The 243,823-nt window shown below is 40.1% G+C and overlaps 6 protein-coding genes across 10 annotated transcripts in view; 4 read left to right on the top strand and 2 right to left on the bottom strand.

Annotated features, from left to right (window-relative positions):
* tmem47 (transmembrane protein 47) overlaps positions 1 to 18,380 on the top strand; it is a 21,135-nt gene extending 2,755 nt beyond the window's left edge. The window contains exons 2-3 of the mRNA XM_036579591.1: positions 13,706 to 13,846; positions 16,398 to 18,380. Coding sequence (XP_036435484.1) covers positions 13,706 to 13,846; positions 16,398 to 16,576 — 320 coding nt within the window. The 3' untranslated portion in view covers positions 16,577 to 18,380. The remainder of the gene's footprint in view (positions 1 to 13,705; positions 13,847 to 16,397) is intronic.
* An 8,924-nt stretch (positions 18,381 to 27,304) lies between these two features.
* Positions 27,305 to 45,327, bottom strand: tab3 (TGF-beta activated kinase 1 (MAP3K7) binding protein 3). Of its 4 annotated transcripts, none has more exons than XM_036579587.1 (7): positions 45,143 to 45,327; positions 42,036 to 42,200; positions 40,431 to 41,601; positions 35,426 to 35,586; positions 33,551 to 33,644; positions 30,957 to 31,040; positions 27,305 to 28,265 (listed from the first exon to the last, which is right to left on the bottom strand). In XM_036579587.1, exons 2-7 carry the CDS (start codon positions 42,135 to 42,137, stop codon positions 28,117 to 28,119), a joined length of 1,761 nt encoding a protein of 586 aa, XP_036435480.1. In that variant the 5' UTR covers positions 42,138 to 42,200; positions 45,143 to 45,327; the 3' UTR covers positions 27,305 to 28,116. The 4 variants fall into 4 exon arrangements, with proteins under 4 accessions (XP_036435480.1, XP_036435482.1, XP_036435483.1 ...); XM_036579589.1 differs by having other exon boundaries at positions 45,173 to 45,327; XM_036579590.1 differs by lacking the exon at positions 45,143 to 45,327 and adding an exon at positions 42,498 to 45,122.
* A 17,394-nt stretch (positions 45,328 to 62,721) lies between these two features.
* On the top strand, positions 62,722 to 89,402 carry nexn (nexilin (F actin binding protein)). 2 transcript variants are annotated; one of them, XM_036579585.1, is made up of 15 exons: positions 62,722 to 62,944; positions 66,773 to 67,134; positions 68,459 to 68,650; positions 70,503 to 70,584; positions 70,726 to 70,874; positions 74,663 to 74,866; positions 75,147 to 75,320; positions 75,436 to 75,624; positions 77,318 to 77,512; positions 79,096 to 79,143; positions 81,561 to 81,758; positions 84,654 to 84,875; positions 85,009 to 85,197; positions 85,396 to 85,759; positions 89,272 to 89,402. In XM_036579585.1, the coding sequence occupies exons 2-15, from the start codon at positions 66,829 to 66,831 to the stop codon at positions 89,283 to 89,285; spliced, it is 2,526 nt and encodes an 841-aa protein (XP_036435478.1). In that variant the 5' UTR covers positions 62,722 to 62,944; positions 66,773 to 66,828; the 3' UTR covers positions 89,286 to 89,402. The 2 variants fall into 2 exon arrangements, with proteins under 2 accessions (XP_036435478.1, XP_036435479.1); XM_036579586.1 differs by lacking the exon at positions 79,096 to 79,143 and having other exon boundaries at positions 62,724 to 62,944.
* A 3,170-nt stretch (positions 89,403 to 92,572) lies between these two features.
* Positions 92,573 to 126,242, top strand: mindy4 (MINDY lysine 48 deubiquitinase 4). Its single transcript, XM_036579582.1, is given in 19 exon segments — positions 92,573 to 92,897; positions 99,104 to 99,223; positions 99,311 to 99,516; positions 103,268 to 103,526; positions 104,572 to 104,807; positions 105,805 to 105,863; positions 106,141 to 106,250; positions 107,360 to 107,383; positions 107,385 to 107,475; positions 111,386 to 111,476; positions 111,730 to 111,831; positions 111,917 to 111,980; positions 115,717 to 115,782; positions 115,992 to 116,059; positions 116,158 to 116,221; positions 120,852 to 121,013; positions 121,094 to 121,274; positions 123,235 to 123,319; positions 125,927 to 126,242. Coding segments are annotated over 19 exon segments (2,097 nt in total). The 5' UTR covers positions 92,573 to 92,837; the 3' UTR covers positions 125,976 to 126,242.
* Positions 126,243 to 141,595: 15,353 nt separating this feature from the next.
* alkal1 (ALK and LTK ligand 1) lies at positions 141,596 to 198,839 on the bottom strand. Its single transcript, XM_036579584.1, has 6 exons — positions 198,424 to 198,839; positions 194,765 to 195,040; positions 168,794 to 168,847; positions 165,407 to 165,487; positions 152,959 to 153,032; positions 141,596 to 141,849 (listed from the first exon to the last, which is right to left on the bottom strand). Exons 2-5 carry the CDS (start codon positions 195,024 to 195,026, stop codon positions 152,968 to 152,970), a joined length of 462 nt encoding a protein of 153 aa, XP_036435477.1. The 5' UTR covers positions 195,027 to 195,040; positions 198,424 to 198,839; the 3' UTR covers positions 141,596 to 141,849; positions 152,959 to 152,967.
* A 13,516-nt stretch (positions 198,840 to 212,355) lies between these two features.
* Positions 212,356 to 232,601, top strand: zgc:153738 (uncharacterized protein LOC558115 homolog). The gene is made up of 19 exons (XM_036579581.1): positions 212,356 to 212,599; positions 214,391 to 214,718; positions 214,944 to 215,063; positions 215,148 to 215,339; positions 216,268 to 216,339; positions 216,999 to 217,204; positions 218,175 to 218,259; positions 218,687 to 218,797; positions 220,584 to 220,659; positions 220,911 to 221,017; positions 224,034 to 224,120; positions 224,243 to 224,304; positions 224,411 to 224,493; positions 225,486 to 225,593; positions 225,816 to 226,015; positions 227,619 to 227,705; positions 228,585 to 228,762; positions 230,583 to 230,821; positions 232,367 to 232,601. The coding sequence occupies exons 1-19, from the start codon at positions 212,589 to 212,591 to the stop codon at positions 232,481 to 232,483; spliced, it is 2,469 nt and encodes an 822-aa protein (XP_036435474.1). The 5' UTR covers positions 212,356 to 212,588; the 3' UTR covers positions 232,484 to 232,601.
* Positions 232,602 to 243,823: the final 11,222 nt, after the last annotated feature.

Here is a 243,823-nt window from a genome sequence, read left to right as displayed (position 1 = left end):
ACAACAGTGTCCTAGTTGAATGCATATGAAAAATATTTTTTGTTTATATTAACCAGTCAATTTCCATTCTATTTGAGTGTGATAGACTACTTTTAGATGCTCATTTGAAAAGAAATGCTTAGCAAAAAAAATCTAATTTACATCATTTTTGACTTACACAAGAGGCACTCGATCAGCCAAGACATGTTTCGTGTCCAAATATTTTTTCTTTAGTTCTTTAGCGCTGGAGCTACATGTATCTAACAAACACTTGAAGTCAATAGTCACCCAAATCTTTATGCTCCAACTGCTTCTGGCTCTTTATCAAGGTTGTACAGACTTGTTGATGTGGTTTGGGAGACTTATTGTGAGCTATAAAAGTGAACAAAACTTCACCGTGTAGCTGAATGTGGCACAGTACTTGTTATCTAGAACACAGCGAAGTTTTGTTTGTGTTTATTCTCACAGTTAGTCATACTGTGTCCTAAACCACACTGACAAGCCTGTGCCTCCTTAATAAAGAGCTGTGTGTAATGTGAGCAGGTTGAGCGATGATTTGAGGATGTATTTGCAAAAAAGATTTGGGTGACTATTGCCTTCTAGCGTTTGTTAGCAATGTTAGCTCCATCGCTAAACTAAAGAAGCAAAATCCAGACACCAAACATGTTTTGTATGAATTTAAAAATGGGTACGTTGCTTTTAGTGAAGTGCTTCGAATCATTTTTAAGCAGTTTCTAAAGAAACAACATCGGCTCAGTATCAGTATCAACCGATATACTTTTGGTATCGGAATCGGAAAAGGATTGACAGTTTGCCATCTCTGTATGTAATATGAATAAGTAAATTAATAAAGTATTAATGTTTTCAGTGCAGAAACGTCTGGGCTATGTTCCTCATGTGGGTCCAAAGTGCGTTCTGGCATTTTTTTGCTTTTGCAATCGTGGCCTGCATGGCCAAGAATGACCACTAGAAGTATGTGTTGAGGGGTCAGATCTGTTGAGGCAACTTTCACGGCTCTGCTTTCTGTCCTAAAAAGAGACAGACTCCATATAAAGTCATGAAGAACCAGCCCACATACCAGAGACTCTTTCTAAGCGCAGCGCAGGCCATTTCCTCCGCAGGGCCTTATTGATTCGGACCATCTCCGCAATCCGTCACTCCAGTTATTCCGTGTTTTTTTCCCGTCTGTGTCATGCACTGTGCATTAAACAAATCTCATTAGCTTTGCCATTACCGGCCGGCTCCATAGCTGCCCATAGAGCACAATGCTATCGACTCACTGACTGGTGCTTGTTTTCAGTAGATGTTCTAGTTAGATATGTGTTTACGTTGAGGATTTGGAGCTTTAAACCAGGCATGAATATGCCAGCGCACACTCTGCTGTCTAAGGAGAACCAGAAAGTGGAATGTGGTCAGAAAGTGTCAGAGCGTCTTTGTGCTGACGCTACACTCAGCTAGAGAGACAGAATGTGAAGAGTATGTGTGAGTCTCACTGCGCTGGCTTTTTTTGCATAAAGATGTGGAGGAATGTGGAGATGAAGTGCAACATACTGTCACAGCTCACATAAAGAAATTCAGAATTTCAGAATAATTAAATAGCTGAGATGTAAACAGAGTCATTCAGAGTGGTTTGGTGTGAAATGGTTCAGATGTCTTTCCAGTGGTGGTGATAGGAACCAGGGGTCGCCATGACTACAACACAAATATAGACATTTTATTTACTATCCAGAACCACCAATGAACCTACACGAGTCTTCTGAGCTTATATGGAGAGTTGATGATGGAAAATAGTGGAAAATCTGAAAAAAATAGGTTTTCTTTGGGGACTATTTTGCCTCACAACGCCCTGCATGTATCCCTCCACCATTAAATATTTACGGATCACTCTGTTGAGTTGGTTCAAAGTCAGAGTTGAAAACACATTTCAGTCTTTTACCTGATGTGGACTAAAGTAGACTGAAATCCTTTTTCTTTGAGTGACCCTAAACCTTAATTATGTTTATTTTAATAAAACAAATGATTGAACATTCAATGTTGTCACTACCAAATCAATCATAACACTACCAAACTTTACCAAGTGTTTCATTAGTGACTGTTTCAGTAGTGGCAATCTTAGCTCATTTTGCTGGCTGGTACATGACCAGCAAACACAGCTTTGAACAGCTGTTCACACAGAAAATCACCATATTTTTCATTAGAACACTAAAAAATACATAATTGCAGAAAATATGTGACAATCCTTAATGTTTCACACTGATTTTCAGACTTTTGGACACATTTATTTCAAAACAATGGGATCTAACTGCTCACCATGTGGCCATGAGGGACAGGGATGCAGCCTCACTTCATGCTCTAAAATGCAGAGGTGTGGCTAAAATAAGGCTCCGCCCACAGACTCAAATTCTGTGTTTGGTAGTGACATGAAAACATGGGACGGCATTTTTCGAATATTTTTTTTTCCAATTAAAAATTAAACTTGTGATAAATCTAAAATTTTCAACTTCAAATCAAAAAGAGAAAAACATTTAAGTTTTATTTTCACAAGTTGAAATTTAGAGGTTAGAGTTTGGGACAGACACCTCCCAAAAGAAATTACCTTAAAAATGATTAATTTATATATATTTAGCTCAATTAATGCCCTGAATTTAAATAGATCATAACATAATCCTTGTAAATATCTAAGATCTGATTTTTTTTTACTGTGGGCCCACAACTAAAAAAACCTTCTTAAAACTATTGTAAAACAATGTCACAGGCATTAGCAGCATGTTTATAACCATTATAACTTTCTGTGAGGGAGCTTTTAGAGGTGGACGTCTGGTTCCTATCACCACCACTGTGGACAATTCTGACTCGGTAAGTTTCTCTAGAGCTGAGCGTTTCACACCAAACCACTCTGAATGACTCTGTTTACATTTTATGCAGAAATTTTGAAAAATGGCTGGAATTCCCCTTCAATTGCCTTTACTAAACAACCTCATTTGTAACTGAGGTCCCTCCTTTCTGTAACACTTTATGGCACTTTTTTATTTTTTCATCGCTCAATTGGCTCATTTTGAGAGAAAACAGGGCCAGAGGGCGTCTAAATGAGCGAGAAATAGATTTTGGTAATTAATGTTTTGATTTTTATCTCCTATCTTCACTCCCATCTGTGATCCTACGGGGCATTTCGGATAAAACTCTGCTCTGCTCTGCTTGAGATCCGTCTCAAGGTTCTTCGAAGACGGCAAACTTTCGGACGGGGAAAGTCACCCTGACGGGGCGGGCTTTTTCACAAGCCCTGGGGTCAGAGGTCAGAAGTTGTGCCTCTGTCTTACTGTGGAGTCAGTGAGAGCCGGAGGGAGTCGACCACTGCTTTGTTTTCGTTCAGCTTCCTGTGGTGGCGGAGCCATCCGTGACTCTAACTCCTAAACCTTATTTGGTAATGAAGGTTTGTTTATGTTCTGAATGCTGGCCTGCAGGAAGAAACGGCAGCGATGGAGCGGCTCCTGAGCGCTTTATGAACATCGCGCTTTCACATGATTCACTGCTGCTTCACAGCCGAGGAAATGATGTGTTTTTCAGACTGATGTGTTTTTTAGAGTGATGTAAACATCGACCTTCACACCAATCGCACAGTTATAAAATACACGCAAAAGGAAAAGCAGCAAGAGCTTTAGGGCTTTTAGTAAGCGCTCATTTACTGCATACACCCTTAAAAAAGATGGTTCTTCAAGGGTTCTTCAGTAAAGGGAATGCTCTATTAAGAGCCATGAGTTCTATTTGCATGCTTGAATAGTCCTTTGCATGGTGAAAGCGTTCTTCAGACTGATGGAGAATGTGTTGTGTAGGGTTCTATATAGCACCAAAAAGGGTTCTTCTGTTGTTACATGCTTGATGACATCATAACAATAACAGAACCCTTTTTGGTGCTGTATAGAACCATATATACAACACATTCTCTTCTGCAGTCAGAAGAACCATTTCACCATGCAAATATAACTCATGGTTTTTTTATACATTATATATATATATTTATACACACACACCGATCAGGCATAACGTTATGACCACCTCCTTGTTTCTACGCTCATTGTCCATTTTATCAGCTCCACTTACTATATTGATGGACCCTCACAGAGCAGGTACTATTTGGGTGGTGGGTCACTCTCAGCACTGCAGTAACACTGACGTGGTGGTGGTGTGTTAGTGTGTGTTGTGCTGGTACGAGTGGATCGGACACAGCAGTGCTGCTGGAGTTTTTAAACACTGTGTCCACTCACTGTCCACTCTATTAGACACTCCCACCTTGTCAGTTCACCTTGTAGATGTAAAGTCAGAGCTGATAGCTCATCTGCTGCTGCACAGTTTGTGTTGGTCATCCTCTAGTCCTTCATCAGTGGTCACAGGACGCTGCCCACAGGACGCTGTTGGCTGGATATGTTTGGTTGGTGGACTATTCTCAGTCCAGCAGTGACACTGAGGTGTTTAAAAACTCCAGCAGCACTGCTGTGTCTGATCCACTCAGACCAGCACAACATCGAGTTAAAAAAACTATGAGAACCACTGTATTATCTTGGTTTAATGTCGTTTTGTTGTATTTTGGTCCTTTTCCTCATAACAAGCATAAAAAATCGCAAATAGTATGCTAATGTCTTGGTAGCTACCTAGCTAACATTACTGTTCCACCTTAAATGGTCCAGCAGTTCTGACGCCTGAGGCAACAAATGTAACCATTTAAGGTGGAACGGGAAAATTTGAAGCTGGAGAATATCTGACTTCAGCTTCATATCACTGAAGAATTGGGGGTGGGTGATAATAAATAATTGTCCCCTCTTTGAAGGCGTATGATTCCCTAAATGTAACTAAAGCCCAGCAGTGAGGAGCTGAACTTTACCCTCCTCTGCTGTCACTGCAGACTGGCAGGGTCACCTACAGAGCAGCGCTAGTAGCTGTTAATGAAGTAGCTTTTTTTATTTGAGGGTCCCATTTCAGAGGGAAGATTTCAACCACTACCCTGTAACTCAGTTCCAAGGGGTTAGGGTGACACTCAAAAACAAGGGGTAGGGGTAAAAATAAGAAATGGGACTGGGCCGATGTGTTTTATGGCAACTCTCCCCCAAAACAAACAAAGTATTCCTGCAAAATGAAGCGTTTTAGCCCAAAACAATAAAAAAAGCAACCTGTGTGATCCTGATGGGACTGATACAACGACCGCATTCATCGTTCAGATTGTAAACGCATTGAGAAGGTACATTTTAATCAAATAACTTTTAAAGCTGAGTCATCTTGACAGCCCTAATAGACTCCTATGAGCTTCCCTGCCAACTAAACCACATACAGTAATTCCAGAAATGTCTCTGAGGCAGGGAGGAATGTTGGAACCTTAAACCATAAAAGCTTTATTTCTCTGGGTCAACAGACCAGCCACAGGTTCCAAAAATGTTTTGACTCCCTAAAATCTGTGTGTCGGCTCAGTTACGTCTTACTTATCCACTGATATCCCCCACCAGTCGTTCTAATAATGTCTTAATCCCTGAACTCCTGTACTCCCAACTCAAATATTCCACTACTCCTAAATCAAAGGCACACATAAAACTGTTCATTGCATTTTTGTCCACACACGCCAGAAAGGCCGAAACCTCAAACATCTGTAACCGTAAACCCCCGTCAGCAGTCTTTTCCCCTCGTTTCCTCTTGTGCACGTCCTTTTTTTAACATGACACCATTGCAGAGGGATAATTGATGCCCACAAAAGCTAATTTCATGCAAATTAGCCCTGGGGAGCCTCTGTAATATGCAGTTGGGCTCAAAAGCACAGACATAATTCCATAATTTGCTGTTGTTGGCCACTCTGCTATTAGCGCAAGCCATTTGTCATTACACGGTCAATGAGGTGTTTTTTCCAGAGAAGACCTTTGAACACAGAACTGTTTTCGCATGCATGGGGTTAATTACGTAAAGTTATTCTGATTGGCATGTCAGCGTGATTTCAGCTCCGTCTGATACATTAGGTTGTTTATCTGCCCGGTTGTAGGCCTGGTACAGCGCAGGAGGATTTGGTAGGATTTTATTTAAAGGGCCTGTATCTAATATTTTTTGTTTTGTGTTTTATTTTTACCCCCAAAGCCCACTTGTAATTTGTTTTAACATTAAAATGGTCATAATTCATTTTACAAGACCATTTTTGTTTGTTAGAAATAAACAGGCTGTTTTTGTAACTGTTCCTTTAAGACTGATATATATGTAAATGAGCTCTGTTCTGATTGGATACCATATATTTTGCTTAATTCAAAAAGCAGTCCAGGCTGAAACACTCCTTATAACTTCACTGTGAATGGGCGGGGCTAAACTGCTGTAAGCTGAATAAGTGGCTATATGAAAATGTGTTGGTTTTTGTGACATCACAAAAACAGCACATTCAAAACGGGCTTTTTGCTGCTTAGTTTCCACATATCTCAACTTTAACAGTGTTTCTAGTTTCCACACTTCATCAAAGTGTATTTAAAAAGTAAGGACAGCTCTGTTTTCCATGATATGGGCCCTTTAAATCAAGGAAAACCACATTTCCTCAGTATGTAGTGCGTAAACATTGTGAAAGTTTCAAAATTTACCTGGTCCCTACATGCGAAAACAGCCTATTTTGAATTTACTCTTTTTGTGATGTCACAAAAACCAACACATTTACACATTTCTGCCTGTTTAGCCTACAGCAGCTTAGCCCCGCTCACACTGAAGTTATAAGGAGTGTTTCAGGCCGGGCTGCTTTTTGAATGAAATACAATACAGGACAACCAGTCAGAACAGAGCTCATTTGCATATGTCAGTCTTTAAGGCCTGGGGTAAAGATTGGGGTTGTGTAAAAATGAATTATGGCTGTTTTTGAAATATAAAACCACATAAACATCATAACTGGACCTCAAACACAAGAAAAGCGCAGGGTATTGGCCCTTTAAAGCAGATGCTTTACTAGTTCTGCTCTTTGCACAGACACAGTGTGAGCTGTAATTGCAGCTGTTTACTCATCGTTTACTCATCGTATCGACGTTATCAGCTCAAATTGAAACGAGGACAGTTGGGTTTCAATCCTGGATGTTGACACAGTGTAGAATCTGGAGCTTTGCTGTCACTGAGAGGCATTTGGTAATATTTCTCTTTATCTTGACACATTCCAGACTCTATTAGCTATTTGGACCTAATTTGACCCGTGACTTAGAGTTTAGACTGACGGACTCTGATTCTGCTCAGCAGAGCTTTGTTTTTGTTTCTTTTTTACTTATTGACGTCCCCACCGTTGCTCTCGTCCTATTGAGATTCCTCAGCAGTAATCCGCCGAGATTGCTGCCGTTTTGTCAGGTACGGGGCATGGCATCTCCATTTCTCGTTCGCTGACATCCCCCTCTCCTCTCTCTCTCTCCTCCTTTCACCCCCCTGCTCGCTTCTTGTCAGCGCTCCATGGAGGATTCGGTGCTATTTCGAGGCCCTACTCCAGTTGAGTGTCTTTTAGAGTGCTTCTGAATGAAAGGCAGAGATGGGGAGAGCGAGGGAAAAGGGAGGGGTAGGAGAGAGAGGGGAGAGAACGAGATAAAGAGAGAGAGAGCGAGAGCGAGGGGAGAGAGAGAGAGAAAGAGGAAGAAAGAGGGGAGAATAGTAGAGAGAGTGAGGAGGGGAGAAAGAGACGTAGAAAGAGAGTGAGGGGGAGATAGAAAGAGAGAGAGGGGAAAGAACAAGGGGGGATGAGAAAGGGGGAAGAGAACAAGAGATAGAGAGAGTGATAGGAGAGAGGGAGTGGAGGGTGAGAGAGTGGGAGAGGGGAGAGAGACAGAGAAAGAGAGGAGGGAGAGGGAGAGTAAGAAGAGAGGGAAGAAAAAGAAATGGAGATAGAAAGAGAGAGAGGAGAGAAGGAAGAAAAGAGGTAGATAGTGAGAGAAGAGACTGAGAAGGAGGGAGGAGAGAGTAGAAAAAGAGAGAAGACAAAGGAAAGAGAGAGAGAGAGGGCGGTGGAGGGTGGGTAGAGAGAGAGGGAGTGAAGAAAAAGAGGAAGATAGAAAGTAGAGAGAAAGAAGGAAGAATGAGGTGGGAAAAAGATGGATATATAGAGAGAGAATGAAGAGAGAATAGAAAGAGAAGGGAGAGAGAGAAACAGAGGAGAGAGAAAGGGAGAAAGGAGGGAGCAAGGGGAGATGAAAGAAAGAGGAGAGAGGGGGATGAGAGGAGAGAAACAGAGAGAGGGGGGATGAGGGGTATCCATTATGTGACGCCCCATTTAGCCCACCAGAGTCACTGATAAGCCCTCCGCAGCGCACGGAGCTTCACTCTCTCACAATGGCGTGCACCACTGTAGTGACTCTCACTCTATTGTGCGTGTAAAAGTCTATGCAGTCTACTTCTTTAACCCTGACACTTGATCTTTTTTCTTCTCTTTTTCTTTCTTTCATTTCTCTTTTAACACCCACATTCTTTCCCAGCCCGCCGGTTCCCCCGAGACGCACAAATAAACTCTTTCCTTCCTTCTAGCCTGATTGCCTATATTTCAGCGTACAGCCTGCTGTCTGCTGTGAGGCTGCCTCAGGCATCGGTGTGAGCAGCTGGTCCGGGTGGGTAATATTTAGGTGTGCTACAGTCCCATAGACCACATAGAACTGTGCCATCTGTAGTCAGCGTGCCCATATTAGAAGCTCCAGGTCTGAGGATTTCTCTATGGGAAAAATGAATGGGATTTCTGAACACTGCTGCTATCAGGTTAGAATTAACCCATTCATATCCCAGGCTTATTTGTGGAGGACTCACAAGAACTGTTCTCTCTTTTGCCATAGATGGTATTCGAGCCCTTACAGCCAGACTGCAACAGTTTCTTCCCACAAGCCACATTCCCACAGACTGGACTGACGGACACCCACATAGACTCATATACACATTTACACCGATCAGGCATAACATTATGACCACCTCCTTGTTTCTACGCTCATTGTCCATTTTATCAGCTCCACTTACTATATAGGTGCACTTTGTAGTTCTACAGTTACAGACTGTAGTCCATCTGTTTCTCTGCATACTTTGTTAGCCCCCTTTTACCCTGTTCTTCAGTGGTCAGGACCCCCATGGACCCTCACAGAGCAGGTTCTATTCGGGTGGTGGATCATTCTCAGCACTGCAGTAACACTGACGTGGTGGTGTGTTAGTGTGTGTTGTGCTGGTACGAGTGGATCAGACACAGCAGTGCTGCTGGAGTTTTTAAACACTGTGTCCACTCACTGTCCACTCTATTAGACACTCCTACCTTGTCAGTCCACCTTGTAGATGTAAAGTCAGAGACGATAGCTCATCTGCTGCTGCACAGTTTGTGTTGGTCATCCTCTAGTCCTTCATCAGTGGTCACAGGACGCTGCCCACAGGACGCTGTTGGCTGGATATTTTTGGTCGGTGGACTATTCTCAGTCCAGCAGCGTCACTGAGGTGTTTAAAAACTCCAGCAGCACTGCTGTGTCTGATCCACTCAGACCAGCACAACACACACTGACACACCACCACCACCACGTCAGTGTTACTGCAGTGCTGAGAATGACCCACCACCCGAATAGAACCTGCTCTGTGAGGGTCCATGGGGGTCCTGACCACTGAAGAACAGGGTAAAAGGGGGCTAACAAAGTATGCAGAGAAACAGATGGACTACAGTCTGTAACTGTAGCATAGAAACAAGGTGTACCTAACAAATGACACAATCTTGCTCCCGACTTCGTTCAGTTCCAGATTATGTCTGAGTCACTGTAATTGAGTATAACTATTGCATTGCATTTAGACTGAAATACTTTCCTTAATATAATTCATATATCTTGTCAGTCAAGTACTAAATTCCATTACTGTTCTGCAGTCGTATTACAGAAACTTCTTAGGTCTGAAATCTGATCTGTTTAGTCTCCATGACAACTTTATTATGGACTGAATTTAGGACAGTAGCTGTTACAGAATAACAGTAACTTCCTAATCTCATCATGAACTCCAGATAAGAAAACAGTATCACACAAACATCCCGACTAGACTAAAGACCTCCTAAATACTGTCCAAACTCACACTAAGGTCAGGTGTGTGTACGAGTGCAGGTGCAGCGCAAAGTGCGACTGCAACATGTGCTGACATTTCATTTTCTATTTACTGATACTGCATCTTATCATGCAAACTGCGCTTAGCTCCGCCCACAAACTGCTAGCTCATGATTTGTGGGGTTTAAAAAGACACAGCGAAATAAAGGAGCCATCAACACACTGAAGACTAAACAGAAAGTGAAGGCTCAGCGATGAAGAGAGAGCCTCGTTAGCAAACTAAGTTCTTTCCCACCAAAACATTCTACAGGGGTGATATTCACATTCACGTTCACATTACCAGGCTGAAGTGGCACAAATCAGATTTTTTGCCCTAATGTGACTCAGATCTGATGTTTTCAGAGCTGTGTGGACACACAAATCTGATCTTTTCAAACCCGACCTGATCCACTTTCATATGTGGTCCTAGATCGGATACGTATCCGATTTGTGGCCATGAGACCTTAATGTGACGCTCAGATCTGAATTCATGTGCTTTTTTTCCACTGCGCCATCATTCAGCGTTACCATGGCAGCAGCGCTGAACAGAAGTTAAAGCCTGTAAACGGTGGAAAAGCAGCTCATCTCACCTTTTTCTCCTTCGTCTCGCTCTAATAATGAAGCTGAGAGCTGATCAGAGTTAATTATCTTCTCAGCGAAGCTCGTTCTGCTCGTTAGTTTGTGCTGATGATGAACGTGATTCATTCACGTGACGTTACTGAGTAGGATGTGGTCATGAGGGTCATTTCAGGACGCCGGTTCGTCACATTAATGACAGATTTGAATCACTTACCTAAACGAGTGTGAATCATCGTGTCAGAGAGATCGGAGTTGAGCAAGAAATCGGATTTGAGCAACAATGCTTGGAATGTGAATGTAGCCTGTTATCCAGCTCTGAGCTAGCGACTCAAGCTACCTCATCTGCTTGCCTTTAGAAGCTATCACAGCTAAGCAGCCAAGCTTAGAGGCAGATACATGAGAGCGAAAACGGTCTACTCACTGAATGAGGAGATCTTAAAAGCAGCCCAATCCACCCAGGCCTCCCTCAGACACTACAGCAGCGGCTGGTTTTCTGGTCTTATGTAGCTGCCGGGCTGAAACCAGGTGACAAAAGCACCTGAAATTGGGAGGCACAATGAAACTAAGAGCAACGGGTCAAACTTCTCACACTGGCCTGCCTTAATAAGCTGCTATATGATACTGTCAGGTTGTTGAGCCTTATTGTTCAAGAAAAGGAACAGCTGAAACAACAAGAGAAGTTTGTAGGAAGTTGCTCCTCCAGGGTATTGGTAGTGAGTTTGTCCCCTTTCTGCTGCTACTCTTTTGGGAATGCTGGAACATTGCTGTGAGGATTTGATTGAGCATTAGTGAGGCCAGGTACTGATGTTGGATGGTCAGTTCTGGATCACTCCAACTCATCCCAAAGGTATTGGATGGAGCTCCATCACTCCAGATGCTGGGGGGGACTTTATACCCCTCTAGCCCACACTTGGCATTGTTGACCATGGTGACCTTAGGCTCATATCCAGCTGCTCCAGAGCATCTCATTCTATTGGTCAATGCTTTTTTTTTAGATATATACATATATACATAAATCTGCACAATTGAACAGCTATGTAGCTGAATTCACTCATTAGAAGGACTTTATGGAGTCTTTTGGACAGATAGTGAAGCGTTAGGATGTAAAATGCCTGTTGAGGTCAGCGATGTGTAACATAAAACATACTGGCCGCATGTTTGTTGCTGTAGTCTCCGTATATATGGTCTGCCAGAACTGAACTACAGCAGAAAAGACGAACTGAAGCATCAGCATCTGCACCACTGTTTCTGTTATTGTTGTGGTGAAGTGTTGATGCAAACACATATTTTGCCGTATTGTTTGTGTATTTGTGTTATTGTGATTCAGACACTTGTTTGTTTTGATATGCAAAAATGTGTATGTCGTATTCCTGCAATAAGGATGCTAATTTGTTCTGATTCATTGAACAAAAAAGGGACATTTGGATGCTCTGTCAGCTTTGACATTATAAACAGTAACAAGAGTAATGCTGAAAAGTACAGATATAGTCCTGCATTATAGCTGTTAATATTGTAATGAAGACTACAGTTAGAAATTGTGATGACTGGTGCTGGTTGGATTTATACTGTGTTCAGCCCGGTATGTCGGCCAGAACACCGCTTGAGGCCTCAGTGAGTTCAAAGGTTTAATAGCAGGCATGGACATTGATGTTACATAGCTGTGGAAGTGAGAGCAGACTCAAGATTATAGAGCTGTGAGATCAAGTCTGTGTCACCAATCTGTGGTATGTTATCACCAACGCACAGTTTCTGGTTTCACCACAAACGGAGTCATACTGTGTAGGCAACACGCAGCACTATCCACTTCCTGCCAGAAATGACGTCTGACATACGCAGCCGTGTGACCTATATCTTCAGCCAATCATGCAGAAGCAACTGGATAATTGCATTATAAAGAAAAACAAAACAAAATAATATTCAAATCATTATATATATATATATATATATTCCAGCGTCCATCTTTTCAAGAGACTCACCTTCAGTTCCTCAAAGAATCTGCAGACACACCTCCAAAGTTCAGTCTTAGAAGCTGGTTGATCATTTTCTGAAGTAATCAAACACATTCAGTGGTGTTGAGGTCTGGACTCTGGGGTGGTCAGTCCATCGTTCAGCTTCTTAGTTTGATGTGTCCGTCTCCTTTTCTCAGTGAGGTTCTTCTCGACAGCTACACATCCTTTCAGACCCATAGCGCTGAGTCGTCTTCTCACAGTGGAAGGATGGACAGAAACACCTGTGGATGTTTTCAGATCTGAAGCAGCTTGATTTTCTCCTCTCTCTCAGAGATGAAAGCTTTAAGTGCTGTTTATCTGATGGGGGCAGTTTTGGTGATGTCATGCTTCCTGGTTCTCATTGAACTCTCATGCCATTATGGACTCCACTTCCCAGAATCCTTCTCTTAGTCACATGACTCCACCAGCCAAGCCACCCTTGTCTTTGCGAAGTTTTGCCCTTGATTTGCCAGCGCATACCGAGCCACTCTTCTGTCTGATTGCTGTTGTGCGTTTATGAACTTGCTTTGCTTCCTTGTTACCGAACCTCCCATCTGTCTTTTGGCTTAGTCTTGTTTATTCGACTCTGTTATCGTCTTCGCCCGTGCGTTGCGTTTGGTTTATCTGGTTGCTGACCTGGTCTGGTGTCAACCCTGTTACTTCAGCTCATTCTCCTTTTAATAAACCTTATGGTTTATCTTTTATCTGCGAGTGTCTAATCCATCAACCCAGCGTTACAGAAGGTCTACCAGGCCTTTCACGGTTGCTTATATCTAATCTCCTCGTAAACATCTCCTGAAAAATGAATGACTTGTACTTATTGGCTGTTTTGACTGGAAATTAAATAAATGGTCAGTACTGTATCTATCTCTAATAATCATAACACTACTACTAATAATAGTAATAGAAATAATAATAATGTATTAATTCCATGAATTCAACAATGTTATTACTGTGTTATTGCTGTGTAAATAGATAAATGGTATTATTGTGATAATAATAGAGACTGGTGTTATTCTCTCTCCAGTATTGTTGTTGTTATTTTTGTGTGAAAGCTAAATAAATGTTGTTGTTATTGTTGTTGTTGTTGTTTGGGTACAGATTGGCAGATTGCCACGTTGGCACTGTTGCATGGCGGAGCGTTCCTCATTCTCATCTCCTTCCTGGTGGCTCTGATCTCCGTCTGCACTGGCACCAGGAGACGCTTCTACAAACCTGTATCTGTCATGCTGTTCGCCGCAGGTACACACACACACACACACACACACACACACACACACACACAAATAAACATACAAACAGAGCGTAAAGAATGACAAGAAGCACTGAAGTCTTTTGCTGAATGCTGTTCCGTGTTGTAGGATCCTTTGAATCCTTCAGCTGAGAAATGTGTCTGTCCTCAGGACCCTGAGCTCTGCCCACTAAACTCTGGACCCCTTAGGGCCAGGCCACCATCAGGTCCAGGGACCACCCCTGTACATAGATGAACAGCAAGCAGCTCAGCCCACAGATAACTATACACACATAGTACACACATGTTTTGTGTATTAACTATTAAGGTTATTATTATTATTTAAAATAATGTAAAGCATCCAAACACAAAGCAATGTGAGGAAATACAGCTGGCCAACTTGCTGTATAACGATATTTTAACAAATGCAGACAAAATGTGAATAAAAACAGCCAATGAAATTATTTGGTGGTGGCTCTAAACACACCTGAGCCTGGAGACCAACAGCAAAGGAAGCCTTGTGCATCTTTTACACTATGATAGAAAACACAGGTAGACATACAAAGCTGTGGTTCTCTTTGTGTAGTGCAACAATTTCAAGTACACTGTCAGAAATAGAGGTTCTGTGCAGGTACATTTTATCTTTATTAAGGTACAAACAAAGTAAATGAACTCTCAACGGTACAACAATGATTATAAGGAACAACTGTGTACCTTAAATATTTTTCCCCAGGAAAAAAATGTTTTAAAACAGAACAATAAAATAAAAAGCCTGGAGACGAGACGGGGTGTGTGGAGTCAAAACAACTAAGGGTACTGAAGACGTACCCTCGAGGGTACCACCCCAGTGACAGTTCAGTATAGATATAGATAGTATAGTATAGTCTATAGAACATGTTTATAGGCATCTTCCCGTGTTCCCATAGCAACGTCATCTGCGTATTGAGACAGTTGGGCAGATATTTCTCCAGAGTCATCCTAAAGAGTGGAGTTGCCATGAAAGTAACTTACTCTAATATTTTAATATCCTTTTTGGTGGCTGTAATATAGCACTGAAATTAACCCAATGCCATTCGCCAAACGTGTAGTCTGATCTTCAGAGTCTGACCAAATCAGACTGAGCCATAAAACTGCTGCAATATCAAGTTTAGCTCAGTTTTGTCAGTTTTTGCCAGATCAGTATTAATGTTGTTTTGTTCCAGCCAGTCTGTAAAGCATCTTACAGCCCATTTAGTTTGGCGAATGGTGTTGGGTTCATTTCTGGCTGATTCCAGGTTGTTTAGCTGTTCTTCTGTCTCAGCTGCCGACTGAAAAGCTGCTCAGTGGTGATGACAGTTTGGGAATTTAGTGTTGTCTCATCTTCAGAGTCTGACCAAATCGGCTGTCGGTCAAATGTGATCTTAAAAGTGTCCATTTTCTGTTTGTGGCAAAGTAAGAAGTAAAAACGTTCAAATGTCTTGAGCGTCTCCTATAGCTGGTATAGTCGTTGCTTAGCAACGGCATCTCAGTGGAGTGATACAGTGTTTGTGAAAAAAACAGGATGTTATAGCTGTTTTTTTATAGACTAATTTTGATATTCGAGAATCCATAAGAGCTACTGAGTGGATATTCGGTTAACTAGTTGTTCTAAGTAAAATTGAGAACAGAGAAATATATTTTCAGTGTTTTGGTTCTAGCTAACGCCAGCCAGAGTAGTTAGCCCCCAGATAGTAAGCATATATCGGTCTGCTGGCTTGATAAGGTCGCTGACTGCATGCCACTGCTGGTCCACCCTCGGACCACCCAGATTACTGTTCTGCATACAAAGTCTATTTTTTATCTTTTCAAACAGATTAAAATGCACAGAGCCTTTTATTTTGGAAAATAATCAAAGGGAAATGTAAAAAAATAATCAAAAAAAAATGACTAGGCCTAAAATAAAATGATTTTGTTGAAAATGTTGCTGATTAAAATGATTTACTAAGCCAATTTACAAAGAATAATGAGATCATCAGAGATGTGTAGGTTGAGTGTATAAAAAACGATTGAAATACTTTTAAAACGATTTAACAAAGAACAAAAAGTGGTTGTGCACCACTTTCTCTCCTACATCAGATCAGACTATTGTTAATAAGAGGCTGGAAAGATAATCAGAGGTCAGTCTTATTCTCTTTCAGCGTTTGTGTAGTGAATAACAGGTTATTAGTCTCCTCGAGTAAATGGATGTGAATGGAAACAGGAAGTGCATCACTGTTTCCACCCCCGACAAAGCATCATAACACGAGAGCATCTCACCACACAGCTGTTTCAGTAATTACTCAGCCTTATTTCGAATAAATCACACGGAAAAAAAACAAAATGATTTGTAGTTAAAAAGAGCTTTTTCTACAGTCTTTTAAGTGGATTTTCTTTGAAGTCTGTGGAGGAGCTCATCAAGGCATGGACCCCTCTGAGGAGTGAACACTGGCTCGATTTATATGCGCTTGATTTGTGTTCTTAACCTACTTTTGTTACTCTTTGATGGTCTTCTCGGTTTTCGTCATGACTCGTCGTCTTCTTCTTTGTTTTTTTTCCTTCCCACAGTTGTTCTGCAGGCTTGCAGTTTGGTTCTCTACCCCATCAAGTTCATCGAGACCATCAGTTTGAGAATATACCACGAGTTCAACTGGGGCTACGGCCTGGCCTGGGGGGCCACCATCTTCTCCTTCGGGGGAGCCATCCTGTACTGCCTGAACCCCAAGAACTATGAAGACTACTACTAAACCCGCTCGACGACTACATTACCCACGATGCACTCCGCTACACTGTTTCTGACAGCAGCATAAGTTAATGCACCGAACCTTGCAGGACCGATCATATCCTTACAAACAAAGCAGAGCAAAGCCAGGCCTGTCAGACTGGGACTGAAAAATCTGTTTATCTGGCTGCTTTCGAGCGTCTTTCGGTTTCTCGCACCGACAAGCGTCTGCGTCCGTTATTGTCCCCTTAAACTCTCTCACCGCTCCCTCATTCATCAAAGTGTCACTCACCCCCTTTTTCCATCTGTCTGTCTCATCTGTTCTCACCTTCTCCTCACATTTCTGACACCCCGTGATCCATTTCTGATCTCTGTGCGCTCTTTTTAGCCATCAGGCTCCAGAACTTTCTGGAATTTCTGGAACTAGCCTGTGATGTGTCGTCCCTGCGGAGCGCTCCATCTGGAGTAAGATGTGTAGCCAAGCAGGTGACAGGGGTTGTCTGACCAGCCACACAGACACGGATCAAAGCAAGTACGGCAATAATTAGAATATCAGTCAGTCTCGGTAATGAGAAAGCACAGGTATACCCAAACAGAGAGAGCGGAAAGAAAAATAAGGATGTTTTCGAGATCTGGTTACAGAGCTGCACGATACAGGCACATTATGATTGCGATAATATTAACTAATTTTGATATTCGAGAATCCGTAAAATGAACGGATATTATTGAGTTTATCCGAATATCCATAAAAGCCACTGGACAGATATTACTGAATATACCTGAGTATCCGTAAAAGCTAATGAACGGATATTAACTAGTTGGTCTACTAGTAACACCAAGAACAGAGAAATATGTTTTCAGTGTTTTGGTTCTAGCTAACGCCTAGTGGTTAGCCCCCCAGATAGCAAGCATATATCGGTCCACTGGCTTGATAAGGTCGCTGACTGCATGCCACTGCTGGTCCACCGCTGCTCGTCCTCTATACAAAGTCTATTTGTAGATTTTAAATGCACAGAGCCTTTTATTTTGGAAAATAATCTGAGGCAAATATTCTAAACAACTGAGAAAAAAAAATGACTAGGCCTAATATAAAATGACTTAGTTGAAAATGTTGCTGACACTGTGCTACAAAGGATAATGAAAGAAAGAAGTGAAGGATAATGAAGGATAAACTGGACTTTGAGAGGAAAACCTGCGATGAAAAGTGGGTAATACTCTGCTTAATCACTGGTGGACCACCTGAAAAACACCAGTGGGCTTCTGGCTTTGCCGTCAGGAGGCTAACAGCAGCCCGATATCCTGTCGCTCCCGTCCTAATGCTCGCAGTGAGGCACCGTCGCTGTGGCAAATTATAGTTTACTTACGTAAATATGAGCACATCCTGCACACTTAGCAGCTCCGTTAAATCACAACAGGTTTCACTGAATTGTTAGCTAGTGAGCTAATGCTAACACTAGCGCTAACCGTTGCAGCATTGTGTCGCCGTCTTCCTCACAAAGCTTTTTCTCCTCAGTGGATGAAGCGCCAACATGTTAGTTTGTCTAGACTGAGAACAGAAATTTCTTTCCAGTGTTTTTGGTTCTAGCTAGAGCGGTTAGCCTAGCCACAGCTTCATCTCTACATTCTCAACCGGCATTTCTGACGTTAAGCCACCTTCGTTGTAGCAAAGTATCACAAACTTACATAAACGGGTCATTCTACAGAAACGTCCACTTTTCTGTCTCTCCATAGGAGTCACTGGTGTTACCGATCGTCATTGGTGTTACACATAATAAAGGAACACCAGAGACATTTTAATGAACAATACATTTTACAGAATGGCTGCTACAGAGCATCAAACCACATGTCGTCAATCATGGAATATCCACTAAAATATGGAATTTAATTTAATTTTCACAGTTACCTCAGAGTAAAGTCGGTCACACCAGTGACTTCAGCTAAAAGCTTCATATGAAATCATGAGCTAAATGAGAAAATCTCTGATAACTGAAAGACACAGTGGACTCACCATGAGCTTTTCTTCATAGATCCTCAGAAAACAGGTAAAAGGAGGTCGAGTGATGTCATCAGTGTGACTTTTATTTCAAAATAAGAGATTTTTTGTTATGCAGTAACACCAGTGACACGACTCCTGGGGAACTTTCATTATATATTTTAGAATATTTATTTGGCATTTGTTTTCTTTATGCCATTTAATTTAGATATTACATAGTCATGTATAGATTATTGCAGTTAAAATTGCAGAAAAAACATGTTTTTTACCTCAAAATATGGCCTCAGCCTTCACACATGACTGTGAGGACGAGCTCTTCTGTGGTGCTTGGAATTCTAGATAATTGATTTAAAAACCAATATTGCTAAATTGAGGCTCAAGAAGGTGTAATTGATAAAATAACTTATTGTTTTATTTTAAAAGATAAATAAATTGTAACCCTAACATGTTTTTCAAGTGGAATATATCTCTAAATGCTGGGGACACCAAAATGGACGTTTCTGTAGAATGACCCAAATATGAGCACAACATTCACCCTTTACAGCCCAGTTAAAGCACAGCATTGTTTCACTGAATTGTAAGCCAATTTCACCAATTTGGCAAAAATTCCATTTAGAAAAATAGTTACCCAGATAGCAGAGAGTTTGGGCTGATTCTGGCTTTCCTACACAAACGTTGGTTGACGTCTAGGCAGATGTGAAGCATGCAGGACAGAACAAGGCCAGATCCTGGACGACTTCATACGGTTTTGCCTCGAGTCCATATTTGTGGACCAAATCTGGGATGAATGCTGTGGACAAATAATGTAGTTGGGTCAGATTTGGGCCACATCCAACAGTTCTGCTCACTTTATAGTGTATGGGCCAGATCTGGGCCGAGGACCCAGCTGTGTACAGGGCCAGAACAAACACAAGGACGTGGCCCACAAGTGGGCCAGAGAAATTTTGCTAAATGGGTAAGATGTCCACTGTCATTCAGAGTAGCTTTTCGACGGATAACTGGGAGAAAAGGCACAGATCTACACCCTGTTGCGTTCAAAGCACATAGAAATACCATTCATTTTGGGAAATTTTTCAGAAGGAATTAGCTGTAATTTTAGAGAAGGTCTACTTCGCAACAGTAAAGAGTGCAACAGAATGGAACTACAAAACCCACTGCACAGTTCAGGCACCACTTCATGGGGTTCATGTTAGTGACATCATCTGCACAACAGACTTTGTAGTCCGTCTTGGGAAAACACTTGTAAAGACTATATTTCTGTCTTTTATGGTCATTTACTTATTGGGACACTGACATATTGTCAAAAATGAGTGAATATGGGGGTGACACAGCACCCTGTAATGTGCAGCACCTCCAATTGTTAAGACAAACAGCAGGGGGCGATCTGACCACTTTCCTTCCCTGTAGTTTCCCTGTAGTAGTGGTAGTTATAGTAGTAGATGGTGAGTCATCATCTTCTACACAAAGCTTTCTCTTCTCACTGGATGCAGTTAGTTTGTCTGCGTAACACTGAGAACCGAGAACTATCTAGCTGCACCTCTAACTACCTTCTCAATCACATCCTTCCTTAACAACGTGTTAAGGCAATTTTGATGTAGCAAAGAATATATTTAATCTTAAATACGAGCAGAGCTTTCGTGCTTTACAGCCCAGTGTTTCACTGAATTGTTAGCCTGTATGTTTTCTTACTGACTTTCCGTGATGCAGCATAACGAACACAAAACCGGAATTGGAAAACTGGCACCCGGTACGGTTAAAAGGGGAATTCCACTGGTTTTGCAAAATGTCTGCATAAATATATTGTTGAGATGTAAACAGAGATTCAGAGTGGTTTGGTGTGAAATGGTTCAGATGTCTTTACAGTGGTGGTGATAGGAACCAGGGGTCGCCATGACTACAACACAAATATAGACATTTTATTTACTATCCAAAACCACCAGTGAACCTACACGAGTCTTCTGAGCTTATATGGAATGTAGATGATGGAAAATAGTGTTTTCTTTGGGTAACACTTTTCCTTACACCCTGCATGTACCCGTCTGCTATGAATATATTTAAATATGTATATATATTTTTAGGCCTTCTCAGAACTATCCTACAACAGTGTCTCGGGTGTTAGGCCACAAAGTCATAATGACTTCAAGCAATAACTTTCCATGAGGGACATCCGGTTCCTATCACCACCACTGTGAACAGTTCTGACTCTGTAAGTTTCTCTAGAACTGAGCGTTTCACACCAAACCACTCTGAACGACTCTGTTTACATCTTAACCACTTAATTGTGCAGAACTTTTGAAAAATCAGTGGATTTCCCCTTTTTATGGGAGAACTTTACCTACCTAACAGCACCTATATACATGTAAAACATATTAAAGCACACTGGTGAACCACTGACATTAAGACAGGCCTGTGTTATATACCCACAATTTATGTTTGTTGGATCACATAAATGCCTTGATTCGTTAAAGCACTAACAGAAAGTGCAATCAAGGAACGTCTGTGAGCGGTCAGGATGGTCGGGATGCTCACAGAGAACAATAAACAATTGATTGGTTAGAGGCTTCTGCGATATCAGCATTGTAAAGACCAATATTGCAGCTGCCATTGAGATTGTTGGCTGAATTATCAGTAATTCTAACATTATTAATGGAACATTTGGTTTATTAGGAAACAAAAAACCTGGAGGACAACCAAGCTCAACATACAGAGACAACAGAAGTGCAGTGTCTTATATAACATGTAGAAGCCTACACAGATATTGACTAAGCTGTAGGAGATGGCCTGGTAATAGGATATGATATGTTATTTGCAGCGATGGGCTTAATGTGGGATATTACCTTTGCTGGAAGTAACACTGCGGTACATCAGTGAATGAGTGGAGTGCATCCACATATTGTGTAATGAATCTAATAGGGCTCGCAGTGCTTGTTTTCACATTTCAGCCCAGAATCTGAGTCTGAATGTTTAAAGAACATGATTGTTTCTTAACCACAGGCCAAAAACTTAGTGAATGCTAAAGGGGAAGTCCACTGATTTCTCAAAATTCTGCATAATTAAATGGTTAAGATGTAAACAGAGTCATTCAGAGTGGTTTGCTGTGAAATGCTCCATTCTAGAGAAATATACTGAGTCAGAATTGTTCACAGTGGTGGTGATAGGAACCAGACGTCCACCTCTAAAAGCTCCGTCAGCGAGCGTTATTACATGAAATGGTTACGAAGACGCTGCCTGACGTCTGAGACATTGTTTGTATGATAGTTTTGAGATAAATTTTTGGCATAAAAAAATATTCTTGGTGGAGGGGTGCATGCTGAGCGTTATAAGGCAAAATAATCCCCAAAGAAAATGTATTGTTTCATATTTATCACTATTTTACCATCATCAACATTCCATCTAAAACTCAGATGACGTGTTTGGGTCTCTGGAGATTTTGGATAGTAAGTAAAATAAAGAAATCTGTCTGAAAGTTTCTCTACAGTGAACTGTCTCACATCAAATCACTCTGAATGAAGCTATTGAATTGTGCAGAAATTTGGAAAAAAGGGTGGAACTCCCCTTTAAAGTCAATTTGCTGTTTGTAAGGTTCAGGTTCTGGGTCTAACCACCTGCCACCATTTCCTACACTGTGTCTGTCACAAGGTAGTCGTCTTTTGTCCACTTTTATGGCCCCCACCCCCCACCCCCCTCCCAAATTGTGAGGGCACTAAAGCGGATACACAAGAACTCGAACCCGAAGCCGTTTCTAAACACCAAAACACCCTACGTTACACTTTTGGAGGAGGTTGAAAGGATTTAAAACTAGTGTTTTGAGACTTTTAAGATTAGATTAGAAGGACTGTGATTTGAAAACTGAATCTTCTTAAATAGATGTTCACACAATTGGAAAAAAAATAAAATAAAATAAAAAAACCCTCTAAAAACGGCTTTGAATAAAAAAGTTTTGCATCGTAGGAAAACTAGAGGTGTTGTGGTTTTAGCCGAGCCTTGATAATAGACTAGTTTCTGATCGATATTCCATGAGTGATCTTATTAGTCTTACTTCAGTATCAATACAGGTAGCTTATGGTGGACTATAGGACTGTATTTCTTAGCACTGTCAATCTAAAGTGTGCATGTGTGTGTTTGAAAGAGAGGCATGAAGCACTGTGTATGTATGTGTGTGTGTGTGTGTGTGTGAGCGTGATGGAGTGAATGTGTTGGGGGCTTTTAAACCCCCGAAATGCAGTTGTGACATAAAACTTTATATACACTAACCAAATAAAGAGATAAAGAAAACAAAGGTGTAGTGTTCATTAATAACAGCTGTCTGTCTGTGGCGTCCAAGTTTTTGATGGTATCCGGGTGGGATTGGGGGGGGGGCTGGTTGTGTGATTGGTTTTGTCCTTGACTGAGTTAAGCTGATCAATAAGGTGCAATTCTATGCGTTGTTTGTCAACAGCATATAATCAGAGGTGTGTAGAGACTCCAGACGTACTTTTGGTACTGCAGTGAAATGTAGACTCAAGCAAACGTACCTTTTCTTGTAGAAGTACAAAAGTAGCAGCTCAAAAAACTACTGAAAGAACGTACTGAGTAACTTACAGAACTGCAGTGGAACGTCTTTGTCCGTCCAGCAACTATCGGCATAGGAGGTGAAGTTTGTTAGACTCTATTTTTGTCTTTTTGGATCCTTTTAGTTCCTGTAGTGGGTTATACTGCTGCCCTCCAAACAGCAGAGTGGGGTTCCCCGCACAGGTAAGCACACCATGCTTAACCAACAGGAGTGTTTGGACAAACTTCTAATCCTATACTTTTAACAAAAAGGTTCTATATAGTACCAACAAAGGGTTCTTTGGCTTACAACAATAGTGGAACCCTTTTAAAATAGGACCATTTGCATGTTTAAAGGGTTCTTTGCATTGTGAAAGTGTTCCTTAGAATGAGGGAGAATGTGTTGCAAATGGTTCTATAGAGAACCTTTTTGAAAAGGGTTCTTCTGATGTTACAATGTCAACCTTGTATACAATTGCAAACCCTTTTAGGTGCTATATAGAAACCATTTTCATCAAAAATGTTCTATATAGAACCATATACAACACATTCTCCATCAATCTGAAGAAGACTTTCACGAAGCAAAGAACTCTATAATGATGCAAAGGGTTCTTTGAGTGTTCATGGTTCTATATGGAACCATTTTCTTTACTAAGGAACCCTTGAAGAGCCAAATACTGCTGCCCTCCAAACGGCAGAGTGGGGTTCAATTCCCTGCCCAGGTGAGAACACCATGCTTTACCAATACCAGTGTTTGGGCAAAACTTCTAATCCTACACTCTTAGCAAAAAAGGTTCTACATAGTCCCAAAAAAGGTTCTTTGGCTTGTAACAATAGTGGAACCCTTTTAAAAGTAGGACCATTCGCATGTTTAAAGGGTTCTTTGCATCGTGAAAGTGTTCTTCAGATGAGGGAGAATGTGTTGTATATAGTTCTATAGAGAACCTCTTTGAAAAGGGTTCTTCTATTGTTATGATGTCAAACTTGTATACAGTAGCAAAACCCTTTTTTGGTGCTACATAGATCCGTTTTCATCAAAAATGTTCTGAATAGAACCATTCACAGCACATTCTCAATCAATCTGAAGAAGAATTTCGCAAAGCAAATAACTCTATAATGATGCAAAGGGTTCTTTGAGTGTTCATGGTACTATATGGAACCATTTTCTTTATTAAGGAACCCTTGAAGAACCATCCTTATGAGTGTACATTAATAAATTCTAAGTTGCTCTGGATAAATGCATGAATGTAAACACAGAGTAGTAACTAAATGTTAATGATGAAGATGTAACTGAGTAAAAAGTAGAGTCTTCTCTAACACACTTGGGTAAAAGTAAAGGTACTAGCTTTTGGAAATACTCAGCAAAGTACAAATCCATCCAAACAGAACTGGTTACTACCACCTCTGCACATAACTGAAGTCCTTATAAGAAAGTCTGACCACTTGGCAGTTATTTCTAGTCATAAGATCAGACTACTCTCTCTTTCAAAGGCTGTGTTTACATGCAAAGATTTTTGCCAATCCGATTAAATACATTCTGATTACAGATTAAGACCGAGGTGTTTATTCTTACTCTACTCAACAATCTGATGAAAATCTCTGTTCACATGCGCACTACAAGTAATCTGATCCAAAATGATGTGCATGCGTAGAGAACCACTTAGTGTAGATGTTACCATGACAACAACCATCATGTGAGTCCAGTCAGAGTGAGACGAGCAGCAGTGAGCAGCGCTTGTGTTTTTAATTGCTTTAGAATGATGTGAGACTCAGGAAAACGTCCTTCACATGTCCTTATTAAAGAAGGCCGAGGGGAAGACGTCGTGTTCTGAGACACATAAGCTGGACGTCCGTCCCACCGCCGTCTTTTAAAGATCAGAGCATAAACTTCGTCTCCTCTGCAGACCAGTTTCTGCTCCACCATGTTGAACGGTATAAACTCTCACTATGACGTGATGAACATGATCAGAACGGACTTAAACTTTCCGATAGGGAATGTAATCAGATACAGGCGTTTACACGGATATTATTCTTCTATTTAACGGATTATTTACAGGATTACCCACCTCGATCAACCGGATAGAAACTGTATTCCGAATGACCTTAATCGGACTTTTCTTTTCAGTTTACATGGTTGTATTCTGTTCCAATTCAGCTATTAGTCAGATTTTTAATGGATTATCAGACTGCATGTAAACATGGCTAAAGAGTAGAGACCCCTAAACACCAAACTAAAAGCCACACTAACTTCTTAAAACCATATTTAAAATCACTGGCATGAAAATTTGACAAAAATCGCCTAAATAGGTGACAGCGTTCGGCTCAAATAGCTCCCCGCTTGTGGCTTTACCAGCAAGCTGATTGGCTCATTTGTATTAAAGGTTGGGACGTTCCTCATAAACAGACACGTTGAGTGTTATGAGTTTTCGTATTCATTTTCCAGCCAGTGAACTGTCTCCTCCTCCTTTATAATGTCTCTAAAATAGCTGGCTATGTGCTGGACAGATATCACATCACCAGAACACCGTCTGCGTATTAATTTGACAACTACAGTAACTGACCTAAAGCATATAGACCACTACAAACCTTCACTTCTCATCAATAGCTCTTTTCTCACATCTGTGAGAACATCAGATCACTCAGGACAGATTTGGTGTCAGAAGTTTGATTCTTTACTTTTACACTTGAGCTAATTTAGCTAACAAGTAAGTGAAGCGTATAGTCCACCTATTAGCATCATGCAAACCTAAAACTTTTACATGCACTCAATAATCCGATCATAACCGGATTTCTGCAGTTATCCAATTATTCGAATGGTCATGTAAACACCATACTCCGATCTAGAAATCCGATTAAGAGAGCTGGATTTTAGCTTAGTAATCAGATTTCTCAGTGTATGTAAACTCTTACTCTGATTTCTATCGGATTTCTAAGTCTGCGCGTGTACGAGATCAGACGTGGATGTCCTGAGATGGCAGCAACACACTTTTGGAGCGGCGCTGAAACCAAACACAAAATAAAGGATTCAAATATCCTTCATCTTCTAGATGATGTATGTTTCTATTTTCAGGTAAAGTGGTGCGATGTGTATGAAGTTTGAGTCTTGCGTTATGTTTACGTTACGTCTTCTTCTGCGAGTTTATTATTACTGTCTGACTCATGTAGACCTTGACAAAATCAGATTTTCTGCAGTTATCGGATTATTAAGTGCATGTTAGACTCAGTGTTTCATGCAGTATCAGAAAGCACAATCAAATCTATTAGAGACCACTGGACACCTCCATATGGTTTAAAGCAAGGGTGTCCACTAAAAGGGCCCTATTAAAAAATCTCAACAAATCTGTGGGCCAGCTGTGTTTTAATTTCAATTTCAATTTCAATCAAAACTACAACGGCAAAAAATAGGCACTGAATACTTGAACGATTCAAAGATAATTTTAAATAAAAACTGTTATATAAAACAATAGACTACATTATCTGCAGAGAACTGTTAAACCTCTTCAGATGTCCCCAGTGTACAGTAGGTTTTTTTGCCTGAAATGGACACCTGCCTTCTTTTTTTATTGTTTTGTTTTTGTGGTGCAGTCCCATAGATTGTTGTTAGGGAGGAGGCGGGAGCACACGTTATATTGGAACTGTAGTGCAGTTCATGGCGAAACGGGCTAATATTAATAGAAAATTAAAATAATTTTGCGGGCCGAATAGGATTGTGCCGCGGGCCTTGTGATTGACACGAGGGTTAAAGCGTGAGATTTAGACATGCAGTTAGCACGATGCTACTAGGTATACTAGATTTTCATTACTTGTTAGCTGCATTAGCCACATGGCTAAAGCAAAAGTCTTGGATAACCAACTGTGTTTGGGGTGGGCAATATTGCAAAAATGTAATATGATACTTTCTTCATGATCCATAGAACATAAAAAATACTGTGGTGAGTTCATGTTTTTTGATAAGCTGGAACTGACAAAATATCCTGCACTGCCATAATTTAAAAATGAGGGCAATGATTTTTATTCAATGTTTGCCACATAAACGGGACTATTTATGTTCTTTTTGTAATAAAACGCTGTTCTTAATTGCTGCCGATCTCCACAATCAGCTCAGAAAAGCATTTGTCCCATCATCCACGCCTAGATAAGGGAGATAATGGTGTAAATTTGACCATTTTTGCCAAACGATTCCTCTTTCTTTTCTTTTTCTATAAGGTTTTTAAACTCGAGACTGCAAGCTTGAGTTATCATCACATAGAATCAACTTCTTTATTAAGTACAGCAACTTGAGGCATTTGCACAGGAAAATCAACACCTTAAACACAGAATACAGTGTGGCATAATATGCATAAAAGTACCAAGTAAGTAGGATATAATTCATATGCATGTCTCTTAGTGTTCTTCATTCGAAAGAGGAGCTCTTGGAGAGCGCATACAGTGTGAAGTCTACATTAAGATCGTTAATCGGACCCCGGCTTCGAATCATTACATCGTCCATGATCTGGTGGAGCGCAGCCCTGCGCGTGCGGTCAGCTCGGGCTCGTTTTTCCGTGTAAACATAGCCGTCTCTTTATGCTTGGAATGGTAGCTTGGTGCGGCACGCCTACCTGACGTAATAGAGGCTCCTCCCTCTTCAAAAAAAAAAAAAACCCCAAACAAAACAAAAAAAAACAATAACAAATGCACCCTTTTTCGGTCTGCTCCACAGCCAGTCACTCCCTTTAGCTCGCCTGCTTGGAGATGTCCCTCTCCACCCCTCTTATAAAGCATCATTTTTCAGTAGGAAACAAAAAACATTAAAACAAGTGCATGGAGCTTCTTTGAGGAGCCGGAGGGGGCGGGGCCTGACTGGACAGAGATTTAAGGTTTCATTAAGGGGAGGTGGCTCTTCCTCAGCAGGGCAGGGTTGGGCTCAGTTATTGCTGGGTGGGGTCGAGGGGGGTGTGAGCGCAGGCAGAGCCCAGAAGTTAAATGGTGGAACAGAGATCAGAAGACAAGGCGGGGTCTGGGTGACGCTGGGCGGGGCCGTGCTGGTTGCCAGGGCGACGGGTTCAGGTGTAGCGAGGCATCTCGCACTGTTCACAGCGGTTCAGAGCCGGGTGGTTGAGAAAAGTGCAGCTGTCACAGTTCCACTGCGCGCCCTCGAAGTCCTCATCTCGCTGCGCTTCGACCGAAGGCTTCACGCTCCGCCCTCCTCCGTCTAAAACACAAACGGACAGGCTTTTTCAAATCTGATAACAAGCAGTACCAAGGCTAGTATCTCGATTATGAAAATACATTACATGAAAAATACAGTATCATACATGTCATTGTACACTCTTAAAAAGGTGGTTCTTCAAGGGTTCTTTAGTTAAAAAAAAATATTCTATTATTACAAGCTTGGCCTAACACTAGAGGAACCCTTTTTGGTCCTATATTATCCTATACACTGATCAGGCATAACATTATGACCACCTCCTTGTTTCTACGCTCATTGTCCATTTTATCAGCTCCACTTACTATATAGGTGCACTTTGTAGTTCTACAGTTACAGACTGTAGTCCATCTGTTTCTCTGCATACTTTGTTAGCCCCCTTTTACCCTGTTCTTCAGTGGTCAGGAGCCCCATGGACCCTCACAGAGCAGGTACTATTTGGGTGGTGGATCATTCTCAGCACTGCAGTAACACTGACGTGGTGGTGGTGTGTTAGTGTGTGTTGTGCTGGTACGAGCGGATCAGACACAGCAGTGCTGCTGGAGCGCACTGCAGATTTTAATACAAAAATAATTTGCATGTTGGGGAAAAAAAATATATATATATAATATGTGGCCTGTACAAAACATACGGCACATTTAATCTTGTGTTTTTTTCCAATGTGTTAAACTCTGCAGATAAATTGAAATTGTGCACTAAAATATACAGAAAAACATCATATTAAAGTTTGGTCCCTGTTCAGGATGTCTTAACTTAGAAAACTAACAAAACATGACCAGAGAGATATACATCTACATACATATAGACATACTGTACTGGGCAAAAGTCAGAGACCACCCTTCATTTATCTATTATAGTATTTCCAGTCAAAACAGACATTAAGTACAAGTTATTCATTTTCAACTAAATATAAGCACGTTTTTCAATATTTAGTGTGTCCACTCTTCACTTTTATTCCAGCTTCCATTCTTTCAGGAGACTCACTTTCAGTTCCTCAAAGAATCTGCAGACACACCTCCAAAGTTCAGTCTTAGAAGCTGGTTGATCATTTTCTGAAGTAATCAAACACATTCAGTAGTGTTGAGGTCTGGACTCTGGGGTGGTCAGTCCATCGTTCAGCTTCTTTGTTTGGTGTGTCCGTCTCCTTGTCTCAGTGAGGTTCTTCTTGATCAGCTACACATCCTTTCAGACCCACAGCGCTGAGTCGTCTTCTCACAGTGGAAGGATGGACAGAAACACCTGTGGATGTTTTCAGATCTGAAGCAGCTTGATTTTCTCCTCTCTCTCAGAGATGAAAGCTTTAAGTGCTGTTTATCTGATGGGGGCAGTTTTGGTGTCTACCAGGTCTTCCAGGTGGTTGTTAGGAGCCCCAATTCCTCTGTAGCTTTTAAACTTCAGTTTGGAAACTTTTTTTTTTAACTTTCTCTTTAAGTACATTATCTTACATCTAATCTCCTCTTAAATATCTTCTGAAAAATAAGTCACTTGTACTTAACTGGAAATGAATAAACAAACGAAGGGTGGTCACTGTTGTTGCACATTACAATGAGGGAACCATAAATCATTTCATCCCGTTAAATCTTCCCCACTTCTGCATTTCACTTCATAAAAAAAGTGAGTAAAATTAATACTAAAACTTCTTACTATTCATGTTTTAATCGATACTTCACTGTTGATCCGCCCATCGGTAACAATTTCCAACATGTTGAACTCACACTCATCACCACATTGTTCAGCGGTGAGAGTCAGGGGCTGAAATTAGCCGTGTACACAAACTGACTAAGCTGCAGTTCTACACTGCAGTGTCGCCAGTTCAGATGACCGATTCAGCCCAGCAACAATGTGGTGACGAGAACCCAGCAGGACGGTAACACAATATCACACCATCCAGCCACTTCAGAGAGCAAGCAGAGGTCAGAGAGAATTAAAGCAGGACACAGATCAGGGTGGGGGAAGAGCTCGAGTAAAAGCTAAATTTAGTGTGTATGAGGAAAATCAATCGAGTCATAAGATATTTCGAGAGCTGACCGGATTGAGGATGTCTTTTACCGCAGCGCAGCGTAACAGTACGTCTTCCAGTGTGGCCCCAAAACAAGAGTGGCTGACATTAAAAGGAAAGTGAGGCATTAACTGTAACAGCAGGCTGTGAAGAACTTTCAGAAAGAGGCCACTCAGAAGAACGAATAGCACAAACTAATGCGTTACAATAGTATATGTGTGAAATTCTATAGTAACTAAGATGTTATAACTATTTATTTATTTTAAAACACATCATGAAGGTCATCAGAGTGTCTTCCGGCGCCGCTCGAGGTGGCTGCCTGTTCCAGTAGCTCCGTGTCTGCGTCTTCTGTTTTTTTGTAAATAGTGACTTTTACCAACTTTTCTTTCTTTTGTGGATTTTTATAAGATTTTCCTAATTTATGTCTGTTTGTATTTCATTTCTGCCTAATATATGTAAGTTTATGTGCAATTAAATGTCTTGCTACTGTAACACTGCAATTTCCCTTCAGGATCAATAAAGTTCTGTCTGTCTGTCTGTCGGTCTGTCTGTCACTGTCAGAATAAAACAGAATAAAATCTTCAAAACATCTAATGTAAGGTAAAAGACTTCTGTCTAGGCATTTTTGGACCATTTCTTTTTTTTTGTCCAACAGAGGCAAACAAATAAAATAAACGAATCTGGGGGGGTATTCTCACCTCTTTTCCCTGGTTTGGGTGGCACGACCGGACCAGGCTGAATGTTGTCATAAAAGTTGTTCATGGCTTTTGGGTCAAACTTGCCTGGGCAAAAACAAGAAATGCATTAAACAAATGTTAAACTACAGTACTGCGCTGAAGTCTTAAGGCCTCAACATATTTCTTGTGAAACGAAATTCTCAAGGGTGGCGCGAAGCCAAAAGCGCCTTTGCCAGCTTACAACCTCGCATACTTTCTGCGGTTTCACTTTGCCTGTTATGGGGGCTCCACTAATGCAGGTATGACACAAACACTATGTCAGTTTCATGACTACTGGAAAACGATTCTATCACAGTTCTAATGTGGCGACGTTTGAGTCCAGAATGCTGCCACCATTTAAGGTGGAACGGGAAAATTTGAACAAGAAGCTGGCGACTATGTTTTGGTGCGTTCTACTAGTTAGTACAAGTGAATAATTGAATTAACATCTTACATTTAAGAGGTATTCATTGTTTATTTAACAAATGCATGTTTCACAGTGTAACACTGCCAAAGCGTTCAGCAGACTTCTTGCAAAACGAAGCTCCTCAAAGTCGCCTATCTTTGTTTCATGCCACGCCTCTTTTTTTTACTGACCAATCACAGGATTTGTCATTTAGTGTCTTCCAGTGTGTCCCATTTCAGAGGCTGCATTTGAAGGCCGTTTGCGTCACAGCGGCACGACTAGGCCGTCCCAATTCGAAGGCTCCTTCGTATGCGGCCGAGAAATGTGTCCTTTTCCATGGCAACGAATTATCCAACAGGTGGATCCTTCGCCAGCCAACATATCCCAGGGTTCATTACATGCTGGCGAGTATTCGAAGACATGGCAGCATCGACAGAGAAACGAACGGGGGCTGAAGAGACACTTTTAAATATAATTAAGTCTTTAAACTGAGGTGAATGGCTAACGATACAAATGCAAAAAACAAAAAAAAAGCCCAAAAAAACCCCCACAACAATCCCATCAGTAGCCAGCAGGGAAGCATCTCCAGCTCTAATAAATGAAAAAATAAACAATTAAGATAATTAAGAAATCAAAGTTTCTGGCTCCATCTTTAAAGAACTTTAAAAGAACTTGACAAGAGCCATGTTTTTTAGCGCAAAAGTGAGGGCGGGAACAGAGGTGCTGTGACGCAAACAGTAAATCCGCTGTAGGGCAGACCGTCTCATTTCAGTTCAGCCTTCACGGGTCTAAGCCTTCGAAGGACACGCCTTCATAGACTGCATCCTTCGAAGGACCCAGCGCCTGAATTGGGACACACTATTCGTCTGAGGAGTTCGCCCAGCTGCCATGTGCACGAAGCCTCCTCTCGACGTTTGCGGTTGTTCGTTTTCTCCGCAATTACAACATATCGTTCACTGAAGTCAACACTGATAAACACAAATAAACACAAATAAACAAAGACAGTGGTCAGAATGTGTAGTTTTCAATAAGTGAATACGCAGTTTAGAGGAACAGAGTTATAAGAACAGGTTTGTTTCCTGTTTTTCGCTGCTCTCCAACCATGGATCTGTCCGATTTCTTTAGCAGCACTTGATATAATTTAATGAGGGATGGATTAGATGAACTAACTGGTAACTGGTAAATGCTAAGAGAACAACTACAACGGACTGTTTAATTTGTATTTATTCTAATGTTAGTGGGTTTTTGGACAAATAAAGGCTTACGGCCCACATTAACTGCTTTAAATGTCTTTCCAAAGATGTCTAACACTTTTGTACAGCACTGCAGTACCGTACATAACACTCATAACTCTATGAACAGGGTCCTGTTCCTCTTAACCAGATAATTCAGTTAGCTGGATAACGCTGAAAAAGCTTTACCTGACTGAAACGGTTGAGCTAAAACTGCTAAAGCAGCAATTTAAGGAGATTAAAGGTGAATGATGCCTCTAAATTTCCGCATAACTTAATGATTAAGATGTAAACAGAGTCATTCAGAGTGGTTTGGTGTGAAACGCTCTGCACGTCCGCCTCTAAAAGCTCCCTCACAGAAAGTTACCACATGAAATGGTTATGAATTCACTGCCTGATGTCGAAACATTTTTGAGAAGGTTTTGGCCAGTTCATGGTGGAGGGATACATGTAGGGTGTTATTAGGCAAAACAGTCCATAAAGAAAACTTACCGCTAGGTTCACTGTTTGTTTTGGATGTTTATTTGCTGCCACAGCCACATCTAATACCCCAATTATAAATAGAAATTATTAGTACTAATAATAACAGCAGAGAGCTGCGGGTCTTTTACTTATTTAAGGAGAAATATCTGATGGCCCGTATGAAGTGGAGCTGGCAGTTTGAGCGTCCTGATGTAAATTATAAAACAATGTATGAAACTGTAAATTATACATTAAGCAGAAACAAGAAAGTTTCCGTTCTTGTCTGGACATGTTGCCCAAATAGAGCAGGAACATCATCATCATCCACCTTGAAATGACCACCCAACCTAAACATGCTGCAGGAAGTGAGTCTGCCGGACACGGCGACTGTAATAATATGAATAGCTGTAGGCGCCCTGTACTGTAATCAATGCACATTAATGCAGAGTGTAGACAGGGCCTGTGTATGCGGTTACCTCTGGACTGCAGCAGGTCCGTCTCCTTCAAGGTACAATCAATGTCAATCTGGAGCTGTCTGTTTTGCGACCGCATTCTGGTCATTTCTTCAGGCTATGAAACACACAGAGGCAAAACACTTCATTTTATCACTGACTTTATCCCATACAGTAAAAAAGGAAAGGCATGTACATCACTATCACAGTATAAACGTATAAACATGACCAAAGTTTGCACACTTGCTCGTCTAATTATTATATTAGTATTGGTATTAATAGTGAGTTTGTCCTCCTTTTCTGCAGTAACAGCCTCTACTCTTTACACTAGATGTTGGAACACTGCTGTGAGGATTTGCTTGAGCATTAGTGAGGTCAGTTCAGGTCACGCTGGATGATCAGTTCTGGATCACTCCTACTCATCCCAAAGGTACTGGATTAGTGCTGGGCGATATGACCTCAAATCAATATCACGATTAATTGAATATTTTACCTTGATTACGATTAATGAACAATTTTCATTTCTTGTTTTTTGTGGTTTGTTTTTTGCCCTCATTGTTCACTGAAAAGGTTTGTACTCCGTGTTTAAAGAGATTTAGAAAGAAATGGCCGCAGGAGAACGAGGCTGCAGCGTCAAAGAACAGTTAAAAGTCTCAAAGTTTAAAGAATCCGAGGACATGAACCAAAGAAGTGACCGCGCCCTTTTTACGGCTCGAACGCATTCTGGGTGATGAGCCCAGCTGTCAGTCAGTGAAGCTTCATGATGGCTCCTGTGATGCTGGTGAAGATGAAGCTGATCCTCCGGGAGCGACTGGCGCTCGTTGGCGGTCGTGATTGTTTACCTCTGGATGAGCCGTGAAGCAGCGTGACGCTCTGATCTTTAGTGCATGTGGGTCAGTTTAGGAGCTGATCTGTTCAGGCTGATGTCTCATACAGATCACATTTAAAAGATAATCTGAACAGCCAAACAAAAAAATCTGATTTGGTGAGAAAATCAGATTTGGGCCACTTTTACCTGCTATGTGAACGTAGCCTTAGCTTCCATGTCGCAGACTCGACGTAGCAGAGTCACTACAGGTATGGTAGTAAGTTTTTAAGAGGACAGTACATGAACACAAAGAGTGAGGAAAGGATTAACAGAATAAAAAAAAATAAATAAATAGAAATAACCGAAATGGGCAAGATTACGTCAGTTAGAGGTTCTGAATGTTGGTTTCGATTACTTTTCGATTAACTTTTCGGATGTAGCTCCATCACTCTTAAGAACGCAGTTCCACTACTCTGCAGCCCAGTGCTGGGGAGCTTTATAGCCCTCTAGCCCATACTTGAGATTATTAAAGCTACATGTGCGCAGCTGAACAACTAGGTCAGCAACGGGTGAGTTAAAAGTGGCTGAATTCACTCATTACACTTTATACCTTGGGACAGATAGTGTACACACATGTGTTAGTGGATGGATGGATAAATAAATAAATGAATAAATAAATAAATAAATAAATAAATAAGACCCCTTAAAGCACACATAGCCATCTTTCGCCTACGTGGGATGCTCCTTCATATAATGTGTATAGCCTGTGTGCAGTGTTTACCCTAGTGAGAGGAATCTGTGCCTCTAGGCACCACGACTGCACACCAGAGCATTAAATCATTATTGCAATATTGGCCTATGCAATTATATGACAATTATATGACAAAGAGAACACGACATTCCACAGAGGTGTGGCTGGTACAGCAGCAGTGCAAAAAGGAAATCTGAACAACAATGACCTCTCTCAGATATACTGAGATATGTTCCTGACTGAAATAGCTCACTTTAAATTATGTAAATTAATGAGAAATCCTGCTTTGTGAAATGACCCTCTAATGCTGGACGTGCTGCGTTTGTGTTGTTGCATGTACCCGCGGGATGAAGCTCGTGCTGTTGACGCGCCTGAAGCGTCTCTGCAAGGCGTCGTACTCCATATCGTTGACCTCGGCCTTCAGCAGCTCCAGCTTCTGCTTCTCCACCATCAGTTCCTTCATCAGCCGCTCCATCCGCGCCCGCTGGTGCAGCAGCAAGGCTGCAAGACAGAGACGCAGTGAGGGGTTACAGCCAACATACGAGGGGTGCAAAACACCATAAACTGATGGTGGCGTTTCAACCGTATCAACTTTGTGTGTGTGTGTGTGTGTGTGTGTGTGTGTGTGTGTGCGCTGGTGATGGAATATATAAATTATATGACTTATTATAATTTAATTTATCAGTATGGCTGGGTGCTTCAATAGGCTTTGCTCTTCAAACTAGCTCAACACAAAAAGAAAATAATATTTTAAAGAATGTGATATATAATAATGATATACAGTGTTTTACAAGCACAAAAAACACTTATTGCCCAAATAAATTGGTAAACAATTCGCTGAAGTGCCTACGTCTGTATATATTAGTTGCATTCATCATTTCTTCTCTAAGACACGGTTAACAGCAGCAATCCTGTCAGGTAAAGATTACACCAATCTGTCCATTTTAGTCCACTCTTCCACCACCTTTTGCTTCATGTCTGAGCAGAACACAACACTGACACTCCCACGATTCCAGGATGACACTGTAGGGTGTCTGTATGTGACTGTACGTTAGACGTAACGGGACACTGGGACAGTTTGACTGACCAACAAAAGTCACCAGACATAAATTCCAATTCTTAAATGTTAAACAACAGATAAAATGTTGAAATAGACCCACAGGAACACTGGCTGACATGTGCTCAGTTACTGCAGTGCACATCTACATTAAAGGTACTGTTAAAAGAATCACAGCAAAATAATCAAACGGCTGTGAAATGGAGATGAATTTAAATATGCATTGAAAAATTGGAACAAAAAAAAATCATGATCACATCTAATAGTTGTGAGCTCAGAGATTCACACTCTAAACACTCTAAACTATTTTTTTTTAATAATTTTTGTCTGCACATTTTAATGCAGTTACTTAATATTTGAACAATTTTAAAAAAAATGGGAAAAATAAATAAAATAAAATAATTTCTAATAATAAAAATAAATAAAATGGTAAGCGGCATGTGCAAAAGATTGGACACCCAATTATTAAAGTCAAAGAACTCATTTATAAAACCTTAACTGGCTAATTAGGATCGTTAAGGCTAGTCAAGAATTGTCTTCAAACAATCATGGGCTCATCCAGGAATCTGGCCGAGGATCTGACAATGAAGCTAACTGATGCTTATAAAGCACGGGAAAGCCATAAAAAGACTCAAGAATGCCATTTCCGCTGTGCGAAATGTCATTAGGAAATGGCAGTTAGGGAGAACTACGGAAGTCAAGGCAAGATATTGGAAGACCAAGAAAACTCCCACGTAGAACTGCTCGTATGTTGGTCAGAAAGGCAAAGCAAAACCCCCACGTGACAGCAAAGGACCTGCAGGAAGGTTTAGTTGGCAAAGGAGTGATAAAAATTCCTAAAACAAGCAGAAAGACTCCTAGCTGATTACAAAACATGTTTGCAAGCTGTAATATCTGCCAAAGGAGGTCAGCAAGTGACTTTCTGACTTAACCCTCTATTGCATGATGTTGCCTCAGGGCAACAAACTCATTTTCCTCACTTTACAATAACGTTATACATATTTAAAGACACTGATAGGGTTAACAATAAATAGAGGAGTTTTGAATAAGTCAATAAAAAGCATGTACTTGGTCATACTGCCTCTTAGTGGACACATTTAAACCTCTTTTTAAATGTTCAGTATCATTTTTTTGTTATGAGAATTAGGACAAATATGTTTGTTGCCTAGAAGCAAAATTGTGTGACAGTGGAATGGATTTAGCCAGTCACAAGCCACGTCTCACCACTTCAGGGAATACAGCTCTATAGCATTTTTCCTATGGTTGCGTAATGTTGTCTCAAGGCAAAATACTCCAACAGGACACCTGTGCATATTTTTTTTTAAATGTTTTTGAATTTAATAATTGGGTCCAAAAAAATAAGGACCATTTTATGCAAGAAAAGCGAATTGAATATTTTTTTAAATTTGCAATGCGTGCAGTAGAGGGTTAACAAGGTGTCTGAGCTTTTGCACATGCCACAATTATCATTTTAGCTTTTTTCTATTTTTAAAGTTAATCCAAAATAAAGTAACTGTGCACCAACATCTGCAGAAAAAAAAATTTTAAATAGTTTGCAGCAGATGTTTTTGCTTCTTTTCACTTCAAAAATCAACACATGTAAATACTGGGGAGGTGGGGGACTTGACTGCATTTATTTAAGCAAACAGCCAATTGTTTTGTTATATAATTATTTATAGTATTATTTTATTTTAATTATCCATGATCTAACATCGGCTATTAACCAGAGCCATCCTGTCAGATTTTATTCTGCACTTTGGGTGATGACGGGCCAGTCTGGGTCAGTTTCAGACTCAAAACTGGATGATGTTTGGTTTGGGTCAAACACAAACAGAAAGCTCTCAGACTGCATTCAGGTTTGGACCAAAACTTTAGGCCTGAGTAAAGCTCTACAGAACGCATGCTGCAGACATATATTAAAACACACACACACACACACACACACACACACACACACACACACACACACACAATCATAAACACAAACACACCATGCAGGACTTTGGGGACAGCAGGACACACCCTGCTAGAAGCACCATATCTCTCTTACACACGCACAGCTGAGAAGGCGTAACCACAACAGCATGCATGCAGACCTATGAGCATGCACTCTTCACCAAGACGGACTAAACCACAGGATCAAATACACACAGACCAAAACCAAGATAGTGAGTGCAAACCATGACATCACATGCATTTGCACGAAGTCTGTGCCATAACTAGATAAGATAAGATGTGAGAATTTTATCCTTTTGCGAAATACTCAGGTAAAAAAAAAGGTACTGGAATAACACTAATGGTACCATTAATTACAACAGGGACAAAGATATTAGGCTAATTTCCTATTTTTATATATTATTGCAATACTGGAAGCAGCAGCTCATTGAAAAATCTAATTTACACAATTTCTTGCAGAAGTTAAGAACAGCAGGAGCAGCTACCATGAACCCTGAATTTTATCTGTAATTTTGTCCGTGTTCTTAGATAACGCTGCAGCGCACGGTGCCAGAAACCACATAATTATGTCTGTGTGCACAATGCTAACTGGTTCAGAGGTTCACGTGAAAGAACCATTTGAAAGTTGTTCTCTGCATGGTTAAACGGTTCTTCTCTATTATGGAAATGCTGTTCAATATGGTTCTTTAAAAAATTGATTCTATATAGCACCAAAAAGGATTCTGCTGAGTCACAGAACCTACTATCTAGAACCCTTTCTGCTAAGGGTGTAATCTTCCACTACTTGTAGCCACTTTAGCTCAAATGCTAAAAAACTAAAGCAAACCTCCATCTTGGCTGATCAGCTATAAGTTAAGGGGAAAAACTGTGTAAATCTGATTATTCGCCAAACTATCACTTTAAAGTCGAGTGATCCAGATCTGCCAGGAAAGGTTTGTGGGAGTAGCAGTGGTGCAGAGAGAGCGATAAAAAGCTGAATTTCGGCGGATGGCGGCAAATCAGACTGTTAGAATGTGCCATAGTGTCATGCGTCACGTCTACATTCAAACTACACAATGAAATCAGTGTTTTTACGCTGGCTCACATATTAAAATTAATATTAGACCCTTAGCCAAGACAAGATTGGACAACTAAACCTGCTTGTGACACACCCACAAAGTGGCCAACAGGCGACAATGTTGACAGTTTGTACAGAGCCCCTATCGGGCCATGGATTCTCATTTTTTAATTCCATCTTTCCACGATAAGAATTATTTTCAAGAATTAGTTTTCTCAAAATCTCGAGTTATTTATATCATCACGACAAACATTGAGAGCATATTAATGCACGCAATAATCCGATCATAATCGGATTTCTGTAGTTATCCAATAATTCAAATGGTCATGTTAAAACCATACTCCAATCTAGAAATCCGATTAAGAAATCCAATAAAGAGGCTGGATTTTAGCTCAGTAATCAGATTTTTCAGTGTATGTAAACTCTTACTCTGATTCTTAATCAGATTTCTCAGTCTGAGAATGCGCGAGATCAGACGGTGGATGACGGAGCGGCGCTGAAACCAAACACGAAAGGATTTGATTATTCTTCATCTTCTAGATGATGTTTGTTCATATTTTCAAGTAAAGGGGTGCGATGTTTTAAAAAAAGCTGCAGCATGAATTTTGAGTTTATGTTACGTTTACATCACGTCATCTTCTGCGAGTTTATTGGCTGGTTGCAAAGTAGAAATCTGATTACGGTCTGACTCATGTAGACCCGGAGTTTCCCCATTATCTGATTACTTAAGCGCATGTAAACGTGTTGATCGGATTACTGACAAAATGATTTTCTGCAGTTATTGGATCATTAAGTTCATGTAAACGCACTCAGTGTTTTCTTAAGATAACATCCATCATTTCGTGATGACGGCATGAGATCTCAGGAAAACAACATTTGTTATGTTGTGATCATGTAAATAACTAGATCTTGAGAAAGCAAATGAACACTTATCAAGGAAAAGTCAAAAAATCCCCTTTAGGGCGTTGTTACTTTTGCAACACTGTTATATTAATCTAGTATTAGGATCAGTTTTCCAGACCCAGATTAAATGTGAAACACCAAAACCTAATTCTTGTTCATTAAGCCAAGTTTTACTGTGTGATGATCAACAGATGAAGTCTGACCGATGCTAATTGGTGGGGTATAAGCTTCCATTACTTGTTAGCTACATCAGTTTGGAAAACTGCAGACACCAAACAAGCCTTAGTTGACAGACTACATTCAGGATCAGAGGGAATATTTGAATAAGTGATTCAGGGCAACCAAAAAGAAGGAGGAGTCGAGAGACATCACCTTGGGTGTAGGCATAGTCGTCCGACCCCGAACTGGAGCGTCTGGGCATGTGGCTGATCTGGCTGGCGACGTTGCCGGGCAGCGCGGAGATGGGCAGGATGGGGGCCGGGGTGCCGTGATTCTCGCCCTGGTCCACGATGTTGAGGAGCGACTCAGTCTCCACCGGTGGCGATTCGAGTGACCGCTGGGCCTGGCCCGGCGACACTTTGATCTTTATGTAGGCGGAGCTTGCTGCCTGGGGTGAGGAGGCGGGCCGGGGCCGTGCTGCCCCTTGGTGGAGGTACACGCCGGGGTGAAAGGCCGGCCCTGGTGGGCCGGTCATGCTTATTGCCCTGGACGGTGAGCTTGGGGACGTGCTTGTGGCCATGTAGAGCGCTCCCTGTGGAGCGTGTACAGGGGAGTTGCTACGCGGCCTCCCCTCCAGTGTGATCTCAATCTGGTTCTTCATGGAGCCCTTGGATGTCATGTAGGGCCTGTAGGAGCCAGCCGGGGCCTGCTGGTAGGGCATGTTGTGTAGGGTAGGAGGGCTAATAGGCAAAAAGACATGCGGAGGCTGCTGGACCTGGTGCTGGGGCGAGCTGTAGGGCGACTGGTACGTGGGTGTGGTGTAGGGCGACGGCTGGTACACCGAAGCAGTAGACGTGCCCCATGGAGTGGGCTGGGGGCTCTGTGAGGGAGAGGGCCGCATATAGAGGGCATTTCCACTGTTACCATAAGCGCCGGGGGGAATCTGCAGCGCCTGAGGGACGTTAGGGATGTTCTGTGAGAGCGTGACAGTGATGGGGGTCATGTAGCGCTGGGGAACAGGGGTGTAAGTGGGGGACATGCCCTGCATGGTGGGTGGAGGGGTAGGGGTGCTAGCGGAGCGTCCTTGATCGCCCATGAAAAAGGGGTTGTATCCAGGCGACGGTGCCATGGCAGCAGGGGCCGAGTGGGGTTCGGGGAAGGCGCCCCGCTGGGGCTCGATGTGGCCATCACTGGAGCTGTGCACGAGCTGCCGTGCGCCTGCCGTGCCGGCCTTGGCCCCCTCCGGCGGAGGGTAACCCACGCTGATGTGCAGCATGTGGTTCCGGCTTAAGTGCACCTCCTCCGGGCTGTGATACTCCTCATACAGGTATCTGTTACTCTCCTGAGCCAGCAGGTGGCAGCACAGGTCCAGGTTATTGTTGTTCTGGAGAAGGAAATGGCAGACGTTGGAGTAAACAACAAAGCAGCACCTGACGCATCTCTCACCACCATACTCACATGACACAGCCAGGCATGTCAAAGTAAGAGCCTTAGCCTTAGCAGACAATAGTCATTATTCTGTACCAGGCTTCCTTTCCTTCCTCTGATCTTTTCATTGTGAACTACTGTGGAACCAAAGTCCTTGTATGTGCAAACTTCACCAAAAAAAAGAAAAGAAAAAAAAAGCCTAATTCTGATCTTCATCAGCAGCTAAAGAAAAGGGTAGGAAAGTCACTCCCCCTCGAACAATGCCTGTTTCCCCATTGGTACCATGTGGCATGCACATACTTCTGCATTCCCTTTTTGGTCCAAACACAAACAGGGAAATTAATTATGCAATAAAATGCATGAGATTTTCTCCAGCTACTATGTCCTCACCTGCAGAAGGAACTGAGACACTACGTTCTCAGGGATTTCAGGGAAGCGCTGTTTGAGGTCTTGGAGGATGTGGTAGTCCAACTGCGGCCCTGTCTTCGCCATCCTAAGCTCACCGCGTCACTGCGCCAGCAGCCAGGAGGGCAGCACCTGCTCTCCTCTCATCCCCTGGACAGACGGACAGACAGACAAGACACAAAACCATGCACATCAGCACTGATCAAGCTTCTCCCCGAACCCACACAGCCTCTACATGCACATCTGCATGCAGCGTGGAGGCAACAAAAGGAGCAACAGCCCAGGAAAGCGGAAGGAAGAGGGCATTTGGCCTAGAGGTGCCAATGCAGCATCACTGCAGCACAGTCGCAATCATAACATATGGCGCACTGCAAGAGGGAGAGCAGCCACTGCTGGAAAGCTGGAAAGCTGCCACCCTGCAAAACATAAGACCAGCAGCAGACAGACCTTTCAGAAAGCGCCCTTCTGCTCTGGTGTGTCTTTCTGCGATGTCTCTGGACACCAGGCAACGAGACGCAGTCATTTCAAACAGCAGCCAGATTCAATTACAACCACGACACCTTCACCTGCGACACCTCCTCACTGAAATCATACCTAAACCGGTCGCGTAGCGCCTGTCAACGAGCTGGAAATTAATCTTAGCCACTTAATAACGACTCTCTATATCGTGTGCACTCCCTACGTGAACTATACGAAGCGCAGTGCTACTATAAATACACACCTGTATGAGAAACATTAAACTAACTAGCGACAAGGTTACTATGGCTGCGTCCCAATTCGCGCAATTCTATCCTTTCCCTAATACACTAATAGATACACTTCTAATGGCCATGCACTATTTTTTTACACACTATTTAGTGCTGGAATATGCGGTTTGGGACGCAATTGAGACTAGCGACTAGATTAAGCGTATTTATTGTATTTTCAATCAGGATAAAAATGCAGAATAGGTCAAAAAATACTGAGAAGCTAAGCTTAAATTAAACCAACGCAGCACAAATGTATTAATTGCTGATAAATCGCCCAAACAGGCGTTAGCAAAACGTTAGCTAGCTAACAAGCTAATGGTATGTTTCTTTAGGCTATCTTTGACTCCCGTATCCGCTTTAAAGGCATCCAGTCAAACAACTATAAACCTGGTTGATCCGATAAATAGCTAGAAAGCTATTTTTATCCCGAGATAAGAACCAGCAACTTAAACGCGTTATAACGCAACGGCCCCTTTACAGGAAAGCTACCGTTAGCGGCGCTGGCTAACGATAACTTCTCTTTGGTTTCGTTGCATTTAACGCATTTTCTTCTTTTATTTGACGGATATTTTCATTGTTTTAAAGTAAAAAGACTCGGAAATTGTAGCCCAAAAGTACAACGTTACTGAGAAAGGGAGACATTTATGACATTCGCAACGAATCTGAAGCTGGCTTCTTATTGGACTTGCCCGTTCCACCTTAAATGGTGCAGGAGTCACTGTTACATGCTGCACCATTTAAGGTGGAGCGGTCAATTCCACTGAGAAGCCTAATTCTGCTTCATAAATTCGCATGTGTTAGGCAGCTTTTTGAGACTTTGTTATTGGGAACTATGTTAAATGATCCGACATGTGTGTGTTCTGCTCTATATACCCCTTTCTCTGCTAATATGAGAGAATCAAACCTCTATCCTCTAACGCGACTGAAAGCAACCAAAACAGCTCATTCTGACGGAATGGCTCCAAACGAGGACTCAATTTCGGTTAAAAAAAATATGTATTACCTAAAACTGGGTAAACGGTGAAGATTAATAAGTTGGGTCTGTTATTTACATGACCACACGCCGCTCATTCAGCCTAACGGGCGGCTAAAACGGCTGAATGTTTTGAAAATGTCAACAACAACTAAGCGGAGAGCAAGCTAACGCTACGTGTGCTAGCTAGCTGTGTGTATGGCGTAGCTTGTCAGTTCTCTCCACAACGTTTGTTTATCGTCACACGACATGTTTTATTCACCTGGACAGCAGGTCGAAACAACAAAAATACAAAATACACCTGTCGGTCAGTAGCTAATACAGCTAGAGTTAGCCAACGCTTCTGACAGATCTAATCAGGGGTTTAGCTTGTTAGCATTGTCGCTAGCCAGCTAGCGTTTATCAGCACACAACGCACTTTATTTGTTCACACAGTGGAGTATTTCACAAGGCAAATGTGTGTAATTTTAACACAGAACAGAAGATTTAATGCGAAATAAAAGAGTGAGCAGGAGTGGAGCTGTGGTGTGTCGTTCTGTAACGATAACAGCTAGCTAGGTTAACGCTGTTAGCTTAGCCACAGCATTTGGTAGAGATCTCCAATAAAAGCCAGTGCGTTTTTAAGCATCTTAGTAAAGTTTATATCTATTCTATATCTGATCAAGCACTTGCAGAACATTATAGTGCTATAAACATTTCCAAATATGAAGTCAGCTTCGTCTCTCGGTAGCTGCTGCACCTCCATTTAAGGTGGAACGGGAAAATTCGAACAAGAAGCAGGCGAGTAGGAAGCCAACTGCAACACAAGTTGCATTAAAAGCGTCACAGACAGCTTGTTCCGTTCTTTGGGTATCAAAAACACCGTTTAACAGCGACATATGGATGTAGAAATGCTTTACAAAGCAAATATGCTGTCCGTACAAATGATAGGTAAAGCGATACAGACACTTGGATGGTGCATGACAATGACGCGCACATGTCAACGCTGACAAATCACGTTAATATCAATGGTATTCGTGTTATTCGTTGTTCACGGCGCCGTTATCGGCCACCATTTGCTCGGAAGCAGTCCTGAACTGCAGAGAGCTGGACAGAAACCTGCAGGAAATGTTTGATGGCTATCCAGACGCACAGCAAATAAATAAAACGCCTCTCCCCTTATTTCTTGGAACTGGGCTTCGAAGAAGAAGAAGAGAGATCGCGAACACGATCGCCGAACTAACTTACTGCACATAATAGCGTTAAGGCTGCTGAACGAAAGCTGACGTGTGCCAGCGAAACGCAGCGAAAGCATAAGGATTCTGAGGCTGAACTGTCAAAGCCAGAAGCCCAAACAGACAGACAGGCGGCGACCGGCTGGACACACTCACACAGAGTAAAAACACCCGCGGCCGCAGTACCGTGAGCGGACGCCTCGCTGCCATCAGCAGGGTCGCACTCTCACTGCTGGTTCCGTTGATCCACGAGGTTTGATCAGTAGCGGGTGCACAGGGCCAAAATCCTGCACTTCGTCCACTTCCAGGATCCTCCAGCTGGCCTGCTGGCCTGTCGTCTCGTCTTTTTCGTCAGTTTTGCTTCCTTTAGAAACAGACAGTGTATTTCTGCCATCTGCTGGAGCGGGGAACCAACAACACCCCCCCCACCATCAACATGAAGATCAATCAACCCCACCTGGAACAGAATATATGTGTACAATATCTGTTCAAATAAATAATTAACGCTCTTAAAAAAGATGGCTCTTCAAGGGTTCTTTAGGAAAGACAATGGTTCTATGTACAACCATGAACACTCAGAGAACCATTTGGAAGCTTAAAGGGTTCTTTGCGCGGTGAAATGGTTCTTCAGACTGATGGAGAATGTGTGTTTTATATAGAGCCCTTTTTTGAATTTGGCACCACCAAAAAGGGTTCTGCCATGGTTACGATGTCAAACTTGTAAAAACAGAAGAACCCTTTTTGGTGCTATATAGAACCATTTTCAAAAAAGGCTCTATATAAAGACACATGCAGCACATTCTCCATCAATCTGAAGAACCACACACACACACACACACATATGCTACTGTCATAACAAAACCTCGTATCTCCAAAATGGTAACTTTACAGGAGAAGGAAAAAACATACTTTACTTTTAATGTAAGTCAATGGAACCAGACTTTTTTCCAAGTCATTTTGGGCCGTTTCTTTTGGTCCATTCAGCATGAAATTTACGCACAGTATAAAGAGCAACAGGCATTTTCAAATTATGTCAAAAACTGAAAAACATCAAAAATGAAGATATGAGATTTTCTTCTGACAGCAGTGATAGTCTATAATATATTATATATCTATATCTATAATAATTATATATATATATATATATATATATAGATAATAGATCTAATACTCACATATTTTTCAACACTGACACATATTTTGAAAAATAAAATTAAAATGTATTTCTTTTACATATTGGTTTCTTGCAATTTTTTATTGTTCAGTAATGATTTTGGCAGAAGAAAAAAATTATTATGATTTACAAAAATGTATGTGATTTTAATATATTATGTAATACTACTAGTACTACTATTAACTACTACTATAACTTATAATAATAATAATAATAATAAGAATGATAAAGTTTATTATATAGTACCTTTTATACGATGAAAGCAACCCAAAAGCGCATCACTGAAATAAAAAACAGTCACTCAGGCTTTAGCAGAGCTCAGTAATACTGAGATTAATAACTGATCACATTGATTTATCAGTCTACTCAGGCTTTAGCAGAGCTCAGTAATACTGAGATTAATAACTGATCACATTGATTTATCAGTCTACTCAGGCTTTAGCAGAGCTCAGTAACACTGAGATTAATAAAGATCATCACATTGATTATCAGTATACTCAGGCTCAGCAGAGTCAGTAACACTGAGATTAATAACCGATCACCACTGATTTATCAGTTAATTCAGGCTCAGCAGAGCTCAGTAACACTGAGATTAATAACCGATACACTGATTATAAGTCTACTCAGGCTTTAGCAGAGCACAGTAACACTGCGATACTAACTGAATCACATGATGTATCAGTCTACTCAGGCTTTTAGCAGAGATCCCAGTAACACTGAGATTAAAAACTGATCACATTGATTTATCAGTCTACTCAGGCTTTAGCAGAGCTGAGTAACACTGAGATTAATAACTGATCATATTGATTTATCAGTCTACTCAGACTTTAGCAGAGCTCAGTAACACTGAGATTAATAACTGATCACATTGATTTATCAGTCTACTCAGGCTTTAGCAGAGCTGAGTAACACTGCAGATTAATAACTGATCATATTGATTTATAAGTACTCAGGCTTTAGCAGAGCTCAGTAACACTGAGATTAATAACTGATCACATTGATTTATCAGTCTACTCAGGCTTTAGCAGAGCTCAGTAACACTTAGTTTATAAACAAGCAATAATGGTGTTTCTTTAAAAGATGAGTATATATTTTTATATATATTTTTCCAAGTTATAGAATTGTTACTTCTGTGGAACTTCTTGGTACATCCAGCCTCTGTCAGTATACACTGTATGTCCGAAATTACCAGGTGGTCATTCTAATGAGTGAATTCACTTACTTTAAACTGCATCTAGTGCGACACAGGCATAGAAAAGCATTGACCAGTAAAATGGAGCAGCCGCACATGAGCCTAGGGTCATAATGCCTAATGCCATGTGTGGGCTAGAGGGGTATAAAGCCCCCAGCATTGGGCTGTGGAACATTAGAACTGTGTTCTCTGGAGTGATGGAGCTCCATCCAATACCTTTGGGATGAGTTGGAGATCCAGAACTGACCATCCAACATCAGTACCTGACCTCACTAATGATCAATCAAATCCTCACAGCAATGTTCCAAAATCTAGTGCCTCTCCAGAAGAGTAGCAGCAAAGGGGGACAAACTCACCATTAACATCCTTCACTTAGGAAGAATTTTCAATTGTCCCAGAATTAAACGGTCCCAGTTGCAAACTGTAATATTTGGCTTCTACAGCCAGTCTGTCACAATGTACATAATAAAGATATGTGTATCATTGTATATACGTGTTTATACAACAGTTAGTTCCGGCCACGCAAGCTGATTGGTTGAGAAGTGTTCTAACTGTGCTGTTATTTCACCATAACATCACGGGTTTTTCACAAACACTGTGTCACTCCGCTGAGACGCTGTTGCTAAGCAACGACTTTGACGGCTGTAGGAGACGCTCAAGCCATTTGAACGTTTTTACTTCTTACTTTACTTTACAAACAGAAAATGGACACTTTTAAGATCACATTTGACCGACAGCCGATTTGGTCAGACTCTGAAGACGAGACAACACTAAATTCCCAAACTGTCATCACCACTGAGCAGCTTTTCAGTCGGCAGCTGTGACAGAAGAACAGCTAAACAACCTGGAATCAGCCAGAAATGAACCCAACACCATTCGCCAAACTAAATGGGCTGTAAGATGCTTTACAGACTGGCTGGAACAAAACAACATTAATACTGATCTGGCAAAAACTGACAAACCTGAGCTAAACCTAATATTGCGGCAGGTTTATGGCTCAGTCTGATTTGGTCAGACTCTGAAGATCAGACTACACGTTTAGTGAATGGTATTGGGTTAATTTCTGGCTGATTTCAGGTTGTTTAGCTGTTCTTCTGTCACAGCTGCAGACTGAAAAGCTGCTCAGTGGTGATGACAGTTTGGGAATTTAGTGTAAGGAGCTGGAGAACGAACTGGCGGCTGTGCAGCGAGTGGGCGGAGCTCGTTACTCTGACGTAGCAACAAGCTGCTTGTTAAAGAACTATAATTTGGTGAAGGAACTGCGAACATTAAAACATATTAAACGCCGCGTTCACGGCCCAGTTTATTAATTCATTACTTTATTTATTTAACTGCTGTATAAAAGCAATAGAACACAGAGGGAGTGTGTTATCGCCAATAACATCATGGCTGTGATGATCTACGGCGAACAAATCACAGCCGTGATGTTATTTCACGATAACACACTCCCTCTGTGTTCTATTCCTTAAGTATACCTTTACTGACTGATTTGCTTAGAGATACTGTAATGATATATGATATATGGCGTATAATATACAAACAGACATGATCAGATCATCTGTACTGTTGTCCAAATGCTCAGGCCTTCACATTACAATACTGTCATTTACCAGCAGGTGGCAGCAAAGTTTTCTTTACAAATTCACTCTCATGACTTGACTTTAACTTCAAAGCCTTCAAGATTCATCTGTGCTAAGAGTCTTAGAAATACTGTTTACTTTGAAGTTGTTGTGTAATTGCACCAACATTTTAGGGTAAAGGAAAGTACTGGGTCTCACGAGGTCAGACACTTTATGAACTTTTAAACAGACTTTAAATAGATTCACTTTTTTAAATATAAATGACTTTAACCGTTAGTGTTTCAGTTTAACCTGTTTATGTTAAACATCTACATTTCATAAGGTGAGAAAAATTTCACTAAACTTGTTCTGAATGGTACAGAGACCCTAAGTGATTATTTTTTAATAAGGCGTGGCCACAAATTATTATATTGAGGCCACATGTTGCTGTATTGAGGCCACAAATTAATATATTGAAGCCACAAATTATTAAATTGAGGCAACAAATTACTATTTTGAGGCTTCAAATTAATATACTGAGGCCACAAATTAAAAGAAACGTATGAGAAACAAATTATAAGAAACTCAACTAAAGGCCTCAATAAGAACCCAAAAGGGTTCTCCTACACTCTTAAAAAAGATGGTTCTTCATGGGTTATTTGGTAAAGAAAGTGGTTCTGTGTAGCACCATGTAGCAACATGAAACCCTTGCATGTTTAAAGGGTTCTTTGCATCCTGAAATCGTTCTTCAGATTGATGGAGAACATGTTGTACATGGTTCTATAGTGAGCCTTTTTAATGAAAATGGTTCCATATAGCACCAAAAAGGGTTCTGCTATTGTATACAAGCTTGACATCATAATGATAGAAGAACTCTTTTTAGTGCTATATAGAACCCTTTTCAAAAAGGTTGTTTAAAGTGTTGTTTGTGAGTTTTAGGCCATGCCTTCAACGGTGGTAGTATGAGGGAAGACTGATTGAGGGAGGGGGAGAACTCTGAGAACTTGGGCTGGAGTTCTGGGCAGCTTCTGCCTGTAGTTAGAATTTTAAGGTTAGGTTTTACTTGATGGAAGTAACATATTAACAACACATCTACTTAATGTAAGTAATGTATCAACAGAACATCTACAAGATATTCACTTCAGTGTAATCAGATGCTTCACCGCTGCTACTTCACTGATAGGTTGTTGATGTGCTACTGATAATCAGTTAAGAGTTTATTAATCATCTATGAAGGACCACCCCAAATACAGTGTTACCGAGTTTGTTGTTTAGGCCCCAAGCCTCATGAATCTCTAACCAGGATCGCTGCTTTGAATCACGGGAAAGTTATTCAGCATTGATAAGTCAAGCTGGGCGGACGGCCAGTGCTCGCCTCTTACAGGCCTTAATTTAGCCCGCCTCTGGTAACTGATAATGCTACTATTAGCTCTCTGAAAGCAGATACAGATGAAACTGAGGCCTCTGGCCTCCATTTTGAGAGATTACACTACTGTCCAGCCCGGTGTACGATGGCTGTGGGAGTTCTTTAAAATTTGAAAAGCAATTCTTGGGCTGAAAAGTGCAAAAATGTTGCAAACAACCTTTAAAAATCTCAGAGTTTATTTGAGATCGTTAAGATTAGGTCGCTGTGTTTCTGAACAACGATTTAAGCGTTCCATTCAAAACAGATGAACGTAAAGTGCAAGGCTGTGAGTGCATTGGAAGCTGTATGAAGCACAAAAACACAACACAACCCTGTTGTCATAATAAAAGCGTGCATGTGTTGCGAATTACGTAAGCTTAATGTGCCCTTAAGATGCCTCAAGCCAAAGCCATCATGACAGAGGCAGCCTGCAGCTCAAAATAGAGAGAAACATCACGAGTGAAGGAGTGTCAGTAGAAACAAACCAAGTTCAGTTCCTGATTCTGACCAGTGCAAACCTTGGCTCTTCTTCTGTCATAATACAGCACCTGTTCATGTGGTGGAGTGTTTACGCAGAGAGAGAGAGAGAGAGAGAGAGAGAGAGGGAGAGAGGGACAGAGAGAGAGAGAGAGAGAGAGAGAGAGAGGGTAAATCCACTCAAATCACAGAGGGGCCTGTATTGAATTGCACTGTCACCTAGTGGGAGCTGTGAGATACTGATGTCAGCACACGCGGAAAACATCACATGCTTTTTTGTTGGTTCCTCACCAATCATGAGCTTTGGCCAGAAATTCTGTCAGTATGTTTCTTCTCACTCCTATCTCAACTGTCCTGACCACAGGAGCACTTCTCAGACTCAAAAACTTGCCCACCGTTACTGAATGATTCCTTTAGCACTGTGAGCTTATCCGGCACTGGTTCTACTTTGTTCAATTCCGTTTTACTTCCTCAGAACATTAGAACCACTTAGCCAAGGCTCAAAAAAGCATGAGGAAGAAACACAATAATGAATCAGGATTCCAGTGCAAAAACTCCCTGAAACATGTAGAAGAACCACTGAGACTCAAAGGGAAAGGAAAAACACCATAAGAGCATGACGAAGAACCAAAACTCAAAAGAGAAAACTCCATAGGGAAGAACTCAGTGAGAAGAACCAAGAGGAGAAGCTCCCTGAGATTATGAGGGAGAAAGACTGAGAAGAACCAAGACTCAAAAGGAAAAAACTTCATAAGAGCATGAGGAAGAACCCCTGAGAAGAACCAAGAGGAGAAGCTCCCTAAAAGCTTGAGGAAGAACCACTAAGAGGAGCCAAGACTCAAGAGAGAAAACTTCCTGAGATCATAAGGAAGATCCACTAAGAGGAACCAAGAGGAGAAGCTTCCTGAGAGCTTAAGGAAGAACCACTGACAAGAACCAAGAGGTGAAACTCCCTGAGAGCATGAGGAAGAACCACTGAGAAGAACCGAGAGGAGAAACTCTCACTTTATTTTGGTAGTCCACTATTGTCCCCTATATATCATCTACAGATGTTCAAATTGTAAACAAACTATCTATTGAAACTCAGTTCATCCTAAACAGTGGTGGGGTTAGGATTATGATTTGGACCAGGGTGAGGGTTGGGTTGAGATTAAGGTTAGGGTTAGGATTACAGAAAGAAAGAATTTAGTAGATATTTAGTTGAATGTAACTTGAAAGTAAATTAAGTATCTACAAAGCATCTAAAGTGGACTATCCAAACACAGTGCTACCAAAACTCCCTGAGAGCATGGAGCAGATCCACTGAGAAGATCAAGCCTCAAAAGAGAAAACTCCATAAGAGCACGAGGAAGAACCACTGAGAAGAACCAAGAGGAGAAGCTCCCTAAAAGCCTGAGGAAGAACCATGAAGAGGAACCAAGACTCAAAAGAGAAAACTCCCTGAGAGCACAAGGAAGAACCACTGAGAAGAACCAAGACTCAAAAGAGAAAACTCCATAATAGCATGAAGACAAACCACTGAGAAGAACCAAGAAGAGAAACCCCTTGAGATTATGAGGGACAAAGACTGAGAAGAACCCAGAATCAAAAGCAAAAGCTCCACAAGAGCATGAAGAAGAACCAAGAGGAGAAACTCTGGTCTCACTTTATTTGTATAGTCCACTATTGTCCCCTCTAGATTATCTACAGATGTTCAAATTGTTAACAAACTGTCTGTTGAAACTCAGTTGATTCTAAACAGTGGTGGGGTTGGGGTTAGGATTTGGACCAGGGTGAGGGTTGGGATTAGGTTTTGGGGTGAGATTAAGGTTGGGGTTAGGATTAGAGAAAGAAAGAAAAATAATGGTCATTTTTATAGATGTTTAGTTCAGTGTAACCTTAAAGTAAATTAAGTATCTCCAAAGCATCTAAAGTGGACTATCCAAACACAGAAACTCCCTGAGAGCATGGAGAAGGTCCACTGAGAAGATCAAGACTCAACAGAGAAAACTCCATAAGAGCACGAGGAAGAACCACTGAGAAGAACAAAGACTCAAAAAGAGAGACTTCCTGAAAGTATGAGGAAGGAACTGTTAGAGGAACCAAGGCTCAGAAGACCCGCCCCCCTCTGGGCAGTGCAGTGCAGTTAGGATATAAGAAGGACAAGTTAACAAGGAAGATTAAACCGAGATACAAATACAGAAGGAAGATCTAGAAGATGGACCAGTGATAGAAAGGTCTGTAAAGATGGAACATCTGCTGATTGTTAGATGTGTTTAATATGAGAATATCACTGCTGTCGGAACAAAACCTCGTATCTCCAAAATGGTAACTTTACAGGAGAAGGAAAAAACATACTTTACTTTTAATGTAAGTCAATGGAACCGGACTTTTTTCGGAGACAGTTTGGGCCGTGGGCGGCACGGTGGCACAGTGGGTAGCGCTGTTGCCTCACAGCAAGAATGGCCTGGGTTCGATTCCCGGCCGAGTGACCAGGGTCATTTCTGTGTGGAGTTTGCATGTTCTCCCCGTGTCTGTGTGGGTTTCCTCCGGGTTTCCTCCCACGGTCCAAAAACATGCAGTCAGGCCAATTGGACATGCTAAATTGTCCCTAGGTGTGAATGTGTCTGCCCTGCGATGGACTGGCGACCTGTCCAGGGTGTATCCTGCCTTCTGCCCAATGACAACTGGGATAGGCTCCAGCGACCCAGAAGGATAAGCGGTTTAGATGATGTATGTATTTTGGGCCGTTTGTTTCGGTCCATTCATCATGATATTTACACACAATATAAAGGACAACATGCATTTTCAAATTATGTATAAAAAACTAAAAAATGACAAAAAAAGCAGCGATATATAGAAGAGAGTGATGAGATGGTGGCCTATTCATTAAATTCTCTGGAGCGTCACAGTCCAGTTAGCCCAGTCTCTGTGAGCTTACTCATCCCAGAGAGCTGCGTTAAAACATTAAAAACGAGCTGCAGCGCCGGTCAGCCAGGCTTGCTCACTGGGCTTTCTGCAAAGCTGCTTTGCGGCTTTACTTTATGACTATGACAATGGCTGCTGTCAAAAAAAGCTCAACACCAGTAAAACAGAATAGATTTTAATAACCCTGCGAATGATAAGACAGGCTAACAGGAGGACGGGGGTGTTATGAGGGTGGGCCGGAGGCGGCAGCAGCTGTGTGCGTGTGTGTAGAGCTGGACTTCAGCAGGCTAGCTGTCTCCACAGTGCTGATCTCTGCCCACAGGTGGGAGGTTATTTAAAGCTGCCCTCTTGTTATACCCGCTGCTCCGGCCTGCGCATTTCCCTTTAGCCTTAGGAATGAAAGAACCGAACCTGCTACACTGTCCCAAGAGAGGGAACTCTCTAGAAGTGTGCCAGCAAGAGGAAGCTAAAGGTTTCTCCAGAGCTGGTTCCTTTCTACATGGGTTTGTGGGTTATTGTATGCAATGGTGGACTGTAACTAAGTAAATGTAATTTGTTACTGTACTTAAGTAGTTTTTAGTGTATCTGTACTTTACTGAAGTATTTGCATTTTGGGTGACTTTTTACTTTCACTCCACTACATTTCAGAGTCAAATATCTTACTTTTTACTCCACTACATTATGAGAAATCTGTCGCTCCTTTTGGTTTATGTGTGTATAAAAACATAACATGTCAAAACGAAAGAAGCGTGAAGCAAGAACACCAATCAGGACACAGCGCACTTTGTTTTGAGCTTGTTTTGACCTGTTGGTCATACCGACCCAGTGCAGCACACGGTTCAACATCAGTGCAGCAGTGTAAAATTTTGGGAGAGTCTATTTAACATAAATGATGAACTAACCTAACTTTGTGTAAATAGACCACAATATAGAAATATGTACACATATGCAGTTTTTACTGACGTGTCTTTTTTCTGAATTTATACAAAAACATTTCATTTTATAGTAAATTAGTTTTGGCCAGTTTGTGTTTATGAACAGAGACCTACAGATGCAGTTTAGTAAAGGAAACTCATTTGTGAATCTGAGATTAAAGTTTTTATTAAAATTAAACTTGTAACTAAGTTGCAAATAAATCTTAAACCAAAACTTCGCTTGTTTGTAAAAAGTTATTTCAGAGCCACTCAGTTCTACCTGATGGAAACTGTTTGCCTTCAGTGTTTTGTGCTTGTGATAATTTTAATAGACGTCACTGTCAGACTAATTAATGACTCAAATGACTGTATTAAAAGATTAGTTTACCAAGAGTGACACTGGAGTATTTTCACCTAAAATGAGTTAATGAAGCGAATCTTGTTACAAAAATGCTAATAGGAGTCATAATTAGAGTCATAATTAATCTTTTAGTACTTTTACTTTCGATACTTAAGTACATTTGAAGGTAAATACTTTACTTTTACTGTACGTTTACTCAAGTGGAGGTCTTTACTGGAGTAATATTTTACCCTGGGTCTCTCTACTTTAACTCAAGTACATGATTTGTGTACTTCGTCCACTGATTGTATGTTATTTTCATTAGATTTTAAATTCCCATCATAAGGCTTTTTTATGTGCTAACTATGTAATTCAATGTGATCTGCTTGAGGTATTCTTCTATAGGAGTGAGGAGTGCAAGTCTGGACCGCTGGAAGTTCTGTGGCAATTAAAAGATTTAATTTAACATCTTCTAATTTAGTCAATTGCATTTAATTCTTAGCAATTTTGGACCATTTTTCCTTATTTTAATGTAAGAAAAAGACAAGAAAGTTACAAGGTCATATGGCAATGATGGTATTTTATGTTGCAATCAATAAACTCTTAAAAATGATGGTTATTCAAGGGTTCTTTAGTACGGAAAATGGTTCCATATAGAACCATGAACACTCAAAAAACCATTTGCATGATTAAAGCGATCCTTCCATCATGAAATGGTTCTTCAGATTGATAGAGAATGTGAAAAAAAAGTTCTATACAGCACCAAAAGGGTTCTAAATAGCACCAAAAGGGTTCTTCTATTGTTACAACATCAAGCTTGTATACAATAGCAGAACCCTTTTTGGTGCTACATAGAACCACTTTCATCAGAAAGGTTCTATTGTTATAAGCTTGACATCGCAACTATAGAACAACCCTCTTTGGTGCTATATAGAACCATTTTTCAGAAAGGTTCTATATAGAACCATCTACAGCACATTCTCCATCAATCTGAAGAACCCTTTCATGATGCAAAGGTCGTTTTGATCATGCAAAGGGTTCTTTGGGTGTTCATGGTTCTATATAGAACCGTTTTCTTAACTAAAGAACCCTTGAAGAACCATCTTTTTTGAGAGTGTATGTTACAATATTATTAGAATGTGTTTTTAGGGTTAAAGTTTCACCTGGACGCCTCTTAAAAGATAAATGTAAACATAAAAAGATAAATATAATAATATAAAACCAATTTGGTTGCAGATAAATACATAAATGAAGCTAATATGATGCTAATGTTTTTGAATGAATGGTGCTGTAGATGATTACATAGTAGACAGTTGTATAGCAGAATATAGAGAATACATCTCTAATAAAATCAAGAATTTACTATAAACAGATATTTACAGTTTATTATTTATTTCTTATTATTTCTTTTTTAGCATTTCATAAATCTTGCCTCACAGCAAGAAGGGCCTGGGTTCGATTCCCGGCCGGGTGACCAGGGTCGTTTCTGTGTGGAGTTTGCCTGTTCTCACCGTGTCTGCGTGGGTTTCCTCCGGGTACTCTGGTTTCCTCCCACAGTCCAAAAACATGCAGTCAGGCTGATTGGACATGCTAAATTGCCCCTAGGTGTGAGTGGTGTGTGTGTGTGGATGTGTATGTCTGTCTGTCTGCCCTGTGATGGACTGGCGACCTGTCCAGGGTGTATCCTGCCTTCTGCCCGATGACAGCTGGGATAGGCTGCAGCACCCCACCGCGACCCAGAAGGATAAGCGGTTTAGATGATGGATGATAAATCTTGCTTCCAATATCGCTGCTGTCAGAACAAAACCTCATATCTCCATTTTTGCAGTTTTTTAGTTTTTGACATAATTTGAAAATGCCTGTTGTCCTTTACATTGTGTGTAAATTTCATGATGAATGGACCAAAAGAAATGGGCGAAAATTTTTGGAGATACAAGGTTTTGTTCTGACAACAGTGATATATTTTAATCTGCGTTTAAACCTTAGCTTGCTTTTTTTGTGTAGTTTATAGCATTTTAATCTACACTGTACAACTTGTTATTGAATAACAGTTATTGATATGATACAAGGGATCCAAACTTTTAAACGAAGATTTTTATTTTTCAGATTTAAGCCTGAGTTGGAACTGCACCCAGTGTTTGCGTCCCTGGTCAGCGCCCGTGTTCAGTGTCCACGTTTACATAGAAAAAAGAGAGAGATGCATGCTGGGTCACTCCTCAGGTTACAGAAGCCCTTCACAGGCCTTGGGGGGAGTTTCCACATGACTCTTATAGACACTTGCCTGCTCTTACTGAGCACTGACTTTATCAAGGACACACAACTGCGCTGAGGAGAACACATTCAAGCAGCCTAATCCCATAAACTCTGGTCTTATTACTCAGTTATTAACCTCTTATTGACCAGGGTATATTTTAGTTTTTCCATCTGAATTTACATGATCAAATCGTAAGGCAAATTATTCAGTACCTGCATGAAATAAACGTAAATTTTTGTTTTATTTTATTTATTTATTTATTTTAAAAGCTCCCCTCAAATTAACAGAACATGTGTTGTATGATCATAAACATATTGCTATATGCTTACAATTTACTGCTGAAAGCCAAAAATCATAGACGCTCTTTGTATTATTTTATAAAAATAATTTTTACAGAGCAGATCACTGAAGAGACGCCGTCTGTTTATAGTTTATAGCCCAGATTTGTGGAAAAATGGGTCGACTTTCAGTAGAAAAAAAATTAGTTCAACTTCTTTTATTATAAGGGTTTAAAATTACATCACCCATCTATTTGACTGGAAAGAAGACAGTTACAGCCTCATACGACCCCCACCTTTTAAATGTAGCTTATGAAATATGAAAGTTATGAAGAATATGATGAAGTGCGTTTTGGAACCACCGGTGGTCTCAAGGAGTTGAAAAGGTTCATCTTTAGACTGATTATGATTATGAGCATTATGAATTATTCTATAACATTCTACGTGTACAATGAATTATGCAGTCACTGATATAAACTTTTCAGTATCTACTAGTTTTGTAGTCAGAACCACTACAGCCGAGTCAAAACCGAGACTGGGACACATAGAGTCTGAATCAGGACCAAGACTTTTGGTAGTTGAGTCCGAGTCAAGACCGAGACCAGAATAAGATAAATTAGTTAATTAATTAAATTTGTTTGTAGTTAATTGTACATTGATTATCCTGACTTACACATTGTATATATAGTAAAACGTAATATTACATTTTATAATATGTTTTGTAAAATATGACAATATATAATATAATATGTAGCCTCAAATGTTGTTAATTATTATTATATTACAGTCTTAGTCAAACTTTGCAATGTGACTGGAAGCAGTGGGGAGGATACTCTCTATTCCGGTCGGTCCAGACAGAGACATCGGACTCGACTGGTCTCAACAACAATTTCTGAGTCTGCCTCACCTGAGACCAAGACCAGACTCGTACTATAACACTAGTATCTACTATGAATTATTTAGTACCAACTATGAATTTCTCACTATTTAATATGAATTATTCATTAAATATCTACAGCTAATTGTTTTGTAACTACAATGAATTATTTACTAACTACTATGAATTATTCTGTAACTACACACTTGGTTTGATGGTTCCTCAAAGGTTCTTTAGTAAAAGCAATGGTTCTATTTAGAGCCATACCATGACTTATGGACTAATGGAGAATGTTGTATATGGTTCTATATAGTACCAAAAACGATGCTTCTACTGTAAAAAGCTTGAGTTTGTAACAATAGCAGAACCCTTTTTGGATGCTACGCAGAACCATTTTCAAAAAGGTCCTATACAGAACCATTTACAACACACTGTCCATCGATATGAAGAACATTTCACCATGCAAAGAACCATTCAAGTATGCAAATGGTTCTATTGAGAACTCATGGTTCTGAATAGAACCATTGCCTTTACTAAAGATGAATATTTTTGGATTTTTTTTATGTGTTTACAATGAATTATTCAGTATTTACTCTGATATTATTGTGTTATGAGGGTGAACTGAGGTGTGGATCTACATACGGACTCGTAGAGTTTACAGGGTTAATATTATTGACATTATTTTGAAATGTGATAGGTGCTAACAATGATGTGTGGTGTATTAAGTCATCTATCAGAGCAAAATGTTTCTAACATTGGTAGTGTCCACTCATATGTTCCCCTTTGGTCAACTACACCAAGACGACTTTGCTGATGATCTCACACGACCATAGCTGTGTGCTGGGAGTCTATTCTGATGCGTCATTGGATCAGTGAGTCAGCAGCTGTGAGGGAGCCATTACTCGCAGCCTGAGCTGACAAATGGCCCACAATCACCCGGCAGCTCCATCCAAAATGGCTTCCTGCTCCTCGTCTGGTGCACTACAATAGCACATGTGCTAATGGGTTTTTATACCCCACAATCCGCTATACATGGAACAGGGAGTCATTTTAGATTGTGTCATAAGCCAGACGGGAGAGCAGCATCAGTGCCTCAGAGGAGTTACAGAGAGAATCAGAATTAGAATCAATGAAATGACCAATGAAATGTCCACTTACATGTGTGAAGAATTTGTCTCAGTGAAATCGGTGCTTGTGTAATGGACAATACAGAATGCAAATGGGAGGCAGGACAAGGAAAGAGACACAGGAGAGACTGGAGAGGGTGGAGCCAGGGCAAGGAAACTATGACAGAAGTAAACAAGTAAATACAAAACACAGCCATAAAGAGAATCACAAATACTGATTTCAATACAGTATCAACAAACCATAACGTAGTTAATGTAAACCTTAATAATGCCTTCAGAGGGCGCCAGTGAGTAATGTTTGTTTATTTGATGTTCGTTAATAATGCCTTTAGAGGGCAGCAGTGAGTAATGTTTGTTTGTTCGATGTTTGTTAATGACACCTTTAGAGGGCGCCGGTGAGTAATGTTTGTTTATTTGATGTTCGTTAATAATGCCTATAGAGGGCAGCAGTGAGTAACGTTTGTTTGTTTGTTGTTTGTTATTACTGTTTGTTTGATGTTTGTTAATGACACCTTTAGAGGGCAGTGGTGAGTGATGTTTATTTGATGTTTGTTAATGACACCTTTAGAGGGCGGCAGTGAGTAACGTTTGTTTATTTGATGTTTGTTCATAACACCTTTAGAGGGCGGCAGCGAGCTGTTATTTTTTATTTGATGTTTCTTAATGACCTCTTTAGAGGGCGGCAAGCTAATCAGCTAATTTGTCCACTTGTGGCTTGTACTTTAATAGCTGCATACGAGAACATAAAAAGACAATAAATTGTTAATCAACATTATTTATATGGCAGTTAACCGTTAGCTGAAATGTCATGATTGTAGCAGGCAATGCAAACTAAATGTACAGGACAAATTAGGTGGGGTTGTAATAGTGACTCTAGTGATTCTCCACTTGTCTGTGAATTGATCAGTAAATATCTATCAGTTTATTTTAGCCTGGAAATAAATGGGGAAGTTTTTTCTGTCTTGGCTTTTAACAGCCCGTACATCTCATTTAGCTGCTGTAGTCAAATGTTAAGCCGTTAAACGAGGCTTTTATAGCTGACACCACAGCGGTGTGAGGACTCCGTTATTGTTGGCTGAGGTATTTGGGTTATCACTCCGCTCTGTGTGTCAGCAGCGTGACGCTCAGCACTGGCAGAAATAGCGCCAGGAAGATAAGGCCCAACAACAGCTCATACAAACATGCACCATGTTTATGGAAATGTCCAGGCCAGGCTTAATGCTCAATAAATCCCATCAGTGCTTTTGCAGAACACTGATTACACAAAGATTACATTCCTGCCCTTGTATGTAGAAACATACAGTGGCGTCCAAAGGGTTTTTTTCTTTGATCATATATCAAAAACTAAGGTAGAACTGCACTCACTTGGTGCTTATTATTCAATATAACATTGTTTTTTTTACCTGTTTCTGAAATTTTTGGTGAGAAATCTCTGAGAAATCGTTTGTCAGAGCTCGACCACATCAAACATCACTGGGAACATTTGACAAAGGAAAAGAAACTAAACCTATTTTGGATGTAGAGACTCAGAGCTGCTCTAAAGAGCTGAGTTAACTCTTCAAGTTTGCAGAAACTGGTGGAAATGATGGAGTTGAAAAAAGCTGTGATCAAAGCAATCAGTGAACAAACCTGAGACTAATGCTGCGTTTAAATGGTTCTGAAAATATCCAGACTTGTAAACAGAACCGGAACAGCCAGTGAAATCCTATTTCCAAGTGGGACACTTGGTATTCTGGATGATATACCAGATGACCCGACTTGTGAACTATTAGCCTTTATATGAGACCAAAATCCCTTTGCTTTGAGTGACCGTATACCTTCGTTATGTTTATTTTATTAAATCAAATGACTGAGCATTCCAGTTTGTCACTACCGAAACAATCATCACACTACCGAAACTTTACCAACTGTTTCAGTAGTGACTTTTTCAGTAGTGACAATTTTAGCTCATTTTGAGCAGAATTTAGGAATGCTAGCCTGTATATGACCAGCAACTTTGGAACATAAAATCATAATTTTTTTAATTAAAACACCAAAAACTCTTAATTGCATAAAATATGTTGCTTAAAATATGTAAATAGGTAGTGATGATTCTTATTGCTACTGATTTTAAGACTCTGGGAGACATAACCTCTACAGAGACCCTCTAAAAATATGCTGTTTTGTATAAAAATATAAAAATATTTAAGTTCATTCTCAACAGATGATGTGTTAATTTAATTTCTCTTAGAAAATCAACACACTTTTGCGAACCTTTGCATCACTAGACCACCTCCCTTGTTAATACACACTGTGCAGTATATCATAACTGCTGCTGTAATGACTCTCACTGTGGAACGTAAAGACTGTTGCTATTCCTAGTCATGTTTACGCTGATTGTAGTGTAATACCTGCTCTCATGTAAATACAACAAATCCGTCTTATATCGCTGTTGTCGGAAGAAAACCTCCTATCTCCATTTTTGTCGTTTTTCAGTTTTTGGCATAATTTGAAACTACCTCTTACCCTTTACATATCATGTAAATTTCATGATGAATGGACTAAAAGAAATGATGCAAAATGGCTTAGAAAAAATTCTGGTTCCATTGACTTACATTAAAAGTAAAGTAGGTTTTTTCCTTCTCCTGTAAAGTTACCATTTTGGAGATACAAGGTTTTCTTCCAAGAGCAGCGATATGCTATGTAAATATGCAAACAGAAATACTTTAATTCCTTCTCTCTCATACTGTAACACTGCAATCCCCCTTTGCTTAATTAGTAAATGCTTAATTTGAAAGATACACCCACCAAACAGGAAAAGAAGGTCCAAGCCAAGCTAAATACTCAGTAAATCCCAACAGTAAATCAACAAAGCATGTCATTTGACCAGGGGCGCTCAAACATTTGCATAGGACTGTATAACCTTTCATAATGTTCAGTGAATACTAATAAAAATGGTGTGATCTTTCTGAGAATGTGGTTTGGCTGTGTTAGTTTTTTATAACTGATGAAGTAACTTTTCACAGTGGACCCTGTAATTCCCCAACTGGTCTATCATACTGAATAAATAAATAAACGCATAAACAAAAAGTATTTCTGATTCAACTACATTCTGCACGGTTTTGAAGTGTTTGTCTTGTTTGTAATCAGTGAGTAGACTGTCCACTGGTGTCGTTACGCAGGGCTTCAGGACAGGCCTGGAGGAAACTGTCAGGATAAAAGGGGGCGCCATGCGCGAGGCGCGACAGCTGCTGTCCGGAATCCAGTAACTGGCCACCACAGTAACACAGGACTTTTATAGAGAGCGCCGGTGGACACAGGAGCTCGTCCATTTGCCTTTCAGTTGTGGGACAGGGAGCGGAGTTTAGCCCCGCTGCAGTGGCCTGGGACTCAGGACTGGGATCACAGTGCTGACCCACAGACAGCGTGCTTTGGGTTCCTATGAGAATCAGGAGGAGGAGGGACTGTTAAAGAGGTAGGAACGGTTTTACCATTGTTTTATTACGTTGAGTAAGAGAAAGTTATTGGTTCAATTTAGGAAAGGTTGTTATATGATGTTCTCACTTTCCTATTTATTATTTTTAGCCTGTTCTTAAATAGTAAGAGACAGAAATGAGCATGTCTCCAAACATATGACCTTATAGGCCATTATAGACGTAATAAATAATTACAGTATTGATTAATTTGTTTCAACTGCTAATATACATTATGACATTATACTTCCTATAATACGTCCTATGAAATGGAAAGGGAATATTGATAGTATTTTTGTTCAGCCAGCTGTCCTGATTGCGAGAGATAAATATTAGACAGATAATGTCCATAAATAGTCACTGTGGCCTGTATGACGGGTCAGGCTAATCCAAGCCAAACATATTTTCCAAGGCTTAGATGGCAGAAGGCAACTTACATCACATTTGAACAAACCAAAATATAAAAATATAACATTTTTATTGTTTATAACGATTTTGTGATTTTGTGCTTCAGTTTAATTTAAATCAGGAAAAGCCATAGTAACCAGTTGTTTTGTCCGATAGTTGTAGTTTCTATACAGGGTCTTTATATTGTGAAGGTGATGCAGAAATGTTTTGTCATCAGTCTCAATGTAATCCCTCCAAACCTCAAATTGTAAATCATATGGACTTTGCCTTCAGAGACAGGTCACTGTATTGTCTTCTGGCCATTCAGTGACCATTCAAGAGGGCATTCAGCACCATTTTCTTGGAGATATATGATATTTGCTCTGGATGATTTCTAGACCTCTACATGATCACAAAACATACAATAAATGTGATATTACCCAAATTTTACTCAATAAAACTGGTTCTAGTTGAAATATTACTTCAGTAAGTTCTTTACTGAGAAAAAGCATCAAACAAACTTGAAAGTCACCCAAAATATCCCTCAAATTCCCAAAAAATTGTGCACAGACTTTGTAGTTATACTGACAGTGTTTCTCTCTCGTGTGCCGCTACACCGATAAATGGACAAAGCTGATTCTCTGAGAGAAGCTCCCAGAATTCTCTTGTTCAGAGCTGTGCTGTATGGTGTGTGTGTATGTGTGCTGACTCCCTCTCAGTCTCGCCGCATAGCTGTCCTCAAAAATAGCCGGGGTCACATGGCTCCACAGACAGGGGTTAAAATTAGGCCCTGCATATTGTGCTGGGATCCATCTGGTCGGGGTTGGGGCCTCCCCCCCTCCATCCAACTGCACCTTCATTTAGATCACTGACTCAACTGGGATCCAGCGTGAATTAAATGGTGCTGCACATAGTGACATTACGTCACTGTTATTATATTACATATGTTGATTAGTCAGTGCTCAGGTTCAGCCCACCAACTGACCTCGCTGATCGCCAGTTCTGTGATTATCTGTATAGTTTCCCCCTTTAACCTTAATGTAGTTGATCAGCCGAGACAAGTTTGGGGTCCAAAGTTTCCTTTTTTAGCTCTGCACTGGAGCTACGAGGCTGCTGTAGCTAACAAGTGGTAAAGTTGGTGTTAGCATTGTGCCGAACTCATCACACAGTTGCCTCAGACTGTGTGGAGTTCTTAAATAATCCCAAATAGACTTGCTTATGTGGTTTCTGACACTGTACGACACAGAAGTTTGCCTGTAGTTTTTTAGTTACATTTGTGTAACGATATATGTGATATTTTGGAATTGTTTCCCACTCACACCAGATGTAACGTTAGATGATCAGGAAAGACACGACTGGTGTCCAAACTGTGCTTCTTTAGTTCAGTGCCAGAGCTATAAGGCTAACTTTACATCCAGGGGCCGTATTACAGAAACTTCTTAAGCCTGAGATCATATCTTATGTGCTTTGTTGTCATGGTAACTACAGTTAAGACTGAAGTAAGCCATTACAGAATAACAGTTCTTAAGTCTATAACCTTATGTTATTTCCAGATAAGAAAACTGTATTACAGAAACATCCTAAGTTGCCGAAATATCCTAAATATTATCTTAACTTTAAGATAAACTCCAGAGCATCTTAACTTCTGTTTTAACCGTCTATTTCTATTGTTTTATGCAGTGAGAGGCAGCACAGTTGACTATAACCAGCATAATGATGCTACATTTATCTACACTGAAAATGGTGCTTTGACTTGTGAGGTTTTTTAACAGCGTTTTTTAAGAACTCAGACGCTGCAGACTCGATCTCCACCGCCCCTCTTATTACCTTTGTTTGTTAATGTTTGATAAAAACTCGTCAGATACAATATTACAGTAGGAGGTGTAATGTTAGCGCACTCGGCTAAAGCGTTTGGGAAATGAAACTGAAACTGAGAACGGCGATGCTGATAAACAGCACGGAGCGCTGATACAATATTCTTAGCTCAGTTTAACATGCTTTAGTTTTATTTGACTTTCTTTACCTCAGTAACGGTCGCTAATGTTAACGTTAGCTGTCTGACTAACTAACTTGATTACATTTTTACGTTTCAGCTGTGCGCGTATGGTGGGTTGCTAGGTAACAGACACAACAGTTGGTTGTCGACTTCAATCGAGAAAGTTAAGATTTCCTAACTTGAGATAAGAAAAGATGCTGTAAGATAAGATAAGATTCCTAAATTACGATCAGATTTGCTTCTGTAATACGAATTTGTGAAAAATCTTATCTTGACCTGTCAGATCTTAAGTTAAGGCAAAAAGAATTTTCTGCGGCCCCAGGTTTGAGTGAGTTGCACATCCATCCAAAACTTCACTGTGTAGCTAAACACAGCAGGCAGCCATTTTAGGAAACAGTGGGAGTGTTCTGGGGCCATATTATAGAAACTTCCTATCTTGTTGCTAGTCCTAGTGAACTGTGCTGCCTGGTACTGCACAAAACAATAGAAACAGATGGTTAAAACAGAAGTTAAGAGGCTCTGGAGTTTATCTTAAAGTTAGGAGAGAATTTTTTGTTTCTGTGATACCGTTTTCTTATTTGGAGTTAATGATAATATTATGAAATTAAGAACTTTTATAGCCTCTGTCCTAAATTCAGTCCTAACTAAAGTTGTCATGGTGACTAAGCAAATACAGATTGCATTAGCAATCTCTGTTGTCTCTTTGTATGACTAACTGTTAATCTTGAATTAAATATATACCTCTATACATAGAAATAACAGAAACTGTGAACATAATCTATTGTTCTTATGTCCACATGATGCGTGAGAGTAAAGGGGGAGGCAGAATTCATCACGCTTTGTATGATTAAACGGTTCTGTGCTTCATGAAAATGTGTTTTATGTGGTTCTAAATAGAACCTTTTTGAAAAGGGTTCTATATAGCACCAAAAAGCATTGTTCTACTGCTACAGTGTCAAGCCCACACTTATAAATGAGTGTTGTAGAACCATGAGCGCTAAAAGAACCCTTTGCATGATTAAAGGGTTCTGTGCATCATGAAATTGTTCTTCAGATTGGTGGAAAATGTGCTGTAGATACTTCTATAACCTTTTTGAAAAGCGTTCTATATAGCACCAAAAAAGTTCTGCTATTGCTGCAAGCTTGAAATCGTAACAATAAAAGAACGCTTTTTGGTGCTGTATAGAAGCCTTTTCAAAAAGGTTCTATATCGGACCATCTACAGCACATTTTCCAGCAATCTGAAAAACAATTTCATGATGCAAAGAACCCTTTAATCATGCAAAGGGTTCTTTGAGCGTTCATGTTCTATATAGAACCCTTGAAGAACCATTTTAAGAGTGTACTTTGCTTCTCAAACATCGCCAAAACCACAGTTATGAACAAACACCTTGACGGCTTTTATGTCGCTGCTCCTGTTCACACTACATCTTTTTCCCCACTTCAGGCTTCATCTGAAGGATCCAGCGACAGGCCCCATTTTCCCGTCTACCAGACGACACAATGACCGACGTGATGAGCATGCCGGCTGTGACGGCCCAAAACAACACGGAAAGAGTTGATGACACGGGCTGCGAGACCCAGGAGGCAGAAATGAACGGTGTAGCGAATTTACCTAAGAAGACCAAATCAACAGCGCCTAAAGAGCAGACGAAAACAACAGGCAAAGCACGAAAACGTGAAAGACCTCAGATGAACACGGACGCCAGCATCACTGAGGTGGACAACATGAACGACGTGGGCAACTTGGCTGATGATGCAGCAGAAACAAATGTGGCTAACATGACAGATGTTGCACTGAAACAAGAGGTATGGGTATATCCATTAAAAATTGTTCTTCAAGCGTTCTTTAGAAAAAGGCAGTGGCTCTATATAGAACCGTGAGCACTCAGAGAACCACTTGAATGCATAAATGGTTCTTCTCTATGATGGAAAACCTAAAATGATTCTCTATAGCACCTTAGAGTGTTCCACGGTTGTCTGCTTTTCTGGTACTATATAGAACCATTTAAACCTATTATATAGTTAATCCTACACATATATGCACTCACTGAGCACTTTATTAGGAACACTATGACAATCCTGGGTAGGGCCTCCCTTTGCTCTCAAAACAGCCTCAATTCTTCATGGCATGGGTTCCACAAGATGTTGGAAACATTCCTTTGAGATTCTGGATCCATGCTGACATAACTGCATCATGGAATTCCTGCAGATTTTTCACTTTCATGCTGCGAATCTCCTTGTCCACATCCCAAAGGTGTTTTACTGGATTCAGATCTGGTGACTGGGAAGGCCGCTGAAGAACCCTGATCTCGTCTTGTTCATGAAACCTTTCGTTTTGTGACATGGTGCATCATCATGCTAGAAGAAGCCATTAGAAGATGCTAATTGTGGCCATGAAGAGACACACATGGTCAGCAACAATACTCAAATAGGCTGTGGCACTCAAGTGATGATTGATTGGTCTTAACAGGCCCAAAGTGTGCGGAAAAAACATTTCCCACCACCTCCACCAGCCTGGACAAGGCAGGTTGGGTTCATGGATTCATGCTGTTGGCGCCAAATTCTGATCTTACAATCTGCCTGAGATTCATCAGATCAGGCTACGTTTTTCCAGTCTTCCAATGTCCAGTTTTGGTGAGCCTGTGCCCACTGCAGCCTCAGCTTTCTGTTCTTGTCTGACAGAAGTGGAATCTGACATGGTCTTCTGCTGTTGTAGCCCATCCACCTCCAGCTCGACGTGTTCTGAGATGCTTTTCTGCTCACCACAGTTGTACAGAGTGGTTATCTGAGCTACCGTAGCCTTTCTGTTAGCTCGGACCAGTCTGGCCATTCTCCGCTGACCTCTCTCATCAGCAATGTGTTTCCGTTTGCAGTTCACTGGATGCTTTTTCTTTATTGATCCATTCTGAGTAACTCTAGAGACTGTTGTGTATGAAAATCCCATGTGAACATTACTTCAAGCTGCTGCCCATATTTGGCTGATTAGATAACTGCATGAATGAGTAGGTGTAGAGGTGTTCCTAATGAAGTGCTCGGTGAGTGTAGAACCTTCCAAGGCATTTTAGATTAAAGTAGCTCATTGAAACACATATCAAACTTCTGACTCTTCTTGTTTGTCTTACTCTTAAAGAAACTGCTGACATCCCATAAACCAGTGCAGAAGAGCTATGTTCCGAAACTGGCCAAAGGGGACGTGAAGAGCAAGTTTGAGGCCATGCAAAAGGCCAGAGAGGAGAGGAACCAGATGAAAACCAACGAAGAGCAGAAGAAACGCAAAGACCAGTACATCAAAGAGAGAGAGAGGATCCGGAAAAAGCAAATAGTCAGTACTTACCCTCACTGTGACCCTGCGTAGTAATGCCCAACCTCATATCTGCTAAAAGGTTCTAATTCTATGTTTTTGTCATCAGATAAAGACTTTTTACAATTAACCAGTGCTACTTCTGTCATAAACAGGCCTGTTTGCCTTCTACAGTGATTTACAGTCCGGTCTAAAAAACTAGAAAAAATCTCCTTCTGATGACGTATCTTGAAGGGGGAGGAACCTTTGCACTGGAAAAAATGGTATCTTGTCAAGTTTCTTATCTTAAATATAGTCAAGAAATCTAATATTTCTTCTGTTGAGATTGTTGTAATCTTAATTTAAGATTATTTAACTTATTTCTAAACATTTTTACTTGTTTTAAGTAATTTTATCAAGTAAAATTATCTCACTATGTTGGCAGATAATTGTGCTTGTTGTAAGAAATGAGCTTGAAACCAGCAAAATGATCTGCCAGTACAGTGAGATAATTTTACTTAATAAAATTACCTAAAACAGGTAAAAAATATCTGGAAATAAGCCAGATGATCTTATAAAAAGTGCACAACCATCTTAAATTGGGAAATGTTAGATATATCGACTAGATTTAAGATCATTTGACTTGACAAGAGACCATTTTTTGCAGTGTGAAAAAGTAAACTGCTGCTGTTAGAACAAAACCTCATGTCACCAAAATGCTTATTTTCAGTAGAAGGAAAAACATACTTTACTTTTAATGTAAGTCAATGGAACCAGACTTTTTTTCCAAGTAATTTTGGGCCGTTTCTTTTGGTCCATTCATTCATGAAATCCACACACAATATAAAGGACAACAGGCATTTTCAAATTATGTCAAAAACTGAAAAACGACAAAAATGAAGATCCAAGATTTTGTTCTGACAGCAGCAAAATGCTTTGGTGTGGACATGTATTGGGATGAAAATGCAAAAAGAAAACAAAATTATAAATTCTGTCAACTCTGTCAAAAACCCCAGCAGCACTGCTGTGCCTGATCCACTCGTAGCAGCACAACACACATTAACACACCACCACCACATCAATGTTACTGCAGTGCTGAGAAAGACCCACCACTCAAATAGTATCTGCTCTGTGAGGGTCCATGGGGGTCCTGACCACTGAAGAACAGGGTAAAAGGGGGCTAACAAAGTATCAGAGAAACAGATGGACTACAGTCTGTAACTGTAGAACTACAAAGTGCACCTATATAGTAAGTGGAGCTGATAAAATGGACAATGAGCATAGAAACAAGGACATAATGTTATGCCTGATCGGTGTATTGTTAATCACAAATATCATATAAATATATGCCTTGGAATGTGCTTCACACTTTGCTACCCTGATGAAACAAGTCAGTGATAAGCGTTTCTATAGCGATTGCATTCTGAATGTGTGCACCCAACAATAGAGGCAGCATGGAGCTTCTTTTATACAGTGATAGAAAACACCATAGCACACAGAAAGCTCCAATTCCACGTGCTGATCCAGCGTGGACATGCAAGCTCACCAGCTACTCTGGGGGCAGATTTCAGTTAGTTAAAGGAGACAAAGACTTTGAATGGATCCCCAGCGACGCGTTAGGCACAATCGGGTTAAACAAGTGAAATGCCCTCCAGGCAGAGTGTCTTTTATGCTGGCCAGCCATGGCACAGCCTACTGATCCCTGGCCGTGTCACAGTGCGACGGTCCAATCAGTATCCCTGCTGTGGGTCATATGCGCCTGCTCTTACTGGGATTAAAAGCTGACGGGCTGGCCGGGAGCAGCGTGGCTTCAGTGGTGGTGGCCGTGCAAAGCAGATGATCCCAGATAAAACCCTTCTAACCTCCCAACAACTTGGTGTCTGATCCTCCGCAGATAAAAGAACTCCTCGCCTCCAGCGATGAGGAGGACGTGAAGCCGGCCAAGACCGAGAAATCGTACGTCCCCAAGATTACAGGTGGGTCAGGGAGAGAATCAGGCAAGTCCTTGGCACTTTGGAAGTGACCGGCTTTGGCAGCGCCAAATCCAAAGCCACACCATCACTGCCTCCTTAATCTTGTTAGCGCCGCCAACTGTCCTGTTTCTGTGGCGTCCACAGGCAGCGTGAAGGGCAAGTTTGCCGAGATGGAGAAGCAGAGGCAGGAGGAGGAGAGGAAAAGAACGGAGGAGGAGAGAAAGAAGCGCGTCACGCAGGAAGCCCTGGAGAAGGCCAAGATTCAGAAGGAGCTGGCCAAGAAGGCCGAGGAGGTGAGTTGGTCATCTGTGCCGTTTCTGATGGTAAGATTCAGGGCGAGTAAGAAGCAGAGGAACGTGGATTGATGTGTGTATAATCGTTGAGGTATAATCCTCAGATACTACAGGGGGGAGTTATTTAAAGTACCATATCTTAGCTAAGCCATATGTGCCGGCTGAATCAAAAACCTGTAGTGGAATGGAATGGCAGTGACTTCAGTGATCAGGGTCAGGGCTGCGCCTGCTTTGGAGCTTGTGTTGTCCTTCAGGATCATCTCTATAAGGCAGGGTTGGTGAGAACTCTTCACTAATTACAAGCTGATAAATGAATGGTAGATTACTCCATGTTGTATTAACCCCTGTGTGCTGACCTGTTAATGGCCGAGAGTCGCCCCCCCCCCTCCCCCCCTGCAGAGTAGAAAGATTAACCCCTTCAGTACTGTCACAGCAGTGTGCTTGGAGCTAGAGCTCATCGGTATCAACAGCACGCTAACTGAGAATGTTAGAATCACATATACATAGACCCACTGCAGGCTTGATAACCAGCAGTGGAACATTATAAAACAGAGTAATTGGATTCTTTAGTAAGAGAGTGATCATTTTTAGTCGTTGTACCACCTGCTGCAGTGTTTACACCCTCCACTCATCAACATCCCTGCAGCTTTAGACAGTTTTATGTTTGCTATGATGGCTAAGTAGCTAACTAGCTAGAGATAAGCACAAATGAATTCTTATAATTCTTGTTAACTGTCCAAAAATGCTCCAAACTGTTTCTGCCAACATTTAATAACATTTGACAACACAGTAGTAACAGTGCAGTGCTAGCTAGCCAAGCGAGCATATCTCTTAACTAGATGGCCATTTGAATCAACCGCCGGAGGTGAGCCTACAGCTTGCTAACATGCTAATTTAGGAATACCCTCAGCACCTCAGGTCTCTTATTAAGTGAAATGATCTTAAATCTAGTCGATATATCTAACATTTCCCATTTTGAGATGGTTGTGCACTTATTATAAGATTATCTAGTTTATTTCCAGAAATGTTTTACTTGTTTTAAGTCATTTTACAATTATCTCACTATACTGGCAGATAATTTTGCTGGTTTCAAACACTCATTTCTTAAAACAGGCAAAATTATCTGTCAACATGGTCATTTTACTTGATAGAATTACTGAAAACAAGTAAAATATGTCTGGAAATAAGTTAAATAATCTTAAGTTACGTTTATGACAATCTCAACAGGAGAAATATTAGATTTCCTGACTATATTTAAGATAATTTTACTTGACAAGATACCATTTTTTGCAGTGAGGGTACTGAAAACAGCAAAATGACCACTGACATATCTAAAAATATAAAATAAGATGGACATTTGTATATTATGACATAAAATGCATTGCATTGATGCATCTTAGTTGAACATTTTCAGGAAAGCCAGCTGTTGCTTTGCAATCTAGGATTGCCATTTCAATTAAGGACGCATATTAGGCCGCCTAAACATTTGACCAGAAGGCAGCCACTGCTATGCTGACAACACCTCTTTTCAAGAATCCTTAAATGTCCACAGTTGCCCCAGCTGGGGTTCTGGAATTGTACTCCTGTGCAGTGCTTGAAATGGCGCCACACAAATGCTGGTCATCCAGCGGTCTCCAAAGGGGGTCTAGGCTTACAGCATTGTTAGCCAAAGCCATGCTTGGTCGACAGCCAAAGTTAACACATTAGTTCAGAATGTGGAAATGTCATTATGAAACTGTAAGAATGAGCTGTGATAAATTAAAACGGCAGACAGATGGTTGAATTGGTTGGGTTGCTGAAGCACTGAGTGATAAAGTTAGCTGTTTTTTCCGCGTAAGTGGGCTGGATAGCAGGAAGTCGGGGAATGCAGCACATGTGCAAACGGCATATCGACACAGAAAGTTGTTGAAGAATGCATGGAATTTTATATATGTTATATTCTACAGACCCAGTGGTGTAATCTGATACAATTGGGGGGTCAAATGATTATTGGTTAGATTATTTGCAGATAGTCATTCAGACCAGCCATTCCTATAAACCTGTTTAAAACCAGGCACTGATTGATCAGTTGTCTGTAGTATCTGCCAAAATGTTAACAGCAAGGCAGCGGCACATTGTGGAGTCCTGAATATAGAGGCAGTAAAACTGACAAGTGCAGACAACATGTGACTGGCAACTGTTTCCCCACACACACTAAAATGGGCTGTGGCCCCTGAGCCACTTTTCCGACTGAATTAGCCGCTGCTATCTCGGACCAGCCCAGCGCAAAATGAGGCAGCTGAGCCAACGGAATGAGCCTTTCCTGTCAGGCCTTATCTGCAGCCTGTCTGGGCCTGTCTTTGTGTGTCACAGCAAGAGTGGGTCAAAGTAATATGGGTAAAACAAACATATTGTAGTCCACAGCGGCGCTGGCTAAAGTGTGTGCACTTGATATTTTTCTTTGACCAGCCAGAGCCTTTTGTGTTGCTCTGAAAAAGTAATGCCTGGAATTTAATTGATTCAAACTGAACATAATTTGCACATTAAGTAAAATTGACTACATCAACAAAAGTAGGTAAATCAAAAGACAGAACTGTGATTTTATGCCTTAAAACAAATTGATTCAATGCGTTACTTTTTTTTGTAATGGAACGTAACCATAGCCATTTGTTCCTTTTGGCTAAAGTGTCCGTATATGGGTCCACACTTTTTTCCTCATTCTTATAACAACAGAACATTCCATAGCAGAATAGTTCCATAGCAGTTACTGAGATATTCATAGTAGTTACTGAACAAATCCAAACAGTTTTTGAATAAATTAATAGTACATAGTGGATAGTACTTAGTAGATACTGAATAATATGTAGTAGTTACTGAATAACACGGCATAGATAATGAAAAATGTAGTAGTTAAAGAACAATTTATAGTCGATACTGAGTAATTTGTAATAATAGGAGTAATTTGTAATAATTACTGAATGATTCATAGCAGATACTGAATAATATGCTGTATTTACTGAATAAACTAGCATAGACGATGAAAAATTTACAGTAGTCATTGAACAATTTATAGCCAATATTGAATAATTCATAGTAAATTTTGAATCATTCATATCAGATACTGAATAATTCAGAGTAGTGACTGAATAATCTAAATGAATCTGAATAATTCACAGTAAATACTGAAAAAATCAAAGTAAATACTGAAAAAATCAAAGTAAATACTGAAAAATTCATAGTATTTACTGAATAATTCATAGTAAATATTGAATAATTCATAGTATTAACTGAATAATTCATAGTGGATATTGAATCATTTATAGTAGATACTGAATAATTTATAGTGATTACTGGATAATTTACTGTAGATACTGAATAATTCAAAGTGAATACTAAATAATTTATAGTGAATTCTGAATAATTCATAGTAGGTAGCGAATAATTCATAGTAGATACTGAATAATTCACAGTAGATACTGAATAATTCATAGTAGATACTGAATAATTTATAGTAGATTCTAAATAATTTAAAATGATTACTGAATAATTTACTGTAGATACAGACTAATTCAAAGAGAATACTAAATAATTTATAGTGAATACTGAATCATCTACAGTAGATACTGAATAATTTATAGTGTATACTGAATAATTCATAGTAGATACTGAATAATTCATAGTACTTACTGAATAATAAGGTTAATAACTGAATAATAATAGTGTTTGTGTATACATTTTAAAGCATTCCATGAAGATCACTGTCGCTGTAATTTTACAATACTGGTTATTTGTCGTTGACATGAACTCAGGAAGGGGACGACAGCCTCCTGGTCCGAGTGGTGCCGGCCAAGCCGCAGAAACAGCCCGGCAAGATCAAGATGAACTTTGAGGATATGGAGAAAAACCGAGAGGAGGAGCAGAAGAAGAAGATTGAGGAGGAGAAGAAGAAGAGATACGATGAGAACCGCCGCTCATTCCGAGAGGCCAAGCGTCGCTCCGTCACTGTGAACCAGGTCAGCGAAACTCAGATGAAACTAATATGGACTCATAATTGGTTGTATGAGCGGCAAAACCACACTTCAGATAAACACCAGACTGTACTGAGCTGGTGGAGCTAATATACCAGCCTATTCAATACTAAGAGACCAGAGTGAAGTTGACACTTAACAGTACTCATCTGAAGTGGTGGTCTTTATTGAACATTTGGGGAGTGCAAATTACCTACAAAGCACTTAATACACAAATCTGAATTTGGGTGCCTGCATTAGAAATGTTTCATTTTGGTTTGTGCAGGATGAGGACACCCCCCGAAAGGAGAAAGAGCAGGTGACCCCTGGAAAGCTGCGGCTGACGTTCGAGGAGCAGGAGAAGGAGAGGCAGGAGCAGCAGAGGAAGCAGGCCGAGGTGGAGGCCAGGAGGAGGCTTGAGGAGGAGAAGAAAGCTTTCGAGGAGGCCAAGCAGGGGATGGTTCGTGTGTTTCCTCTCTGGAAAATAAAAACTGGATCAAGTAACAAATACGTCACAGTAAAAAAGTTAGGTGAAGCTGCAGTAAGTTTACTGTTGTGCTGTTGTGGTTGTTCAGGCTGAGGATGATGATGATGTGGATGCAGCGGACGGGGAGAAGGAGGAGGTCCGGCCCGGGAAACTGAAGCTCAGCTTCGAGGAGCTCGAGCGACAGAGACTGGAGGAGGAGCACAAACGAGTGGAAGAGGAGAGGAAGAGGCGCATCCTGGAGGAGAGGAAGGCCTTTGCTGAGGCTAGAAAGAGCATGGTCAGTTCAGTCGAGCGGTTTTTAAGATGTCTATTAAAGGGATACTTTCTTAATATTAACCCAACAGACAGTGTGCTAAATGTAGATTATTTAGAGACTATTAAAGGGATAGTTCATCCAAACACGCTAATATGGCCTTAAATGGCCACCAGTGGGTCCAAAGTTTTATTGCACACTTCTATAACCTAAGAACAGCTCAGTCCCTGTAGTTACTGAATTATAAGCCGTAGTATGTAATAAGCCTGTATATTAAGGGGTTAAAGTCACTAACAACCAGTTATCTTGATGTATCAGCATAGCGCTAACTGCTGGTTGCTAATCATGAATTTTCATTGCTGTTTAGTCCAAAGCTCACACTGTGTGGGGTAAATTAACAACATTATTTGCTCTATAATGGACCAAACTGGCATTTTACATTTAAATAACATGAATCAAACGAAATGATTAATTGAAAGTAAGAAGCAACTGGCAGTTCAGCACAATGAGTTGTATGTAATAATGATACAGCATTTTGGTGCAGGTGTAACTGTAGCATTCAAATGCAGCACGAATGTCCTTACCTGCCTCACAACATTTTTTTACATCATAAAATTGCAATACAGATCTGCCGAATACAAACAATAAATTAGCTGAGTGCTGATTTTATTTTGAGCAAAAATCTGGCAATTCTTGTCTTGGCTGGTTCCGATTGTACGTCCCTGGTTGCTATAGCATAGTGGATTATACCGAGACCAGGGAGCAGTTCCCCCACGAGCAAAAACATCACCATTATACCAATAAAAGTTGGGCTAGACAACGCTTGCCTACGTCTGCAACACCATTAAATTTCATGGGTGTAGCTTTTTCAATGCAGTATTTAAAAATCAATGTGAAACAGGGAAAGTAAATGTAAAACTCTATGGCTGATAAGTCCCCTCACTCTCTTCTGACTCTCTCATTTACCCTCTTTGGTGGAAACTACTATCAATGATTAAATCTAGGCATCTGGGTGCAGCCTATCAAAGAAAAGTGGGTGCCGAGGGGGCGGAGCTCATGCTATGGACACAAATAAATTGAAATTCCTGGGCATTTTTTCTGAAGAACCTCTAAATTATAGTGGCTGTGATTTTTGAGTTTGATTTTTGAGGTTTATTTTGTTAGAGAGCAGCTATTTATGCTCTACTTGGGAACTTTTTTCTCCAAACCAGACAGAGCAGAATAGAATTAGAGCTCTGTAGAATTAAGACATTTTTAACACGTAAAGAAAATTTAGGATTGAAAATCAAATCAAACTTGAATACATGTGCATCGTTACACTGCTCTATGCAACTCTGGATAAGAGCATCTGCCAGATGCCATAAATGTAACTGTAATCTTGTCTGCCCTACTCTGAAAATGTGTTAATTACTCAAATATAGCCCTGCTGAGTGGACACAGCTTAACCCCTAAATTAGGATCAGCCATGTCAGCACTGAGACTAATATGACACTAATATGTCTCATTAAATCTCACTTACTTTTGATCTCTATAATCCTTTTAGCAGCCTGAGATGCCCAACTGCTTATAAATATACAGAACATCCAGATAATTTAGAATTAAGACAACAAAAAAGCCACGTTCCCTCACTCTTCAGTCCGTAGAGGTGCCTCTCATTAAATATAAACATAAAGATCGTTTAAGTTCCTAATCTACGTCTTTTCCTGCCCGCGCTCAGCTTTTAGATGAAGATGATGATGTCCTTCTGGCTGTGATGAGCGCAGACGCTGGTGATACACCAGGGAAGCTGACCATCAGCTTTGAGGAGCTGGAAAGGCAGAGACGTGAGGAAGAGCAGAAGAAGAAGGAAGAAGAGGCCAAGCGTCGTTTGGAGGAGGAGAAGAGGCTGTTTGCAGAGGCTCGCAAGAACATGGTACAGCATGATGGAGGATGTAGACCCTGCACACTTGTTTGCATGCTGCCTAGTGTTGCTCTCAACTAGTTTGTCTTAGCGGCGAGAGCTAACGCAAACTTAGACTGAATCCGAAACAGCTGTAGTCCCTGCAGTGCTTTACGCATAGATTGAAGTAATGGCTTTTATTTTGTAACAGTGTTTTACATTATATACTGAGTTGCCAGTTTATTAGGCACGTTGTAGGTTTGCAGTTACAGACTGTAGCCCAGTGGTGGCGCTGACCTATGCAAAATTTTACTTCTCCACTAGGGGGAGTTATTAGCATGCAAGTCGATTTGTGTGCTGCATTAAAAGGGAGGAAACTGGCACAAACCCACACCAGCAGAATCTCAAAAATCATGTTTTTTTGCACTCACATGTTTAAAAATGATAAGTTAAATAGTTTATTGCCCACCAGATTTGCACTGTTCACTGTTATTTAGAATTATTTGGGCTCCCAAAGTGGTGCAACAATCTAAACATTGGTGCTGAGAGCATTACTGTCCTCACACTCTCTGGATTGGTAGGACGGTCCTCCCTCTCCCTCCATCACACAGCAAGATGCCAGCCAACGTCAGCTATTAGCTGGGAGACTGTTAAAGGACTGTGTTGGGGAAGCACCACCCACGTATTAATGTGACAGCAGTGCTGCTGGACTTTTTAAACACTGTGTCCACTCACTGTCCACTCTGTTAGACGCACCTGCGTTGTTGGTCCACCTTGTAGATGTAAAGCCAGAGACGATAGCTCATCTGTTGCTGTAGAGTATGAGCTACTCATCCTCTAGTCCTTTCATCAGTGGTCACAGGATGCTGCCCACAGGACACTGTTGGCTGGATGTTTTTGGTTGGTGGACTATTCTCAGTCCAGCAGTGACACTGAGGTGTTTAAAAACTCCAGCAGTACTGCTGTGTCTGATCCACTCAGACCAGCACAACACACACTAACACACCACCACCACGTCAGTGTTACTGCAGTGCTGAGAATGATCCACCACCCAAATAGTACCTGCTCTGTGAGGGTCCATGGGGGTCCTGACCACTGAAGAACAGGGTAAAAGGGGGCTAACAAAGTATGCAGAGAAACAGATGGACTACAGTCTGTAACTGTAGAACTACAAAGTGCACCTATATAGTAAGTGGAGCTGATAAAATGGACAATGAGCATAGAAACAAGGAGGTGGTCATAATGTTATGCCTGATCGGTGTAAGTCTACTCACAGTAAGACCTCCAGGAGAACAGGATGGCGTTTTTGTCTACTGACAATAACATCTCAAAGAATGAGCTATTTGAGAAAAACATGTTGGGACACTTATATGATCATAACTTATAAGACTGTTGTTGCGTGATGAATGCATGTTCTGCTTCATAACTCATCATCTGAGCACACGTTACACATTTCCCAGCTAACACTGTCTTACCTGATTACTGTTTTAACACCAGCAGAAGATTCCTGATCCAGCAGATCAGTAACGTGTATTAACTCATGATTATGAAAGTGTGCTCAAATGGCCTTCCTGCAATGCTTCTCTGTTCTGCTTTTTTGAATTGTGTCTTTAAAGAGCCCATCCCAGGATCAGGAAAATATGACTGCGTTTGGAGAAGGAGAAGTAAGGAATTCTTTCAAATGAACATTGTTACACTGTGAAATTCAGACATAAGCAAATCAGGGAACTCTCACTTAGTTCTGCAAAAAAAAAGGTGCACAGGAAGCCCATTTTTAGGCACATCAGTAGAACCAGGCATGAATAGTGTTGAATAGAATAAGATGTTGTAATGTTTTATAACAATGATTATCATATATACAAGCCTAATTCCCAAAAAGTTGGGATGCTGTTTAAAATGTAAATAAATGTAAATAAAAACAGAATGCAATGATCTGCAAAACTCATAGACCCATATTTTATTCACTATAGAACATAGAACACATTTTAGATGTTGAAAGTGAGACATTTTACCACTTCATGAAAAACATGAACTCATTTAGAACTTGATGGCAGCAACATGTCTCAAAAAAGTTGGGACAGGGTCGTGGCTACCGTTGTGTAGCATCCCCTCTTCTTTTAACGACAGTCTGTGAACGTCTGGGAAGTGAGGAGACCAGTTGCTGGAGTTTTGGGAGAGGAATGTTGTCCCATTCTTGTCTGATGTAGAATTCTAGCTGCTCAATAGTCCTGCAGGCAGGTCAGTTCAGCACCCGGACTCTTCTTCTGCGAAGCTATGCTGTTGTGATGGATGCAGTTTGTGGTTTAGCATCGTCTTGCTGAAATATGCAAGGCCTTCCCTGAAAGAGACGCTGTCTGGATGAGAGCACATGTTGTTCTAAAACCTCTATATACTGTTCAGCATTGATAGAGCCTTTCCAGATGTGTAAGCTGCCCACGCCATAGGCACTAATGCAACCCCAGACCGTCAGAGATGCAGGCTTTTGAACTGTGCACTGATAACAAGCTGGATGGTCCCTCTCCTCTTGAGTCCGCAGGACATGGCGTCCATGGTTTCCAAAAAAAAATTTAAATTTTGATTCATCTGACCACAGAACAGTTTTTCCTCAGGCCATTTTAAATGAGCTGTGGCCCAGAGAAGACGGCAGCGTTTCTGTCTCATGTTGACATATGGCTTCTTCTTTGCATGATACAGCTTTAATTTGCATTTCTGGATTGCACAGCAAACTTTGTTCACAGACAATGATATCTGGAATTGTTCCTGAGCCCATGCAGTGATTTCCAGTACAGAATCATGCCTGTTTTTAATGCAGTGCCGTCTGAGGGGCCGAAGATCACGGGCATCCAATATTGACCGTCTGCCTTGTTCCTTGCGTACAGGGATTTCTCCACATTCTCTGAATCTTTTGATGATATTATGTACTGTAGATGGTGGGACATTCAAAGTCTTCTCAATTTTACGTTGAGGAGCATTTTTCTGAAATTGTTCCACAATTTTGAGATGCAGTTTTTCTCAGGTTGGTGAACCTCTGCCCATCTTTGCTTCTGAGAGACTCTGCCTCTCTAAAATGCTCTTTTTGTACCCAGTCATGTGAGTTACTTTTCCAGCATTTTGTTGCTCCTGTACCAACTTTTTTGAGATGCGTTGCTGCCATCAAGTTCTAAATGAGTTACTGTTTTTCATGAAATGGTAAAATGTCTCACTTTCAACATCTGAAATGTGTTCTATGTTCTATTGTGAATAAAATATGGATCTATGAGATTTGAAAATCATTGCATTCTGTTTTTATTTACATTTATTTACATTTTACACAGCGTCACAATTTTTTTGGAATTGGGGTTGTGAATCAAACTCATGTTTGTGTGATTCTGCATATTAATTTTGCTTTCTAAGACTCACAGTTTCAATTCCAAGGCTGACAGATGCTGCATGCACAGTTGAATAAATTGATCAGGGGAATTCCACAGAATTTTCAAAATATCAGCACAAAATTTAGTGTTTAAGATGCAAAAAAAAGGAATTCACATTGGCTTGATCATCACAAATATAGCCCTTGTAATTACTATCCAAAACCACCAGTAAACCTACACGAGTCTGCTGAGTTTTTATGGAAAGTTGATTGTAAAATAGTGGAAAATCTGAAAAATTACATTTTCTTTGTGAACTATTTTGCCTCATAACGCCCTGCACGTATCCCTCCACCATGAATAGATTTTTAAAATATTTTAGGTAAAAAAAATCTCTAAACTATCATAAAACAATGATAGACAACTATCATCGTCTCAGTCGTCAGGCACTGAATTCATAACCATTTCGTGTAGTAACTTTCTGCGAGGGAGCTTTTAGAGGTGGACGTCTGGTTCCTATCACCACCACTGTGAACAATTCTGACTCAGTAAGTTTCTCTAGAACAGAGCGTTTCACACCAAACCGCTCTGAACGGCTCTGTTTACATCTTAACCATTTAATTATTCAGAAATTTTGAAAAACTGGTGGAATTCCCCTTTAAATTGCATGAAACTGCATGAGCGACATTTAGTGAATACAGTAATTATTCCTTTGTGTTCTGTTGCGCCTGCAGGTTCTGGATGAGGACGACGAAGGCATGGTGAGGAGTGAGTCACAGGAAGCAATGCATCCTGGGAAACTGGAAATCAACTTCGAAGAAATGATGAGGATGAAGGAGGAGGAGGAGAGGAAGAGGAAGCAGGAGGCGCGGCGTAAAAAAATGGAAATGGAGAAGAAACAGTTTGAGCAGCTGCGGCAGGAGATGGGAGAGGTGAGCACTGTGCACCAACCACATAGAGACTGATTAACATGGAACGGTTTAAATGCCCTCAAGGTTCATCGTTCTGCAGAATCCTGAGACACAGAGACAACGAATTAGCTGGGCTCTCAAAGTCAGTGAATGTAAGCTGATACGCTCTGCATGTCCAGCTTTTCTCTTGAAATCAAGGGTTTGATTTGAAACTGTGATGATTTGACTGCATTGAGAGCATCAGTGAGGCTTTATACTATACTATACTATTTCTAATTTCATTCATACAGAGATTTAGAAGTGTTTTATGAGCAGCTGCACTTAAATTAAAACATATTTCAGAATTAGAATCAGAAACTTAATGCACCAGGTACCAGATGAAGTCATTGCTCTTGGTTCAGGTGTCAATGTAAAATTAAATTTAATAAATTTAGAAAAGAATGTATGTTATATCTACACCATATGGCCAAACGTATGTGGAAAACCTCCTAATTACAGAGTTCAGGTGTTTTAGCCACACCCACTGCAACACAAAGAGGTACCAGATGAAATCATTGCTCTTGGTTCAGGTGTCAATGTAAAATTAAATTTAATAAATTTAGAACAAAATGTATGTTATATCTACACCATATGGCCAAAAGTATGTGGAAAACCTCCTAATTACTGAGTTCAGGTGTTTTAGCCACACCCATTGCAACACAAACAGGTCCATACAAATCAAGCACATAGCCATGCAGTCTCCATGGACATACACTGGCAGTAAAATGGGTCGTACTGAAGAGCTCAGTTACTTTAAATGTGCCACTGTCATAGGATGCCATCTTTGCCTGTGTGTCGGGATCTTTATGTAATGGGTTTCCATGACTGAGAAGCTGCACACAAGCCTAAGATCACTATGTGCAATGCCAAGCTTCGGCTGAAGTGGTGTAAAGTGCCGCTACTGGACTCTGGAGCCGTGGACACGTGTTCTCTGCAGTGATGAATCTTCACTGTCTGGCAGTCTGATGGATGAACCTCAGTTTTTTTGGATGCCAGGAGAACGTACCAGAATGTATAGTGCCAACAGAAAGGTTTGGTGGAGGAGGGATGATGGGCTGGGGCTGTTTTTCAGTGTTTGGGCCCCTCAGTTCCATTGAAGGATAATATTAATGCTACAGCATACAAAGCTTTTTTAGACAATTATATGCTTCCAAATTTGTGGCAGCAGCTTGAAGAAGACTGTGGCAGCAGTTTGGGGAAGAGCCTTTTCTGTTCCAGCATGACTGAGCCCCAGTGCACAAAGCAGCTCCATAATGACATGGATTGACGAGTTTAGTGTGGAGGAACTCCAGTGGCTTCACAGAGCCCTGAGCTCAACTACGTTGAACACCTTTGGGATGAACTGTGACACTGATTGTGAGCCAGACCCTCTCGTCCAACATCAGTGTCTGACCTCACAAATGCTCTTTTGACTTGAAACACACAAATTTCCCACAGACTCTCTCCAAAATCTTGGAGAAAGCTTCCTGGAAGAGTGGAAGCTGTTATAGCCGCAAAAGGTCAAGCTCCATATTAAGGCCTCAGCAAACTTCTTGCTAAACAAAATTCTCGAGGGTTGTGCGAAGCCGGAGGCGCCTTTGCGAGCTTATAAGCTTGCATACTTTCTGCAGTTTCGCGTTGCTTATCATCGCTATGACATTTCATGATAAGCTTCACGACTGCTGGAAAACGATGCTTTCACAGTTCTAACTATGGCGATGTTTGAGTTCAAAATACTGCCACCATTTGAGGTGGAACAGGGAAACTCAAACAAGAAGCTGGTGAATAGAAAGCCAACTTCGGCCTCGTCCTCTTGTGAACCTAAATATAAGATAACCTATGTTTTGGTGCTCAGTACTAGTTAATACTTCTGAATAATAGACTGAACATCTTACATTTAGGAGATGTTTATTGCTTATTTAACAAATGCGTGTTTCACAGTGAAGTGTTAGTATGTCTGCCAAAGCTGAAGCTCCTGAAAATTAATCTTTGTTTAATGGCATGCTTCTTTTTTACCGACCAATCAGAGGCTTTGTCGCGTACCGTCTTCATCCACGGAGTTCGCCCAGCTGCCATGCGCTCGACATGGCGAACGAAGCCTCCGCGTGACGTCTGCCGTTGTTCGTTTTCTCCACAATTACGTCACATTGTTCGCTGAAGCAAGGTGAACGTGGTCTCCGCAAGAAGTCTGCTGAGACCTTTAATGCCCATGGTTTTGGAATGGGATGTCCAACAATCTCATATACAGTGGTGTGATTTTCAAGTGTCCACATACTTTTGGCCATATAGTGTACACAAACAGCCTGTGAGTAATATAAAGGATGTGCAATGGGGGGTTAAGTACACTGTTAGAAATAAAGGTTCTGTTCAGGTACGTTTTCGTTCATCAAGGTACCAACAGTGTAAATGTTCCCTCAAAGGTACAACAGTGGTTTTAAGGTCTGATTGTGAATCTTAAATAAGTTTTTCCAGGTGAAAAGTTCGTATTTGTACCTTTTCATAACCGAATGTTTTAAACAGAACAGTAAAATAAAGTCCTGGAGACGAGACGGGGTGTGTGGAGTCAGTACAGCTTAGAACATACCATTTCAGTGGATTATGGTTCAGTTATGTTCCCTGACTAAAGGTACTGAGATGTACCCTTGAGGGTTCCACCCCAGTGACAGTTCAGTACCTTTTTTCTGAGAGTGTACAGCTACAATCAAGTATATATAAATATATATAGTATATCCAGCTAAAGATGTGAGCAGTGAGTGTATAAGTAAAATGTATTTTTAAAATTGAAATATATTGCAATAATAATTTTTGCTTTCATATAAAACAGGTAAAGCTGGTGAACTTGAATGCTTTCTTACAGCGTATATAGTCTGTCCAACTGTACTGTACTGTGTCCCTCAGGAAGAGATCAACGAGACCACGGAAGTGGTGAGCACAGAGTACGAGGAGCTGACCAAGCTGAAGAGAACCGGCTCCATCCAGGCCAAGAACCTGAAAAGCAAGTTTGAGAAGATCAAGCAGCTGACCGAGGAGGAGATTCAGAAGAAGATTGAGGAGGAGCGAGCGAGGAGGAAAGCTATAGATGAGGAGATCAAAGAGAGAGAAGCCGAGCGCTGCTTGGAGGTAGGAGCCAGCGGGATTTCTCGCTTAGTGCTGAAATAAGAGCCACGTCTGAATCAAAACATAGAAAGGTCGTCTCATTGTAGTTGTTTCGTGGATGGGCACAATAGACAGTCTGTGGTTTTATGCCCCATAGGATGAGGACGAGGACAAAAGAAGTCCCGTCAAAGTGGAGGACGCTCCGTTTAGACAGAAAGTGGACATGCGCGCGCGGTTCGAACAGATGGCCAAAGCGCGGGAGGAAGAGGAGAGGAGGAGAATCGAGGAGCAGAAGCTGCAGAGGATGCAGTTTGAGCAGCAGGAGATCGATGCCGCTCTCCAAAAAGTAAACCTCTCCTGGGCCGCTTTGTTTAAGAGCTAATCGGCGGACTCCTTCGGACACTGCTGTTTGTGCATGACGCTGTTAATGCATGGCGCGGTTAATGCATGACAGAGCTGCGTGGGGTGTGCCACTTTGCTTTGCCCTTTTGTTTTTCCTGGGTCGATCACAAAACGTGAAACGCTTTGTCGTGTGTCTTGTCAGAAAAGGGACGACGAAGAAGAGGACGAGGGAAGCGTCATCAACGGCTCGGCGGCCTACGAGGACGAAGAAGACCAGGGCAGGTCGGGCGCCCCGTGGTTCAAGAAGCCTCTGAAGAACCAGTCCGTGGTGGACTCTGAGCCCGTCCGGTTCACGGTGAAGATCACGGGAGAGCCCAAGCCGGAGGTCACCTGGTGGTTCGAGGGCGAGATGCTGCCGGACTCTGAGGACTATCAGTACATAGAGAGAGGGGAGACGTACTGCCTCTACCTGCCCGAGACCTTCCCCGAGGATGAGGGAGAGTACATGTGCAAGGCCGTGAACAGCCGGGGGACGGCCGCCAGCACCTGCATCCTCACCATCGAAAGTAAGCAGCCGCTGCGCTCCACTAACCCACCGCGTGCCAGGCCTGGCGTCAGGGGGATATTACCCCACCAACTCCCTCTTCATTCCCTACTAACAACAATCATTACCGATTTTAATGGGAATTCCACTGATTTTTCAAAACTTCTGCTTAATTCAATCGTTGAGATGTAAGTAAAGTCGTTCAGAGTGGTTTGGTGTGAAATACAAACTCGGAATTGTTCACAGTGGTGGTGATAGGAACCAGACGTCCACCTCCATTTTGCAGAGTACAGGTACAGAGCCAGTGAAATGCAGTTAGCATCTAACCAGAAGTGCAAAATGCAGTATTATTTACATATAAAGTGCAGAAGGACGGTATATAGTGGTAAAAAAATATAGATATGCAAGTATAATATTATATATTTATAATATGTGGTATATAATATGGGTAAGTGGCGGTGTGGAGTTCAGCAGTTAAAGTGATGGTGTGGAGTTCAGCAGTTAAAGTGACGGTGTGGAGTTCAGGAGGGTCATAGCCTCAGGGAAGAAGCTGTTCCTGAGCCTGCTGGTGCAGGAGCGGAGGCTCCTGTAACACCTGCCAGATGGGAGGAGGGTAAAAAGTCCCTGGTTAGGATGAGAAACATCCTTGATGATGTTCCTCACCCTGCCCAGTCAGCGCTTATGGAAAATGGAATTATTCTCAATGGAGGGTAACTGGTGATGAATACACTGCCTGAAGTCTGAGACTATCGTCTATTGTTGTTTTACAATAGTTTAGAGATATTTTGTTTTACCTAAAACAATTTTAAGATCCATTCACGGTGGAGGGATACGTGCAGGGTGTTATAAGGCAAAATAGTTCCCAAAGAAACCTTCATTTTTCAGATCTTCCACTATTTTGTTATTATTATTATTATTATTTATGAACATTCCATCTAAAAACTCAGAAGACACATGTATACCTTAAAAAAGATGGTTCTTCAAGGGTTCCTTAGGAAAGAAAATGGTTCTAGATAGAACCATGAACACTCAAAGAACCCTTTGCACAATAAAATGGTTCTTAACATCTGGAAAGAGTTCTTCAGATTGATGGAGAGTCTACCTGATGCCCTGTTTGACGTAGTTTTGCAAGAAAATTACTAGAAATTGTGCAGTAAATTTATGTTAATTGAAGTTTGTTGTGTTCATTTAAGTGAGGATGTATGAACTTCAATATAGCATATAATTTAACCGGGGTGTCCAGACTTTTGCAGGGCATTGTAAGGAAGAATATTAATATAAAAAATATTTTTTTTTTCAGATTTACCACTATGTACTGTAATAAATGTTACATAGACACTCAGAAGGCACAAGTAGGTTCACTGATCATCTCTAGTTCCTATCAGCTCCACTGTAAAGAAATTCGAGTCTGTTTCTCTCCAATTAACTATTTCACATCAAACCACTCTGAATGACTCTGTTTACATCTCAACCACTGAATTTTATAGAAATGTGAAAAGTCCAGGGAATTTCTTATTAATCTGTTATATCTTTGTTAATAACACTTAATACAAATGCTTAAAGTAAATTATGTGTCGTTATTACTAACTATAATAAATATGTAAGACATCTCTAAAAGGATATTATGGGCAATTCCGTACACTTTTATTATGGCAGCTCTTTTGATGCCTCTTCTAATGTAGTCAGGTTCTCTATGATAGGGGTTCTCAACTCTCGGAACTGACTCTTTTAAGGATTCTCTGCAGCTCAGTTGCACCCGATCCAGCTAATTATCAAGACCTTCATGAGTTGGATGGGGTGTGAATGAGCAATGAACAGCTGAAACCATACAAAGCAGGACTAGAGTTGAGACCCTCTGTTCTAGGTTGCAGTAGCTACTTAGAGTAGCCACACACACTGCTGGGCCATGATTCCATTTGATAACATCGCTATCATGGATATCAGACGATTTGAAATTTCAGCTTCCAAACAAACCAGCAATCCAGTTCAGTCAAATACAGAAGAAACCACCAGCAGCAATGCAGAGACTTTTATTTGTGAACATTACGACTTACAGATAAACACTATACGTCCAAAAGCATCCAGGCTTTCATAACGAGTAAATCCAGCTACTTTAAGATGCACTCGTTGCTGCACTGATGCTCATTTGTCAGCTAGAGGGGGTATAAAGCCCCCCAGCATTGGGCTGTGGAGCAGTGGAGCCGTGTTCTCTGGAGTGATGGAGCTCCATCCAACACCTTTGGGATGAGTTGGAGATCCAGAACTGACCATCCAACATCAGTACCTGACCTCACTAATGCTCAATCAAATCCTCACAGCAATGTTCCAACATCTACACACTTAAAAATGATGGTCCTTTAAGGGTTCTTTAGTAAAGACAACCATTCTATATAGAACCAAGAACATTCAAAGAACCCTTTCCATGATTAAAGGGTTCTTGGCATCGAATGTGCTGTAGATGGTTCTATATTTTTGAAAAGGGTTCTATTTGGCACCAAAAAGCGTTCTTCTATTGCAACAAGCCTAACATTTCAAAAATATAGAACCATCTACAACACATTCTCTGTCAAAAAATGGTTCTATATAGAACCATGAACATTCAAAGAACCCTTTCCATGATTAAAGGGTTCTTGGCATCGTGAAAGCGTTCTTCAGACTGATGGAGAATGTGCTGTAGATGGTTCTATATTTTTGAAAAGGGTTCTATTTGGCACCAAAAAGGGTTCTTGCCTGACATCGTAACAATAGAAGAAAGCTTTTTAGTGCTACACAGAACCCTTTTCAAATAAATTCTATATAGAACCATCTACAGCATATTCTCGATCAAAAATGGTTCTATATACAACTATAAACCCCGTAAAGAACCCTTTTCATGAATAAAGGGTTCTTTGTATCATTAAATTGTTCTTCTTCAGATTGATGAAGAATGTGCTGTAGATGGTTCTATATAACCAAAATGGGTTCTTCTATAGTTATAATGTCAAGCTTGTAACAATAGCCGAACCCCTTTTGGTGCTATATAGAACCATTTTCAAAAAGGTTCTATGTAGAGCCATCTACACCATATTCTCAATCTGAAGAACGTTTTCATGACGCAAAGCACCCTTTAATCATGGAATGGGTCCTTTGAATGTTTGTGGTTCTATATAGAACCATTTTCTTTACTAAAGAACCCCTGAAGAACCTTAGTGTAAAGCCTTCCCAGAAGAGTAGAGGCTGTTACTGCAGCAAAGAGACAAACTCACTATTAATACCCTTCATTTCAATAGAAAAGCTGGAGGTGTCCACAAACTTTTGGACATATAGTCTACCATGAGTTCCTTTGTGTGCTGGATCCTCTTCCAGTGGATATAAGCTGTCCTACTCATGGTTTAGGTTGGTTCTGGTGCCGGGCCTGCAGCACGCTCGTTTCTCTCCACCTCGTACTAACAGCAAGCGGACTGCATGCCCTCATCTTCACCCGCCTGGTTCCTCTGCCTCCGGCTCATGACTCTCCATTTATCTCTCTCTCTCTGTCTGTCTCTCTTTTTCCAGCGGAGGACTACTGACGCGCTCCTTTCCCCCTTCCGGAACTTTCCCCTGTCTTCTTTTTCTGGTTTTCCTTTTGTAATAAGTTCATATTTCACGGTAGGGCCAAAAATAATAATAAAAAAAAATACCGCAGAGGAAGTGAGCTGTATTTTTTTCACCATTCCTCCCAAGAATATACACTCGATGATGAAGTGCGAAACGTTGTTTACATACGAAAGCTGCACTCACTGTCAGCAACTTTATACTTTAAGTGTTTGGGATGAATTTGTGCCACAACTGACAAACTGTCCCCACAAACTGTTACAACAAATCAAAACATTCATTATAACTTAAAATTCATACTGTTTTTCATGCTTTAATACGAGTCAGCTGGACACCTACAGACGGTTCTTCAAGGGTTCTTTAGTAAAGACAGTGGTCCTATATAGAACCATGAACACTCAAAGAACCATTTGTATGATTAAAGGGTTCTTTGCATGGTGAAATGGTTCTTCAGACTGATGGAGAATGTGTTGCTGTATTTTGAAAAGGGTTCTATTTAGCATCGTAACAATAGAAGAACCCTTTTTGGTGCTGTATGGAACCCTTTTCGATAAGGTTCTGTATAGAACCATCTACAGCACAATCTCTATCAATCTGAAGAACAATTTAAGGATGCAAAGAACCTTTATGGTTCCATGTAGAACCTACAGCACATTCTCCATCAGTATGAAGAAGAACAATTTAAGGATTCAAAGAACCTTTATGGATCCATGTAGAACCTTTTTGAAAAGGGTTCTATATAGCACCAAAAGGGTTCTTCTATTGTTACAAGCTTGACATCGTAGCAAAAGGAGAACCTTTTTGGTGCTATATAGAACGCTTTTCTGTACAGTTCTATATAGAACCATCTACCGCACATTCTCCATTAATCTGAAGAAGAACAATTTAATGATGCAAAGAACATTTTAATCATGCAAAGGGTTTTTTGAGTGTTGATGGTTCTGTGTAGAACCTTAATAAAGGGTTCTATATAGCACTAAAAGGGGTTCTATATAGAACCATCTACAGCACACTCTCCATCAATCTGAAGAAGAACAATTTAAGGATGCAAAGAACCTTTACGGTTCCATGTAGAACCTACAGCACATTCTCCATCAATATGAAGAAGAACAATTTAAGGATTCAAAGAACCTTTATGGTTCCATGTAGAACCTTTTTGAAAAGGGTTCTATATAGCACCAAAAAGGTTCTTCTATTGTTACAAGCTTGACATCATCCGCGTAGAAGAACCTTCTTGAGTGCTACATACAACCCTATTCAATAAGGTTCTATGTGGAACCGTCTACAGCACGTTCTCAATCATACTGAAAAAGAACAATTTAAGGATGCAGAGAACCGTTTAATCATGCAAAGGGTTCTTTAAGTATTCATGGTTCAATACAGAACCATTTTCTTAGCTAAAGAACCTCTAAAGAACCATCATTTTTAAGAGTGCTATAAAGGAAGCATTACTCATCTGATTAAAAGAAATCAAACCAATACATCAAATTAATTTATCACAGCCAACAACTATTAAGAAAGGCATCCTCAGACTTTAAGGCCTCCTAGTGCTCTCAGATCAGTTCCCTGTTAGAAATAAAGGTTCTGCGCAGGTACATTTTTTGTTCTTCAAGGTACAAACAGTGTAAATGTTCCCTTAAAGGTACAACAGTGGTTTTAAGGTCTGATTGTGAACCTTAAATACGTTTTTCCAGGTGAAAAGTTCGTATTTGTACCTTTTCATAACCGAATGTTTTAAACAGAACAGTAAAATAAAAGCCTGGAGACGAGACGGGGTGTGTGGAGTCAGTACAGCTTAGAACATATCATTTCAGTGGATTATGGTTCAGTTATGTTCCCTGACTAAAGGTACTGAGATGGACCCTTGAGGGTTCCACCCCAGTGACAAGAGGGGAACTGCCCCAGTGACAGTTCAGTACCTTTATTTCTGAGAGTGTGCAGAAATGTTCCAACATCTGTGTTGATCCTTATTTCCCAGTAATAAGCTGACAGTTTCTTTCTGACTGAGGTTTTCTTTATGTTAAAGAAGGTGTAAGAACAGCATTTACATTTTCATCACAGCTCTGATTCACACGCAGAACCTTTTATCACGTTATGATTTCATTGTTCACGTTTTCCCCATGTGTTTTTATGTTATGTGAAGCAGATTACTGTGCGTAGTTTATTAAGACTCTGCTGAGGTTTGCAAAAAAGTGACTTTAGGATAGGAGAAATATTTGTGATATGTAAACTTATAATAAAACGAATAAAAATCCAGCTGTCGTGTGTCATTTTAACAGCACAGATCACTGATTACACTCATTTCAGCGAAGCACCTTCCAACCATACAATGATACAGTATTGGGCAAAATTCTCAGACCTTCATTCATTTAATGTCCAGTCAAAACAGCCATTAAGTACAAGCTACACATTTTTGGGAGATATTTCTGAGATCAGATAGAAGGTAATCCACTTGAATCAGGAAGCAGAAAGTCAAAGGAAAATAAGTGAAAAAGCAGGAGTTTCCAAAAAAAGATAAAACGAAGAAAAATTACACTTGAACACAGATGTGGTGGACGGTTTAAAAGACTGATGATTTGTATTTAAGATTACTTGGAAGGTAAGAAGCAACTAACCAATCAGGCATAACATTATGACCACCTCCTTGTTTCTACGCTTATTGTCCATTTTATCAGCTCCACTTACTATATAGGTGCACTTTGTAGTTCTACAGTTACAGACTGTAGTCCATCTGTTTCTCTGCATATTTTGTTAGCCCCCTTTTACCCTGTTCTTCAGTGGTCAGGACCCCCATAGACCCTCACAGAGCAGGTACTTTTTGGGTGGTGGGTCATGAAGTAAAGCTTCTGCATCTTCATGTACGAGGATCGCCAGAGACCCGTTCCAGCCGCAAGGTGGAGCTGCTGCTGCACAAAAGCTCGTCCTTATCCGGGCTGTACCACCAGCAAGAGGGTGTTTATCACACAAAGTCTGCTATGTCTGTATTCTGTGCGGATAACTGAGAACAGTCTCCTGTAATTGCGAATAAGACTAATAAATATTTATGTGATGAAACGGGGCTAAAAACTTGCTCGCTTTCTGTTTTCAACCGCTCCGTTATATCTGTTTTCTAAGGTTGCCATAGTGATTTGAACGACTTCTCAACCGTCCAATCAGCGGACCGCTTCTGAGCCCGAATAGCCAATCCTAGCACAGGAGCTGGGATACTAGCCAATCACAGCACAGGAGGCGGGATAACCAGCCCATTAGCGGACTATCGTTAGCTGCCTTGGCGGCTGAGTTATACGCTCGTCCAGACAGCGTAACGTTAGATGTTGTGTCAAAAATGCGGAAAGGCTGAATGTATATGCGGTTAAACCGAGCCCTGCTGCTTTATTTATACATGAAAAGATTATATGAAAAGATATTCGCTCACTTGTTCTTTGTTTTTAGCTGCCCAGTTGAGCAACGTTAGCTAAGCTAGCCAGGCTAACTCAGCTCCTGTCTATCAGTGTTTGTTTACTCGGTCACCGAGTCAGTAAGTCATCATGAGGAAAGATGTGGAAGAGGTCGCAGCAGCTCTTGTACGAGAATATCTCAGTCGAAAGGTGGGTGACCTGACGATGCTTAGTGCCTTTTCCCGACAGGGCCCAAGCTAGAGACTAAACTGAAGTCAGCAGCTTTCCGTTCTCCACATTCTTGTTCGAATTTTGCCGTTCCACCTTAAATTTTGCCAGGCCTGGGGCGCCAGAATGTAGCTGCTGCACCATTTAAGGTGGAACGGGGAAGATTTGAGGACAAATCTGGCGAATAGGAAGCCAACTTCAGCCTCAGCTTCAGCAAGAGGTGCTGACTAACATCCCCACCACCCTCTCCAAAGGCGTTTTCTGGGGTTTGGTTCCTGTGTTGTGTAGTAAAGACATTCCCTTTAGTGTTTTCATGCTTCAATAATGCTACAACATTAATACTTAATTGTTTTTAGCCAGCAAGACTCAGGAATTTAGGGATTTCAGACAAAAATAGCAGCAGAAGAGAAACACCACCTTTCTAAATTCACATTTCTTGTAGCACCTGATCTGTTTGTGTCATCATCATTGAGGGATGTTTACAGAGTCTCTAAAGTGACACGGTGGTTATTTTTAAATAAAGTTTAATATGTTGAGTCCACAAGTTGCTATATAGAGGCCACAAATTGATATATTGGGGCCATGAGTTTCTATATTGAGGCCATGAGCTACTGTATTGAGACCACAAATAACTACATTGAGGCCACGAATTCTTATATTGAGGCCACAAGTTATGAAAATACTTAACATGTGGCCTCAATATAAGAATCTTGGCCACGCCTTATAAAAATTATACAGCAGTTAGTTCCGGCCACGTGAGCTGATTGGTTGAGAAGCGTTCTAACCGTGCTGTTATTTCACCATAACATCATGTTTTTTTCACAAGCACTGTATCACTCCGCAGAGACGCCGCTGCTAAGCAACGACTTTGACGGCTGTAGGAGACGCTCAAGCTATTTGAACGTTTTTACTTCTTACTTTGCCACAAACAGAAAACGGACACTTTTAAGATCACATTTGACCAACAGCCGATTTGGTCAGACTCTGAAGATGAGACGACACTAAATTCCCAAACTGTCATCACCACTGAGCAGCTTTTCAGTCGGCAGCTGTGACAGAAGAACAGCTAAACAACCTGGAATCAGCCAGAAATGAACCCAATACCATTCGCCAAACTAAATGGGCTGTAAGATGCTTTACAGACTGGCTGGAACAAAACAACATTAATACTGATCTGGCAAAAACTGACAAAACTGAGCTAAACTTGATATTGCGGCAGTTTTATGGCTCAGTCCGATTTGGTCAGACTCTGAAGATCAGACTACACGTTTGGCGAATGGTATTGGGTTCATTTCTGGCTGATTCCAGGTTGTTTAGCTGTTCTTCTGTCACAGCTGCCGACTGAAAAGCTGCTCAGTGGTGATGACAGTTTGGGAATTTAGTGTGAGGAGCTGGAGAACGAACTGCCGGCTGAGCAGCGAGTGGGCGGAGCTCGTTACTCTGACGTAGCAACAAGCTGCTTGTTAATGAGCTATAATTTGGCAGAAGGAACTGCGAACATTAAAACATATTAAATACAGCGTTCACGGCCCAGTTTATTAATTCATTACTTTATTTATTTAACTGCTGTATAAAAGCATCACGGCTGTGATGATCTATGTCGACCAAATCACAGCCGTGATGTTATTTCGCGATAACACACTCCCTCTCGTGTTCTGTTGCTTAAATAATCACCACGTCACCTTGGGGGCTCCGCAGACATTTACTGTGAAGAATGAAATTATCTTTAGCAACATACATCATCCAGACACTTTCTCAGGAACACCAATCAAATGCTGGGAATGACTCCAACTTTGCTTTCAGAGCAGCCTGGATTTTTCATGGCATGGATTCACAAAGGTTCTGGAAACATTCTTTAGATATCCTGGTCAATGCTGACGTGATGGTTCACCTGTTGGGTTCAGATCTACTGACCAGAAAGGCCACAGAAGTGTAGCGAACCCATTGCTGTGTTCATAGAACCAGTTAAAGGTGACTCGTGACTTTGTGACAAGGTGCATTATCATCAGTGGTGGATCAAGAAATTTTTACTGGGGTGGTGATGGGGTGGGGGTGAGGGGTGTTGGTGAGAGGTTGCACGGTTGTTCAACCAATCACAGTTCATAGATAGCAAAACAACTCTCCTCTTAAAGGTGTAAACACCCACCCCCCCATAGCGAGTTGGAAGCCAATAATGTGGCAGAAATTTTGGGGTGTCATCTTGGGAGGCCAATCATATTTCAGGAGGGTTGTTGGCCACCTTGGGCTCCTTGGCCACCCCTTTAAAACCGCGCATGGTTATCATGCTGGATGTAGCCATTAGGAGGTGGTAAACTGTGGCCACATGTTCATCAGCAATGCTCAGAGGGGCCATTGCATTCAAAGGATGCTCAGCTGATATTAGGAGCCCCAGTGTGTGCCAAGAAAACATTACCTACACCATAACACCACCACCAATTTTTGAAACAAAGCACGGTCTATGGATTCATATAAGAAATCAAGCAGGAATCGAGACCTGTTAGACCAGCCGACGCTTTTCCAATCTTCAGCTGTGCCCACTGTAGCCTTAGATTCCTGTTCTTTGCTGACAGGATTAGAACTCGATTTGATGTAATGTTGAAGCCCATCCTCCTCATGGTTTGACGTGTTGCGCATTTAAAGATGCTTTCCTGATCACTGCTGTAGTAAAGAGCGTTATTTGAGTGACAGTAGCCTTCCTGTCAGCTCGAGCAAGTCTGGTCATTCTCCTTCTTTCACCAACAAAGCATTTATGCCCATAGAACTGCTGCTCACTGGATGCTTTATGTTGTTCGCACCATTCTAGTCAACTGTAGTGGCTGTTGTGCATGAAAATCCCAGGAGATCAGCAGTTTATGAAGTACTCAATCTACCATGTCTCACCCCAACAGTCATTGCATGGTCACTTAGATTAAAGCTGCACTATGTACGCTTTGGGGATTTGGAGACCTCTCTGGTGGAAATGTGTAATTGCATGCAGTGTGGTGAAGAACATTTTATAGCATGGGTTATGCTCCTTTACGGGTTGACTTGCAGCAGCGAACGCACCATGTTTTAGCCCGTTTTTATTCTCCTAACTCAGTAATGCTGCTTCTTTTAAGTCGAACAAGCTTTCACTAAAGCTGCTTGACCTGTGTCTGCATGATTTTATGCGTTGCTCTGCTGCAACATGATTGGCTGAGCAGGTGTACAGGTAAAATACCCTAATAAAATACCCTAGCATCTCTCTTTGATGGGACTAAGGGGGCATAATTAGGCAACTTTATTACATAACATTTTAAAGGGAAGGCTTTTGATACATAGAAACATAGTTAAGCATAGTTAAATTCTTTGGGATGCACTGAATTGTGGGCCAGTATCTGATACACCGATCAGGCATAACATTGACACTATGTCCTTGTTTCTACGCTCATTGTCCATTTTATCAGCTCCACTTACTATATAGGTGCACTTTGTAGTTCTACAGTTACAGACTGTAGTCCTGCATACTTTGTTAGCCCCCTTTTACCCTGTTCTTCAGTGGTCAGGACCCCCATGGACCCTCACAGGGCAGGTACTATTTGGGTGGTGGATCATTCTCAGCACTGCAGTGACACTGACGTGGTGGTGGTGTGTTAGTGTGTGTTGTGCTGGTCTGAGTGGATCAGACACAGCAGTGTCTTCATTGGTTACTTATGTAGGCCAGGTTGCATTTTACCATGTATCATAAATGACGCAAGATACAGTTTGAATTTGTAGTTTTATTTCCGTTATTTAGTTTAATCCACTCAGAGGAGCAAAATGAAGGAAAAACATCAAACCAAGCATTTAAAAATTTTGCAAACAAGAACTAGAGGTGATGGCGGAAGAAACAGCCAACAGGAAAAAAAATCCACATTGGAAAATACAATAACTGGGGGGTGACAGACGAGGATGAGGAGCAGCAGAGGCAGCAAACCGTGATAAATTTAGATGCTCACTTTGTCAACTCTTACATCGTAAGACAAGTGTGAAACTGTAGTAAGGTTAAGAAAACATTTAAGAACATAATATTTTCAAGAAAACCACTTGTTCTTAGAATTATTACTAAGAAAATAGTTAAGAAAATGAAAATAAGATAGTTCTTAAGAAGTTATTTGAAGAATAACAATTACTCATAACTTTTTCCTTAAGAATGAAGTTAAGAAAAAAACACATATTTAAGAAGATTTTCTTTCTTAAGACACTTTCGTGAATCCGGCCCCAATGGTGATTAACTGAAAACTTAAGTAAGGCAAGAAAAAGTGCCGAAACATCAGCAGGACAAATGTTAGGGTCTCATTCCTTTATGTAGGTCAGTATTTTGCATATATCTTCTTCTGGATGAGAGCTTGAAGCCTTCTAGGCGTGGAGTCCATGAGTTTGCACAACTGCAGCTCAGCCAGGCTTGTTGGATGTTCTTGTTTGGATGGTCAGAGCATGGCAGGTCTCTTTCCACCACCTCAGTACATTTTTCACTCTTGATTTTGAAATTTTCAGTGTATTAAAAATCTTTTTCTGAGACGTTTTATTACCAAGAGACAGTATTTATTTTTCAGGTTAATTCATCTCAGTATTCAAGTTTTTTTCTAGCTTTCGAACTTTCTTTGTTTTTCAGAATGTCAAGGTAATTTGTTTGGAAGTAAAATGAGGGGATTAGGTGAACGTCTTTTAGCTTGCTATTGCTCAAATGGAAAGTATTGACTGATATATAATAAAATAACTAGAATGATTTAGGTGGTAAAGTACAGTATCTACAGTACATTAACAATTTAAATAATTCTAAAAAGTAAATGATGATACAAAGCGGCTCAAAACTACTTTTGAGCACTTTAACTTTCATTTGTAAAGGGTTAAAATGCAGTAAAATTAATAAAATGCAGATATTTTTGCACCGTGGCCCAGCATCACCTAAACATTCTGCACTTCTGGAGAAGATAAATACATCAGTAAATATCAGCCAAATCTAAACATCTATTTATTTTTTATATTTCTTAAGCAAATATATACCGATATCATTGTGCGTCCCTATTCTTTACTGTTTGCTGGGGTTCTGCTGAGCACCTTACATGCAAGACAGAAATTCCTTTTTCTTTGTTATTCTAACATTATCTAATCCCATTTCCCAAAAAGTTGGGATGCTGTGCAAAATGTAAATAAAAACAAAATGCAATGATGTGGAAATCATTTAAACCCTATATTTAATTGAAAGTAGTACAAAGACAACAAATCAGATGTTGAAACTGAGAAATATTATTGTTTTTTGAAAAATATGTGCCAATTTTGAATTTGATGCCAACAGCATCTTCTAAAAAAGTTGGGACGGGGGCAATAAAAGGCTGGTAAAGTTGTGTAATACTAACAAAAGCACCTGGTGGTTGATTGGCAACAGGTCAGTAACATGATTGGGTATAAAAAAGCATCTCAGAGAGGCGGAGTCTTTCAGAAGTAAAGATGAGGAGGGGTTCACCACTCCGTGAAAGACTGTGCAAGCAAATAGTGCAACAATTCAAGAATAACGTTTCTCAACATAAAACAGCAAAGAACTTTTGCTTTTCATCATCTACGGTACATAATAACATTAAAAGATTCAGAAAATCTGGAGAAATCTCTGAATCGAAGGGACAAGGCCAAAAACCAGTATTTGCTGGCTGTGATCTTTGGGCCCTCAGGCAGCACTGCATTAAAAACAGACATGATTCTGTAGTGGAAATCACTGCATGGGCTCAGAAACACTTCTGAAAACCACTGTCTGTAAACACAGTTCATAACTGCATCCACAAATGCGAGTTAAAAACGCAAAGAAGAAACTGTACATAAACAGAATCCAGAAATGCTGCCACCTTCTCTGGGCCTGAGCTCATTTAAAATATACTGAGGAGAAGTGGAAAAGTGTCCTGTGGTCCAACGAATCAACATTTGGAATTTTTGATGGAATTTTTTCTTTTTGAAAATCATGGACGCTGTGTCCTCCAGGCTAAAGACCACTCAGCTTGTTATCAAGCTTGTGCCCAGTTCAAAAGCCAGTATTCATGATGGTATAGGGGGGCATTAGTGCATCTTATTTTTATTTACATTCTGCACAGCGTCCCAACTTTTTTGGAAATGGGGTTGTACTTCAGTGTCTATTGTCTGCAGATGTTAACATTAGCTGTGTTTGCACAGTGACTAAATATACAAAGTTAATTTTGTAGGGTCTGAAGAAAACGATTGCTTGTATGGACGAGGAGCTTCCACGAACGAACTTAAGCATCAACAACAGGTCAGATCTGCGCAGAATCCTTCACTTGGAGAGTCTGTATAAAAAGAATAAGGTAAGAGCTTTTATAGTGATTAACCTGATTATATCCAAGATAACAAGCATCTGTTTAGGTTCATCTTCTTCTCTGCGCTTTCTGCAGTCTGAAGAACACCCACTGAAATCAATGCTGGAGATCATGGTGAAGGAGCAGATGAGAAAGAGTGGAGATGCGAAGAGATGCCACCTTGTGGACAACCGAACTCTGTCAGCTGAGGAAAATGTGCCTGGTTCAGCCTCCACTACGAATGATGCCTCATATATGTGGAAAGACAGAGATCTCGCTGGTCAATATGGGGATAGTTTGAGGTATCTGCAGTATTTGAAAAAAGAAATAACAAAAACATTTACACCACTGCTTACAAAATACATTACCTCTGCCACAGTCATACATTTGGACCAAAGTGGAAGTTGTGGTGAGATGCACAACCATTCAAAAGTTTGGAATCACTTGTTTTGTCAGTACTTGCGGTTCTATAGTAACTCACACAGAGGAGATAGTAGATTGAAATACTATAAGCAAGACGCTAGAATGTATTTTAACATGTTTTAGAATCAGAAACAGAATCAAGCTTTATTGGCCAGGTTTGCTTACACATACAAGGAATTTAGTTTTGGTTACAGGAGCTCACAGTGCACAGTATCAAACATTTACTTGTAGTGATTAAAATAAAATAAAAGATAAAACATGCATTCCTACCATCACTCACTCATACACACTACACTATATACCAAGGTATCGCTGCTGTCGGACGAAAACCTATTCCATTTCTCCATTTTTGTTGTTTCTCAGGTTCTGGCATAATCTGTAAATGCCTGTTGTCCTTTACACTTTGTGTAAATTTCATGATGAATGGACCAAAAGAAACGGCCCAAAATGACTTGGAGAAAAGTCTGGTTCCATTGACTTACATTAAAAGTAGAGTCCGTTTTTTCCTTCTCCTGTAAAGTTGCCATTTTGGAGATACGGGGTTTTCTTCGACAACAGCGATATATAAAAGTGCAGTTTAGAAGCTGGAATATTGTTTATGTGAAATATTTTGACTGTTCAAGAGAGTAAATTTTTTTCAGTCTACTTTATAGTCTACTTTTTGGGAGCATCAAGAAGTTATTACATGATAAATAATTTATTGTTATTATTATCTAAGAATATTATTATCTAAGAATACCAGACAGACCTTTTAAAATACCAGACATTCTGGATGTTAATTTTAGTATGACCTCATCCTCACTGGGCCTTATTCACCAGTATTTTCCTATGTTTGTTTCTAAACGTGTTCTTGAGAAAGGTCCTAAGAAAAAGTCCACGTCAGATTCATGACGTGTTCTTAACTCGCAGAACTGTTCACGTTTGTGCTCTTGAGTGTGTAGATTCTGTCCTTACCTAAGAACAAATCCTAAATAAGAGAACATTGGTGAATGTCAAAATCTTCCTGAAAACTGCGTAAGTGGGTTTGGAGAAGAAATTTCTTCTTAAGAACGGTTGGTGAATGAGGCCCATTGAGAATGAAGTCATACTAAAATTAATATCCAAAATGTCTTGTATTTTAAAAGTGGTGCTTAGATAATAATAATAATAATAATAATAATAATAAATCATTTACCATGTAATAACTATTTGATGCTCCCAAAAACTAGACATAGTAAATAAACTGTTGAAACATGTTCTAGTGTCTTGCTTACGGTATTACAATCTACTGTCTACTCTGAGTAAGTTATTATTGAATTATTATTGAACCGAGGCTATTGACATGACAAGTGATTCCAAACTTTTGAATGATTGTGCATCTCACCACAGCTTCCACTTTGGTCCAAATGTGTGACCGCTGTTTTACGGTAATCGTTTACAGCTCTGTCCATAATTCTGGACACATCTAATGTTTCTTTATTTTTCCTACTAATTCCAACCTATAACGTTGAAGAGCACCGGCATCATATTAGAATATTTTTATGCATGCACATGCCACAAAAAAAAATTACATTACTGAAAAATGTTGATTCCAAACTTCTGAATGGCAGTGTTTGACATATTTATTACATTTCAGCTTGTATTTTGACAACAATGGATCAGATTCTACAAAAAAACAATTTGCTTTTTCGAAAACAAAACATTGGATTCTGTCTGCAAAATCACCGAAACATGTCCATTTATTCTTCACCACACATACACTGATTCAGAATAACTGATGCATCACTGTACAGTCTGTATGCTGAACCTCGAATGAGGTTACTGGAGGAGGATGATCAAGTACTGAAGACTGGTGGAAGAAACTTCAACAGCCTTCTGTAAGGCCCAATCCCATTTCACACCTCGCCCCTACCTCTTACCCCTTTAGCCCTCTGTTTTGTGCATTCACGTCTAGGGGTAGGGTGTCCCGATTCTTGTTGAGATAGAGGGGGAGGGTGAAGGGTTGGGGCTACATGGCCCTCCAAACGGAGGTTTTTCAGAGACTCCAAACAGAGAGTTATGAGAAAAAGAGAAAAACTGGCATGATGGAGAACAAGAGACCAAAGAAACCCACAAATGTGAGAATTTTCTCTGTTAAAATTACGATAACCACTGTATATACTTAGTTTAATGTCATTTCAGTGTATTTTGGTTGTTTTCTTCATAACAAGCATAAAAAATCGCTAATAGCATGCTAATGTCTCGGTAGCTAGCTAGCTAACTTTCCCGTTCCACCTCAAATAGTCCAGCAGTTCTGACACCTGAACCGCTAGAATGCCAAGTATATGTAACTGCTGCACCATTTAAGGTGGAACGGGAAAATTCGAACAAGAACCTGGTGAATATCTGACTTCAGCTTCACATCACTGAAGAATTAGGGGGGGGGTGATAATAAATAATTGCCCCCCTCTTTGAAGATCATATGATGCCCTAAATGTAACTAAAGCCCAGCAGTGAGGAGCTGAACTTTACCCTCCTCTGCTGTCACTGCAGACTGGCAGGGTCGCCTACAGAGCAGCGCCAGTAGCTGTTAATGAAGTAATGATCTATTTATTTGAGGGTCCCATTTCAGAGGAAAGATTTCAACCACTACCCTGTAACTCAGTTCCAAGGGGTTAGGGTGACACTCAAAAACAAGGGGTAGTGGTAAAAATAAGAAATGGGATTGGGCCTCAGTGGATGACACGGCACTCATAGCACAAAATCTACAGACCTGAAGACTCTTATAAGGAACATTAAAGAAAAAGATGGGATGGGCTCAATATAACGAAGACGGTTATGAGACCACTAAAGTCACCATTGTTGGAGAATATGTAAAAATGGTGGACAGCTTTTACCAACTTTAGGATCCAGCAGTTGAGAAATACGATGACAGGCTGACACTTGCCAGAACAAGGATGAAGGAGCTTGAAAAGATCCTCAAATTTCTATGTATTGCAATTTATGTCTACAAACAAAGATCAGGATTGTCCAGGCTGTGGTCGTTTCTGTGGTTCTTTATGGATGTGAAACCTGGACAATAAAGAAATGGGACAGTAAAAATATTGATGCCTGTGAACTTTGGGTTTGGCAAAGACTTTTATGAGCACCTTGGACGGCAAACAAATGGATCATTGACCAAATCAAGCCTCACGTCTCACTCGAAGCTCAGTTAACTAAACCCAAGCTCTTTATTTTGGACGTGTTTTGAGAAGAGCTAGTTAATTGGAGAAGTCAGTTGGAACAGTTGAAGGTAAAAGAGGAAGAGGACAGCCAACAACAAGCCATTTAGAGGGCTAAAAAGCCAAACAGAAGACAGGACATTCTGGAGAAACACCATCTGTCTGGTTGCCAAGAGTCTGAACCGACTTGATGGCGCTGAATCATCATCATCATCATTATAATCATAATCGTGACAATACACTGAAAATGACACATTTCATTAACATGCAACCAGTTGGCACATTTGAATCATTGAATCTTTGTTCAGTGTATTCAGTGAATTACCACTAAATGTGTTGATATAAAATAAAATTGACTCATTTTTAATATTTTTAATACATTGAATCATTTCTCTGATCATATCAGTCGGGCGCTCTTGAACACAAACGTTTCTGTAACTTTTTTTTGCAGTTTATCTGAGAGCAGCGGTGCTGTGTCCCAGCTTACGGCATCTCCAGCAAAAGAAAGTCCTTCACCAAAGAGCTCCAAGAGCATTTCTCTCTGTGAGAGAGGCATATTTCTCCCATCCTCCAGCCAGGACAGCTTCTTTGCGTCCTCTAAAGTAGGATTAGGTTCTGAGAGGAAGAATAGTGATGTGGATGTCCAGGGGAGCAGGACCAGCAGAATGAGGAGAGGCATCATGGCAGGCCCCATTACTACCTCCTCCCAGGTGTGCTCCTTTCCATACTTTACCTTAATGTCTCACCTTATTGGTAGATTTGGCTCAGAGTCACTCATTATTCATATTTTATATACGGTTGTTTGGATAGAAATAAAAAAAAGTGTGGCCTGTGCAAAACGAATGGCACTTTTAATGTTATGTTTTAATGTTTCTAATATGTTAAATTTAGCAAATACATAGAAATTTATGTCATTTTCATTTCTATTTTCGCTGGTTTAAAGTACAGACAAATGCTGCTCACTGCTCCCAAAGATTCCACTGCTATGCTTAGACTAAACGAGTTTCCATCGGATCATTCAGCGTGCTTTCAAGAGCTAATCAGTATACATCTGACACGCCTATGCTTACTATACCAATTTTACGGTAAAACATTTGTATTTGGTTAATATAGACTAATATGTATATATATGTATATCGTCCCTGTCCAATGAAAAACATGTATCTTTTGTAAAAAACAGGAAAATATACTTTTTTTTTAGCCTCATTTTTCTTACATAAGTTGTTATACATTTTTTAAACATCACTGACTGGCTGTGCCTTCAGTCCAATGGCCCAGCAGAACACCAAAAATAACCGCTCTGTGGTTTAAGTCCTGCTTTGTGTGTACAGGGTATAAATGGCGTTTGGTGAAGTTACTTCACAGTGAGTCTGATGATCATGACTGCTGTGTTATTTCAGCAGAGAATAATGTATTTGTGAAAAGACTGTGTCAGATATTTGATTCACCTTGATGGAACTGCGCAGACCGGAGCGGGGCAAAATGTTTCGGTTGCGGGCGGGAGCGGGACAAATGATGCTGATTTTCTGCGGGAGCGGGATGAAATCCTGCGGATTTCTAGTTCATAGTGTTCTTTTTTGCAAAAGCAGCGTTCCAAACAAAAATAACAGGCTATAAGGTTATTTTCAGTAATCCAAGAAGAGTCCATTTTTAACTCACTTTATTTGTTTAGCTGTCGTGTGAAGTTCTGATAAAACTGTTGTTGCTGTTGGTACTTTAATGAACTGTGATGGTGAATACGGTTTCTTTTTGTAGGAAAACAGCAGGAGACGTCCTGCCCGGAGAACACCAGGCTCTTTGTGTCTAGATAAGCCTGAAGATGATTCAGACAGGGTGAACTGGATGGGCCAAAGCAGCAGTTTGGATGCTGGACTCACTGAGGCTGATGGAACTAGGCCTTTTGAGAGAGCTAGCAGCCTGTCTGTCGGTTCACATAGACAAAATATGGACAGCAGTGAGTTTGACGGAGTGCATAGAGTCAAACTTCACAAGTAAGCCTTTCTCTGCGTCTTTTTTTTTGACCTTGACATTGGCAGTTTACATAAGCAGCACTTTAGGCCAGATGTACACACGAGTGTAGGCGAACGGCAAAATGTGATGCAATAGAATCGTTTTTTAGGATTTAGTTTCGTGCGGAATATTCTTTTCAAGCCGTGGCCACAGGAGAGAGAGGGAAAGATGGAGAGCAATAGATTATGAACAAAAGCCAAGTCTTAACTTAGAACAGTTCACAGCAGCGCTGCAGGGGTCAACATTATACCCCATCCGAATGACTTAAAATGGTGCCATAAAATGGGATGACTCTTACTTCAGGGGGGGGATGGCGGCCCTAGGTGAGAAACACTTTGCTCTACAGGACACAGAAGTAGAATCGCAAGAATTTACGCTCAGCCCAATGTCTAGTGGGTCGGACGAAAAAAAAACTTTGTAGGCCAGTAACGAATCAACAGTGTGTTAAAGGGGAGCTCCACCGATTTTGCAAAACTATTTAACCATTCAATGGTTTACATGTGAACAAAATCACTCAGAGTGGTTCGGTGTGAAATGAGCCTTTCTAGAGAAATTTAGTCAGAATTGTTCACTGTTATATTACTAGGAACGAGATGTCTGATGCGTTTAATGGCTCTAAAAGCTACATGCTGTTAACTTATTACACAGAATGGTTATAAATGCGTTGCTTGATAGCTGAGACATTGTTTTGTGATAGTTTTGTTAAAACGTATTTTTAGTATAAACTATTACTCCAGGATTATTTCTGTGTTAAAAGCTTAGTGTATTATTTGTGAATGTGTTCTTATTGTTCTTATTGTAATTCTTATTGTTCATAAAATGCATGTTTAAGCTTGTGTGCCAGATTTGTACATAACACATTGGCAGAATCCATCAGATTTCCACCTGAAACTATGCCATGACTTTTAGGACCTGTGCGTGTTCTGAGCTGTGTTAATCCAATTCCTTGATTATAAGGTTTTGCTATTTTCTCTACAGAAACAAATCAGCTTGCAGTCCAAGAGTGGATGGTCTCCATATGGCGGGACTGGTTCTGGGTAGGGCTTCTATAATGTTCCTCAGACTGCAGTTCATACCATGGTTCACAGCCAAACGAACTGCAGAATAACATCTGTAATATTGCCTTTGATATTGTGCTCTTTATGGTCCATACTTATGATATCAAAGGTAGTACATTCATCCTCTTTTTGGGACCTCAAGCCAAATGCTTGTTAAGACTTTGGAAACCAGTAGCATCCCTGAATGGATTTTGCTTGATATTTGTCTTTTATTAAATTTAAATGTCGGATGATTTTGATTTGTGTCTTTTTGCAGATGACATAGATGATGAGGAGGACTTACCTGGTCTTTCTACAGTGCTGGTCAACAACTCTTTACCTCAACACAATTTGAACAAACGTCCCATGGACCAGCAACTGGCTACTGTAAGTGTGGCTTCACTGAGAGTTAAAAAATTACCTAAAAGTGCAAATGTGGTGAACACTGAATGAAAGGTAGCAGGAACCAGTGGGGAACCATGACTGTTAGAACTAGGCCTATAGTTTGGGCCATAAATTGATTAAAAGTGATTAAAAACAAGGAAAAAAACTCTACGATAATGCTCATTTCTGCTAGCGGGTTTCTCCTATGGATTTCTAATAGTATGTTAGCAGTATGTAATAGTATGAGCTTGTATGAATCAGTTTTACAGTGATTCCTTTAGTAAAGAGTCCTGTCAATCATATTAGTGACCTGTTGCCCCCAGGTGTTTGTTGCCCCCCGTCCCAACTTGTTTGGAACGTGTTGTTGGCATTAAATTCAAAATTGGCATATATTTTTCAAAAAACAATACAATTTCTCAGTTTCAACATTTAATATGTTGTCTTTGTGCTATTGTCAATGAAATATAGGGTTTAAATGATTTGCACATCGTTGCATTTTGTTTTTATTTACATTTTGCATAGGGTCCCAACTTTTTTCGGAAATGGGGTTGTATATTAAAAAAGTTTTTTTAAACAGACTATTTTTGAAATGGTTTCTGATGTCCTGTCATAGAGCTGCCGCCACTGTTTTCCATTCCTAACAACTAACCGAAACCTGCTTTGACTCTGGCTCATATTCAAAGTGATTCATCTAGAACTTCTAGAAAACCTAGAGTTTCACAAAAGTGGTCCTGTTGTAAATCAAAACATGATTGTTTGATTCCTCTGTCACTTCCTAATCGTGTTGGTAGTTAATCTGACACAGTAAGTCTTCAGTTTAGCTCCCAAAGTCCTAACCAATGGGAGAGCTTGCTTGGATGTATCTATCATCTGTACTGGATGATTTTCTATTTAAGCCTTTTGTTTCCAAACAAAATGCAACAGTGAAACAAGAGTATTAATGCAATGCTTGTAGAGTTTAAACACAACAAGCATAATGATTCTCTGAAATTAAAATGAGTTAAACATCACAGCTCATATTCTTCACTGAGACTGTTAGCATTTTAAGATGTATTCCGTAAAGTGCTGTTCCTAAAGAATCACATTACTAATTACCTGCTGATTTATTTCAGGCCCTGAAGGAGATCATATTCGGTCTCTCCCATGATGTGTTTCAGCGAGGAGTGGAAACGCCAGAGTTTCACTTTTTCAAATGCACCTGCTCTGAGATACGGGATTGTGCAGAAAAAGTAAAAAAAAGTAAAAAGTAAAAGTAACTGAATCTGAAAGACTGACTTATGCACTAAAATGTCATACAATCATGCCCCCAGGCCTTGATGATCTATGAGATAATACCCAGAGAATGAGATAATCTGAGGGATTTGCTCACTTTACCTAACCTAAAGCTGAAAAAGCAGTAAATGTAGGACTGTGGGGTCCTAACTGCTCCTCCTGTTGGATGGTGGGGATTTTACAATGTCAGAAAATGATGGACTGTGCACGCTGCTTTGGCAAAAGTCAGAGACCACACCAGAGAACTTGTAGAGAGGAGAATTACCGCTCTGTAATGTCTTCTGGGTTTCTCAAACGCTAGAGGGCGCTCCCGAGCGAGTCCAAAATGAATGGGTTGATATGGAGAATTTGAGCAAAATCATAGTTTATAAATACTTAAACATTTTTAATGTAAAAGAATACAATCATCTCCTGAACACAGAACAGCATAAAACATTTTAACACCGCTGTTATATTTTTAAGAGCTTTTAAACTCGAGTTATAGGAGTTTAAAACGGCGCCTCATGTACATCTATGACGTCTCCGCTCACCAACCAATCAGCACTCACTAGCAGTAATACCCGCCTTCTGCTGCCCAAAACCCGTTTACTGTAGAAAAAAAGGAAAAATATAGGTGAGTTTTCTTTGCTTTTTAGTGAAATACATCCTTCTACTTTCTAAACCTAAAGAAACGTTCTAGATAAGTGACTAGAAACATTTTTAACTTTTTCATTTTTAGCCGTTTAGCTCCATTTACTCCCATTCATTGAGGACTCTCTCGTGGGCGCCCTCTGCTGTTTAGCAGTCCTGTTTTTGATATAACGGGGGAAATAGGAAGTGGCCAGGCTCCTCATAAACTGGCTTTGACCACAGTTTATTTATTAAATTTCCAGTCAAAATGGCCATTAAGTACAAGTTATTCACTTTTCCACAAATATTTCTGAGGAGTTTAGATATAAAATATTCCATTTGCATAATGAAGGAGAAGATCAAAGTAAAAAAAAGTCGAAAATGTCGAGCTGTTACAGAGACAAGGAGATAAACAAAAAAGAAAGAACATTTGCAGATCAAACAACGAAGCTTCTGGTGCTCTCAGAACAGTGGACTGACCTCTAGGGGTGTCACGACACAATGTTCATATTCAATTTTTCAGTATGGGGTCTCAAGACGATTTGCGCTGTGAATCAAACACATTTTATTTCATGCTATAAATTCTGTAATACTGGAAATATTATACAGTTTTATGTAACACGGGTTTATTTACCATATTCCTAAAACTAATACTCATCAACGTAAAGAAAGCTCTGCTGTGCGGCTCTCAGGACTGGAAAAAACAGGTTTGGTTAGCCTGCACACTTAAAAAGAAGGTTATTCAAGAGTTCTTTAGTAAAGGAAATAGTTCTATATAGAACTATGGACACTCAAAGAACCCTTTGCGTGATTAAAGATTTCTTTGCATCGTTAAATGGTTCTTCAGATTGATGGACAATGTGCTGTAGATGGTTCTATATAGCACCAAAAACAGGCTTGACGTTGTAACAATAGAAAAACGCTTTTTGGTGCTGCATAGAACCATTTTCAAAAAGGTTCTCTATAGAACCATCTATAGCATATTGTCCATCAATCTGAAGAATGATGCAAAGGGTTCTTTAAGTTCATGGTTCTATACAGAACCATTTTTTTTACTAAAGAACACTTAAAGAACCATCAGTTTTAAGAGTGTACCTTGAACAAAGCTGAAGGCTGAAGCTTCTTAATCTCTAGCTTCCTTGCGAATTTTCTGTTCCACCTTAAATGGTGCAGCAGTTACACTTTGGCTAGTTCGAGCTAACTTCATCTTTGTCCAGCTTGGATGTTTGATGAACTGAGCTGTTTGAAATGACATGTAGAGAGAGCAAACGTTAGCTGGAAGAAGTGAAGTTATCCTCGCGTTCATCTCCTGTTTGGGAACACTCTGGTTTCCCAGTCGAGTGAATAACGACGAGAAAGAGTGGTAGACTAAACGGTGACAGTGTGCCAACACTGAGTGAGTACTGGTGCTAAATGCTAACTCACTTGTGAAGACCTCACACAAATGTGTCAGTCAACAGCGTGAGGAGAAAACACGAGTCACAGCAGCAGCTTCTCCACACAGAATTCAAGCAGCCACCAGGTGTCGATTCTGAACGAGCGAAACAAGTAACTCCACAGGGATGTTTATAGCTTCCAGTTTGCACCAGTGCTCAGTAGAGAAGCCTGGATCTGCAGTTTACTGGCAGCGATTGAGCCACATTGGAAAATCCCCTCTGATTCGCTTCAGCCAGAAGATCAGAGCTACATTTTATAGACAAAAACAAGATCAGATTCGAAATGAACTCGAAACACTCAGAGCCATAGTAACACGTGTTTGAGAAACGCACATGTGCAACATGAAATATGCACCTTGCACTTTTTGAGGAGAAGGAGGGGGCTATCCTACCCACCCAGAGAGAGCGAGGCCAGCTGTGCCCTCTTGGACTCCCGGCCTCAGACAGCTGTAGCATCACCAGCCGTCGAACTTGCCATCTCCTGATGATGGGGCTAACACTTAGACGGTTGCACCACCTTGCACTTTTTTAATGCTATTTTTATTTATTACATTTTTTCTAAGACACTGACTTGCCAGTCAGTGCCAGTTATCCCTTCAACAAGCACTGTAGCCTTTTTGGAAAAAAAACCCCTGAAAAAATAAATAAATAAATAATAAAATTTGAATGTTCCTAATTCAGTATTGGAAATGTATCATATTGTGAGGCAAACATGGCATAGTGTGTCAGATAGGGAAATTAGTGTATTTTTACACCCCAAAGTGCAGACCTCAGCATCATTGAATGTGGGATTACTTTGACTGGGAGAAGAAGAAAGCTCAACCAACTTATAAGACTGAACATTGTAGCCATGGAAACATATCCCTGCAGGTTTCTTTGAACCACTGAAAGTGAGTCTCCTTAACCTATGTGTGGTGTTGGGAGTCTGTGGGACACATTTTCAATGTTTACCAAAAGGAAAAATTATGTGATTTATTATTATTTCATCCTTGGATTCTTGTCCTTGGCTCATTTGCTGTGAAGAACATATAAAATAACCCATTTTCAGTGTCTTCACTCTGTTCACCCCCCACACATTTATATTACACATGTGGTGTTGGGAACCTGCAGGGAGTAAAAGTGTGGAGGTGCTGTGTCCTTCACTCTGTTCTCCTCCTACATGGCCTGCTGTTAGTGTGTGGGTGTCTGTGTGTGTGTGTGTATGTGTGTATGTGCTTGTATATATGTATGTGTGTGTGTGTGAGGGTGGACAACATGGACAGGCTGCTGACTGGCTACTGCTGCTAAAGGAGAACCCTACGCTGGACACTTGTGACATTTTAAACATCTGGTATTTTTACATAAAACGTTATGACTGTATTGATTTTAAAAACAATAATGCAGTCGGTCCAACAAACACATCAACACCACACAAGGGTTAAATAGGAGCTAATAAAGTCACAGTATACACTAAAAAATATGTTGCTTAACTGCAGAGGCAACTTTTTTTGTGTTTTTCCCTGACTTTGAAAAATGAGTAACTTAATGGCCGTTTTAACTGGAAAGGAAGGATGGTCTCTGACTTTTGCACAGTATTGCATGCAAAATTGTTGAGCTAACTAACTAAAATTAGTTCAGTTAGTTTTTATTTGCATGATTACATAAATGAACTGAGATCCTTTCTTTTTTCCATTTTTAACACATTATAAACAGTATCCAAGGTCTGCATGGTGGACGACATTATTAACTGTAAAAAGTCCTCAAACAGGGCTGGAGAGAGAGAGAGAGAGGGCGAGAGAGCATGCCATGATGTGTGTGTGTAAGTGATTATGCCGTTTGACCAGGGAGGGCCGTGTGGCGTGCTTGCTGCTGTCCAGGCCACTGTTCTCCAGAAGCTTCTGTTTGAAAGAACCAGCAGTGACTCATCGTCTGAGTAAGTGCCGTCAAGCATCAATCATCTTCCTTCTTCATGTCATTTAGACCGACTTACTTCATTTAGAGGAAATTTGCTACATCTGCAATATTGAGTTATTTCACTGTTGTTTGGGTTTGATTGGATTGGTATTCATAAAGGGGCCAGTGTTTATGACTGAGGTGTATTTTGAGTTTGGAAAATTGTATTTCACCAATTGATACCCGTCACAAGAGGATATGCGTTTAAATTATGTGTTATTAAATTTGACCAGGAGGCTGCGGGTTTCAGACGCTGTAAGGACGAAGTGCCTGACCGAAGCTCTGGCTGAAATCCTGTGGAGAGCCGGAGACAGGAAGAAAGCCACTGTTGCCATGTAAACAAATGAATTATTTACTGCGATGTCAGACTGCTGTTTTCTTTTGGGAGCAGCTCCTTACCTGCGTATGGTCTCTTTACAGAAACTCGGGCAGAAGTCTGTTCATGCCAGTGGGCCACTACAGATCCGAGGGAGTTCTTGAGACGGTAAAAAAGTTGCTACTTTCAGCATTGATTATTAGATTTTTATTAAAGCTATTTGACAGACTTTTTTGCTCGTAAAGGGAGCAGAGACTACTGAGAATAAAAGGTCCACAAAAATTGTGTTCATGTGTTAGACATCATCGCCACAACATGCTTGTCCAGAAAATGATCTTTTGTTCTGACATCAGTGTCCAGAGACCCATTGACTCGACCATGGCAATATCAGGTTTTCTGTTGGCGGAATGACACCAATAAAAAAGCTGAACAAAGGCAAAGTGTGAGCCAGAGAAGTTAATGTAAAATAGGACTGTGTGTTAAGTAGTATAGGTCACAGGCCCTGATTGATAAAGACATCATTTTACTCAAATTACTGAGCAGATGTTTTATTTGCTCCTTTAGAGAATATCAGCTTAGATTTTGGCCCAATCCCATTTCACCCCTTGCCCCTACCATTTAGCCCTTAGCCCTCTGTTTTGCGCGTTCAAATAGGGTAAGGGTGTCCCAATTTTAGTTGAGATAGAGGGGTAGGGCGAAGTGTTAGGGCTACATGGCCCTCCAAACGGAGGTTTTTCAGAGACTCCAAACAAAGTGATATGAGAAAAAAGAAAAACCATCAAGATGGCTGCGTGAGCGACCGAAGAAACCAAATAATTGGAGTGGGTGATAATAAATGATTGTCTTATCCCCCTCTTTGAAAGCATTTAATGCGCTAAATGTAAATAAAGCCCAGCGGCGAGGTTGCTGGACTTCTCCCTTCTCTGCTATCACTGAAGACACGCTGGGTCGCCTACAGAGCAGCGCTAGAAGGTTGTTAATGAAGTGATCTTTTGTTTTGTTTTTTTTAATTTGAGGGTTGTCCCATTTCGTAGGGCAAGTTTTTAACCACTACCCCTTGTAACTCGCATTTTTTCCCTCAATAAATGAGGTGAAAAAGCAACCTATACAATTGTTTTATAGACAAAGTATAAGTGTTTTTATAGTGTTTAAATGTTCTGCTTTTAGTGTGTCCACTGTGCTGTCCTTTTTATCTCTGTACAGCCATCTGTTTGGAGGGGTGTGAATTGTTTTCATGGTGGGGGGTTTCACCCCTCTCCTTTAACCCCTGTTGATCACTAGTAGCTCAATGTAGAGGCAGTGTTGTCCTAGTTAAACTGATAATAGAGTTACAGGGAAAAATATTCTATTATTTGATTATATTAATCAGAAATATCCACTAAAAGGGCTGCAGAAAATGCCCCAAAATACAAAAAGAACAGTAATGGCCAAAAGTATGTGGACACAATTATGTAGTTCATATGTTTCAGCCACACTTACTGCTAACAGGTGTATAAAATCAAGCACATAGCCTCGCATTCTCCGCTGGCAGTACAGTGGGTCGTGCTGAAGAGCTCAGTGACTTTAAATGTGAAACTGTTTTGGGATGCCATCTTTGCCACAAGTTAGTTTGTGAAATTTCTGTCCTGCTAGATCTGCCCTTGTTGACTGTAAGTGCTGTTATTCTAAAATGGAAGCATCTAGGAGCAACAACAGCTCAGCCGTGAAGCATTAGATCACACAAACTCACAGAGCGGGGCTGCTCAGTGCTGAAGTACGAAGTGTGTAAAAATCACCTATCTTCTATTGCATCACTCACTACAGAGTTCCAGGCTGCTTCTGGAAGCAACATCAGCACAAGAACTGTGCGTCAGGATCTTCATGAAATAGATTTCAGTAGCCAAGCAGCTTCACACAAGCCTAAAGCTACGTTCACATAACAAGCCTCATCGCTCAAATCCGATATTTTGCTCAAATCCGATCTCTCTGACACGATGGTTCACACTCGTTTAGGTAAGTGAAGTGTGAAATCTGTCATTAATGTGACGAACTGGCGTCCTGAAATGACCCTCATGATCACATCCTACTCAGTAACGTCACGTGAATAAATCACGTGAATCATCAGCACAAACTAACGAGCAGAACGAGCTTCGCTGTGAAGATAATTAACTCTGATCAGCTCTCAGCTTCATTATTAGAGCGAGACGAAGGAGAAAAAGGTGAGATGAGCTGCTTTTCCACCGTTTACAGGCTTTAACTTCTGTTCGGCGCTGCTGCCATGGTAACACTGAATGATGGCGCACTGCGCAGTGGAGAAAAGCACATGAATTCCGATCTGTGTGCCACGTTAAGGTCACATGGCCACAAATCAGATACGTATCTGATCTAGGACCATGTATATAAAAGTGACTCGGGTCGGATTTGAAAAGATTAGATTTGCCTGTTCATACAGCTCTGAAAACATCAGATCTGAGTCACATTAAGGCAAAAAATCAGATTTGTGCCACTTCAACCTGGTAATGTGAACGTAGGATAAGATCACTATGCGCAATGCTAAGCTTTGGTTGGAGTGGTGTGAGGCACACTGGTACTGGACTCTGGAGCAGTGGAAATGTGTTCTCTGGAAGGATGAATCATGCTTCACTATCTGGCCGTCTGATGATCGTATCTGGGTTTGGTGGATGCCAGGAGGACGCTACCTACTTGAATGCGTAGTACTAACAGTGAAGTTTGGTGGAGGAGGGATGATGGGCTGGGGCTGTTTTTCACGGTTTGGGCTCCTTAGTTCCCAGTGAAGGGTGATGTTAATGCTTTGTGGCAGTGGTTTGGAGGAGACCCTTTCCTGTTCCAGCATGACTGAGCCCCTGTGCACAAAATGAGCTCCTTAAAGACATGGTTTGACGAGTTTGGTATGGAGGAACTCCAGAACCCTGACCTCAACCCCAGTTGGGATTAATTGGAACATGTCATCGTTCCTGACCTCACAAATGCTCTTTTGACTGAATGGGCACAAATTCCCACAGATACCATCAAAATAATGCTGGAAAGCCTTCCCAGAAGAGTGGAGGCTATTTTAGCTGCAAAGGGGGGCAACTTCATATGAATGGCCAAGGATTTAGAACAGAACATCCAACAAGCTCAAATAGGTGTGATGGTCAGGTGTCCACGTACTTTTGTCCATATAGTGCACTTCTGCCCTGTCAGCTAGGTTGCCTCTCATTTGTTGGCACTGTGTCTAAAAAGATACCATGTAGGGCTGCACAGTATATTATTTGCTAATTATTTTTGCAGTACTAACAGTGCTGAAGGTTGCAATATGCAAACAAGCCTCTTAACAAATCCCATTTTTTTTTAAATTGCTATGAATATCCTGACCAATCACAGATGCTTCAGATGAGTGTCTGAGTTTTGGGTACATTGAGACATTTGCATGATCCAACAAACATAAATCGTTTAATTCAGGCCGATCTTTCATCAAGCATTGATCAGCATGTTTTATATGTCACGATAGGATACTTTTAGTCTATATCTTGCAGCCTTAAAGGGGAATTCAGGGGATTTTTCATAACATCTATATATTTCTATGGTTAAGATGTAAACAAAGTCATTCAGAGTGGTTTGATGTGAAATTCTCCATTCTAGAGAAGGTACAGGCAAAATAATCCCCAGAGAAACCGTATTTTTTAGAAATACCACTGTTTTACCATCATCACCACCACCGTAAAGAAATCGGAGTCTCTACATTGAACCATTTCACATCAGACCATCCCGGATGTTTAATCTCAACCACTGAATGATGAATAATTGGTGGAATTCTCCTTTAATATCATGCGGTCTGTCGTAAGTGTCTGCTGAACAGATGCTCTTAGTCTGATTCTTACTTCCTCTGCCTGATTACGCTTCTTGTCTGTTTTTGTCTCTGCAGATCACCTGCGTCGATGTTGAGAGTTTAGATGACCTAAAAATGCTGGTAGAACAGCACATTCAACAGGTAAAGCTGCAATGTAACGTTGTCTGATGAGTTTCGTTTTTCTCTGAGCTGTGAATGAAGCATCATTTACAGTAGACATTAGCCTGCATCATATGTTGAGTTCATTGAGTACAGTAATTGTGTGGCGTGCTGACTCTTGTTCTCTCTGTTTCCTGTTTCCTGATCTTACTGTTAAAGCCGGGCCATTGTTTGTTTTGTGCTCTGTTCAGTTTGAATCAGGTCCCTTCGGCTGCATCCTGTTCATCGTCTGCGCCATCCTTTCCAGAACGATTCCGATGTAACGCTCCATTAGTTTCAAACAGACTTCAGCACTTAAAATAGACCCATTTATGGTTTGAGAGAGTCGAGTAATTCATTTCTCCTTTTGTGTTGCAGGGTAAGGAGGGACATGGACGTGCCCACCTCCACTCTTGTCGGCGCGCACGGCTACTGCACACAGGTCAGCTTATGAATCGTAGGTGATTTGGTCCTTCTCAGAACTGCTCAACTGACTAATAAGCGGAAACAGCCTCTTCACTGAACCCTGTTAACTTGCCACACGTCTCCAGCAGAGGGCGCTCACCAGTCCAAAATGACTCACTCGAGATGTGCAGTTACTGGTTACTTGTGGAGAAACTGCTACCTTGTACTTCCACTCACAGGCCACTTTATTAGAAACACCCACTTTGTGCTTCCACTCACTGGCCACTTTATTAGAAACACCCACTTTGTGCTTCCACTCACTGGCCACTTTATTAGAAACACCCACTTTGTGCTTCCAGTCCCTGGCCTCTTTATTAGAAACACCTACCTTGTACTTCCACTCACTGGCCACTTTATTAGAAACACCCACTTTGTGCTTCCACTCACTGGCCACTTTATTAGAAACACCTACCTTGTGCTTCCACCCACTGGATTAAAATCTTGTGGTCAACGGTATCAAAATCCGCACTAAGATCTAATAAAACCAGAATAGAAGGATTTTGTGCATCAGCGCTGAGCCTGAGGTAATTCACAACACAAACCAGTGCTGTCTCTGCACTGTGGTTAGAACAAAAACCTGATTTCAACTTCTGACGTGGTGGTGGTGTGTTAGTGTGTGTTGCGCTGGTCTGAGTGGATCAGACACAGCAGTGCAGCTGGAGTTTTTAAACAGCTCAGCGTCCTGTGACCACTGAGGAAGGACTAGAGGATGACCAACACAAACTGTGCAGCAGCAGATGAGCTATCGTCTCTGACTTTACATCTACAAGGTGGACTGACAAGGTAGGAGTGTCTAATAGAGTGGACAGTGAGTGGACACTGTGTTTAAAAACTCCAGCAGCACTGCTGTGTCTGATCCACTCGTACCAGCACGACACACACTAACACACCACCACAATGTCAGTGTTACTGTAGTGCTGAGATTGATCCACCACCTAAATAGTACCTGCTCTGTGAGGGTCCATGGGGGTCCTGACCACTGAAGAACAGGGTAAAAGGGGGCTAACAAAGTATGCAGAGAAACAGATGGACTACAGTCTGTAACTGTAGAACTACAAAGTGCACCTATATAGTAAGTGGAGCTGATAAAATGGACAATGAGCGTAGAAACAAGGAGGTGGTCATAATGTTATGCCTGATTGGTGTATATTAAAAAACTGGAAAAGCCAAGCCCCCAAATTTGTGACAGACCATGGCAGAATTCTTGTGCAGTTTTGAGGTCGGAGTGGACGGTATGTAGAAGGTGTTGTGACATTGTGCAGGGATGTAAAGAGCAACTAAGGAGAATCATAAAGAAGGCCTGGTTAACATGCAGCTTTATTGTTCAACCATACTGCCCTTTGATGCCACAGGCTGGAGTAGTTGCTTCAGAGTCTTTACAGAAGCAGTAAAGCTTGCCCAGAACCAGCCACTGTTCTTAAAGGGCAATTCCACCCATTCTCCAAAATTTCTTTATTTCTTTATTTTCTAAAGATTTCTTTATTTAGTGTTTGAGATATAAGAGTGATTCAGAGTGGTTTGGTGTGAAATGGTTCACATTTCTTTACAGTGGTAGTGATAGGAACCAGGGATCCCCATGACTACAACATATATATATATAGCCATTTTATTTACTATCCAAAACCACCAGTGAACCTATGAACAGTGTATTTTTGTTAGATACTACTTTGCCTTAAAATGCTTTGCACATACCTCTCTGCCATGAATGTATTAAAAAAAAACACAAAAATATATTTTATGTTTATCTCAAAATTATTGTAAAACAGTGTCTCAGACACCAGGCAATGAATTCATAACCACTTCATGCAATAACTCTCTGTGAGGGAGCTTTTGGAGGTGGATGTCTGGTTCCTATCACCACCACTGTGGAAAAACAAACTCAGTAATGCTACGTTCACATTTCAAGCCTCATTGCTCAAATCCGATTTCTTGCTCAAATCTGATCTCTCTGACGATGGTTCCCACTCGTTTAGGTAAGTGACTCAAATCTGTCATTAATGTGACGAACCGGTGTCCTGAAATGACCCTCATGCGCTCATCCTACTCAGTAACGTCACGTGAATGAATCACGTTCATCATCAGCACAAACTAACGAGCAGAACGAGCTTCGCTGAGAAGATAATTAACTCTGATCAGCTCTCAGCTTCATTATTAGAGCGAGACGAAGGAGAAAAAGGTGAGATGAGCTGCTTTTCCACCGTTTACAGGCTTTAACTTCTGTTTGGCGCTGCTGCCATGGTAATGCTGAATGATGGCGCAGTGGAAAAAAGCACATGAATTCCGATCTGAGCGTCACATTAAGGTCGCATGGCCACGGATCGGATACATATGTGGTCTAGGACCACATATGAAAGTGACTCAGGTCGGATTTGAAAGGGTCAGATTTGTGTCCACACAGCCCTGAAAACATCAGATCTGAGTTACATTAGGGTAAAAAATCGGATTTGTGCCAATTCAACCTGGTAGTGTGAGCCTACGTTTCTCTAGAACAGAGCAACAACTTTGTTTACATCTTAATGACTTAATTAGACAGAAATTTAATTCCCCTTTAATTCCTCTCGTCCTTATTTTAATTCTTTGGCTGTGGTCAAACTGGATTCCTATTTTAGGGCACTATCATGTGACCATTTTCTCTTTGCATCTGAGTAGTAAAACTGGAATTTCAGAGTGATTTTGAGGCACTACAGCCACCGACAGCGTACTCATAACTTCTGTTGAACATGTAAACTGAATGTGGAGCAAAACCTCTTCGTACTTTGCAACAGACAGAAGAAATGTTACTCGGCTGCAAAGCCACTAAATATGAAACTTATTAGACTGTTGGCTCAGTGTTGAGAAAAGAGCAACTATGCACAGTTGAAAACAAAGACCTTAATGTATTTACGTCCTACTGCTCATCATACAGCAACACTGAATGCTGACTGTAGATTAATAAAGTCATGGACCAAGAATTAAATGAGTAGCCTGGTCAAATTTGGTCATTTTCTTCTTACCTGCTTTCTAGTATCTATGGCTGTGAATAAGAAGCCAACTTCAATGTCACTTGAGCAACTGATGTCGATTTGTTTGTGATTAATGACACAGGCTGTCCATGAATAAATTGTCCAAATTCATATTTTGATTTATGTGTTTTTGCTGCTATTTAGAAAACTAAATAGTTTACCTTTATATAGAGGGGCAGTTGTGGGCTTGTGCCCGGAAGGTCGCCAGTTCGATCCCTTGAGCTGACAGGACATGACTGAAGTGCCCTTGAGCAAGGCACATAACCCTCAACTGCTCCCCGGGCGCTGCGGATAGGGCTGCCCACCGCTCGGGCCAAGTGCGCTCACTGCCCCCTAGTGTGTGCGGGTGTATCACTGCACGGATGCGTTAAATGCAGAGGTCGGGTTCCTCTGTGTGCAAACACAAATGGTCAGTGGTTCTGAGCACTAGTACAATACTAACAAGTAGGTCTCCGTTTTGGGCACAGCCTTTGTCCTTCTACATTTACTGTAAAATCTCCAGTGTTCAGTGCCTGTATAGCTTTTCTTTTCTGTTTCTCTCTGTAGGGCATATGGTGCATGTTTTTCAGGACACATTCAGATTCGAGTAAGGCAGCCTGACAGTGTAATACCTTAGACTAGACCTAATCTGTGTTTGGAAAACAATGAATGGTAGTTCAGTCTGAGTGAATATATCTGTAAGTGATCAGTTTCGCTTCTCAGTTATTTAAACTTTGGAAATGTTCAGTTTATTTACATTTGCATTTCAAATTCCATGTTTTGTTGATTTTCTTAGTGAAAATAAGTTAACACATACAGAGAACACACTTCTGCACATTAATGTTTGGAAAAAAAATAAAACATTAAATGTGGCCTGTGCATAAGAAATGGCCCATTTAATGTTATAATTTCCCATATGTTAAATTTAACAAATAAATAGAAATTGTGCCATATCTAAGTGTGTTCTCTGTAGAGGATGTGTATTTTCACTAAAATCATCACTTAGAAGACCTTGCTGTGTATGCATTGTAATGAGGATATATACAGGGTGGTTCAAAAAGATTCATCTGATTTCAAAATGTAAATCATTACAGATCAATACAGTAAACTGTAAATAATAAAAGTGAGCATAAAGTTTATTATGTAATTGTACAAGGTCTCAGTATGAACCTCCTCCAGCTGTACAGACAACATCAACGCCATAGTCAAACTCATCCCATACTGGATTGAGCATGTTGGGTGTCGCTGCACTCACGGCTCTTTCAGTGTGATTTCGGAGATCATCCAGTGTTGTGGAACCAACGACGAACGCTCTGAGCTGTTGGAGCTTCACTGCCCACGAAAATCACGCTGCACAGTTATGACGGATTCACTCTTATTGAAGTGGAGAACGCAGAATGCTTTCTGCTAAGGGGTCTCATCTCCTCTCAGACTGAAGGGAGCCATCTTCCACTGACAGTCAGAAACTCTATGACCCCCTCTTTCAATTGGTATGTGATTGGTTCCTAGATGCCTCACGGTTGTAAAAACATAGCGCTTTGAAATCAGATGAATCTTTTTGAATCACCCTGTATTATATAAAGCTGTTAATGTGTCATTTCTTAATTCTTCTCCTTTTTTTCAAAGGAACTGGTGAACCTGTTGCTGTGTGGACGGGCAGTTTCAAACGTCTTTGATGATGAAATGAAGCTGGACTCAGGAAATGGGAACTTCACCCTCCTGAAGGGGATCAAAGAGCGCTGTAACATTGGACTGCTCTCTTTGTTTGAGCATTACAACATATGCAAAGTAAGAATCCTGCGCCACTGTTTGAGGTGTACCACCAACAAAAGGAGCATGTTGAGTGTGATTTGCTGATTTTCCTCCAGGTGGGCTCTTACCTGAAGACCCCCAGGTTTCCGCTGTGGGTGGTGTGCAGTGAGAGCCATTTCAGTGTGCTGTTCTCGCTGTATGAGGACCTGGCATCCAGCCCGTGGAGCCCCAGGGAGTTTGACCTGTATTACTATGACGGTCTGGCGAACCAGCAAGAACCAATCAGATTAACAGTCTGTGAGTTTGGGTTGCTCTGATTCTCAGCACTGCATGGTTCTTTATATGTGCTTTTCTAAGACTCCTGATTCAGAATAGAAGAAGGATTAAAATGTTTCAAACTGGATGTGTTGCTCCTGACGTGTTCACAGCTGTTTGGGTTCGGTACACTGAGCTCCAGCAGACCCATCTGACCACCAGATCACAGCAGCTAAACACACTGCAAAAAATGATATCTTGTCAGGTCAAATTATTTTTAATATAGGCAAACAATTCTAATGTTTCTCCTGCTGAGATTATTGTAAGCTTAATTTTAGATTATTTAACTTATTTCTAGGCATTTTTTACTTGCTTTAAGTAATTTTATCAAGTGATCTCACTATGTTGGCAGATAATTTTGCTTGTTTTAAGAAATGAGCTTGAAACCAGCCAAATTATCTGCCAGTATAGTAAAATAATTTTACTTAATAAAATGACCTAAAACAAGTAAAAACAATCTGGAAATAAAATAGATAATCTAATAATAAGTGCACAACTATCTCAAAATGGGGAAAAAATTATATATCGACTAGATTTAAGATTGTTTCACTTGCCAAGAGACCATTTTTTGCAGTGCAGTATTGTCCAAAAATCAAAGACCAACTTTCAGTTATTTGTTTTTTAAGTGTCATGAAAAAAGCAGAAATATACAGCACAACTATGCAAAAACAAAGGTGGTTCTGTCCATCCTTCCACTGTGAGAAGACAACTCAGCGCTATGGATCTGAAAGGATGTGTAGCTGTTCAAGAAGAACCTCACTGAGAAAAGGAAATAGACAAATCAAACCAGACCTCAACATCACTGTTTACAGAAAATGCCACCTTGTTCTGAAACTAAACTTAGAACGTGTGGAAAAATATCCCTGCAGATTTCTTTGAGTGAGTCTCCTGAGAAGAATGAAAGCTGCAATAAAGGAAAAGAGATGAGAGAGACCATATACTGAAAAGGCTTCTGCGTGATTTTCTGTTGCACATATGTTTCCTGACACTGAAAAATGATTTATGGCTGTTTTTTAATCAAATAACATGGTCTCTGACTTTTACACAGTGCTGTGTATTTAGCAGAAAATGACCTAAAATCTCCAACAAATCTGCATGACTGTTTTTCCCAGTCCTTAAAGTTTAGTCTTAGAAGCTGGTTGATCATTTTCTGAAGTAATCAAACACATTCAGTGGTGTTGAGGTCTGGACTCTGGGGTGGTCAGTCCATCGTTCAGCTTCTTTGTTTGGTGTGTCCGTCTCCTTTTCTCAGTGAGGTTCTTCTTGAACAGCTACACATCCTTTCAGACCCACAGCGCTGAGTCGTCTTCTCACAGTGGAAGGATGGATAGAAACACCTGTGGATGTTTTCAGATCTGAAGCAGCTTGATTTTCTCCTCTCTCTCAAAGATGAAAGCTTTAAGTGCTGTTTATCTGATGGGGGCAGTTTTGGTGTCTACCAGGTCTTGCAGGTGGTTGTTAGGAGTCCGATATTCTCTGTGGCTTTTAAGCATTTTGTGTAAACTCCAGTTTTGGAAACTTTTTTTTTCTGTGGAAACTATTTTTTCCACTTATTTTCCCTTCAGTTTCTTCTTTAGGCAAGTTGATTATTTTATTATTAAAATCTTTTTTCCAAAAAAATGATAAATTGTACTTAATGGTCATTTTGATTGGAAGTGAAGGAAACACACTTCCACACTTCTTTAAATACATTTCAAACACACCCTTAATGTGACCTGGTTTGCCTGCATTTTTAACTGAAATTATTGAGATGTTGTGGATCATTTGAACATCATACATTCATCAAACACGCAAAGAACCACTGTGAATAGTCAGAAATCTCACAGCGCACTGTAAAACATTCAGTGATTGGTAGGAGGCTTATTTGCATATTACACAATTCTGTGCTTCTGTGATGATAACGATAAAGGAATGATGTATGTTTTCTTCCGTGTTTGTTCAGATCCAGGCTCTGCTGTGAAGCCCTCTGATTCTGAGAACATGGATACAGACCTCATACCCCCTTTAGAGCTCTGCATCAGGACCAGGTCAGTCTGTTAATCAGTTAACGTCAGTGGCTCCTAATAATCAACACCAAACACTAGCTGATTCAGTGATGAGTGTCATCAGCCAAAGGTCCAATGCTCCACAGTCCAATGCTGGGGGGGCTTTATACCCCTCTAGCCCACGCTTTGGCTCATGTGCTGCTGCTCCAGAGCGTCCCATTCTGCTGGTTTATATAGTAGATCAGTGGTGTCAAACTCAACCACTGAAAGGTCCATATTAAAAAATCTCAACAAATCTGAAGGCCAGCTGTGTTTTTATTTTATTTTTACTTAACAATTGGTCAGGACCCCACTGATCCATTGTTTTTTCATAATATGCCAAAACTACAACAAAAAATAGGCACTGAATACTTGAAAGATTCAAAATGAATTTTAAATAAAAAATTGTCTTATATAAAACCATAGACTACATTATCTGCAGATCACTGTTTAACTTCTTTAAATGTCCCCAATGTACAGCAGATTTTTTTTAAACTGCCCATTCGCTTGAACTGGACACCTGGCAACTTTTTTTGTGGTGCACTCCTGTAGATCGTTATTGGGGAGGGGGTGGGAGCACACATTATGTTGCAGTTCATGCTGGGAACTGTAGTGCAGCTCATGGTGAAGTAGGCTAATACTAATAGAAAACTGAAATAATTTTGCGGGCAGAATAGGGTTGTGCCGCGGGCCTGACTTGGCCTGCAGGCCATGTATTTGACACATGGGTTCTAGATTATGTAAGCTTTGTGTGTGCAATTAAGCACTGAAGTAATCCTTAAAGAAGCTGATTTCATCAACAAAATAACCAAACAGCCCTTTTAATGAGTAAAATGTTTGTTGTTTGGTGTCAAACTCAGCACTTATAATGGATGGTAATAACATTGTGAAGATGCCTGGCTATTCAGACCTGACTTGGAGTGAGTGGTCCTTTAAAATTTTTAGGCGTCACTTCACACTATGGGTCAAGGCATCCAAGCAATACGCGTTTGGTCTTTTGGTAACATTTTATTTTAGGTGGCAATTATAAGGCTGTTGTAATGCCCTACTTAAAACATACATACATACATAATCTAAACCGCTTATCCTTCTGGGTCACGGTGGGGTGCTGGAGCCTATCCCAGCTGTCATTGGGCGGAAGGCAGGATACACCCTGGACAGGTCACCAGTCCATCGCAGGGCAGACAGACAGACATACACATCCACACACACACTCACACCTAGGGGCAATTTAGCATGTCCAATCAGCCTGACTGCATGTTTTTGGACTGTGGGACGAAACCGGAGTACCCGGAGGAAACCCACGCAGACACGGGGAGAACATGCAAACTCCACACAGAAATGACCCTGGTCACCCGGCTGGGAATCGAACCCAGCCATTCTTGCTGTGAGGCGACAGCGCTACCCACTGCGCCACCGTGCCGCCCCTACTTAAAACATATTAAGCTAATAGCTGCCAATGAACCGTCTGCCCAGTACTACTTTGTTAAGAGATCACTAGGGTGGATTAAAGGGTCCATATCATGGACAACCCGATTTTCCTCACTTTTTCTTTAATAAAAGACTTTAATGTAGTATGCAAACATATTGAATTTTCAAAAATATACTGTTCACTCTGAAGTGTATATGGTCTATATGTGGAGATTAAGCTGCAAAAATAGGCCGTTTTGAATTCACTGTTTTTGTGATGTCACAAAAACCATCACATTTACATATATCTGTCTATTCAGCACTTCTGCAGTTGAACTCGGCCCATACGCATTGAAGTTATAAAGAAGAGCAGCCAATCAGAACGGAGGTTATTCACATATATTGGTCAGTGACAAAAAAACAGCCTGTTTAATTCTAAGGGATAATGAAGGTGGATCTCAGGGGGCATAATAAAATACAAGGAGGATGTAGGATATGGGCCTTTTTTTTCCAGCATTTTCTAGAGGACTTTTATTTGTGTACATTATAATCTTGTTCACAACCCACATCTGAGCATTGTGTCTGTATTGAATAGTTTGTAATGGGCTTTTCTATTGATTCGTACCAATATCTCCGCAAATACGTCAGTAAATCACTAATTGATTCATATCAATGCTTTAGAGATCATCAGTCAGCTCTGAATAAAGACAAACTGACCCTGTTTTCTAAAGGCTTTCTAGTTACATTCACTCATAAGATGGTGTGAATGTCTGCTGGACAGGCCTCATGTGAGTAAGGAGTCTTTATGAACTGTGCTGATTAACAGCCTCTGTACTTCAAACATTAGATAAAGTCAGATTGTCTTAGTGAAGCACTAGTTCATACAGATATACACATTATTATGATCTGGAAAATGCTTAATTCACTGTTATCACTTAGTGAAGTAATAGTAATAGGCAGCTAATTCATTACCAGTTACTGTCTTGATAAAACTTAAAATGAGTGCATTGTAATGACCGCCTTTAATGAAGTATCACTGGTCATTCATTGCTAAGAAAACCTCCTGACTTTGTCAGAGCTGCTGAACAACATGTGTGACCCCTTGGCTGTGAACTAGTTGGGGCATCTTCAGAATTAAACCCAAAAAGCAAAGTAAAAGTCTGTCAATGTGTTGTTTTTTTTTTTCTGTGTGCTTTCCAGATGGGCAGATGCCGCCGTGAGCTGGAACGAAAGTGAGCCAATTCTTTGATCGAACAGAATAACGGTCATTAATCCACAACGACGCTGCTGTTATGGCTGAAGCTGAACACTAACCATTGATGAATGTATCGTTTGATTTCTGTGCTGTTTATGCATTTTTATGTGCTTTGTTTTTTGCGGATGTATAACTAGACCTTCATTGTATGCTGCTTTTTGTTGCCTCTCTTTTTTGTTCTTGGCCTTCTTTATTATTTTTGCCATACACACGTACACATTGTTGAGTTTTTTTACTGCTTATTTATTAAACAAATGTTTTTTTGTACTCATGCCTTTTGGAGTTGCTTTTAAAAGCAGTATATTCGCAGTCAGGTCAGTTGTATTCAGTTATACTTCATGTCTATTCACTTTTCATTGTTTGCATTACATTCCTTTGTTTGCACAGCGTCCCTTTTTGCGGATACTTCCTGTGAAATTTCACTGTTAGCCAGATAATGAATTGTTACGACTGTTCAATAGAAGATAAAAGATATTTCTGGGTGAGATTGGTTTACGTTATCTAGCCAACTGATAAAATATGCATAAAGCTGTCTTTTACAGCCTTCAGGTTCTAACCAGGTGAGTGTGAGGTAAGAACAAACTCCAAAATACTAGATCATCATTTTGGGTAACATGAGAAGTTGCAGGTTAGTCTAACTAAATTACACTGAAATGCTCAAAAGGTTTTTGCTATTAAAGGAAAAAATGTCTGTATAATTCAGTGTGTGAGATGTAAACAGAGTGGTTCAGAGTGGTTTGGTGTGAAGTGGTTCAGATCTCTTTACAGTGGTGGTGATAGGAACCAGGGGTCGCCATGACTACAACACAAATATAGACATTTTATTTACTATCCAGAACCTCCAGTGAACCTACACAGGGACAGTTTTACCCAACAGCAAAAACATATTCATTTCATGGTATCCTTGTAAGGAGTCCGATATTCTCTGTGGCGTTTAAGCATTTTGTGTAAACTCCAGTTTTGGAACCTTTTTTTTTCTGTGGAAACTATTTTTTCCACCTATTTTCCCTTCAGTTCCCTCTTTAGGCAAGTGGATTATTTTATCATTTAAATGTTTTTTCCCAAAAAAGAATAAGTTGTACTTAATGGTCGTTGAAATAAGAAATACATGTTTCAGGGCAGGGGCGGCACGGTGGCGCAGTGGGTAGCACTGTTGCCTCACAGCAAGAATGGCCTGGGTTCGAGTCCCGGCTGGGTGACCAGGGTCGTTTCTGTGTGGAGTTTGCCTGTTCTCCCCGTGTCTGCGTGGGTTTCCTCCGGGTACTCCGGTTTCGTCCCACAGTCCAAAAACATGCAGTCAGGCCAACTGGACATGCTGAATTGCCCCTAGGTGTGATTGTGTGTGTGTGACTGTGTATGTCTGTCTGTCTGCCCTGCGATGGACTGGTGACCTGTCCAGGGTGTATCCTGCCTTCCGCCCAATGACAGCTGGGATAGGCTCCAGCATCCCACCGCGACCCAGAAAGATAAGCGGTTTAGATGATGTATGTATGTATGTTTCAGGGCAAAATCTCACAAAACCATCATAAAACAGCGTGTCAGATGTCAGGCAGTGAATTCATAAGCATTTCATGCAATAACTTTCTGAGGGAGCTTTTAGAGGTGGACGTCTGGTTCCTTTCACCACCACTGTGAACAGTTCTGATTCTCAAGTTTCTCAGAGCGTTTCACACCAAACCACTCTGAACGACTCTGTTTACAGCTTAACCGTTTAATTCTGCAGAAAATTGGTGGAATTGATAAAGGACAGTGAAGAATCTCAAATATATTTTAAGTGGTACAAACTTGCACTGAGTTTCACTGTAATGTCATGTTTAAGCAGTAAAGTAAATCAGAAAGTCCTCAAAGTAGTGAATAGTTACATGGCATGAAATGACGACACAAATACACACGTCTAGAACCCAATACACAGTAATAATCACTTTCCTCTACATACTATATAAAACTCTGCTTTATTTGTGTACATTCTCAGTACATCGTATAACTGCCTGCTTCTGTTTACCTAAAATAATTAGCACTGTGGAGTTTGTGCCACACATGTACACGTTTAATATCTAGAACCTGTTGGGCATTTCAGCGTAATTCATTTAGACTGCCTTGGAATTTACCATGATGGTGCCCAAACTAATTCTCTACACTCTTAGCAAAAAGGGGTTCTTTGGCTTGTAAAAATAGTGGGACCCTTTTCAAAAAGGGTTCTGTATAGAACCATCTACAGCACATTCTCCTTTAATCTGAAGAACCATTTCATGATGCGAAGAACTCAATCATGCAAAGGGTTCTTTGAGTGTTCATGGCTCCATATAGAACCGTTTTCTTGACTATAGAATCCTTGAAGAACCATCTTTTTTTAAGAGTAGTGCTTTAGAGTTTGTACCTCACACTTACCTGGTTAATAGCTAGAACTCAGAGGACTAAAGTGAAGATGTCCATGTGTGTTGATATCCTGTTACAGTTGCACTGTAAGCTTCATAGTTTTGTGTCCTGTTGATTTTTAGTTCAGCAGCAGTTCAAAATGTTTTAGTCACAAATTGAACTATAGCAATTGACTATTAACTACAGTAGAGCTCCATATACAGTGTAGAGTTAAAACCTCTATGCAGGACAACAGAAGGTATTTCAGCTTATATAATATAATCAGTGGTTTTGGGGAACATTATTAAAGGATGAATAATACACTGTAATTATCTGTTTTTGGTCATTTCTTGATCGCTTTTTAAATACAAAGGCATTCTGGATATTAATTTCATTTCATTTTATGACATGTTGAATGATGTGTTGAATACATTTGCAGAGTAATTGCATATTTGTATTCGTAGCAGGGAAATGTGGCAGAATTTCAAAATTCACTTAACCTCCCACACCTGCTCAGTAAAATCTTCATAAGGAACTGGACGGAGTTCGTTCCCCAGCTTGACTGAGAGAATCATATTTGGTGAGTTAGAGAAGCGGATAAGTGCGTTCTCTGTTATCGGGACTCCCAATCGATTTATAAAGGGGCCATCTGGAGTTTTATTTTTAGCTGTTCAATAATGGAACAATTTCCACCCCCTCGTGATGACGTCATGCACACAGGCCTCTCATCTGCGCTGACCTGTCCCCAACCTTAATGACCTCACATACCAGATTTACAATATACATTCCTGTACAATGAAAAAAAATGGTGCATGATTCAGATCCGTCAGTCACTTCTGAACATTCGGGAGCTCTGAGTGACCTGCTGGGCAGCCCCGCCCCGCCCCAGTCGGTTTATTTGTAAAAGGATGCAAAATAGTTGTGTAGAAAAAGTGTATTAAATGTTACACCCAATAAAACCTGAATGAAGATTTGATTAAATATAATATTTAAATGTATCTATATAATGAAAGAAATAAATAATACACAAAATAAATCAATACAGACAAAATAACCTACAGTGTATTTGTAAGCGAATAGGGCCTAAAAGGGCTACACAGTGGATTTTCAGTTGCGAGGCTCATTCTATAGCCTTAAATATTGCATCCAGAAATGAATAATGTATAGATTTGCTGGAAATGTGGGAATACTACAAAATACCCTCCGAGAGATTAAAATTCAAAGATGAAATATTGCAAAATCAAAAAAAAATACAACACATCCTCCAATAACTGAACCTACTGAAGGTATGAAGCACAAAAGTAGCTGATTTAAAGTAAACTATTAATCTTTTTGTTGTAATTATGCCCAGTTAATATTTCAGCTCAGTTCAGTTCCTCTGTAAACACTTTTTGAGTTATTTTAAGTATTTTATTCCCTAATAAGGCAAACTTTAGGAAATCGGAGCTAAAAGTCTAATTGGAGTGTTTAAACTAAAATTTTGCTTGTTTTTTTTTTTTTTATGGAAGTCAGTGACGTGACCAGACAGGCCCTCAGTGAGTTGGCGTGGAATTTTTTTTAGTGCGCATCGAACTGAATTTTGTGGTTCCTCTTATTAACCCCTTAAAATCTCAGGCTTATTACATACTAATGCTTATTGTTTAGTTACTACAGGGACTTCACTGTAAACTGGCTGAGCTATTCTTAGGTTACAGAAGTGTGTAGGTAAGTGTAGACGTAGCTAAGCGAGCTCTCCTATTGGTTAGGAGTTCAGGGGCTGAGAAAGTGTCAGAGGAATCAACCAATACTGATTTGACTTCTAATAGGTGTTAGAAATAGGTATTTCTAATAGGTGGGACAAATTTCTGTGAGAAAACCGTCACTCTGGGCCTTCTGGAAGTTCTAGAGACAATACCGAGTGTGTTTACATGCCCTCAATAATCCGATCACATTTGGATTTCTGCAGTTATCCGATTATTCAAATGGTCATGTAAACAGCACAATCTGATTTCACAGATCGGAGCAAGGTCTAGAAATCTGATTAAGAAATCCGATAAAGAGGCTGGATTTTAGCTCAGTAATCAGATTTATCAGTGCATGTAAACTCTTACTCTGATTTCTTTCTGATTTCTCAGTCTGAGCATATGCAAAAACAGACGGCGGTACCGGAAATAAGCGAGCAGCATCGCAGCAAAACACTTTTGGAGCGACACTGAAACCAACTACATGCTTGATGAATTGAAGGATTTAAATATTCTTCATCTTCTAGATGATGTTTGTTCATATTTTCAGGTAAAGTGGCGCGATGTTTTTTAAAAAAAAGCTGCAGCATGAAGTTTGAGTTTTACATTACGTTATGTCTTCTTCTGTGAGTTTATTGGCTGGTTGTAAAGCAGAAATCCGATTACTGTCTGACTCATGTAGACCTGGAGTTTCCCCATTATCTGATTACTCAAGTGCACATAAACGTGTTGATCAGATCACTGACAAAATCTGATTTTCTGCAGTTATCGGATTATTAAGTGCATGTAAACACACTCACTAACTGAACACAAGCGACAGTCTAATCAGTGGGTTGTTAGAAATGGAAAACAGCGGTGGCAGCTCTACACCAGAGCTCACTACTGAAAGAGCCACTGTGAAACTGACTAATGTGTCTGTCACAGGCTTGAAGTAAAACATGGAAGTTCTTTTATAGCTCCAAATGTCTGTGTTTAACCCAGAACGGCCAAAAAATGCGCTTAATGCTAACATACTACCAGAATCCTATAGGGATGCTAGCAGCTTTAGCACAGAGGTGAGTTTTGTCCTCATTTAAATTGCAATAATAGCCACACGTCACCTCAGGAAGCAGCTCTGCAGGGTTAAACACTCTTTGCAGAATGTTGAGCATTTGTCTGAATGCAGCCTTGGTTCATGTTTCTACTTGGAAAAGCATGCTGGTCTTGGCTCAAGAGTGATGACATCATCAACCTCATGCAGCCTAATTGATGGGGAAGTGGTAAAGGCTTAATTCAGGGCTTGTGTGCTGCTGCTGCTGCTTCGAGGCTGAAATGTTTGAGCGCTAAAACGTGGAGGAGGAAATAAAAATCCCCCGCCATCCTGTCAGTGATCAAAGGGAGAGGACCTGGCAACCCGACAACAAGAGACACGACATTTCCTGTGGAGAAACTAAAAAGTGGAGCTGCACTTTTGAGCGTCTATCCATTTGAGGCCTTTGGCTCCCTGGTTGAATGTGGATTTTCAAATTGGCTTTTTTTACGCACTTTTGCACAATAGTGCGCAAATTTCTGTCTTTTTTTCGTTCTTTTTTTTGCAGTATTTAGCATAATCAAAAAACCCCTTTCACATGCCACATTTTATGTGTTTTATTTTCTTCCAGTATGTTAGATTCAGAAAACAAACAGTATTTGTGCATTAAAAATGGTTCCCTGTCGTTTTGTGGCGCGTAGAAAATCAACACATCTAGTCATGTGGGGTGGGGTGCCAAAACTTTTGCACAGGACTGCCTGCCCACCTTCCGGACCCGTCAGCTGCTGTGGCCTTGATTAACAGCCAAATTAAACGACTGGAGAAATAAACAGTAGAGCATCTCTGTTTCTACATATGACAAATGATAAGCTGATTTATTACAGAGACGTAGAAATAAACAGGAAGTATATCTATCGCAATAAACTTGAGCAGAGGAGATGAGGAGATTGTATGTGAGGTAAACTGTAGAAGCCTGCATGGGCGAATTGTAATCTACACAGGCAAAAGATAATGAACAGGAAATTATTTGAAATGTGAACTAATATGTATATTTTTATTTCTAGGAGTTTCTTTTTTCCTGAATGGAGTCGTGGAGATGCTGAGCGTTAGTCATAAATTGGCTCTCAAAGCCCCCCAGACTGTGATACATAAACCACAGGACCACAGGGTCTTTCGAAAAAACAGACATATGTGGGTTTAAAACGACACCTCCATAAATATGGAATTAGCTATAAATAACGCTGGGCTGTTCACCCCAGGCCTGGCGGATCATCAAATGGGATTAAAATGTTTACTTTTGCAGAGATGTATCTCCAGGGCCAAATGATGGCGCATGTCATGTTCAAACATATTTTAAGTCAAAGCATCCCGTCCTAGGCTTCCATCCTTTTTCCCCGAAAGAGAACAGAATTCGGGTCTGTTCTGTTAATGTCTGTGCTCCTGCATTATTTCAGCACAGTGTATGGTGATGTGATGGAGGAACATTGCTACTGGTGTTGTTTGCGTTTGCATTTTTGTTGTTTTTCCATAATAATTCTTTGTATGAAAGATGAACATGCCTGCTTGTTTAGCCTCTCTGCTGCTAAATCTGCTAAATCTGATGACAATAAGCTGCTTTATTACGCAGACCAAGAAATATTCACCAGAAATAAAAATAAATAATAACTATTGCCAAACACCCCTCATGAGACTGTGTGCTAACAGCGGGAGGTCACATGATGGATGGCCTCTTTTTGTTTGCAACCCTGCATTTCAGTTCATCCCATCTCTGAAACCTCTCAAACACAGAAAAAGTGCTTAAAGATTTTAATACTTAAATGCTTTAAAAATGATAAACAAGACAAAACAGTGACTGCAATGATGCAGTGTGCACCAATTAAGGGGGCTTTTGTGTTCTATAATCATTTAAACTGCATTAGGGAAGATCAGTGTGGTTTACAATGAAGACGCACAGTGTAGTCTGTGTATCTATATGTCATATCATATATATGTATATACACACCGATCAGGCATAACATTATGACCACCTCCTTGTTTCTACGCTCATTGTCCATTTTATCAGCTCCACTTACTATATAGGTGCACTTTGTAGTTCTACAGTTACAGACTGTAGTCCATCTGTTTCTCTGATACTTTGTTAGCCCCCTTTTACCCTGTTCTTCAGTGGTCAGGACCCCCATGGACCCTCACAGAGCAGGTACTATTTAGGTGGTGGGTCATTCTCAGCACTGCAGTAACACTGACGTGGTGGTGGTGTGTTAGTGTGTGTTGTGCTGGTCTGAGTGGATCAGACACAGCAGTGCTGCTGGAGTTGTTAAACACCTCAGTGTCACTGCTGGCCTGAGAATAGTCCACCAACTAAAAATATCCAGCCAACAGAGTCCTGTGGGCAGCGTCCTGTGACCACTGATGAAGGACTATAGGATGACCAACACAAACTGTGCAGCAGCAGATGAGCTATCGTCTCTGACTTTACATCTATATATATATATTGTGTGACCCACTTGTGTGTCATGTCCTTGGGTTTGCTCTGGCCCAGTATACGGCGAGGCCCAAACACTGTGAGTAGAAACTAATGAATGTGGCCCAAACAGAATGTGGCCCAAATCCATCCCAACTACACCAGGACCAAGAAAACACATTACTTCAGTTCTAAAATCTTAACACTGGCTTCTGGTTAGTTACAGTACTGCTGCTAATGTATAAATCGCTGAATGGTTTTGGCCCAGAATGCATCGCTGATATGTTTAAAGAATATAAACTGAGTAGGTCTCTTAGATCCAGGACAGCTAGTTGAGCCCAGAGTCCAAATTAAGCATGGTGAAGCAGCATTGAGCTGTTATGCTATATTCAACTGGCACTAACTGCCAGAGGATCTTAGACGAGCCCCAAATGTAATGATTTTTAAACCCAGGTTAAAAACATTTCTCTTCTCACGTGCTTATGATTCTGCTCTGTAACTTTCACTCTGTTCTTACTCACTTTACCCTTAATAAACTAGTTTTAATTGCACTTAAGGCCTTTGTTTTAATTCCCTTTTATGGTTTTATTCTACTTTATGTACTTTCTTTTAATTAAGTTTTTAATTTTTTTTTGCTGTCATTGTTTTTCGCTTATAAGCACTTTGTCAGTTTTTTCCTTTTGATGTTCCTTTTGCTTGCATTCATATAAAGCACACTGAATTGTCTGTGTGTATGAAATGTGCTATGTAAATGAACCTTGCCTTGCCTTGTTGGCTCACATCATTCACACCAGAACTGGCCCACAGATAAAGACATGAGGCAAAACCATGCACAGCTGTACGGCATCTGGCCCTGTCCATGCATAAAATCTGTTCTGCTGATTGAGGATCTAATTGATCCTTTCCACAATGGCTTAACTGGGTGTAATTAGTCTGTTGATGTTCATTGGTTCCATATTTCAAATGGAATGTTATTATTACTTTGTGTTTATTTAATAATAAAAACGAATTTACACCGATCAGGCATAACATTATGACCACCTCCTTGTTTCTACTGCTCATTGTCCATTTTATCAGCTCCACTTACTATATAGGTGCACTTTGTAGTTCTACAGTTACAGACTGTAGTCCATCTGTTTCTCTGATACTTTGTTAGCCCCCTTTTACCCTGTTCTTCAGTGGTCAGGACCCCCATGGACCCTCACAGAGCAGGTACTATTTGGGTGGTGGGTCATTCTCAGCACTGCAGTAACACTGATGTGGTGGTGGTGTGTTAGTGTGTGTTGTGCTGGTCTGAGTGGATCAGACACAGCAGTGCTGCTGGAGTTTTTAAACAGTGTTGCTCAGTGTCGCTGCTGGACTGAGAATAGTCGACCAACCAAAAATATCCAGCCAACAGCGTCCTGTGGGCAGCGCCCTGTGACCACTGATAAAGGACTAGAGGATGACCAACACAAACTGTGCAGCAGCAGATGAGCTATTGTCTCTGACTTTACATCTACAAGGTGGACTGACAAGGTAGGAGTGTCTAATAGAGTGGGCAGTGAGTGGACACAGTGTTTAAAAACTCCAGCAGCACTGCTGTGTCTGATCCACTCAGACCAGCACAACACACTCTGAGAATGATCCACCACCCAAACAGTACCTGCTCTGTGAGGGTCCATGGGGGTCCTGACCACTGAAGAACAGGGTAACAAAGTATCAGAGAAACAGATGGACTACAGTCTGTAACTGTAGAACTACAAAGTGCACCTATATAGTAAGTGGAGCTGATAAAATGGACAATGAGCGTAGAAACAAGGAGGTGGTCATAATGTTATGTCTGATCGGAGTATTTGTCATGTATATTAAATAATAATAATCGCACAATAAATTACAAACGAATTTGAATATTTTAAGTTACACGCTGGAGAGATTAATGTGTTGGCCCACTTATAGACCCTGCTGGTCTGTGAGGTTAAAAATAGGAAGCAGAAACGTGAAGAAAACAGCAGAACAGGTGAAAACAGCAGTGTGTTCTGTTGTTGCTCTGTCAGTCAGCTGCGTCCTCTCTGGTGAGTCACTGAGAAGGTAGTCAAGAAAATCCCAATCACAGTGAAAGTCGGGCAAAAGTCCTCCGATAAATCCATTTCAGCGGCCTCTGCGGGTCAGCCGTGAGGAATCCCGAGCCGAGTGGGGGGGCTGACCTGCCTCTGCACGGCTTTAGCGCCTGAAACTGGAGGATTGTGCGTGTTGTGTGTAATTGTGTTAGCGCCCTCCCACACGTCCTCCCCTGTGAGTCTTCTGTCTGTTCCTTTAATCTCCGTCGTTTGTCTGCTTGCTAAGTGATACCCCGCTCAGAGCGGGATCGAGTGTTCATGGCCAGCAGGAGCGAAGGAGACCCTGCGGGGCCCCCGGCGGACCCTGCCTTATTTATAGCCCTGTAATGTGTTTAGGCTGTTTATTGAGGAGCACAGACACCTGCCATTTGGGCTGCTTAATTATCTCACACTATAGTGATGTATTGTTGCTCTCATATGCAGACTGATGGGTGTTTGGAGTGTTTGAAGTCAGCCAGGCAGGGCTGCTTTTTAAAGTCACCCAGGGACCAGTCTGGGCCTGCGGTCAGCCTAAACCGAACTGTAAAAAGCAGCACAACACGTCAGACAAGATAAAAATGATGAATGTGGATGGAAAAATATTTTAAAGAGCATTAACAGCTTAAACTCTAAGGGTCTGTATGTGGACCCACTTTCAGATCCTCACTCAGAACTCCAGAACTTACTCATTAGTTCTATAACAGTCACTGAACAACTCATACTGGTTACTAAATCATTCATATGGAGACTATTCGTACTAGTTGATCAATAATTTAATAGAAGTTATTATAGTAACTCAATTATTAATAGCAGTTATTGAATAACTCATAGAGGTTTCGCAATAAATTGACAGTAGTTACTGAATAATTAGAACTAATTCTTCAATAAATGAAAAATAGTTACTGAGTAATTTAAAGTAGGCACTACTAAAGGGTAGTAACCAAAAAAGTCTTACTGGTTATGAAATAATTCATACTGGTTACTATTTGTTCTAGATGATCAATAAGTAACAGAAGTTTATTACTTATTGTAGTAACTCAGTAATTAATAGCAGTTATTAAATAATTCATAGTGGTTGCTAAATAAATTAATAGTACTTACTGGATAATACAAAGTAGTTACTGCTTAATTAATACTAGTAATTCAATAAATGATAAATAGCTACTGAATCATTTATAGGAGGCACAGAATAATCAAAAAGTAGCAACTGCAAAATTTATACTGGTTACTTAACAATTCATATTGGTTACTGAATAATTTATAATAGTTACTGAATATTTTATACTGCTACTAAATAATTCATAATGGTTACTGAGTGATTGATAGTGCTTAATAAATGAAGAGTAGTTACTGAATAAAGTTTTTGTGGTTATTAAATATTAAATACTAATTATTCAATAAATAAAAAGTAGTTACTGTATAGTTTATAGTAGGCACAAAATAACTAAAAAGTAGTAGTTATTACAGTCATACTAGTTACTGAATAATTTATACTGGTTACTGACTAATTCATTGTAGTTACTGAATAATTCATACTGGTTAATAAATGAAGAGTAGTTGCTGAATAATTCATAGTAGTTGCTGAATAATTCATACTGGTTAAAAATTGAGGAGTAGTTGCTGAATAATTCATAATAGTTACTGATTAATTCATACTGGTTAATAAATGAAGAGTAGTTGCTGAATAATTCATACTGGTTAAAAATTGAGGAGTAGTTGCTGAATAAGTCATAATAGTTACTGAATAATTCATAGTGGTTAATAATTGAGAAGTAGTTGCTGAATAATTCATACTGGTTAATAAATGAAGAGTAGTTACTGAATAATTCATAATATTTACTGATTAATTCATACTGGTTAATAAATGAAGAGTAGTTACTGAATAATTCATAATATTTACTGATTAATTCATACTGGTTAATAAATGAAGAGCAGTTACTGAATAATTCATACTGGTTAATAAATGAAGAGTAGTTACTGAATAATTCATAATAGTTACTGAATAATTCATACTGGTTAATAAATGAAGAGTAGTTACAGAATAACTTGTAGTAGTTATTAAATAATTAATACTAATTATTCATTAAATGAAAAGTAGCTGCTGAGTAATTCATTCATGCATTGCATTATTTTCACATGAATAAAATATCAGTTATTGCCAAATATTATCAGTTATCGCCAATTATAGTTACTGCCACAAGTAAACTGAAAGGCATGATAGAGTATATTTCTTCCCAGTGGAAATAAAGTACACATTTGAAGGAGCAAATTCAGCGCATCACTTTTTACAGCGTGAATAATCAGTTTTAAGATTAATAACTGGGTTTCAGGGAGATAAATTCCTAAATCTCTAGAGCGTCATTGAATTCCCTTACAACAGAGGCCATGATGCTCATGAAAGACAGAGGCAGAGTTATTTGTTGTGAACGGCTGTTGAAATCCGTTCCATTCACAAGCGCTCGTCCTTGCTGACCGGCGAGAGAGTGAGAGAGAGAAAGAGAGAGAGAGAGAGAGAGAGAGAGAGACTAATGTGTGGCTGATAAAGGGGATCCTGTCTGGAACATGTAAAGTGCTCCTCAGATGATCCCAATCATATCGGGGAGTCTTCAGAGACGCTCTGGCGTGAGAAAGCCGTCGCGCTGTGTTTTCTGGCACGACTTTCTGCTTGTTTTAGATCCAGTGCTTTGAGCTCAGTGCTGTTCTTGCAGACGGACTGAGCTACGAATGTTTACAGCACGTATTAAATAACAATTAAACTGTCCCCAAGGCTGCGGGCCCTCCACGGCCCTCACCGTGACCTTTCACATCAGGCGAACGTTGTCCCCACAGTTGATTAATCATGAGCGGAACAGCACTGCTGCACTCACACACTGCACTTTGCTCATTCAGAGGAAACACTGCTTTCAAACTGGAGATCAGTGGTGTTTTTTTCACACAAGTCCACAAGAATCTCATTTAATGAGAATAAATAAGCAGCTTAAACCAAAAAATCTGTTTATTTCATCTTCGGCTGACACAGTTCAAGACCATAATTGTGTTTATTCTCAGTTTTCAGACTCTCTCAAGCTCACACTGCCATGTTAAGATGTAAAAACAAGGCTTATCGAGGAGAACTATCCCAACCAGCTATGTCCAGGGAAAAAATCAAGATAAGTATCTGTGCGCAAAATTCTTCTCCCCCTAAGCGACTGGATAAGTCCTTAAATCATCAAATTAGCTCGCTTTAAAGGCTCAATTGCACATTAATATTGTAATTGTAACCTAAATAAAAGGGAATTAAGGTCTGCATGCAATCAAAACGCTTGGCCACAGGCTCTGCATCTTGATCAATGAGAGCTGTAATGTGCAGAGGCAGCGAGTCCAGGCTGGTGAGTGTTGACGAAAGGCCGAGGCCTGAACACAGCAAACGTGAGCGAGGTACAGGCCCGTCAGCTGCACTACAGGGTTGGGAAACATGAGCTTTTGTGCTGTCCACAGATTGTGAGGATACGCAGGGTTAGAGCTCAGAACCGACTGCCAGCTATTTTGAAATCGGCTCTGGTCCAGACAGAGGAAACCAACATGCTGGGATGCGTAATGTGAAATGTTTTCCTTTTGTCTTTTAACTGTAGTGAGATTTAAATCTCAGGCTTTTTTCAGTGTAAAACTACAATCATCACATTGCAGAAGCCAGTGCTGAATCAACACCTGCAGTGCTGAATTAATATCCGCAGTGTTCATCTGTGTCCAGCTGGACTGTGTCCAGTAGGAAGGAAAAAAAATCCCAATACTCTCCAGATTTACCTCAGAGTAGAGACTCGCAACTTGAGACTTAAAAGGGATTTCCACTAAAATTTCTGCATAGTTCTGTGTGTGAGGTGTAAACAGAGTGATTCAGAGTGGTTTGGTGTGAAATGGTTCAGATGATAGGAACCAGGGGTCGCCATGACTACAACACAAATAGAGACATTTTATTTACTATCCAGAACCACCAGTGAACCTACACGAGTCTTCTGAGTTTATATGGAATGATGATGATGGAAAATAGTGGAAAATCGGAAATAATACGTTTTCTTTGGGGACTAATTTGCCTCACAACATCCTGCGTGTATCCCTCCACCATGAATGGATTCTCAAAACTATCATAAAACAAAGGCCCAATCCCATTTCACCCCTCGTCTCTACCACCTAACCCTTAGCCCTCTGTTTTGTGCATTCACGTCTAGGGGTCGGGTGTCCCAATTCTTGTTGAGATAGAGGGGTAGGGTGAAGTGTTGGGGCTACATGACCCTCCAAACGGAGGTTTTTCAGAGACTCCAAACAGAGAGTTATGAGGAAAAAAGAAAAAACGGCAAGATGGAGAACAAGAGAGCAAAGAAACACACAAATGTGAGAATTTGTTAAAAAATTATGATAACCATCATATTGTCTTAGTTTAATGTCATTTAAATGTATTATGGTTCTTTTCTTTATAAAAAGCATAAAAATCGCCAGTAGTGCTGATGTCTCAGAAGCTAGCTAAATCTCCAGTTCTACCTTAAAAGGTGCTGCTGTTACACCTCAAGTGTCAAAACTGCTGCATCATTTAAGGTGGAATGGGAAAATTTGAACAAGAAGCTGGTGAATATCTCTCTGTCACTGCAGACTGGCAGGGTCGCCTACAGAGCAGCGCTAGTAGCTGTTAATGAAGTGATGCTCTTTTTATTTGAGGGTCCCATTTCAGAGGGAAGATCTCAACCACTACCCTGTAACTCAGTTCCAAGGAGTTAGGTTGACACTCGAAAACAAGGGCTAGGGGTAAAAATAAGAAATAGGACTGGGCCAAAGTCTCAGGCATCAGGCAGTGTATTTATGACCATTTCATTAATAACTTTAAGTGAAGGAGCATAAATCTTCTCTACATGATCGTTTTCGAACCTCTGTTTATGTTTTTGATTTGATATGTGCATCGAATCAAATTTGATTTAATAGTTATAAACTTTACATACAACATCAAACTCTTTAATTAAGAAAAGTTTTAGTGCGCAATTTCTGTTTATTTACTGAATTTAACATATTGGAAAAAATAAAACATAACATGTAGAATCTACTATAATCTTTGCAGAGGCCACATTTTATGCTTTATTTTTTCAATATGTGTTTAATTCAGCAAATAACAGTAATTGTCCATCGAAATGTGCAGAAGTGTGTCTCTGTAGAGCGTTAACTTATTTTCACTTAGAAAATCAACAACACATGTCATTTGACCAGGGGCGCCCAAACTTTTGCAACTGTGAGCCTAAGCAGGCCACGAATTGATAGCGATTTTAAGCCAAGGCCAGAAACTCAGCAACTTCAGGAAGCCGACATTGTGCTTACGTCAGGAATCTGTAAAGAAGCACATTGAGATCTGTTATAAATGTGTCAGTTTTAGTGTTGCATTCTAATCAAATCTGAGCTTCTCTAAACGATCCTTCTGTTGCAAATGTTGAAGAGATTCACCCAAAGCGTCTTTTGAGGCCTTTTTTTCTTCTTTTAATGTGAGAGCTGTGAGGTCAGCAGGTTAGAAACCACAGCAACATTGCGCCATCAGGGCGGAGGTCCACGTCCCAGCTGGGGCGGGTGAAGAGCAGGTGGGAGGCAGCGGAAAACATGAACCCCCCCATTTAAACAAGTTCAAAACGGCTTTCTGCTCTAATGCGCTTAAAACGTGCTCATTAAATGTATGTGCTTGAATTTTTTTTATTCTTTCAAAACATCATCAACTTTTCCTCCAATTAATTGAAGTCATTTCATTAATAAGTGCCACATTAATCATCATGAAAATGACAGCACGACAGAACAAAGGCAGGCAAACGTCACGTTCACAAAGCAAACGAAAGCTCGTGAGATGGCTCGATGAATCAGACACACAAACACGTTTAAATATATTATTTTGTAATCAGGACGGAATATTTACATATCACTGAAATAAATAAACAGTTGGGCTGCAATATTAAACAACACTCTTCTCAGAATGCATAATATAAAAAGCAAAGCTGTTCAACAAAACTATATTTCGAAAGCGTTTTAATATCAACACAAATTATGATAAAAAACTAAAAGGTTTTAATAATATTTTAATAATACAGTTACATTGCTACAGTGGATGAAAACATAATGACCGTTAACTGTCGTGATTGGAAGGCACTTCCTTGGAAAATAAAAACAAGAAACATAAAACAGAACAAAACAAAACAAAACAAAACAAAAAAACCTCCAAAGTCTTCTTCTGTAACTTCAGGACCTGTTGCACACAAAAAGGAAAGAAAAAAAAAGATTATCTTTATAATCGATTTCATTTTCATGCAGTACATCTGACACATTCATTCACAGAAGGACTTTGAATGGGAGTCTGATCTGCATTCAGCGATTAATCATCATCACCACGACACTGTTTAAGCCCAAAACCATCTCCATGGACACGGTTACGGGACCGAGGATGAGAAGTTCAACGTTAAAAGTTCAAAACTAGTTATCTGTCATACATAATGAGGTCGAGATGCTTCGTTGCTAATTCGCCTGTAATTACTGAAGCAACTTTTCGACGGGCAATTGAGCACCTTTTAACAGGTTCTGGGGAAAAGAACGGCAGGAACAAAGGCGTCAGGTGGATCTCCATTCTTCACCACTCCATTTGCCAATCAAGCTGTGTCCTTCCGTTCTTCTTTAAGAGGAGGGACGGGTGCTCATTCGCCCCATCACTGACGCCTCTGATGTCACAACGCAGACTCAAAACATTTCCCGTTTTATCAACGGCAGCTCAGAGGCTATTCTGGGCTTCACCTCATATAGCATATGGAGATACACACACTGAGCAGCTCCACTGACCATATAGGAGCTCTTCGTAGTTCTACAGTTACAGACTGTAGTCCATCTGTTTCTCTGATACTTTGTTACCCTGTTCTTCAGTGGTCAGGACCCCCATGGACCCTCACAGAGCAGGTACTATTTGGATGGTGGATCATTCTCAGCACTGCAGTAACACTGACATGGTGGTGGCGTGTTAGTGTGTGTTGTGCTGGTGCGAGTGGATCAGACACAGAGTTTTTAAACACTGTGTCCACTCACTGTCCACTCTATTAGACACTCCTACCTTGTCAGTCCACCTTGTAGATGTAAAGTCAGAGACGATAGCTCATCTGCTGCTGCACAGTTTGTGTTGGTCATCCTCTAGTTCTTCATCAGTGGTCACAGGACGCTGCCCACAGGACGCTGTTGGCTGGATATTTTTGGTTGGTGGACTATTCTCAGTCCAGCATCGACACTGAGGTGTTTACAAACTCCAGCAGCACTGCTGTGTCTGATCCACTCAGACCAGCACAACACACACCAACACACCACCACCACGTCAGTGTTACTGCAGTGCTGAGAATGATCCACCACCCAAATAGTACCTGCTCTGTGGGGATCCATGGGGGTCCTGACCACTGAAGAACAGGGTAACAAAGTATGCAGAGAAACAGATGGACTACAGTCTGTAACTGTAGAGCTACAAAGTGCTCCTTTATGGTCAGTGGAGCTGATAAAATGGACAGTGAGTGTAGAAACAAGGAGGTGTTCCTAATAAAGTGCTTGGTGTGTGTATATGGCAAATATAACCCATGCTAGGGGTGGGCGATATAACGATATTATCAGGGTAAATTGCATCACGATATATGTTTCTGAGTATATCATGGATATCAAACTGTGTAAAACAGCATCATAAAAAGTGACTGACGTCTTGTTCACACTTGCATTAACATATGTCTTGGGTGAACCAAACATAAGTGGACAATGCTAAGTAGTAGTAGTGGACGATATATCAGTTCATTCAGTACAGCAGTTGGAATACATGTCATAAGTTTTATTAAGGCTAGCTGAATATCCCTCATCTCCCACTGTGTGGTCAGCCGCACTCTTAGGTAATGTTATGCTGCCTCCAAGTCATGTTAGAAATATTGTGTTTATGTATAGAACGCCAATGTCAATAGCTACAAGGGGGATTTTGCAATGAGCCCCAAATTTCCCCGATCTGGAGGCGTAAAAGTCACCGCTGACAGTAAACTGGGCATACTTTAGTTATTCAGCAGCCACACAAGAACTCTGCAGGCTAAGGTGACCACATTTCTGAGATGAAAACTGGGGACATTTCCGGTTCAGCGGTCAATATATCATTAAAATATCCAGTGTTTTTATCTACAGTTCCAGTTTCGTGTATTTTGACCATGATTAACTGTAATAACCTATGCTAGTACTAACTAAGTAACTCTGTAAACCGTATCAGAAAATCAGACAGTAACCTATGTTGAATGAAGCTGGTAAACTATGGAAAAAGACACCCGTAGCTAAATAAGACCTGTGGCTATAGCCCAATAGCCAGACCCTAAACACGCCCCTGGGCAGATGGCTGCTATCAACATATGCCAAATGTCGTATATGGATGGCTAAATAAGTAATGCAGTTTTAAAAAAATGAGGCACTAGTTTTTGATCGCATGGCAGCTACATTTAAGTAGATTGTATGCCTGTACAAATCAGATCACCCAGCAGTATGTCCCGTAACCCCGCCCTTGCATTTAATCCCTGGGTCACCTCATGTCTTGGGAAAACCTTTGTGGTGATCCACTTGACACTTGCTAGCTTCTGGTTGAGTTCTACACAGCGCCATTCTCTAAACTAGCCGAGCAAGTGGTAGAAGTGGTCAGAAATAATCACTTGAACACATTATCACGTCGTACTTATGACCTTCAAAATCATAAGCAGGAACTTGAAGGTAGCATTAGTGCAGTTTGTTACCGAGGGAGTGGACATTACTGAGATATAAGGAGGTACGGCCGGTCTCTGGAGGTTAGCCTTTAGCCTAGCATGCACACTCACCGCTTCTACTGGTCGTAATATTTTGGGAAAAAGTACTATTTCGAGAATAAAGTGGTAATATTTCAGAAAAAGGCATAGAATTACGACATTAAAGTGGCATTAATACCAGGAAAGGTCAATATTGTGGCCAAAGGCTTTGCGAAGTGAAGCAGCGCCTCCTCGTGTTAAATGAGGGGCGGTGAGTTGGTGGAGTTCTACTTTCATATGGATTCACCCATAAAGAAACACTCAGTCTCCCTGTCTCTCCTGCTCATCAGCACCAGCCTGTTATTAGTATAAGAAGCGGCTGAAACGGCGGAGCAGGAAACTGTGTTTATCTAGAATAAAGAGCCAGACGGACTCAGAGGAAACTGTCTGTCTGTGTTGTTGAAGGAGAACCTCAGGCAGGGTCGTCTACATGGCTATCGGGGGCTACATCTCCCCCCATTCAAAGAGGGCATGAAGTTTCACAGACAGTGAGAATGATGATCAAAATGATCCACAGAGAGACAGGAGAGAGTGGAGCTCCGGCGCCAGTACAGCAACCGAGACCCCAACGCGTTATGGCAGCCCACTACAGTTAGCCCCCCTACAGTTAGCCCCCCTACAGTCAGCCCACTTCATCCTCCAACGTACGACTTTATTCTCTAAATATTACGACTTTTTTCTCGAAATATTACAACTTTTTTCTCAAAATGTGTCTTTTTTCTCGCAATATTATGACGTTTTTCTTGAAATATTCCTTTTTTCTCGAAGTCTACTGTTTTTATTTTTATTAACAGTGGCCACATGAACATGAATTAAGCTTTATTTAATTTACTGTATTTTGCAAACACTCTTCACTCTTAACAGGAGAGACAGTGTAATCATGTTTCAGGTAAAACCAAAGGCAGCCAAAAGCACTAACATTACTATCTAGGGGTTTAAACCCCAGTTGCCAGAGCGTTATCAGTGTTATCACTGTTTTATTGGTGAGATTTTTAGTGCTGCAGTGATGCGAGTTACTGATGAGAACCACAGACGGCCAGTACTGCACCAGAGGGGGCGCTCAAGAGCGATAATCTTGTAGAACCCAAGCGACCCACGCGCTCTATTCCTACAGTGAGAGTGAGCCTCATCTTACTGAAACGGACCTTGAAGAACGGCAGAGGAAATAAAGTACAGTTATTATACACACCAACCAAGAGTGCACTTGTGCCCTCTGAGGTAAAAATGGCAGCAGCTCAAGCCCCCCTCCGGGGTCTCTCTGTGCACGTGCCTGCTTGTTCGTTTATAAGTTGCTTTAGCGTCCCATGTGCTCTAAACATTTGTAAAAACCTATAAGTGTACATGAACAAGGACTCACGGTACATATTTGTCTGACAACATGTGCAGCGAGAGGCTGACGTAGTGGATATGTGTGATACTCTTCCTCCAGTCACAATATCCTATCATAAGTGGTCTCTGGAGGCGCATTTGAGACACACGGAAATGCCAGATGTAAACATCTATACGTTTTACTGTCCACTTATGATCAGGTTATTCAAGACATGTTAATACCAGGTAGGAACAGAGACTATAAACTATACCTAGAGCTGGGCGATGTGGCCAAAAATGTTATCATGATAAAAACATTTCATATCGGCCAATATTGATACATATCATGTCCTTAGTTTACTGTTGTTTAAATCAGGGCTGTAACCAGCATGAATCCGCTTCTTTCTTTCACTTTCGTTGCTGAATGCACTAATACTAAAATATGGCTGAGCGCTGTAACAGTGCTGTAGTTGTGAGGAGCAGATGTGATTTAACGCTGCTAAAGCTGGTTAGGATGTTAGTAAAGAGGTGAGCTCACTGTAGGTCAGTACAGCTACGCCACTTATCTCATCACTCACACTCGGTCACAGGCCCTAAATATACCTGAAGGAACAACCTGAAAAACAAAAACAACCCATTAATGGGCTCCTATGGAGCGTTTTGTGCAACATCAGTTTGTAAAAGTGTAAATATTTTTTATGTAGAAGTGCAGTAATTTCCTTAATGGAGATCAGCATATATCAACACAACTGTTATATTTTGAGTGCTTTAAACTCCAGTTATTGGACGCGCCAGCCGGTCAGCACTCAATAGCAGTAAAGCTAACCAATCAGTACTCAGTAGCAGTAATGCTAACCAATCAGCACTCAGTAGCAGTAATGCTAACATATCAGCACTCAGTAGTAGTAATGCTAACATATCAGCACTCAGTAGCAGTAATGCTAACATATCAGCACTCAGTAGTAGTAATGCTAACCAATCAGCACTCACTAGCAGTAATGCTAACATATCAGCACTCAGTAGCAGTAATGCTAACATATCAGCACTCAATAGTAGTAATGCTAACCAATCAGCACTCAGTAGCAGTAATGCTAACCAGTCAGTACTCAGCAGCAGTAATGCTAACCAATCAGCACTCAGTAGCAGTAATACAAACCAGTCAGTACTCAGTAGTAGTAATGCTAACCAATCAGCGCTCAGTAGCAGTAATGCTAACCAATCAGCACTCAGTAGCAGTAATGCTAACCAATCAGCGCTCAGTAGCAGTAATGCTAACCAATCAGCACTCAGTAGCAGTAATGCTAACCTATCAGTACTCAGTAGCAGTAATGCTAACCAATCAGCACTCAGTAGCAGTAATGGGAACCAGTCAGACTTAGGCCCAATCCCATTTCACCCCTTGCCCTCACAACATAGCCTTTAGCCCTCTGTTTAATGCGATCACGTCTAGGGGTAGGGTGTCCCAATTTATGTTGAGACAGAGGGGTAGGGCGAAGTGTTTGGGCTACATGGCCGTCCAAACGGAGGTTTTTCACAGAGAGTTATGAGAAAAAAAATAAAAACTGGCAAGATGGAGAACAAGAGACCAAAGAAACCCACAAATGTGAGAATTTTCTCTTAAAATTATGATAATCACTGTATTTTCTTAGTTTAATGTCATTTCAGTGTATTTTGGTCGTTTTCTTTATAACAAGCATAAAAAATCGCTAATAGCATGCTAATGTCTCAGCAGCTAGATACATTTCCCGCTCCACCTTAAATAGTCCAGCAGTTCTGACGCCTGAAGCACCAGAATGTAACTGCTGCTCCATTTAAGGTGGAACGAGAAAATTCGAACGAGAAGCTGGTGAATATCTGACTTCAGCTTCATATCACTGAAGAATTAGGGGTGGGTGATAATAAATAATTGCCCCCCTCTTTGAAGGCATATGATCCCTAAATGTAACTAAAGCCCAGCAGTGAGGAGCTGAACTTTGCCCTCCTCTGCTGTCACTGCAGACTGGCAGGGTCGCCTACAGAGCAGCGCTGGTAGCTGTTAATGAAGTAATGCTCTTTTTAACTAAGGGTCCCATTTCAGAGGGAAGATTTCAACCACTACCCTGTAACTCAGTTCTATGAGGTTAGGGTGACACTCGAAAACAAGGGCTAGGGGTAAAAAGAAGAAATGGGATTGGGCCTTAGTAGCAGTAATGCTAACCAATCAGCACTCAGTAACAGTAATATTGTTGTTCTACTGCCTGTTTAGCTCCATTCACCTCGTTAATTGAGGACTCACACATGGGCTCCCCCTGTTGTTAGATATAATAGCAAAAATATAAAGTTGGTCCCCTTAAATCAGCTCTGCTCTGCTTTTGTGTTTTACCCAAATTTTAACTGATTCATGTCCAATTTCCCCCGTTAGCTGGGAGGCTAACTAGCACGAAGCTAGCACTCAAACATGTGAAGCTCCAGCACATCTTTTTAAATGCCACAGTTAAAGATATTTTTTTTTTCAAAAACAAAACTATCTGCTGTTCCAGTCTATCTGGTTTATGTATGGTTTAAACTGTGTTTATTAATGGTTATTAATTAGGTCATAAACATCATTAATAAACAGTTATAACAGATAAAGGGAAGAAGTGAGCTGTTCTATATGACTATGACAGGTTTAATGCTGACTGATGGAGAAGATCAGTGACCAGCTAAAGCTGAGATTTAACAGTACAAATGATCACTATTAGGCAAACGACAGGTCAGAGCTGCCTTTTATATTGGTGTGTTGTAACCGATTTTGGTACCACTTTAGAATAAGACTACCCTTATAAGTGGTTTATGAATGGTTTAAAATGAGTTTATTAATGGTTATTAATTAGGTCATGAACACCTTAAATATTACTAGTAAACAGTTATAACACATTAATAAAAGGGTAAAACATGAGCTGGTATATCTGATGAAGCTAACACTTATAATGCTAGAAGAAGACAAAGTAAGATCAGCAACCAGCAAGAATTGCGGTTTATCTACACACATAAAAAATTACGGTTCTTTAAGGGTTCTTTGGTAAAGAAATTTGTTCTATATAGAACCATGAACACTCAAAGAACCCTGTGCATGATTAAAGGGTTCTTCACATCGTGAAATGGTTTGTCAGATTGATGGAGAATAGAACCTTTTTGAAAAGGGTTCTATATAGCATCCAAAAGGGTTCTTCTATTGTAACAAGCCTGACATCACAACAATAGAGGAACCTTTTTGGTGCTATTTAGAACCCTTTTCAGCACATTCTCCATCACTCTGAAGAACCCTTTCATGATGCGAAGAACCCTTTAATCAAGTAACGGGTACTTGGAGTGTTCATGGTTCTATATAGAACCATTTTTTTTTACTAAAGAATCTTAAAGAACCATCCTTTTTAAGTGTGTATATAAATGAATGCGGTTTCACTATTAGGCAAATAACAGATCACTGCTGCCCTTTTTTTGTTATAACTGCTTATTAATGATTTTTAAGGTGTTTATGGCCTTATTAATAACCATCAATAAGCTGATTTTAAACCATTCATAAACGCTTTATAAGGGCCTGTTTTTTAATGATTTTAAGGTGTTTATGACCCAATCAGTAACTAACTAATAAAACATTTGAAACCATTCATTAACACTTTATAAAGGTAGTCTTATTGTAAAGTAATTGTAAATTTAGCTTTACAGTGAATAGACAGTGTTGTTAATGGGGTGTTTTCCCCGTTTTCCTCTACCCCACCAATCATCACACACTTGCCTCAAACCACGTTAAGTCGTTAAGTAATAGATAAAAACTGCACCAGCCATCCTTACGTCTGAATTTCGTCCGTATTTTAGTTCATGTTTATAGATAACAGCGTGTCATACAGTGTCAGAAACCACATAAGCAAGTCTTGGCTGATGGACTACATGGTCATTCTTTCTATGAATGTCATGTTTGTAAGCATCTATAAACACATTTATAACATGTTATAATGCATTCATAAGGCATCATAAACATGGTTATAAATGTTTAGAAAAATGAATTACACTGAATTACACTTTATAGCCATGTTTATTATACTTTCTGAATTGTTAATATAATGCAGTATAAATAGTGTTAATAACATGTTATACTGTCAGTGCTAAAGAAGTCAGTCCCAGCTTGGAGAGCGTAAAGTAAAGACAAATACAAAGTTTATTTACGCCCTGAGATTTCCAGTATTTTTTTTTTTCACTGTTGGTGCTGTTAGGGCTGCATCTTTAGGGCTTCAGTCCAGAATATTGAGATGCTCCAAACAGTGCTAATTTCTGCTGGCATTCTATTGGATATGCAGTGTTAAGTGAGTGCCAAGCTAACGGTGGTGTACATTACCTTTCCCACATTGGGTAAAACACTGATGCAGCGCTAGTTTAAACTCTGACATTTGAAGCCTGTAATGTGCTTTACTGTGAATGTTTTAGTGTTTCAGTAAATCCTTCAGTAAATACTTCAACTTGAAGCCTCACTCTGAACACTGGAGGAGGCTTTAGTACAGTATGCTTCACTTTACTTAGAGCAGACAAATACGACTTATGAGCTCTTATAATGTTATGAACAGTACTTATAATGTACTATGTTAACAATTCATAATGCATAATCAGCATGGCTATAACGTGTAATGCATTTTTAAATTAGTAAAGTATTTATAGCCATGTTTATAATGCCTTATGAATGCCTTATAACATGTTATGAATGTGTTTATAGATGCTTACAAACATGACATTCATAGAAAGTGTTATTGAGTACATTTGCGGTGAGTGAAAAGTAGTGTAAAATAGATTTTTTTTTCCCCCAGATTATTGCTTTAAACAGGATGAAAATAAAGGCAAACAAGCCATTATGTGCATAAGAGTTTCCCGTATGGTTGCAATCTTTTATTTCAGGAGAGGAGCTGCTGCGATGGAGCCCAGTTTCAAAACCAATCATGGCTACTTTCACCACAAAGCTGTTAAATCGGCCTTTCTCCACCTTCCATGTCTCGCATGCAGGAAATGTACCAGGTGGCTGTGATTAAACCGACATTACAGCTCTCTCACTATTTCATCCTGATGTTTCAACACAGAAGGCTAGCTCTGCTATCCAGTTACCCATGACTCACTCCTCTCGTTAGGGAACAAATGGACCACTGTTTATCAAAAGTACGTTGATCTCATAGATACCAACACAGCTAAATATTAAAGTTCCAGGGGACAGAAGTGTGAAACGCTACACCGATCAGGCGTAACATTATGACCACCTCCTTGTTTCTATGCTCATTGTCCATTTTATCAGCTCCACTTACTATATAGGTGCACTTTGTAGTTCTACAGTTACAGACTGTAGTCCATCTGTTTCTCTGCATACTTTGTTAGCCCCCTTTTACCCTGTTCTTCAGTGGTCAGGACCCTCATGGACCCTCACAGAGCAGGTACTATTTGGGTGGTGGATCATTCTCAGCACTGCAGTAACACTGACGTGGTGGTGGTGTGTTAGTGTGTGTTGCGCTGGTCTGAGTGGATCAGACACAACAGTGCTGCTGGAGTTTTTAAACACCTCAGTGTCACTGCTGGACTGAGAATAGTCCACCAACCAAAAATATCCAGCCAACAGCGTCCAAACATCACTTTTTTCCCCAATGGGAAATTCTAATCTAACTGCCACAAATAGCAACCCCCTGGGTATCATAGCAACAGTATAGCAACACCTTAGCAACCACCTGGACTTCCAGGGCAATGACCTAGGAACACATTAGCAACCACTGGGGATTCCACAGCAATGGCCTAGCAACATCTCAACAACCACCTGTGATTCCATAGCAATGGCCTAGCAACACCTTAGCAACCACCTGGGATAGCAAAGCAACACCTAAGCAACCACCTGGGATACGATAGTAATGGCCTAACCACACCTTAGCAACCACCTGGGACACCATAGCAAAGGCCTATCAACACCTTAGCAATCACCTGGGATACCATAGCAATGACCTAGCAAAATCTTTGCAACAACCTGGGATAGCATATCAATGATCTAGCAACACCTTAGCAATGGCTAATGGCCTGGGATACCACAGCAATGGCTTAGTAACACCTTAGCAACCACCTGGGATACCATAGCAATGGCCTAGGAACACCTCAGCAAACACCTGGAATTCCACAGCAATAGCCTAGCAACACCTCAGCAAACACCTGGGATATCAGCAATGATCTAACAACATCTTTGCAACCGCCTGGGATACCATAGCAATGGCCTAGCAACACCTTAGCAACCACCTGAGATAGCATAGCAATGGCCTAGCAACATCTTTGCAACCACCTGAGATAGCATAGCAATGATCTAGCAACACCTTAGCAACCGCCTGGGATACCATAGCAATGGCCTAGCAACACCTTAGCAAACACCTGGGACACCATAGCAATGATCTAACAACATCTTTGCAACCACCTGGGACACCATAGCAATGGCCTAGCAATGCCTTAGCAACCACCAGGGATAGCATAGCAACATCTTAGCAACCACCTGGGATAGCATAGCAACACCTTAACAACCATCTGTGATACCACCACTGTGGCCTAGCAACACCTTAGCAAATAACCTGGAATTCAAAGCAACGGCTTTGTCAAGTCAGCTTAAAGTTTGTTCAGGAACTTCCCTTCCAGTTAAATTTACTACTGGATGTGCATTCATGGAATGCTGCGGTGGTCAGCTGAATGACCAAACAGATGGACACACAGACGGACGGACAAAAAGACGAACAAATGAATGAACGATATGCAGACAGACTGATAGGTCAGCTATGCTTCCCAGGTTAGCTTTCGCTTGGTTGTTAGCTTCCAGTCAGCGTCTCTGAACTTGAACACAGTTACGGGGAACAGTTGTATGGGTGGGACGACGCACCTCAGCCTTGTGATTTGTGAAGGGGACTACTTACCTAAATGCTACCCCAGGTTAGGACCACCCAGTTTAGAGCGCAAGAGAATTATTTGGTGAAATACCTCGGCCATTTATTGGACATCGGAAATTTGTTTACAGGACATCCTTTGTACATGTACTGTATACTATGTGCCCAAAACAGCAAAACTAACCCATTTAGGAAGAGAAGACGTTCTCTGGGGCTTTAAAGAGTGACTTTTGACCAAGACCCTTCAATTCACTTCACTTCAGTGATCCTGAAAGTTCAGCCGAAACTTTTATCTTCAGAGAATTCATGAAACATTTTACTTACATGCGGTTTCTACGGCTGAGCACACAGAGGACTCATTGCTAGCCTCGTCAGCAATCTTGCACATCTTTTGTAGTCTGAGAAGAGAAAAAAGCGCAAAATTATGAATAATTTTCTCAGATTTCTTTCATTTCTACTACATTACAGTCACACTGAATCCCATAGTACAACAATGCAACATAATAAATAAATTTAATATATAAATATAATAAATTAATTTAATAAAACAATTAAACTATCCATTTCATTACCATTGGTTTAACTTAAAAACTGTACACTTAAGATGGTTCTTCAAGGGTTCTTAAGTAAAGATAATGGTTCTATACGTAACCATGAACACTCAAAGAACCATTTTATGCTTAAAGGGTTCTCTGCATGGTAAAATGGTTCTTCAGATTGATGGAGAATGTGTTGAATGTGGTTCTATGCAGAACCTTTTTGAAAAGGGTTCTACATAGCACCAAAAAGGCTCTTTATTATTACAAACTTGACATCTTAACAATAGCAGAACCCTTTTTGGTACGATACAGAACCATTTTCAAAAAGGTTCTACATTCAATGTAGAAAACAGTCTTCGTCAGTCTGAAGAACCATTTCACCATGCAAAGAACCATAAAATTGTTCTATATAGAACCACTGAAGAACCATCTTGTAATGGCACTTGTTTTATCCTAATCTAACTTTTAATTTTTTATTTGATTTTTTAAACTATCCTAATTTAATTTCTAATCTGATTTTTAATTTAATGGTTTTCTCTTTTAAATCTCTGGTTTTAATGTTTTTAACGTCTCGTTTACTTTTTTTAAACAACTCTGTTTTCTGACTCTGTATTTTTTTCAATTGCAAAGCACTTTGAATGACAGCAGTGTATGAAAGGTGCTATGTAAATAAACTTACCTTCCCTATTTAAACGCTTTAATGTTCTGCTCAACCATTTAATAGAGCACATTTTGAGTCACTATATATGCCACAAAGTGCCATCTTGACAGTTTGGTAGACGTGAATATTTTAAAAATTGTGGGGTTAAAAAAAAAATGTTTTTAATCATTGCCCCAAACAATAAAAAATAAAAAATAAATAATATAAAATATAAAGTTCCATTGCTTTTTTCTTGGTGAGGACATTAAAGGGTTAAGGGTGCACTTCCTGTAAAAACAATCATTTTTTTCCCAAGTTCAGTTCAGAGCTGTGTAAAAATATCTAAAGCTAATTATCTGAATAGTTACTGGTGTTTTTGAATAACAGAGAAAAACATGTAATTGTTTCAAAATGCACTGTTCCCTCTCCAGTCCTCACAGCCCAGGTATGGACACTGTCAGGGACTCGCTGGTCCATCTTTGCCCTTGGTGGTTTCTGCCCCAATCTGGTCTGTTTTCTGTGCCGAGTGTTTTTTGTTTTGTTTTTGTTTTGGATTTTGTCTCCTCCCTTGTCCTGCCCCCCGTCATCGTTACCCACCAGCGTGTAGTTTTACCCACCTGTGTTTAGTTTATTGCCCAGCCTTCTTTTACTGTTCTAAGGTGTCTCTGGTCATTAGTGTGTGTTTATATACCCCCTTGTGTCCATTAATCTCTGGCCAGCTTTCATGTTTGTTACCCTGCTTTTGTAGTTTGCAAATGATTCCCTTGTTTTCACAGCTTCGTATGTTTTGTGTTCAGTATTTAGCCTTGTGTTTTCTATGCGTTTCTCCCGGACGTCTCCTCGTCTGCCTCGCCAGGCTTGTTGTTACAGAAACTAAGCTGCAAGAACAGCCCGCTTTGAATTCATTGTGTTTGTGATGTCATGAAAAAAGCTAATTTACATACATCCACCTATTCAGCCTAAAGCAGTTTAGCCCCGCCCACTCATGCTGATGTTATAGAGTGATTCAACCTTATTGTAAAAATGATTTGATGTTTTAACTTAGTTAGTGACCTGGTTGCCTTAAAATTCACTGAACTTCTAATATGAAGTTAAAACAACGATAATCTGTTTTTGTTACAGTCTGTTCACTTCTTGTTTTAAGGTAAATGAACTTTTTGAAAGTTCTAAGGCAACCGGATCACTAACCATAAAGCCAGGCGTACACTGTATGATTTTAGCCCGATTTTAGCCCGATTTGGTCAGAGCCGACTGAATTTCATGATCAGGCCGAATTTCAGTTTCATCGGCCGTGGTTCGCTGTGCAGTGTGAGAGGAGAAAAGATGCCTGATTAACTGGCCAAAAAAGCTCCACTTGAGCAGTCGGACAATCAGATGGGTTTCTGACATGTCAGAAGTTTGGTCACTTGTCTCATAGTCTGAGCAGCCTCACGAACCGATTTCTCAAAGTCGCACCCAAAACCACACACAATCACACCCAGCACTCCTACACGGCACCAGCGTCCGTATATGCCGACTTTGCTCCGTTTGAGTTGAATTGCGAGGTGTAAATAAATACAGTGTTTTTGTCTTTGTAGAGCTGTCTGTCTGTAGACCACCTGGTCTTCAGCTTCAGTGCACAGAGTGGCACAAGTTAGCATGGCTGTTTTAGCTGTTAGTCAAAGGCTGAATCTGGCTTTTACACCAAAATAGTGCCCTCTTTGTCCAGTATAGACAACTGCGCACACATGGCTGAATCTCAGAAGGCTATTTATTAGACATGTGATGCACTTTATTGGTGCAGGAGCAGCTATTTTAATATGTGGTGCACTATGTAGGGAGCAGGGAGCCATTTAAAATTCAGCCAGTGTTTCTGCTCGGGACTCGGAGGCGGAGCCTGCTGTTTTGAACGGAAAGGCTTTATCGGAAATTGTCTGTAGACAGAGGTGACTGTAGTGGCTGTGTTTCATGTGCAGTGTGAGCATCCATGTCGCGTCATGTCAGTCGGGCCGAGTGTTTCTGTACAGTGTGAGTGTATAAATCACAGGCTTTGTCTGAACACGAGGGGCGATTCAAACGTACAGTGTGAGTCACCAAAGAACAAGATTGGGCTGCCTTAAAATTTTGATTTGATTGAATTGTAACAGTAAGTTAACGCAAAAAGAGTCTGTGCCTTAACTTGTGTTGACTTAGAATTTCTTACAAGACTTACAAGTTTAATAGCCTCAAAATTTTAAAGCAAAAATCTGGTAAAGAAATTTTGAGTGCATTTTCCAACCTCTCTTTATCTTAGAATTGTTTTTGTTACTGTGTCTTTAAGACTGATACATACAAATATTCTGTTCTGATTGATTTAAAAATCTCTTAATCTACACATTCATAACTTTACTGATGAAAACACTCTGTTGCGTTTTACTGTAGTCATGTTTACATGTACTTATTCTAACATCATACAGTGTTTTCATTGGCTGAAACACACTTACTTCCCCAGATAAACAGTTTTAAACAATTTTCATGAGCCAAAGACTTTTACACAGTCTCTGGTTCAAATGAAGCAAAACAAAATATTCTTCATTGCTTTAATTCAGATCTCAAACCACTTCAACTCAACCTCCATCCTTCTGTTTTTTTTTTCTACCGTCTCTCCTCTACGCTGAAAATTCCTGGATTTGAGTGGCCACTCATGCCACTATGAGTGCAGGTGAGATGGACACTGCAAATGGACTTGTTTCTCTCAACCAGTAATACACTTGATTGACTCAAATGGACTAAAGTGGGGCTCATATGCTGAATGGATCCACTTATAAAGGTACATATGAGGCCGAAGCTTCGTGCAGTCATCCTGTTCCAAACCCTGTTCCTCGTTCTCGCGCTCTCTCTGTCTTATCGCTTTTCTCTCTTTCTTTATCACAATGTCAAAACTGTACAGAGCACATAATATCAGCATACATGGAAATGCTTTCACATTTCATTCACACAGTTAGGCTGTTTTTCCACAGCACATTCAAAAAACAACTGACCCAAACAGGACCCAACGCAACTTACAGCTCTAGGCCAAGTTTTTGGTCATTTTGTGTCACTTTAAAGCGACTAATCTGGATAATTAGCAATGTTGCTTGCTGATTATAGTTAGTTTTACTTATTAGCTGACTTGAAACAATATACTACACCGTTGTTCGCTCACACGCTCGCAGAAATATCAGCTTTAGGAATCAAACATAGCTTATATTTTTCTGACGAGGGTGAAAGTATGAGTAAAATGCTTGTTCTGTGGAGGCTCACAAAATAAGGTTGCCAGATTTCAGCTGTGGCAAAATCAGACACCCGCATATTAAAGCAGGCGGGAGTAGGACAACACACACTCAATTAACAATCCCACAAATTAACGGTTAGCCTAAATAAAATGATAATCACATGACAAGTAGCATATATGAATAATGCATAACACAAAAATAAGGAAATTAAAAACTCATTGCAAATAGTTGTGAGACAACTAATTATGTGAACAACCCATGTACTGTATCCTTTTAGAGATTTCGGACAGTCAGATGGCCACAGCTGTGGAAATACAATACAGCCAGCTAAAGGAAAGTTTTACCCATGGCAGTCATTTTCAATCGTCACGAAAGCTGAATTTACTCTGAATGTGGCAAATTCACCGTTCTACACTATCAAACACATTATTTTCAAAGGGAAGCGCAGATTTTTGCAGCATGGTGCTCGGTGGAAAATAGACGGAGGAAAACGGCTCTGCAACTCGCCGCCTTTAGGGTAATGTAAAGTAATGTAAAGTTCAAATGTTTCAATGTTTGCACAGCTCACTTCAGCCAAGTCTCAGTTTGTCCAATAGGAGAGCAAGTTGTCTGTGTCACTACTTGAAAGGTTAGTTTAATTGGAGAGCGTCGCCCAATCATGTACAACCGGTGAGCGAGGCACATTCTGCATTCAGTGTGAAAGCAGCTTAATGCTAATAGAAACCAGCTGTACGGTACAGCGGGCAGGAGCAGGACAAAACCTTTGGGCTGCAGGCAGGAGCCAAACAGTGCAGATTTTCTGTGGAAGCAGATAAAATCTTGAGGCAGTGGGCAGAAATGGGACTAAAAAACTGGCCCTGTGCAGACCTCTACCTGGAAGTAAAGGCGTAGCTATGGTCAGGTCTGGGTGGGCCTGGTGGTACCCAGACTGATCACCAGCCTACCCAATCAAATGGGGACAGAATATCTATTAAGCTGCATCTTTTAAGATAATGAAATTTGATTTTCCGTGATTGCTGTCACTGTATTATGGTCAAGCAAAACATTATGCTGTCCGCCAAGCTCCGCCTTCTTTTCTCAGCCATCCAATCACAGCTTAGCAACCGCTGCTATCTGCCATCAGCTCAAGCTTCCAGTTCATTATCTGTATGGCAGTATTTGAATTAGAGGCTCCAGCTGTGGTCCAAAGATGTACCAGGAGGTGTTTAAAAGGGAGACCCCATAGAGGATGTATGACATTTTTTACACATTTTAAGAGAAGGTCTGGCTGCAGACATGCACTCTCAGCCTGACATGCACCGCCAGCCTATTGATGATGTCAGTGCCGCTCTGCCATGACAGTGTTTTTGGCAGTTTTATAAGGAAAAACATTGAATCACGAACTGCTGGGCAACAAGAGTTACACTGAACATATATTAAGGTTGTTGTATTGATAATAAGGTAATTAAATATGGACATTTTCAAAATAATATCTACCACAACTATAAAACATAATGTTGACTTTATTTGCAGAAAAAACAAACAGGCTTCGGCTGACACTCATGAAAACCATACTGAAGATGATTAGAGCCGTTAGGAATAAAACCTGATGGTTTAGCTTCCTAATGGGAATGGGCTTGATGGTTGCCATTAGAGACCATTAGGAAATGAACAACTGTATATGTAATCAGTCCCAGAACACCTGATTAAAATGATTTGAATCCTTTACACTGCGATATCAGTCCATCAGGAAAACATAGAATACCATTAGCGACTACTGAAAACCACCAGGAACCAACAGACATTTTTAATGGGTTCTACGACTTTTTTCAACAGGGAGGCACATTAATTGTAACTCTCTGGCTGAGTTATGGATGAAAAATGGATTAAGTGATGATGTCACTAAGCAGAAGCAGCCAAATGCTACTGTGCCGTTGGGCGGCTTCTGCTGTTGTGGCAGAGAGTGCATGTGCTCGTGACGTCATTGGGGCTGAGAGTGCATCTGTCTGAGAGAGCAGGTCTGCAGACAAATATACATTCTGATAATCAGTGGTCAGCGAATTCCTTACAATGCACTTTTGCTATGAAAGCCAAAACAGGCTGTGTCAAAATGTCAAAGCAAATGTCTACTTCCATGTATTGAGAAATCACGGGTAAGTCATAAATGTTCCATAAACATTTTCATGTCTGTGGCGGCAGTATGCTTTAGCCTAGGATAGTTAGGTTTAGGCAGAGGTGGGAACAAGTCAGTAAGTACCAAGTAACAAGTAAGTCTCAATTTGTGATACTCAAGTCCTGAGTCAAGTCACAAGTCAAGATAGTCGAGTCTTGATTCAAGTCCCGAGTCAGTACAGGTGAGTCTTATGTCGAGTCCCAAGTCAATTGTTCTAATCTTCAAGTCCTAAACAAGTCAGTCTGTATTCTTCAGCTAATTCAAGGCCATAATACTGAATAATGGTAACAGTACTGTAGCCTTTAATGACAGCACATTAGCAGTGTACGGCTATTGTTTATATTGTTTATATGTACGGCTATGTATATTATTTTTCATCACTTTTTTCACCCTTACAACTAAAATACAAAATTCTACACAGATAACCATGACAGGCATACTGTATACACAAAGAGTAGTGCACTACATATGAAAAGAATTTTAAAAGTACTATTGGTAACACTTTCTATGAATGTCACCTTTGTAAGCATCTATAAACACATTCATAACGTGTTATAATGCATTAATAAGGCATTATAAACATGGCTATAAATATTTATAAAACTGCATTACATGTTATAGCCATGCTTATTATGCATTATGAATTGTTAACACAATACATTATAAGTAGTGTTCATAACAAATTATAAGAGCTCATAAGTTGTATTTGTCCGCTCTAAGTAAAGTGAAGCGTACTGTACTAAAGCCTCCTCCAGTGTTCAGAGTGAGGCTTCAAGTTGAAGTATTTACTGAAGGATTTACTGAAACACTAAAACATACACAGTAAAGCACATTACAGGCTTCAAATGTCAGAGTTTAAACTAGAGCTGCCATCAGTGTTTTACCCAGTGTGGGAAAGGTAATGTTCACCACCGTTAGCTTGGTATTTGTCTTTACTTTACACTCTCCAAGCTGGGACTGACTTCTTCGGCACTGACATTATAACGTTATCAACACTACTTATAATGCATTATATTAACAATTCATTATGTATAATAAACATGGCTATAAAGTGTAATTCATTTTCATAAATGTTTATAATCATGTTTATAATGCCGTATGAAGGCATTATAACATGTTATAAATGTGTTTATAGATGCTTACAAACGTGACATTCATAGAAAGTGTTACCGTACTATTCAACTTAATAAAATAAAATTTTCGATTTTATATACAATTTTTGATGGTTTTTGGGAACATTGGGCGCATAGGATAAAAAAAAAAATAGCTCAGCACTTAAAACAACTGCTAGTTTGAATTGAATTTAGCTGACAACAGAAATCAAAACAGCCGAGCTGAGCAAAGTTTACAGAAAAGACAGCAAAATGACAGTGAATGTATGAAGCTGAACTTTTTTCGCCAGCAGCATCTTCACATTTTCTGTTCCGCCTTAAATGGTGCAGCAGTTACATTCCAGCGCTGCACCATTTAAGGTGGAACAACAAATTCCAATATAAAGCTGGCAGATAACAAGTCACCTTCGGCCTCATGGTGAATGTTGCGCTTGTTTTACCTGCAGAAGCCGTTAAAATCAGTCAAATAGAGAGAGCTTCTTCTTTTGTTATGTTACCGTGAGGAAACCGGTCATTTCACCTGGAAAGTTTAGCACAAGCACAGTGACAGGCATCTGAGGACGCTGCTGTATAGTCAATTTATGGCAGGAAACAAATCCATACACATGAAAAGTAAGCAGCTGCGTAAAGTCCCATCTGCAGTCAGAGGCCTCTCCACATCTCCCACTTTGGATCTTGAGTCTTTCCATAAGGCTGAAGTCTAAGGTCCTGTCCCATTTCTTATTTTTACCACTAGCCCTTGTTTTTGAGTGTCTCCTTGCCCCTTTGGAACTGATTTACAAGGGGTAGTGGTTGAAATCTTCCCTCTGAAATGAGACCCTCAAATAAAAAGAGCATCACTTCATTAACAGCTACCAGCGCTGCTCTGTAGGCGACCCTGCCAGTCTGCAGTGACAGCAGAGGAGGGTAAAGTTCAGCTCCTCACTGCTGGGCTTTAGTTACATTTAGGGAATCATATGATCTTCAAAGAGGGGGGCAATTATTTATTATCACCCACCCCTAATTCTTCAGTGATATGAAGCTGAAGTCAGATATTCACCAGCTTCTTGTTCAAATTTTCCCGTTCCACCTTAAATGGAGCAGCAAGTACATGCTGCTGCTTCAGGCATCAGAACTGCTGGACCATTTAAGGTGGAACGGGAAATTTAGCTAGCTAGCTGCCGAGACATTAGCATACTATTCGCGATTTTTTATGGTTGTTATGAAGAAAACGACCATAATACACTGAAACGACATTAAACTAAGATAATACAGTGATTATCGTAATTTTAACAGGGAAAATTCTCACAATTGTGAGTTTTTTTTTTGGTCTCTTGTTCTCCATCTTGCCAGTTTTTCTTTTTTTCTCAACACTCTGTTTGGAGTGTCTGAAAAACCTCTGTTTGGAGGGTCATGTAGCTCTAACACTTCCCTCTACCCCTCTATCTCAACAAAAATCGGGGCACCCTTCCACTAGGTGTGAACGTGCAACATGGAGGGCTAAGGGCTCAGTGGTATGGGGCGAGGGATGAAATAGGATTGGGCCTTAGTCAAAGTTTGAGTCATTGGAGTGGAAGTCAAAGTCAAGTCACAAATCTTTCTCAATTTTCTCGAGTCAGACTCAAGTCCAAGTGTTCCAGTACTTTCCACAGTGGAAAAACTCCCTTTGATGGCACTTTTTAAAGGAGATCTTGGAAATGAAACACTGTTAAAAATGAGAGGTCAGCTCAACTTAAAATTATATATTACCTGATTACATGGCTTTTCTTGAGTTGACTCAACTTGAGGACACCAGATTTCACACAACTCAAACTTCTTAGTTGAGTCAAAAATTCTCCCAGCTACTGTTTCTAGGTCCGCATCTCAGTTACATAAACAAAACTGAAAGAGTATGTTTTTACTCAGTTTCCCCACTAGCTGGTGCTACTTCTATCACACAGCCCCGTCTGGCATATTTTCCTCTTTGGCTTCTGGATATGGACAACTGTGGCACTGCTGGGATTCAAACTCACAGCCTCCTGATGTCGGTATGAGTTATTAGACAGGTGCACCACATGAGATGAGGACATGCTTAAACTTAAAACAACTAATATTTTCTCCAGTGTATTAAACATCTGTAGACACATAATCTGAGCTGCTTAGTGTGTTCCTGAGGGGCGCAGTGGACCAAGAGGTCACCCCAACATGAGGTTGTGCGTTTGAGCCCCAGTGATGCCATAGCCATCCGTAAGTGTGTAAGCATAAGTGTGTCACACAATGTCTAGCATGATTGTGTGATGGAGAGAGTCCTGGCTGCTGGGGAAGTTGAGTATAAACAAACACATTTTGTTTTACCTTACTGAGACGCAGAACTTAAAAATTTAAGAGAACTTTGACTCAACTAGGAAGTTTGAGTTGGATGAACTTGTGTCCTCAAGTTGAGTCAACTCAAGAAAAGCCATGAAATCAGTTACTATATCAGTTTGAGTTGAGCTGACCTCTCATTTTTACTAGTGAATGCAAGAAAGAGCTCTGCATGCATTGAAACATTATGGTTCGATTCAAAGCTATAATGCATGTTTTCTAACGTCTTCCTCGCTCTTTCACAATGCTTCACCCCAGTAACCCCTCAGTATCTGGAGGACCAATTCCATCAGCTTTCTTCTCGTTTCAGAAAGTGGCCCATCCATCATCACGTCCATTTGTCCATCCAGTAACAGAAGCTAATGTGATTTCTGGGGATGCTCCAAGGTTTCCAGCTGTTTTAGTAATGATTCAGCCTTTAAAGAGTTTCACAACGGGCCTTGACGTTGGAGAATCACCCAGGAGGGCTGTGTGGACGGCGTCCGAGCAGAAGAGAACAGGTCAAACCCCTGTGACTGTAAGTGTTTCAGAGATCTAACAGAAACAGGCCATGTGTTCGGGAAAACAAAGGCAGCACATCTGATCCCAAACCGACAAACTGGATCCTCACTCGAGGCAGCTGCGACTGTAATGATTCTTATCATGAGAACAAAAAAGATCTGCTCAGACAGAATGTTTTGTTTTGTGTATAAGGAGAAATTTAGGGGGGATTCCACCAATTTCTTCCAGAATGTCTGCATAATTTAGTGTTTGAGATGTAAACGGAGTGATTCAGAGTGGTTTGGTGTGAAACGGTTCAGATGTCTTTACAGTGGTGGTGATAGGAACCAGGGGTCGCCATGACTACAACACAAATACAGACATTTTATTTACTATCCAAAACCTAAAAACTTCACAAACCTGCCATAAAACAATAATTCAGACATAAGACAGTGTATTCATAACAACTTTCTGTGAGGGAGCTTTTAGAGGTGGACGTCTGGTTCCTATCGCCACCACTGTGAACAATGCTGACTCGGGAAGTTTCACTAGAACAGAGCGTTTCACGCCAAACCACTCTGAACATTTAACATTTAATTATGCAGAAATTAGGCCTCAATAGGTTTTATTAACATAAAGCAGCTCTATGCTAATCCTATCTGTATATTTATCTTCAACATTCATGTTCATCACCGTTTCTTACTATAAAGAGCAAGGTCTATCTAAACAATGATTGGATGGTTTTCTTTTCTGAACTTCTGTCAGGAGCACATATTGAAACTTTAAGCTGGGCCTTGGATTTATTCCCATGGTAGGGGTTTTGTTGGATGTTACACTCTCTTTGAGAAGAAAATGCAAAGATCTAAGAAGCTCAAACATTTTGAAGCATAAGAAGTTCCCCATATTTTTGACAGGCAGTGTAGGGTGGAAAAATACTCCAAATCTGGACCAGATTGGCCACAGAACTGCACCGTTTAGTGTATTCCCCACTCAAACACACCTGACTCAGCTCATCAGCTCATTATCCAGCTCCTTGAGCTGAATCAGGTGCAGTTCCCTCACTGAGGAACCGTCGTGCTGCGGCCTCAGTTGTGTTGCTGTGTTTGGTTGGAACAGCTGCGACCACCGTCCCTGCGGAAGACCTTTCCCACTTTCCCCTGTTCTTCATTTTCTTTTAATGAAACCATTATTTTCTGCCACACAGACTTTACAAATAAAACAACTGAATATCTTTCTTTGTTTTGGCTGCAGGACAGGTGGTGTGGAGAGGAAACCTCCCTGTCCTCCCTCAGGGTGGAGGAGGACCCTGGGAGTTGCAGCAAAACACTGTATCTCGATCATTTACACTGAAATATGATTACAGATAACGTCTGGCATTTCTGCAAGCCTCCACAAACAAAGCACAAGGTTAGAGTGTTTTGAAATGAGGGATCTAATCAAACCTCCCTCTGCATTCCCCTGCACTGAGCTGCACTCTATACACAGGCCACCATACGACGGAACATCATCGCCAAAAAATGAGGACTGAGGAGAGAAGTTACTGAACAACAATGACTTCCTTAAAAAGAGGGGACGTTTAATACCCTTCAACTCTAAAGACGTGTTGCTGGGTCCAAACTTACATTGCTCACTCATAACCACATAACCAACTATTAGTTTCATAGTAAATACTGAATAATTCATAGTAGTTACTGGATGATTCATAGTAGATACTGACTAATTTATAGTGGTTCCTGAATAATTCTTAGTTACTGCATAATTCCTAGTAGATACTAAATAATTCATAGTAGTTCACGAATAATTCGGAATAGTTACTGAATAATTCATCCTGGTTACTGAATAATTCTTAGTAGTTAATGAATAATTCACAGTAGATATTGAATAATTCTTGGTGTTTTTGAATAATTCTTAGGAGATAGTGAGTAATTTATAGTGGTTAATGAATAATTCTAAGTAGGTACTGAATAATTCATAGGGGTTAGTTAATTCATAGTAGTTCTTGAATAATTTATAGTAGTTACTGAATAATTCTTAGTAGATACTGAATACTTTACAGTGGTTAATGAGTAATTCTTATTGGTTTTGTGAATAATTCCTTGGAGATACTGACTAATTTATAGTGTTTCATGAATAATTCTTAGTAGTCACCTAAAATACAGTGTTTACTGAATAATTCATAGTGGTTACTAAATAATTACTAGTAGATACTGAATAATTTCTATTAAGATTGCCATTCAAATGCTTAATATCAGAGACTGAAAACAAACGCCAGAGAAAGTGAAATGCATACATACATGCTGGCCTTGCGCAATCCCTTGTGTTGTGGTAAATTCTATGAAAATGCGTCCTGCATTCGGATGAGAACTTGACTGGTCCTGCTTGAGAGAAAGAAAGTTTCTAATCAGGATTAAGATTTTGTGAATTGGTGAACATTAACAGTTAAGAGCATTAAGAGACTGAAAGCACGCCATGTGTAAGATGAGGACACTCTCCTATAATTTCTCTATGCTTCACCGCAGCATTTTACAATTCAGTGACAAGATATCAAGTTTTTTTCCCATCAGTGGAGAGACTTGATGATGTCAGAGTCTCCTGCTTCTAAAACCGAGTCACCCCCCTTTAGCTGTGCAGAGACCCAAAAGGAAGAATTAGTGCGTGTTAGCGCTTGACATGACGTTGCAAGAGGGCAGAGACTTAATGATTCCAGTAAAGCACGTCTAGCTCTTTGTATGAGCTTCTAGATAATGGATTTTACACCAATTACTGCAGCCGGTGGTGTTAGGCCGGAGTCCTGAGACCGGTAATCAGCTTTAACATGCTTTTCCTATTGACCTGCTGCTGGATGGTGAAATGCACCTAGCATGGCTTTCACTTGTCAACTGTATACATGTGGTTTGTACTGCAGGACACCAGCTGCACAGCTTTGTGTGAATGGAACGATTTCACTTTTGTCATCTGAAAGTCGACCCATTTTTCCACAAATCTGGGCTATAAACTATAAACAGACGGCGCCTCTTCAGTGATCTGCTCTGTACAAATTATTTTAATAAAATAATACAAAGAGCGTCTAAGATTTTTGGCTTTCAGCAGTAAATTGTAAGCATATAGCAACATGTGTGATCATAAAACACGTTTTGTTAATTTGAGACCTTTTACAAAAAAAATAATAAAATAAAATAAAAATGTACATTTATTTCATGCAGTTACGGAATAATTCGCCTTACGATTCGGTCATGTAAATTCAGATGGACAAACTGAAATATACCCTGGTCAATAAGAGGTTAAATGGTGTGTCATATGTAATAACACACCAATCAAAGAGACTCTGTGCAGGATTTTGTTGAGATTGCCATGATTTGGGGGAACCAGAGAGATATATGTTTATGGCGTTTGACACCTAGACACCAAAAAAATTAAATATTCTGAAGCATTTCTAACATACATTCAGTGATGTTTGTTAAATTAGTAATTAACATATGAAAATCTAGAGAAATCTAACACATTTTTACATATGTTGTGACTAGGGCTGGGTATCAAAAGTCAACTTCATATCTGTACAGTACAGACAGATGTACTGTAATAAAAAAAAATCCATTGTCATTTCAATATTTAAGTAGTCAAACTTACCAGCCTCCATGAGCCAATGACCATGCATGTTCCAAAAACTAGACTGCTTATTGGCTGATGATTTGAGTGCTTTGGGTACATTAAGTACTTTGAGTACTTTGGGTACTTTAAGTACTTTGGAAATTTCGAGTACTTAATACTTTGAGTACTTTGGAAATTTTGAGTTCTTTGAGTACTTTGGATACTCTGAGTACTTTAGAAATTTTGAGTCATTTAGGTACTTTGAGTACCTTGGAAAATTTGAGTCCTTAATATCTTGAGTACTTTAGAAAACTTTGAGTACTTTGAGTACCTTGGAGGTTTTCTCTGAGCACTTTGGGTGCTTTGTGTATGTCCACATTTAAAGTGCTTGAGATGCATTTAGTATTTTTAGTACATTAAAAATAAACGTATGCATTGAATTTATATAATTCAAATATTTTACTTGACTGTGCATGAAATGTTCCATCAACAAATGTCCCTACAAAGTAAGTAAACTGAAAGACAACAACTGTGTTGATTTTATTCATGTAGAACCAACTGACACATTAAAATCATGTAAATTCAAAGCTCTATTTTTGTCAGTGTACTTTGAGTATATGTGATGAAAGTGCTGGAAAGACTTTATGAACAGCTTTACAAACACAAGAAAATGTTTACAGACTCATCAGTCGATGCAGTGCAAAGCTGTGTTCTCTAAAACTTCTTATTTCAGTCGATTTTTTTCTGATTGTATTCACAGCCTTATGATAATAACTAAGTCTATATATGAAAATTCAGTACTTTTATGGCATCAACTGAATTACTTCAATAATACCAAATTTCAGTACCTAAGTATTTGATATTGGGTCACTTTACAGAAACGTCCACATTTTATCTGTCCATAGGAGTCACTGGTGTTACCGATCCTCACTGGTGTTACACATAATAAAGGAACACCAGAGACATTTTTAATGAACAATGCATTTTACAAAATGGCGGCTACAGAGCATCAAACCACATGTCCTCAATCATGGAATATCCACTAAAATATGGAATTTAATCCATTTGTGTTCTATTTTTTCACAAATACCTCAGAATAAAGTCGGTCACACCAGTGACTTCAGCTAAAAGCTTTGTATGAAATCATGAGCTGAATGAGAAAATCTCTGATAACTGAAAGACACAGCGGACTCACCATGTGCTTTTCTTCATAGATCCTCAGAAAATAGGTAAAAGGAAGTCAAGTGATGTCATCAGTGTGACTTTTATTTCAAAATAAGAGGTTTTTTGTTACATAGTAACACCAGTGACACGACTCCTGGGGACAACAACTTTCATTATATATTTTATAATATTTATTTGGCTTTTGTTTTCTTTATGTCATTTAATTGATATACTTCATAGTCATGCATAGATTACAGATTAAATTGCAGAAAAATGTGTTTTTTTCTTCAAAACATGGCCTCAGCCTTCACACATGACTGTGGGGACGAGCTCTTCTGTGGTGCTTGGAATTCTAGATAATTGATTTAAAAACCAATATTGCTAAATTGATGCTCTAGAAGGCGTAATTGTTAAAATAACTGTTTTATTTGTTTTTATTGTTTTATTTAAAAAATATAAATAAATTGTAACCCTAACATGTTTTTTAAGTGTAATATATCTGCAAATGCTAGGGACACAAAAATTTTCTGTTCCTGTAGAATGGCCCTATTACCAGCATCCACTAGCCAATAAGCAAGCTTGTTTCAAAAGCTAGGCTGCTGATTGGCTGTCTAAATTACATTCTGAATGCATCTTAATATTGTAAGCACTTCTTAATTAGACAGATACATTACAGATTAGTCTGCAGTCCATTACTGTCAGTCAACACAACCACTTCCAGCACCTCCTACTAATTTCTGCTGTAAGCCACACCCACTTTCAGCCTGTCATTCAAAAGAAAGTATCAAAAGCAGTATCATTCAGGAATCGGAACTGAAGTCAATGGTACTGATATCATAAAAACTGGAATGGTACCGAGCCCCAGTAACAACGACCAATAAAACAGGAGTCAATGAGAAGTATAAATGACTGCATTTGAAGTCTCTTACCTGTAAAATGCTTTATGAACTTGTCTTTTACGCTTACGTCTCTCGGGACGATCTCTGAAATAAAACACAATAGAAAAATGGTTGAAAAAACACTGCATGCATGCTGTGCGTGATGCTCGCTGGACTGACGAAGGGAGCAGATGTGCTACAGTTCTGTAAGCCATTTCAAACAATCTGGTTCAGCTTAAGGTGTCAGACTGTAAACAAAGTCAGTACAAAGAGGTATTTGGGTGAATAAATTAATAATTAAAAAGTGCTCATGGTATTTAAGCCTATTAGCATGGACTCTACCGCACAGCACTTAATACACAAATCTAAAATCTAACTACAGTCTTATCCAAAAGTTTTGGCACCCTCAGTTTTACATGTTTACATGTTCTGTTGATTTACTAAGAGAAAATAAGTTCCTCTACAGAGAACACACTTAATTATGGCGTTTATTTTAGTGCACAACTTCTATGTATTTGTTTAATTTAAAGAATCTATATTCGACATTTTTCTTGCATTTTATTGTCTCCCGTGAGGAGATGTCCACTAATGACATTGGTCTGGTGCTATGCACAAAAGCATTAGGCTTCATTCTCCAACATCTTCCTAAGTATGTTCTTAAGGTAAGTGACCCTTATTAGTCCCACAACAGGGAAATTTCAGCTCCACATTTTAAGCCATCTGTGCAGTGAAACACCACATACACACTAGTGAATGCACACACACTAGGGGGCACTGAGCACACTTGCCCAGGGCGGTGGGGAGTAGTTAGGGGTTAGGTGCTCAAGGGCACTTTAGTCACGTACTGTCAGCTCAGGGGATCCAACCGGCGACCTTCCGGTCACAAGGCTGGTTCCCTAAGCTCCAGCCCACGACTGCCCCCTAAAATGTGTTCTTAAGGAAGATCCTAAGAAAAAGTCTATGTCAGATTCATGAAGTGTTCATAAAGCGCAGGACTGTTCTCACCTTTGTGCTCCTGCATTGGTGAATGACAGAGTCTTTGTGAAAACTGCGTAAGTGGGTTTTAAGAAGAAATTTCGGTAACACTTTCTATGAATGTCACGTTTGTAAGCATCTATAAACACATTCATAGCATGTTATAATGCATTCATAAGACATTATAAACATAGCTATAAATATTTATAAAAATGCATTATATGTTATAGTCATGTTTATTATGCATTATGAATTGTTAACATAATACATTATAAGTACTGATCATAACAAATTATAAGAGCTCATAAGTGGTATTTGTCCGCTCTAAGTAAAGTGAAGTGTACTGTACTAAAGCCTCCTCCAGTGTTCAGAGTGAGGCTTCAAGTTGAAGTATTTACTGAAGGATTTACTGAAACACTAAAACATACATAATAAAGCACATTACAGGCTTCAAATGTCAGAGTTTAAACTAGAGCTGCCATCAGTGTTTTACCCAATGTGGGAAAGGTAATGTTCACCACCGTTAGCTTGGTATTTGTCTTTACTTTACACTCTCCAAGCTGGGACTGACTTCTTCGGCACTGACATTATAACATGTTATTAACACTATTTATAATGCATTATATTAACAATTCATTATGTATAATAAACATGGCTATAAAGTGTAATTCAGTGTAATTCTTTTTTATAAATATTTATAACCATGTTTATAATGCCTTATGAATACATTATAACATGTTATAAATGTGTTTATAGATGCTTACAAAGGTGACATTCAAAGAAAGTGTTACCGAAATTTCTTCTTAAGAATGGCTGGTGAATGAGGCCCACAGTTCTTTTTTACTCTATCATTTTGCAACATTGTGCTAACCCTGTTTTGGTTACTGCGTCTTTAAGACTGAAATATGTAAATGAGCTCTGTTCTGATTGGCTGTGCATTATTCAAAAAGCAGTGCGTGCTGAAACACTCCTTCAGTGTGAATGGGAGGGGCTAAAATGCCGTAGGTGGAATAGGTAAATATATGTTAGCTTTTGTGACATCACAAAAACAGTAAATTCTTATGTAGTTTCCATATATTAACTGTATAGACTAGAGAGAAAGGTATGTTTTGAAACTTTAACATAGTTTATTTACTACATTAAACTGTTCTATTTAAAAAAAGAAAATAATTCATTAATTTTTCCCTGAATCATGAATCATTCAATTCATTTTTAGGAGATGTTTCTGAGGAGATTAGATATAAAATAATCCATACTGAAGTGAAAAGTCAAAGCAAAAAAGTTAAAAATCAGGAAATTCCAAACTATTCAAAAATTTTTAAAAGCTACAGAGAAAATGTGTCTCCTAACAACCACCTGGAAGACCTGGTAGACCCCAAAACTGCCCCCATCAGATAAACAGCACTTAAAGCTTCCATCTTTGAGAGAGAGGAGAAAATCAAGCTGCTTCAGATCTGAAAACATCCACAGGTGTTTCTGTCCATCCTTCCACTGTGAGAAGACGACTCAGCGCTGTGGGTCTGAAAGGATGTGTAGCTGTCAAGAAGAACCTCACTGAGAAAAGGAGACGGACACATCAAACAAAGAAGCTGAACGATGGACTGACCACCCCAGAGTCCAGACCTCAACACCACTGAATGTGTTTGATTACTTCAGAAAATGATCAACCAGCTTCTAAGACTGAACTTTGGAGGTGTGTCTGCAGATTCTTTGAGGAGCTGAAAGTGAGGCTCCTGAAAAGAATGGAAGCTGGAATAAAGGTGAAGAGTGACTCACTGAAAACTGAAATACCTGGCGTTGCATTTAGTCATTGAGGTTTATGTTAAATAGGTTTTCTGCTTTTTTCCTGATGCTGAAAAATAATAAGTTGTGCTTAATGACTGTTTTAACTGGAAAGGGTGGTCTCTGACTTTTGCACAGTACTGTATGACACTAAATCAACACCAAGATATAAAAGTCACCACATCACAAAAATGGCAGAAAAATGGCTGTTTATGTGAAACACATTTCTCTAATGTCCACTTCTTTGACCTACATGCCTAAAAAGAGGGTTCTTTAGAAAAGAAAATGGTTCTATATAGAACCATGAACACTCAAAGAACCATTTGCATGATTAAAGGATTTGTTGCATCATGAAAGGGTTCTTTAGATTGATGGAGAATGTGCTGTAGATGGTTCTATATAGAACACTCAAATCATGAAGGGGTTCTTCGGGTTGATGGAAAATATGCATGAATGTGCTATAGACACCAAAAAGGATTCTTCTATTGCTACAAGCTTGACATCATAACAATAGAAGAACCCTTTTTGGTGCTATATAGAACTCTTTTCAAAAAGGTTCTATATAGAACCATCTACAGCACATTCTCCATCAGTCTGAAGAACCATTTCATGATGCAACAAACCCTTTAATCATGCAAATGGTTCTTTGAGTGTTTATGGTTCTATATAGAACCATTTTCTTTACTAAAGAACCCTTGAAGAACCCTCTTTTTAAAGGTTTAAATGGATTACACAGTGGATGTAAGACACTAAATGTCCACATATTTATGTTCTACAGTCGGCACCTCTATCACACTCATTCTCTCCACATTACGCCTCGTCAGATCATGATCAAACTGATCAGAGGTAATGACACATTCCTTTCGCCGTGACACATTTCAGACGTGTGCGCTGTTACAGCGCGATGACTAAACATTTTGACGCAGCCTGTCAGGGTGAGAACAGGTATGTGTTTGGTGGTTAAGCCAGCCCCTTTTATATCTGCACAACGGCTTGGGGTCCTCGCTAATGATGACCAATCTCCGGCCTGGCTGACCCAAGCACACCCTCCCCACTCCCCGAGAATATCCCCAGCGCAGCGCTCCAGCCTAAGGAGATTACTGCTCACAGTGTTGTAATGCCTATCAATGTCAGATGCACAAATCCATGCTGCTAATTTTAGCCTCCTCCAGACAGAGGGACAGCTCATACTCTGTTATGAATGAGTTTGAGACGATTAGCTGATTCACAGCAGGCTTCACTAATGCGAAGTGTCCATATTAGGGCCTGACCGATATATTTGTTTGATGTAAATATCAGACGACCAATGATTTTACCAGGATGGGTGAAAATATCACTCATAATTACTGACTTTTTTGGTCATGGATGCATGCAAAACGCATAATCTCACAACGAAAGGGTGAAATCTTGCGTGTGAATGGTTGGATGGTTGGGTGTGTGGTACAGCAACATCACAATACTGACAATATACAATATGAATCACGATCTCTGTTTTTTCTGAGGTTTGATCAAAAACTATGATTGATCATTTTAAGTCAGTGTTTCATACCCTGCACTGATCATGTCTACAGAATGCTCAGAGAAGCATATTTTGACATGATGTGACATAATTTATCACAATAACAATTAATATTGTCATATTACCAGCCATTATTTATACACTGTCTCGAATAAACTGCTCAATATGAGACACAAGAGCAATCAATGTTTTTTTAATAACATAAGACCAATGTGTATATATATATAGTAGATATATAGTAGTACACACACACACACATAATATATATATATATATACATATATACATATACATATATATATATATATATATATATATATATATATATATATATATACACATATACACATATACATATATATACACATATATATATATATATATATATATATATATATATATATATATATATATATATATATATTGATGAAATTGTTGTAGAAAAAAAAAACTACTTTACTTTTAATGGAAGTCAATGGAACCGGAAATTCTTCATTTGGGCCGTTTGTTTTGGTCCATTCTTCATGAAATTTACAAACAATGTAAAGGAAAACAGGCACTTTCAAATTATGTTAAAAACTGAGAAATGACAAAAATTGAGATTTTCTATATATAATTTCCACATATTTCCACATATTTTTGGTATATTTATATTCATTTCCGTATATTCTTTTCTGTGTATTTACATACTATAACAGAGCTACGCATCTATGATTTTCACTCACCTTTACCCCTGTGTAAACGTGATGTGACTCTAAAAAGGCATTTGATTTGATTAGATTTATTAATGTATAAAATTATCCTAATCTTGTACATCTGCACAACTTTCAAATAATCTGTCTGACTCTATAAGCCTGTAAATAAAAAATGACCAAATGTTAGCTGCGTCTAGAATGACGGACAGAGCTGTAGAACATCTTAAAATGACTGGGAAATCTGTAGAACGTCAAGAATGAAGTTCTAAACAAATTAACATCAAGAACGCCTCATATTTGAAAAGTGGTGATCGAATCTTGAGCCAGTAACATATTAAGAAATGACTGTAAATAGATTGTTACAGTATAATGTACAGTATGTTCTTAGAAAAACTAATCAGTAACTAATTTCAGGCTAATTTACTCAGTAAACAGGTGAGTGAGTGTGTGCTGGGTCCCTCAGCGGTGCCGCTCTGTGAGCTACATTATGAAGGAGGCTATTCGATGGTAAGATGAGTTTAACCCCTTAAAATCCCAGCTTATTACATACTAAGGCTTATTATTCAGTAACTACAGGGACTTCAGTGTAGACTGGTTGAGCTATTCTTAGGTTATAGACGTGTGTAATAAAGCTCTGGGCCTGCTGGTGGGCCCATGGCCTGCTAAGGGATTAACCATTAAAAACATAATTAGCTACACTGTAAAATATGGTTCATCAGTTCAACCTAAAAAATGGCTTAATGTAGTAAAAAACAATTGAACTAGTTTTGTTCAACTTAAAATACTACACTGATCATTCAAAGTCCAGGAATCGCTCATTCAAAGTATTCATTTAGGTCGAATAAACCTAGTTAATTTACTCGTTACCACATGAAGTAATTTTTTAGGTTGAACTGACGAGCCGTTTTTTACAGTGTATAAAGAATGCAACCTAAATTAATAACTTCTATGGTCTGTCTATATAAAATGTTTGTCTTAAAGTTAATGTTGTGCACTGAAAAAAAGTGATGCATTTAAATTACATACATCCATCATCTAAACCGCTTATCCTTCTGGGTCACGGTGGGGTGCTGGAGCCTATCCCAGCTGTCATTGGGCGGAAGGCAGGATACACCCTGGACAGGTCACCAGTCCATCGCAGGGTGCATTTAAATTACTTTAAATACATAATTTCTTTATGAATGACTAAAATATGCTACATAAACACACTTTTGTCTTTCAGTTTAATTTCAGCAATAACTGTATTGATGTCATATTCATGTGGAAACGATGGACAGATTTAGTTATGTATAGAGAAAAACCTAAGCTATTTTATCATTTTTGTGCCACCCCGTTCTAAAAGTTCTACACCCCTGCTCACACATTTTATTTATTAAAAATGGTTCTCTAAAGAACTGGCCAATTGAAAGCTTCTTTAGGGAACCAACTGTGGTTCTTCTCTGGCTCTATGAAAAAAACTCTTTTTGGCACAATTATTTATTATGATAAATAAAGTTGCCAAAAATGTGTGTATTTAATAACTAAAAACACAGAAAACACATTTTGATGTCTTGTTTAAAGAATTAAATCTACATTGTCAAAGTTATTATTGAAAGTAAAATACCATTATTACCATAAAAATGACCTTTGAATGGTAGTCTAAGCATCCAAATCTAACCTTTAGCTTGAGAATAACATGTTTTAAGAGAAAACATAGACATCTTAATGATAATTTAGGTGAAAAACATGACAAATTAGAGGTAATAATAGAAACTCAACCTGCTAAGAATTATGGGTAGCTCCGTCCCCAGTGCTACAATATTTATATTATTTAAGATTGAGTTTCTGCTGTTTGTTTGAGTTTAAGGACTGTGACAATTGAGAATTGACAGTCATATCAGTTTGGTCTTCACTGTTCAACTAAAACTGCTGACTGTTATTAGCACTTCTCAGAGTTTTTAGCCTCTTAAAATTGCTTTGGTCTGCCTTTAGTTTGTTTGCCAGAGCAACTCAATACAGTCGTATGTAAGCTTGTGTGCCCCTGGTCAAATGACGTCTTGTTGATTTTCTAAGTGTTAATAAGTGAACACGTCCTCTACAGAGACACACTTCTGCACGTTTTAAAACACAACTGCTGTTTATTTGATACGGAGCCCCTAAGGGGCCGTGGTTAAAAAAAAAAAAAAGTTGATGAAATTGCGTTCCCTCACAAATGTTTTGCATTATGATGCAAACGGTTTGCATTCGCTTGCAAAAGCTGTGCTTTGCTTAAGCTCAGAGATGAAGCAGCTCAAAGAATTTTACGTTGATCTTGGATTGAAATATAAAGACGTGTCGCTTCTCAAAATCAGACATGGTTCTGCTGTTAGTGACTCAAACTGAAACTGAGACTGAGCGTCCTCGTACAGTAAAAGCTACATTTACAGACACTGCAGAGAACAACAGCTGAATAAACTCAGCTCAGACTGGCGAAACTGGGAAAACAGCTTTTAACGTTAGCTATGCTATAAACAAAGCTCTAATGTAGGCAATGTTGTTGGGCGCCTCTGGTCCTACGTTTGCTTGCTGTCTGACAAGCATATATTTTGCGAGGGAATACAAAACATTTGCGAGGGAATGCAATGCCATGAACCTTTTTTTTTTGACCACGGCCCCTTAGGGGCTCCGTAATTTGCTGAATTTAACATATTAGGGAAAAAAATAAAACATTAAATATGCTAAAGTTATGGCACATTGTATATGTTTCATTTCTTCTCCACATAAATAGAAATTGTGCATTAAAAAGAGCAAAAAATGCCAAATTTAACTTCTCTGTACAAGGCGAGTAACTTATTTACTCTTAGAAAATCAACAAAACAACGATTTGATCAGACATATTGACACTTTTGCATATGACTGTGCGTCCCTGGAGGAAAGGAGGGACAGCAGACAGTCAGTATAGACTCAGCGGTATTACAGACGGGTCTGTACGCATGTTCCTGCACCTGCAGTCTTATGTAAGACGACTGCAGGTGTGACGAGACGCTCATGCGCGGACTGCTCAGATTATCTAAATGTCCACAATATCCTCATCAATTCTGAGCTGTCTCGTCTCACATGTTTCCATTGTGTTTCTAATTAATTTAGCTCTAAAAAAATTCTTTAAAGACCTTCCAACTCAACAAGAGCAGATGTTTGCAGGAGTAATTTACTTCCTGTTCAACATATTTCTGTGTAATCATATACAGAAAAAAATGTTTTTTTTTCTTTTAATTTATTTTTACAGCTGAAAACTGAACAGGGCCAAGTCTGTTTGGCCGACAGAGAACCTCAAAAATTACATACAAATACCATGAGAGCATTTGTTTTCTCTTTTCAATCAAACCACACTGAGGCCCATGAGAAGACACCCCATGCTTTAAGACACTCTGATATCTGAGCTGAAGTACGCAAAGGGAATGTAAACGCAAATAAGCTTCAGTGTAACAGTCTAACGGTTCCTTGAAGACCGTGATAACATCAGAGGCCACAGCCTTGCAATCAAGCTAGAAAATACTGTAGTGTTTTTGTTTGTAGAACTAAAGCCATAACCAAGTTATAGCCAACTTGCAAGTGCAGTTGCTTACAAGCCACATCACTGGTCAGTCAGAGTCAGACTGGCTAGTTTTAGATGGTAAAACTTTCCTGCAACTGAAACCTACATGAAAAACTGTGCTGGAGTTGTAAGACGTAAAAAGGTCTGCAACACACAAAACGCAGCCTTTAAATGATGCTTCCATTTATTGAAGATGAAGATTTTTTCAAAATCTATATCGCCCGTGTGAAAAAGTAATTGCCCCCTAAACCTAATAACTGGTCGTGCCACTCTTGGCAGTAACAACAGCAATCAAACGTTTGTGACGACTTGCAATGAGTCTTTTACATCATTGTGAACTGCCCATTTAAGGTCTTGCCACAGCATCTCAGTGGGATTCAAGTCAGGACTTTGACTCGGTCACTTCAAAACATTAATTTTGTTTTTTTTTTTTAAGCCGTTCAGAGGTTGACTTGCTTGTGTGCTTTGGATCATTGCCCTGCTGCATAATCCAACTGTGCTTGAGCTTTAGGTCACAAATGAAGGGTGGACATTCTCCTTCAGGATTTTCTGGCAGTTAATAGAATTCATGACTTCTTCAATTATGACAAGTCGTCCAGGTCACCATCACACTACCACCAGCATGTTTCACTGTTGGTATGATCTTATGGTGGAATTTGGTGTTAGCTTTTAGCCAGACATAACGGGACCCATGTCTTCCAAAAAGGTCCACCTTTGACTTTTTGTCCACAGAATATTATCCCAAACGTGTTGGGGGTCATCTAGATGTTCTCTGGCAAATGCGAGATGAGCCTTTGTGTGCTTTTTGGTCAGCAGTGATTTGCACCTTGCAGCTCTCCCATTGCTATTTTTGCCCAGTGTCTTTCTTATTGTGGAATCGAGTACATTGACCTTAACTGAGGCAAGTGAGGCCTGCAGTTCTTTAGAAGTTCGTCTGGGTTCTTTTGTGACCTCCTGGATGAGTCGTTCATGCATTCTTGGTGAACTTTTGGTAGGATGACTATTGCTGGGAAGGTTCACCACTGTTTCAGGTTTTCTCTGTTTGTAGATAATGGTTCTCACTGTGATTTGCTGGAGTCCCAGAGCCTCAGCAATGGCTTTGGAACCTTTGTACACCTTTCCAGACTTTCCAGCAGATTTCAATGACATTGTTCTGCATCTGTATTTCTTCAGAGCGTGGCCCCATGTGCTGCTTTTTGAGATCTTCGTGGCTGCTTCACATTGCCAGACAGGTTCTATTTAAGTGATGTTCAGATTCAACAGGTCTGGCAGTAATCATGTTTGGGTGTGGCTAGTAAAACTGATCCCAGTAGTCAACTGAATTTGGTTAACTGGTTGATTTATACGCTAAAGGGGAAATTACTTTTTCACATTGGCCAGGTAGGGCTGAACTGTGTCTTAGGTTGTCTAATATTAAAAGTAGTTTGATGATCTGAAACATTAAAGTGTGATACACATGCAAAAATAGAAGAAATTGGGAAGGGGCAAATACTTTTTCACAGCACTGTAGATATATAAAAACACAAAATCAATGACAGCTAGTAGATGCCTTTATAGTGAAAACAATATGTGGAGTGGTATATGAAGAATTGATAAAAACAAATATTAAAGCATAATTAGCCTTAATAAAAACGCAAAATTTATAATAATAATAATAATAAACTCACAAAATTTTTGAATTAGCTGAAGCTAGAGAGAGCTAGTTAACAACACATTGTGGTAATACAGTCTAGACATTATTAAAGCACATACTAGCTTCTCAGTGTCATGTAAGGATAGCATGCCTTATTTTCGCTGTTTCTCAAATGAAAATTGCAGTTTTAGAAATGTTGTTTACATGAGAATCAAATGACAAACCACCATCAAGTATTACACCAAAGTCCTTGACTGTAGCTTTTGGTTTCACATAACAATCATCAAGCTCTAGGTCAGTGGTTCCCAACCCTGGTCCTGGAGGACCCGATGTCCTGAACATTTTAGTGTTTGTCCTGCTCCCAACAAAACTGATCCAACTAATCCACCAATTAACAAACCCTCCCTGAGTTGAAGTGAGTGTGTTCTGGCAGGGAAAGACAAACATGTGCAGGGCAGGGGGTCCTCCAGGACCAGAGTTGGGAACACTGACTTACTGACTGTAAGCTCTGGGTTGAAGTAAATAACTTTATATTGAGCAGATATAGTACCGAATATCAGTACTTCAGTTTTGACTTGAATTAGGAGATGAACGTTCATTTAAATTGTAATGTCTTTAATACAGTCTTCCGTTTTGTGTAACTGTGCAGCTTAATCTGGCTGAACTAATGTGTATAACTATGTATGGTCTGTTTATTATGCTTGTGGATTACGTATCCCAGGTGCTGTAGAATGAGAACAATAGGGGGCCTACAACAGAACCTTGTGGGACACCATAAGATGCTCCTTTAGGCTCTGACAACTCTTCATTAATGCTAACTAATTGATAACAATCGGGCAGAACGTGCCCTTCCAATCGAACCAATCCTTTAAGCCTATTAACTAAAATTTTATGATTAATAGTGTCTTATGCTGCACTCGGATCCAACAGCACCAAGACAGAAACAGTCACAGTCAGAAGCCAGCAGCAGATCATTAACCGCTTTGGCTAGTGCTGCTTCTGTGCTATGATACTTCCTGAAGCCTGACTTGAACTTATCATTTGTACTATTCCTACTTTGGAAAGAACAGAGTTGTTGCGCAACAATTCCCTCTAAAATTTTGGACAGAAAAGGCATGTTGGAGATCGGAGATTGGAAATATCCAAAGGGTCAAGATTCGGTTTCTTAAGGAGAGGTATAACAACAGCATGTTTGAAATAACCTTGGGACTTGGCCCAAGCGGAGTGATGGATGTATGTTGTTGAGTAAGGGTCGCAAAATCACAGATAATAATTGCAAGAGCAACTTAGACAGAACTGAGTCCAGAGCACACATTGTTTCTCCTCTGGAAACAAGTATTAAAGCATTATCAGCATCGCAAAAATCCCATGAGAAATTAATAATGCATCAAACCTTTACTGGTTTTAATGGCAGAGACTTCACTGATGAAATACATCCATAAGAATAAGCATAAGGCTTGAGCGCATTCACTGAGATGATGACTGAAACTGAATGTTCTTGTTGAAATCTCTTTTAGGCCTCTCTGTTTAAGCACTACAGTATTCATTAATATTTCAATTATCTCCCCGAAGCTAAAGGGACCCAGGTCATATGACTGTTTCTGAATAATGCCCTTGTGTGACTGGCTGGACTGGTTGAAGATATTCTGGAGGGTACAAGCTGATCATGCTTATTCGAAAATGAAGTTGCTTGCCACATTGTCACTGATAAACATGTTGCTGTTGTCGGGAGAAAACCAAAATAGTAACTTTACAGGAGAAGGAAAAAACCTACTTTATTTTTAATGGAAGTCAATGGAACCAGACTTTTTTCCAAGTCATTTTGGGTCTTTTTTTTGGTCCATTCATCATGAAATTTATACACAATGTAAATGGCAACAGACATTTTCAAATTATGTCAAAAACTGAAAAATGACAAAAATGGAGATACAAGGTTTTCTTCCGACAGCAGCAATATTTAGGTGGGCTTAGAGGTGGGCTGTTAAAAATATAGTGCAATGTAATGTTTCAGATTCAAAGGTATTTGTATAGTGTTGTCAAAAAGCAGCTTTACAGGCATCCAGGACTGACCACCTAATAAGCAAGCCAAGGGCAACAGTGGCCTTAGGAGCAACCACTGAGAGGAACCAAGACTCAATCCTCCTCTGGTCAGTGCTGGGAAGCAAAACAATAACAATAACATTCCTATACCAAACACCAGTGAGAGTTACATGAACTCTAGTACAGAAACTAAGTGAGCATAATAACCAGTAGCAGATCCAGACTGGGGTGGTCAAAGTGGTGTACAAAGTTAGTGTGGGCTGGCCACTACACACCGTGTAAATACAATAGTTTCATACATTTCATGATTTAACCAAAGCCCAAATAAATCATTGATCAAATCCATTCCAGTATGTTGGCTACATTCATTTTGCAGTGTTTTTGCAGAGATAATTCAGACCTCCTGCTGCCTGAACTGTGCTGAATCACTGTATCACCTCTCACACAGTGCATAAACACAGTGCATAAACACAGTGCAATATATTATAACCTGCTACCATACTGACGCTCTCACTGCGCACTTTAGACTGTAAATACTGCTGCTAGTCCTAGTTACGCTTATACTCACTGTGTTGTGAACTGCTTTATACAACAATCTGTTTTACATGCTATGTAAATATGCAAATAGATATACTTCTATTTCTACTTTCTCATACTTTACTCTAACTTACGTGTAATTTTTTATTCCTGCCTAATTTATGTCTATTTTTATTTCTGCCTAATGTATCGCTGCTGTCAGAACAAAACCTCGTATCTCCATTTTTTTTTCAGTTTTTGACATAATTTGAAAATAGCTGTTGCTCTTTTCATTGTGTGTAAATGTCACGAAGAATGGACCAAAAGAAACGGCCCAAAATGACTTGGAAAAAAGTCTGGTTCCATTGACTTACATTAAAAGTGATGTGTGTTTTTTGCTTCTCCTGTAAAGTTACCATTTTGGAGATACAAGGTTTTGTTCCGACAGCAGCGATACGTAAGTTTATGTGCAATTATGTGTCTTGCTGCTGTCTGTCTATCTATCTATCCATCCATCCATCCATCCATCCATCTATACTTGGATTATATTAACCTGCACCAACAGAAAAAATAAAGATTCTGATTTTGATACAGTTTTCGATTTGCACTGGTCACACTAAAAACAGAGGCTATTTAACTGTGTACTTTCAATCAGATATAATGTCTAGGATAACGTAAACCTCTTCCTAACAGCTGTTACCCTACAGCAGAGTGAAGCCTACATCTCTTTACATGTTTGACAGAGTAACAACACTGATCTGTTTTTATCCTGAAGTATATATTTGCAAAATTATGGCTGTTTTATCCTGCATGTAAGCGCAATACACTGACTGCCTGGATCTTTTAGAGAGATATTAAAGCTCTGCTGCTGGTGTTTAAAGCTCTAAATGGCCTTAAAGCTCCTGACTGTCTGTCTGTTTATGATGTTAGATCTGCAGATATTGACCTTCTGCAAAAAGCTTCAGTAAAACACAGAAACGTGGAGAGACTCTTTCTGTTATTCTGCTTCTCAACTGTGGAGCTCAGTTCACCTTACTACACAGTCGAGCTCAGAGCTCACTTTTAATAAACCTCTGAAAACACAGCTCTTTAACTCAGAGCTTCATTACAACTCTACGGCTCTTTGGTGTGATCTCTCACTGTCTTATATAGTTTTCAATTAATCATCATAGTTTCTTCTATCACTTTTATATTTTATCACCTGTCTGTGAAGCACGCTGAGCTTTAAAACGTGCTCGAGAAATAAAAATATTACAATAATTTTTATTTAAAACTCAAGCAACACATTATTAAACTAATTTCTGTCACAAAAAAAATAAATAAATAAAAATACTCCTTTGGTTGGAGATGATAATTTTATTTCGTTAGAAAAAATGACTGCCAAAAAATGATCTTTTGTCAAGTGAAATGATCTTAAATCTACACAACATATCTAATATTTCCCATTTTGAGATGTTTGTGCACTTATGAGATTTCTAGCCTATTTCCAGAATTTATCTACTTGTTTTAGGTCATTTTATAAGTAATATTTATATTATCTCACCATACTGGCAGATCATTTTGCTGGTTTTAAGCACATTTCTTACAACAAGCACAGTTATCTGCCTACATAATTACATAATTTTTCTTGATAAAATTACTTATAAACAAGTACAAATGTCTAGACATAAGCTGAATCTTGAATTAAGCTTACAACGACATCAACAGGAGAAATATTAGATTTATTGAATGTATTTAAGATACTTTTACTTGACAAGATACCATTTTTATAGTGAGTTGGTGTAGTTAGCTGCTTTGGCCCGCTCTACTGAACAGGCAAATCTGCAAATAAAAGCTTTCGAACACCTTCAGTTTTGAATTAAATTAGCTAAGTTAGCTCTACAAAAACACATCCCTTTATATTCCATGACAGCGTCTGCTTACCAGCAGCAAATGCAATGACAAAAGCAGCTGTTGGTTGTTCTGCTGGGGAGTCAGGCTAGTGTTAGCAAGATAGCTACTACCTACTACTACTGCTACCTTTTTAGCAGCTTGGCTATCTATGCTTGGCCAGCTTTATTGCTAACATATCACTGGCTAAGTGCTAGATAGTGATTTCCTATATTCTTATTGAGAACCAACCTTAAAACACAAAGGTTCTACACATTAAACTCAGAAGGTTTTCACGTCAGTTTAACTTTACCCAGACAGCGAGCAAATATCGGTCCTCTGGTTTGAAAAGGTCGGCACCCCACTGACTGTTTGCCACTGCTGGTCCTCCCTCGGACCACCCAGATTACTGTCCTGCATACAAGCTCTAGTTTTAATCTCCTCAGATTTTAAATGAGACTTTTATTTTAGAAAATAAACTTAGACAAACATTACAAACAACTGAGAGAAAAAAAAATGACTAGGCCTGATATAAAATGATTCTATAGAAAGTGTTGTTGCTGACGCTGAGCTGGGTTAAAAATATTTACTAAACTAATTTACAAAGTGTAACTAAAGAAATGAAGGAAGGAAAAATCAGTAAACTGGACTGTGAGTGGAAAATGAGTGATGATAAGTGGACTTTTGTCTAATACTCTGCTTAACCGCCAGTGGACCGCCTGGAAAATGCTAAGCGAAATGCCAGTGGACCGCCAGCTTTGCCAGTAGCAGGCCAACAGTGGACCACTGTCCTCTCGCTATCAGTGTAGCTGTATTTGGTCTTGTGAGCCTGACGGTGTATGTGTGTGTGTAGTATAAGCTGCGCTTGACCGGCAAAAGCGGGGTAGCCACTGGGGTGGCCAATCAAATTTCAGATTTAATCAAATCGGCCACCCCTGGAATCTGACTAGAGCAGTCGGATTAATCAAGGAAAAGCAATGACTGGACCAATAAAAACTCCTGTCAGAAATGAAGAAATGAAGCTTGGCTGTAACAGAATGGAGCTTATCTTTACAGTCTGTCTACCAAGATATGGCCTCAGGGAGCAACACAGGGGTCTTAGGACACTCCCATCAACAAATCTTCTAAAATCCTAATCAGCAGGTTTTTGGATTAACCCCTTAAAATCCCACACTTACTACATACTAAGGCTTATTATTCAGTAACTACAGAGACTTCAATGCAAACTGCCTGAGCTATTCTCAGGTTATAGAAGAGCGTAATAAAACTTTGGCCTGCTGGTGGGTCCTGGCCGTTGAATGGCCTAGGCTGTTCCAGAGCTCTTCAAATTATCGCTGGCCTGGTGCTTTTTTACATGTCTTACAGCAGTGGTCATTGTTTTCCATCAGAATCGTTTTTACTATATTTTCAGAATGATTTCACATGGATAATATGTATTTGTTTTGGCCCAGCACTGCAATAGGTTTTAAATGAAACAATGACTGAATTTAAAGTGCAGAATGTCAGCTTGAATTATGGAGGAGCCACAGATGCCAAGCCTTTTCACACACTTCCACCCTGGTCAAGGAGAGGAAAAGTAACAAGATAAATGAACATTAAAAATGACATATAATATTGCATTTGGGTGCTCATTGTAAGGTTGTATGTACCAGATGGTTCACTAGTAAATAGACTTCGGTTCACTACAGACTCTTTTTCTTTGCCATACTGAAAAGCACACAGATCCATTGGAAGCACATGAGGGATATTTTCCCCATTTACTGCCAGGTTCATTGTTTTTCTCATAGATACACATCCATAGATGCCATGTTGGGTTCAGTCAGGCACGGCAACAGCGATTACGGTCAGGATCGCTGCCGGACTGCATTCTGTACAATTACAGAGCGGCAGTTTAAGAACGGTAACGTCCAAAATGACACTATTTGAAGAACACAGCACTCAGGAGGCTGAATAGGATTATATCTAGAGGGGAATGTAGTGATTAGCACACATGTTTGTGCAATGATTATTTGTAGTGCCACGCTACCAGGTTCCTCCGAAGTCTCCAACCGACCTGTAAACTCCAACTCCCATTATCTGGTTCTGACATCACAGTCACAAGGCCAACACCAACCAATCACAATCAGTTATACAGATCCTCCCCCTCTGAGTTCTAACTGCTTTCACCTGTGCTCTGTTTGTACATACCTGTTCATATCAGGTGCTCGTTGTGAAGTATTGCCAATAGATCTGTCTTTTTCATACTGGGTGGATTTTCCTGTTTATGCTTCCTGTGTTATTTGACCATTTTTCCCTTGTTTACTGTTCTGGATTCTCTTTTGGACTTTGGTATTGTATTGTTTGTTTCTCTGGCCTTTGACCTGTTTATGTACTTTGATCTCTGGTTCCCTATGTACCTGCTTATTGCTCTCATTGTTCTGACCTGGCCTGGCTTATTGACCACCCCTTTGATTAGCCCTTTTACTAATAAAACCCAGTTATTTTACGTCCACGAGCATCTGATTAGTCTGCCTGTTGTGACATGTAGATATGGCCATGTGGTTGGTGAAGCGCAGAACTCGTTAGTGTAATTGTTTTTGCATTATAAGCTAATTTTATAACCCATACAGAGTTATCTTAACTCGATGTGAACTGCAGTTCTACTATTTTATTTACATCAATTGTAAGTTTGAGGCAAATGTGCAATCTGGAATCTTCACATTAGATTAGTTCCTTCTTGTGTTTGGGGGTTTACATACATTTGTATGCCGTACATTTGTATGTGCATGAAGCTTGGGAGTAATTCAGACACTGATGGATTTGCTGATGTGTGAGTATTTGTAATGGAACTCACACTAAACTCACTTCTACCAGTCTTTGATTGCCAAGTGCTGACCAAATAAGTGTTTTGCTGCTGCTCTGGGCAGCTAACTAACAAGCACACATTCGATATGAAATTCAATTAAAGCAACTGACCAGTGATCCAGTTCACATCATAATGAAAGACCAGTGATCCAGTTCGCATCATCATTAAAGACCAGTGATCCAGTTCACATCATAATGAAAGACCAGTGATCCAGTTCAAATCATCAATAAAGACCAGTGATCCAGTTGGCTTCATAAATAAAGACCAGAGATCCAGTTCACACCATCAATAAAGACCAGTGATCCAGTTCATATCATAAATAAAGATCAGTGATCCAGTTCACATCATCAATAAAGACCAGTGATCCAGTTCACATCATCATTAAAGACGAGTGATCTAGTTCACATCATCAATAAAGACCAGTGATCCAGTTCAAATCATAAATAAAGACCAGAGATCCAGTTCACATCATCATTAAAGACCAGTGATCCAGTTCAAATCATTAATGAAGACCAGTGATCCAGTTCACATCATCAGTAAAGACCAGTGATCCAGTTTACATCATCAATAAAGACCAGTGATCCAGTTCCAATCATAAAGACCAGCGATCCAGTTCAAATCATCAATAAATATAAGTGTTGCATTCAAGAGGCGAGTCTGAGTCAAGATCAAGATTTTGTAGTAGTTGTGTCGGAGTCAAGATCGAGAGCAGATTAAGCTTTTTTTCCAAATATTAAAATATTGTGTCTATATATATATATATTAGAATAGATTTTGAAAACATAAAACTAATATTTAGTCTAAAAACATTAATTATTATTATTATTATACTATAGTCTTAGTCCGAATTTGCATTGTAACATTTGAAAGTAAATGACAGTGAGAATCTTCTCTCTCCTTCTTCTCTAAAGACAACAGAACAAAAACCAAACAAAATATGTCTGTTTGTATTATTACATTAAAACATCCTGACCTGTCCAGTTAAGCAGTCACGGAGAGGCTCAATTAGAATACACAGAGCATCTGTGTATAGCCGGTGCTTTGAGACCCCCATGTAGAGAAAGTTTAGCACTTTTTTTCTGTTTTATGGTTTTGTTAATATTCAAAGATGACAGGAAAAAGTTCAGTTTCTAGTCACTTCAGACAGAGACAGACGGACCAATTTTCCAAATCCACCTGACCCCTTGATCAACACAGGAGTCCAAATGATGTTGAGACTGAGACAAGAATTAATTAACAGTTAATTCTGTTAATTTACAGAGACTGGACTCTAATACTACAGCCCCATCAATAAAGAGGAGCGATCCAGTTCCACTGCAGTCATACATGTGTAACAGGGTTGAATTTGGCCTCCACTTCTATTTCTTTCTTTCCTTTTTTTTCGCATTACGTTGGCAGCAGCCTCTCCATGTGATGTTTCTGTTGGTGGGGTTTTGCTGGTCTTTAGGGTTTGCTTGTTGTGAGTCCCAGTAGCTACAGCAAAAAACCTCTGAAGTCATGTATTACAGGAACATAGGAACTCTAAGCTGGATTTCTGCATGAGAAAAACAAATGACAATTTCGGAAATTGTCTTCTATTGTGCGCAGTGGTCAACAAATATTTTACAAAACCCAACCGCTTTGTCCTACAAACATTTTCACTCACTGGATTCTCTGAATAACTCCTCAATATTTACTTGACGCAGTAGAATGTATGTCTACTATTAACCTTCTGGGGTCTGAGGTCGTTCTCTCGTTCATCTCTTCTTAAATTCTTCTGTAAAGGTTCTTCATAGAACATGATCCTCAACTGTTTCATATCAAAATGCTCCGTTATCTTCATCACTACTTTCCAAAACCGCTGCAGCAACTTCAGCAGCTGTAAACTCTCTGCACGTGTCTCCGATGTGGACTGAATGAAGAATGAAGGGTTTCCGGCGTGATGGTCAGTCCTTAGTGATTTCCTGAGTGTCTATTGGTCAGTTTCACTCTAAATGTAGACGGACACGCGAATCCACCAGCTCCACACGGTGAGAGGCAGATGACGTGTATCTCAGCCCCTCTTCATAGGCTCATAACTCCGGATATGAGTCACACATGATCTCAACTCTACAGATTCAGGAAATGATTGAACTGGATTTCTGTGTTGGATCATCACACAGATACATACGCAGATATAGAAACCTTGAATTGGATGCATGGGTGAGTTCTTGACCCCAGAGGGTTAAACATTTATATATAACAACATCAGCTGCTCAAACTATAAGCAATTACTGCCAAAAAGTGGGGTATTTTGGTGAGGTTGCCAGTTCAGTGCTCAGCGTTAGCTTGCATGTAACAACATTCGTGTATTGACTGCTTTGCAACCTTGTATTTCAGAGAATCCAGTTATCCAATAATTTCCAATTTTCAAAAATGCCATTCATTTTTCCCCATAGAGAAAACCAGCATAAACCTGGAGTTCCTAATAGGCTACGGGCACGACTTTGACTACAGAACGGCACCAAAATTCATTCACGACTTCAGGTCTATGGCTGAATCTCAAATGGCTCCCTGCTCCTTATGTAGTGCACTATTTTAAGTCATATTTTAGCTGCATGACTTTCTATACAACACTGAGACCACTGTTTGTGTGTAGAAGTCATCATTTCTTCACCTATTCCAGAGGTTGGCAACCCAAATGTTAAGCTACTTTGTCCTTTCAACAAAAATCAAACCATCTTGGGAGCCACAACATTTTATTTCCATTTTACCATCTTGGCTGTAAATATGTCTCAGTATGTGCTGATGTACTAGTGTAGGATAAAACATATAACAAACAAAAACACAGACTTACTTCGCTCTGCTTTAAGCTTTAGCTCAGCTATAGCTGCTTTTCTCACATCTCTGGCAGGAAACTTTCCCTCAAAAGTTGAATAGTTTCTTGTAAAATGTCTCTCAACATTTGACTTTTTACGAGGCTGAAGTTGCTTCTCCTTCGCCAGCTTCTTGAGCGAATTTTCCCGTTCCACCTTAAATGGTGCTTGAGGCGCCAGAATGCAACTGCTGCACCATTTAAGGTGGAAAGAGAATTTGTTTTCCAGGTAGGTGCTTCTTTATCATTTTATTCACGTTGTACAAATATTCATATGATAAATACAATCCCCCACTCAGCTACAGTAGTGCTAGTGCAAAAGCTAGCATATTGGTTATCCCATGTTTCTGGTATTCATACAGCACTTGTTTTTCTATCAGCTTTGTTCTTTTATATTAATTTAAATTGCACAAATGTTCATATAATATAAAAAATGAGTCAGCAACAGCAATGCTAGCACAGGAGCTCGCCGCATATTAGCTACAACATGGCTAGCATTAACTGTCTCGTAGTGCATTTGTTTTCTTGTAAGATCTGATGCCTGAGCTTATTTTCTCCACACTTTCCTCATTCCGCCACAGGATAATCTCAACTCAGCGTCTCATTTGTTTTCCAGGTAGGTGCTACTTTATAATTTTATATTAATTCATGTTGTAGAAATATTCATACGACAAACAAAAGAAACATAAAACCCCACTCAGCTACAGTAGTGCTGGCGCAGGAGCTAGCATATTGGTTATCCCATGTTTCTAGCATTCAGTAGTTCATACAGCACTTGGACCTGTAGATATTCTGGTCTTCTTGGCCAAATAACTGTCCTAGACCTGTAGATATTCTGTTTAGTTTTTTTTTGGCCTGGACCTGTAGATATTCTGGTTCTGTAGATATTCTAGTCTTCTTAGCCAAAGTAACTGGCCTGTACCTGTAGATATTCTGAACTTCTTGGCCAAAAACTGTCCTGGACCTGCAGATATGCTTTTTTTTGGCCAAAATTACTGGCCTGGACCTGTAGATATTCTGGTCTTCTTGGCTAAATTAACTGGCCTGGACCTGTAGATATTCTGGACCTATAGATATTCTGGTCTTCTTGGCTAAATTAACTGGCCTGGACCTGTAGATATTCGTGGCCTGGACCTGTAGATATTCTGGTCCTGTAGATATTCTGGTCTTCTTGACCAAATTAACTGGCCTGGACCTGTACATGAGTTAGGCCAAGCAGAAGCAACCAAACACCCGTGTACTATGACATCACAACCACAAGTAACTGGCAGTCTTTTGTATTATGTTCAGCGTTGGAGCCTCAAACCAGGAAATGTGTATTTTGGTCTTCTTGGCCAAAATAACAGTCTTGGACCTGTAGATATTCTGAACTTTTTGGCCAAATAACTGCTTTATAAAAAATAACTCCTCAGTTAGCAACAGCAATGCTAGCACAGGAGCTAGCTGCATATTAGCCACAACGTGGCTAGCATTAATGCATTGGTTTTCTTTGAATATCTGACGCCTGAGCTTATTTTCTCCACACTTTCCTCATTTCATCACAGGATAATCTCAACTGTTGGTTAGACTACAGCACAACTCTGCAAACTGTGTTGCTGTAAGTCAACTCTTCTCTTTACGGTAGTGCTTAACCTCATCTGTGTTCAGGGGATAGTGTTCTTTGGTCACTGCACTCCTCGTGCTCCGCCAGGTTGTTTGCTCTGGCCAGAACATTCTTGCTTGTTGACAATGTACCAAACTGATGTCGACACACCTAATGTCTTGGCTGTATCTGTGGTTGATTTACTGGACTTTAACTGGACTGACATTTCTTTGGTGCTTATGTTGACAGACAGATGCAGACTGACTCCAAACGCCACACCTTTTATCGCCTCTGTCCACTTTTTCTGAACAGGAACTAAGGACCCAACGACGTACTATTGGCCAATAAACAACTGAGCCGCCAACTGGACAGTCAGGCTGAAAGATGGATTATATTTATATTGAAATTTTCCGTCACACTTTGTTTGGATGGTCCTCTATAGATGCTCTACAGATACGTAAACCACTAAAAACCTTCTGATGATGTTTAGTTGAATATCAACAACATTAGGGTTAGGAGTAGATGTAGGTTTAGCCTTGAGGTTAAGATTGGGGTTAGGTTTAGGGATAGATTTAATGAACTCTTTCATACTGAACTTTAATTTCTGTTGCATTTAATGGATATTTAGTTGAATGTTACTTATAGACAGACTGAGCATTTACAAAGCATCTACAGTGGATCCTCCAAATAAAGTGTTACCAAATTTTCAAATCAAAAGAGCTGCAATCCTAATTATAGCTTGTGAATAACATTGTCATAAAGGGCTCATATCATGGAAAAACAAATTTTCTTCCCTTTCTTGAAATAAAAAAGTTTATTGTAGTATGTAAACATTGCTAATGTTTCAAAATGTACCGTTCACACACCAGTCCATACTGTCCATTTATGATAACTAAGTTGCAACATCCTGTTTTGAATTCACTGTTTTTTGTGATGCCACAAAAAACAACACATTTACACCATCCTCCTATACAGCCTAGAGCAGTTCAGCTCCGCCATTTCATGCTGAAGTTATAAGGAGTGTTTTGGGCTGGACTGCTTTTTGAACGAGCCCTAATACAGGGCAGCCAATCAGAACAGAGCTATATGAACATATTTTAGCTTTAAAAGCACAGTAACAAAACAGCCTGTTCAATTTTAAGAGATAAAATGAATTGTGAATTGTGTGTTTTTGGTACATAGAACCACAAAAATATTGTATGTGAAAATCAGAGGGAAAAAAAATATTTCAAGTCAAATGTAGGATATGGCCCTTTAAGTTTTAAGTGGGTAAATAAGACCTACTACTACAGAGCTTGTGAACTGTCTGTAGACGAGTTAGGCCAAGCAGAAGCAACCAAACACTCATGTACTGTGACATCACAACCACAACTAACTGGCAGTTTTTTTTACGATGTTCAGCATTCAAGCCTCAAGCCAGGAAAAGTGTGCATTCTGGTCTTCTTGGCTAAAATACCTGGCTTGGACCTGTACATGAGTTATGCCAAGCAGAAGCAACCAAACAACCGTGTACCATGACATCACAACCACAACTAACTGGCAGTATTCTGGTCTTCTTGGTTATTTTGGCCAAGAAGACCAGAATGCGCACTTTTCCTGGTTTGAGGCTCCAACGCTAAACATAGTGCAAAAGACTGCCAGTTAGTTGTGGTTGTGATGTCATAGTTCATGGGTGTTTGGTTGCTTCTGGTTGGCATAACTCAAGTACAGGTCCAGGCCAGTTATTTGGTCAAGAAATCCAGAATATACAGGTCCAGGCTAGTTATTTGGCCAAAAAGTCCAGAATGTCTACAGGTCCAGGCCAGTTATTTTGGCCCAGAAGACCAGAATATCTACAGGTCCAGGCCAGTTATTTTGGCCCAGAAGACCAGAGGTTCTTTAAATCTTAAAAAGGTTCTTCACACTCACCCATCTCGTTAACAAAGGCATGTATTGAATGGTTCTTCAGTGAGCCAAAAGTGGCTCCTCAATGGCATCACACAAAGCACCCTTTTTGGTACCTGAATTTTTAAAGGGCCCATATCATGGAAAAACAAATATTGGCCAAACACCCTGATTATTCCTTTAGGGCCAATATCAGACACCCTGATTACACCTTTAAAGGGCCAATATCAGACACCCTGATTATTCCTTTAGGGCCAATATCAGACACCCTGTTTAAACCTTTAAAGGGCCAATATCAGACACCATGATTATTCCTTTAAAGGGCCAATATCAGACACCCTGATTGATTATACCTTTAAAGGGCCAATATCAGACACCCTGATTATTCCTTTAAAGGGCCAATATCAGACACCCTGATGGATTACACCTTTAAAGGAAATGAGCTCTGTTCTGATTGGCTGCCCTGTACTGAGCCTCATTCAAAAAGCGAAACAGACTGAAACACTCCTTATGGCTTCAGCCAGTGTGAGTGGGTGGGGTTAAACTGCTGTAGGCTGAGCGAAGGGATATATGTAAATGTGCTGGTTTTCGTGACATCACAAAAACAATGAATTCACAATAAGATGTTCATACCGCTTAGCTTCCATATATGAGCGTAAAGGGTATGTTTTAAACTTTAGCAGTGTTTATATACTACACCCTTAAAAAAGATGGTTCTTCAACGGTTCTTTAGTAAAGACAACAGTTCTATGTAGAACCATGAACACTCAAAGAACCCTTTGCATGATTTAAAGGTTCTTCGCATCATGAAAGCGTTCTTCAGATTGATGGAGAATGTGCTGTTCATGGTTACATGTACATGCTTTCTATATAGAACCTTTTTGAAAAGGGTTCTACATAGCACCCAAAAGGGTTCTTCCACTGTTACAAGCTTGACATCATAATAATAGAGTGCTATGTAGAACCCTTTCATAGCATAGCACATTCTTAAGAACACTTTCATGATGCAAAGAACTGAGTGTTCATGGTTCTATACAGAACCGTTGTCTTTACTAAAGCACCCTTGAAGAACACAGGGAAGTGCTGTGATCAGAAAACGAAGGCTTGCCGAGTCGATTCTAGGCATTCAGTCTTGAAATGTACTTGATCTGACTTTACAACAGCGTTTATGCTGTTTTTCCACCACACGGGAAGTGAGACTAAAGTAAAGCCTGATTGTGCAAATCACTGTCATCTGGTGTTCATTGCTTCTCAAAGGGGAATTACACAGATTTTTCAAAATTTCTGCAAATTTCTGCAATTTGCAATTCAAGTTTTTTGGATGTAAATAAACTCATTCAGAGTGGTTTGATGTTCAGAGAAACTTACAGGGTCAGAATTGTTGACGTCTGAAGAGCTAACGGCTCTAAAATTTCCCTCAGAAAAAGTTACTATATGAAATTATAAGATATAAGATATGAATCCGCTGCCTGATATCTGAGACATTGTTTTATGATAGTTTGGCACCTTCGTTTTTCATGTACTTAGTATTTTGAATTATTTGAATACATAAATGGTTCTTTGCATGGCTAGATGGTTCTATAATGAGAATCCTGTCGTATGTGGTTCTTCTACATAGCATCAAAGAGGGTTCTGCTATTGTTATAAGGCAACAAACCTTTTTTTTTGGTACTGTACACTCTTAAAAAAGATGGTTCTTCAAGGGTTCTTTAGTAAAGGAAATGGTTCTATATACAACCATGAACACTCAAAGAACCCTTTGCATCATTAAAGGGTTCTTTGTATCATGAAAGGGTTCTTCGGATTGATGGAAAATGTGCATGAATGTGCTATAGATGGTTCTATATAGCTGAGACATTGTTTTATGATAGTTCTGACAAGCCTGTGGCCTGAAATCGACAGAGGGGTATGAACCATTTCACACCAAACCACACTGAATCACTCTGATTACATCTCAGACACTGAATTATGCAGAAATTATGAAAAATCAGAGGAATTCCCCTTTAAATTAGAGCCACAAAGTGACCAGTTCTGCAAGAACCAATGCCAAGTTCTCATGCAGAACATTACAGTGGGTCGATTCGGGTTGTGTTCCACTCCATACGGCCTTTCAAGTGGTTAAAAAGGCCAGAAATAAAGTGGATTATCTGTAATTGTCAGTCCAATTTAGACACTGCCATCAGGACTCCTCTGCACTCCTGCAACTGCAGCCACATTCAGAAATATGGAGGGTTCCTGCACGGAGGCACAACCGAGGATTACGTCTGCATCATCAGCTGATCTCAAAGCAGCTTACCTATTGGCCTGCTGTTGTCCAGCTTGGGCAAACGTGTGGCCTTTTCACGCGAGGAGAGCTTCACGTGTTGGGCCGCGGAGTAGAGCGAGACGCGGCGGGACACCGGCCTGTCCCGCTGCTCGTCCCCGAGCACCTGCACCAGGAGGTCCAGCAGCGTCCGCCTCTCCTTCTGCTTCCCTTCGTTGCTGTCCATGCACTGGCTGGAGGTGATGAGCAGAACCATTATACTCAACAGTATGTGCCATCTCTTCTCAGCCTGCATGGCTTCCTTTCAGCCTGAAAAACAAACAAACACACCAGTCAAGACACATTTCATAATAAAAAACCCTTTATAATCTGCCATTACGGAGCACGTTTAGAGAACGTCACTGCTCCTAGACACAGGAAACGTTCCAGACGTGCAGTGACCCAAATCCATCACATAATTTAAAGCCATCACATACATTAACGACTACGATACATAAACGTCTAAAGACATCACTATAACTGTCACAGTCTTATCTCACATCAACGTATCATCACTTCCAGTTTACATTAATTAAACGTTTCAAAATCACTTTCAACTGATGACGTTAAGAACATGTTTCAGCGGAACTTTAAACTCCTAATATCACCGTTTCATAACATTAACTAAACGTTTTGTCTTCACTTTCAGCTCATAACATCACAAAAATGCTTTATTATTTATTTCAGCTTCCTGTCGTTCTTTTTAAAAAGTGCCACAAATTGTCAAATGATGTAGAAGAACACTGCAAACAATGACCTCTTAGCAAGTGAAATAATCTTAAATCTAGTCAATATATCTAGTATTTCTCGTTATGAGACTATCGAAAGAATATTCTACGATTATTACTCTTCTTTCTAGAGGTTTTGACTTGTTTTAATCCTCTACTGCACGATGTTGCCATAAGGCAACAAGTACTTTATCTCAATTTTACTAAAAAAGCAGTCATATAAAATCTGTGTTCTCCTATTTAATTGTGAAAAAGGGTCTTTTACTTTGAAAGGACAAATAATTTATGACCAGCATGACCAGCAATTCTTAGTATGATGTTGTTATTACCATATATTCCAAATACCAATTGAAAATGTATTAATTTGCAATATTTGTGAATATTGGGTCGTACATTTTTACTATGTTGGATTTGTTTGGTCTTGTTTTTTAATAAAAAGATGTTTTTAGAGAAAAATTAGATTTTATGGTGGTTTTTTTAGATTTTATGGTGCTTTTTTTAGATTTTATGGTGCTTTTTTTAGACTGTATGGTGCTTTTTTTAGATTGTATGGTGCTATGTTATGATTGCGCATTGTTGCCATATGGCAACACTTTACCAAATACCCCACTTTAAAAAAAATAAATGTATTCTTTTCAAATATTTCCATTATTTAAGCAATTTTAAATAACAAAAACATGTTAAAACATTTTTGTCATGTTTAAGTAATAATCCATGCAATAGAGGGTTAAGTAATTTTAGCTAATTAAAATGTTTTATTCTGTTGGCAGCTTATTTTACTCATTTCAAACATTATTTCTTGATGCAAAATTATTGGCATAATTTCTCAAAACATGTAAAATGATCTGCTAATGGAAAAAGACACTTTAATTAGACAAAATTACTTAAAACAAGCAAAAAAGTCTAGAAATAAGTTAAATAATGTCGTTATAAATGAGAAATATTAGATATGTTTACTGGATTTAAGATGATTTTACTTTCTGAGAAACTATTTTTTGCAGTGAACCTTGAAGAACCATGTTTTAAAAGAGGTTTGTAAGTGTGAAGAACCTTCATATGATGTAAAGGTTCTATACCACTTTCCTCCTAACCTTTGCACTATGTAGAGGTTCTTTACATTTTAAAAAAGCTCTTCACACTGACACAAGAACCAATCACTGAAACGTTCTTTAGGGAAGTGGTTCTTCTATGGCATTGCAGAAAGAACCTTTCTGGCACTGCTAATTTTAATATTATGTGGAGGTTCTTCACACTCACACGTTTCGTTTACAAAAACTGTTCTCCACGTAATGTTCAGGTGCATCCACTCAAAGGTTCTTTAGGGAACCAAAGGTGGCATTTTGAAAAGAACCTTTTGGGCACATTTATTTTTAAGATTATGCTGAGGTTCTTTAAACTGTATGAAAAGGTTCTTTTCATACTTCTTCTCTTTTACAAAAATGGTTCCCTAAAAAAACATTGAAAAGTTCTTTAGAAAAGAACCTTTTTGGCACATTTGTTTTTAACTTAAAGAACCGTTCTCTTCTCTATACAGAAGAACCCTCTTGGCACCTTCATCTTTAACACTATGTGGAGGTTCTTTAAACTTTAAAAAGGTTCTTTTCATAGTCCCTCCTATAACATATTCACTGAAAGGTTCTTTAGGGAAGCGGTTCTCATGTAGTGAACAGCATCTTTCACCTTTATCTTTAAAGTTATGTGGAGGTTCCTTAAAAAAGTTTTTTTATAGAACTTCGCGTTTGTAAAAAATGTTCTCTAAAGAACCGTTCTCTTCTCTATACAGAAGAACCGTTCTGGCACCTTTGTCTCTCACATTATGTGGAGGTTCCACAAACTTTAAAAAGGTTCTTTTCATACTCCTGCTCATTTACAAAAACGGTTCTCTATTAACTTCAGTTGAAAAGTTTTTTCAGAAAAGAACCTTTTAGCACATTTGGCACATACAGAAGAACCCCCTTGGCACCTTCGTCTTTAACGTTATGTGGAGGTTCTTTAAACTTTAAAAAGGTTCTCTTTATAGTCTTTTTTTGCTTGCAACACTGTTTCCTAAAGAACCACTCTCTTCTCTTTTCAGCACCTTCATCTCTCACATTATATGGAGGTTCTTTAAACTCTAAAAAGGTTCTTTTCATACTCCTGCTCTTTTACAAAAATGGTTCTCTAAAAAAATCAGCTGAAACGTTCTTTAGAAAAGAACCTTTTTGGCACATTTATTTTTAACATAAAGGACAGTTCTCTTCTCTATACAGAAGAACCCCTTTGGCATCTTCATCTTATCAATATGTGGAGGTTCTTTAAACTTTAAAAAGGTTCTCTTCATAGTCCTTCTCATTTGCAAAAATGGTTCTCTAAAGAACCATTCTCTTCTCTATACAGAAGAACCCTTCTGGCACCATTGTCTCTCACATTATGTGGAGGTTCCACAAACTTTAAAAAGGTTCTTTTCATACTCCCGCTCATTTACAAAAACGGTTCTCACAACTGAAATGTTCTTTACAAAAGAACCTTTTTGGCACATTTATTTTTAACATAAAGAACGGTTCTCTTCTCTATACAGAAGAACCCCTTTGGCACCTTCATCTTTAACAATATGTGGAGGTTCTTTAAACTTTAAAAAGGTTCTCTTCGTAGTCCTTCCCATTTGCAAAAATGGTTCTCTAAAGAACCATTCTCTTCTCTAGACAGAAACACGCTGCACCCTTCATGTGGAGGTTCCATAAACTTTACAAAGGTTCTTCACACGTTTACAAAAAAGGCTTGTCGGAAGAAAAGTCCACTGAAAGGTTCTTTAGGGAACCAAAAGTGGTGGAAAAGAACCCCTCTGGCTTTTACTGACCCTCTCAGCACAGAAGCTGCTCGGATTCCCTCTCGGCACTTTCAGCCTCGCTGTCTGGTTCTGCGCTGTAAGAAAGAGGGAGAACTCACAGTGTGGCGCGCCGGTGGGTTCTGAGGTTCTGCCTTCTGGGCGCGAGGAGGTCAGAGGGAAGTCCTGGAGCGCTTGAGGAGCGGATGAGAGGAACAGACGCGGCTGCCTCGTGTCTTTCTTGAGAACATGCGTCCCGTTTTATACGCCGAGCGCGAAGCTTCTTGAATGTAACACAATCGATTTCGGGTGGGTGGCAGACAGTGGAGACATCTTTCTCTCACACTTCCCTTTTTTTCTCAGCTCGCGCTCGGTCTCGCTGACGTTCGCCCCTCCTTTCGCTTCAAGACCATCACAGAAGGAGAAGAGGAAGAGGGTGAAGAAGTTCAGGGGACCGTGAAACTCATTCGGCTCTCAGCTTCTGCAGAAGGAGCGTCGCTGGCGTCCCGTCTGGAGCGTGGGAACCCCTGGAGAAATCTCGCGCGCCATGCCGCCCGCACCAGCTTCCAACCAAATAGCGCGCGCGTGAAGCGCTCGAGCCTCTCACCCTCTACTGTGGAGGCTTGTGCTCCTGGACGCACGGGTCTTGTGACTGCCCTAAGCACGGCAGGGAATGCGCGCGCTGTCCTGGGCTCCTTCCCACCTCCCCCAGCCTGTTTGCGCGAGCTCCTGTGGATATGAGGCGTGCTCGCGACCTACTAAAGCGGACACATGTGTAATCTGTTTGACAGGACAGCTTGTATTACCAACACTGCAAAACATAATCATAGGGGGCAAACACTTTTTCACACCACTGTATATATACGTATATATACATATATATACATTTTTTATATATATATATATATATATATATATATATATATATACAGTGGTGTGAAAAAGTGTTTGCCCCCTTCCTGATTTCTTATTCATGTTTGTCACACTTAAATGTTTCAGATCACCAAACAAATTTAAATATTAGACAAAGGTAACACAAGTAAACACAAAATGCAGTTTATAAATGAAGGTCTTTATTATTAAGGGAAAAAGAAATCCAAACCTACAGGGCCCTGTGTGAAAAAGTGATTGCCCCCTAAACCTAATAACTGGTTGGGCCACCCTTAGCAGCAACAACTGCAATCAAGCATTTGCAATAACTGGCAACGAGTCTTTTACATCGCTGTGGAGGAAATTTGGTACACATAACCTCAATTCCGAAAAAGTTGGGATGCTGTGTAAAATGTACATAAATGTAAATAAAAACAGAATGCAATGATCTGCAAATCTCATAGACCCATATTTTATTCACAATAGAACACATCAGATGTTAAATGTGAGACAGTTTTACCACTTCATGAAAAACATGAACTCATTTAGAACTTGATGGCAGCAACACGTTTCAAAAAAGTTGGGACAGGGTCGTGGCTACAATTGTGTAGCATCCCCTCTTCTTTTAACGACAGTCTGTGAACGTCTGGGAAGTGAGGAGACCAGTTGCTGGAGTTTTGGGAGAGGAATGTTGTCCCATTCTTGTCTGATGTAGGATTCTAGCTGATTTTTCATTTAACGATGCACCAAATGTTTTCTACTGGTGAAAGGTCTGGACTGCAGGCAGGTCAGTTTAGCACCCGGACGCTTCTTCTGCAAAGCTATGCTGTTGTGATGGATGCAGTTTGTGGTTTAGCATTGTCTTGCTGAAATATATAAGGCCTTCCCTGAAAGAGACGCTGTCTGGATGGGAGCACATGTTGTTCTAAAGCCTCTATATACTGTTCAGTATTGATAGCACCTATCCAGATGTGTAAGCTGCCCACGCCATAGGCACTAATGCAACCCCAACCCATCAGAGATGCAGGCTTTCACTGTAAAAAGTGTCCCGTCAGATCTGCTTAAAAAACACTTCATGTGGTAACAAGTAAATTTATTAGTTTTATTCAATTATTATTTAATTAATTTTTATTTATTATTATTTTTATTATTAATTTATAAATAGAATTCGCTTTGCAAAACGTTATTTTTGTACCTTAGCAAACTCTCATGTTAACTGTTAAATTGCATTTTGCATGTTGTTGTTATTCTCACCATGATGGGGTTTAGTGGTTTATCGGTGTAGTCTGGACCCGTGATTGTTAACAGAACGGCAAACACGATTAAGCTATTATAGTCCTCAGAAATGGCTGATTTCAGTCTTAGCCAAGCCGTTTATTATTTTAAATGGACTGTGAATCAGTCCATTTAAAATAATGGAGCTGTTTTAATTGATGCCAACACATTACATCAAAAAGAGTGTCTGATTCAAGTTAACCTGACTGACTCAAGAACAGAACTTCATAAAGTCAAGACCGCCAGCTTGATGGAAACCATTTAAAATGCCTGAGCTATAAACCTTACTCACTGCAGAAGTGTGGATCACTGAATGATGGTTAAAAAAAGGTTCCTCAAGGGTTCTTTAGCAAAGAGAATGGTTGTATTTATAACAATTTCAATATAGAACCATTTCATGCTTAAATCATTCTCTGCATGCTTAACTGGTTCTTCAGATTGATGGACAATGTGCTGTAGATGGTTCTATAGAAGCTTTTTGAAAAGGGTTCTATATAGCACCAAAAAAGGGTTCTAGGATATCAAGCTGGTAACAATAGAAGAACTCTGTTTGGTGCTATATACACTCTCAGAAATAAAGGTACTGAACTGTCACTGGGGCTGTGCCCCTCTTGTCACTGGGGTGGGACCCTCAAGGCTACTTCTCAGTCCCTTTAGTCAGGGAACATAACTGAACCATAATCCACTGAAATGATATGTTCTAAGCTGTACTGACTCCACACACCCCGTCTCGTCTCCAGGCTTTTATTTTACTGTTCTGTTTTAAAAACATTCGGTTATGAAAAGGTACAAATACGAACTTTTCACCTGGAAAAACTTATTTAAGGTTCAGACCTTAAAACCACTGTTGGAGCTTTGAGGGAACATTTACATTGTTTGTACCTTGAAGAATGAAAAGTGTACCTGCACAGAACCTTTATTTCTACCAGTCTAGAACCATACCACTAAACAATCTTTAAGAGTGTATAAGTCATATATAAAGTTATTTAAGTGTGAACTTTACTTAATTTTTTAAAGCCAATAAGCTTGCGTGATTTTTTTAAGTAAAGCCAACTAATTTAAGTTTACAGAGAAGAAGACTGAGCGCAAGTTATGAGTTTGGCCTTAATTCGCTGTTTATCCTCTTAAAACTGCCAGCCATTAAGACTTAAATGGCCAGCAGGCCCAAAGTTTTATTACACACTTCTATAACATGAGAATAACTCTGAAGATTTGCACTGAAGTGACTGTAGTTACTGAATAATAAAGGATTTTAAGGGGTTAAGATGCAGAATGTCATGCGATTAGGCTCTAAAATCAAACTTGATAGTCTCCTGTCATCCTAATCATAAGAACATGCTCCTCTAGGACTAGAAAGTTTTGGCCACCCAATTAGGACACAATCTAATCAATAAATTCCAGCGCCAAAAGTTTGGAATCACTTGTCACATCAATAACTGATGCTAATTCATTCAGTAATAACTTACACAGAGAAGGCTGAATTATGTATCGTGCAATCGGGCAGTCGTGGGCTGGAGGTTAGGGAACCAGTCTTGTGACCGGAAGGTCACCGTTTCGATCCCCTGAGCCGACAGGACATGACTGAAGTGCCCTTGAGCAAGACACCTAACCCCCAACTGCTCCCAGGGCACTGAGGATAGGGCTGCCCACCTAGTGTGTTTGTATTCATTAGTGTGTATGTGGTGTTTCACTGCACAGATGGGTTAAATGTGGAGGTGAATTTCCCCGTTGTGGGACTAATAAAGGGTAACTTAACTTATGACAGTACTTTACTGTATTTCTAAGTACAGTTGATTACTATATTTCTAGTTTTTTTCCTGCACAGCTCATATATGCTCTAATGTGAGCCCACAGCTGTTTGAGGACCCTCAGTTTAACTACACTATGTAGTGCAACATGTACAAATACACCGATCAGGCATAATATTATGACCACCTCCTTGTTTCAACGCTCATTGTCTATTTTATCAGCTCCACTTACTATATAGGTGCACTTTGTAGTTCTACAGTTACAGACTGTAGTCCATCTGTTTCTCTGATACTTTGTTAGCCCCCTTTTACCCTGTTCTTCAGTGGTCAGGACCCCCATGGACCCTCACAGAGCAGGTACTGTTTGGTGTGGTCATTCTCTGCAGTAATACTGATGTGGTGGTGGTGTGTTAGTGTGTGTTGTGCTGGTCTGAGTGGATCAGACACAGCAGTGCTGCTGGAGTTTTTAAACACTGTGTCCACTCACTGTCCACTCTATTAGACACTCCTACCTTGTCAGTCCACCTTGTTGATGTAAAGTCAGAGATGATAGCTCATCTGCTGCTGCACAGTTTGTGTTGGTCATCCTCTAGTCCTTCATCAGTGGTCACAGGACGCTGCCCACAGGACGCTGTTGGCTGGATGTTTTTGGTTGGTGGACTATTCTCAGTCCAGCAGTGACACTGAGGTGTTTAAAACCTCCAGCAGCACTGCTGTGTCTGATCCACTCAGACCAGCACAACACACACTCACACACCACCACCATGTCAGTGTTACTGCAGTGCTGAGAATGATACACCACCATAACAGTGCACCTATATAGTAAGTGGAGCTGATTAAACGGACAATGAGCGTAGAAACAAGGAGGTGGTCATAATGTTACGCCTGATCGGTTTATATGTAAATAGATGCAGTTCTAAAGGGAGCTCTTGATAGCAACTGCTTGAACATTCCTGCATGGTTAGGAAACAATCATGATACCACAGCGCAGTTCTGTTTATCAACCACAGCATGAACTGAACAGCACAGACTGATCTTCTACCAGCTATTAAGATCACAAAGACAGCGGCATTCAAACATCTACTGCTGATAACATTAATGGACAAATCAGCTCACTGAAACACAAAACACGGTTCGTATAACAAAACATGTCAAATACATTCAAACATGCCTTCGTGGTAAGAATTACATGTTAAACCTCCTGTGAAATGAACTGTGGAAGAAAATATAAAAGCCAATTGGACAAAAGTAAACAAAACTGCAAGGAATGCTGAGAAGCTCCGCCCCCTTATTACAATATTCAGAGACAGGCTGCTCAAGACTGCACCGCATACCAGCCACTCTGCCGACTTGCTTTGCAAATAACAGCTAATTAACATTTTAAATTCTTTGACAAGAAGCTGGACCTGTTTCTCCCAGAATGCATCATTCTTTACAGCATTTACAGAATTTATGGAATACAGCAGATTATGGCAGAATTTATGTGTAAATTTACATCAGTTCTTAAGAAGTTTTATTCAATATTTCAATAATATCGAGAACTTATTATACAATAAATAGTCCAATATACTGTACGTAGCACTATTTGTACATAAACTGGTGTGTATGTTTATGCTGTTGCTGCATTCTGCTGTACACGTACAGGAATAAGCTGTAAATAAATACAAAAGAACTGTTTAAAGAACAATTTAACACAAAACTGTAAAACTAATGCAACGCAGTAGTCAGCAATGTAATGTAAATTACTGTAAAGTTTTACATAAAAAGAAAAACTTTAAAAAACATAGACTTGAATCATCAGAATAAAAACTTTCAGATTTTTAATTCAAATGTTTACATCTTTTTGACTGTTATATCCCACAATGTTTCAGAGCTCAAGGTCAACCTCACTGTAATTTGCTATTACTGTGTTGTTAGTGTTAACATGATGATTTACTGTGAAAAATATTGTTAGATATTGTGGAATCCTGGCCTCAACACCACTGAATGTGTTCGATTACTTCAGAAAATGATCAACCAACTTCTAAGACTGAACTTTGGAGGTGTGTCTGCAGATTTACTTGAGAAACTATAAATTATGTTAAATTTATTTGTTCACGCTTCTCTTTTTTTTCAGTGAAAAATGAATGTCATACCTAATAGCCTTTATAACTGGACGTTAAATAAATGAAGGCCGGTCTCTGAGTTGTGCACAGGATGAAGTGTTTGGTGTGTCCAGAACAATGAACCGATGATAACACTGAGAATGCAGTTATAATGGAATTAATATTCAGAATGCAGTGTATTTGTACATTATTATGCACAATACACCGATCAGGCATAACATTCTGACCACTTCCTTGTTTCTACGCACATTGTCCATTTTATCAGCTCTGCTCGTACCACGTCAGTGTTACTGCAGTGCTGAGAATGACCCACCACCCAAATAGTACCTGCTCTGTGAGGGTCCATGGGGGTCCTGACCACTGAAGAACAGGGTAAAAGGGGGCTAACAAAGTATGCAGAGAAACAGATGGACTACAGTCTGTAACTGTAGAACTACAAAGTGCACCTATATAGTAAGTGGAGCTGATAAAATGGACAATGAGCATAGAAACAAGGAGGTGGTCAGAATGTTATGCCTGATCGGTGTACAATGGTTATACTGAGTCTGAATAGCAGCTATGGAATATTCAAGGAGAAGACCATTAAGCTAGTCTCTTTGAGTGTGGGGGGAAGGTTGTCTGGGGTCCTCACTAAAACACTAATATTGCTAGGTTACATGCAAATGACTGAGAAAGATGCACATTTTAAAAGTAGTGACAAAATCTTGAGACAGATATGTATCAAGAAATTACTGTGAAATAGATAATAACAGCATATTATGTATCGCTTAATAACTTCTTAATGTTGAATATTGAATAAAAACTCTCAAAGGGCCCATATCCAACATTTTTACTGCATTTCATTAAACCAATTACACAAACTGTTGTTACTGTGCCATTAAGTCTGATACATGTAAATCACCTCTGTTCTGATTGGCTGCCCTCTTTTGTGCCTCATTCAAACAGCAGTAAGCTGAAACACTAACACACTCAAAGTAACTGGGCAAAGCTGGACTGAGTAAGACAATCTATACTGTAAAAAGTGGCTCATCAGATCTACTTAAAAATTACTTCATGTGGTAACAAGTAAATTAGCTAGTTTTATTCAACCTAAATAAATACTTTGAATGAACGATTCTTCTAATCGGTGTAATTTTTTGAGTTCTAAAACTAATAAAAAACTAGTTCAATTGCTTCTTACCACATGAACTAGATCTGACGAGACACTTTTTACAGTGTGTGAAAATGTGTTGGTTTTCATAACATCATAAAAATTAATGTCTGAAAATGTGCTGTTTTTGTAGCTTATGTTACATAAATGAAACTTCAACTATGTTTACGTAAATAATGAAATAGTGATTTATGGATCATTCTGCCAAACTGGGTTAAAGTCAGAGATGAAAACACATTTTAGACTTTTCACTGATTTGGACTTTAGACTAAATTCAATTTGCTTTGAGTGACTCTAAACGTTAATTACACTGTAAAAAGTGTCTGGTCAGGTCTACTTAAAAAATTACTTCATGTGGTAACAAGTAAATTAACTAGTTTTATTCAACCTAAATAAATACTTTGAATGAATGATTTTTTCAAATCAATGTAATTTATTAAGTCCTAAAGCTAATAAAACTAGTTAATTTACTTGTTACCACATGAAGTATTTTTTTGAAGCTGATCTGATGAGACATGTTTTACAGTGTATACCGTACTTATGTTTATTTTATTAAACGTAATGATCAAAACAATCACAACACTACCGAAACCTTATCAAAGTTTTAGTAGTGACTGTTTCAGTAGTGATGGTTTCTGTGGTGACAATTTTAGTTCATTTTGAGCTCAAAAATGCAGCCGGTACATAACCAGCAAACACAGCTTTGAACAGCTGTTCACACATAAAATCATAATTTTTTCATTACAACTCAACAAAGGACTTCATTGCAGTGACAATTCTTAATGTTTGGGACATATTTAGCTTAAAACAATGGGATCTAACTGCTCACCATGTGGCCATGAGGGACAGGGATGCAGCCACACTTCCTGCTCTAAAATGTAGGGGCGTGGCTAAAATAAGGCTCCTACACTGTAAAAAGTGACTTATCAGAATTACTTCATGTGGTACCAAGTAAGTTAACTAGTTTTATTCAACCTAAACAAATACGTTGAATGAACGGTTCTTTCAGTTTAAGTTTAGTAAAACTAGTTCAATTGCTCGTCACCACATTAAGTAATTTTTTTTATATTTTTATTATACTTATAGTAGATCTGACGAGCCACTTTTTACAGTGTACAGACTAAAACTCTGTGTTTCAGTGCACTGTTAGTAATAAAGGTTCTGTGCAGGTATATGTTTCATTCATCAAGGTACAAACAGTGTAAATGTTCCCTCAAAGCTACAACAGTGGTTTTAAGGTCTGATTGTGAACCTTAAATACGTTTTTCCAGGTGAAAAGTTCGTATTTGTACCTTTTCATAACCGAATGTTTTAAAACAGGACAGTAAAATAAAAGCCTGGAGGCGAGACGGGGTGTGTGGAGTCAGTACAGCTTAGAACATATCATTTCAGTGGATTATGGTTCAGTTATGTTCCCTGACTAAAGGTACTGAGATGTAGCCTTGAGGGTCCCACCCCAGTGACAAGAAGGGCACTGACCCAGTGAGAGTTCAGTACCTTTATTTCTGAGATTGCAGTGACCTGAAACTGTGGGACAGCATTTTTTGAATAAAGTTTTTTCCTTTTAAAAATCAAACTCATGATAAATCCAAATCTTTCAGCCTCACGGTAAAATAAATAAAAATAAACAAACAAACAAACAAACAAAAAAAAAGTATTTCCACAAGTGTAAATTTAGGGGTTATGGTTTGGGACAGACTCCTCCCAATAGTAAGTATCCTATAAATGATGATTCTGTATATATTTAGCCTATTACTGTCTCTATTAATGCATTTGGGTTTAAATACTTCAGAACATAATTCTTGTAAATATCTAAGGTCTCAAAACGTACTATACTTATTATACTGTGGGACTGCAACTTCAACTCATTTAATAGAATGATCCTCAAATGCTGGCTCTGGGGTTGAACCCCTCAAGGGTAGGTCTTCAGTACCTTTAGCCAGGGAACATTATTGTACCAGATTTTTAGTATTTTTGTATTTTTTTGAAGTCTTTGAAATCCTTTCTTGGCTCCAGACTATTTCAACTTTCAATTTTAAAAAGTTATGAAAAGTTACAAATACCTACAGTAAATGCAGTTTACCTTTAAATCGAAAGCAATTTAAGACAGACAACTGAACCTTTATGACTACGTTACATTGACAAGTTACATTTACAGTAATAAAAATTTGTCATTTAATTTCATATGTCATTTCACCCCTGACTTGTTGACTTTAAGTAAAAATAAGTTAACACATCATCTACATTTTGATGTGCTAAAGTTGCTCTGCAAATAAATTGAAAATATGCAGAAAATGTCATATTTAAGTGTGTTTTCTGTAGAGGACGTGTTAGAAAATCAACCAAACGTCATTTGAACAGGGCATTCAAACCTGCATATGACTGCATGATTAGTTTGTCTTTTTAATGTTTGTTTTAAATGATGAGTAATATGATTAAGAGGATGGGGTGTTGCTTAGGGACCCCAAAATATTCATAAACAGTTCAGTACAATATTTAACCTGGAACACAGCAGAGAATTCAGCTCTCAACCCAGTAGTTCTGCATTATGTTAGCCATTAGCTTCAGTAGCCTGTTTATGATGCCCCAGAGGAAAGACATATTCTACATGAGATCTGCTTTTGATCTCAGGTTCTTCTCCTGGACACAGTCCAGTTTGAGATCAGAGTGAGACTGAATCCATTTTCTCCTGTTTCTGAAATTCGGCTCCTGAGAAATAAAACTCAGATTTTCTCACTTTGATCAAAATGTTGTCACACATGTGGATTAACTCTTTAGTGTCTGACTCGTCTCAGCCCAGCCTCAGCTGAGTAATATCTCCATAAGAAAAGTGTGAGATCTCATCATGCAGCTCTATTCTATATTACAGAGATCTTCAGTTCAGAAGGAGAACTCAAGCTTTTCTCCTTCAGCAGCAGAACTTCTTACAGGGAAAAGCTGATGTTAATCTCCTCTTTTCTCCTGAGGAGGTTTAGGAGAAACAATTCAGAAATCAGCAGTGGTGGACAAAGTACACAAACCATGTACTTGAGTTAAAGTAGAGATACCCAAGGTAAAATATTACTCCAGTAAAAGTAGAAGTTCCTCCCTTTAGACCCCCACTTGAGTAAAAGTACAAAAGTATTTGCCTTCAAATGTACTTAAGTATCAAAAGTGAAAGTACTAAGAGATGAATTATGGTTCTAAAGTCCTATTATCATTTTTGTAACAAGACTCTGCTTTATCAACTCATTTTAGGTGAAAATATTCTATTGTCACTCTTGTGACACCAATATTTTAATAGAGTGTCATTAATTAGTGAAGCTGATGTCTATTAAAATTATCATAAGCACAAAACAAACAGTTTCCATCAGGTAGAACTGAGTGGCTCTGAAATAACTTTTTGTGAACAAGCAAAGTTTCAGTTTAAGATTTATTTGCAACTTAGTTACAATTAATTTTAATAAAAACTTTAAACTCAGGTTCACAAATGAGTTTTCCTTTACTAAACTGCATCTGTAGGTCTCTGTTCATAAACATAAACTAGCAAAAAACAAATTTACTATAAAATGAAACTGCTTAATACAATAACGCAGCTTGTGCAAAATGACTGCCTTCTGGTGACATCAAGTGGTCTGATTGGAAACAACCCTGTCTACCCTGTTAGTTCTCTTCAAAGGCTTACCATGCTCTAAAGTCACATTCTCTCTTGAATGAGCTCAGTTCGGTCCAGATGTCTTATTTAAAGATTTTCAACACGTTAGACTACCTCTTTAATTCCAACCTTCGCAAGTGATGCTTATATAAGCAAACCTAATTATTTTATGAGCTTTAATCCTGGGTGTTTAGAGATAATGGTTCCTTCAAAGCTCTGGCTGATCCTGGGAGTTTGTCTGTGATTATCTGCATACTTTTGTTTCAGTGCAACATACACTCACCAAACACTTTAATAGGAATGCTAGAAATAACACTGGGTAGGGCCTCCCTTTGCTCTAAAAACAGCCTCAATTCTTCATGGCATGGATTCCACAAGATTGTTGGAAACATTCCTTTGAGATTCTGGTCCATGTTTATATAATTGCATCATGTAATTCCTGCAGATTTTTCACTTTCATGCTGCGAATCTCCTGTTCTACCACATCCCAAAGGTGCTCTACTGGATTCAGATCTGGTGACTGGGAAGGCTGCTGAAGAACCCTGAACTCATTGTCATGTTCATGAAACCAGTCTGAGACTTTTGCTTTGTGATGTGGTGGATTATTATGACGGAAGTAACCATTAGAAGGTGCTAAATTGAGGATATGAATGGATACACATGGTCAGCAGCAATACTCAAATAGGCTGTAGCATTCAAGCGATGATTGATTGGTCTTAACAGGCTCAAAGTGTGCCAGGAAAACAGTCCCCACCCCATTACACCACCTCCACCAGCCTGGAGTAGCTTGGGTCCATGGATTCTGTTGGATTCCACAGTTGGCTGTTCTGGCCAAATTCTGACCCTACCATCTGTGTGTCTCAGCAGAAATCGATATTCAACAGACCGGGCTATGTTTTTCCAGTCTTCAACTGTCCAATTTTGATGAACTTGTGCCTACTGAGTGTCAGCTTTTAAAATTTACATTTACATTTACATCATTTAGCAGACGTTCTTATCCAGAGCGACTTACAAAAAGTGCTTTGTCTATCCAGAGAAAGTATCTTCGCTAGTTACCAATAGGTTAGAGAGAAAGACAGTCCTGAGCTCAGATACTGCTAGAATCAGAAGGTCATTGACACCTAGTGAAAAAGGGACAGAGTTAAACACAGAGCAGTGCGATACAATACAATACAATACATAAGTGCTGTACAATACATTACAATCAATACTTAATTCAGTGCTCATTTAAGTGCTGTATAAAGAGACGGTCTTCAGTCTGCGTTTGAAGACCGCGAGAGACTCCGCTGTACAGAAAGCCAGTGGGAGTTCGTTCCACCACCTGGGTGCCAGCACAGAGTCTTGACGCTTGCCTTCCGTGCGCCTTGAAGGATGGCGGGTCAAGCCGAGCTGTACTCGAAGCTCGAAGGGCTCGTGGTAAAGTTCGAGATTTGACCATTGCAATCAAGTAGGGAGGGGCTGGTCCATTTTTGGCTTTGTAGGCAAGCATAAGGGTTTTAAATCTGATGCGTGCAGCCACAGGAAGCCAGTGAAGGGAGCGCAGCAGTGGGGTGACGTGGCTGAACTTTGGGAGATTGAAGATGAGTCTTGCTGCTGCATTCTGGATGAGTTGCAGACTCAATGAAGCTCAATGAATAATAACACTAATGTCTTTATTTATAGAGCACTTTTCATACTGGTGGCAGCTCAGTGTTGTTTACAGACAGGAGATAAATCCTAACAGTAATTGAAAAAAATATAAATATTAATTTAAAGTCATATAGAACAACGACAGCTTAATTTAAAAAGATAATTACCAAAGAGACGTAGAATTTTAAGTTAAAGAGACACATTTTTTTTTATGTTTATTAAAAGTGAGCACTGAGCCTGACTGACTAATAAAAGGTGAATTTAGTTCCACGGTTTCGAAGCAAAATAACAGAAAGAGTCTCTCCACGTTTTCTGTTTTTATATGGTAGGTGTTCGCAGAAGGTCATTGTGTGCAGATCTAAAGCTACGTTCACATTACAAGTCTCATTGCTCTAATCCGATTTCTTGCTCAAATCTGATCTCTCTGACACGATGGTTCACACTCGTTTAGGTAAGTGACTCAAATCTGTCATTAATGTGACGAACCGGCGTCCTGAACTGACCCTCATGAGCTCATCCTACTCAGTAACGTCACGTGAATGAATCACGTGCATCATCAGCACAAACTAACGAGCAGAACGAGCTTCGCTGAGAAGATAATTAACTCTGATCAGCTCTCAGCTTCATTATTAGAGCGAGACGAAGGAGAAAAAGGTGAGATGAGCTGCTTTTCCTCCGTTTACAGGCTTTAACTTCTGTTCGGTGCTGTTGCCATGGTAACGTTGAATGATGGCGCACGTGCAGCGGAGAAAAAGCACACGAATTCCGATCTGAGCGTCACATTAAGGTTGCATGGTCATGAATCGGATACGTATCCGATCTAGGACCACATTAGAAAGTGACTCAGGTCAGATTTGAAAAAAAAGATCAGATTTGTGTCCACACATCTCTGAAAACATCAGATCTGAGTCACATTAGGGCAAAAAATCGGATTTGTGCCACTTCAGCCTGGTAATGTGAACGTAGCCATTAAGATATGACTTAATATCTCATAATAATGACTTAGTGTCTCATAAATAATGAGAAAGTTATTATAATTATGACTAGGACTAAAAAAATACACATCTATTTAGTGAATCATAATAATGAGAAAGTTGCACATAACTATGACTTAATATCTCATAATAATGACTTTACTGCGAGACACAATGAGAAAGTTACTCATAATTATGACTTGATATCTTATAATAATGGCTTAGTGTCTCATAAATAATGAGAAAGTTACACATAATTATGAGTTAATATCTCATAATAATTACTTACTGTTGCATGATAATGAGAAAAAGTAAGTAATAATTATGAGATGCCAGGCATGACATAGCCATTATTATAAGTCATAGTTATGAGATATTAAGTCATATTGATGAGATTGAATTTTTATGATTATTATGAAATACTAAGCCATAATTATGAGACGGTAAGTCATTATTATGAGATACTAATCACAGAAAACTTTATCATCATCATGGCTTACTAAATGGGTGGGCTTCCCTAAAACACTACTGTGATGAGCTGTAAGGTGCGTCACTATGTAGTGCGCTAGTGTGCGGTTTTGGACGCAGCCGTAGTTTCAGGTTTCTCGGTTTCTCCTCTGCGCGGTGTCCGTTTCCATGGATACGGAGTTGCTAGCCGGTGTGCTACGGGCAGGTCTGCTAGTTTTGGGCTGTAACTCTGCTTCGTCGTTTCGGTTTAATAAGCCCAAAAACGTAGTTAGGAAATAGCTGTATAACTTACCACTGGTTATCACCTCTTAATTAAAGAGGTGGACTGTTGGAATGCCATTTAAAGACTGTTTCGATCGATATTGATGGCATAAATATCGTGAATTTCGCAGCCTGTCACCTGTCTATGCTAACTGCACTGCCTCAGCTTGGCCATGTCTCACAGGTCAGTACGTTAAACTGCACTGTTAAAGATTAAGCCAAGGTTCAGAAAGTTAGCCAGATAAATAACAACACACGAAGCTGAAGTTTGCGTCCTATTCGCCAGCTTCTTGTGCGAATTTTTCCGTTCCACCTTAAATGGTGCCTCAGGCGCCAGAATGTAAGTTAATTGCTGCACCATTTAAGGTGGAACGAGAAAATAGTTGACTTCGGCTTCGTATATATTTATATATATATCTGGCTAACTTTCTTAATCATTTACAGTCAACAGTCAACGTTATCATTTATTCTTTCGTATCGGTTAGAAAAGTTAAAGGGGAATTCCACCGATTTTTGCATAATTTGTGCATAATTACATGGTTAAGATGTAAACAGAGTCATTCAGAGTGGTTTGGTGTGAAACGCTCTGTTCTAGAGAAACTTACAGTGGTGGTGATAGGAACCAGACGTCCACCTTTAAAGCCCCCCTCACAGAAAGTTCTCAGGTAAAGATTTTGGCCTAAAACGTCTATTTTTAAAGCCATTCATGGCGGAGGGGCACATGTAAGGAGTTGTGAGGCAAAATAGCCCCTAAAGAAATGCATTTTTCCAGATTTACCTCTATTGTACCATCATCCACATTACATATAAAACTCAGAAGACACGTGTAGGTTCACTGGTGGTCTTGGAAAGTAAATAAAATGGCAATTTTTCCATTGTAGACATGGTGACCCCTGGTTCCTATCACCACCACTGTGAAGAAATCTAAGTTGGCAAGTTTCTTGACAGTGAATCTTTTCACATCAGACCAGCTCTGAATTACTTTGTTTGCATCTCAGTGATTGAATTATGACAGAAATTTTGGAATTTCCCTGTAACAGCCAGCAATAACGACCAAGTCTGCTAACTGAAACTCAATTAATCGAAAACTCAGGCAAATAAAACTCAGGGCACATTGGTGGGACAAACATTAGTGTCTCTTTCCTTCATCTATGTCAGTATTTAGTATGTTGTCTAGGATTGACAAACTGAAAATTGAAAAAATTGACAAACAAAATCTATTGGATTTCTTTACAGTGGTGGTGATAGGAACCAGGGGTCACCATATCTACAACACAAATATAGATATTTTATTTACTATCCAAAACCACCAGTGAACCTACACGCGTCTTCTGAGTTTATATGCAATGTTGATGATGGCAAATACCGGAAAATTTGAAAAATAGAGTTTTCTCTGGGGACTAAATGTCTCAGACATCAGGCAGTGAATTCATAACCACTTCACGTAGTGACTTTCTGTGAGGGAGCTTTTAGAGGTGGACGTCTGGTTCCTATCACCACCACTGTGAACAATTCTGACTCTGTAAGTTTCTCTAGAACGGAGCGTTTCACACCAAACCACTCTGTATGGCTTTGTGTACATTTTAATGACTGAATTGTGAAAGTTTTGAAAAATGTCTCCTTCAGACTTTTAATGCAACTAGTTCCATGTGGAACAGACAGGTTTGTTAAAAGGGTAAAAGACTCCAACAAAGAATGTCAAGACAAGAAGCCACTTGAGCTTTTTAGCGACTAAATATTTTAAATATTGTGGCCAAGGGCACTGGGCAGTAAGCAATGTTTACCTTGCTCACAGCCCTGGTCCTGGAGTACCCCTGCCATACACATTTAGTTGTTCTTTTGCTTTAACGTATTCATGAATTAGAAAAGACTTCTTGAATCAGGTGTATTAAATCAGTAAAAGTGTGCAGGGCAGGGCTGGACCAGGAGCTGAAGCCAATAGATTCAAGCAGAATTTGTGCTTTTTGCATTGCAGTACATACAGTAAGCTATGGGGCGAGGCCCATGAGGAGCTGAGCAGCCTGCTGACCCAAGAGTTACCTGTAGAGCCGCTACAGCCGGAGAGAGACAGAGTGGTCTTCTTCCAGCGGCTGGCCACCCTCTACGTGCGCTACATCCAGATCTTCAGGCAGCTGGAAGAGGCATATGACCAGGTCGTTCAGCCTCAGAAGAGGAGACTCATCAGAGAGGTTCTGGATGGTGTTATGGGTCGCGTGCTGGAGCTCAAGAATGAGATGGTGGAGAAGGAATTCTCAGAGTACCACTACATGGATGATGTCATCCAGGATTTGAAGCTAATGCCTGTACGTTTGTATGGGGGGGTCCCATTTAGCACTATGTTGGGGTGTTAGGTAGAGTTATGAGAACAGACGATGTTTATTCGTTGCTTATTTATTGGTTTATTTATTGAATTATTGGCTGCATATGACCTCTTCACGGTTTGACTGATTGACTCCACTCTTCCTGTATGTTGTGTTTTTTGTTTTATGGGGTGTTCTGATGTACTTCATCTACTTTATTTGTTGTAGGAGGACCTTGAGATTCCAATTCCAAGGTATTTCATCAGGGAACGGAGCAAAGTGCTTAGAGACCGAAGCAAAATGCTCTCCAACATACTGGACCTGATGGGAGTGGTGGAGAAACCAAAAGTGAGTATAATTCAGTGCGATGGACGTTAGCAGATGGAAGTCACTCTATCTGGGCCTCACACAGCCTTTTGCTTCGTCCCTTAGCCTGCTGGAGAGCGAACCCTGAGTGCGGAGGAGGCCATTAGGATTATTCAGGTGACGGAAAGGGCTCGGCAGGGTCGCCTAAGGGCAAAGTTCATGCGGGAGATCCAGAGGGATCAGGAGAGGCAGCGAAAGTCTAAGGACAGGGACCTCGGGGCATCTACCATGGACCAGGCTGCAGTTTGCATCCAAAAGGTATTATAGGCTTTCAGGAAGTGGCAGAAAATGCTATACTGTAGTACATAGTGCCATTTTTTGTCTGGAACTCATTTAAATTTTAATTCATTTTTTTTGCGTTCAAATTGCCATTTTGACTGCAAAGTTAAATAAATGAGGGTGGTCTTGCACACACCACGTTTAGATCAGTCCTCGTGCATGTGGACATGAAGGTGTAACTTATGCTGAACAGCCAATTATGTGAAACATGAAGAGTCGACTGACTCATTTTTCAAAGAAGGAAAGAGTAATCGTACCACATAAATATGTAGAAAGTAAGGCATTTATAACCACTGCCACCGTAGTAGTACTTACTGGAGTAATAATTGCTTTATGTCCTTCATATCTACATAGTATAGTTTGTTTTTTCTGTTGAAAATTTATATTCTTCATGTGATTGATATGAATTAGTGAGAGGTTTGTACATGTAGTCATTCTGAAATAAAGGACTGTGAATTTGCTGTGCACCTTATCATTTTGGTGGCACTGTATTTGGGGTGGTCCTTTTTAGATGATTAATAAACTCTCAACTGATTATCAATAACACAATCAACAACATATCAGTGAAGTATCAGTAGTGAAGCATCTGAATACACTGAAGTAAATATCTTGTAGATGTTCTATTATACATTACTTACGTTAAGTAGATGTGTTGTTAATATGTTACTTCCATTACCCAAAACCTGACCTTACCAACCTTACCCAACACCTAACCCTAACCCTGGTCCTAGTCCTAACCCTCACCTTAACCTCAACCCAAAACCTAATCCTAACCCTCACCCTAATCCTAACCCTCACCTTAACCTCAACCCAAAACCTAATCCTAACCCTCCTATGTTTCTGACGTGTTACTGAGAGTCTGTTGTGTGTTTAATCTAAAAAGTGTTTAATCTAATTTTCTCTGCAGGTCTGGAAAGGTTTCTTGCAGAGGAAGAGAACAAAGCAGGAGCGCGAAGAGGAGATGATCTTTCTGGGCATGGTGAGCTGAGCACTGCGCTCTACGACTGATGAGACTGAAACTTTATTTCCAGCAGAGCCCTGTTATTACAAAGCACGTTACAATCTAACAGAAATAAAATAATAAAATAAACAAAAATAAACATTTCAGATCTGAACATTACATAAAACATCACCTGTAAACTTTAGGAAGAGGAACTGTACAGTTCATTTTCTCTACCACATGTGATGACTGTCTGCATTCATCGCTATTCAGAAACCTCTCTATTTGGCACTTCCAAGCTGCTCTACACTCTTAAAAGAGATGGTTCTTCGAGGGTTCTTTAGTTCTTCAGATTGATGGTGAATGTGCTGTAGATCGGTTCTATATAGCATCCAAAAGGGTCCTTCTATTGTTACAAGCCTGACATCATTAACAATAGAAGGACACTTTTGGGTGCTATATAGAACCTTTTTCAAATACAGCACATTCTGAGGAACCTGTTCATGATGCAAAGAACCCTTCGAGTGTCCATGGTTCTTCATAGAACCATTTTCTTTACTAAAGAACCCTTGAAGAACCATCTTTTTTAGGAGTGTATGTGTTTTGTCATTTTTAATATACCAGTGGTCAGTAGGTGGAGCTGTACCACTGTTTGATGAAGAAAACTCTACTCTGGTCTCACTCTGTACCAACCGTAGGCTATGGACCAAAACCTCCCCCAGTTTTGTCCGGCTGCTGCGGTTTCGGAGGCCACCAAGACGTGCAGGAGGACTAAGCAGGAGGAGCATGAGGAAGACTACCAGAAATCCCTTATCTCCATCACCAACAGCCTCCGAGAGCTGGAGGGCCCCAACATGAGGGAGACTATGAAGGATCAGATACGGCAGTGGTTCATTGAGTGCCAGTAAGTGAGACTGTGTTAGAGCTGTGAAAATACAGGGAGATTCACTCGAAAGAGGCCCTGAATATTCTGTTGTAACTCCCGTTAGGATGAAGCAATCTGAACCACACAAACACGCTACATACACCGATCAGGCATAACATTCTGACCACCTCCTTGTTTCTCTGCTCATTGTCCATTTTATCAGCTCCACTTACTATATAGGTGCACTTTGTAGTTCTACAGTTACAGACTGTAGTCCATCTGTTTCTCTGCATACTTTGTTAGCCCCCTTTTACCCTGTTCTTCAGTGGTCAGGACCCCCATGGATCCTCACAGAGCAGGTACTATTTGGGTGGTGGATCATTCTCAGCACTGAAGTAACACTGACGTGGTGGTGGTGTGTTAGTGTGTGTTGCGCTGGTACGACTGGATCAGACACAGCAGTGCTGCTGGAATTCTAGATGCAATTGATTCAGCACCTTCTGTAACGTCCCAGAAAGAGTCAGAACTAAAGAGGCTTTACTGATGGAATCGCAATCCAGGTCCGTGGTCACAAAACAAGCATGGGTCAATCCAGAAAACACAACCAGTACAGAGATACAAACGTAACAGCGTCAAGAAAACAGGCAAAAATGGTCATAAACAGGAGTCAAACAAACAACAGAACACTGAGTAGATCAGAAATGATACAATACCTCGCAACTATTCTGTGCTAAAGCTCGGGCTTATAAACTAAACCTGGAAGATCACATGATACACAAGACAGGTGAACAGAATTAGTATTCCGGTGAGTGAGAGCGCTGATTGGAGCGCGAGGGAAGGTCAATGGAGTCAGAAAATCTCCCAGAGGATGGAGTCCAGAGGGATGCGCGACACCTTCAGATACATGCATCAACATTTTTTACACCAATTATTAAATTAGTTATCAGTAGTTTTGATTTATTCGTGAACTGTGTCTGTCTGTAAATATAAGTAAATCATTTTTGTGTAGTGATGCAACAGGTTCCTTTCCTGACTACCCAGAAGAGGAAGACGGTGGTTCTGCACTCATTTTTGCGGATAAAACACCTGAGCAGGTAATTTTATTTGATACAATATAAAACCAACAAAAACAGATACAACCTTGCTTAAGATGCTTAAAGTCAAAGTTTTTTTGTTCAGACTTTTCTCCACCCTTTCCATGAGTTAAGCGAGGGATGCATAGATAGGGGCTGATTTTTCATGTACATATTTGCTGATTCTGATGCATACATGTTTAGAAAACATAGAAATAGCAGTAAAATGAATAAAATGCAGGTATTTTAGTGCAGTAATCCTTCCTCTTCTGAAGAGCAGTAACTATATCGCCAAATATCGTTTTGAAATATCAGCTAAATCTGATCTTTTTAAGCAAATGTCTGGTGATACTGATATGACTTCGATGTCATTGTGCATCCCTCTACTCTCTGATTTACACCATTTGCCAAGGTTGTTATTAGTAACTAACTGTATTTGTCACTGAAGCTAATGGAAGAGTTGGCAGCTAAAGAAGAGGAGGAAGCCAACAAAAAGCCAAAAGGCAAGGAAGAGACTAAAGACAAAGGGAAGAAAGAGAAAGCAAAAGGAGGAGAGGAGGTGAGCATATCACAGACCTGCCAACCTTTACGCATTTTGCTTAACACGGTACGCATTTTGACATCAAAGTACGCTGATATGATTTGTCACTACGCAAACAGCTGGTGACGCCTATGAGTTCAGTTGTACATGTACAGCACTCAGATCTAACAGCAAGACGCAGCAGCTTCTGGCCTCCTAAAAAACTAAAGAAAAAGACTTTGACCAATCACAGCACTGGGTTAATTCCCCAGGGATGACAGATGCGTAATGTCAATCATTTAAAGAGACTGCAAATCGACAGCAACACGAAATGGTCTTTATCCCTCTCATTCGCATTTGCAACTGGTAAACGTTTGTGAAGGTAAACGGGCTGCATTAAAAGGAGGGATTTAAACAGGAACCAGAAATACTGCTTATTTTCCACAGGTGTGTGTTTCACTCACGATTTTCCCAAAAGTTCTGGTTTGTCTGAAAGTGCAGTGCGGGTGAAATTACACTGCAGCGGTGTGGTTTTTCTGCTTGGACAGCTTTCTGAATGAACTGCAGCTACTGAAAATGGTTGAAAACGAATAGTCTTATGAATGTATAGTGACCCTAGTTTTGAATAGCTGGCAACCCATTCTGTTTCCGCAGGGCACGAGTGGCGCAGCCACAAGACTGGTACAGCTCGCACGCGCTGCCCATTCACACATAGCAAAGGAGCAGCAAGAAAGTAGACACAGCCACTCACCGTGACCACGGCCACACCCCAAAATGTAGAACTTTGAGTTTCTGTCTAATCAGAGCGCGCGACACCGTCTGCACCCTTCATATTTTTAATGTACGCGGCAAAATCTGCGACACGCTAACAGGCACAAATGTTCCCCCTTTTAGATCATTTTGTCACCTGGGGCCGTATTACAGAAACTTCTTAAGTCTGAAATCTTATCAGTTTAGTCAGCATGACAACTTCAGTTAGGAGTGAAATTAGGACAGAACAACAGTTCTTAACGTCATAATCTTATCATTAACTCCAGATTCCAGTATTACAGAAACATCCTAACTAGACTAAACCTCCTAAATACTGTCCTAACTTTAAGATAAACCCCAGAGCGTCTTAACTTCTGTTTTAACCGTCTGTTTCTATTGTTTTATGCAGTGTCAGGCAGCTCAGTTCACTATAACTAGAATAATGTCATTTATCTACATTGATAACGCTGCTTTGACTTATGAGGTTTGTTTTTCTAACAGCATTTTAAAAAACTCCAACACTGCAGACTCGATCTCCACCGTCCCCTCTTATTACCTTCATGTGTTACTGTTGATTATAAAATATTACAGAGATGGTGGTGAATAATGAGGAGACAGAGCTGGACACGTGTCTGTTTATTAGGAGGAATAATGTTTGCGCTGATAAACAGCAGGGGGTGCTGTCACAATATTATTAACTTCAAGTTTATCATGCTTTACTTTTGTGTAACCTTTTTTTTTACCTCAGTAACTGTAGCTTTTGTGAAAAATCTTATCTTGACCTGCCAGATCTTAAGATAAGACAAAAAGACAGGAAGTTTGTATAATACTATAAAATGGCCTTTGCTGTTAAAATAAACGTGCTGTCAGATGAGAAGGACACTGACAGGGGGAGAGAGAGGAGCAGCCCCTGTTGAATAACACAACTTGATGATATGGCAGTGAGTGGGGGGATGACCGTGTGGGTACACTATTGTGGTACCCAAAATATTTTCCCCAAGGTTTGCAGGTCTGCAACTTTGGCCTTTATTCACAAAATAATTAATCTGATGATCCAATATAACTTGTGTTACAGGAAGAAGAGCCTGGACTGAAGATGCTGCCATCTGCTTTTCTATCAGAGCTACAGAAAGGGCAGAAAACATTTACCGGCAAGTCTAAATTAACCCTTTTAAGGGATTAAGCGTAGAAAGCTTTAGGTCTTTGCATGCTTTGAGAATGCTTTGCAGTCCAGGACTAGGAGTAATCCCTGAACGGGAAACCAACCCTAGAGATCTGGGCTATTCCTCACTCTGTTAACTACAGAATTTACACATTAGTTTCATAGTAGATACTAAATAATTAAAAGTAGTCTCAACAATACATCTTCAGATAATAAACCTGTCTTTGTGTCTGATTACAGATGTTTGGCAAAACAGAGATGAATCCAAGAACTTTAACCAGAGACATGAAGCAGAACTCATAAAAGAGGAGAAGAGGAAGGAGATAGAGGCAGAAATAAGACTTCAGGTAATTTGGAGGATCCTTCAGTAACTCCTCCCTTTCTCTGAGTCTGTGGAGAGCAACTCTTCATGAGTTATTTAAGTTATTTAAGAGGTAGTGTGTTATCGCGAAATAAAATCACAGCTGTGATTTGGGTGTTATTCGTGATAACACACTCCGAGTGTTCTATTGCTTTTATACAACAGTTAAATAAATAAAGTAATAAATTAATAAACTGGGCCGTGAACGCGGCGTTTAATATGTTTTAATGTTCGCAGTTCCTTCACCAAATTATAGTTCCTCAACAAGCAGCTTGTTGCTACGTCAGAGTAACGAGCTCCGCCCACTCGCTGCACAGCCGGCAGTTCGTTCTCCAGCTCCTCACACTAAATTCCCAAACTGTCATCACCACTGAGCAGCTTTTCAGTCGGCAGCTGTGACAGAAGAACAGCTAAACCACCTGGAGTTAGCCAGAAATGAACGGAATACCATTTGCCAATTGGACTGAGCCATAATACTGCAGCAATATCAAGTTTAGCTCAGTTTTGTCAGTTTTTGCCAGATCAGTATTAATGTTGTTTTGTTCCAGCCAGTCTGTAAAGCATCTTACAGCCCATTTAGTTTGGCGAATGGTGTTGGGTTCATTTCTGGCTGATTCCAGGTTGTTCAGCTGTTCTTCTGTCACAGCTGCCGACTGAAAAGCTTCTCAGTGGTGATGACAGTTTGGGAATTTAGTGTCGTCTCATCTTCAGAGTCTGACCAAATCGGCTGTCGGTCAAACGTGATCTTTGAAGTGTCCGTTTTCTGTTTCTGCGCAAAGTAAGAAGTAAAAACGTTCAAATGTCTTGAGCGGCTCCTACAGCTGTCAAAGTCGTTGCTTAGCAACTTAGTGGAGTGATACAGTGTTCGTGAAAAAAACGTGATGTTATGGTGAAATAACAGCACAGTTAGAACACTTCTCAACCAATCAGCTTGCATGGCTGGAACTAACCTGTTACGGGACGGCGGACCCAAGTGCAGAAATGGAAACAGAAAAAAAATGGAAAAAATGAGTTGATTGGGATACTAGGTTGTGAATCTGAAACATGCATATGAGGTGACCCAAAGCCAGGTTCGAACCGGCGATGTATTGATCAGCGCGTCGTGGCGTTACCACTGCGCCACTGAGGAGCACAGGTGACTACTGGCAATAACACCTCAAGGAAGGGGGAAAAGAAAAGGCGGGAAAACGACGAACGGCAAACAAAAGAGACGCTGAGAGCAGCGTGCTCAAACAAAGGCTGAACTAGAGAGGCGAGAGGACAGATAATAGGAAAAACAAAAAACACTTCCACTCCAAAAACGAAGGGAATGCAGACCTCTTCTTCTCTTTTTTTTTCCCCTTTAAGTAGCTTTGGGACAGTTTCTTTTCTCAGCCCTCTTTTCTTTTCTTTTTTAGTTTTGGGGCAGTTTCTTCTCTCAGCCCTCTTTTCTTTTTCTTTTTTAGTTTTGGGGCAGTTTCGTTTCATTTCTTTTCTTTTCCTTTTTTTTCTTTTCTTTTCTGACACTAAGTACCGTACCGGTCACCCCTCTACAAAGGTGTGACAAACACCACTGTTTGCCTTGACCTTAAGTAGAGGAGTCCGCAGGTGTGTAGTGTTGGGCCTAATCAGCCCGCAGACTTCTGGGAATTGGAGTTCCCTGAAGTTATGGCCCTGTGCCGCTGTCGCCCTCTGCTGGCAGCTGGCGGCGCAGGCTGGACACCCTGCTGCCGTCGCCCTCTGCTGGCAGCAGGAGGTGCAGGCTGGACACCCTGCCATCGTCGCCCTCTGCTGGCAGCAGGCGGCGCAGGCTGGACACCCTGCCGCTGTTGCCCTCTGCTGGCAGCAGGCGGGCCGGCTAAACCCTTACATAACTGTTGTATAATTACATATAGAATGTTTTTTTTGTTGTGATTGTCACTGTAAAGTCACAGATTTGTTCATTCTCTACCACTCAGATGTTTAAGATCACTATTCAGAGGTTTGGAATGAATGTTTTCAACAATATAAAAGCCACCCATTTGCAGATAAATGAAGTATTAGATGTGGAGACCTTAGGAAGTTATAATAGAACTAATATTCAGAGTGTCTCATATTTGGAAAGTGGTAATTAAATCTTGAGGTAGAAAACATGATAAAGTTATTGTAAATAGGTAATTATAGTATAGAATTTAACTCAGGACAGAATTGAACAGCATGAAAAGCATGAAATATGGACTTCTTAATTTACTTAAATAAAAAGATTGTTCTTCAAGGGTCCTTTAGGAAAGAAACTGGTTCTATATAGAAACATAACATCTCAAAGAACCCTTTGCATGATTAAATGGTTCTTTGCATCGTGAAATGGTTATTCAGATGGGTTCTATATAGCACCAAGGGTTCTATGTAGCACCAAAAAGGGTTCTTATTGTTACAAGCTTGATATCACAACCATAATAGAAGCCCTTTGGGTGCTATATAGAACCCTTTTCAAAAAGATTCTATATAGAACCTTCTGCAATGCATTCTTCATCAATCTGGAGAGCCCTTTCACGATGTAAAGAACCTTTTAATCTTGCAAAGGGTTCTGTGAGTGCTCATGGCTCTATATAGGAACATTTTCTGTACTATAAAGAACCCTTGAAGGATCGTCTTTTTTAAGTGTGTACCTAATAATAATAATACTTAAAATACCTTTTGGTGTCTAGTTTATAAGAGATAAGTCTACAAGTTATTATTGTTTGTAAATAACAATAATTATTATTGTAACAAACACTTACAATCTTTTGAATGTTAGTGTATGTCTTTAATGGTTTTATTCTAAATGAGTAAATCACACTATATTACTATACTCTATATTTCTATTTTCCTGTAATGATGTTTAATGAACGCTGGCGGATGCTCTGATTCTGGACTTACAGTGATATTTAAGTGCTGCATCTTACATTTCCTCAGAACTGTGTGATCCTCAAAGTAACCCATTTTCTTTTTGAACTGTGTTAATCAGTTTAATCAGATACATTGCCTTGATGCTGTTTTGGCAGGTGGATGAGCTGATGAGGCAGGAGCTTGCTAACTGGAAGCTGGCGGTGGACGGAGACAAAGGCGGGAAGGCCAAGGCCACAGTAAAGGTCTGCTGGAATCTGGAAATTAAAATCGACTGTAATATCTGAGCGATTATCCTGCTATATTTAAAGCAGGTGTTTTGTAGAGAAGGCAGTAGAGGGCAGTGTGTCTTTCTCTCTCCATACAGAAAAAGAAGGGATCCAAAAGTGGAAAGAAGAAAAAGAAAGACAAAGACCTCACAGCAGACAGGTGAATTGTGCTATAAGTGTGATGTTTGTGTGCAGTACTGTAGTTACCGCCTTCTTACTGAGTGAGTGAGGATTTTTTCATCAAGTTTATCCCTTTATCCCTTCAGGACCATCGAGTCGCTGTATGAAGAGCTGGTGGAGCAAGGGCTGTTAAAACCAGCAGATAATGTTAAACTACAAGACTACATAGGTATGCACCACCATCACCATCAAAGCTTCTTTATAGTCTTGAGAACTGTTACTATGTTGTGTGTGTAACTATAATAATAATAATAATAATAATAATGTTTATTTATATAGCACCTTTCAGAAGTTAAAAATGCAGCTCAAAGTGCTTCATAGTACAAAGTAAAAACAACAGAGGAAGAAAAGATAATCAAGAATAAAAACAAAATATAATAAACAAACAATAAATAGAAGAAAATGTATATATTAATAAATACAATTAAAAAGCACAGGATAAAAAGAAAAGGGACAATAAGACAAAATGCAACTAACAAGAACATAAAAGTAATATTAGCATATTCCAGTTAAAAACAAAGGAAACAATAGAAAACTAGTTAAATGCTAAAGTAAAGGTTTTTAACTGTTTTTTAAAAACATTTACAGAAGGAGCCTGACGGATGTTTATTGGTAATGTGTCTTGATCTTTGGTGCATAAACACAAAACGCTGCCTCTCTGCTCTTTTTAAGTTTCATACGTAGAATTTTAAGTTTCGTACGTGGAGCAGACACGCACCGTATCATCTTAAAGCTCGATTAGGAGCATCATCTGTCAGCACTCAGAAACGTATGAAGGTGCTAAACCATTAAGAGATTTAAAAACTAGTAGTAAAATTTTATAGCCGATTCTAAAAGAGACAGGCAGCCGGTGCGGTGATGCTAAAACTGGTCTAATATGATCCTGTTTTCTAGTCCGTGTTAATATTCTTGCTGCTGCATTTTGCACAAGTTGTAATTTGTTGGTTGTACTTGCAGGAAGTTCTATGAACAAAGCATTACAGTAGTCGAGTCGAGAAAACACAAAAGGATCAATTTCTTAGCATCTTGCAGACAGAGATAAGCAGAGGACTGGAAACTGGGACTAGGAGCATCAGCTGTGCTGTTTATGGCCTGGGCAGTTACGGTATGTCAGCGGTATTTGTATTTGTATGATTTCTTTAGTGTTTCCTTATCCTTTAGGGGACTATAGCTACCTTGGCACGACCCTTCGGCAGACGGACATAGAGCCCATGCCTTCCCTATCCGATGTACGGCAGGTTACAGCTCTTTATGCTGTCTTACCTCTAGGTAAGTAGACTTCACATGTTATTCTTCTTGTTCTTAAATAGTCTTAGCCTCAGACCCACCACCCACATGCACACAAAGCGTCTAATATCTATTGTACGATAAGCTGGTTGTGGATCAGGATCCATTGCATTCTGATCGTGTTCACTGCACCGGACAGAGACTAGTCTTGAAACAACTGACAATCTTTTCAAGAAGTGTTTCTCTCTCTTTACTCTGTTACAGGATCTCAGGTGGTCCATGAGAAGGCCCCTCTGGTGAAGGCCATCCTACTGGTGGGGCCTTCAGGAGTGGGGAAGAAGATGTTAGTCCATGCTATCTGTCAGGAGACAGGAGCCAACCTCTTCGATCTTTCCCCTTTAAACCTGGTGGGGAAGTACCCAGGCAAGAGCGGCCTGCAGATGATGCTTCACCTGGTGTTTAAGGTAAAGCAGGCATGCTGCTGTGTGAAGAGTGTTGCACAGTAGGTGTAGTCCAGTGTTTTAGCACATCGGTTTGTCTCATTAATATGATCTTATACAGTTTCTCAGACCTGAAATCCTCCCCACATCCACCTAACTTATACCATTGTAAACTGCTTCTCTGCCCGCTTCCAAAGAGCCTGGTGCCGTCTACGTACCTGTCATCGCTTCGGAGATACGGACCGTTATGTCCCGGCTATATCGTTCCACTTTAGGGTGTGCACAGCAGTTGTGAACCACTGTTTTTTGCACATCTGTTTGTCTTACTGATGTGATCTATTACAGTTTCTCAGTCTGTCTTGGGTCTTTCAACTAGGGCTACACAGCCTATCTTTATGCTAACTGTTGTTGTGATATTGGCCTTTATTCTGATATGCAAAAGGCTGCAATCTTGTATGTTTGTTGTATGTTGTGAGCATCCTTACCAATCACAAATGTGCTCTGGTTGTTAGAATAAATATGTATTATATTGCAAGAGATTTTACACTCGCAGTATGTGCAGTACTTTGCAGAGACCACCCTTTATTAATTTAATTTCCAGTCAAAACCACCAATAAGTAAAAATAGTTATTTTTCAGTGTTAGACAAATTACACAGAAGCCTCAACAGCTAAATATCATTATTCAGTGTTCAGTGTGTCACTCTTTACTTTTATTTCAGCTCATTCTTTTCAGGAGACTCACTTTCAGTTCCTCAAAGAATCTGCAGACACACCTCCAAAGTTCAGTCTCAGAAGCTGGTTGATCATTTTCTGAAGTAATCAAACACATTCAGTGGTGTTGAGGTCTGGACTCTGGGGTGGTCAGTTCATTGTTCAGCTTCTTTGTTTGATGTGTCCGTCTCCTTTTCTCAGTGAGGTTCTTCTTGACAGCTACACATCCTTTCAGACCCACAGCGCTGAGTCGTCTTCTCGCAGTGGAAAGATGGACAGAAACACCTGTGGATGTTTTCAGATCTGAAGCAGCTTGTCTTTCTCAAGCTGCTTCAGATCTGAAAACATGGGTGCTGATGGGGGCTGTTTTGCTGGTCCACCAGGTCTCGTAGGTAGAGTCCCATTCTCTCTCTGTCTTCAAATAAAAAAACTCAGTTTTGGAAACACCTGTGTTTTAATATTTTTTTTACTTTCTCCTTCCTTGTGCAAGTGGATTTTCTGACATCTTATCATAAATATCTCCTGAAAAGTAATGTTTTGACTGGAAATGAGATAAATGAAGGGTGGTCTCTGACCTTTTTACAATACTGTATCTATATAACAACTATATGGTATTTTGTTCATGTCATGCAGTCATGCTTCTAACATTGTTGTAACTCATGAAGTGTTTTGTTTATTAGCTAATGAGTTGAATCAGGTATGTTAGAGAAAGTGAAACACTAAAACGTGAAGTGAAGGTGTGCTCCAAAACCACATGCTACCATACTAAATAGTATGTCAAAAACAGTACACTACCTATAGGGGTCCATTCATTTGTGTAGTATAGTAATATGTGGTTTTGAGCGCAGTTCAGGACAGGGGCTGGTCATTACTGTTATAACAGCTAAAGAAAGTGTTCTTGGTTTATGCATCCAGGTTGCCAGATTAATGCAGCCGTCTGTGGTGTGGATCGGGGATGCCGAAAAAATGTTTTACAAAAAAGTACCAAAAGAGGAGAAAGAGGTAACCATTAGATTAAGAATTTGCGAAATATACTGATCAGGCGTAACATCATGACCACCTCCTTGTTTCTTCGCTCATTGTCCATTTAATCAGCTCCGCTTACTATATAGGTGCACTTTGTAGTTCTACAGTTACAGACTGTAGTCCATCTGTTTCTCTGCATAATTTGTTAGCCTGTTCTTCAGTGGTCAGGACCCCCATGGACCCTCACAGGGCAGATACTATTTGGGTGATGGGTCATTCTCAGCACTGCAGTAACACTGACGTGGTGGTTGTGTGTTAGTGTGTGTTGTGCTGGTCTGAGTGGATCAGTGTCACTGCTGGACTGAGAATAGTCCACCAACCAAAAATATCCAGCCAACAGCGTCCTGTGGGCAGCGTCCTGTGACCACTGATGAAGGTCTAGAGGATGACCAACACAAACTGTGCAGCAGCAGATGAGCTATCGTCTCTGACTTTACATCTACAAGGTGGACTGACAAGGTAGGAGTGTCTAATAGAGTGGACAGTGAGTGGACACAGTGTTTAACAACTCCAGCAGCACTGCTGTGTCTGATCCACTCATACCAGCACAACACACACTAACACACCACCACCACGTCAGTGTTACTGCAGTGCTGAGAATGATCCACCACTCAAATAGTACCTGCTCTGTGAGGGTCCATGGGGGTCCTGACGGATAGACTACAGTCTGTAACTGTAGAACTACAAAGTGCACCTATATAGTAAGTGGAGCTGATAAAATGGACAATGAGGGTAGAAACAAGGAGGTGGTCATAATGTTATGCCTGAGCGGTGTATGTCTGCATTATGATTTTTTTTATAATAAAATGCTCACATTTACTTATGTCTACCTGCTGGTTTTAAATTTATTCACAGCTAGATCCTAAGCGACTAAAGAAAGACTTGCCAAAGATCCTTAAAAGTATTAAAGGTGAAGACCGTGTTCTAATCATCGGAACGACAAACAGTCCACTCAATGCAGACCTGAAATCACTATGCAAGCTTTACACCAAGATCATCCTCATACCACGACCAGACTACGCCTCAAGATACAGTATGTGATCCAAAGACTCACATTTCAGCACCTCAGCTGTGATTCAAAAGTGTCAGTATTGCCCTTTCAGTTAATGGGTAATTCCAGTTTCCCTCTATAAAGATTTCTGTTTTTTTAATCCGTTTTTAAAAGATACTGTTGAGTAGGGGTGGGTGATAATATCATTTTAATACATGATATGTATCACAGTATTTTGACAGGCAGATGCAGTTCACTAGTAGTGCCGCATTTATAAACAGCCATCAAAAACTCACAATGATTTTTATTCAACTTCTCATATTCTATACTGCACTAAAACCAGTTAAACAGGACTGTGAACAGGATTATGTTCACTTTTTGATGAAACATGCAGCAGCTCAGTATTCTTTAACTACTAATGTTACACACAATTTGCTCAGAAAAGCATGTTGTTTATAAAATTGATCTCAGTAATGATAAACTATTATACGGCCCACCTCCGCTGTAGAGCTAGTAAGCCACTTGGGTTACACTTTACTTGAACCCTGCTACATAACATTGACATAACCCTGCCATAAACATGTCATGGAAGGTCTCATATGCTGTCATCAGTTGTCATGTCACAGATTTTGTTCAGTAATATAAGTGTCATGTTACAATTACTGGTAATTATCGTGACAGATGTCATGATGTATGACGTCATGACTGCTAACCACAGCACACAGCAAAAATTAGCTGTCATCACATCAAACATTACGGCATTTGTCATGACAGTTAACGGTAATGGCAACACAACACTGTTGTATTACTGGATATAATCTGTCATGACAGCATATTATATATTCTATTGCATGCTTGTGGCAGGGTTATGTCAATGTTATGCAGCAGTATTACCGTTACTTGCATCATCAGAGTCATTTAAGTGGTCTGTTTAACCCCTTAAAATCACAGGCTTTATTATTATTCAGTAACTACATGGAATACAATGCAAACTAGAGTTATTCTTGGCTTATAAAAGTGTGTAGTAAAACTTTGGGCCTGCTGTTGGGCCCTGGCCATTTAAGGGGTAGTTGTTGTTTGGTGTGCTGACGAGTCAATGTAATGTAGCTAACAAGAAATGGAAGCGTAAACACCACCAATTATTGTACACAATGCATGCAGGCTTAAATCATCTGGTTTGCATAACGGTTTGCACAAGGCTGATTGGTGGGGTGTAAGACTGCATACCTTATTGTCTACATTAGCCTCACTTCAGTGCTGAACTAAAGAAGCAACAAACGTGTCTTTATTTTTCACACATTTATATTGATTTTTCATGCAGTATACAAGAATAAGAAACATAATCAGTGCTGATTAACACAGAAAAGCCTAAATAAACCTGTCAAACCAGAGAGAAAAGGGGGAGGGAAAGAGAAAAAGGTAAGGTCATTGTTCTGAAGTCACTATGGGCTGAAATGTATTCTCAAAATGCTGCAAAAGTGGCTGCCAGACTTTGAAAAACTTAAGGGATGAGCCTTGGACTGGGCATTTCAGCTTCTCAAGTTTTAGATATGACATAAATGTCTTCACCCACCATTTGTATGTTGGTGGGAGTGCCTTTTACCATGTACATAGAATCAAGCATCTGGCTAAAAGTGTTTAAATTTCTTAACAGGCTGCAGGTATAGAAGTTTCCTCCAAGACGGGGCCATCAGTAGGTTTCGGCTCATGATCTTATGGCATGTAGAAGAAAAAGTGTCACAGATATTACCATACAGACATGTCATAACTGCATTTGGGGGAAATAGGGGAAATGGTGTAAATTAGATTTTGCACCCAATTATTCCTTTAAACGAAAGATTTCCTGGTGTGTCTTTCTGTAGTCATGTGGAAGCAGCTGATACAGCGTAATGGTGGAGTGGTGACCAGCGCTCTGGACCTCAGCTCCTTGGCCAAGATCTCAGATGGCTACACGCAGGGTCAAATGGTGCGAGTGGTGCGAGGCATCCTGACTGAGCGGCGCATGCAGCAGCTGGCTAAACGACCACTAGTCTCAGCCGAGTTTGTCGCTCATCTGGCCAGGACCGACCCCGTGTTCCAGGATGAAGAGGAGGCCCTCAAAGTAAAGAAACAGTGTGGAAGTCGAAGATATCTGTGGGAGTTTTTCCTCTCAATGCTTTTGTACTACTCCTTTGCCGAAGGAATAAAAAGGCAGAAAAAATACATCTTATAGAATCTGATAGAATAGAAAGAGTTCGATAATTGTATGTATAGTCGAATGCAAAGATTTGAGCGCCCTGGTCAAATTAGACATTGATTTTCTAACTGAAAATAAGTTAACACATCCTGTACAGAGAACACACTTAAATACGTAATGTTTGTACAAATGTTAGCGCACAGTTTCCATTTATTTACTGAGTCTAAACTAATTGGAAAGAGGAAAACATGCAGTATAAAATGTGCCTTGACATATTAAATATGTTAAATTTAGCAGATAAGCACTAATTGTACATTAAAATGTGGAGAATTTTGTTCCCTTTAGAGGATATGTACATCTACTCCTTTTAAGTTGGCTCAGTTTTATAATAGAAATGAGTTTCCCGCCATCAGGCACCACATAAACACTCTTCGAAGTTGGATGAAATCAGGTACATCGATATTTCCAATGCAGCACAGTTCAGCTGAGCTATGACGTCAACGTTGTTTTCATCATGGCAGAGCTTAGAAGCAAACAGTCCACGAGTGGAAAGCAATCAGATAAACTGTACAAAAATAATCAGTTGTAAGGGTAAAGTCAGTTTAAATGTACAGTTAACGCACATTTCATTTCTGCTTCATTTGAGTTCAGAAACCACCAGTAAAACAGTGTTTAGACAGTGTTTAGTTCATCTCTCATAAACGCACGTCTGGTTCCTTCTCGGAGGAAACTAGACCTCACATGCAGCATTATTTACTCTTAGAAAGTCAGGAAAATTACATGATTTGACTATGGGCGCCCAAACCTTTGCATATGCCTGTATAAGGCTACGTTCACATTACCAGGCTGAAGTGGCACAAATCCAGTTTTTTGACTCAGATCTGATGTTTTCAGAGCTGTGTGGACACAAATCTGATCTTTTCAAATCTGACCTGAGCCACTTTCATATGTGGTCCTAGATCAGATACATATCCGATTCATGGCCATGCGACCTTAATGTGACGCTCAGATCTGAATTCATGTGCTTTTTCTTCACTGCCCATGCGCCATCATTCAGCGTTACCATGGCAGCAGCGCCGAACAGACGTTAAAGCCTGTAAACGGTGGAAAAGCAGCTCATCTCACCTTTTTCTCCTTCGTCTCGCTCTAATAATGAAGCTGAGAGCTGATCAGAGTTAATTATCTTCTCAGCGAAGCTCGTTCTGCTCGTTAGTTTGTGCTGATGATGAACGTGATTCATTCACGTGACGTTACTGAGTAGGATGTGCTCAGACAGGTCATTTCAGGACGCCGGTTCGTCACATTAATGACAGATTTGAGTCACTTACCTAAACGAGTGTGAACCATCGTGTCAGAGAGATCGGATTTGAGCAAAAAGTCGGATTTGAGCGATGAGGCTTGTAATGTGCAGGCAGTTTAAGAGATTTAATTCCGGCTCATACGTTGTACTCATGTGCTGTTTTTCCACAGGCCTGGTACGCTAAGACTCCTCTCGGGAGGAAGAGAGTCAAAGCTGCCTCGGGGAAGGATGAGGAAGAAGCTCCAGCGAAAGGAGGCAAAGATGCCAAGAAGAAAGGAAAGAAGTAACTCAAACTCACTGTTCAACCAGCGACGGTGTCGCGTTCTTTGGCTCTTGAAAATAAATCCATGCTCAGGTCTGGAGGGACGCAGTATATTTTTGATGTCCTGCCAAGGTTGTTTATATTTTAGCGCCCAGACACTCAGATTTGAGTGCTGACAGCAGACGGTAGTGTGTGTGTGTGTGTGTGTGTGGGTAGTGTAATACTCTGTGGGTCTATTAGGTCTATTAATAAATAGACATCCTAATCTTCCTAATTAAAAGGAGATGCCTGTTTCCATTCTCTGTAAGACAGCACCGCCACAGAACAGAGATTCTAACTTTTCTGTATTCACTCCGCATGATGTTGTAAAGATGGTATTTTTTAATAAATACAGTTGTATGCAAAAGTTTGGGTGCCCCTGATCAAATTACATCTATTGTTGATTTTCTAAGTGAAAATAACTGCTGTGTCTGATCCACTTGTACCAGCGCAACACACACTAACACACCACCACCATGTCGGTGTTACTGCAGTGCTGAGAATGGGCTGGACCTTTGCCTTAAAGGGGAACTCCATTTTTCAAAAATTCTGCATAATTAAATGGTTGAAATGTAAATAAAGTCGTTCAGAGTGGTTTGGTGTGAAACGCTCTGTTCTAGAGAAACTTACCGAGTCAGAATTGTTCACAGTGGTGGTGATAGGAACCAGACGTCCACCTCTAAAAGCTCCATCACAGAAAGATATTACATGAAATGGTTAGATATGTGCTGCTCGATGTCTAATCCATCCATTTTAATGCATTCATGGCAGAGGAGTAGATGCAGGGTGATGTGAGGCAAAACAATCCCCAAAGAAAACTATCCCAGCAGTCATTGGGAAGAAGGCAGGATACACCATGGACAGGCCGCCAGTCCATTCCAGGGCAGACAGACAGACAGACATATCCAGTCACACACACTCACACCTAGGAGCAGTTTAGCATGTCCAATTAGCCTGACTGCATGTCTTTGGACTGTGGGAGGAAAGCCACAAAGACACAGGGAGAACATGCAAACTCCACACAGAAAAGGACTCTGGCCTCCTGGCAGGGGAATCAAACCCAGGCTCTACCCACTGCACCTCAGTGCCGCCTGGATAGTAAGCCCCTTGTTCCTGTCACCACCACTGTAAAGAAAAGTTTCTCTACAATGGACCACTTCACATCAAACCATTCTGAATGACTGTTTACATCTCAAGGACTACATTATTCAGAAATTCTGAAAAACTGGTGGACTTCCCCTTTAAAGAAGCACTGTGGCTAAAATGAACCATGTCAGCATTGCTAGATCTGTTGTAAACATGCCTACTCGCCTCCTACTGTGGTGCCATAACAGACTTGAGAGTGAGATTTTCCAGTTTACAGAGAGGAAAACCCCTTTCTGATGATGCATCTGGAAGGTGGGAGGAGCTTCTGAAAAACTACAAGTGCTTTGGGGCGTGTCCTTGAGGGTGGAGTGTTGGAAATATTGCCCTACATCACGTCAGTATTTATTAGTGCATTTCTTTAGCAGCGAGTGGGGGCGGCATTCTCAATAGTTATATGATGAATTTGCGAACTGCATGCTGGGTATTGTAGTGAGACAACACTGATGGACAAAAGCACAAAAAGAATGGAAGATTATGCTTTGTGAAACACTCCTAGCATTCAGACACTTGGTCAGAAAGCTGTAGTAGCTCTGTGATCCACATTTCTGCCTGAGATTGCGTAATTTCCAAACAGCTGGAGTGTTTTATGAACGTGCACATGCGTCTCTGGTGTAATCCTAAATGTCAAACGAACGTAAGAGGCTTTCTCTTGTCAGGAATCCAAACCAGAGGTTGCAGTTGTTAGCTCCAGACCATACATAGAGGTGAAAAGACAGCATGTGCCTCACTGTAGCTTCAAGGTCAACTAAGAGGAGAAGGGGATTTCGCAGGCCTCAGTTAGACGAGTAGAGCTGTGATTGGTCTCGGCTGAAACTGAGACGTCCCCCAGACTGGGGTTTAAAGGATTATCTCAGACCAGCAAATGGACAGGGGCTCCATCACAGCTCATGTTCAGCGTCGGTGAGTGGGGTGAACCACTGAAGTGCTTTGCTTTCACTGATGATTGAATAAGGTGCAGCTCGTCCATTTGAGCAATTAAGCTCTGCTGAATAAAAGTAAAAAAAGGAAAACTGTTTTATTTCATTATTTCAATTGTAACTCATTCATAGTGTTTACTGTGCCTTTCTCTGTTTTGGATGGGCTTAAAAATGTCCTTCCACCCACTTTGCATAGTGCTTAAAGTCATAGTGCTTAAAGGCCCATATCCTACATTTAAATTCAGTTATGGTCCAATTATGGTGATTGTCTGGTGAAACGTATATATATATATATTTTCTCCGTAGAATATATAGAACATGATGGAATTTGATTGTGGGTGTTCAAACTTTTGCATACGACTGTATATGTGAAAGTTTTATTCCAAAACGCTGTACATCCATTCAAAACAGTTTTTAATATAAAGTGCTTTTATATGACATTTTCCAGTCTCTCTTTGTTGCTCACTACAGGCTGTTTTTGTCACTGTGCCTTTAAGACCGACATATGTAAATGAGCTCTGTTCTGATTGGCTGCCAAATTAAAAAGAGTCTGGGCTGAAACACTCCTTATTAATGGGCGGAGCTAAACTGCTGTAGGCTGAACAGGCGGATGTGTTGCTTTTCATGGTGCATCACAAAAACAATGAATTCAAATAGTTCAAAAAATGTATTGTTCAAAAATGGATAGTGGGCTGGAGAGTGAACAGTGTGTGCTGAAAAAGTGATTACATTCTACATTAAACGCTTATTTCAGAAGAGTGATATGGGCCCTTTAATTTGAAAAACTAAACCACTGATTGAAACACTTGCCGAAGTTTGATGTTCAGTTATGTTTTGGTGTGGAAATAATAAGCTCCAAGCAGCCACTATTGACTCGACGTTCTGAAGGTCTCCAGTTTCCCTCTCTGTTTTCACTCGCTGGCGTACAGTGTCATGGGAAGCATTGTTTGGACTGGCACAGTCTCAGTACTGAGTTTGGCTGGAGGAGAGAAGGGTGGACCCGTTAACATCAGTTTGATCAGAGGGGCCTGATTCCACTTGAAAATAAATGTCAGTCATAATTGCTTGCAATGCATGTGGAGTTAATTTGTGTTCTGTATGCAGGTCGTTTAAGTCGGTTGTCAGCAGGGAGGAGAGAAACAGGGCCACAGGAAATGTGAAACTCATAGCCATGGGCTCTAAACAAGGAGGAGGCTTAAGTGCTGGGTTCAGCTGTATTGTCAAGTTCTAATTTCACCCAGCCCATCCTCACATGGCCACAGGTCCTTAGCATACGGCTATTTTTAAAGTGGCATCAACAATATCCTGCCTGCGCCACATTACTGAACCAAGGAGCATCGGAAAGGCCACCTGTACACACCTGTAAGCAGACTGACGCCGCCTTCATGTAAACAGCCTTCGAGCTTTGAGCAAGCGGTAGTTTGCTGATATTTTCCCCCTGGCTGTAAATGTAGTTTGGTGTCTGACATTTCTTTAGCTTTGCACTGGAGCTACGAGGCTAATGTAGCTAACAAGTCATGGAAGCTTATGTACACCCATAGACAGAGATGGGGGAGTAGATGAGTAGCGCGCTACTTTTTATAACTAACTACAATTTTTTGTAGCTAGTAGCTGTAGCGCCTACAAATTTTTGTGTAGCTATAGCGATAATTTCTGCTACAGTTTCACTACAGGCTTCAGTCAGTCCACACAAATCTGAACCATAGAACACGGCCGTTAACTGGGCTGGTGGCGATTACGCAATCCTGACTGAGCCATGGACAGCTTGAGCAAACACCCAACTATCACTCGCTGCAGAACCAAAGGGGTGGAGCCGGACCTGATCCAACTCCGCCCACGTCTTCTTTTCATTGATCTAAAATCATCACATTTCTACTGGTCTTTAAATCAGTATGTCGCTTACGTTTTCCGCCTACGACTCATTTCACTGGTCTACCCTGTCGCGTTTTTACCTGTGGGAAAGTGTTGGTGTTTTTGTTTTTTGTCTCGATGTCGCTCCGTCCTGAATGCCACAACACAGCCTTTATAACCGCTCATGACTCACGACGTTCACACTCATTTGTCAGTTCTCGAAAAGCTTTTTTCACATTCTGGTACAAAGTCCGTTCTGTAGGCCTACATCTCAAGTGTACTTATGGTAGACGGGTTCCAGTTGAAAACGCTGAACGTTTTTAAACGCTAGAATGGACATATGACCGGTCAAAATAACCCACGTAACTGGGTTTTATCAACTAAATCCTGGAATTTCATAAGAGAGAGAAAATGTGTGTTAGATTATGTACTTACTTTCACATTCACACTTGATTACGTTTTACTTGAATCTGACTGGCAGGTATAGCGGGGCGGGGTGGAGTCTGATTTAGTTCAGACCAATTAAAACACGGCGTAGGAGGAGTTGGATCAGATCCAGCCGTACCCCCTGGACTTCTGGTTCTGCGGCAACGACAATCTCAGCAAACAGGCACACGCTGACCACCCCTTACTATAGTAAGCTTAGCTCAGGGGTCACAACCGAAATGTTAAGAAGAGCCATTTTGTCCTTTCAACAAAAATGAAACCACCTTGGGAGCCACAACATTTTATGTCTGTTTTACCATCTTGGCTGTAAATAAGTCTCGGTGTGTGCTAATGTGTTAACGTAGGCTAACAAATATAAATGAAGACACAGACTTACTTTGCTCTGCTTTAAGCTTTAGCTCAGCTTTTCTCGCACCTCAGGAAACTTTTCCACAAGTTTCTTGTAAAATGTCTCTCAACGTCAGACTTTTTACAAGGCTGAAGCTTCTCATTTACCGAATTGTCCCGTTCCACCTTAAATGGTGCCTGAGGCGCCAGACTGTCCTGCTGTGCCATTTAAGGTGGAACGGGATAATTCAAACGAGAAGCTGGTGAATGAGAAGCGACTTCAGGTTCGTGACTGGTTGCAGATTAAACGTATGAGGAAACAAGCTGGAGTGATTATAAATGCAAATAAGTCCGAATGTCTCCAAATTATCGATGTTTGTCTTCTCTCTCTTTGCCTTTTCGTTATCTGTGTTGCTGTGAGACCAGCAGTCTGCGCGTCAGTCTTCAGCGTTAAAGGCTGGTGAATTGGCAGTTATGCTTTAACTTCAGCGTTTAAGACCATTTATAGTGAAAACTGTGTTAGAACTGTGTGTTATAACGATTTTACAGTAAAGGAGGATTATTTTATGTTATTTTACCTAAAAATCTAGCTCTGCTGTGGAGCCGCAGCAGCTCTGCAGCAGTGGAGAGATTATTCAGGCCTGATTCTCACCCCAAACAGAGTCAGGGTCACTGATGAGGATTTTGAGGCTGAAGTGTTGCTGAAGTTTAAACGACTCTGAATGTCATGTCTGTACAGATCTTGCTGAAATGTTTAAATTGGAGCAGTTTTATTTCAGCAGTTGACAACGCTTCGCACAAAATTGTTTGGTTTGTATTCGGTTATTTTTGTTGATCTTTGTTGGAATGACTGACTTTGCCTTCACTTAGTCTAAATTTTTGTTGGTTATCACGCCTTTGGTTGTGGAAGTTTGATTGTTGGTTACACTTAAACTCACTTTTTGGTGATCTTTTTGTATATGTGCAGCTTTTCACTTGTTTCTTTCTGGCACATGATCACATGCAGTGTCTTGTTCACACTGTCAGTTGAGCTTGTTTGGTGTGTCAGGTGGAGATTCACAAACATTCTGACAGTCACGCTTTGAAAGTAGCTAAAAAGTAGCCACTACGTTTCATAAAGTAGCTAAAAAGTAGCCACTACGTTTCATAAAGTAGCTAAAAAGTAGCCACTATGTTTCATAAAGTAGCTAAAAAGTAGCCACTATGTTTCATAAAGTAGCTAAAAAGTAGCCACTACGTTCCATAAAGTAGCTAAAAAGTAGCCACTACGTTTCATAAAGTAGCTAAAAAGTAGCCACTACGTTTCATAAAGTAGCTAAAAAGTAGCCACTACTTTTTCTGGAAAAGTAGCTAAATTGTAACTGGCTACACATTTTGGAAAAGTAGCTACAAAGTAACTAACTACTAATTCTTCAGTAGCCACCCCATCCCTGCCCATAGACCTCTGAAGTCATTCTGCTTTAGTTTAGTTGATCTGTTTGACAGACTAGAGCACGTGTGACAGAGCTGGTCAATCTACAGCAGTGTCCACTTGCTGTTGTTTTCATTCTGCGTACATGCTACAAGCAAGCTAACGCTCCTGCACGCTGCAATGAAGTCTACTATTAAACTTCAACTTCAACTTAAATGGGAATTCTACCGATTTTCCAACTTTCTGCATAATTTAATAGTTAACATGTAAACAGAGTCATTCAGAGCGGTTTGGTGTGAAACGCTCTGATCTAGAGAAACTTACTGAGTCAGAACTGTTCACAGTGGTGGTGATAGGAACCAGACGTCCACCTCTAAAAGCTCCCTCACAGAAAGTTACTACATGAAATAGTTTTGAATATTCAGCCTGATGACCGTCTGAGGCATCGCTTTACAGTAGTTTTGTGATAAAGTTCCATCCTAAAGCCCATTTTAATCAGTATATTTTAATGTATTCATGGTGGAGGTATACATGAAGGGTGTTCTAAGGCAAAACAGTCCCCAAAGAAAACTTTTTTCAGATTTTTCACTATTTTACCATCATCAATATTCCATATAGAGCTCAGAAGACGTGTGTAGGTTCACTGGTGGTTTTAGATAGTAAATAAAATGTATATATGCATTGTAGATTTTGCGACGTCTGGTTCCTATCACCATTACTGTAAAGAAAGTCTGTAAGCTTTTCTACAATGAACGATTTCACATCAAATGACTCTCAATGACTTTTTTTTTACATCTCAACCACTGAATTATGCAGAAATTTTGAAAAAATCAGTGGAATTCCCCTTTAAGCTACTCAAGCTGCAGCCTAAGCCCACCAAAGCAACTGAACTACCATATTTCACCAAGCTTGCTGGTTTGTGTGGGGTATTTTGGTGAGATTGCCAGTCTTATAATGTCAATGTGCAGCTCTGTTAGCTCGCATGTAGCCATAGTTGTGTTTCGGTTGCTTAATCACCTTGTAATGCAGAGAAAAATGTCCATACGGCAAAACATATCGGGTTTGGAGCGTTTTTCTTTACTATTGGATGCAACAGTGTCAATTTGCTAAAGTGCTGTGCATTTTTACCATAGCGAAATCCAGCTTCCACCCAGAGTAGCCTATGGGCAAGACACCAACACGACTTCAGGTCTATTAGCATGGTGCAAATTGCGTGCTTCTTCACGCAACCGTGCAAACCGTGTCCGTTATTGATCTCAAATAGACTTTCCTATGTTTCTGACACTGAATGAGACACTGTTAACTATAAACATGGACAAAAGTACGCCATGTGGCTAAAAGCATAGCAGCAGACTTCTTGACGCTTGAATTTCATCCACATTTTTGTCCATTTAGTGTCCAATCATTTAGGCCTTCAGTCTGCAGAGTGCTTATATAAGCTTTCATTACTTTTAGCTAACTCTTATAACTCGAATTTAAAAGCTCTTAAAAATATAACAGCAGTGTTAAAATGTTTTATGCTGTTCAGTGTTAAGGAGATAATTGTATTCTTTTACATTAAAAATGTTTAAGCATTTATAAACTATGATTTTACTTAAGTGCTCCATCTTAACCCATTAATTTTGGACTTGCTCAGGAGCGCCCTCTAGTGTTTGAGAAACCAGGAAGACATTGGAGAGTGGTATTTCTCCTCACAACAAGTTCTGTGACTAAAGACACAAGCTTTAGATACCAAATGTACGGTGGCGGCAAGACCCTATTCATAGTACAATTCGAAACACTTCGCAAACTCATAAACGCGCTGCAAAAAATGCAGAAATACAGAAAACACTTTCGTCAAAATGACTAGACCTGAACTGCATTTCACAAACGCTCTGCAAATATAGAAAACACGGAAACGCCGCAAAGCCAGACACAACACAATGGAAATGTCCCTGAAAGACTCAAACGGCTCAAACGGGATGGAATATCTACGATGGAGAGTCACTGACGGAAGTAGATCAGACCACAGACACTCAGACACTCACATCCCGAGTTCATGGTTAACCTGGCTGGCTAGTTTGCTCTCTGACATGTCACAGCTGTGGTGTGGTCGTTCTCTGGTAATACTAAGACTACATTCACATTACAAGGTTGAAGTGGCTCAAATCTGATTTTTTGCCCTAATGTGACTCAGATCTGATGTTTTCAGGGCTGTGTGGACACAAATCTGATCTTTTCAAATCTGACCTGAGTCACTTTCATATGTGGTCCTAGATCAGATACGTATCCGATTCATGTGCTTTTTCTCCGCTGCACTGCGCCATCATTCAGCGTTACCATGGCAGCAGCGCTGAACAGAAGTTAAAGCCTGCAAACGGTGGAAAAGCAGCTCATCTCACCTTTTTCTCCTTCGTCTCGCTCTAATAATGAAGCTGAGAGCTGATCAGAGTTAATGATCTTCTCAGCGAAGCTCGTTCTGCTCGTTAGTTTGTGCTGATGATGAACGTGATTCATTCACGTGACGTTACTGAGTAGGATGAGCTCATGAGGGTCATTTCAGGACGCCGGTTCGTCACATTAATGACAGATTTGAGTCACTTATCTAAACGAGTGTGAACCATCGTGTCAGAGAGATCGGATTTGAGCAACGAGGCTTGTAACGTGAACGTAGCTTAATTAAATGTTTACAGTTACGCTCTACAGCTAATTCCCATTACGATACAGTGATTTAAGTTAATTTACTTTTAGCGCTGAATGTTTGTGCTGAATGTTTAAAGTCTGAATGGCTCCGCCCTCTCCGAGTGTCCTCTGGAAACACCTTCATTGTGTTGTGAGTGGCTTATCAGTGTTTCTGAAGTTGCTTGTGTTTCTATATTTGCAGCGGGTTTGTGAAATGTAGTGTCGGTGTCGGCATTTAGATGAAAACGTCTGCAGCTCGTTTTTTATTTGCAGTGTGTTGGGACTGGTTGGTATGGTGTAGTGGGTAACACCTCTGCCTTTCATGCTGTAGACTGGGGCTCAATCCCCCACCTGGGTGAGCACCCTACACTATACCAATAAGAGTCCTTTAGCAAGACTCCTAACACTACCGTCACCTCCCTGTGTAAAATGATCAAATTGTAAGTCGCTTTGGATAAGGGCGTCTGCCAAATGCCATTAATGTAAATGTCTTACATTTGGACACTGTATTCATGTCTTGGCTGGACATGTGAGCCCATATCCTGCATTTACTTTGTACTATATATTTTCCCTTGAAGTACGCTTTCAACATTTGTGTGTTTTATGTACCAAAAACAGTTGAAAAATGACCATTTTCTAACCCATCTTTATCCATTAGTATTAAACAGGCTGTTGTTGTTACTGTGCCTTAAAGTCTAATATATGTAAACGAACTCTGTATTGACTGGCTGCCCTGTATTGTGCCTCAGTCTGCATTAAAACACTCCTTTTAACTTAAACGTGAATGTTGAGAGCTAATCTGCTGTAGCCTGAATAGGTGCAAATATGTGTTGGTTTTTGTGACATCACAAAAACAATGAATTCAAAACAGGCTGTTTCTCAGCTTAGTCCATATATGGACTGTATGGACTGGAAAGTGAACGTTTAACAATGATTATTTGATCCTCTTTCATTCCAGAGCGAAACGGCTTTCCATGATTACTTGGGAAGACCCTGCTGGAAAGGTTTATACAGATCACTTTGTCCAAAATCTATGTGTGATTCTCCTCCTGTCAATGTCCCATCCAACAGTAAGTGGCCACTGCTGTAGATTGACCAGCTCTTTCACACGTGCTCTTGTCTATCAAACAGATCAACAAGACCAAAAAGGCTTTGCTTCATCCTCTCCTTCAGGGGCAGGGCCGCTGACGTACAAAAGTCTGGTTGCTGTCATTATCACCCAGAGGAGGAGACGCATGTGTCATGACATCAAAAGCAAAGATGTTTTGGCTCTTGAAGAACGTCTGAATCGAGTGTTAATATGGCAGTAAGGTTAATCTAGATGCTCCACCTCTGGACTGACTTTACCGCTTTGTTTTTCAGCACCGATCTGAAGTGATTCAACCAATGAGCTGCAGGTTTGCATGCAGAGTGATGACGTATCAACATGGCAGTGAGGATCCTTTAATCTCCACCAGCTTTCCAGCCCGAGTCACTCTGGCTGCTCTGTCAGGAATATAGATCACACAACCTGCACTGTGGATACAAAATATGGGTCAGTGTAGATAAACATACTGCAGTCCAAACAAGCATCTAGGAATTCATAGCTTGGTATACATTATATATACATACATTATATTTTGCATATGTCTGCATACAGTTTAGATTAAAACCTCTCTGTAGTTTTATTTTGTGTTTGACGCATCTATAAATAGAGAACAATGGAGCTCAGGAAGACTCTGCCCCCTTCATTTCACTTAGTGCAACAAATGTCTGAGGTGTGATTTATATTCAACATAATCAGAAGCCAAAATGGTAGAGCCTCAACTATTCAGTCTAATCTCAGATGTTTGAGTTTTCAGTGAGTCACTCTTTACCTTTATTCCAGCTTCCATTCTTTTCAGGAGACTCACTTTCAGTTCCTCAAAGAATCTGCAGACACACCTCCAAAGTTCAGTCTTAGAAGCTGGTTGATCTTTTTCTGAAGTAATCAAACACATTCAGTGGTGTTGAGGTCTGGACTCTGGGGTGGTCAGTCCACTGTTCAGCTTCTTTGTTTGATGTGTCCGTCTCCTTTTCTCAGTGAGGTTCTTCTTGATCAGCTACACATCCTTTCAGACCCACAGCGCTGAGTCGTCTTCTCACAGTGGAAGGATGGACAGAAACACCTGTGGATGTTTTCAGATCTGAAGCAGCTTGATTTTCTCCTCTCTCTCAGAGATGAAAGCTTTAAGTGCTGTTTATCTGATGGGGCAGTTTTGGGGTCTACCAGGTCTTCCAGGTGGTTGTTAGGGGCCACATTTTCTCTGTAGTTTTGAACTCCAGTTTTGGAAACTCGTGTTTTATAATAAATGAAGATTGTTACCTGGCTTTTGAACAGTGCCATATATATCGCTACTGTTGGAACAAAACTTTTTATCTCCAATTTTTCAGTTTTTGACAAAAAATCTGAAAATGCCTTTTGTCCTTTATATTCTTTGTAAATTTCATGATGAATGGACTAAAAGAAACGGCCAAATATTACTTGAAAAAAAATTCTAGTTCCATTGCCTTACATTAAACGTGCAATATGTTATATATGTGTGTG

This window comes from Colossoma macropomum, unplaced genomic scaffold, assembly GCF_904425465.1.
Source record: "Colossoma macropomum unplaced genomic scaffold, Colossoma_macropomum, whole genome shotgun sequence".
NCBI lineage: Eukaryota > Metazoa > Chordata > Actinopteri > Characiformes > Serrasalmidae > Colossoma > Colossoma macropomum.
This window is presented reverse-complemented; position numbering and strand designations above follow the sequence as displayed.

What these genes read in the sequence shown, in the direction of transcription:
- tab3 (XM_036579587.1), bottom strand. Translation starts at nt 42,137, where the DNA reads ATGGCGAAGACAGGGCCGCAGTTGGACTACCACATCCTCCAAGACCTC. An exon ending in CGACTATGCCTACACCCAAG is followed by an intron (nt 35,587 to 40,430) that starts GTGATGTCTCTC and finishes TCTGTCTTGCAG; the next exon opens with CCTTGCTGCTGCACCAGCGG. An exon ending in GGACCTGCTGCAGTCCAGAG is followed by an intron (nt 31,041 to 33,550) that starts GTAACCGCATAC and finishes GTTTTTGCCCAG; the next exon opens with GCAAGTTTGACCCAAAAGCC.
- nexn (XM_036579585.1), top strand. Translation starts at nt 66,829, where the DNA reads ATGACCGACGTGATGAGCATGCCGGCTGTGACGGCCCAAAACAACACG. An exon ending in GTACGTCCCCAAGATTACAG is followed by an intron (nt 70,585 to 70,725) that starts GTGGGTCAGGGA and finishes TGGCGTCCACAG; the next exon opens with GCAGCGTGAAGGGCAAGTTT. An exon ending in CTGAGGCTAGAAAGAGCATG is followed by an intron (nt 75,625 to 77,317) that starts GTCAGTTCAGTC and finishes GCCCGCGCTCAG; the next exon opens with CTTTTAGATGAAGATGATGA.
- alkal1 (XM_036579584.1), bottom strand. Translation starts at nt 195,026, where the DNA reads ATGCAGGCTGAGAAGAGATGGCACATACTGTTGAGTATAATGGTTCTG. An exon ending in GTTCATAAAGCATTTTACAG is followed by an intron (nt 165,488 to 168,793) that starts GTAAGAGACTTC and finishes TCTCTCAAGCAG; the next exon opens with GACCAGTCAAGTTCTCATCC. An exon ending in GGATTGCGCAAGGCCAGCAT is followed by an intron (nt 153,033 to 165,406) that starts GTATGTATGCAT and finishes TTCTCTTCTCAG; the next exon opens with ACTACAAAAGATGTGCAAGA.
- zgc:153738 (XM_036579581.1), top strand. An exon ending in AGGATTTGAAGCTAATGCCT is followed by an intron (nt 214,719 to 214,943) that starts GTACGTTTGTAT and finishes TATTTGTTGTAG; the next exon opens with GAGGACCTTGAGATTCCAAT. An exon ending in GAGTGGTGGAGAAACCAAAA is followed by an intron (nt 215,064 to 215,147) that starts GTGAGTATAATT and finishes TTCGTCCCTTAG; the next exon opens with CCTGCTGGAGAGCGAACCCT.